This window comes from Hemicordylus capensis, chromosome 4 (assembly GCF_027244095.1).
Source record: "Hemicordylus capensis ecotype Gifberg chromosome 4, rHemCap1.1.pri, whole genome shotgun sequence".
Lineage (NCBI taxonomy): Eukaryota > Metazoa > Chordata > Lepidosauria > Squamata > Cordylidae > Hemicordylus > Hemicordylus capensis.
In genome coordinates, this window is record NC_069660.1 from 20,380,290 (window position 1) to 20,668,647 (window position 288,358).

General features: G+C 44.4%; 4 protein-coding genes across 12 annotated transcripts; 2 read left to right on the plus strand and 2 right to left on the minus strand.

Moving 5' to 3' along the window:
- Positions 1 to 14,070: 14,070 nt before the first annotated feature.
- RAB22A (RAB22A, member RAS oncogene family) lies at positions 14,071 to 73,170 on the minus strand. Of its 3 annotated transcripts, none has more exons than XM_053242607.1 (8): positions 72,623 to 73,170; positions 60,831 to 60,910; positions 54,220 to 54,301; positions 49,121 to 49,192; positions 48,576 to 48,682; positions 46,669 to 46,778; positions 44,418 to 44,459; positions 14,071 to 14,603 (listed from the first exon to the last, which is right to left on the minus strand). In XM_053242607.1, the coding sequence occupies exons 1-8, from the start codon at positions 72,656 to 72,658 to the stop codon at positions 14,584 to 14,586; spliced, it is 549 nt and encodes a 182-aa protein (XP_053098582.1). In that variant the 5' UTR covers positions 72,659 to 73,170; the 3' UTR covers positions 14,071 to 14,583. The 3 variants fall into 3 exon arrangements, with proteins under 3 accessions (XP_053098582.1, XP_053098580.1, XP_053098581.1); XM_053242605.1 differs by lacking the exon at positions 14,071 to 14,603 and adding an exon at positions 29,700 to 36,844; XM_053242606.1 differs by lacking the exon at positions 14,071 to 14,603 and having other exon boundaries at positions 29,700 to 44,459.
- On the plus strand, positions 62,271 to 137,838 carry LOC128321980 (serine/threonine-protein phosphatase 4 regulatory subunit 1-like). Of its 7 annotated transcripts, none has more exons than XM_053242598.1 (20): positions 72,988 to 73,355; positions 73,722 to 73,766; positions 87,456 to 87,588; positions 93,885 to 93,991; positions 95,960 to 96,102; positions 97,616 to 97,762; positions 104,144 to 104,251; positions 104,911 to 104,976; positions 109,718 to 109,876; positions 111,319 to 111,473; positions 113,624 to 114,084; positions 116,977 to 117,194; positions 118,704 to 118,793; positions 121,566 to 121,751; positions 123,486 to 123,647; positions 124,820 to 124,920; positions 129,472 to 129,592; positions 129,871 to 130,005; positions 132,355 to 132,496; positions 134,412 to 137,838. In XM_053242598.1, exons 1-20 carry the CDS (start codon positions 73,349 to 73,351, stop codon positions 134,564 to 134,566), a joined length of 2,841 nt encoding a protein of 946 aa, XP_053098573.1. In that variant the 5' UTR covers positions 72,988 to 73,348; the 3' UTR covers positions 134,567 to 137,838. The 7 variants fall into 7 exon arrangements, with proteins under 7 accessions (XP_053098575.1, XP_053098579.1, XP_053098573.1 ...); XM_053242599.1 differs by having other exon boundaries at positions 72,990 to 73,355; positions 113,639 to 114,084; XM_053242602.1 differs by lacking the exon at positions 72,988 to 73,355 and adding an exon at positions 73,386 to 73,528.
- A 1,405-nt stretch (positions 137,839 to 139,243) lies between these two features.
- On the plus strand, positions 139,244 to 150,126 carry ANKRD60 (ankyrin repeat domain 60). The gene is made up of 5 exons (XM_053242608.1): positions 139,244 to 139,520; positions 139,956 to 140,086; positions 145,790 to 145,879; positions 146,478 to 146,699; positions 149,637 to 150,126. The coding sequence occupies exons 1-5, from the start codon at positions 139,244 to 139,246 to the stop codon at positions 149,898 to 149,900; spliced, it is 984 nt and encodes a 327-aa protein (XP_053098583.1). The 3' UTR covers positions 149,901 to 150,126.
- A 40,138-nt stretch (positions 150,127 to 190,264) lies between these two features.
- C4H20orf85 (chromosome 4 C20orf85 homolog) lies at positions 190,265 to 207,414 on the minus strand. Its single transcript, XM_053242959.1, has 4 exons — positions 207,229 to 207,414; positions 204,384 to 204,465; positions 200,722 to 200,820; positions 190,265 to 192,084 (listed from the first exon to the last, which is right to left on the minus strand). Exons 1-4 carry the CDS (start codon positions 207,273 to 207,275, stop codon positions 191,929 to 191,931), a joined length of 384 nt encoding a protein of 127 aa, XP_053098934.1. The 5' UTR covers positions 207,276 to 207,414; the 3' UTR covers positions 190,265 to 191,928.
- Between the last annotated feature and the right edge of the window lie 80,944 nt (positions 207,415 to 288,358).

Here is a 288,358-nt window from a genome sequence, read left to right on the forward strand (position 1 = left end):
TACAGCATCCCCCCAAAATTCAGGTCCATACTTGACTGGTGCTTTTTGCTGGTTTGAAGGGGGGGAAATCTAGAAATTTTTGAGTAATTATACTACTTGAAATCCACATAATAACAGGAAAAATAACTAAGGGAAAGTTAGTTAAGAGCATAACTGAAACTGCCGCCTGAGAATTCTGAAGCCAAAATTGGGAGGGGCAAGTCCTGGCAATTTCTAGTGAGAGACTACCTGGTTCTGAACTTAGGTGCCTTCTAAGGACAGTCTGTGAGCACTCCGGCACTTGTATAGTTAAACTACCATTCCTCTCCCTCCCTTTCCTTTCATGGGCATGTTGTTTTCTCTCACCCCCACCAAAGGGCATAAACAAAGCCCCTCAGCAAAGCTTGGAATAAACTACAAGAAAGTAAGTCCATTGATCCTAGGCAAGAATGTGGGTTCTCTTTTTTAGCCTACTTTCCAGTAGGCTTATGAGGTCACCTGGCGTTCTCTGTGTGTGTGTGTGTGTGTGTGTCCGTCAGTCCCTCTGTCCCCGCCATCAACTTTGCAACGCCTGAACCAATATGAACCAAATCGGGTACTGTTTTAGGGACACCTCAATGGCATAGTTTGTGATGATGTCATCCACGCTGATCCAAGATGGTGGATGTGTACACTTTTGCGGCACAAGTGGGCTAACTTGTGAACTACCTAACCAATTTGAACCAAATTTGCTACAGCTGTAGGGACACATAGGGATGCCCAAATGGTGTGGTGTGTGATGATGTCATCCACTTCAATTCAAAATGGTGGCCATGTGAAAATCTGAGGTGCAAGCAGGCTACTTTATTTATCTATTTAACATATTTTCATACTGCCCAAAACATATGTCTCTGGGCGGTTTCCAACAAAAAAACCTGGAAAATTAAAACCTAAATTAAAACAGATAAATAACAGAGAAATTAAAACATTGGTTAAAATAAATGACAACAAAAAACTAAAACATTACAACAATTTAAAACCTTAAAACAATATTTTAAAATAATGTTAAAACTATTTAAACGGTATTTAATTAAAAGCCTGGGTGAATAAATGTGTCTCTAAAGATTTTTTAAAAGTTGTCAGAGATGGGGAGGTTCTTATTTCAGCAGGGAGCATGTTCTAAAGCCACTGGTTTATCGGTAGCCAGTGTAGCTCTTTCAGTACAGGAGTAATATGGTCTCTGCAAGATGACCCAGTGACCAACCCGGCTGCCGCATTCTGAACTAGCTGTATTTTCTGGACTACATACAAAGGCAGCCCCATATAGAGCACATTACAGTAATCCAGGTCATTTATCTCAAGAAACGGATGCCTCTGACGTATCAGCCGAAGCTGATAAAAGGCACCTCTGGACACTGCCTCAATCTAGGAGACTACGGAGAGGCTCGGATCCAGAAGTACACCCAGACTGCGCACTTGTTCCTTCTGGGGAAGTGTGACCCCATCCAGAACAGTCAGATCAAACTCATCTCCCAAGTTTCAACCCCACACAATAAGTACCTCCATCTTATCTGGCTTCAATCTCAGTTTGTTATCCCTCATCCAGCCCATCACCGCCTCCAGGCAGGCATTTAGGGAGGTTATGCCTTCTCCCGATGAGGTTGACATGGAGAAATAGATTTGGGTGTCATCAGAATACTGATAGCACCCTACACCAAATCTGATGATCTCTCCCAGTGGTTTCATGTAGATGTTAAACTGCATTGGAGACAATACGGAGCCATGAGGGGCACCATACAAAAGTTCAAATTTTGAAGAACAACAGTCTCCAAGGAACACCATCTGGAACCTGCCCGAAAGATAGGAGCGGAACCACTGCAAAGCTGTGCCCCCACTCCCAACCCCCTCAGATGCTCCAGAAGGATACTATGGTCGATAATATCGAAAGCTGCCAAGAGGCCCGAAAGTACCAGCAGAGTCACACTTCCTCTGTCAATTCCCAATTGGAGATCATCCATTAGGCCGACCAAGGCAGTCTCCACCCCATAGCCCGCCTGAAAGCCAGTTTGAAATGGTTCTAGATAATCTGTTTCCTTCAAGACAGTCTGGAGTGGGGAGGCCACCACCCTCTCAATTACCTTGCCCAGCCACGGAAGGTTGGAGACAGGCCTGTAGTTACTCAGCTCTGAGGGATCCAAGGTAGGCTTCTTCAGAAGTGGTGTAATAATTGCCTCCTTAAGACAAGGAGGCATCCTTCCCTCCCTCAGAGAAGCATTTATGATATCTACCAGGCCTCCTACAACAATCCCCCTGCCAGATAGTATAAGCCATGTCGGGCAAGGGTCAAGAGAACAGGTGGTAGACCGCACTGCTCCAAGCAGCTTATCCACGTTCTCAGGAGTCACAAACTGGAACTGATCCAACCTAACCACACAGGAGGAGTTGCTGGACACCTCCACATCAGACACTGAAATAAATATGGAGACTGAGTCTAAGTTGGCCGGAATACGAGAGATTTCCCCCACAAAGAATTCATTAAACATGTCACAGCGGGAAATTGATGGTTCCAGATTTTAATTCAAAGGAGGAGGGGCACATACTAGCCCTCTCACAACCCTGAACAACTCTGCTAGATGTGAACTTGTAGACAGAAAAAAATAGCTTCTTTGCTACACGTATCGCCTGAGCATAGATCTTCAAATGTACTCTATGTTGCAATCTGTCGGATTCGAGTCGAGACTTTCTCCATGTTATAGTTCTTCTGTATACCAAGGGGGGCCAATTTTGGAGCACGTCAGAGAGGACGCTTAGGAGCAATCATGTCTACTGCCCCAGTGAGTTTGCTGTTCCAGTTCTCCACTAGAGCATCAATAGGATCGCTGGCAGAGACAACACTAAATCCCTAATAGGCCCTTAATCCCTGCAAAGGTGGGAAGTGACCGCGAGTCCAACCTTAACCACATGGTGGTCTGTCCATGACAATGGGGGAATCTTAGGCATCCCCACCCATGGAACACCACCCTGATCAGAATGAAACACCAGATCAAGCGTGTGACCAGCAATATGCGTCGGTCCCGAGACCACTTGGGATAGGCCCATAGTTGTCATGGCCGCTATGAACTCCTGCGCTGCCCCGAACAAATTGGTCCCAAAATGAGCATTGAAGTCCCCCAGCATCACAAGCCAGGGGGACTCCAACACCAAGCCTGAGACCAAGTCCGTCAGCTCAGTTAGGGACTCTGTTGAGCAGTAGGCGATTGGTACACAAACAGAAGTCCCAATCTATCCCTGGTCCCCAAATGATCCATATTAACCAGCAGTTTGGCTCTAATGTAGAACCTCCATGTTCAAGAGCAGTCTACACCAGAATGGTGGTTTCTTGCTCCTGTGTGGGGATGATTTTTAGAATTTTATTGTGGTTCCTTCTTTGGAACTTCCTAGCATGGGGAGCTTAGTCCCAATACTATACGTTTTTACTCAGAAGCTATGTTTTGAGAAGGGACTGGGAGGAAGGGGAACAAGTTGTCCTAGTAAGAACTAATCAGCCTACTTTCCTTTCACTATCTCTAATCAGCCTACTTTCCTTTCACTATCTCTACATCTGGACTATATTAGGTGCAAATTGAGGTCCACAACTTAGATCTATTGTGCCTCAAATGTTCATGTGTCCGTCATCTTGGATTGGGGTGTATGTCATCATTACAAACTGCATCATTGAGGTATCCCTGTGTGTCAGTCACTACAGCTGTTCCAACTTTGGTTCAAATCGTTTAGACAGTCCTCAAGTTAGTGTACTTGTGCCTCAAAAGTGTATGTATCCACCATCTTAGATCGGGGTGGGTGACATAATCACAAACTACACCATTGGGGCATCCCCATGTGTCCATTCAGCTGTAGCAAATTTGGTTCAAATCGGTTAAACTGTCCACAAGTTAGTGCACTTGCACCTCAAAAGTTTATGGTTTCACCATCTTGAATCAGGGTGGATGACATCACAAACTACACCTCTGAGGTGTCCGTGTGTGTCAGTTGTCAAAACTACATAATTTAGTCAAATCAGTTAGGCAGTCCACAAGTTAGCCCACTTGTGCCTCAAACATTCATGTGTCTGCCATCTTGGATTGGGGTAGATGATATCATCACAAATTACACCACTGAGGTGTCCCTACAGCTGCAGCAAATTTGGATCAAATTGATTAAGTGGTTCACAAGCTAGTCCAGTTGCACCTCAAAAGTTTACATGTTCATCTTGAATCTGTGTGGATGACATCATCATGCCACTGAGGTGTCTCTGTGTGACACTCACTGCAAGTGTACCTGATTTGGTTCAAATGAGTTAGGCAGTCCACAAGGTGGCCCGCTTGCACCTCAGATGTTCACGTGGCCGCCATCTTGAATTGCATTGGATGACATCATCTCACACCATGCCATTAGGGCATCCCTATTTGTCCATACAGCTGTAGCTCCACAGAGCTAGGCTGTAGCCAGAGACCAGGCCCTGGAAAGGTGTGGAAACTGCTGCTGTTCAAGGCCTGCTGTGTGTCCTGAGCAAAGGAAGGAGAAAAAGAAGGAGACACAAGGGCTCATATAGGTTTCCATTCTGGAAAGGAGTTGGGGTATCAAGAATTGGGGGGGCTTTTTTGCTCTAAGGGGGTCATAAAGCAGAGTATGAGTCACTATGCATGAAGTCTCATTTCTAGAGCCATCATCATATACCAGACTGTACAAAGTCTTTACAGCTTATATGGCGTAGAAGTTAAGATGGGCACCTTAACTTGCAATTTCCATTCTTTATAGAGCGCAAGTAAAAATGTAAAGCATCTTAACTCTTATCTTAAACCGGTTTTTGATTACTGAATAAGAGTACTGAATGGCATCTGTAACATACAGTAGTCTGTATAAGAGGCTATCATACTGCAAGAAAATTTGAGGTTGATTTATTTTACTAATCAGCCATGCTATAATGTTTTAACTAAGTACAGTGGTAGGGGGAAGTATCACTATTATGAGAGAGAGAGAGAGAGAGATGCTGCTACGGTTATATTTCAGGTTCACTTCAGACAGTGCATGGATTCACAGTAACCCCAGAAATAGTCATTAGCAAAAAAATCAAATTACAGAACACAACATTACTTGTGGCACCGCTCCATATTAACTTTGCAGATCAATATGCATACAAGATCAAATTACCTGTAGCTGCAAACCACTCTGACAATCCTTTGTGCATTTACCAGAAATTAATTCATGAACAGCATGTGACACTTCTAGAAGAGATGACGGGTTTGGCACATGTGATTCTCCATTTGAAGATGATCCCCATATTTCGAGGGGCAGGTGTTCAATGTGAGGTGAAGTCGCTTATCCCTCTATATGGGGGCTTTGATAACCGGCTGATAGTACATGCTGTTCAAATTTGTGCCTTTCCTTTGAACTCTACACACTGTTCAATGCTCCCACTAAATAAGGCACAGATATAATGTGAATGGCAAAGCTATAACGTACAATAGCCTGTACAAGATAACATCACATTGCAAAAAAACCCCAAACAAACCCTTGATTAGCAACATTTTTTGTTGTTGCTGCAGATAGTGGGATGTTTGACATTGGCTTATGATGTGAAAAGTTCTTCTCATGCTTCATTCACACTCACTGAATTACTCACTGCAGAGGAGTAGAGGACAATGAAACGTTCCAGAAGGCTTGGTATTGCTTTCAGTATATCTTTCTGATGATTAGACAATAATGGAAAGGCTTCAATCACCTGTAGGAACTCATTAATCATGTTCAGCTGATGTGGGCCCAGAAGCAAAAGGGTCAGATTGTTCCCCTCAGGACACACCCATGTGCTTCTTTGCTGAAAGCTGCCACCCTTGTGCCTTTCCCTAGGAGTAATCCCCATTCAATAAAGTGGGGCTCACTTCTGAGTAAATTTTGATACAAGATCCAAGTGCAGGAGTTGCACAAAGCTGTCTTGGTGTGAGTTTTTGCTATAGGCTCTGACTTGTCCATGAGGCACCACTCAGCCAATGGCAGCACCCAAGGGAGGGCAAGGCGGGCAAGCACTCCCTTCAGACAAGAAGCTTCAGAAGGAGGACACTAACTCTGATATTAGATTTTGGAGAGGGGCTGTAGGTCAGTGGTAATAAAGTACATGTGGAAAGTTCGAGGTTCAGTCCCTGGCATCTCTAGGAAAAGGCCCTGGTCTGCAAACCAAGAGAGATGATGCTAGTCAATGCAGACTGGACCTAGATGGACCAAAGGTCTGACTCAGTATATGGCAGCATCATATGAAATGCCCTGTCTCCTTCTTGGGACCCCTGTGGTTGCTTGAAGGAAATACGCTTTTCTTATTGCTTTTCTTCTATAAAGAGCAGCTCCGCATGGGCTCGCTTACCTCTGTTGGTTGCAGAACCATCAAGCTGGGGAAGATAACTTTCAACATGAACAAAATCAATAGGGCTCAGTTCAGGGGAAATATGTTTAGGTTGGAAGTGTTAATTCAGAAATCTAGCATGAAGGATACAAATGCATCTTCTCCTGGCCCCAAAATGAACATTGATTCTCGGCTGGTGTAGGAGGTCACCCAAGCTTGGGATTACATCCCCCCCACATGCTCCAAAAGGCAGGAAGTAGTCATACTTGAAGATCCTTAACCCAGTGCATGTGGGCGGATCTCCTCAGTTCTACTTCCTGCCTTTGCTCCAGAAGGCTCGCATTACAGCTCGCAGGCTTTGGCCTAGTTAACTAGGCCTCTTCTTTTCTTCTGCTTATATTCCTATTGTTTTTGACTATTTCCAATCTATTCTTCACCTGGTATTCTACTACTATTAGTTCTCTCTAGTTACTAAAGAAAAAATAATAATAATAATTTTAAATTTAAAAAAAAAAAATCATATCTGTTCTTCTACTGTCCTTTCTGTTATTCGTTACCTCTCCTCACCTCTTGCCGACCTTTTGGCCGATGTCCGCTAAAAAGACCTTCGGACTCCTGGCTATTAGGGAGAGATCCGCCCATCAGCGCCTGTTCCCGCCAAAAACTCGGGACTACGCAAATCCTGTAAGGAAAATGGCAGATGTATCAGATGACCTTGCTGGCGCCTGTAGGCCACAGCGGTCCTCTCTGTTGCCAGATACCAGTGAGGAGACTGGGCGCAATTCATGCCACCAGCAATCCACCGAAGCAGGACGCAGGTGGCGGCACCAGAATCGGAGGCTTTCCTACAAGGAGGCCCCGTTGGTGGCCAGATACCGGTGAGGAGACTGGGCGCAATCCATGCCACCAGCAATCCACCGAAGCAGGACGAAGGTGGCGGCACCAGAATCGGAGGCTTCCTGACAAGGAGGCCCCGTTGGTGGCCAGATACCGGTGAGGAGACTGGGCGCAATTCATGCCACCAGCAATCCACCGTAGCAGGACACAAGTGGTGGCACCAGAATCGGAGGCTTCCCTACAAGGAGGCCCCGTTGGTGAGAGAGCTTTCGCCCGGCAGCGCGAGCAAGGTAAGCCTGTGATGTTTGGCCTCGCCCCCCCCCCCCAACTCCTTTCCCTAGCAGTTGGGCGTGCAGGAGGAGGACTGCCTCAGCGAGTATTGGGGCCACGCTGAAAGGAACGTCAGCAGGAGTGGCCGCCCCAGAGCCTGTCGGAATCAGACGGGGAAGACGTGCAGGATGATGAGGCAGGCGGTGCTGAGCCCGTGGATGGGGCGTCGGAGCACCCAGAAGGCCATGAACAGCTCCCCCCGGTAAGATCGGGACTTGCTCGGGGGGGAGGAGGTGAGTGCAGATGCCCCCTATGTGGCCCCTCCCTCAGGGCCTACTCCTACAGGGAATGTGGGGGTTCCCCCTGATGCTGCCACTGCAAAGGGCTGGATTCAGGAGGCCGTTCAGGTCTCACTGGCAGCGGCGCTTAAAGCGCGGAAGCCTGCAAGGCATTGCAAGGCAGGCTGTGATCCATGTGTCGCCCTCAGACTCTCAGGAGGAGATGGTGCCCGCTAAGCAGCCCAGGGTGGCTATACGCCAGGACTCTGTGCCCTTGCGTAGAGGGAGGTCTTCAGATGAGTCTGGAGAGGACTCCCCAGATCTATTGTGACCCAGGGTCAGTGGGTCAGAGACATTGCTGGGCAACCCAGACAAGGGGCCCTCCTCCTCGGAAGAGGGGGAGATGATTGAGGACTCTGCTGCAAACTTACACAGTCAGAGGCTCTCTCTTATGGTGGATTTTCAGCCACTAATTAACCAGGCTATTGCTGCGCTTGATCTGTAGCCAGTTACAGAGGAACAGATCTCTCCTGTGTCCAAGGGCTCCTTGGTGCTGCCTAAGGCTAAGGTACCGCAGATTAAATCAGTGATACCTGAGGGCTTTACTAAGACCATCAAGGAGGAATGGGCAGCTATTGCGACTCCCAAAGCGTATGTTGACATTGGCTAGCAAATTGTACAACTTTGAGGAGGAGACTCTGGACTTGCTGAAGGTGCCACTTACGGTTGCTCACTTCGGGGCCCTACTTAGTAGCACAGTGGTACCCAAGGATGGGGACTCCTCTTCTAAGGAGCCAGAAAACAGAAAAGCAGAATCTGCACTGCGCAGGGCCCACGAGGCTTGAGCAGTGGCCATCAGAGCTGACACCACTGTGTCCTTGGTGTCTAGAGCATCAGTCTTGTGGGTTGGCGAGTTACTCAATGACCCTCCCACTAATCAGTCTAAGATGTGGCATAAGCTACTTCGTCTGCAGAGGGCGGCTGCCTTTTCAGCGGATGCTACTCTGGACAGTGTTCAGTTCTCGGCACGTGCGGTCAGTGCAGGTGTCCTGGCAAGACGCAACATATGGCTAAAATTTTGGAAGTTGATAATACGTCTAGGGCTAAATTAGCTGCTGTTCCCTATGCTGGGGGGAAAGCTAATTGGGAATGAGGCCCTGAAAGAGGTCCTCATTGAAACTAAGGATAACCGCAGGGCTCTGCCATCAGCTCCTAGGAAGAAGGACAAGAGTTTTAATCATAGACCGATGCAAACCTTCAGGGCGTTTAGACCTCAGTTTGTCAGAGGGAGCCTTTTAGGCCTTTTTGATCGCAGTGGAACAGATCCAGAGGCCAAGGCAGGCAAGGGTGCACTCAGCAGAACCATCAGTCTCTCGGAAACCAGCAGCGGGGCCCCAAAGCAGCAGTTCTGACTCCCACTCAGGCAAAGTGGGGGTCTGCCATTTGGACTGTTTTGGAAAGAATCCATCGACAGGTGGGTTCTTTCCATTAGCCTACACGGGTACGAAGTGGAGCTGGCCAGCCCCCCAGGAAACAGATTCCTCCTTACCCCTAGATCTGGGAAACCGGAAAAGCACAAGGGGTTGTCCATGGCCATTCAGTATCTGGTGGCTATAGGGGCCATAGAGGAGGTCCCACCTCTTCAGAGAGGCAAGGGCATCTATTCTGTGATTTTACGGTGCCAAAAAAGGACGGATCGGCCAGGGCAGTTCTCAACCTACGCCCAGTCAACCGTTTTGTGATAAAAAGGAGGTTCAGGATGGAAACCCTTTGTACCATCTCAGAGGCATTGCAGATGGGGGACTACATGACTTCAATAGATCTCCAGGAGGCGTATTTACACATCCCCATTCATCCACGCAGTCGACATATACTCCACTTCTGCTACATGGGGAGGCATTATCAGTACAGAGCCCTTCCTTTTGGTCTCTCATCAGCCACCCAAGTTTTTATGAAGGTTCTAGTCTGCTAGTGGCCACTTTATGCACTGAGGGGGTCCACCTGTATTGTTACCTCGACAACTTGCTCAAGAAGGGGCAGTTCAGTCGGCTCTGTCCAGAACAATGTCTGTGTTACGTGCGCATGGGTTTCTGATAAATGTGGGCAAGAGTCACCTGATGCCCACACAGAGCCTTCGTCATTTGGGCATGGTAATGGACACCTCAGTAGGCAAACTGTTTCTGCCACAGGATCGGATGGAGGTCTTAACGTCACTGGCTCGTGTGATTGCTTCGAGACTGTGGGCCAGCCTTCTCAATCTAGCAAGTTTGTTGGGTCTCATGGTGGCGGCTATGGACTCGGTGCCTTGGGCGAGGTTTTCATCTACGCCAGTTACAGTGGGGTTTCCTCCTTTACCAGCACAGGATTGCCCTCAAACGTGACAAGAACATTCCTCTCTTCGCGAGTCGATTCATTGGACGGCCCGGGGAACCTAGACAAGGGCAAGCTGTTCATAGAACCCGAGAGAGTGATGGTCACGACGGACACCAGTCTATCGGGCTGGGGGGCTCACTGTTGGAACAGTTCTGCCCAGGGGCTTTGGTCGGTGGAAGAGTTGCTCCATAGCATAAACTGGCTCGAGCTGTGGGCTGTCTTTCTGGCCCTAAGAGCCTTCACGCCCTTGGTGAAGGGAAGGAATATCTTAATGTGTACAGAACAACTTAATATCCATTCTGGACCATCATGTAAACAGAATTTCCAATGTTCGGGCAGATTGGCTAAGATGGCAGGAGATCCAGCCGGCAGAATGGGGCCTGCACCCTCAAGTATTTAGGTGGCTGACAGAGCAGCTGGGATGTCCCCAGATAGACTTGTTTGCATATCCTCAGAATGCCAAGATTCAGAGGTTTTACTCACGTTGCCCGATGTTGGGGGCAGAAGAGACGGATACGCTATCGGTGCCATGGCGTCCGTGTCTGCTGAATGCATTTCCTCCAGTGCCGCTGCTCTCCCGTTGCCTCAGGAAGCTGCGGGGTTTCCGGGCATCCCTGATATTGATTGCGTCTTTTTGGCCCAGAGGGCCTTGGTTTTCTGAGATCGTCGACTTGACCGTAGGTCATCCACTCAGTTTGCCAGACCATCCAGTTCTGCTGTGTCAAGGTCCGATTTACCATCCTTGCATCTAGAAAGTGTTCAGCCAACAAGATTTACCAATCGACTTGGCGTAGTTTTCTGCGCTGGACAGCAAAGCTCTCCCTGCAGCTGGACAAGTGCAGGTCGAGGGGATTACTAGGTTTTTCTTCAGGATGGCCTTGCGCTTGGTCTGAAACCCAACATGCTTAAACACCAGGCGGCGTGCTTGATCCAGATGTTGTTTCCTCATCAGCGTTTGTTCAGGCGTGGCACCCTCTTCTACGCAAGTTCTTGAGGGGGGCAGCTTTGTTGTCTCCTCTGGTCTGCCATCGTTTTCCGTCATGGGATTTGCATATTGTGTTGTGGGGTCTGCAGTTTCCGCCATTTGAACCACTTTGATCTGTATCATTGCAGATGCTGTCCTGGAAGGTGGCCTTTTTAGTAGCTGTAACATCAGCCAGGAGGATTTCTGAATCGCAGGCTCTGTCAGTTCAGAGTAATTTGTGTAATTTCTCTAAGGACTCTGTGAGACTTATCCCGGATCCTTCGTTTATCCCTAAGGTAAAGTCTCAGTTTAATCGTGAGGCGGTCATTTAATTACCTTCTTTTTGTCCGGATGCTCGTCACCCTGCAGAGAAGGAGTGCAACCGGACGCAGGCTTTTCGTAAGTCAGATGCTCTTTTTGTGGCCTTTAAGGCTTCTAAGATGGGATGCAAGGTCTCTTCAGCCATTATTGCTCGATGGGTTCATTCATGCATTACGATGTTGTATGAAGCCCAGAAACTTTCGGTGCCTGGTCAGATTACGGCGCACTCAACTACATCGGCAGCCACTTCCACTGTGTTATCTTCACCGGTGTCCCATGAAGAGATTTGCAAGGCGGCTACTTGGTCGTTGCCTTTTACATTTTCAAGGCATTACAAGTTGGATGAACATGAAGCTGCCAGAGCAGCATTTGGTCGGAGGGTCCTGCAACAGGTCCTTCCGGGTCAGTAGCTCCAGCTTGGGTATTTTCCCTCCCGTGGTTGGTGCTGTGGTATGTCCCAAGCTTGGGTGACCTCCTACACCAGCCGAGAAAGGTACATTGGTACTCACCGTGAAGGTGTCTTCTGGCTGGTGTAGAAGAGGTCACCCAAGGCCCGCCCGGGTTGTGTTAGGCTGGAGCTGATGATCTGGTTGTAGGGGGACAGTTTTTCTGTCTTTCTCCGCATTATTGTTTGTATATTGTTGTATATTCTCTGTTGTGTTCTGTGGTTTTCATTCCGTAGCTTGAGCTGTTTTAAGCACTGAGGAGATCCGCCCACATGCACTGGGTTAAGGATCTTCAAGTATGACTACTTCCTGCCTTTTGGAGCATGTGGGGGGGATGTAATCCCAAGCTTGGGTGACCTCTTCTACACCAGCCAGAAGACACCTTCACGGTGAGTACCAATGTACCTTTCTCCTCGGCTGCTCCCCGATATTTCCCCCCCCCTCCTGGTGCTGCCATTCTACCCAGCCTTGCTGCACACCAACTGACTCAGTTTTCTGGCTCACTAGTGACATAGTCTTGCCACTGCTAGCTGCTATTGGAGTCTGTACCTGCCCCAACAGGCACAACTTCTGAGCTTCTAGGCTCCACCTCATCTCAGGGTCTGAATTTCTGAAGGGATGTTGTGCCCTGAATCAAACCTCACCTAAGGGAACCCTTCCTAGAACCTTCCTTCCCTCCTGTGTCCTTAGGTTGGTGTTCCTTGGACATCTGAGATACATTATTCTGAATTAAGATTGGAAACCTACTTCACTCTCCTATTGTACCCCAATAGGCAGGGGGCGGCGGTCCTTTTATGAGGCAAGGTGAGACAGTAGCCTCAAGAGGTGGAGCAAGATGCTCCCTCCATGTCATGTACCTCCCGCTGCCGCCTGCTTCCCAGCACCATCTGAACAGCTCTTTGGCAAAGAACACTCCAAGTCAGTCTTCTGCACGGCTTCCTCATCTTTACCCAGCATGCACACTCTTACCTCCTTCATGCCAGGCTAGGAATAAAATGGAGAAGAAAGTGGAAGAGGGAATGGAAGGGCAAGAGAGGGATGCTCTCCCTCCCTGGCATGAGGGAGATAGGAGAGTATGTGCCAGGCAAGAAGGAGAAGGCAGAGGCCTGTTCATGCCTGTCACTGAAATCCAGGTTTCCCCTGCCTATCACAACAGGCTCCCATAGTCTTCATAACTTTGTTTAAAAGTCTCACAAGAAAATATCTTCTGTTGATGCTGGCTGCCTTCGAACTAGTGAGATGTCCTTGGCTAATCGCCCTTTCTTTATGCCAGTTCTTCCGCCTGTAACCTGTTGTTGATTAGAACTAGAAAACAGTGAGGCTACATGCTAAGTTACTTATATGGGTCAGACAGAGATGTTTGGTGGTTGTTGTTTTTTTTGGTTTTTTTAAAGGAAACACTTTAGTATAAGGGGGAAACAATTCCTGGAATACTGTTTCCTAGTATATGCAATCCTTGGGTATGCCCTCTGCTTCTTCAGCTTCTACCATTATTAGCCATCCAGAAGTTCTGTTCTATGACTCTCGTTATTCTTCCTTGTTGCCCCTTATGCCTGGAACTCTTTTTAGAAGTCCCACCTTTCATTTCTTTCCCTTCTTCAATCCCACTCCAATTACTCTGGGACAGTCCGGTGACTCTGGGACAGTCACTTCTCTCTAAGCCTAACCTACTTCACAGGGTTGTTGTAAGGAACGACTTAAGCATGTAGTACACCGCTCTGGGCTCCTTGGAGGACGAGCGGGATATAAAATATAAAATATAAAATAATAATAATAATTACATTTAGCTTTGTTGCCTCGTATCTATACCCTGTTGACTTATTCTCTCCCTTTCCTCCTTCTCCTCACCACTAGCTGCCTGCCATTATACTCTTAATTGTTAGATTGTAATCTCCTTGGGGCACAGACCTGTTGTTCATTGGTTATATTCTTCTGGATGGCACTAAATAATTATCATTATAATTATTACCTTTAGCAGTAGTGGTGGTAGTAGTAGTAGTAATTATGATAGTCACCCAATTACATATTTGGTTAATAATTTTATCAAATTACTTTTAATTAGCTAATTAATCAACAATAATTTGAATAGTAAGATTAGATTGTCAGCAGATATGGGTATGTGGAAAGACTACTATTTACAGGGGTATAAGCCATTTTGATTTCTGTGACTATTTTACAAATAGAGACAATGACCACAGCCTAGGAAAATATTTCCCCCTCCTACAGAAAGAAAGAACCTAGGGCCCCTGCTTACAGTTAATAAACATTAATTTAATAAAAATTGATTTGTTATTTTATTTATTTATTTAACATATTTTTATACCACCCAAAACTTATGTCTCTGGGTGGTTTACAACAAAAAATGACAAGTTAAAACATTAGTTAAAACAAATAAATGACAACAGAGAAATTAAAACATTGGTTAAAATAAATGACAGCAAAACGTTAAAACATTATAACAATTTAAAAACTTAAAACAATATTTTAAAACAATGTTAAAACTATTAAAACAGTATTTAATTAGAAGCCTGGGTGAACAGATATGTATTTAAATTTTTTTTTTTAGTTGTCAGAGATGGGGAGGCTCTTGTTTCAGCAGAGAGGGCGGTCCAAAGCTTTGGGGCAGCAGCGGAGAAGGCCTGTCCCCGAGTAGCCACGAGATGAGCCATTGGTGACTGCAGACGGACTTCTCCTGATGATCTCAATGGGCGGCCACCATTTTGAAAGGACATGGCAGGTTGGCAGAAAATATTTCCAGGTCCTCTAGGACACTCTCCCATGTGCTGTGAATTTGGTTTGTATCAGACTATAAAAACAAGTTATTTAGAGGGGTGGACACAGACAAACACACACAGACATGCTGCCTTCTTCCCTCTGGAAACTACACTAAAAAATCTTTGTCTTTAGATGGTGCATGTATATTGGTGCAGCAGGTCCATTTCCGAAGAACCATTCCCCCCTGTGTAGATGAGAGGGGGAAATGCTTCTTCTGAGATGATGCCTGACAGCCTAACTTGCCCTTGAGTAATTCTCCTCATCTTGTCAGCCATTTTTTTTTTTTTGGCCTGATTAAGCAGGGATGCCTGTTTAGTTCATTAAATTACTAAGGTTTTATATTTGATTCATCTAGCTGATTGATTAAAAGTTGCAGGACTAATAATAATAAATAACATTACATCTATCTTAAAATTGTGCAGCTATCCAAAGTAAAATAAAATGTACACCTCTTTCAGGTAAATGGACTGGTTTACCCCATTGTGATTTGGAGCCTTAAAGTACAGTATATTAAATGTAAGAGAACATACTATTTATAATGGGACTCTATGCTCCTGTTCTATTCAGCAGAAAAACAATATATTTTCAATGGCGGCTTTATCACACCCTCTTATTGCTCAACCTGATTTTGCAGAGGAGTAGTTGCAAAACCAGATTCTTAGTATGATCTGGATTTCCTTGTTTCTGTGTGATAGGACACTGCTATTGTGCTTAATTACAGTGTCTCATCACAGATAATCCTGCTCTTTTAACCAACTCCCTGTGGCATCTATCCAAGGTTTAGATCACTATTTAATTTTCTAGATCAATGTAATATCTAAAAAGAGCTTCTGCCCATAAGTAAGTGAATGTATATTCAGTCCCATTGAACACTGTAGGACTATAGCTCATGTCACAATAATTTACCTTCCGGTTCGGACAACAACTTATAGCGGGATTGGTGATGAGTTTCACATAATTTTTCTTAGTAAAAGTTACTTTACTTGTGGCAATGGGGCTATAGTTCAGTGGTAGAACATCTGCTTTAGCACCTTTCATGGCCCGCCACCCAACCTGCCGTGGTGCCACCAGAAGCCACCCATGGGGGACAATGAGGTATTTTGAGTCCTGATTGTTCCCTATGAGAGAAACACAGCACACAGCACCCATGAACTGTCCTTCCCAACATACCACACATTTAAAAGACATTCAAAAGTAGATTGCCAAAAATGATTCACGTTGGCCCATAATCCACAGCCAGCCACTGTGCCAGCACTTCAGCAATGGCATAGGCACAATTGACTCTTTCACACACCGTTATGACTCTTTCCTTACTTGCAACAGCTGACACAGCACAGCAGCACCCTTAGCAGCCAGAATTTGAAAGCAAGCTCAACTATAGCAACATCTTCTGCCACATTTTGACTGAGGGAGTACCCCTTTGCATTGCAGAGCAGTGAGCAGCCATGGAGCCAGCCGAACGGCGGCCTGGGTCCAGCCCCGCTCGGCGGCCCCCTCCACATATGCCCATGCGCATGATATCACATGAATGGGGATGTGGCTTGGGCTTTGGAAGAGCCCAGAGTGAACTCCCCCCCCCCCCAATCTGGCCTACCGAGAGCCCAAGCAAACTCTCTGTTATTTCAGGCAGTGCCGGCTGCCCGACAGGGCATTTCCCCCTTTTTCCAGAGAGGGAGAGAAAGGGAAAAACGTCCTACCGGGCAGCCAGTGAGCTCTCAGCTCATCATTTAAGGCAGCACCACCTGCCCAATAGGATGTTTTCCCCTTTCTCTCTCTCTAGAGAGAGAGAGAAAGGGAAAAAATGTCCTACTGGGCAGCCAGTGCTGCCTGAAATAACCAATGGAGAGTTCACCCGGGCTCTCAGCAGCCCAGGTGTGGGAGGGGGGAGTTTTCTCTGGGCTCCTCTGGAGCCTGTGCCATGGGGCTTTGGCGGCCCTTTTCACTGGCGGCCCAGGTTCTTTGACCCCATTGGTACAATGGTGGCTATGCCCCTGGCAGTGAGTGAAACACAAGTTAGTCTCAAAGTCAAGACCAGACATGGTCAACAACAGCAATCACCAATAAATATTACACAGACACAGCCACTGTCCCGACTATTTCTCACCAGACCTTCTCACAAACAGACCACCAAACCACAGCTCTAGGAAGGCAGCCCGGCAGGCACCCAAGTTCTGCCTTTGTCAGTCTGAGATCCTGCAAAACCAGATATTTTAAGCAGCAAGCAATGGCACAAGATTACACTCAGTGTAATCACACAGAATCAAACCTCCTTGCCTCTCCTGATGTAAGGAGAGGCACCCAAGCACAGCAAGGAGAAGAAAATTAAAAACAAACCAACCCTAAACCTTCCTGGAGAAGAACTCCAGTGGCATATATGTGTGTGCTGATAAAAATGTACCCCTCAGATTGCCTGGGCCCTGGTTGACAGCCTGCCAGGCCGACACATATCAGAGCACCAGTCCACTTCATCATTGGCCATGGTAGGAGTGTGTGCATGTCTGTGCTATCCAGGATAAAAACTTTAAATAACAAAACATTAACAACAATGCACAAACTCAAACCTCCTGCCTGTTCCACCATGGCCTCTGATTGATGCTGGGCCCCCAGGCACCAGCCCATCATCCCTGGCCTGATGGGGGGGACAAAAGAGCAAGCAACAACAACAGTTGGGTGAGTCTAAGGGGAGAGGGGAAGGGGGTTATTTAGTGGCCTCGCTAAGTCACCCCCCAACTCTCCTGACAGCCCTAGTACCTACCTAAGTTTCCCTCCCCCAAACTAAACCCTACTTAAAATACACTTTAAACTTATGTGTGTGTGTATATATATAAAAAGCAGGGGGCTTACTTGTCTGAAGTCCTCCTTTTTCAGAGTCTTCAGCTGGAGTCTGACCAGGAGCTATAGGCAATCAGGCCAAGCAGCACACACTGGCACTCAACAGCTGGAGGTGGGTGGAGGTAGCTGAGCACCATGGGTTGAGCACTCAGCCACCCCAAACAATGAGAAAATAAGAAGCGGGGGTGGGGGGACACAACCTCACAGCACCTAGTTAAGTCACTAGTTGCTGGTACTATGTAAAATAAACAGCAGTTGTTACTGCAAAAGGAATCCAAGATTGGGAGAGACAGATAGGTGCAGGCTGCAGGCCCTGTCTCTCCAGCAGTCCACAAAAAGACCCACCTGCTGCCCTCAGATGCTCAGAGAGTCAGTTATTCAGCAGTCAGTGATTTCAGCAAAAAGAAAAAGAAATCCTCTCTGAGCAGGGCAGACAGGCAGGCAGCAATAGTAGCAGTAGTTGTAGTTTTGAGAATCCACTCCATCAGTCCAGCAATCAGCAGTCCAATCCAAGGCAGAAAAGCCAATACCAGGCTGCTTCAGGGAGTCACCTTATATACATTTTGAAACCCCCTCCTCCTGCCTCCCTCCCCGCACCAGCCAATGGGGAAACAGTTGCTCATGCCAAACATAGATTTGAATTATAAAAAGCCAACCCAGAAGCAAGGAGATCACCAGCCAATCACTATTCAGTGCCAGAAAACCAATCAGAAGCATTAGAATGGTCAAACAAAATGGCTACTTGAATCTAGGAATGTATTCAATTTGAATCAGGGTCCATTCAAGAATCATCCTTGAATCCAGTGGTGATTCGATTTGAGGTCGAATTGACCTGATTCGGATCGAATCTATTCACCGGCGAATCTCTATGCACATCCCTAATCTGCTTTGCATACAGAAGGTCTCAGGTTGGATCTCTGGCATCTCCAGGTAGGGCTGGGAAAGACTCCTGCCTGAAATCTGGGAGAGCCATTGCCATTCAGTGCAGACAATACTGAGCTAGATAGACAATACTGAGCTAGATAGATAGACTGGTTTGATATAAGGCAGCTCCCTATGTTCCTACCTTGTCCTTTCAGATAGATAGATAGGCAGGCTGGCCTTTGGAATGACAAACACACATGTGATACTTTGACCTGGCAAATAGTTATGTACAGCTTGATACAAAAATAACACCGGAAAGGTAAAACTGACAATACTGATGAAGTTCATGAAGCAATTCTTACAGAAAAGGCTATAGGGAGGCCTGCATGGTAGGTTCTAGGAATCTCTCACGGAAAATGTAGCACTGTGACTCTTAGGATTCAAAAGGGTCCTGAACAGATTGTTCCAACCATGATTGGTGAACTCCATGCACCCCTGCAGAGCATGTCACGAGAACCTAGAATTGCTGGGCAATCTCAGTTAAATTGCTGCAGTCAACCAGCATTTAACCAGGATTGCTAACCAGGACATTAACCACAGTGATTTAACTGGGATTGCCTGGAAATTCCGGTTCTCATGGCACACTCCATGGGAGCAGGCAGGGTTCACCAATCATAGTAAGCTCTTTAACCGCAATTATTTGAGTCATGAGAAGGCAGTCTTAGATGTTTAACTGACACATTCAGAAGAATGCAGAGCAAATAACAATGCAGTGAAACCATACAACAATGTTAAGGACTGTGCTAGCTCTCCCATCCCCTCTTTGGTTCAATCCCCAAAAGACAGGTGGATAGGTTGCTCTCCCCTGCTAAATCAAGAGAATCACTTTCAAAAGGAGCCTCTTTGCCCAGTTAGCACTCCCATCATCCCTAGCCATAGTGGCTGATAGGGATTGAAGTTGTAGTCCAACATCTGCAGGCAGGCCAAAGTTGTGAAGCCTTGCACTAGAGTGCAATGAAACCAGCCTTAGATAGATAACTTTATACTGCATGTGCTAAATATTAGCAAAACCTTAACATTTTTAAAACATTAACAAAAATATCTAGTAACCTCTATAAGCATTTGCCTACAGTCCTAGTGCACTGAAATGATCTGGTTGTGCATCATTTAGCAAGCTACAACCCCATCCAAGGCAGATACTGCTGGCCCAGCAAATCTCAGGGTCTGGCTATAAAGCATTATTACAAGCAAGCATTTCCCAGAGACCACCTCTATAAATAAAGTCACATGCCTTCAGGATGACAACCAAACCAAAGAGAAGCGAGTAGGAAAATCCCATTAGCAATTTAATTGAGCCATCATTTGCTGCACAAGGAGGCATCAAGCATTCTTACAGATTGTTTTTCTGTACAAGAAGCTGCACTGTTTGGTGATCTCAGTCCTTTTTCAAAGTGTGTTCTGTACACGCAAAGCAAGAAACTCCCAGTGTTGCCGAACACTAGCTTCCTGGCTTGTAGAGCTATGAGAAATCCAATTTTGCCATTGTGATTGTGGGGGCACACAATATATCCAGCATCGCAGCTGTGCAGCATTGATTACTTTCTGTGTAGGGACCCCTAAGCAAGCCCAGCTGAAATGAATGGAAGATGTTCAGCACCATTCCTTGGAAATATTGCGCTGGTATATTGCTGGCATATTGTACTGATGATCATATATACTTGATCATGGACCAAAGCTTTTTATTTTATTTTTTTTATTTATTGTTAAATTTATACCCCGCCTTTCATTAAGAAAATCCCAAGGCAGCTTATACTCCCTGGGTCTTAAAAGTAATAACTTCAGGGTCCTCAATGGGTATTTAGTCCGTATTCTCACAACCAGGATATCTCTCAATATATCTACGCCACAGATCTACACTGGTTTAATAGTCATTCCCTCTCCCCAAGGAACCTGGCTATGGAACTCTTAATGGAATTCTCAGCTTTCTCACTGAACTATAATTCCCATGATACCTTGCAGGAAGGCAGCACAGTTAAGCCAGGAGCTCTAATATGCAGGTCTTCAGATGTTGGTCTACAACTCCCACCATACTTCTTGGGCATTGTGGCTGGGGGTGATAAAAGCTGTAGTCCAAAAACATCTGAGGACCCAGGCTGGAGAACCCCGAGTTAAGCAGATGTAAAACTGGTATCAGTTTGTACTGCAGATATGCCCCATGGAAGAAGGTACAAGTCTTTAACACATAATGTATATACTCAGACCACTTCCATTGGTCACTCCGGTCTTTTCACTTTGCAACCCTCACCTGTACAAAAGGAGTTGCAGATCTGCATTTAGCAGCTTTCAGCCACAGTCCAGAAGAGTCGCCGTGTTAGCCTGTGGCAGCAAGAAGACAGTCGCTGAACACTTCTATGAGAAGACACATCCTTATCATTGCTTGGAGTCGCCACCACCACCAACCTGAATATAACACTTGATTTTAGCAGGAAGCAGCCCTGCCTCGAAAATGGTTGTGGCACTACCATATCCACTCTCCTGGAAAAAAGGTGGCCAGCTAATGCCTTGAGGTCACTTGTATCAATATTCCTATCCATACTGTATCACTCTGCCGCTAATCCTTATCAGTGGTTGCTTGCGATAGCAAAGCTGGCAAACTCTTTGACCTTTGAATGCAGGACTGGATAATAAATCACTGTCTGCTGTGGAGGTTTATATACTTCTGTGTCTCTGTTGCAGCCTAGAGATGGTGTCTAAATCAATGTGAAATGTTCTGTATGGGGAGTGACAATCACTAAATGTCCTTGCCTCTTGTCAACTGCCAGTTAGTTGTAGCTGTTCTCCAGGGAAACAATCCTTTCTTAGGTGCAGAGAAGGGAATATCCTGTGTTATGGGGGATTTACCTGATATAGGCCATGATACAAAGCAACACCTTTATTTACGCTAAGCAAAATCAAGTGCATTGGAAACACTTGTTCTACACAGCTAACTGGGAACAAAACTTGCACGTCCACATGTAGCATTGTGCATGTTCTCTCTCTCTCTTGCTTGCTTGTGGCTGTTTGGGTTACAGCCAAAAGCTTTAATCATGTTATGAGCTGAGCTGAAGGAGAGGAGTTGTGGAGATTCCTCTGCGACTTCAAATACCTTTCAGTGCTATGCTGAACACTTGGAGATGCGGGGGTGGGGGGCATAGTTCAGTTCTGCTTTGCATGCAGAGAGGAGAGCTGGTCATGTGGTAACAAGTATGACTTATCCCCTTAGCTAAGCAGGATCCACCCTGGTTGCATATGAATGGGAGACTAGAAGTGTGAGCACTGTAAGATATTCCCCTCAGGGGATGGAGCCGCTCTGGGAATAGCAGAAGGTTTCAAGTTCCTTCCCTGGCTTCTCCAAGATAGGGCTGAGAGAGATTGCTGCCTGCAACCTTGGAGAAGCTGCTGCCAGTCTGTGAAGACAATACTGAGCTAGATGGACCAATGGTCTGACTCAGTATATGGCAGTTTCCTATGTTCCTAAGGTCCCAGGTTCAATCCCTGGCAGCATCTCCAGGTAGAGCTGGGGAAGATTTCTGCCTGAAACCTTGGAGCTACTGCAGTTAAGTGCAGACCAGCGATCACCACTATTTTTCAAGTGGGGGCCACTTTGGCAAACAGTCTTCAGTGTGAGAGCCATTTGCGACTGTGCTCCAGAGCACTGTGCAGTACTCCAGACCGTACTGCACTTTTCTCAGTGCTGGGAGGGCCCTTTAAGAGCATCAGAGCTCAGCCCTCTCTTAAGAGCTCTGTGGGGGAAGTGCTGGGAAGGGCTACACTTCCCAGCACTCTGTGCATGCCTTCCAAGAAGGTGCAGGGGCTCAAGAGGGCTCCACCACTGGCCAGCAAAATGCAGCACTGCACGGTGGGAATGCTCACCTCCGCATGCTGCCAGGGGACTGTGCTGAGCATTCAACTTTGGTCAAAGCTTCACACAAGCCCAACAAACAATTAGTCAGGGGGCCACCCTTAGGATTGATGGGGGCTGCTTCTGACTCCTGGGCCTTACAGTGAAGAACACTGGTGTAGCCCAGGGGTTCCCAACCTGCAATACTCCAGATGTTGAGAATGATTTCCACCACCCCCAGCTACAACTTATTGTGGCTGGGGAAGATGGGAGTTGTGGTTCAGCAGCATCTGGAAGACCACAATTTGGGAACCCCTGGCATCATAGACAATACTGAGCTCGCTAGACCAATGGTTTGACGCAACGTAAGGCAGCTTCCTATATATTCCTTAAGGTTGATAGTGCTTCATTTGTAAGAGAGTGTTAATGCACTTCTGAAAATAATAATTTCCCAAGGAAGACCTAATCCCTGGCGAGCAGGGAACACACGACATGATCACTGAATGTAGTGTGTGCACCGCAGGTATCTCTAGATTTCATGTGAACAGTTCCTATACAGCTATACCCTAGTGAGGGGAGAAGTGCGGTGTGGTGCATGCTGGCTCACATGAACCCAAGAACAGTCCTGCTGGATCAGGCCCAAGGCCCATCTAGTCCAGCATCCTGTTTCGCACAGTGGCCCATCAGATGCCACTGGAAGCCTACAGCAGGAGTTGAGGGCATGCCCTCTCTCCTGCTGTTACTCCCCTGCAACTGGTACACAGAGTCATCCTGCCTTTGAGGCTGGAGGTGGCCCACAGCCCTCTGACTAGTAGCCATTGATAGACCTCTCCTCCATGAAGTTATCCAAACCCTTCTTAAAGCCATCCAGGGTGTTGGCTGTCACCACATCTTGTTGGAAATTCTCTGTGGTGAGAGAATCCCTTTCTCATTATAGCAGAGTGCACAGAGGCACAACACAGTGGAATTTATTTAAGCATGCGTGTATGCTGAGAGTAAAGTAACTTGGAGCCAATTCATAGTTTCAAATCAATATATAAGGCATTTATTAAGGAACTCCATTCTAGATAGGAAAGTGAGGAGTTAGGATCTCTAATCTATCTATCTAGCTGGATGCAGATGGATTCTGCATCTTCTCTGCACACATGGTACAGGGAGAGAGGCTTGCCATGTTGCAAGGTAGAAGGGCAGGAAGAGAAGAGAGAGGGGGGAGGAAGTTAATCCCTGAGATTAACTATCTACATATCCAAAGGGATAGTGTCAGAGCAGTGGAGAAGGGGTGACCAATGTCTTGACCCTCTAGCCCTCTGACTTACTAGTCTGTCCTCCACTGTCTGAGACAAGAGACAGTGCAAAGTCCTTTAACTTCCAACACATCTTGTATCAGAAAATTCCACAAGTGGATTATGCATTGTGTGAAAAAGTACTTCCGTTTGTTGGTCCTAAATTTCGTGGCAATCAATTTCATGGGATGACCCCTGGTTCTAGTGCTATGTGAGAGGGAGAAAAATTTCTCTCTATCCACTTTCTCCGCACCATGCATGATTTTATAGACCTCTATCATGTCTCCCCGCAGTCGTCTTTTTTCTAAACTAAAATGTGATACAATATATCTATTTATATGTTATATTATTACATATATTATATTTAATATATTTAATAATATTAACTATAAATATACATTTACATGTAAATACATGTATTTAATAATACATAATAATATATGTAATATATTAAATATATTACATTTACAGATATATCTATCTACATGTGATCCAATATATCTCTTTTGCATTTCCTGCTGGCTCAAACTGGAGATCTTACTTATCTGCTAGAGGTCCCTAACCCTGGGTCCCCAAATATTGTTGGACTACAACTCCCAGAGGTCACTGTGGCTGGGGATGATGGGCAGTGTAGCCCAAAACCATCTGGGGACCCAAGTTTGGGAACTGCCCCATGGCAGCATTCTATACAACACAGTGCTTGTCAGTGTCCACTGGGGATTGGGGCCCAGCTGCTGATTCAACAGGGCTAGAGGCAAGCGACATGGTCCAGGGCAATCAAAACAATAAGGAAAACTGCACAGCGTAGAATAATTGTTAAGCTGTTTTATAATATTTTAGAGCGAGAACTTTCATGGGCAACAGCCCACTTCACTAGATGCAAACAGTAACTAACTGCTTGATGCTCACTAAAAAGGTCAGTTAAAAGTGTTCTAAAGTTTGTTTGTTTGTTTGTTTGTTTGTTTATTACATTTGTACACCACTTCAAACTTTTGTCTCTGGGTGGTTAACAAAAGTTCCCCAAGATGCAGCAATAAAATAGATGAAGTGGAATTTTTATAATGTGAAATACAACTGCAATTCCTTTTAAGTCCTCGGCTTGACTGTCCATTTTTAAAATGAACTCCTGCTTAATTATTTCCCATTCCATGTGTCCACCCCGATTGATCTTTTTAAGCACAGTTACTCTCAGGTCTGTTATGCTGTGTTCCTATAGGATAAAATGGTCACTGAGCAGTTCAGGTTCAGTAAACAGCAACAAGGAGGGTGAAACATAGGTAATGCAGTCCAAAAAAAGATAGACAAATGGTCAAGTTCCAAAAACAGCCATTGATGTTGAGAAGGGCTAGAAGGGGAAAAAGCAGTGAAGACCATATACAATGGCCAGACAATTGTACAACTTTGTGCAATTTTTGCAGTTGTACAACAGCGGTCTTGTGCCACTATGCAAATTTTACATTCCACTGGGTACATAACATTGTGTTGTATGTCAGTAAGAGAAAAGTGGGGCCCCCTCAAATGAGCATTCAGCTCCCAGGGCTATCCCAGTCTTAAGAAGGCCCTGGACAAGGTCGATGATACAACCAAAGCATTTCATTCCACTAGATAAAGCTTTGAGGATCAGCTCAAGGTGGAATTAACAGTTAGGGATGTGCACAGAATCAGCGGTTTGGCCAGTTTGAAGGGCGGGGGCATACCTTTAAGGGTGGGGGAGAGTGCTCTCTCCTCCCACCGCATTTCCCCCGCTGGCGCTGCACGTTAAAAGGGTCCGGCAGGGTGGCAGCATACCTCCCTGCTGCCCCATTGCCTTGGACGGGAAGGGACACTTCTGGTCCGATGAGGCGACAGGGCGGTACACTACCGCCCTGCCGGACCCTTTTAACATGCAGCACTGGTGTCGGGGGTGAGGACGAGCACTCTCCCCCGCCCTTAAAGTTATCCCCACTGCCTTCGAACTACTGGTCATTTGAATCTGTTCGGAGGCATGTAAAAGGGCCACTGAACAGGTTCGTGCATATCCCTATTAACAGTTCTTTAGAAACAGGAAAAAGAAGAAAATGGGTCAAGTGGGACCACAGGCACCTTTACTCAAAGTTAAGTCCCACAAAACTTAGCAGAACTTACTCTATAGTAAGAGATGTTAGAATTGTATGCCAAAGCCTTTGTAGTCTCCTTACCATCTAGGAACCTTATAATAGAAAGAAGTCAAAATTACTGGCGATGGGCTTTCTGAAATGCCATGGGTGATTACATTTTCCTTAAAAGGTGCCTTCTTACAATGTGGAACTGAATGTGCAATTGGGCTGTTCACTATATCCCACTTTAATGAAATTGCTTGCTGCTCTGTATGGTGCCATGGGCAGTGTAAAGGCACCCTGAAGGAAATGGAATAGGTCACAGGCCTTAAAGAGCAAGTCAAATCACAGCAGGAACCCAGCATCCCAGAATGTTTGGCTGTAAAGGGCACTTTTGCTGGCATCAGCCATCAAGCATATTCCACTGACTGACACTCTGTGCCAATCACAGACATCTTCATACAAGTTCAGCCAACTGACTGACAGAGCCAAGCCTTTCATATCTGTAAGCAAAAATAATCACAACAAAACTGTGCAGAAATAAGATTCAGGTGATGTTTTAAAATCCCATCCTTGCTTAGAGGGTACAAGATCCTTAGGATGGAAAGTTACTTTTGCAAAAGTTTGTAGAGCTCTATTATCTTCAGTACATAAGAATGACAGCAGCATAGCCAAAGTTTGGGGTGGGGGTGGGAGAAGAGATTCAGCTTTGTTTTGCTCCAGAATCAAATATGTACTAAACATTCAAAAGAGCTTAATAAGCAGAAGGCCAAGATACTAAACAGTTCGGCAGTTTTTGCCAGAAGAAATTTAACTGTGTTTTTCCAACTCCTATGTGACAGATTTTGAAGATTAATTATCAAAACTACCACTAGAAAGTCATCTGTTACAGAAAATTACTACTTTTTAAAATTTTGCTATACATGAGTAATTTTGTTAGTTTCATGGTCCACGCTATCCTACAGGGCAGGTAACAAAAGGGCTTAAAATCCATATTCATATTGACTAACATTCAATCGAATCAAATTTAATTCAATTTAAAATCTCCACCATTAGTTGTAATCACCAAAAGCGAGTCCAAACAGGTAGGTCTTGAAGCACTTTCAAATGATGCTGAAGCTTAGATTTTCACATGTGTCCAGAGAGAATTAAAATCTTTGCTTGTCAGGAATAGTATTTTCAAATCAGTTGGGCTTTATTTTAGAGCATGATTTCTCAAATGCAGCCACCAAGGCACTGAGGTAAAAATAAAGAGAGATGTAAAGAGATCACAAAGAAGCTGGAAGTATCGAGTTGTGATAGAGCACAGTTGCAGTAGGAGAACTGTTTCGTGGTTAGGCTCACATTGCTCCAAGAGCCCAGGGCAGGGGCTATGGTCACTTCCTATTTGCAGAATACCAAAACTCTGTCTATACAAAGTTCATCAGGAAAACCATTGATCACAAGGGGACAGACACACACTTGGAGTCACCTTGCATGTGCTGTGTTTCCGCCAGCAGCCATAGGGAAAGACTGTATACCCCATGGCCATTACAGTATTCCAGTAGCATGCAAATACATTTATTGGCTGCACAACTGGTATACAGACTATGCAACTACCATTATGACCATCCCACAGATCGGGAGGATACAGTCATCCCTTGCCAATTGTGAGGGTTCTGTTCTGGCAAAACCTTGCCGTTGGCAAATTCACAATTGGAGAGTAATTGAAATCAATGGGGAATGGGGTTAGTGGAACTGTGGCCATTAAAAGGGGAAAAAAATCAAAGAAATATTTGCCAGAAATCATCCGGAATCCCTTAAAATCACCATGAATAAATAATAAATAAATAAAAATGAACAAGCAAGAGGAGTGAGCAAATTTAATCTCTGGAAAATTTTGAACCCACCAAAATTGCTCAAAGGCACTTTAAACCATGAGGAGTTGGCAGGGTAAGCTAAAGGAATGAGCAGATTGAACCTCTGAACTCCTCAGAGTTGCAGACCCTCCCACTCCATCACTAAAAAATCTCACCAAACCACAGATACTAGGGTTGCGGTTGGAAAGACCTATTTTCAAAAAGGGACCCAAGGGCGATCTGGGAAATTACAAGCCGGTTAGCTTAAAGTCCATTCCAGGTAAATTGAGGGAAAACATCCTCAAGGATGGAACTGTAAAGCACATAGAACAACAGGCCCTGCTGGGAGAGAACCAGCATGGCTTCTGCAAAGGCAAAAATTGCCTCACAAACCTTTTGGAGTTCTTTGAGAGTGTCAACAAGTGTGTGGATCAAGGTGATTCAGTTGACATAGTATACCTGGACTTCCAAAAAGCTTTTGACAAAGTTCCTCATCAAAGACTCCTGAGAAAACCTAGCAGTCATGGGATAAGGGGGAAAGTACATGTGTGGATTGCTAACTGGTTGAAGGGACAGGAAACAGAGGGTAGGGATAAATGGAGAGTTTTCACAATGGAGGGAAGTAAGAAGCGGGGTCCCCCAGGGATCTGTACTGGGACCAGTGCTTTTTAATTTATTCATAAATGATCTAGAAGTAGGGGTAAGCAATGAAGTAGCCAAATTTGCAGATGACACCAAACTCTTTCAGGTAGTGAAATCCAAAACGGATTGCGAGGAGCTCCAAAAGGATCTCTCCAAACTGGGTGAGTGGGCAACAAAAGTGCAAATGCGGTTCAGTGTTGGCAAGTGTAAAGTGATGCACATTGGGACCAAAAAAACCCAACTTCAATATACGTTGATGGGAACTGAGTTGTAGGTGACTGACCAGGAGTGCAATCTTGGGGTCGTAATGGACAGATTGCTAAAAGTGTCAACTAAATATGCAACAGCTGTGAAAAAGGCCAATTCCATGCTTGGGATCATCAGGAAGGGGATAGAAATTTTAACTGCTATTATAATCCCCCTATACAAAACAATGGTGCGGCCACACCTGGAGTATTACATACAATTCTAGCGGCATCTGGTGGGCCACTTTGTGAAACAATGTTGGAATGGTGGGCCTTGGGCCTGATCCAGCAGGGCTGTTCTTGTGTTAAGGACCAGTCACCATTTCCCAGTCACAGATATGCAAAACCATGATTTTGATCGATATCATTATCGCTGATTTATATCATCATAGCAATAATGATATAGATCAGCAATCCCAAACTGGTGTTCTGGGGACATCAGTCAGTGTGTTATGGTGATTTGCTCAGAATCAGCTCCAAAAGTGGGGCGTTTGAGCTCTACAGTTTTGGAGCCGATTTGCCCCATAATGCACAGTGAAGGACACATCCCTCCTGGTGCTTAAGGGAGCAAGCCAGCTTCAGAAGTGGGCTCGAACTCCCTGATTTTGGAGCAGACTCAAAAGAAATAAAAGTCATGCTTCAGCTTTGCTGCAGCAGCCAAAAAAGCCTGTGTTGTGGTAGTGTGCTCTAACTAATCTCATTTGTGTGTGCCTTGGGATTAAAACATTTGGGAAACACTGATATAGAAAGGGATCCAACCAATTTAGACTTCGCTCACTAGCCAGCCAATATTTGTGGTTGCCACCAATCCTCTCTCCCCACAGTTTCTTTTCTGAATCTGATGGAAGATTCAGAAACACATAGACAAAGGGCTTAGGAGAGAAGCAGTTCTTCTGTCATTTGCACTGAGAGATGGTGATGGTAAGAAACAGTGCGAGCCCTTTCCTACTGCTCAGAAAGGATGCTTGCTGTTTCCTACCTTCTCAAAAATGGCAGTGGAAATGAGACCCATCGTGAGATCCATGTGGTGCTGTGTGTCCTGCTTGCCAGAGGGCTGGGGAGCTGGTAAGTGAAACTGTAAATGCCCAGATATAGATATTTGTTTTTCAGCATGAAGTGTCTGACAGTTACCTCACAGTATAGGTTTGCATGGAGCACGACCCTGTAAACAGGGCAACATATAGCATGATTGTTGGTCAAGACTGAACACAAGAGTATGTCCAATTAGATTGTTGGTGTGAATTCTGGAAACAGTGTATTTGTGGAGGATGTTAATCAAAGGTAGAAAACAGAAGAGAGCCATTTTAAAGTATCAAATGCAATGTTATCCCCTGTAGCTTTTCAATTTGCATATAAGATATGCAAAATGTAATCTAATCACAGTGTGAAAATGGAAACTATTTTCAAATTCTTAAAGAACTACAGAAACACTGAAGTCAAAGCAGCATGTTACAAAGAGCATTTTTATTAAATCATTTACACCTTTATTTTGCACAATACATCCAGCTTGTGAGTTAGCATAATTTTATGCTTAAGAGTACATTTGTTTAAGCTGAAACATGGCTGTATAACATGTTAAATCAATGATTCTTTAACAAAAGAGGATAAACTAGGGGGGAAAAACAAGAATGACAAAGACCCCTACAAATGACATAAGATTAAGAGTTTAGATTCTCCCCCCAACCTGAAAGGGGGTGGGGTGGGGACAGCCTTTACAAACCAAATACTATTCACAACATCTTAGGACCAGCCCAAGAACATGAAGAAAAAAAGTCAGACTTTCATACACTTGGTAATTCATGGTTAATGTTTTACTGTTTCTAAATCAGGCTACATTTCATGCAAAAACATGATGGGCACAATCCATTGCAATGCTACATGTGCAAGCCTCACTGAAATGAAGCTGAGATTCAGTTTCCAATATTCACTATGCAGAGGTCTATTAATATTAATGTGCAGGGCCCAACTGTGCAGGTTTACTTCAAGATTTATGACCTCTTAACTTTGCATTTTCATCATAAGCTTCTACTAACTTCAGTGAAGCTTGTGAGACAATCTCAATGGATCACAACCCTTCCATAGCTCAGGAGTGCTAGAAAATGTTTGAGTGCTAGGAGACAGAGCAATTTTGGATGTGTTTAGCAAGAATCTGCTGAGTTCCTGCACCAGCTGAAACCAGAGGCAAACGTAACATTGGAATCTGAGTGAACTTTACAAGTAATCCATCTCAAACCCATGCTGCAAGACTGAACCTGAAGCACCCCTGACCCATTCAATGTATTGAGGAAGATCTCAAAAAGCAAGCAACTCCTCAGCTTTCCTCTGCACTCAATTCCAGGGCTGCCCGGATCTTTTAGTTCAGGTGGAACAAATAACAGGAAAAAGAGATTGTGACCTAAGGGTCATAGCTATGGCACAGAGACAAGCTTGTGCTCCTGCCTGCTTCTCCCACACTGAGCTACTGTCTGCTCCTCAGCTCAGCAAACCCGAGGCAACGCATGAAGAACTATAGATTTAATGCAGAACATCTTAGAACGGCACAGTCTCATACTCTGGACTTCCTGGAGAGATCCATATAAAAGTTTAATAACTAAGTGTCTTCTGTCCTATCATCCATGGGTAGGATGAACAATTGTTCTGCTTCCCTCTGATGTATTTGGAGATCTGAGAGTTGCCAACATGCTCCCCCACATCCCATCTTTTTTTCTTGAAGTAAACCTATCCAGTTCTTTCCTGTGTTTTAGATATTGGCTCCCTTCCAAATACCTTTCCAACTTATCAACCTACTGCTCGACCTGCGATACGCAGAACTGATCCAGGTAAGATCAGATCCAAGGCCAAAGAGATTGGAGCAGTCACTTCCCAAGTCTTTGGACCACTTGTTAATGCAACTTAGTATTGCTCATGTGTTACAGCATCACACTGATATTGACTACAAGCCCGAAGTCCTTCTTTGAAGCACTGCTATCTGCTTACAGTATGTGACCCACCCATGGGTTTTCTAGGAATCTAGCCGTGTGGAATTTTGTTTTTATATTATCTGCCCAAGTTTCTAGCTTGGAGATCATTATAAAGTTTCGGCTTATCCTCTGTAATTTCTGCATTCCCTCCCGTTTTTGTGAAATTGCTAATTTGTTGAATGAATTTTCTGCGCCTCCATTCAGGTTACGAATGAAGGTTTTAACAGCCCGGGATGCCTTAGAACAAGGGTGGGCAGACAAGGTTTCTGAGAGTGATTTTTTGTTTGCCAGATCCTTGGGAGCTACCACCATGAAACAGAGCTTGGGGAGGTGGGGCCAGTTGCAAAATGGCAGATTATACACAAATTTACATCAAAACCCCTGAACTCCAGGACAAATTTTGCTGCAGGACAGGAGATTAGGAGAAGCTGCATTATGGCGGAAGAAGAGAGAAACATGCAAGGGAGAGCAAAAGCAACACTGATCACTCAAAGAGAGATTAAAAATGGTATGGCCATGCCCTCATTTACCCAGTCAATTGGATTTATAGCATTGGCTGCAAGGGATGTGAAAGAAGCAAGCCCAAATGTGTGGAGAGTGACTTCAGATAAATCAGGAACTACTGGTAGCACTGGGCTCATCAAATGCCCATCCTTGCTTCTGAGTGCTCCCAAATACCTTTTTACCCCAGCACTGATTCATTACTATGTCCTCCCAACTAGATTCCAATCCAGTTTACAAGGCACCACTTATATGCGTATCAAAACTGCAATAAGCTTCTTAGTCATAAGCACACATACTTTTTAGAAAGACAACCCACTGTGCAATTTCTACAGTGTGATGTGAGCAGAACCTATGAAGCTGCCTTATACAGAGTTAAGGCTACTGGTCCATCTAGTTCAGACCTACCTACACTGAATGGCAGGCATTCTCCAGAACGTCAGATGGGGTCTTTCCCAGCCCTACCTGGAGATGCCAGGAACTGAGCCTGGGACCTTTTGCACCCAATGCATGTTTTCTACCCCTGTGCTATAGCAACTCTCCAAAAGAGACAACATTTCAGATTTGGGAAGGGAAGCTCATTCTTCAATTCAAGATTAAATTGCAAAAACCAGTGGGCTTTAAGAGCATATATTCTGGTCTTTTATGTCTCACAACTATAGCAGCATTCAGATCACAAGTCACAGTGCCATCCCAATTGCAGGCAAAGGGATTTGTGCTTTTGGCATACCTACCTAGAACACAGATCCACCAAATTGTTTATAACAGTATCCTGACAGACAATCTGGTCTGAAATATCTGGTCTGAAATGCAGTAAGCAAATGCTTCCTGACAAAACTGATAGTGAATGGACATTTCCAGTTTTAATGCTCCAGCGCTTGCAGGCTGGGATCTGGAAACTGGAGTGCACTGAATTCAGCTTTGTAAATTTCTACTCAGAATAAATGCAGTGTAGAAAAGCAAAGTTTCGAGCTTAAATTCTGATAAGCTGAAGCTACCACCACCATCATATTTACAAACACATTTCTGCCAGATCAAATGCTTCTAGAGAAGAGAAAGCCTTCCATTAATTAGTTTAGATGCAGGGTCAAATTTCAAAAGCTGTGCCCAGACAATAGCTTCCCACACTGATGACTGTACAATCGAGTGCTAAAATGGAACGAAAAGAAGCACTATCAGAAAAGTGATACACACAGGTGTTCTCTGTCCAGTCCCTCATTTGTACAATGCTACTCACTATCCCCTGAATTGCCATTTTGACTAGTGATTCAGCATGCCTGGCATTTGTGGACCCTTCAGTTTGAAAGCACCTTTGGTAGCTTTCTGATAGCTGCTGTCCTGGGAGAGAGGAAGAATATATTATTTACCTCTTCACTTCTTTCCCCTACTAGAGAGGTTCCCAATTGTTGCTGGATTACAATTCCCATCACTCCCAGCCACAATGGCCTTTGTACATTGTGGCTGGGGATAATGAGAGCTGTGGCCCAAGAACACCTGGGGACCCAAATCTGGGAACTCCTGTCTTACTAGGAAAGAAAATACATCTGAATTCATATATCCCATAGCATTTTAAAGTGTTCAGCTTGCTGCAGGTAGCTTTCAAGAGTGGGAAGCAGAGGCCAACTTCCCGATACAGATCTTCCCATGAGAAAAATGGTGTTAAATGTAGGAAGTGTCTTAGGGCCAGGAAAAAACTGCCGCCTGGGATAGCCACTGCTAATAGGAGCAGGCAGCAATGGGATGCATTGACTAGCATAGTAATATTCACTATTTTTCAAGTGGGGGCTACTTTGGTGCGCATGTGTGCACTCCCCCCTCAATGTGCAAGTCATTTGCTAACCACTGCACTTTTCTTAGTGCTGAGAGAGCCCTTTAAAAGAGATGGAACCCTCTTAAGAGCTCTATGGAGAAAGCACTGGGAAGGACTACACTTCTCATGCACCATTCAGAGATGGTGCATGGATGCAAAAGGGCTCTGTTTCCCTTTAGGAAGCCCCCAAGCACTGGGCACAGCACAGCACTGCAGAGCGAGAATGATTGCCTCTGCATGTCATCAGGCAGACTGTGCAGTGCATTCAGCTTTGGCTGAAAGTTCACACAGGCCAAACGAACAATTTCGTCAGGGAGTCACACTTAGGGTTGATGGGGGCTGCCACTGGCCCCCAGGACTTACAATGAAGAACACTGGACTAGCAGCTTGATGCAGCATTACAGCGGCATGCCAATGCCTTTATACACAAGGTGAGGTGCTAAAAACAGACTGTTTTTCCATGGAAGTGTAACTGAGCTTCCCCATTTTCTTGCACTCATAACATTCACAGTGTTTTGCCCATAACAAATATGGTGCTTGAATGGCTTAGCAGACTACAACTGATGATGTAGGTTTACTGGGTAGACTGTGTGTGCTTACTTCTGTCTGCCATAGCACATTTCTGCCTGACAATACTAGATGCTACCATTAGTCACACACAAGAAGAGATGATGTAAACCTCTGCTAACTGGGCAAAGAGGCACCTTTTTAACATGACAATTCTCTTTATTTAGCAGGGGGGAGCAACTGGCCCTACTGACCCCCAGCACAGTACCCCTCCAGTGACTGTTGCTGGTGTCGATCTTATGCTTATTTTAAGATTGTGAGCCTTTTGGGAACAGGGAGCCATCTTATTTATTTATTATTTCTCTATGTAAACCGCTTTAGACACTTTTGTTAAATAGTGGCATATAAATATTTGTTGTTGTTGTTGTAATATCCAAAGCAGCTATTCAAACATAGGAGAAGAAAAGCATCTGGTTTGTACAGATGCAACGAACTACAGACAACTCCTAAAGCCTATCATATGATTCTACAAGTTGGTAAGAGTACATATATCCACCCCTTATGGATTGGTGCCACATAGGAAAACAACCTTTTTAATGCTGCTGTGTCTCCCTCCAAGACTCCCACCTTTAGAGCTGACTAGGCTCATGTGCCCATCTTCAGCTCTGTCACAGAGTACCAAAAACCCTTTGACCATGAACCGATTTTTGGCCCCAACGTGATCTAATAAAAATTTAACAGCCAGCACACACAGTTCAGCTATAACACAATTGTCATGAATATAATTTTAAAAACACAAGGAAAATCTAATGATTAAACCTCAGTTTAAAAAAAATCATGAAAAAATGGGAATTCATTCTCACTCCATATAAACACTACATACTTTGAACCATGTCCTCTGTTCTTTTCTAACTTGCACTTCATCTACACACTCTTAAAATTAGAAAAGAGGAATGAAGGATGCTTTACAAAGTGTGTACTTTTTATTTATACCCCTCTCTATCCCATAAACTTGATGAGATGGAAGTGAATGTCACGCCATTAAATCTGAATTTCTATTCTTGTAAAAGTATGAGTTGCCTTAAATATCTTTTAAAGCCAGAGGGTTGTAGATTATTAAATCATAACATGCATGCATATAAAGCCCCACTGTAAGATTGTTGTGTCTGGCAATCTTTGTGTGTGGTTTTTATACATGGAGAAGTCTTGCTGTGTAGGAATTCTGTAACCTGAGGAATTGACCTTAAACCCATTTTGCTTTCCTCCTCTCCCCACCTATATTTCAACATGTGACTGTGTTTTGGCGAAGTAGAAAACGTGCAGCTAGGAATGAGATGTGATCATCAATAAAGTTAGGTTTTATTTAAAAACAAAACCGAACCTCTAAAATGTTGAGCTATTAAGTAGCTTGGTTCTGGACACATGGTTCCCACAGCATGAAAAATTGTAGTTATATATGGATCTAGGAAGACACAGCATGAGAAAATCCTACTGGTGACTTCAGATGCAGAGAAATCGATTGTAGATATTTATTTAGCGCTTGCCCATGCAAATCCCAAACAAGAAAATAAACCTGATCAATTTTTGCAGGCTTCCAGGAACAAGAAGAGGAGAGACTGGAAAATATACAAGAACATCTACTTGAGGAAAATGCCATTTGCGTTGTTTAAACTGACTGCACAGAAGCTGGCTATTTGTAGTGATATTTCCTAATTTTGTTGAGCCCTGCTTAGTGCTATTTATAAAGTAAAGCTGCAGACAAGGAGTGGCAGGTTATGCAGTTCACATGGCAGCACGCCTGCTGTAAATCAGCAATTCCCCCAAGATCATCTAGAGGAAGATCTGCTGATCTAAGTTGCTAAAAATAAGACCTCTCTTCTCAATAAGCACTACGCAGAAGCGACACCATCCAAAAACATCCACTGACAATGCCAGTTTTCTCTGTTGCAGTCAATATGACACGCTTCTTTCCAGCTGTGGCAGGGGCACGCCTTGTCCTGCCTCTAAAAAGCCCAGAGACTAGCTCCCTGCAAGAGCTCTACTGCCCAGCTTACCACTGCACATCCCTTGCAGCAAGTAGCCCTGTCCATCCCACTGGTAGTGTAAAGCAGGGATTCTCAACGTTGGGTCCCCAGCTGTTATTGGACTTCAACTCCTATAATCTCCAGGCAAAGGCCACTGGGGCTGGGGATTATGGGAGTTGAAGTCCAACAACATCTGGGGGCCCAACGTTGAGAATCTCTGGCTTAAGGCACACAAGATGGATTCAACATGCTGCTGCTTATTTCCTTAAAGCAGGTCAAGGGCTGGAAGAAGCTCCGAGGAAGAAGGAGGTGCCAGACGGGAAGGGTGGGATCATTTCTATCCAAGTTAGCTACTGTTTGTCTCTAGAAAGGGCTGGAAAGCACCCTGCTGCTTCTGAAGCCTGAGAAAACAGCTGTCTAAACCAATCTCCCCAAGAATCTCCCAGCCATTGTCTTCACACACCTGGAGGCCAGTGAGGGATGAAAATAAGGAGCCCCTCCCCTTTGGGGGTGGGGTCAATCTGATTTATTCTCAGTAAAGTGACCACTGATTTTAAAGGGGGCTGGACAGGGATTAGTGGAGTGGTCCCAGGGAGGGTTCTGCTAGTTGACCTACAAGCAACAGGCACACCTACCCCGACCATGCAGGCACACTCACATGGTTACCAGCAATACACTAAAACATCCCCCAAAACAATAATCAAAAACCTTGCGATGGCAGCTTTTAAATCATGTGGAACATTCACCTTGTAATTTGTCTTCTGCCAGGAAACAAACAGCTTCAGCATCTAAAGATGACAAACAAAGCCCTGATGGGAATTGGCGGGCAAATGAGAACATTTAGTCTCTCTACCAGTTTAAAGGGATTAAACTTCTGCTACCATGAAAGTGTCATTTCAGCATATCTCTCTCTCCTCTCTCTCAAAACTGCATTATCTCAAACACTGATAGGACAATGAGGGTGCAGGAAGAGAGGTGACTGTCAGGCTTAGTTCAAGTCTATTATTTTATACTTCTCCTACACTCTCTGTGGCAGGAGTGGGCCGACTTCAGGCTTCTGGAAGCTACTTTTTCTTTTGGTCAGAGCACTGGCAGCTACCAATACGAAGCAAGCAGCTTGGGAAGGCAAAACCAGTCCTAAATGGCAGTGTGGGGAGGCAAAGCCAGTCAACAAATGGTGTCTAGTACAAAAATTTACATGGACAGAATAAGCAATTTTAACCCTGAATTCTAGGAGAATGTTGTTGCAGGAAAGGAGGGGAGCAAGAGAGGATGATATGTGAGAAAAGAAACTGGAAAAAAAGCTTAAAATGGTGCAGTATGTCCCCACTCAGCTAGCAAATTAGATGTATAGTATTGGCTAGAATGGAAGAGAGCAGCTCAAATGTCCAAAGAGCTATTTCAGACAAACCCATGAGCTCTCAAGCTATCTAATGCCCACCTCTACTTTATAGTACAGTGGTTTACTATATGTTCAGGCCTGGTACTGTGTTAAGTTTGCATTTATGGATTCAAAAAAATAAGTTGTTCTACAGGAGAACTGGAGCCCACCTATGTCTTGGAAATTTTTTTTGAAGAATCTCAAGTTAGTGGCAGAGCAAATATAGAAAAATTGAAGGATCTTCTGGGCTAGGAAAGATTTCTATCAGAGACTTTGCTGTGCCACTGAATCAGAGCAGAAAGCAACGGGCTAAATACTTACTGGTCTGATTGTACAAGGCAGCTTTTTACACATTTTGAATGGAAAACAGAAAATGGTATCAGCAATTGCACATAGTGCTTTGACACAGATAGTTTGTAAGAAGATGATTTTTTAATAGGACCAATATGATAGTTTATTTTAAAAAATAAAGTTCCTAGATGTTGCCTGGCTCTTCTGGAAAGATTGAAAATTAGATCAGCCTAACAGAGAACTACAAAAACAAAGCATCTACCTGGGTGCACTTCACATTTGTGGGCCTCAGATTTAAATCTCAGCAGCTTGAGACAGAGGAATCCAGCAACAACTCAAATTAAGACATTTGGAAGAATAGAAGAATGACACACACTTATGATGCTCCAAATGGAGTGGTTTCTGAGCAGCAGAACTGAATATGCACCTGCAACCTTCAGGCTACAGAATGGTGATCACTACTAATCCAAATAGGCTAAAAAGATCAGAACAGGCAATGTAGCAATTGCAGAGCCTAATCATTAATCATACACAACCCCAGTACTAAGAAATACTTTATTTGAAATACTTCCTTGTCAAAATGAATCAAATTTAAAATTTTAAAGATGGACAAAGTAGAAAAACTAGAGCCCTCTGTTAAAGCCTTCAGGCTTCACATAACCAGAGTTTTCAAAATGGCCAACAAAAGCAATAATTCCCTTTGGCAGCTTCCTGGATATAACCATACATAGAAGTCCAAAGGTCTAGATACTTGTTACTACTGTGGTCAGATTAAGGCTAGGTGGAATCCATGGAACAAGCATAAGTAAGGCTCATGGTACAGTGCTGACACTCCAGTCATTAGGACTGTTATACAGCCTGCTTCTTGAGCAGAACTTGTCATAGGAGAGGTGATTTACATAATTGTCTTTGCAGAAACCTGGAAACTGGGAGTAGCTTTACTTCTTATTGAGCAGCTGGGGATAATTTTGCCTGAATGTTTTGCCTTTATCGCTATAATTAAGGCTAGACACCTCTCTCATACACACACACACAAGCTTGGACAGACCCAGGCCCAAAAGGCTCTGAGTGTTTCCGAAGTGAACATCAACCATACAAGGAAAAGCAATCATTCACTTCATTCCAAATAGCCATCTTCAGTTTGCAGTACAGGTTATACAGCTGTATAATGTGTGGTTTCATGTTGATTATGTGACCTTGTTCCTAATCTCCCACATCTAATTTGCATTTTATTTTCCCCTTTGGCTGTTGTGCTGGGGTAACTGGGCTGCCCTATGAAACAGGTGAGATAAGAAAGAATGTTGCCTTGCAAGATGCTCTTGCAAGACTTGTGCCATTGCACAACACTATAATATGCAATGAACAAGAGGCCACAAACCACTCAAGGAGGGCCACCAAGACAAAGGGACTCTGCTCACCAACAACACAGCCATATTGGCACAGATACAGAATGAATATTTTTGTTGGAGCTTATTTTTTTTTAACTGCTTATTGAAGTGGCATAATTTGAACCATCTTCAATCTGAGACAGTTTTAACCACCACTAAGAAGCCACAAAGGTCCCCAGATGTTTACTATAGAGATGCTGAAGCTCAAGTGTCTATTAATTCACATTAACTCAAGATAAGCACCCAGCAATGGTGCACTGCAGACAAGCTCTTGGTCCAGAAATCTGCTAGGATGCAAGATTAAACAATCTTAATGCAAATATTTGATTAACACAAGTCTAACGAACTCTAAGGCAAGTTAACACACTGGCAATGTACCCGCTAGCTTGGATAGGGAGAGAGGCCTTTGAATTTCTGCCAAAAGCAACAGCTTGTGGGCTGAAGTGTTACGCTGCATAAACATGTGGTAACAGAAGACAAGGATAAAATAACAGCTTTGAGAGATGCTACTGGATGTATGTAAAGATTCTTTTAGAAGAGAAGGTGAAACAAAAAAACTCCCTAATTATACATAATTGAAAGAAGGGAACTAATTGGTATCACAGAGATAGCAGTGAACTGTGAAAGCCACACTTCAGAATGGTGGTCTGATGCTGCCACTGCAGGGAAATCAAGGAAGCTGTTATAAATATTCCCCAGAGGGAATTCACATTGGTTGACTTTTCTTTTTTCAATGATCTCAGATATTCTGGAATTTTGCTCTAAGCAGTTAAGCACAAATGGGATATTTAATTTTTTTTTGGTAAATGTTGTCCAATAGATGAGTAGAAGACAGGCCATATGAGCACAACATTAAGCAAAGCAGGAGTTGGCAACCTTGACTCTCCAGCTGTTGTTGAATTACCAGCCACAATTTTATGATGGTTGGGAACGATAGGAGATTTAGTTCAACAACAGCCAACACTGCCTACCCTAAGATCAAGCTTTAATAGTTACCAGTTTGAATAGGCATATGTCCTTTACAATTGCCCTCTCTGAACTAAGAAAGGCACTTGACACCAAGAGGGGAGCAAGCTCCTAGATGGGCCAAGCTGCTGTGTCATGCACATCTGAGCTGGTACAAAGCTACCTAGGAAAAGGAAAAGCACCCATCCTGGACTCCTTGCACACACGAAATGGCCAGAGTTCCAAGTAAAGCAAGCCAGGGGTCAGACAAAATATTCCCTGAATTTGAACAGCTCCACCCTGCAATGCAATCAAGACAAGCATCCTAATTAGATTCAGTACAACAGAACAAAAGGACTCAGGGGTCCATCTGAATAACAAAGGTCTCATTCACACATCTCCTATAGATCCTGTGTTGGAACATTCCCTTTAGTATTTCTAAGCTTCCCCACCTTTGGGACTTTGCAGAGGGAGAAGCCCTATACAAAGCCTTTGCACTCAAACATCAGTGCTGAAGTTGCATTGTGGGAGACTGGTGGCACAAGCTGCCTTCTACTGCCCAGAAGCCTGACCAGCTGAGCATCCCTTCTAGCTGAATTACTGGACTGTGGAGTCCGGACACCTCTGGGCCAAGCTCACTATCCTTGCGTGTTCCCTGTGTGGGCCTGCCGTGGGGAGACCTGAACAAGACAGCTTGGACTTTCTTGGAACTAGCATCCTTGAGTCACTCTCTGAGTGGGCTTGCTATGGGTTAACCCTTGTACCTGACTGCCCAAGGGTCCCCTGGAATCTAGAGCAGAATCCTTGTATCCAAGATCAGAACCACAGAGGCTGGACCATTCCTTTTTGTCAGCTAGCCATGGGCCTGACTGCTTTGGAAAGCTGTGGGCAAACGGAGCAGCCCAGCCTTTAGAACATGGTGCCAAACCAACATTCGCTTTGCCTGACACTTTGGCAGAACCTCTACAGCTGGGACCCTTGCATTTCCTCCAAAGAGATTCATCCCTTTTGGCATTTGCACACAAAACAGCACATTAAGGAGAGGTATTAAACCTACGCTTTATTCCCTCTCTTTCCCACCTTAACTCCTTCTTTTGTCCACAATCCAATGCCTGCAACAGACAGGCTATTAGAGCCTTCATTCCCACTCTCCCCTTCCTCATTTCTGCCCTCCCACCCCCCCGGGAGTTGTCTACACTCCCTGCACAACCGAGATTGCACCAAGGCTACCAGATACCACATTTTATATTGTGCTTCTGCATTTTACAAGATAAACTCCTTTGTTTTCAAAAGCCTTGCCTCCAAGTCCATTTGCTCCTTTGGGGTACCCTAATATTGTCTTGCCTCTCTTTAGACCAGAGATGTCAAATGGCAACCCTACAACTGCTGTTCACCTACAAAATGTTTTAATTGTTTATTTTATGCAGTTTTACAATTTCTGTTTTAATTGTTAATAGATTTTAATGGTGTTTTTAATGTGAACCGCCCTGAGCCTTTTGGAAGGGCGGTATAAAATTTTTAACAACAACTCTCATCTCTGGCTACCGTGACTGGGGATGATGAAACAACAGCTGGAGGACTGCAGTTTGGACACCCCGGTCTTCTCGATTGTGGTCAACGTATTATTCATATTTGCAAGTTTAGTTCTGGGTAAATTCTCTCAGTCCAAAAGCACAGATGTACAAGTGCATGATGTACATCGGTGTTAGCAAGCATGGAAACACTACAACAAGGCACTGATGCTCTGACTCTGTAGCTATACATTTTTCCTCATGTAGGTATAGAAGCATTCTTCAAGTCAACCGCAGTTTCATTACAGACAATTGTTATTAAAGCATTAGACATACTGGCTGAGATCCACAGGTACTTGCAAGGGCCTCCATGCATGCATCAGGGATTCTCACTCTTCCCTCCCCAACAGCAGCTCCTCTCTGAAGGAGTCTAAAGTGTTAGGGTGCATCATGCATGTGTTACTCAGTGCATGATGCTGCTATCGAGGGAACAATGAAGCCAAATGTAGCTGCTTGAAATGGGGCCATATGGTTAGGACAACTTACAACAGTGGTGACAAAAAAATACCTATATGCTCCATTAAATCCTTACACAATAGATTGCATACAATGTTGAATTATCAGATAGTGACTTTTCCAGAGCATGGGATAATCCAGGCTACTGGGCCAAAAAGACATCCTTACCTTGCAATGGTAACGTAGCACCCAGGCTGGAATAGTACACTGGCTTTGCTGTGTCCAATCCCAAATGCTTGTTTGACAGCACAGTGGCTCTTTGGACTGGGTTATACTGTATGCTCAGCTGGTTCTTACAACCATAACTCAGAGCAGACTGATGCTACAAACTAAACAAGGTATGGAATGTGCTGCACATGTTCAGAGTTTTACATCTGTGTTCATAGTTCAGTCAAAGTGAATGCCATGCTCAAAGATCAGCTGTGCCACAGAAATGTATACGGGGAGGACAGTATATGGGGGACATTGTTACGCCATTACATGAACAAATGAGTATCTGTTAGGATGGTGTACAAAGTTGTTTACACACTGCAAGATAACTTTAGAACGATGAACTCTTTAGAGGAGTTTCAATCATGCTTTTCTTTTTAAAAAAATTGCTCTTTAAGTTAAAGCCTATTTCTTCTAATCAGAATAATTTTGATCACGCCCATTAACTCTAGCTGTTCGGTTTTGTTAAGGATTGCTCTGAATAATGTAATCCAGTATTCTGAAGCGCAAGCTGTTTCATTTCCTACATATGCTTTGAAATTTCCTTCTCAGCTGAAAACACTTAAGATGGTAAAATGCCAAAATAACAGTCTGAAAGAAAGCCACCACAGGCATGTCTCTGTGAACGTGAAATATCAAGGCCTTAAGGCTTATTTTACACATTGTGAGTTTATTAAGTATTTATACTCTTAAGGGGGAAATATATATACACATTCACTCACACACTTTAGCACTGGCAGGCTGCAACAAAAATAAATAATGAAAAATAGAATAACAGGGCAAGGTAAATTTATAGTTTAATAAAATAAAAAATACAAAGCTAAAAGCTAATCTGCTTAACACACATGACTTGTTTTTAAAAGTTACAGTTGAGGACAGACCCAAGAGCAAGGAGGCAACGATCAACGTTACCCCATGCAACTTGGCTTTGGTTCCCTGTTTTATGTTTTTATCATGCAGAGGTGATTTATACTGTAAGCAAGCCTCAGACTACACTAGCAGCAACCTCTACCGGACAGAGAGGGGAGTGTCTTCCAGCACCATATAAGAGGAAGCCAGCTGACGCAAGTCCTCATGCTCATAGGCTGGGGTCCACAGCAATGTAGATCTTAGACTTCCCTCCATCTCTTGCCCATGGAGAAATTGAAGAACACAGAGATCATCATCTATGGCACTTACATAATTTATAATACTTTAGGTATTGGTCTCATAAATAAAAGAATATAAAAATTGCGCATGCTAAGCAATGTCCCCCATCTAACTTGTGTGTTTTAAAACTGACAGCAACTGATGCCTGCCAGTCACGATCAAGTTTGTTTTTGCCAATTTCACTTAAGATTTACATTGTTATCTTAACGAGAAGCCTATAAAAAGTATGTCAATTTACCTCTAAAATAATTAACCATAAAGGATTGTTTAAATCTCCCACCGCCCTGTTTTTTTTGTAAGACAGCTTGTTTGTATTTTGACAGTATCAAAAGTAAATAAAAGTGCAATTAAGATTGAGGAGTGCATGGGTTGATTTGGTCATTTTAAACAGCTTCAGTCATTATTTCTGTAGCCATCTGCTTCTCAGCTGGTTTTACACTTTGGAGATGAAAACGGTAAGGCCTATAGCAATGACAACGTGGTGTGCAGAACTGCATTAAAATCAGAGCTATAATTTCTATCCAGAAGGCTTGCCCATTCCCATCAAAATCCACAAAAGTGCTAGTTTTCCCTTTCCCCCCTTTACAAAACCATGGCAGATTTTTGTTTACAAAAAACTATGAAATATCAGCCTTACAATCTGAATGTTGGAGTTTCTTTCTCACAAGGCCAAAGCAGAAACTGAAGATGGATTCCCTTTGAGTACAAGATATGGTTCATACGTTGTGTGCAACGAAAGAATCCGATGGTATGATGACAACAGCCTCCTCAACATGTATAAGTATGCCAGAGCTGGCCGTTTTCGGAGTGTATGAACGCCAGGCAGCTAGGAATCCAATACCAATAAGACATACCCAAAATAAACCGTAACTTCCAAGGCCAAACACTTTATAAAAGCTACTCTGATATATCAGTCAACAACAGCTGCGTTTTGTCACTGAAGGCTGTCTTCTAAGTTTGAAGCCCTTACCACTAGATGGAGGGTTGTCATCTGTTGATGGAATTCTACGACCTACAGGAAAAAAACAGTATCAGCTATAAATGTTATTAAAACAAACCTTCCATATTTCCTACTGTTCAGTCTTACAAGCAAGCACAGCTCATCACCCTTTCAAGAACTCTATGACAGGAGTATCTATTCCTGGAAAGAAACTAGTAGCTTAATACTTTCAATTATAATGCTCAAAAATTACTGTCAAAGCCATTTACAGGCAGTTCCAAAATTAATTTCTTAAGAATTAAAAAGATAGTTTATTTAAACAAATATACCCCCCCTTTCAACTCAAAATGGGTCCACAAAGTTTATTTAACAAGCTCACTCTGGTCATTTACCTAGGCTCTCTCAACCTCTAGGTTAGACTACAGGAAGGAGTTGGAAATGGGCCTGCCTCTTGGTCAGAAACTGGAGGCAGTACAAAGTTTCACAATGGGATCTCTCAACAGTGCTTCACAGGGTCCATTTCTAAACACAATTGAAAGTGCTGGTGCTTACCTTTAAAACCCAACATGGCTTAGGACTTGGGTACCTGAAAGAATGCCTTCTTCCAGATCAACCTGTCCATTCACTGTGTTCATAATCAGAGGCTCTTGCCTACTCAGTCATCCGATGTGAGGCGGGTGGCTCCAAGTGAAAGGGCCTCCGTCTCCCCTACAGGACTCACCTGCTAAAGTCTTTTTGGTGCCAGGGACCTTTTTATTTTCCCAGACCAGAGCATTTCAATATTCGCTGATTTAATCACATTTTAAAATGTGATTTATTTTAAATAAAGCTGTTTTGAATTTGTATGCTGAATATTTAGGTTTATATTGCATCTTGGTTTGTGTTGTAAATGAACCTATTGTTATGGCATAAGGGGGAGGATGAACAAAGGACTGGTGAAGCAGTCAGTGTGGGTTAAAGCGGAGCGGCTCAGATTGAAGCACTTCATTATTTATTCATTCATACATTCAATTTTTATACCGCCCTTCCAAAATGGCACAGGGCAGTTTACAATTAAATCAAAATCATTAAAATCAATTAAAAACTAAAACAAAAATTATAAAACAGTATAAAACAACAATTAAAACAAAAAACAGTAATTAAACAATCACAACAATTAAAAAACCCTGAAAAACAGGTTACAACATTAAAACCAATTACAACTACTTAAAAACCCTGGAAGGCCAGGCCAAACAGATAGGTTTTGAGGGCTCTCCTGAAGGCCAGCAAAGAATTCAAATTGTGAATTTCTGCCAGGAGTGCATTCCACAGCCCAGGAGCAGCTACAGAGAAGGCTCGCCTCTGAGTTGCCACCAGATGAACCGGTGGTAGCTGGAGACGGACCTCCTCAGATGACCTTAATGTGCAGTGGGGATCATGCAGAAGAAGGCGGTGCTCTCTAAGATATCTCGGGCCTAAGCCATTCACAGGGCTTTAAAGGTAATGACCAGCACCTTGTATTTTGCCCGAAAACATATTGGCAGCCAGTGTAACTGTTTCAAAACAGGCATAATATAAAGCAGACATAATAAAGTCCAAACTTCTATCAAATCTTGGGGTGATCCAAAGACTGAGGTGACTTCTGAATTGAATCAGCTCTGATTTCTGAGCCAAGTAAATTTCACCAGTGAACAGTTGCACAGCAACTTTAAGTTGTTTGAATTGCACCTCATAAGCTGCACAATCAATTTATGTTTACTGACTGTACCATTTTGCTTGAACACACAGACACAGGATTTCACTGTGGTTTGGTTTACAGATATATCTTCAAGAACTGCCAAAGCTTAGTGTGCTTAATTTTATAAATTATGAATGGTACTAAAAGCAGAAACAATTCTCATATATTCATCCCTGGAACCCAGGATTATCCAATGAGTTGACAGACAGTATATTCAGGGCAGTCAAAAAGATGAACTTTGCACAATATACAAACCTGTATAATTCATTTCCACAAGATGTAGTGATAAACAACTCAGATGTTTTTAAAAAAATGTGTGGGTAAGTTAATGGAAGACAGGTCTATCACAGGATGTTAAGCCATGATTGCTAAATGGAACCACAACAATGTATTCTCCATTGACTACAGTTTGGAAATCTCTTGATCTAAGCTGTTGTGTATCTTGCAGAATTGAGATTAAGATATACACGGCACTAATCTGTAAACATGATGTTCATGTTATGAATTGCCCAGAAAGAATATAAAAGAGATAAGAGAAAACCCCACACATTTACTGATACTTACTAATTTCTATAAAGAGTTCATTTATGTTTATTGCATTTTTTGCACTGGTCTCTACAAATATTGCATGTATGGAATCTGCATAGTCTTTAGCGTCTTTTTCCATGACTTCTCTAGGGAGAAGGAAAGAGAGAATGATATTATGAACAAAGCACAATGATGTTTCCCTGTTTTAGATGAGAAGAAGTGGACATGATTCAATGTAGATTTAAAAGCTGTTTCAGCAACTAATCCAAGCCCAGCACATGCCACTGTAGCTATGAAATATATGCACGTAACACCAAGGAGTTGCTTACAAGGCCTATTTTGAATGGCAATAGTAATGGCATTGTAGTCCTTTGCACTTTGCATTCATTTATTATTTATATCTTTATAACACCTTTCGTCCGAAGACCCCAGGGTGTTTAGCAACAAGATAAAAACAGCAAGAAAGCTTCAATAAAAACTGCTAAAGTAAAACAAAAACACTGCCACGTTAAGAGAGCCAGGGGCTACTCATTGACCAAAAGCCTGATTAATAGGGGAGGTCTTCCAATTCCTAAGAAAAGCTAGAAGGGGGGAGCCATGTGTATCTCGACTGTTAGCGGGTTCCACAGTCTGGGGGCAACCACTGAGAAGTCCCCATCCTGCATGCTTGACAAACAAGCCTCAGTAGGTGCCAGTATGCCGAGCAGAGCCCTCCCAGACGATCTAGTCAGGAAGTGATCAATAACCACTTGCAAAGTGCCGGTAGTTCACAGAAAACAGGTGGAGCCAAGCGGCAAAGGGAGATTCAGTCATCCCAACGTAACAATTTGTAACATTTGTATAGCGCTTTCAAGTGTTAGAAGCACTTTGCACATAATCTGGCTGCAATCCCTACAACAGCCCTGCAAGACAAGTATCCTTATCTTCATATTGGGCAATGGGCGCACGCGATGCTGAGTGCGATGACTATGTAATGATGCCACATAGCATGTTTATGGTGAAGGTGATATTTGAACTAGGGACTTCCCGATTCATAGCTGTCTCTTAACCACTACACAATCCATTCCCAATAGTTCTTTTACTATTTCTTATGACCACCAAATATGCTAGCAAATCCCAACATCCTTTCCAACATTTGGGAGATACAGTTTTGTATGTATGGTATAACTTCAGAAGGGATAGTGACCAATGGCGCATTAGGTTCTGTGCACTTTCCCTGACTTGTGCTAAAGTAATATGAGCCCCCACTGCCTGTCAAATCTCATTGTTGGTTTCATACTGCAGGTCTTATCCCATGCCAGTCAGCACTTCTAGATTATTGTCTGGCTACTTTAATAAAATATTGCAGATAATAGTGATTGTTTTCTTAGTTCTAGGAAAAGTACTTATTAGTTCTTCAAATCCAGTCAAGGGGTGATAAGTTTACTGCATTACGGTATGCACGGGGCTAAGTATCTTATCCAAAAGAGTTTAACCAATTAGAATGGAAATGGTTCAGGTTAACTGCACACAGGAGAGAAGTTTGGGAGTATCCCTTCTCTTCCTAGCCTCTAAACCGTTTTTATGATGATCAAAGAAAGGGGATCTTCTAAAATTGGTTCTAAGGGAGATGACTTATTCATCAATGTTCTGCCAGCCAACAACAGGTGCTTGGGAAAAGGGCCATTGGTTTTTCCACCCCAAGTATAGCCCATACAGCATTCTCCTGAAGTCTTTCAGCCTCTTAGCCAGAGTAACAAGAATACGGCTCCTGTTGGGAGCCAGCCTCCTTTCCTTCTGGGCCTTAAAAATCATAGGAATACACCTGGTGACACAGGCTACAATTTACAATATCCAAATCTCTCCAGATCTTTCTGGAAACTTCAAAATACAAGGAGTGATTATACTAGAGGCTTGTTACCCAAAATTATATCTTCAGCTGGATAAGATGCAGCTTCATTTACCTTACGTCATTAAGATCACACTTATTTCCAGCAATAGCTACAACAATATTGGGAGGACCATGCTGTCGAAGTTCCTTCACCCAGTTCTTTAATGTTGAAAATGTTTCCTGCAATAGAGAAGGATAAAAACATAGAAAGCTGCCTTATACTGAATCAGACTATTGGTCCTTATAGCTCAATATTGTCTACACAGACTGGCAATGGCTTCTCCAGGGCTGCAGGCAGGAGTCTCTCTCAGCCCTATCTTGGTGATGCCAGGGAAGGAACTTAGAACCTTCTGCATGCACGCATGCAGATGCTCTTCCCAGAGCAGCCCCATCCCCTGAGGAGAATATCTTATAATGCTTACAAATTCAAATGCAAATTCAGGGCACACCCTGTTTAGCAAAGGGGACAGTTCATGCTTGAGACCACAAGACCAGCTTTCCTCCCCGATTAGTATCACACACACAAGTGTGATACTAATTGACAGAATTTGTACTGATGACAGAATTAGTATCACACACAAGTGCATTAATAGAGTATGACAAAATTATCTTTCTTACCTCTTTTGTAATGTCATAAACTATAATGGCTGCTGCAGACCCTCGGTAGTACATTGGTGCTAGAGCACGGAACTGTAAAAAGAAAAGCCATATATAAATGACAGATGACCGGGGTGGGGTGGGGGATGTAGACTGAAATAAGGGGCATGGGTGCCTTATGATATAAGCGTATAATTAATCTATGATATTAATATGAGTGCATAATTCATCACTACGGGATGTGGTGATTGCCACTAGTTTGGATGGCTTTAAAAGGGGCTTAACCAAATTCATCAATGGCATGTTTATCAATGGCTACTAGTCTGGTGGCTATAGGACACCTCTAGCCTCAGAGGCAAGATGCCTCTAAATACCAGTTGCAGGGGAGCAACAGCAAGAGAGAGGGTATGCCCTCACCTCTTGCTGTGGGCTTCTCATGGCATCTGGTAGGCCATTGTGTGAAACAGAATGCTGGACTAGATAGGCCTTGGGCCTGATCCAGCAGAGCTGTCTTATGTTCTTACTAATATTAGTGGTACCCATATTATACATGTGACAGTTCAATAAGCGATCACATACAAAGGAAGGCACACAAAGTCTGAGAGGAGCAGATCCTTGCCTTGAGTGCCATATTCAGTCTGACCCAATATACAATGCATGTATACAACAAACATTAGGAGAGTACACAAACAATGTGTGTACACATGCAAGAACAATGAACACCACCATTTCTTTGAAGGCTAAAATGGAAGATGCTGAAAGGCATCATCTCATACAGCGTGGGAGGAGGCAATGGTAAACCCCTCCTGTATTCTACCAAAGAAAACCACAGGGCTCTGTGGGCACCAGGAGTCGAAATAGACTTGACAGAAGCACACAAGGGGAAAAAAAGCACCACACCAACTCATAGGAAGGAAGGAAACAGGAATGGTGAAGTAGCCATTTATTAATGAGTAGATCTGAATGCATTTTGAGTAGAACTCTTCTTCAGGGCAAGTGGCTTACAAAGCAGAATATACAACTTCTAAGCAGCTTAGAAGTCGAGGATTCTACTTGGTAAATTACTTCCTCTGATCTACTCTTTAATAAACTGCTAGGCACCGCTACAGTTTCCTTCCTTCCCAAACTTTCCAGGTCACATGATTATTCTTCAAGATCTCTCTGGTTATTTTGAGTATAAGGAGGAACAAGTACTTTTATATTGCAAAAAGGCAGTTCTCCAATGAAGTACAGTAGTCACAAGGAAACTGGTGTCTTTACTAGAATTGTGTGAACAGCTGCTTTTCCCCTGCATAAATCTTTCTCCACTATTTACACAGTTGTGTGTGCACTAAAGTTCTCTTTTCTACATGTTCAAAGCAGAGTTCAAAGACCATTTCAACACTTTAAAGAATATTTTTTTGCAACATGGGCTTTTGTAGGCATGAGAATTCTTTATTGAACACATGAAGAATAGTCTATGCTTCCTTGCTTATGAAGCTCATGTCATAATTGTCTATGCTGCTGGGCTGGTAAATATTTGTAATTTGAGAACTAGGCAAACTACAGAGCACATTTAGTTAGGGAACATAAAGAGGAGTACAAGATAACCTCACTAAGGCTCAATAACTGTTCCTAGCCAGACACAGGATGCACTTTTGTACCCAAGTCTAAGTCTCAATGCCTATGTTGACTTGTTCATCTCTGGCCCCTGAGTAAGACATCCATATCTAATTTAATGACTACTTATTGCAGCATGCACTTTCATAAGCCATTCATTCCAAGGGTAAGAAGTTGAATACTACATGTGGTAAAAATTCATTCTCCCTTCCCAAAACAAGTCCTCCCACAACAGATACCCTACTCCTAACAAAACACACCTAGAAAATAATTGTCTGATAACACACACAGAGCAATGAGAATGAAGGAAAATTGCCTATCACTTTAAGTGGAACGTGGAAATAATTAATACGCATTTCCTTTTGTGGTCTGATAAATTTAAACCAAGCAATCACTAGAACGGGTTATTTAAAATCGATGCTGCACTGACAGGAAGAGGAAAAAATGTTCATAGCTACATGCATGCTTCAAATCTACTGCAAGTCTGATGACTAACAACAAACAGCTGATTGATATATTGGCTGCTTAGAAGAGCAAGTGGGGCATAGTTTGCTAATTCACCAGTTCGAGTTGTGCAATAGATGAAAAACAATACAAGTCAACAAAAGCTTCAGCCAATTTTCAAGAGCAACCCATCTAAATCTCACTTCAGCGCTGCTGAATTCTAGAGAGAGAGACCGGTTTGAAAAGTTAGCAGCTTGCAATGCCTGAGCACTTCTAAAGTTATCTAAACTATCATTTAAATAACATAAGAACAGCCTGCTGGATCAGGCCCAAGAGCTATCTAGTCCAGCATCCTGTTTCCAACAGTGGCCCACCAGATGCCTCTGAGAAGCTCACAGGCAAGAGGTGAGGGCATGCCCTCTCTCCAACTATTGCTCCCCTGCAACTGGTATTTAGAGGCATCTTGCCTCTGAGGCTAGAGGTGGCCTATATTACTACTACTACTACTACTACTACTACTACATTTATATCCCACTCTTCCTCCAGGGAGCCCAGAGCGGTGTACTACATACTTAAGCTGCTCCTCACAACAACCCTGTGAAGTAGATTAGACTGAGAGAGAAGTGACTGGCCCAGACTCACCCAGCAAGTATCATGGCTGAATGGGGATTTGAACTCGGGTCTCCCCGGTCCTAGTCCGGCACTCTAACCACTACAGCACGCTGGCTAGTAGTCCTCAGACTAGTAGCCATTGATAGACCTGACCTCTGTGAATTTGTCTAAGCCCCTTTTAAAGCCATTCAAGCTAGTGGCCCTCACCACATCCTGTGGCAGAGAATTCCATAAATTAATTATGTGTTGTGTGAAGAAGTACTTCATTTTGTCTGTCCTAAGTTTCCTGGCCTTCAGTTTCATGGGATGACCCCTGGTTCTAGTATTATGAGTGAGCGATAAAGTACTCTGTCCATTCTCTCTACTCCATGCATAATTTTATACACCTCAATCATGTCTCCCCCTAGTCGCCTTTTACCCAAACTAAGAAGCCCCAGCTCATCTTGATTGCCCTCTTCTGCATCTTATCCAATTCTACCATGTCCTCCTTAAGATACGGTGACCACAACTGTAAACAAGTCTGGCTGCACCATAGTGTGGCACCATAGTGGCTGCACCATATAAGGGCATTATAATATTTTCATTTTCCTTTCCTTTCCTAATGATCCTTAGCATGGGATCCCTAGCATTTAAATGTCATACACTGACCAAAATGTTCAAGGTAACAGAACATAAGAAATGAGGAGGAAGCTCCAATGTACTGAACACAGTGTGCTTATTTTCCAAGTTAGGAGGGTAAGGTTATAGATTGGTTGGCTGCTAGAGAAGACACAACCCAAAGCAGAAATTTAGAAAGGCAAGGAAAGGTGGATAGAACACCACAAACAAGAGTTTAAACCAGCTGGGTTTAAAGATGGAGCCTGTTCCAATATGGGCTTTAGATCAACCAAGAACTGGAGAAACCATGTGAGCAACTGTGAGGGAAATGTGGCCAGGGCTTTTATCTCCAGTTAGTGATGCAGGGAGAGGCAGTGGGCCCTCCACTCCCATTCACCATGTTGCCTTCCTCTCTCTGATACCACGTGCAACTCCAAGGCCACATGCTTTATAGCAGGGCTGCACAACTTCAGCTCTCCAGCTATTGTGGGCCTGCAATTCCCATCATACATGACTATTGGCCACTGCAGTTAGGGATGATAGGAGTTGTAGTCCAACAGCTGGAAGGCCAGAGTTGTGCACCCTTGCTTTATAGCACCCCCTCCCTGTGCTTGTTGTATAGAAAATAACCACAGTGCTGAGTAAGAGGGCTGACAAAGTATCATGTTATTTTATTGCAAAAGTTGAAAAGTTCTACTTCAGGAGTAAAAATAGAAAATTGGATCCTGTTTTTCCCCTCCCCAAAGTACAGCACAATGTGAAATAACCAGTTATCAGCCACTCATCAATGAAGGTAGACTTTTTAAAGAAGTGCAGCTCAGACTTCCAAGTATTGTTGCACTAAGTTTTGACTGTTCACAAGGAACCTTTTGAGAGAGAGAGAGCGCGTGCGCGAGAGCGCTTTACCAATGATTTTAGGAACTGTTTCACAAATGACACTATTCGAGATGTAGAATATCCAAGCCTCTGTTTTATAGACAAATACATATGTGACGAAACACAAATCTCCATCTTAGTTCAAGAATGGCTTACACTTCCATTCCACCCTGAGTGCTCTGAAGGGGGAACATTCCTCCCTTTTGTTACTGATGCAGCTTTTGTTGTGCAGCTGCAGCCGTACAGTGCCTGTAAATCCCAAGACAGACAGTTCTAGGATTCCTGAAGCTGTGTGTGAGCCTGGGCTTTAGATCAGTGTTCAACTGGTGGCAGACTACCTCAAAGGAGTGATGTGCTCCTAAACTGGGACCAAAGCAATCTCTACTGAGAGTAGATCCCTAGAAGAGCACAGAGTAATGCCAGGTCCATCACAACATGCTACATCACTTCAAGCAATCTCACCATCAAAATTCAGCAGAGCAAACATATGTTCATGGTTGATCTGAAAGATCAGAGCTGCAGCTTACAAAGTTAGGCCACTCCAGCACAGGATACAATCATATCCTTGTCATCAGTACATTCTATTCACCCGCAGCACAGTACTTCCAGTGACTGTTGCTGGTGTCTACCTTGTGTTTCTTTTTAGATTGTGAGCCCTTTGGGGACAGGGAGCCATCTTATTTATTTATTATTTCTCTGTGTAAACCACCCTCAGCCATTTTTGGAAGGGTGGTATCAAAATTGAATTATTATTATTATTATTATTAAGTATACATTAAAGGGAAGTAGATGGCTATTGCTTTAAAAATGTATACAATACTAGGTACATCTAATTATCTTCAGAATTATCACTTCAGTTTTCTGATCTTGTCAACAGGCAGTACTGTAGTCTACTGTATAAATTGAATATTCCAAGCTGGGAACATTCTAGTGACCTACCAAGGTCTGTTTAAACCTCTTTACAAATAAAAGTTAACAGCTCATCTACTTACCCGTTCTTGTCCTGCTGTGTCCCATATTAGGAATTTATGCAACTCATTCTGATATTGCACTGTCTTGGTCATAAAAGATGCTCTGAAAATGTTAAATATAAGAATGCATCAGAACACACTACATAATAAAAAATAGAACTTCCTCCATCCATATATTAAGATCAGATTAATTCCCATATACGGATCTTAAACAAAATCTACACACACACTGGACGCAAATCTATTGATGACACTTTAAACATGGAAGGAAGCTTTGTATATTTCACTTTGTGTTCTAGAAGGAAGAGCACGCAGAGTTTACAAAGGCAGATAAATGCTTTCTGCAATTACAATCCAGTTACACTATAGAACGGTTAGTACAAGAACATAAACTAGATTTCTCTTTTGGATCTCTGATGCCAAAGAAACCAGTTTGGCTTCTACAATAGTAGGCCCTAGATTGCAGAAGCAAAGCACACAGTTGCATGTTTACATTCCAACCACATTGTGGGATTGGATGGAGGCGGCTATAAAATAACTTCTATGTTTTCCCTCACTAGTAGGGAGATTAAGCATTTTTTCCATGCAAGAAGTTGTAGGTCTCAATTACATAAAGATAATTGTGAGACCAATACAACAAAAATGGTGACAGATGCATTTTATATATCATTAATCAGAACAACATGGGCTTGTTCTATGGAGTGTAAAATGGAAGCCAAGGAAACTGCTTTGTACCTAGACCGGCCCTTGGTCCTATTAGCTCCAGTATAATACATACGCACATTGCCAGCAGTTCTCCATGGTTTCAGAAAGAGGTCTTTCCCAGCTCTACCTAGAGGTGTCAGAGGGACTGAACCTGGGACCTTCTACATGCAAAGCATATGCTCTTCCACTGAGGGACAGCCATCCCAGAAGAGTCTGACACACACAGGGCACCTGCATAGCTAAATGTGAGCACTCTTTCTGGAAGAGTCAAGAACAACTGCAAGCTCAAAGCTATATAAATCACCGCATGTTCTTAGAGCGGTAACCTTTTCTGCACTGCACAATCATCTATATTGGACTAAAACTAAACAAGTTATTTGTGAAATGACATGTACTCTGAAGTGAAAATGGTTTCAGGCTTCTGAAGTTGGACCATGGACAAGGTACGCTGTCTTGAATTCTGCTCTCCAGAGAAACACTACTTAGGATTCTTTACTATTCTGAAGGCACAAAGAATTTCTAGAGCAATCACATACAGCAGTAAAATGCTATATAACACATAATTGGAAGTCTCCTCATCAACCTTCCAAGGGGTAGTGGAAATGTGGGAAATTATGACCATGTACAAATTTAGACACACACCACAAATACAAATAAATATATTCCTTTTGATTATGGTTTAATGCAATAGCTTTTGTTTAAGCTAGAGCTTTCTTTTGCTGTAATTTAGAATGAGCAGAGTTTAAATTCCCTTTCTCTCCCCCTCACTGCTTTCCTGTTGTTTATAGTTTTGAGTCTTCTTGTATTTTCAATGCACAAACTTTATGCTGATGATGTCTATAACAGACAATGATACTCCTAAATGACTGCAACATTTATTGTTGCCAGCCAGTGGATAGTTTTGAAGTTGGGATCCAACTCCCTGTAGGGACCATGGAATTGTTGGATGGCCTCAGTTTCCCAACTACAGACAGAAATACTCATAGGATATTGCAAGAAAGAATAAGCCAGTAACATCTAAAAAAAAGCATTAACTGTCACACTATGTATGACAAAGTTATATAAAATAATCTTTTAAATATAAAATGCTTAGAAGACAACATCAAAATGGTTTGAGAAGGGTTCCTAATCTTCCCTGAACTACCAAAGCCAATTCAAGATCAGTTCATACCTTCTGGTGGTGCTGCCAAATTTCCTCCATGTGATCTCTTTGGGCTTACATATGCCCAGAGTCATGTGAGGGAAGTATTGCAACCATTTAATGGGGGGAAAGGGGGCTGTAGATCAGTGGAAGAATACATGCTTTGCAGGCGGAATGTTCTGGAATCTCAAAGTAGGCCTGGAAAATATTCTCGTCTGAAACGCCGGCAAGCAGTCAAGAGTGGGCAATCCTGGGCTAAATGAATCAATACTCTGACTGATAAGGCAGCTGCATATAATAGTTTTTATTTATTTAGAACATTTCTATACCACCCCATACAAAGATGTCCCTGGGTGGTTCACAATCTAAAAGTAAGTTGCCTTATACAATCATAAACAAGTGCACATCTAAACATGTGACCACAATGATGCCTGCGAGGGCTATAGCACTTTTGAGAGCTGTTGCAGTCCTAGGTATTGCTGCTGTCTCTTGTATCTATATACAAGTTTACTTTGGGTTCACATAGTGCTTCCTCCACAAGAAACATGGACAAGCCCAAGGACAGGTACATGCAAACTTGATATCATAGCAGGAGGAAATATGGCAGCACCACATAAATGGGCTTTGGGATTTAGCTGGTCTGTTTTAATAATTCCTATTATATGACAAGCAAAAAAAGGTTACCGTGACATTTAATAAGAACTATTTCCTGACTGCAAGGAGAGATGACAAACTTCAGTAGACTTGAACATAACCCATTATATACACTATATATAAACTGGCAAGGAAGAGAAGCATGCCAAAAGGAAATTTGTCACTGTGCTGGCACATTCTTATTTTGCATCAATATCACTCAACCAGAAGAAGATCCTCAATACGTTGCCAATGAAGCAGAGTTAAATATTTTAACCACTACTAGAAAACCCCATTATATACTACATAAAACTAAAAGAAAGCTGCTGCTTGACAAATACATAGGATTGAAATGTGGGCTATAAAGTGTTTCTAGTGATTATTTTAGTTCAGATCTAAAATGCAGACAGCTATTTCATATGGCAGAACAAGTAAAATCACAGATGAACATATATGACTTTTACTTTGCATAAAACATTTAGTTTTTCAAACAACTTTTCAAGGTGTTCTCAAATTACGTTTTAATAAACGAAAATCCAGGCTCCTTCAGGATTTTTCCTTTTATTATTTGATACACTATTGGATTTGCATAGATAACAATTTTGTTTGCTCTTGAACCTTGCATCTTAAGATCAGGACTCAACTTGTGTGCCATCTGAACTGAGAAAAAATATTTATACATTTCCTGCTTCCACCCTGACTGGTTTTCCATGTGAACCGAGAGCAGCTCCAAGTCCTCTGCCTCCTTGGAGGAAACCGACCATGGCTAGGTGAATTACAACTGCAGAAGGGCAATTCTGCTCTCCCCAGAGTGCAGAGGGTCAAGCAATGCGAGGAGAAAAAGGACAGCCTTCACCAGGGGAAAAGGGCACTCACTTGCCCATTATCAGGGCCAGATATGGACACAGCAGAAGCCCCTTTTCAAACAACTGTGGAATTCTGATACGAATCTGTTCTCTTCAAGAGCCTTTCCTAGGATACTTCAAGTTCAGTGGGTAAAAGCAATAAGCAACCAATGCTTGCTTATTTCAAAAACTATCTTCCATTTGTTCTCTTTCCCCCTTGAACTTTGGTAGTGAATGTCTTTTCTTAAGCCCTGTCACTGCGTAAGCCTTTGCACTGTTTGAACCTCTGAATAGCATTTCACCAAATTGTTAAAACTAGGCAAGACCTGAGAATATAAAGATGGTCACTCTGGGTCAGAGCAATGATCCACATACATCTGCAGCAATCCAACAGCCAACAATACATTTCGAAGGAAATTAATAAGATTCATCACTTCCATGGTTTATTTTATTTATTCATTCATTCAATATCTATACCGCCCTTCCAAAAATGGCTCAAGGTGGTTTACATGGAGAAAGAACAATTAAATAAGATGGATCCCTGTCCCCAAAGGGCTCACTATCTAAAAAGAAACATAAGATAGACACCAGCAACAGTCACTGGAGAGATGTTGTGCTGGGGGTGGAGAGGGCCAGTTACTTTCCCCTGCTAAATAAAGAGAATCACTACGTTAAAGGTGCCTCTTTGCCAAGTTAGGAGGGGCTAACTGTTCCATCATCTTGACATGCAGAGGTAATTGTGTACAGTGGGGATTACATTTATGGCTATACCAATGGCTACTAGATACTGATAAATTTAGCCTCTATAAATATAAATGTGAAGTTGTGCTGTTGAGTTGGTGTCGACTCCTGATGACCACAGAGCCATGTGGTTTTCTTTGGTAGAATACAGGCAGGGTTTACCATTGCCATCTCCCGCGCAGTATGAGATGATGCCTTTCAGCATCTTCCTAGATCGCTGCTGCTAGATATAGGTGTTTCCCTATATTTCCATGCTGGATTTGAACCAGCAACCTCTTGCTCCCTAGGAAAGTTACTTTCCCACTGCGCCATTAGGTGGTTTCTATAAATATTCCTAATCCCTTTCAAGAATAATGCTAGTAGACATCACAACATCCAGCTGCAATTCTATACTTCAGTACATGTTGCATTGTGGAAGCCATACTGGTTTCTGTTTGGCTTTCATCTTCTGCCTGTCAGTATATTTCTTCCACTAAGTAAACAAGATTTTAAGCCTTTTGTACAGCATTTAGACCTTTTGTACAGCATTTGTATAGCATTAAACTTCAAAGTTAGTTGCAATTATAACACTGTCCATTACAGAAAAAAAATCTGATATAACATTTTGTGCTTCTTGATATTTTTTTTTTTAGAGATTCATAATCACCTGTGCATGGAAATGATGTGGAATTTGTTAACGATGTTTCCATAAATATGACCACCAACAGGCAGGAACTTAGGATCCTGCTCATGCATTAGTAAGTTAAGTTCATCAGTTGATTAATGTTTGTTTGTATATGTGAGAGTAGAGTTATTCATGTACCTGGCAATGTATACACATCTCTTTTGAAAAATGCCATACAGTTGTCTCACTCCAACCGCAGGTTTCCCAATCACAGATTTGAGTATCCGTAACTAGGTATGTGCATGGAACCAGGCGGGGGTGTTTTGATGGTGGGGGTTGCACTTTAAGGGTGGGGAAGGGTGCACTTATTCCTTCCTCCACTTCTTCTCCGCCGGCGCTCGATATTTGCAAAGTCCTACAGGGCAGCAGCGTACCTCCCTGCCACCTCATCCACTCCCTGGCGAGAAGTGGCTGGAAGTAGTTGGCATGCGTGTACACACCGGGTGCTTACGCATGCTGTGCTCACGCAAACCGGGCGGGCTTGAGTGCGGCATGTGTGCCAGCTACTTCTGGCCACGGAGCGGACGGGGCGGCAGGGAGGTACGCTGCCGCCCTGTAGGACTTTGCAAATACCGAGCAGTGGTGGGGGGAAAGCAGAGGGAGGGGCAAGTACACCCTTCACTGCCCTTGAAGTGTGACACCCCCCCCCACCTTTGAATGTCGAACCTCTGTGTTCAAACTTGTTCGGAGGCCTGTAAAAGGGCAGGTTCCAAACAAGTTTGTGCACATCCCTTTCAGCAACTGGGAAACTGTCACCAGTCCTGCCAACCGTGACCTGAGTATCTGCAGTTTGGCAATTTAAAAAAAAAATTGGGGGGGTCATTGGGTGATTCTGTTTTTCACCTTCCCCCCCCAACCCCTTTGCGACCGCAATTCCTCTAACCCCATTTCCAATGCTTTCCTATCTACTGTCTACCATGAATTCACCAACCGTGAGGTTTTCCAGGAAAAGAACCCTTGTGGTTGGCAAGGGATGACTGTATTGTAGTAGCAGACTAAACACCAAGGGGACTGTGGGGATGTTACACTGACAGCTGACTCTGCAGAGGGAGGGCACAGGAGAGCTTCTCTCTGACTTCCCTGAGGTCTCCCTCTGCCAGTCCTGGCTGTTCAGGGAATGATGCAGGGAAGTGGGGCTGCACGGGACTTGGCAAGAAGCTCTGTTCTTGCCAGGTCCCCTGAAGCCCCACCTCCACTGATCTGAACTTCTTCTCATTGAGTCCCTCCTTCCCTACCCTTCAGTTCCAATGTCTGGCTGACCAGATTAGGCAGCTGAGACATGCTGGAGGCAGCATAGCAAGGAGCCAGTAAGTGGCAGCCGACAGTAGCAAGACCAGGACCCTTCCTCCTCCTCCCGCATCAAGAGTAGCAGCTGCCTCCATGACTGACCCTTCGCCTTGTGTATGCAGGCCTCAAAAGGGGGTGTGCATCAAGTTCCCATTCAACAGCAGAAAAAAAGACTTGGTACATCACTTCCAAAAGGTTGCCAACCCGTTTTAAACGGTAACTTCAACTCTGGATTATCCACGAACTCTGGTGAATGTTAACCATAGGGCTCAGCTTAGTGCTGGCATTCCTTAACTGCAGGTTAAGATCAGGTGGGATTTATTCCAGAGAGGGCAAAATGGAATGAGTGCTCCTAAGGACAGCTCCCAATCTTTTAAGCTGTGGCTGAGAGAAGACCTATGTTACATCTGCAACAGCCCTAGGAGTTCTTCACTTCAAATTCTCAACTACTTATCAGGCAATATTATTTCTCAGGTAATCAGGTAATATGTAGTTTATATGGATTTTAGCTTCTACACCCAAGTTATATTTCTATACAATACATTTTCTACACATACAGTCATCAGATATTAAATATTTTATTTTTCTAGACTGATAGCGTTTTTTAGTTTCTCACCCAATTGTTGGATTGATGTTGGGATCAAAGCTGTCTTCTACAAAGCGCCATACAATACTTGATTTGCCTACACCAGTGTCCTGGGGGGAAAAACACACACACACACCACCAATTATGAGATCATTTAGGCACTGATAATAGTCAAAGGATAGCATCCACAATCTCCCTTCTGCAATAACAAGGAGTCCTGGCTCCATAAAAAGGGAAAATGTGGATGTCATCTAAAAGCATTTTTAGGGAGACAACTACAATAAAGTCCTAAATCCTGATAAAAATTAGCTTTTTCTTAGCTAAGAAGCAGGCAGAATATCAGTATCAAACAAAACTTGTTATAATTTATGAATGTATAGGAAGATGTATAAGCCAATCCCATGTTGTAAGGTAGCATTGTCCAAAACTATTTGCCTCTCTTGAGCTTTGGTGTATTAGACTAGTAGTGTAAAACATTTGTTTCCATGTTATCAAAGGACTGTACTATGCCTGAAAGTTACTTAACCCCACATCTACTTGTAAAGTGAACCGAAAATATCCATATTAATGTACCAAACACAAAAGAGTGGACAAGATGCCTGCCCAATGAAGTGTGTCACTTGGTAAAATCATTTCGGTAACTTAGGCAATTGAGCCAAGCCACACATTAAAAGGTGAGGCAACCGCATCCCCAACTACCTCCATAACACAGAAATAAATCAACACAATGCAGTCAATAGAAAAGAAAAGGACTTTTAAACCCAGCCCAAATATTCAGTTACAAGCCGAGGGAGCTTTTCAACAAGTTAGATCCCAATTTAATCTCCAGCTGTGATCTTGGCCCAGGAATCAGCAAATAGCAATCTTTAGGCCAAATCTAGCCACCTGAAAGGAGCTGCCTGGCCCACTAGTTGCCAACCTACATATAAAAAGTAGGGTGGAGACTTGGCCCAGCACTCACACACAAACCTTTCATAAGTGGTCAACTGATAAAAACAAATTGTTGACAAGGGCTCCAAAATAGGGATAGTCAGTATACACTGAGAGACTACTCTTGTCAGTAGAGTGGTGAAGGGTGGGCATATAAATGTTCATTTTGCTGCACAATTGGAGCTCCTCACAGCCACAAGTAGTTTGGCTCCATCATAAAGTTGGTGTCATCTAGCAGAAGGGGTTTCACAATTATGGAGCACACATATTTGGATATTACTCGGACATGACATACACAATCCAAAAGAGAAATAAAATTCAAGTGTATTTTTACTACTACTACTACTACTACTACTACTACTACCACCTATATCTATAATTAGTACCCATGGCTAATCCTTTGTGTGGCAGCTCTTGCAAGAATTCGTGAGCAGAAGCACTGTGGTGATTGGGCAGTGGAGATTCCATATGCAGATGGGGGTGGGGGAGCCTGTGAGAGCAGAAGCATCATGGTGATAATGAATGAATGAAAGGATAGTGGGCAGGGGTTTTTGAAGAGAGGGGTCATGAGGGAGGAAAGAGCCCCTTCAGGAGAAGGTGGGTGCTGTTGTGTGGATTAGAAACAAGATCTGTTAACTAAGGAAGGGAGAGAGGAAGAAAGAAAAAAGAAAAGAGGGAAAGAAAGACAGGGGAAGAGTGAGGGGAAGAGAGAAAGAAGGAAGGGCAAGGGACAGGCCCGAGCCTGTCAGCAGCCTGAGGGGAACGAGTGGCCGTGGTGGCAGCAGTAGCAAGGAAGGGCCCAGTCAATCATTGCTGCTGTTTGGGGTTACCGAAGCCATTGGCGGAGGGAGGCAGTCAGGCAAGGGATGGGCCTGGGTGTGTCCGTGGCCTGAGGGGAACGAGCAGCCATGGCGGTGGCAGCAGCGAGGGAGGGCCTGGTAAACTGCTGCTGCTCCTTTGGGGAGGAGCACGAGCGGGGCTCGGGTGAGGATGTCTCTGGGAATGGGGGCTGAAGCTTGGCCAATAGGTGCCACAATGCTGTAGCCGCGATCAAGAGGGGTGAGGGGGATGGAGGAGGAGCAGCAGGAGTGCGGCTCAGGTGAGGGTGGAGAGATCTTTTGAGGTGAGGGGGGCTGTGGCAGGGGGTGAGGGGAGAAATCAAGTACTAGTGTGCAGATGCTCTGTGTGGGTTAAGCTAGTTTATATTTATCATATTGCTATATTGCCTGATATATAAATCTCTAGGCAGTGATATACCGCTTTTTTAAAAAAGTTCCCAAAGAAGTTTACATAGAGGAATTTTTAAAAATAAATAAAATAAAATAAATCCCTGTCCCCAAAGGGCTCACAATCTAAAAATAACACCAGCAACAGCCACTGGAAGGATGCTGTGCTGGGATTGGATAGGGTCAGTTGCTCGCCCCCACTCAAAGAGAATCATCACTTTTTAAAAGGTGTCTCTTTGCTCAGTTAGCACTAGGTAAAGTCTGTTCTGTTCATGCCTTAAATGGTACCTGAAATCCTTGCCATGGTGTTAGCTATTTTGTCTGTAGTCTGCTGTTTTTATCTCTTGATTTTAAACTATTTTAAAAAAGTATAATGTTAGGAGCACTCCCTATTGCCATGTTGTACTCATTTGCTACATCTTCCTCCTTTACTCAAAGAAGGAATTTCTTCAAAATATTCCCAATCAGGCATTCTCTTATCTGTAGCCATGCTAGGTTTTGGGGTTGTTTTTCTTTACAGGTACTGGTTGTAATTGACACTTGAGAATGCTGCTTCTGTTTTAGTCTGCCCTTTTCCTTTGTCATATAATTGCCCTGCTGCCCTAAAATACACAAAAGAACTTCTGAGTGAATCAATGTTCATCACAAGATGGAAAGTGGATCTTCATGTTCTTTCATTAATAGGTTAAAAAATAATCATAATAGTACTGACTCAGAGCCAGTTGTAGAGATTGAGTAGTTACGGTACTAGACATTAAATAGGAGTAAAAAGTCACCAGAATGGATCAATGAGATCAATGGGTGTCACCTGTGCTGATCTGCTGTGCCTACCAGGTTTCCAATATCAAGCCAAGATATAAGTACTTGGACTATTATACTGGCTCATGAAGGGTAATCAAGTTTTTTTTACAGTTCTCTTTACAAGGGAAAGCAGTATTTCATAAGTTTGTGAAGTTCATAAGAAGGTCATCAGTTCAGGTTTAAGAGATGTTTGCATTGCCCGGATTTCATTTTAATTAAACACACACACAAACAAATCTTTAAAAACAAGTATTTTTTGTTAATTATTTTTATGCACCCTGCTTAACTATGTCACTTAAGGCACATTCATTGTCCAACGGGTAACATGTATTTCCCCTTCCCACCTGTCATCAGTTTAAAGATTTACAAAATAACTTTGAAAAGTCTTCTATTAACAAGTTCCTTGTAATATGTTTAGGCGTATCAGAGAATTTAAGAAGCACTGTGTTTAGGCAAGTAAAATGGAGGCAAGAGGAGAGTTTATTGTATCCTGTAAATGAATTAGCAAGGTTAAAAGAAAAGTGAATTGCAGAGGGGTATTTGTAGTAGTCTGTTAAAGGTAAAGTGTGCCATCGAGTCGATTTCTACTCCTGCAGCCAACTGAGCCCTGTGGTTTTCTTTGGTAGAATACAGGAGGGTTTTACCATTGACTCCTCCTGCGCAGTATGAGATGATGCCTTTCAGCATCTTCCTAGATTGCTGCTGCCCGATATAGGTGTTTCCCACCAGTGGGGATTTGAACTGGCAATCTTCTGCTTGTTAGTCAAGCATTTCCCTGCTGTACCACTTAAGGTGGCTATTAAAATATACAAAACACGGTTTTGTGACATCTCCAAGATTCTTTGAAGCATACATTGTGATGGACTAGAGCCCATTTCATCAGATGCATCTAGGCTTAGGCCAAAAAGAATATTGAAGATGCCACAAGATGAAAAAGATGGCTGAAGACCAGAAGAGAGTTATAATTATTAGGAGTGAAATTTTTGAAATAGCTGCAGAATGAAAGAACCATATTGTTCTTAGAACAGTCCAGGAAACCCATACACAATATTTTATAACTTAATTTTGGGGTTTCAGTGGGGCTAGAAATCTTTGGCCTTAAACTTCTTGGATTATTCCTTGTATGTTCCAAATCTACAGGCTGGATTTGGTCCCCAAAGCAGTTTTATCTGCCCCACAGTGTTCCCTGTAACAAAGATTCCCAGATGTTTTTGACTACAACTCCCATTATCCATAGCTGCAATGGCCTTTGGCTGGGGCTTATGGGAGATGTAGTCAACAATGGAAGGAAGGAAGAAGTGGGGTCCCCCAGGGATCAGTATTGGGACCAGTGCTCTTTAACCTGTTCATAAATGATCTAGAAGTTGGGGTAAGCCGCGAAGCAGCCACATTTGCAGGTGACACTAAATTATTTAGAGTAGTAAAATCCACAACAGATTGTGAGGAGCTGCAAAAACATCTCTCCAAATTAGGGAGTAGGTAACAAAATGGCAAATGCGGTTCAATGTAAGCAAGTGTAGAGTGATGCATTTTGGGGCCAAAAACCTCAACTTCACATATACGCTGATGGGATCTGAGCTGTTGGTGACTGACCAGGAGAGAGATCTTGGTGTTGTGGTGGACAGCTCATTGAAAGTGTTGACTCAGTTCGTGGCAGCTGTGAAAAAGGCTAATTCCATGCTAGGAATCATTAGGAAGGGGACAGAATATAAAAATGCTAATATTATAATGTCCTTATACACATCTATGGTGCAGCCACATCTAGAGTACTGCATACAGGTTTGGTCACTGATCTTTATTTAGGGAAGGAAGCCCTTTGGGTCACTGTATGTTAAGAAGGATATTGTAGAACTGGAAAAGGTGCAGAAGAGGGCAACCAAGCTGATCAGGGGCCTGGAGTACCTTCCTTATGAGGCTAGGCTACAGCATCTAGGGTTCTTTACCTTGGAAAATAGGCGATTAAGGGGAGACATGATCAAGGTGTATAAAATTATGCATGGAGTGGAGAGAGTGGACAGGGAGAAAATTTTCTCCCTCTCTCACAACACTAGAACCAGGGGTCACCCATTGAAACTGAAGTTTGGGAAATTTAGGACCGACAAGCGGAAGTACTTGTTCACACAGTGTAAAATTAAATTATGGAATTCTTTGCCATGGGATGTGGTAATGGCCACCAGCTTGGATGGCTTTAAAAGAGGCTTAGACAAATTCATGGAGGACAGGTCTATCAATGGCTACTAGTCTGGTGGCTGTTGGCCACCTCCAGCCTTAGAGGCACAATGCCCCTCAATACCAGTTGTAGGGGAGCAACAGCAGGAGAGAGGGCATGCATATACCTCTTGCCTGTGGGCTCCCCAGAGGCATCTGGTGGGCCACTGTGTGAAACAGGATGCTGAACTAGATGGGCTTCAAGCCTGAGCCAGCAGGACTGTTCTTAAGTAAGGCCTGGTTGTCAGAATGAAGCAACATTAAATCACTAGGTTGTATCCTAACAATGTATTCTGCAAACAGAAGCAGTTCCATTTCTGCAAGAGAGGAAGAATTTTCACCAGCCTTTCCTTCCCTTTGCAGCCCTCCATGCTGCATGTCACTCTGCTAAGGAGGCTCCCAAGAGCCCAGGGAGCTGAGGGAAGTAGGAGGTAGACTGAGATCTTTCTCCTTGTGCAAATGGAATTTGCAGAACATAGCATACAACTGAAAGCTATAGTAACCAAACATATATATCTTAATTTGTAGACTGCCCCAAAATTCTGTCTCTGGGCAGTTTACAACATAAAACAAATTAAGACAAAAATAAAAATCTTAAAACAATTTAAAACCACAATCAAGTTGGGTGAAGAAATGCATCTTTAAGGATGTTTTAAAAGTTGTCAGAGATGGAGAGGCTCTTATTTTAGCAGGGAGTGAATTCCAGAGTCTCGGGGCAGCAACAGAGAAGGCCCATCCCTGTGTAGCCACCAGATGAGCTGCTGACAACTGCAGACAAACCTCTCCAGATTATCTCAATGGGCGGTGGGGCTCATGGCCAAGACAATATTCTCTTAAATAACCAGGGCCTAAGCCGATTAGGGCTTCATAGGTTAGAACCAGCACCTTGTATTTTGCCCAGAAACTTATTGGCAGCTAGTTTAGCTCTTTTGGTTTAGGAGTAATATGGTCTCTCTGAGATGAACCAGAGACCAATCTGGCTGCCAAGTTGTATACCAATTGCAGTTTCTGGATGACATAAGGCAGCCCCACATAGAGCGCATTGCAGTAGTCCAGCCTGGAGGTTACCAGCATATGTACCACTGTTCTGAGGTCATTCATCTCAAGAAGTGGACATAGATGGCATATCATCCAAAGCTGACAGAAAGCACCTCTGGCCACCACCTCAACCTGGGACACCAGGGAGAAGTTTGGATCCAGAAGCACTCCCAGACTGTGTACCTGTTCCTTCTGGGGAAGTATGACTAGGGGTGTGCACGGATCGGTTCGGAGGCCATTCTACTGGCCTCCGAACCGGTCTGGAGAAGGGGTGGTTTTGGTTCAGGAGGGTTAGGGTGGGGGGTTCCATTAAGGGCGGGGGGGGCTTTACTTACCCCTCCCGCCCTTTCCCGCGTTGGCGCCGTAAATATTGTAAGAAATCCGGGCGGCAGGATCCCTCGCCGCCCGCTTCTATTACCGATTATGGCTCTGCTCCTCTGAATTTTAAACATCGGGGGGCGGCAGGGTGCTTCCCTGCCGCCCCCTCGAAGCCCCCTGCTGCCGCTGAAGCCCCTTTAAATCTCGCCCGGACCGGAGATTCCGGCGGAGAAACGGCGCTCGGGCGGGCGGCAATGAGACGTCCGTCCGCCTGCCCGCTCCCTGCCTTGCCGAGTGCAAAGTGCAGGGAGCCTTCTGCGCACGCGCGAAGAAGGCTTCCTAGTTCCTTCTTCGCGCGTGCGCAGAAGGCTCCCTGCACTTTGCACTCGGCAAGGCAGGGAGCGGGAGGGCGGATGGACGTCTCACTGCCGCCCGAGCGCCGTTTCTCCGTCGGAATCTCCGGTCCGGGCGAGGGAAGCACCCTGCCGCCCCCCGATGTTTAAAATTCAGAGGAGCAGAGCCATAATCGGTAATAGAAGCGGGCGGCGAGGGATCCTGCCGCCCGGATTTCTTACAATATTTACGGCGCCAACGCGGGAAAGGGCGGGAGGGGTAAGTAAAGCCCCCCCGCCCTTAATGGAACCCCCCACCCCAGCACCGAACCGCAGCTCCGCGGTCTGGTGCACATGACTAAGTATGACCCCATCCAGAATCAGCAAATCAAAACTGTCTCCTGAGTTCTGACCGTTTGTTATCTCTCATCCAGCCCATCACTGCCTCCAGGCAGGCATTTAGGGAAGTTATGCCTTTACCTGATGATGTTGACATGGAGAAACTGATTTGGGTGTCATCAGCATACTGATAACACCCGGCACTAAATCTCCTGATGATCTCTCCTAGCGGTTTCATGTAGAAGTTTAAAAAGCACTGGAGACAGAATGGAGCACTGAGGGGTGCCATATAAAACTTTCCATTTGGAGATAGCAACTGTCTCCAAGGGACACCATCTGGAATCTGCCTGAGAGATATGAGAGGCACTGCACTTCAAAGCAGTGTCTCCCACCCCCAACCCTCCAGGCACTCTAGAAGGATACTATGGTCAATAGTATTGAAAGCTGCCAACAGATTCAAAAGGACCAATGGATTCACACTCCCTCTGTCAGTTCCTGATTGGAGATCATCCATCAGGTCGACCAAGGCAGTCTCCAACCCTGCCTGAAAGCCAGTTTGAAATGGGTCTAGTTCATTTTCCTCCAAGACTGTCTGAAGCTGAAAGGCCACCACCCTCTCAGTGACCTTGCCCAGCAATGGAAGGTTCGAGACTGACTAGACTTCAGAAGAGGTCTGATAATCACCTCCTTAAGACCCGAGGGCATCCTGCTCTCCCTCAGAGAAGCATTTATAATATCTACTAGGCTTTCTACAACAATCCCCTGCTAGACAGTGCAAACCATGTCAGACATGGGTCAAGAGAACAGGTGGTAAGCCACACCGTTCCAAGCAGCTTGACCACATCACCAAGAGTCACAAACTGAAACTGATCCAGCCTAAGCACATAAGAGGAGTTGCTGGACACCTCCACATTAGACTCTGCAATAATTTTGGGGTCTGAGTCTAATTTGGCCTGAATGCGAGAGATTTTATCCACAAAAAACTCATTAAAAGTGTCACAGTGGGTAACTGATAGATCTAAATTCTGATTCAAGGGAGGAGGGGCATGTACTAGCCCTCTCACAACCCTGAACAACTCCACTGGATGAGAGCTTGCAGATGCAATATGGGCAGAAAAGAATTGCTTCTCTGCCACATGTATTGCCTAAGCATAGATTGCCTAAGCATACAGTACATTCTTAAAATGTGCTCTATATAATAATCTGTCGAATTGAAGTTGAGTCTTTCTCCACCTGCACTCCAGTCGTCTATCTTGCCGCTTCAGCTCCCATAGTTTTTCCATATACCACAGAGCAAGTTTTGAAGAGGGTCAGAGAGGATGCTTAAGAGGAATCATATCTGCCATCTTGGTCAGTTTGCTGTTCTAATTCTCTACCAGGGCATCAACAGGATCACCGGCAGAGCCAACACTAAATCCTTCCAAGGCTTCTTGGAATTTTATTGGATCTAATAACCTTCTAGGGCAGACCATTCTAATAGGTCCCTCACCCTCTCTTGATTGAGAGTCCAACTTTAACCAGACGATGATCCTTCCATGACAATGGGGAAATCACCAGGAGTCCCCACCCACCGAACACCATCCTGATCAGGTGAAAGACCAGAGCAAGCATGTGACCAGCAACCTGCATCGGTCCTGATACCACTTGTTATAGGCCCATAGTTGCCATGGCTGCTATGTACTCCTGAGTTGTCCTAGACAAATTGGTCCCAAAGTGAACACTGAAGTCCCCAGTCTTCCACCTGGGAGACTCCAATGCCAAGCCCGAGACCAAGTCCATCAGCTCAGTTAGGGACTCCGTTGGGCAGAAGTCCCAGGCTATCCCTGGTCCCCAAACTTAAGTACACACATTCAATATGGTCAGACACTTTGACAGGGATCCTGGTAAGGAAGGTGTTATTCTTGTAGACTACAGCTAGTATGCCTCCCTGCACACGTCCCCTTACCTGCTCCTCAACAGAGTACCCTGAAGGGAGAAGCTAGGACCAGAGTAGGCCACGGGCCTCTCCCAGCCAAGTCTCAGTGATACATACTAGGTTGGCCCCTTCATCCATAACCAGATCATAGATTATTTGATTTATTCTGGACTGACCTAGCATTACAGAGGAGCAAGGTGAGGCTCAGTGGGTAGTTGGCATTGCTCCCCGAGGTCAAAGAGCTTGCATGACAGCTGGAAGGAGAAACAGCTATTAAATTTCTGATTTCCCTTCCCCTGTAATGGCCTGCCGACTTGCCAACTTTACTACTTCTATTGCCCACCACCACTGGAATAGCCGCTGTATAATATGCCCTTTTATTTAGGAAATATATAAAAAAAAATGAATTTTAAAATTTAAATCAGCTGCTATATTTGGTCATTTAAATTTAATTTTTAAAAAATTCAATCAGCATTATTTGTAAGTGGGAAAGTACCATTCCCTTATATGTTAAGTGACAACTTCTCTTTCTATGATATTATCTGGTAGATTCTACGAATACAACCAATACTTATACACTGCTTTTCAACAAAAGTCCCCAAAGCCATTTACATAGATATAAATGCATAAATATATAAATAAAATGGCTCCCTGTCCCTGAAGGACTCACAATCTAAAAAAGAAACATAAGAAACAGCCACGGGATGGATACTGTACTAGGGATAGATAAAGCCCATAAAGGTAAAGTGTGCCATCAAGCTGATTTTGACTCCTGGCACCCACAGAGCCCTGTAGTTTTCTTTGGTAGAACACAACAGGAATTTACCATTGCCTGCTCCTGCGCAGTATGAGATGATGCCTTTCAGCATCTTCTTATATCACTGCTGCCCGATATAGGTGTTTCCCATAGTCTGGGAAACATACCAGTGGGGATTCCAACTGGCAACCTTCTGCTTGTTAGTCAAGCATTTCCCCGCTGCGCCACTAGGTGGCTAGATAAGGCCCATATCTACTGTCTATTTTGTACCTTATTTTAACTCCAACGCCCACTTCACACCATGAGATAGTGGCAGAGTAAGGATGTTATCCTAGGAACAGTCACTTCTGAGTCACTGGGACTTACTTATAAATAAATATGCCCCATATTGGGTTGTCAATGTAAAGTCAAGTGATAATTGCCCTGTCCAAAAACTTGTAATGCTTGATTTTTCTGTTCAGAACGGTGGTACTTCATTTTTCTATTTAAGATTGTATAACACACTGACTAGACGTGGATGATCTTGGGTCTCTTAGCATTCCCCTTTATTAAAATGCCATTTTTAAGTAAGGCAGTGATGCCTCTGTAATGCATATGACAGTGGTGACATCTGCAAACTGCTGCAATTTAGCAAGCAGTTTGCCAGCAACTCTGTAGGGACCAATGTTATAGATGTGGATAGTAAACAACTTAGACTGGAAATTAAAAGGTGTCAAACTAGTTAGTCCAACAAATTTCTTACTCATTCAGCCCCACCCTATTTAATGAAAGGCCATACATGCTTCCTGTAATATACCTGGAACAACTATAAAAATATTAAGCTGTTGTCAACAGAGTAGATGTGAGAGCCCAAAATGACTTAATACAATTCTGGATTAATACATAAGTAAAGGCAAAACCTTCAGCTAGCCAAAAAGTCATGTTTTAAAGCATCACAGCTGATCCATCTCCGATACAACAGATCCAATATTCATTATATATGGGTTTATTGAAACCAGCAGCATTCCTTTGGACTAGATGAAGTGGTTTGAGTCAGCTGCATTTCATGAAACCCAACCAACATTGAACCTTTTTTACCAGTTTAGAAATGGGCCCAAGTTTTAGGCAGTTGTATATGAGTTTTGTTCACAAAGTGTTAGGGGAGAACAATCTGGGTAAACAGACTAACGTCTCCCAAACTGAATACCTGAGTGGATTTCATTCTTCTTTATACTGAAAGCACAGTGATTTAAGCAGTACCCTCTTTCACCCTTAAAGTGAAGGCCTTTCTTGAACAAAGTCTTCCCAATATCAATCATTACGTTATGTTGTGTCTGGATACTTATAGACTACTTCCAAAACTTGCACCACTGAAAGTTTTCGAAGTCCAGTTTTAAAAAGGAAAGAAAACCCCGATTATTCAGTTCTTAACCCATAGATGTTAGAGATCCTACAATGACTGAAGTGATCATTTGCAGCACTAAATATTTCTTCATTACGAAAACACAGGCGCGCACACAATGCGTTTGCCCGTCTCATGCGCACTTACCTGGAAGGAAGCAGGACTTCTAAATAAGCATGCACAGGTTTGGGTTGCAAGCGGCGATACCAGAACACACCCTCCTCTACATAGCCACCGCAGAAGCCAGACCCCAACTAATACTAGGAATATTACCTAAACCTACACCTGGACTGTGTTCTGCAAGGAAATGGAGAGCTCCGACATGATATCCCGCGGGAGAGAGCGAAGTTCCTACATCAAGACACACAGGAGAACTAGGAAGAAGTATGCGGGCATCCCCCTCCTCCTGTAAGGAGGCCTATTAGTAATAGTCCTAACAGCCTGTAAGAAGACTATTTAAAACACGTCTGAAAACCTTCCTGGAAGAAGGCAAAAGCCACCCTGCCTTCTCTCTCCCAGAACCATGTGCCTGCGCGAAAACTTTCCGACCCCACCTCCCTCGCCCCTCATTACTTACCCCGAGCAGGCAAACTTTGAGCTCCCTCAGAGCCATGGTAAGAGAAGAGGAGGCCGAGAGAACGAGGAGCGGCTGCGTTTACGAACCACGGGCACCGTCCAGGCACAACATGGCCCCTCCCTGGAAAAAGGCACACATCGAAGGGCCGCCTCCGCCCGCCCACCCTCAAAGCGGAGTCTTCCAGAGGTACGCGAAGCGGGGAAGCCCAACGCCGCGGTCCGCCTCGCTCCTCTTCTCCCACGCCCTCTCTTCTCCCTCCGCTGCTTGCCTCCCGCCTCCTCCGGTTCCTAGTTACAGGTAAGCCCTCCTCTTCTTCCTCCTCAGACTCCACAAACCGGGCGCCATCTTGGGCGGCCCATGGACGTCGGTCACCTGACTGGGCCTCTCCGCCCCCTTCAGTGACACGGCAGGAGAGAGGCAGGGAAGGAGGAGGCGGGGCCTCTTGGTGTGCTTTCCTGTCAGTAATACCCCAATAGTAATAGTGGTGCCTTCTGGAAAAAAAATGAGCGAGAGATGTGTGCGCGCGAGCAAAGGCTTGGGCAATAAGGGGGAGCTGTTGCTCGAGGTGATGATGTACCCCTGAGGGAGGCGGCGGCGGCGGCCCTCTGCCTGCGCTGGGGTGTGTGGCTCGGCGGAGGATCAGGCAGCTCCGGCGGCTCCTCCTCTGCACGCCCAGATCTCCTCCTCTCCTCCTCCTCCTTCCTGCCCACCAATGTCCCTTTCAAAATGGCTGGTAAGTGGTTTTCGCTTCTCCTGCTTCTTGGTGCGGAGGAGTCGGGGTGCCTGTGTCCGTCTTGGTCTCCGCGAGCTTTAAATCGTGTGGTCTGCGCTTGGTCTAAGAGGGTGCTTCACGGTGGCGTCAGGCTTTGCGAACTGGTTCTCCGTTTCTTCTTGTGGCTGTGGCGTGTATGTGTGTGTGTATATATGTATATTTAAAATATATGTCGCTGTCTCCTCACACACACAAAAAAAAAAGGGGGAAAAAAGAGAGAGAGCCTTGTGGAAAGAAAAGAAAAAACAACAACCAACCAACCCCCTGTGTCTTTCTCTTTCTCTCTTTCTCTCTCTTTCTCTCTCTCTCTTCTGTTTTTGTTTGTAGGGATCCCTTTGTATTTTGTGGATTTGCAGGATGACTTAGATGATTGTGAGTAACTGTTTTCATTTTTTTTTAAAAAAAGAATACGTATAGCAAAGAAATCGATGGTCGCCTCTCTCTATCAAAGCTCTTTTATCTCCCTCTTTAACAAAATAATAATCAAAAGGCTGTTTTTGTGTTCACGTCCCTCCCCGCTACTTCCCCAGCATGTGAGCGGAGGGAAGAGGATTGTAGAAGATGATGGTTTCTGTTCCCACCCCCCTTGAAGGAAGCTTGCTATATTTAGGGGGGAATTTGCATTTTAAAATTGGGGACTTGGAACTGGACTGTTCCCTTGCTGTGCCCTGAACACCTCTGATCCACTTCTTGGAAGTAAACACGGTTATGTTAATGATATTTATTTCCAGTGTGTAGACAATGTAATCGTTCTGATGGATTAGATGATCAGGGCTTCTTTCCATGTATTTTGTTTGATTTGATCACTGAATGCAGGTGCAGACTATTGTTTTAATGTTAAGGATGTTCCTGTCACCCACCCCGTGAAATATTCTGAAATCCCTGTAAAATCTTGTCAGTTGACTAGTGGGAGAGGAGATGGATTTTAGAAAATTATTATTTTGGCTATATATGTTTCAATGAAACAAATATTTCAGAAAATCTTTAGGTTTTAAATCTATGTAGAAGATCCTCTAGTTACATACTTGATGTGTATTATGGAGGATGGAGATAAGGATTTCCTGGTCAGCCCAGCAGTAAATGAGAAAAGGTACAAGTTCGTTCAGGACATTGTCAAGTTATTGTTATGACATATAAGAGACCACAATACTGTGAAAACATATACATGCACACACAAACACACATACAGTTCTGTTAGCTTTATAAACGCAAATATTTCTGCAGCAGTAACTATATTAAAAGCAAGAATGTAGCAGCAACCATCATTTGAAGGAATTGTCCTTTAATGAAACAAAGTGCTATGCTAGGTTTATAAATTTTGCTGTAGAACCTTTTCATTGGCTTTGTTTTTATGTATTGTATTTGGGCAGTGTAAAGCCTTGATTTTTTCAAGAAGACTTGTTCACTTGTCTTTATATTTGAGGGTACATTTGCAGATGGTTGTGGCTTTGTAGTGTTGCATCTGTCAAATAGTTCACTTTGTTTCTGTATGCATACAAATCTCCTTCTGAAATGACTTGTCCTTTATATTGCTGTGTGTTTTCATAAACATCAACAGTGAATGTTGGAAAGCTTTTCCAACTTCCTGACATAACTAGTAGGCCACTATGAGAGATGACCCACACTGGCTGCTGGTTACGGAATCCTGGCGGGGGTGACAAATTGAGATCAGTTAATATGTGTTTAGTGTATTCACTGATAATCTGAAAGCTGTAAAAGATTAGGAGAATTTCTAGCACTAAATAAAATGGCTAGAACTTTGCTGGGGGTGTGTCCTTAGTACTGTTTCTTACATGACGGCTCCATGTGACAGCTTTAAAGTTGACAGCTGGTCACCACATGGATTGCCCTCATCATATGAACAGTCTTTCCATCAGTTGCTACCAAAGATGTGCAGCACTAGTGTGGAACTTTTTCACTTAATGAGGGCAAGTTGTGTAGGGAGCAGCACTCTAACATTACCAGGGATATGTGGCTTCAGATTTCAGTTTAGTAATGGACTTGAGTGCATGGCTTGTGCTATTCACAATCTCTACCCCAAGCTACTTCATGAGATGTGAGGATAAAATTTTGAAACTCCATGTGCCCTATTTCAGTTGATCCCCTGAGGTCCTTCGAAAAAGGAAAGAATACACATGCACTAAATAAATCAGTAAAACACACATATGATAAATTCCATGTTTCAAAGGCTGTGGTTTCCACTTGAAGATGAACTTCCAAGCATCTGTCCTTGGTATGTAATCAAGTTTTGCTGGAGTGGCTGTGCCCTTTAAATTCACGAGTATGTCCTTTTTAAAAATGCTTGCCACACATTATGATGTGTTCAAAAGACAGAATTTCTGCTGTGTGCAGAAAACAGCAAAGCTCTCTGAATCATTGAATAAGAAGAAGGGGGAATGCACAACTCCATAGCTTGCAGAGTGTTGCTTTTCTGGGGAACCATGGTTTCTCATTATGTCTGAACCGAGCCATGTTCCCCATTTTATTTTTTAATGAGCTTGCCCTCCTGTCCGAGCTTGCCAGCTCTTTTTCATTTGAAAGGAGAACTTGATTGTGAAATAACTTCTTTATTCTTCTTGTTTCCATCTACATTGACATATTTGCAGCACATGAACTGCCAACTCTAGCTGCCTTAGCAGGAGTATTGTGGCTTGCAAAAGTAAAAATAGTAGAAATCCTGGCTTCCACTTGTTTCAGTTAACACTTACATCCCCCAGTTATGGTCAAAAACTTGTCTGTAATGTGCTACAGTTTTCAAAACCAAAGCACTAAAAAGAATTCCACAGAACTGTTTACCAGTGACTTTTGTGGCTTGTTTTTCAGTTGTCACATAGTTCAGTAACTTTATTGATCATCACCAAGACAGCCACAGGACATACATGGTTGCAATTGTGCCACTCTGCAGATTCCTTACAAGTAATTCTTTCCGTTGATTTATAAGAGAAAGGGAAGGGTCTGTAAGTATGGAAATTAATGGCTGAGGCGGTCATATGTGCTCCTACAGGGGACCACAAAGTTTGGGCTGGGAATATTCTCCCTTCTCATTGATTTCTGTGATTCTAGGCCCTTCCCCCTTGCTTTGTAGAAGTAAATGGAGTGGATACCTTTCCTTCCACTTGAATGGAGAAAGGGGAAACTAGTAGTCAGGAAAACTACTGATAGGATTGGGATGGTCCTGCACCCTGGGAAAGACAGGATAAAAATAGTTCCCCTGTTTCTTTCTCATTCTTGTAGTTCCTGTGTTGCTCCTCCTGCCTGTGCCTCCATGCCTTTGTAATTGTATCAAAAGTTGCTTGTGGGAACACTTGAGAAAACATGAGCTGGGTACTGATCTTGCAGTAAATTTGATGTTTTGTGCAGAGTTGGGGCCTTAGACACAAGTAAACATGTAGGTAGGCAATTATTTTGGGGAAATTGCATTGCATTTAATAACATTATATATATATATATATATATATATATATATATATATATATATACACACACACACACACACACACACACACACACACACACACACACGTAAAGGATTTAGGGGACATTGTGGGCCAGGCCTTGACAAATTTTCTTTGGATTTAGAAGCCAACCCCAAAATTAGGAGCCAGGCAATGGAAACTTGACAGAATTATTGGACTTAGTGATGTACATTGTGGAGGGTGAGGGTGAATGGGTTTATCTTCATCCCCTTTAGAAGTAACATATTTGGAACAGAAATAGGGGTGCCTGGGACAAATAAATATTTTCTTAAATTACTCTGCCTCTAAGTATCTAGATGCCATGGTTAAAGTTCTAGGTGCAATGTCTCCCTAGCATCTAGGATTTGTCAGGCCCTGTGGCAGAACAGTGACACTGAAGAAGGAATAAAGAGTTGATGTGTAAGGAGAACAACTGACAGCTCTTACAGAGCTTCAGGGCTGTGTGCTAGGTTAAACACGTTATTGGCACTTAACACATTTAACATTTCTTTATAGAGCACAGCTCTGGGGGGCTATTATCCAGATCAGGACTGCAGCATGGGAGAAGGGGTGTATTTATCACAATTCTGATCTGGATCATCTTACCACCAATAGCTGCTATTTGCCCTAGGAAGGAAGCTCCCATTGGTGCTGATGGCTTCCTTCCTTAGGCAAATAGCAGCTGTGAGGAAGTCTGAGCAGGATTGGGGTTTTGAGGCAAAGGGTTAAAGCCCTCCTTTCATGGTCTCAACTGGCTGCTTTTTATTAAAGAAAAGTTAACCAGGCCAGGGACAATGACACATTTAATGTAAAGTGTCACTTGGTCCTCAAGCAGCATTGAAAATAATTTGAAGGTGTGTCAACTGCTGCTTATACAGTAAGTATCAACAGCATCATTTCGTAAGATATAAGAAATAATATTACTCAGTAGTGGAGAGACCCCATTTGGAGTGTTTTGTGTCCAGTTTTGACCATCAGGAATTGCTGATACAAAGTATCGACTTTGTATATAAATATACAAATAAAGTATTTATATATCGATCCTCCATTTTGGAGGGGCGGTATATAAATCAAATAAATAAATAAATAAGGGAAGAGCTGTGAAGACAAAGAATAGGGAAGTCAAATCCTAACTGAAACAGTAAACACTGGGCATATTAAAACGAGAAAAGAATGCATAGATGGGCCTTTTAAAATATTGGAAAGAAATGGAGGACAATTGTTTACCCACTGTCCTCTACTAAGGACAGGATGAGAAGTAATGCATTTAAATACAGGAAAATAACCTTAAGCAAGCTATATACACTCCACTTATAAATTTTCTGTGCCACAGTATCCCAAGCTCTACATAAAAAAGCAAAATTCTTCAGTCTGTATAAATTATGCAAGTTGAACAAACATACTTAATTTCTCATGAATTGCCTCATTCTTTATTTTACTCATTTACATAATATATTTTGTTAGTAATGGGAAGATAGCCACCTAATGGCGCAGTGGGGAAATGACTTGACTACCAAGCCAGAGGTTGCCGGTTTGAATCCCCGCTGGTATGTTTCCCAGACTATGAGAAACACCTATATCGGGCAGTAGCGATATAGGAAGATGCTGAAAGGCATCATCTCTTACTGCGCGGGAGATGGCAATGGTAAACCCCTCCAGTGTTCTACCAAAGACGACCACAGTGCTCTGTGGTCGCCAGGAGTCAACACTGACTCGACGGCACACTTTACTTAATGGAAACATACAAGGAGTAGGGTACTATGCAGGGTGCTAAAACCCTGTGTCTGACAGGATTGCTGAATAAGATTTCACCAGGCATTGCCCAAGTACTTTTTGGCATATCTTTTCAATGGTAAGGGCTAGAAGCTGTGTTGTTAAAAAGCAGAAGACAAATAGTATGCCCTGCACTGCATTGTTTGCTGCGCACACACAGCTCAGGATGTAAAACATTGGTTTATCATTAGAATAAGCTGGCTGGGGAGGTTATAGAATCTTTTGTGGTAGTAATAACTTTACAGTGGTAGTAATAACTTTACAGTGCACATTTTTTATTATGCAAAATGCTCTTCTATCTTCATTTAGTTTTTCTTCTGAACACCACTGTGAGGCAAGTCTCTTTTTACAGAAGATCTCTGAGGCTGAGATCAGTGTCTTGCTCAAATCCAATATGGATTTCATATTGGCTAGATAGCTGGGAATGCTTTAGGACAGGGTGGTACAACTTAGGCCCTCCAGCATTTTTATGGACTCTGACTCCCATGATTCCCAGCTACAATAGCCAATAGGGAGGGATAATGGGAGTTGTAGTTCAGCATCTGCAGTAAGGCCAAAGTTGTGCAGCCCTGCTTTAGGACATGGATGGTTTTTGTACTAGATGTGGCACCTGCAGCAGTTTTATCTGGCCCCTGGAGGCTCTATCAATTTTTAATCAAGATGTGGTGAAAGGTTTTGCCAACAGATTCATATGTAAGGGAAAGAAAAAGGTGTTCTCATCTAGTATGAAATAGTGAGGTCCATATTTAACATCTTTTTGGATTTTGTATGTAATATACTGGCTGTGTCTGAACAGAAGTGTTCATAGCTATACATCCACAATTTTATGTACAGAGCCTGATTTGCCATTAGGAATATATAATTTGGAGGGTGGTAAAATCTAGTTTTGTTACACAAACACTAGATGCAGTGTGGCCTCCAAGAATGCCGTGGTTGGATATCCCTCCTTTAGGATGCAGGGGTTTGGATTAAATGACTCAAAATGGGTACCTTCAAATTTCATGACTATGTCACAGTGTAGCACAACACAATCAAATGTATATAGCTCCAACAATTCCTAAATACTCACAAGCTTGTTTTATTCAGCATAAGGTCCAATTCACATGATTTGCTTCTTGTTTATTTTTACAATAAATAAAATAAGAAATACAATAAGAGGGAAATAGTTCAGAAGAATAATTTAGTTGGGAATCTGAGTTACCATACCTTTTCTTTATTGCATGGCTTTCTGGTCTAGATGACTCATTTACTTCTAATTATATTAAAATAAATTTGTTCTCTGATAGGTTTCAAATGCCTCAAAAAAGATTTCTATTAGGCCTTCAATTTCGAGGGAGGACTGAGTTGCTGCTATCATGTCTTATTCTAGGGATGTGCATGAACCAAGGTCCGAACTATTTTGGCACGGGTGTGTGTGTGTGGACGGGGATGGTGAGCGGGATCCTTAAAAAGCCGCCCCGTACAGCTTCCTGCTGTTATGGCACTCATTGCAAGAACCTGAGCATGGCACCAGCATGCACATGACGTCCATGCCCGTGTGGATACCATGTGCGTGCTGGTGCTGCGCTTGGGTTCTTGGGATGAGTGCCGCAACAGCAAGAAGCTGCATGGGGTGGCAGAGAATCAGCAAGGACCTGCTCTCCTCCTTTTTAAAGATCTCACTCGCTGCCAACCCCCCTGCGGCACCGAACCTATGTACAAACCTTGGCTAGTGCACATCCCTGTTTCATTCCAGAGGTGCCTGCTTAGCAGTCATATTTCTAAACATTCAAAGCAGAATGGTAAATAATATTGACCATAGTACTATCAACCCTAGTATCCTTCTGGAGTGTCTGAGGGGGTTGGGGTTGGGAGGCACTGCTTTGTAGTGGTTCCGCTCTTACCGTTCTGGCAGATTCCAGATGGTGTCCCTTGGAGACTGTTGTTCTTGCAAATCTGAACTTTCCTATGGTGTCCCTCAGGGCTCCGTATTGTTTCCGATGTTTCTACATGAAACCGCTGGGAGAGATCATCAGGAGATTTGGTGCAGGGTGTTATCAGTATGCTGATGACCCCAAATCTTTTTCTCCATGTCGTCATCATCAGGAGAAGTCATAACCTCCCTAAATGCCTGCCTGGAGGCAGTGATGGGCTGGATGAGAGGTAACTAGCTGAGGCTGAACCCAGATAAGACAGAGGTACTTAAAGTGTGGGGTTGGAACTCGGGAGATGATTTTGATCTGTCAGTTCTTGATGGGGTCACACTTCCCCAGAAGGAACAGGTACGCAGTCTGAAGGTGCTTCTGGACACAAACCTCTTCTTGGTGTCCCAGGTTGAGGCAATAGCCAGTGGTGCCTTTTATCATTTTCAGCTGATACGCCAGCTGCATCCATTTCTTGAGATAAACGACCTCAGAACACTAGTACATTTGCTGGAGATCTCCAGACTTGATTACTGCAATGCGCTTTATGTGGGGCTGCCTTTGTATGTAGTCTGGAAACTGCAGTTTATTTATTTTATTTTTTATTGTTAAATTTATATACTGCCTTTCATTAAAAACAATCCCAAGACGGTTTACAAAAGTTAAAAAACATACAATAAAAATAACAGTTAAAAGTATTAAGCTAAATATATGAAACAAATCTGATTTAAAATATATAAAATGCAAAGATAAAAACTATACATGGGTAAAACACACAGAAGCAGCAATAGAAACAATCATGTAAAGGCCTGGATAAAAAGCCAAGATTTAACAAGCTTTCTAAAAACTGTGATGGAGTACAAGGAGCGAATGACCACTGGGAGAGCATTCCAAAATCTGGGGGAAGTAACAGAGAAGGCCCTGACCCGTATGCACGACAACCGAGCCTCCCTCATGGTCAGCACCTGGAGCAGAGCCCCCTTAGATGATCTCATCAAGCTGGCAGCAACCTTTTGGAGCAGGTGGTCTCAGGTATCCTGGGCCCAAACCGTTAAGGGCTTTCAAGGTCAAAACCAGCACCTTGAATTGGACCCAGAAACACACTGGTAACCAGTGCAGCTTTTTCAAAATAGGTGTGATATGATCACACGGGGCAGCTTCAGATAGAACCCCAGCTGCCACATTTTGCACTAGCTGCCGTTTCCACATATTCTTCAAGGGCAGCCCCACATAGAGCGCCTTACAGCAATCCAGCCGCGATGTGACTAAGTCATGGGTAACTGTGGCCAGATCTGCCTTAATGAGAAAGGGACGCAGCTGGCGTACTATCCGAAGCCGTGCAAAGGCACCCTGGGCCACCGCCTCCCCCTGAGCTTCCAAAAGCAAAGCCGGGTCCAGTAATAACCCCAAGCTGTATACTTGCTTCTTCAGTTGGTTCAGAATGCAGCAGCCAGGTTGGTTTCTGGGTCATCTCGGAGAGAACATATCACTCCTATCTTGACTGTGGAATGCGCTCCCTGCTGAGATACGATCCTCCCCATTTTTAGAAAGCATTTGAAAATCCACCTCTTCACCCAAGCTTTTTCTGTTCTTTAAATTTTAAGGTTTTAATTCATGGTTGATTTTTGAATTGTTGAGTTGTTTTAGGTTTTTGTATGTATTTTAACTTGTTTTATACTATTGTTAACCGCCCAGAGATGAAAGTTTGGGGCGGTGTACAAATGTGATAAATAAATAAATAAATAAATCTTAAAAGATTGACACTGGTTGCCGATAAGTTTCCGGGCAAAATACAGGGTGCTAGTTATAACCTGTAAAGCCCTAAACAGCTTGGGCCCTGGATATTTTAAGAGAACGCCTTCTTCGGCATGTACCACACAGCCCATTGAGATCATCTGGAGAGGTTCGTTTGCGGTTGTCGCCAACTCATCTGGAGGCTACTTGGGAACGGGCCTTCTCCGTTGCTGCCCCTGGACTTTGGAATGTGCTCCCTGTTGAAATAAGAGCCTCCCCATCTCTTACAACTTTTAAAAGAGCAGTCAAGACACATTTGTTCACCCAGGCTTTTATTTAGATACTGTTTTAATTGTGTTTTAAATAGTTTTAAGATTTTACATTTTAATTATTGTGATGTTTTAATCTTTTTATCGGTTTTTAGTATTTTGTTGTAAACCGCCCAGATATTTGCATTTTGGGTGGTATAAATGTTTTAAATAAATAAATAAAATAGATTGCATTAATTCATTTCAGAATAAGGGCAAAAAGGTCACATAAATGACTGCACTAAGATTAGAATTTGCTAAAAGTGTATATTACTGTGTTTCTTGTAAGTGTTAGACTACTGACAGATGGCCATCCAGTCTCTGTTTGAAAACCTTTGGTGTAGGAGGGCCCACCACTGCATGAGGCAGACTGTTCCTCTGTCTAACAGCTTTTATAGTTGGGAAGTGCTTCCTCATGTCTGTCCTCAATCTGCTTCCTTGTAATTTCAACCCATTGGTTCTATTTTTGCCCATAGAAGCAACTGATAACAAGTCTGCTCCTTCTGCGCGTCACCCCCTTGGAGATTTGAAGATGTTCCGTCTTCTCTTCTCCAGGCTAAACATACCCAGCTTGTTTAACCGTTCCTTGTAGTCCTGGGTTTCTGGACCCCTCACTACCTTTGTTCATCTTAATGCTTGGGTTTGATATGTGCATTGAGAAACATACTTCCTGCCTCCTTTGAGTATTCTTTTAAAAAATGTATTCCTAGTCACCATTTCAGTGCTTGTAGTGGCAACAATAACTTAATTTACTTTCTCAGTGCTGCTTATTGCCTAAACAAAGCAACACTGCCCTATAACAGGACTTAATTTGTGCTGAGGTTCACTAGTTCCCACCAATATTGTTGTTGTTGTTGTTGTTGTTGTTGTTGTTATTATTATTATTATTAAGAGCTTTAACCTCTTATTTGTTTACATCAGTAGCAATAATAAAATATTTCCTCTTCGGTCCCCTCTCTTGTTTGTTCTTGGGCCCATGTTCGGTGCTATCCTTCTGTTCTCACATTGTTAAGAAGCAAGTAGTGCAGCCTTGCAAATAATAATTCAGGGGTATAGTTGTGCCCTTACTTTCACTCACCTGAGCTCCTTTGTAACCTACCCCTGAGCTTTCAGTTTCCTTTTGAGGTCACTTTCTCCTTCGGAAGAAAGCCTAAGTCAAAGGGGTGATAATATAGGCAACAGTTGTAGAGCTGGGGAAGCATAAGCACCATGCAGTGCTGAGGGGCCTGCCCTGAAGGTTTCTCCTTGAGGGTGGGCTGACTGACCCCTAGTCTGGGTGGCGTCTGTCTCTGCAAGCAGAGAAAGACATACTACATAGGCAGCAGCACATTATTCACTTCTCTCTTTCCATTTTTGAATACTGTCTCCCTGCCGGCTGTGAAAGGAAATGCTTAGACAACTGGCACATGGCAGTGCTGTATTCCAACAGTGTTTTGTAGTGGCTGCATCTGCCTTCCTTCGTTCTCAGCCTAATTACATGGAGGCAATTTTGAAATGCTTCATGTAGGGAGGAATTTGTCCGGGTGGGGAATTCTGCAAGGCCTGCGTATCAGGGTGTGCTCACTTGTGTCTGGTGATTTTTTATTTTTATTTTTCTGCTTTCCCTTTGCTGCTCTTTAAGGAGAAATAACATCTAAGGTGGCTCTCTGTCAGCAATTTTATCAACCAATACATTGCATGGGTTCTTAGCTGTTGCATTCTCTTCGTTTGTCCTGAAACATTTTGACAAATCCCCTACCTTTGCTCCACAACTTCACCACTAACCAGCCTTTCAATTTCAAGGCTGCTGCCAGTAGAATGACTCATGATCTTGTCATTTCTTTTCTTGTGCTGGCCATATCCGATTGCACTTCTGCGGTTCTGTTGGCTTCCTTCACATTCAGCATGTTTCTGGCTTTTGGATGGCTTCATCATCTGACCCATCTACCCTTTTGGCTCTTAATTAAGACAAGAAGCAGGGTTTATAAAATTGGTTGCCAGCTTCTTAACTTAGCTCCAAGACATTAATTGTGTTGCCAGTTTAGCTGTTAAATTTGACATAGGTATGTAACATATTTTTGTCTGAGACTGTGTGCCTTTTACTAATCTGAGAAAGTTTTAAAGCAGTGTTCAGTTCTAGTACTTTGTGACCATTCTCTCTATTGGCTGACCTATTACATCTTTTCATACCTGCAACCCTTCCATTGGATCTGAGCAACTCTTCTCTTTCTGCCAGGAGAAAAAGCACAAGCATGCACAGATGCAGCAAGTGCAGCACCATACTTTGTCTCTTTGGGAAAACACAGCACTGTGGCCACTGCTTCTACACTTGGAACTTGTTTTCACTTATTGGGGTGACCAGACAAGTTTCTTATCACAAAGTTGGAGTATTGCATAGTTATTGAAGTATACCATTTTAGTTTTGTCTTTGGCAGTGCTGCATGGTCCCGTCCCCCCGCCGCCCCTTCACAGTAGTAGTAGTAGTAGTAGTAGTAGTAGTAGTAGTAGTAGTAGTTGTTGTTGTTTTAGTAGCATCAGAAACCCATTCTTCCCCTTCCCTCTCCTCTATGTTGCAGCTGATTGTTTCTCATAGATGAAATCAGAACAACAAAGTCATTTGCCAGCACACCTTGTAAAGGTTTATCATTCAAACTAATCTCTATAGGAGCTCAGTTAGTTATTTATTAATGCAATTAAAAAATTGAGACTATCAAACAAAACTTGATCTCTTATTATGTTTTAAAATATTACGTGCTGAAACTTTCATTTTGCTTATGATCACAGGTAGTACAAATATTTTAAATATAAGGTCTATTTCATCAGGCATTGTGAATTTGCTTGGGAAAGGAGCTTCTCAGATGGGAAGCTTTGAAGCCATGGGGAAGTGTTTTTTGGGGGGGAATGATATACAATACTTATTTAAATATACAATATATATTTAATATATACAATCATTTAAACATTTCACTATTTTAAAGACACAAGATGGTGTTTGTAGAGCTTAGCATGCTAGATTTTTCTTTTTTAAAGGAGATACTAAGGCATATGTAGTGTTAGAGATCAGCCTGCAAGCTACAGTAAGGCTGCACAACTTGGGCCCTCCAGCCGGTGTTGTGCAGTTTACAGAGTATTCATGTCAATCTTTTTGGCTTGCCAAAATGTTTTTTTCTTCTGATCTACATAATTCAGATAGGGCAACTATTTTTCTAAGAAATAATTTTTGTATGACTTGTGTAACAGTGATTTAATTTGTATGTAGTACACCGCTCTGGGCTCCTTGGAGGAAAAGTGGGATATAAATGTAATAATAATAATAATAATAATTGTTTACTTTGCTCAGCTGGTATTTCCATAAGGTCAACTCGATTTCTGAGGACATTTGTAAGTAGTTCTGATGAAATAGCAAAGAGGATAGGAGTGGGGGGACATGCCTGACTTTTCTCTCTCTATAGCAAAATCTGAGCAGTGACCGTTCATCTTTGTGTATATCACTGGGTTAGCATACTTTAATCACCTGCAGGAACCTCTCTCCAAATTGCATCTTTTCAAGTAGTTTCAGTAGAAGGCTTACCTTAAGGTTGTCAAAAGCCTTCTCTGCATCAAGAGAGACTTCTGCCAGTGGTCTCTTTTGCTTGTCACAGTTATTTATCAAGTTCCATGCAGTATGTTCTCTAATTTTTTTTCATCTGTGTTCGGAATGAGTTTTGTTCTGGGCGGCACTATCAAGGCAGTGCAGAGTGGAGCCTTCCTGATTCAACCCGAGTGGGATCTAAAATGAACTCAGGTGGACATCTAAAATGTGTGAGTGTGTGTACGCCTTAGATGGAACACTGGTTGCATATCCTGCGAATATTGTTGACTGTCTGTGTGGGATAATCCTGTTTGGTTTTTATGGACATAATGTTCAATGAAGATGTTTAGTCTGGATGTTGCTCAGAAACAGTCTACAGATTGGGTTGTTTGTTCATCAGAAGCCTTGGTGATACTAAAGCACAACATTAAAGAGGCCTTGCTTCAGATGTTTTGCATCTGTCCTCCCACCATCTTTGAAAATGCATGTTTAGGGTGAATCTGGGGTTCTAGTCTGACCATTTCAGACTAGTCACTTCTAGTTGCTGACCATGTGATGGTGTGGGCTGCTCTGTGCATACTAAGCTCTGTGTCAGAGCAGCTGGGACCTATTCCCATTAGCTTAGTATGTACAGAGCAGCTCACGCTGTCACTGGTAGCACCAGTGGACTGGTGAGTCACTTGGAAGCAACAAGTGTAGACCCCTCTTGGATCTACGGCTCGCTGAATGTCAGCCAGTGTCCTTAATGTGTACATCTGATATTTTGGATGTATCACGTTATAGTGTGGTGTGCTGCATAAGCACCATTTACACAGCTTTCTTTCCATACATACTGAGGATATTGGCTGTCAGAGTTGCCAGCAGTCTACTCAAAATTTTGTCATTTTTACCAAAGTATTACTACATTCCTTTCTGCTTTACATGTACCCAAATATGGTAAACTAGGCTAGTAAGATAGATAGATATATGTCGAACCTGATTTACAGAGATGGTTGCAGAATCATCTGTGCTAAATATTATAAAGAAGTCAGACCCTCACTTCAGAAATTGTTTAAAAATGGTAAATTATAGGCGTAGTTATAGCCTCCTTGATTTGCAAGTACATTTCAATCTTGCAAGCCCTCCTTATGCACTAATAAGAGTTAGTAATGTGAATTCTCTTACAGCTTCATCACAATCTTATTAGTTAAGGCTTTAAAAAATCCCAAAGCCTGTGAAAGTTGCCAACCTTCTTTTGTATGTAGATTAGTTTTTAAAAGCTCAGTCTCTCCCAGTTGGGCATATTTGGTACTGTTTTTCCTTCCTTTCCTTGCTGATGTACTACTTTTCTTCCCTTCAAGTTGGATTTGAAGACTATGGACCAGATTGTGATAGCATGAGGATAACTGCGTTTTTGGACATTCCTGGGCAGGATAACTTGGCTCCACTTGCACGTCTGGAAAAATATGCTTTTAGTGATAATATATTTAACAGGTAACAATGCAAATAATTATGCCAGTGTTATGTTGTGTTAATTTCTCTCTCCTTTATTTTCATAGATGTTCTACATAGGTAACTTTTTTGTTAAAGATTTCAAACATATAATTGTATACTATTAGTATTTTCTAATGAAACAATAACATTTAGTATTTTTCCACAGTGTAGGAGGTTATCCATGATGATGGGCTGTGGACCCAACATGTTCCATAGACAGGACTAGATCCAAATTCAAACGAGGCTTGCTTTCTGACTTGGTAGTCCTCAAGGTAGACTCTACCTTCTTGCCCAAGATCAATTTGACCTTGCACTATTTGCAAGATATAGAGCCTTTTCTCACGACTGGAGAAATGGATCAGACAGGGCGACAGGAGGAAGCCTCGAAATGCTTACCTCCCCCCCAGACAATGTACTTCTTGTTGCTGGGTGGCCGGATCAGCTGCCCAGAGAATTGCCGGCTTCTGCCAGTAGCTCCGAGGGTTGGGGTGTCAGGATGCCCCCCCATAAACCCCATTATGCACTGTGTGAGTGCACAGTGCATTATGGGGATCCCCCCCGAAGCTGGCTGGGGCTGGCAGATGATCGATAGAACGGGGATAGGCGAGTACTCATTCTCCTAACCCCATTTAAGAGGGTGGCTCCGGAGATGGGTTTGCCCTCCAAGGCACCACTGGGATCGGGCATGATCCCGGTGGTACACACGTGCAGGCAAAACCAGGCTGGGCTTCCTTAGCTCAGTTTTGCCTGCACATGTGAATAGCTTCAGTCAGTGTCTTACCCTCCTTTTGTCCTTCTCCTGTTCACTCTGAGGAGCGGACCTGGCATTCCTTGGATGTCCATAGGGCTCTCCACACCTACATTAATCGGACCAAGGATCTTTGATGGTCTGATCCATTCTTGGTTTCCTTTCACCCTGTGGTCGCACTGTTCTTGAACAAGTCCTTTAATTTCATCCGCTCCCGCCCTCTTGGTCATTGCTTAGGCACATCCCATCATAATGGATGACCTGCGGAAAAAGAAACATTGGTCTTTTTTTTTTACAGTGTATGGAGATCATTCAACCCACCCACTGATGTTTTTTCCTCCATTTATTACATCGGGTTCACACATTTTGGGTGGTGGCGACTCCTAGGGTCCTCAGATTGTTAGGCTATTGCTTTTTCTCCCTGTTCCTATCTCCTTACCTGCACTCCTCTATGCACCAGTCTCAGAACTGGGATTTTGATGCCGCCTGTGCACTGGAAGCAAGCCTCATTTGAATTTGTATCTGTTTCTGTCTATGGAGCATGTTGGATCCACAACCCATCATAATGGATGATCTCCATAAACTGCAAAAAGAACCTTTCACAGTAAGAACAATGTTCCTTTCTGTTGTACAGTATAGGCTAGATTCCCCATGTGATTAGAAGGAGGTTGAAAACTCGTGTCACCTACTGCCATTATTAGGCTTTTTCTTTCTCTTGTTCATTTCCCCCTTTGTTTCTTATCTCGCTGCCTCTCTTGCCTTCACTTCTTTGTATGAGCAAGTTGACACTTTCTATGGCAAAGATAGTCAATTTCTGCAGTGTGATAAGAAGTGAAGTTGGGAGTGGACTTGATTGAGAGTTATTATATGGCCTTTTGCCTGTGGAAGGGATCCAGGGAAACTATCCAGGCTGCCCCGTTGAGGCTGTTCTTATCTATCTATCTATCTATCTATCTATCTATCTATCTATCTATTTAGGAGACGATTGTTGTTAGGAGATGATTTCGATATGCGGGTTCTGGATGGGGTCACGCTCCCCCAGAAGGAACAGGTATGCAGTCTGGGGGTGCTTCTGGATCCGAACATCTCCCTGGTGTCCCAGGTTGAGGCATTGGCCAGAGGTGCTTTTTATCGGCTTTGTCTGATATGCCCGCTGCGTCCATTTCTTAAGATCAACAACCTCAAAACAGCAGTACATATGCTGGTAACCTATAGGCTGTATTACTGCAGTGCGCTCTATATGGGGCTGCCTTTGTACATACCGTGTTTCCCCGAAAGTAAGACCTACCCCGAAAGTAAGACCTAGCAGTAATTTCTGATGTGCCGCTAATATAAGCCCTCCCCCGAAAATAAGACCTACCCGAAAATAAGACCTAGGCGGGAGGCGGGGGTTCGCGGCCGTGCGCTGGCTGCAGGGATCAAGAACGGCAGGAGACGGGGTTGAAACTTGGGGCACTACCTCGGAGTAAGTTGTTCTGTGCTTGCCTGCCATGGCGGGGGAGGTGTGTGCAAAATAAGACCTACCCGAAAATAAGCCCTAGTGCATTTTTTGGGCCTAAAATTAATATAAGACACTGTCTTATTTTCGGGGAAACACGGTATTCCAGAAACTGCAATTGGTCCAGAATGCAGCAGCCAGGTTGGTCTCTGGGTCATCTAGGAAAGACCATATTACTTCTGTGTTGAAAGAACAACACTGGCTGCCAATTCGTTTCCAAGCAAAATACAAGGTGCTGGCCATTACCTATAAAGCTCTAAACAGCTTAGTCCCTGGGTATTTAAGAGAACGTCTTCTTTGCCATGAGCCCCACCGCCTGTTAAGATCATCTGGAGAGGTTCGTCTGCAGTTGCCGCCAACTTTTCTGGCGGCTATTTGGAAATGGGCCTTCTCTGTTGCTGCCCCTGGACTTTGGAATGCGTTCCCTGCTGAAATAAGAGCCTCCATCTCTGGCAACTTTTTAAAAAGCACTGAAAATACATTTATTCACCCAGGTTTTTAATTAGATCTATGTTTTTAAATTTTAATGTTGGTTTTAAATGATTTTAATGTTTAAATGATTTTAATTGTTTAATTGATTTAGTTTTGATTTTAATTGTTTTGTTTTTATTTTGTTGTAAAATAAATATATTAAAGCAGTACATATGTCAAGCATAGTAAATGTAGTGATGGAGTAAAATGGAGCAGACCCAGTGCATCATGCAGCTGAGAACTGCATAACTGGCAGGCCTGGAAGAAACTGAGCCTTTCTCTCGGCGTGTGTCAGCTCCAGCTCCCAGGGCTTTCAGATATATCCTTTATCTGCTGCTGCAATGCAAGCAGGGGTTAGATCTGCAAGGTATCCCTAGTGAAAACATCATACGTCTAAAAGTTAGTGCATTTCTGGTTGTGCTCCAGAAGAACTAGTGATGGTCTATTACGCAGATGTGCAGAGGAATAGTGCAGATACTAGCTCAGTTTGGGTGATCCTCCAAACTGTGGTTTAGAGGATAGGATCGGGAACATGTTATGGCCCCAAGTGCTCCTTTCCTCCCTCTTGTTTGTTTGATTCCTTCCTCCAATTCCATGTTTCTCTTTTAATGAAAGCCATTTAAAATGGCAGCTTTTGCAAATATTGTGCCTAGCGCTAACCTCCTAAATATGAATTGAAAGCATGATCTGTACAGTACAAATAATGATGTAGAAGTTAGTGCTGCCGCTAACTATAGCTTGTTTGTATAGCTACCCAGGTTTTCCTCTTACCTTGCTTCTATACAACTGAAAATTGGGAGCACACACAGCTCCCAAACCAGGGTAGAACACAGTTTTTGGTTGTGTGAATGACCTCATTCTCTCTCTCTCTCTCTCTCTCTCTCTCTCTCTCTCTCTCTCTCTCAGGGCGTACAGGGCACATCTTGCAAGAGTTCTGATGAGAGAGAGAGGAGGAGGAGGGCTGAGAGGTGGATGGCGGGGCAGCTGCCGTGGAGGAGGGCAGCGGAGAAGGGAACAGAGATTTTGAGCAGTGGCACTGCAGAGGCAGCCTAGGTTGGCTCCAACTGCCAGCCTCCATTGCCTTGCTGAGTCTCCTCACGAGGAGGACAGCTGAGCCAGGGCTAGAGAGCACACCGAGGCCTTTCCGTGCAGGCCAGACGGGAAACCCCAGCTTGGCTGCCGTCCTTGCGTGGAGACTCATTGGGGTGATGGAGGCCTGTGGTTGGGAAAGAGAGAGAGGGAAATTGCTGTGGGTGGAGAGTCTCCCAGCTCACAAGCAAACCATCCACCCATGGAAACCAGCAGAGGTGGGCTGGGGGCAGGGCCTGGAGGTGTGGGTGATTGAGAGTGAGCAAGGCAATGAGTGAAGGGCAAGGGGATTAGAGATGTGCACAGAACTGGTGGGGGGTAGATCGAAGGTGCGGGAGATAGCATTTAAGGGCGGGGGAGGGTGCTCTTATCCCTCCTGCCGCATTTCTCCTGCCGGCGCGGCACTTTAAAAGGGTCCGGCGGGGTGGCAGCGTACCTCCCTGCCGTCCTGTTGCCTCATCGGACCGGAAGTGACTGGAAGTACCTGACACGTGCGTGCATGTTGGGCACGTGCCCTATGTGTGCGCAAGTGAGCATAACATGAGTGATGCGCACACGTGTTAGGTCCTTTCAGTCCGGCGAGGCAACAGGGCAGCAGGGAGGTATGCTGCCACCCCGCCGGACCCTTTCAAAGTGCAGCATCAGCGGGGGACTTGTGGCAGGAGGGGTAAAAGCACCCTCCCTCACCTTTGAACCGGCCAAACCACTGGTCGTTCAAACCTGTTCGGAGGCCCATAAAAGGGTCTCCGAACAGGTTCATCCCTAAAGGGGGTGGCTGAGAGTGAGAGGAGAGCCTTGGAGCTGGAGAAGGGAGAGGCGGTGGCAGGAGGGAGTGCCTCCTTTGCTTATGAGGAAGGGAGAAAAGGGTTAGGGGGGTTAGTACTTTGGCGGGGTGGAGGGAGTAGGATTGGGGGTCCATGTGGAGGGGTAGATGAGGTGACCTGAGGTGGGTTATGGGGTCTCCCCCATAAGCAAAAGGCACCGCCCTCGCCTCTCCCTTCTCCAGCTGCAAGGCCAAGTTGCAGCTCCCTCCGTCCTGCAGGCAAGCAAGCTGCAGCCACAGCCAGCCCCGCTTTGGGTAGGTAAAGGGCTGGGGCCCCTCAGGGCAGCAGGAGGCAGCAGCTGGGAGGGAGCCAGCCAGCCAGGCAAGCTCTAGTGGGGTGGCACAGAAAGAAACAAGGCAGGGGAAGAGAGATTGAATGGGGAGTTTGGAGACTAGCGCACAGATGCTCTATGTGGGTTAAGCTAGTTCTGACTAAATTACTCAATAGAAGTTCCACTGAAATTAATAGGAGAAGTCATAACTAACTTGTCCTATTAATTTCAATGGAGCTTCAGTTGAGTTATTAGGTAGGACATCGGCTGCTGACCTTTAGAGAGATGATTCCACACAACCCCGTATATCTCATATGTCCTAAGGCATAGGTGTATGCATAACTGTAGATTTTTGCTTGGAACACAGACATATATCTTTATATCTTTCAGCAGTGTGTTCTCTAATTCTTTTCATCTGTGTGCAGAATGAGTTTTGTTCTGGACAGTATTAAGGCAGTGTGTGTGCACATGCATTCAGAAAGGGGCCTCCCTGATTAAACCTGAGCGGGATCTAAAATCTGAGTGGACATTAAATAATGTGTGAGCACACATCTTAGAGGGAGCACTGCCTTCCAGAACAGTGAAAACTACAGTGTGTATTTGTTACTTGATGAGGTTATATCTTGCCAATATATAATATTCCAATATGGTTTACAGTATCCAGTCATAAAATAAAAATGTAGTTGATATTATAAATTCAAAACAAAAATAATAAACAGTCCAGCAAAATAATAATAGCATGGAAACCCTGGAAGCAGCAGATAAAATGATAGTGAAATGCCCTAACCCTACAGTTTGTGTAAGAGAGCCTCTGTTACCTGAAACCCACTGTTACACTGCAGTTCCTACAAGGTATTCTGTGCTCAGTTACAGTCTCGTTTAATTAAACTTCTTGTTCTTCAGCTACCTTGGATTGCTCTGTTTCATCTTGCTTACAAGATCTGTGTTACATATACTTTTCTTAAAAAAAAAAAAAAAACACTTTAAAAAGTATACTGTATTGAGCTTAGTTAGTTATGAGACTGAGTTACAAATTAGAACTTCCCCAGCTTCAATGTCTTCTCTTGTAGACATCAAGACTAAATTACTCATGAGTAATCCAGCTGAAACAAATGGGACAAGTTAGTCATGACTAACTTGCCCATTAATTTTAGTAGGGCTACTCATGAGTAATATAGTCTGCTTGTTGGCTCTGTCATGAACTCACTGGATGGCCTTAGCCAAGCCATCCTCTCAGCCTTAGCCCCCCTATCTGTAATATGGAGATAACATTTACATGGCTCACTCTGTTGTCATAAGGATTACAACAAGGTTATTCATCTGAAGTGCTTTGAACATTTGAAAGCACAATATTAATTATGGTGATGATTATTAAATGGCTTGTTGCCTTGACAGGCAAATAATTGCCAGAGGTCTACTTGATGTCTTTCGAGATTTCAGTCATAATGAAGAAGATTACTTGACAGTAATGGCGATAGTGGTCCGGCTCTCTGAAGATACAGGTGAGAGTTGTAATTTTTATATCCTCTTTGTTGTGTAGTAATACTTTGCTTTCCTGCACATTAGTACAAGAAGCAATATGTATGATCTCATGAAGGACTTTCTGGGATACTGGGGATGATAACATGATACCATTAAGTAATGTTACTTTTCCTCATAAAATAAGGAAGAGTTCTGTGAAGATTGCAATATACAATTCCACTGTAAAGTAGCTCTAGAGTCCTGGGAACATAGGAAGCTGCCATATACCGAGTCAGACCATTGGTCCATCTGAGCTACACAGACTGGCATTGTCTACACAGACTGGCAGTGGCTTCTCCAAGGTTGTAGGCAGGAGTCTCTCTCAGGCCTATCTTGGAGATGCCATGGAGGGAATTTGGGACCTAGATGCTCTTCCTAGAGCGGCTCCATCCCCTGAGGGGAATATTATTTTGGAGGCCATTATAAAGGCCTCTGAAACGTTTCGGCTCTGGGGGCTGTTTCAGTGCTTTGGCGCCGGCGGGGGTAGTTCTTTAAGGGCGGGGGAGGGTGCACTCACCCTTCCCGCCACATTTCCCCTGCTGGTGCTCCATTATTTTTAAGCCCCTCGGGGCGGCAGCGTTCCTCCTGGCCTCCCTGTTTCTCCCATTGGCCGGAAGTGGCTGGAAGTAGCAAGCGCGTGTGCACGGCGGACGGGTGTGCACGCACGCAATAGGCACACACGTGCTTGCCACTTCCGGCCGATGGGGGAAACGGGGCGGCAGGGAGAAATGCCACCCCGAGGGGCTTAAAAATAACGGGGTGCTGGCAAGGGAAATTTGGCGGGAGAGGTGAGTGCACCTCCCCCGCCCTTAACGAACTACCCCTGCTGGTGCCGAATAACATTCGGGCACATCCCTAGGGAATATCTTACAGGGCTCACACATCAAGTCTCCCATTCATATGCAACCAGGGCAGACCCTGCTTAGCTAAGGGGACAAGTCAGATATGCACTGTTAGTAATAGATTTCTTAAAGCATCTGATAGGATGGATTCCTAGATATTTTATTTGTGAAACTTCTTCCCTTTTCTACCTGGATGGTCAGAACTCACCATCTTGCCCTACTCTGCCCAGCCAGCTAGTATTGGTTTGGGTACCCTGTTGTTTGACTCTCTGTTATATCTGCCTATCCATAGTTGTATATTTTCAGCTTTATTTCTAATGCAGAAGGAAAACTTGCCTGCTGTTGTTTCCTCCAGCTTATCTTTCAATGGCACTGCTATACTTTTTTATTTGAATCTTTTCAGTCATCAGTTAATATGATATTGCTACTGAAACTTTTATTGCATCCACTTGGCCTTTGAGAATACCTCCTACCTATGATTGGCACAATATGGACTAGCTGCTACTGTGTCATAAAAACCCAAGTTTATCAATCTTCCTCCGACTTATCCTCCCCCCTTGAATTTATATGCATGCTTGCGCACACCATGAGCTTTCTTTGTTCTGTTTAGGAGTAGTTGCTTGACTCCTGCAGTAATGACCAAAGGAACATAAGATCTTAGTGCAATCAATTTTGTGAAAAATCTGGTAGTATTGAACATCTAGGGACAGATTTTCCCTGATTTTTTGTATTGGAGTATGTGCATATACTTGCTGTTGATGCATGTATGAACTGAGTAACTGCATGCATAACCAGTAGGAGCACATAAACAATTTAGGAGCACATGCTCATTTGATTATCTGAATATGCAGGCAGACAGAACAATATAATTTAGACGCATGCAGAATAGACTTGCAACCTTCTTCCTGTACCTATTTGTCCTGTGTGAAAATCATCTTTGTGTATGAGTAGCCTTGGGATACTTCTAAATGCTGTCATTCTACATGATTTTGAAAATAGTTGTTTCTTTTACAGTTTTTCACACTAAGATTTACTTTATTTATTTAATGCTTGTGGGTTCTGCCTTTAAACTGTCTATAACTGTTGTCTCATTCTTTAAATCCTTAGAGCCTACTGTACGGACAGAACTAATGGAACAGTTACCACCCATTGCCATTTTTCTACAGGGGAGCCGACCAAACTTTCCCACAGCCTTTTCTGAATATCTTATGCCCATTGTGGTGAGATACCTTACAGATCCAAATAACCAGGTAGAGATTTCTGGATGTAATTTCTAGTTCAGCCGAATGTTGAACTAGCCAATTTAGTACAAACTAGATATTCACTGCAACTCCATGCATATTTACTCAGAAATAAGGCCAACTGTGTTTAATGGGGCGTACTCCCTCGTAAGATCTACATAATCTCATGGGCTGGACAGAACTATATTTATTTATTTTATCTATCATATTTGTATACCACCCCAAATGTACATATTGATAATGTTTCCAGTGGTTAGCCAGCTCTTTCTGTGTTTCCATTTCCCCCCTCTAGAATATGCTTGCTGCTGGGAACAGTATCTCTGCTTCAGGTGCTGCTGAAGCTGTCACTGACTCCGGGGGATGGGAGGTGGAGGTGTGTGTGTGTTAGAGGTGTGCACGGAACTGGGAAGCCCAGTTCGGTTCGAGTAGAACTGGAGTCCAATCTAACCGGACCTGATTTAGTCCCATGCATGTTGAGCCAGGCCCCAGTTTGGCTTGTGGCCAAACTGGTTCGGGCTCGGCTTAAGAGGGTGGCATTCTAAATGTAACTTAGGGCCAGGTCTGGGGTGTGTGGTCATGGGGTTGCTGAAGGTTTCCCCTGTCCCCCGGCCTTCTTTGGGCCAGTTCAGCCCGATTATGGGCCTTTTCAGCCCGTTGCCTGTTCACAGTGGCCATTTTGAAGGCCGCCATGCATGCGCACTGGCCATGTGCATGCCCAGGTTTACATTTAGAACCCCCAAGCCAGCCCAGGGGGTGGGGCTCAAAGTTGAGCCAAACCAAAATGGGCCCTATTTGGCTCCAGGGCGAGCCACTGGACAGATCTGATTCGATGGCGAACTGGCTCGACCTTGAGCCAATTCACACATTGTGTGTGTGTGTGGGTTTTTTTTAGTACACATGAGGCATTTCACAGCAGTTGGTCTTTTTCTGTCTAAAGGAGTGCCATATGTGAAACCTTGCAGTTTTGCTCACAAAAATATTAATTGGCCTCTGTGTGTGTGTGTGTGTGTGTGTGTGTGTGTGTGTACACATGTGTGCAGATAACTTAGTTTATCTGTGTGAAAATAATTCGCCTGTAAAGAGTAAACCCTCCCAAATTACAGAATTCCTTTGATTATTTGAAAGTGACTCGATCACTATAGGTGATTGGGCATGTACCTATATACTTTAAGCTGCCTCCACCATTGAAATACGTGAGGACATTCTTGCATATATAAATGCATCAGAATGCAAAGTTTGGATTGGAACATTGGGTGTTCTCTAGTTTAACATAGGTACTAGAGTGATTTCATTATGAGATGGGTAAAGTAATTTCCTATGACTAGTCAAGTTCAATTTTCACAGTGCCTCTAGAATTCATGCTTTGTGTGTTAAGATTATAGAATCTTAAATGAATGCAATTTCTATTATTTGCAATTCAATGGAAGAACATTAATTTTTATATGTTTTTATTGTTGCCATTTCTACGGTGTTTATGCAGTGTGGAAAAGTATTGGTGATTTTTATTTGTGTACATTGATAGGTTAGAAAAGCAAGCCAGGAATCACTGCTGATATTATTGGAACAAGGTCTTATTGCTCAAAATGATATTGAAGATAAAGTATGCCCAATCCTTTTGGATCTCTCTGCTCCAGATAGTGATGATGAATACAAAATGGAAGCTGTAAATGTAAGTAACTATCGTCCACTGTTTTTTTTAGATTGAGTATAGAAAGCTAAGGTATTCACTTAGCATCTTAACATTTTGGAAAATTTAATTACTGAAAACTTAGCTGCACCTTTTTGTTACTGGCTACTTGTTCAACAGCTCATTGAAGATTATTAAGATCATCTGGGGAGGTCCAGTTACACCTACCACCGACTCATTTGGTGATTACTTGGGACCGGGCCTTCTTTGTGGCTGCCCCAGGGCTGTTGAATGCACTTGGTGATAAAATCAAAGTTTATCTATCTTTGGTTGTTTTGAAAAAGACCCTTAAGACACACCTGTTTTCTCAGGCTTTAAATTAATTTTAACTGGTTTTATATCATCATTGTTTTAATCATTTTATCCTGTTTTTATATTTGTTGTATTTTAATTTATGTACACTGCCTAAGGATGCACATATCAGGTGGGATTGATGGATAGATAAATAGATGTGGATAGCACAGCCCATGCAAGGGAAAGAGTGCTGCTGGTATAAGAACTTCAGTGTTGCATTGTACTTTCTAAGAACGAGGGACGTTTTCTCAAGCTTTCTGTTTAGTACTCATTTCAATGTAGACATATGAGAAGTTCCTGTGTAGCTGTACCTTGGGGAATTAAAGTTACTGAATGAAGGACCTGTAGCTGTATTGCTGCCCCTCCTACCCACTCACCTATCTCCAGGCTAATCTTTAAACTATTAAAACATTATTGGGAAATCCCTACCTGCATGCATTTTACAGTGGATGGTCTTTTCTGTCCAATCTGCAGAGCTGTCACCTTGATGCTCTTCATGCTTGTACTAAACACTCTTTAGTAATATACAGTGACCTGCTTAAGGCTATTCTGGATACCCTTGCTGCAGTATATATTTTGTAATTTGTTCTGAAAACCCTTATTATTCCTGCTTTGGGTTCTTGTGTTCTTCTGTGCTCTTTTTATTTTGGTTGGCTCCTAAAGTTTTGGGGTTGGCTCCTAGATCCAAAGAACATTTGTCAAGCCCTGTACTAAAATCATCCACTAGTAGAATGGACCTGTCAGTCTCCCTTCTTGACTGGAAACTCAGCAGTCGTTTCTTTGTGTCGTGTTAACTTCCTCAGATGCTGTTTGTCCCCTGCCATGCCCCTTATAGAGTGCCTATGCCTTACAAATATATCCTGATCTGCCATTGCGAATTGCTGCTCTGGAATATGCTGCCCTTGAGTCTAGTTACTAGTTTAAAACCAAACTGTACAAATCCCATTTTCTTGCCTTTATTTAGAAAGTAGAAATCCTGGAATGGCATTGACATAGGAACATAGGAAACTTCCATATACTGAGTCAGACCATTGGTCTATCTAGCTCAGTATTGTCTTCACAGACTGGCAGTGGCTTCTCCAAGGTTGCAGGCAGGAATCTCTCTCAGCCCTATCTTGGAGAAGCCAGGGAGGGAACTTGAAATCTTCTGCTCTTCCCAGAGCAGCTTCATCCCCTGAGGGGAATATCTTGCAGTGCTCACACATCAAGTCTCCCATTCATATGCAACCAGGGCAGACCCTGCTTAGCTATGGGGACAAGTCATGCTTGCTACCACAAGACCAGCTCTCCTGTGACCAAACACAGCTGTTCTGAAAGCTAATGGAAATGTGTTGCCAAATTATAAAGCCCCAGTAACCCCTAAAATTAGACCATAATGGACATCAGCAACCACAGAATAGACTGCTTCTTCACAAAATACTCACAAATCTGCCTGGAGTCTAGTTCTTCGGTTGTTATTGGACTGCAGATATTTAACATGAGCTATATATATGTCAAGTTCTCTTCCCCTGGCTCTAAAGAAGTTCCATATAATATAGGTAACCCTTTTAAACTCACTTTGTTATATATCAGCATTGTTATATTTCAGCTCAGTTAAGTGCACAGTGGGGCTAGTAATATAACTGTTCAGGGGAAAGGTCAAAATATAGAGAGAATTTTTATTGACCAGCTGCTAAAAGAATTAAACTGAAGAAAGAAAATAAAATGTAGCTCTGATTTTATTTCAGTAGGCTATAAGCTTCAACATTAAAATATCTGGCAACTTTTCTTAATGGCAGTATCCTAAAGCTATGTGTCTTCCCCCACAGTGATGGCTAGAAAACTACCAAAAAAAGCCTTTATTGCTTCTTGTTAACTTCTTATGGTGAAGTATAAATTATGAAATTGTTTAATTCCCAACTGTCTTGAGTTGGGCAGTTCATCTACAGAACTCAGTTGTGCCCACTCAAAATGTGAAGGTGTATAATTCCATTTCATCATGGGTGTCTGACACTTCACCCATTAAATGACTTTACCAGCTAGAGTACAATTTCTTGTTTGGGAGTTGCTTAGGCTAACTTCCAAAGTAACATCTGAATGCCAGATGTCTCTTTCTGGGACTGACAATTCCATTAAAAATGAAATTGTTCAATGTCCTCCAAACTCACACTTGGCATTGTGTTGCAAAGTTGTGAGCTGTTTGAGGAATAAAATGGTGTTTTTAATAGCTAATGCCCTCTTTATATCTTCTTTACAAATATTGAATCTTTAAAGAAGAAAAGCAATTTTGGAGGCTTTACTCTTAAAGTATTTGAGTGGGCTTTTGTGGTACTGGCAACTTAATAATTTTATGAGACTCTTGAAATATTTGGTTGTGTTCTTCCTGAGTTATCTGATGGAAGAGTTATAAAAATATATTTTTAGGAAACTTACTAATCTTTATGGCAAAAACTCTCATTCTACTTCATATGAAAATGTTAACATCACAGAAATCCTTACATGCTCATCTTTGAGAGATAGGGAGGTCCTGGGAATAGATGTGGGATCTAAATGTTTAGGCCTAGTAATCTATTTTAATTAATTAATTAATTAATTAATTAATGAGTGGCTCCCAAAGAAGCTTGCAGTTAAAATCCCCCCAGAAGTACAAATTAATTAGGGAAATGTTGATGTGTGCAGCATTTTCTTCTCTCACCTGTCAGTTGAGGATGCAGTCTAGGTTTCAGGCTTTTCCATTCAGAGGCAGGGGGCAGAAGGAACTACAGCTGAACCTAGGGGCTGGCTGATAGTCAAGATGTCAGTCCACAGAAAAAGACCTTTCATTCATCAGTTGGTTGCAAAGCATTATGACAGTTCATTCAATTTATGTAGGTTCTAGTGTGAGACTGCATTACCATGTTCAGATAATCAACAGATGGCAGCATTTGGTCATCCCAACAAACAATGGTTCTTGTGATAAGAACATGCCAGCGTGAGTCTCTGGCTTGTGTGCTGCCCCCTTCCCTGCTTCCACCTTTTGGATATGAGGAAGAAAAGTTAAAGCTTCTGGTTACAGATTCAAACAAATTGCATTTTCCCATTGGGGGCTATGCTTTTTAACAAAGTGGAGTTACAAATCTGGATCAAGTTCTACTTGATATTCTGGTTTGTGAATTGGTTTAAACAAATCTTGGTTCCTGTATTCTGACATATAACAGGAAATTGCTGTTTCTTCAAACAGCAAGAAGAAGTCTAAAGGAGGGGGGAAGGGAAGATGGGAGCATGCAAGCCCAAGAATTGTGCTGGTGCATCACAAGAAACTATGGATCATGATCTGTTGCATTCCTAATAGTGGATTCTGCTCCTGCCCAGGACCATTTGGGCAGAATTCATTAGCTCCTCATGGTGCCTAGCACCGCCGCCCCCCCCACAGTGCAGTTCCGTTATTTTTGGCAGTTAGGTGTTTCTCCCCTCAGTTCCTTTCTGGCTGCTTTTGCACTGGCAACATGGCTCCTTGGCAGGGGCGTAGCTAGGGGAGAGGGGGCCCGTGTTCATCCCTCTCTCAGGCGGCCCCCCAGAGTGAGGGAGACAATGAAGAAAATAGGGAGGGATGGAACTGGAGGGCCCTCAGGAGCTGGGGGCCCGTGTTCTTTGAACCTTTTCATTCAATTATAGCTATGCCCCTGCTCCTTGGAATCGAACATTATCTAGAGAAAGAGAACAATATATTTAGTGAAATTTACCCCCTTGACTATGGTTATGCTTGACTATGATTTATCTACACCAGGCCTGCTCAACTTAGGCCTCTCAGCTGCTTTTGGACTACAACTCCCATAATCCCCAGCCACAATGGCCAATAGCCAGGGATTATGGGAGTTGTAGGCCAACATTTGCAGGATGGCCAAAGTTGAGCAGCCCTGATCTACATGAATTGAACTAAAGACGACAGATTGGACGAGAAAAATGGCTTTGACCTGCACTGCTGACACTCCTTTTGACTAACGGATAAGTTAAAAAGAAAGAGAGAAGAAAACTTCTTTCTAAAAGTGCCAACACTGCAAGGGGCAACTCCCTTCAGCAGATGATCATGATTTGTGCTTGCTGTGTTTGGGCGAAGGCCACAATACCTCTGCTTGTAAAATCTGTTTAACCTTTTCACCTCAAACAAGAAAGAACTGTGGACTCCGTTTGAAGGCTGCAATATATGAGGATGTCATGAGACTGGGTACTCCAATGTCACGATCTCCAGTGGAAATGCCCGTGCTGTTGACCTTGAGAACGGTGTTGACATCAGTGTGGAGGACTGCATTAAATGGTCAATCTAAATCCTCAACACTAGGAGCATCGACACCAGTGTTGGATGCACAATTCAAACACCCTAAGCCCCTGTCTGAGGGTGCGCATCACAGGAAGCACAAATTGAAGCACAAGGAACATGATGTCGAAGGTGAACCTCCTCCTAAGAAAGCACCCTTTTATCTGTCATGGATGATTATGAACTGGATACCTCAACAGTGAGTTCAGCGTCATTGGAGCACCCTGTTGAGCCACCAGTGAAAATTGTATCGGGGACAAATATATCACCGAATGAGGAGATGCAGTCTTACTACCATCAGATTACAGAGATGGCAAAGGCTGTAGGTTTGGAGCTCAAGAAACAAACTCAGGATCTAGATGACCCAGTATACAACCACGACCCAGTATACAATTTCTTAAATTCCACATCTACGATTCAACCAGTGTTCCTGCCCAGTCATATCTAAAGCTGTGACATCGGCATGGGTTGATATACTGACTCAGTATATGGCAGCTTCCTATGTTCCTAATCTCTCCAGTGGTGGACTAAGGCAGACAACATGCCAACAGGGATGGAATTTCAAATGCCCCAACCAACGCAATGGGTCACAACAGATGCCTCACAACAACTGCTCTCTGAAGTGGTGGGGAGCATACTGTGGGGAGCTTCAAGCACAGGGACTATGGACGCCACAGCAGTGACTGCTGTATATAAATTTCCTGGAACTATTCAGTGCCTTGCTGTCGTTTCAACGAACTCTAAGGGGACAAGTTGTCCAGCTACAACTGGACAACACCATGGTTGTAGCATATCTGAACCGTCAGGAAGGGACAGTGTCCTGATCTCTATGCCAATTAAACCAGCAGATCTGGAATTGGAGTGTTTCACAGAACAAGTCATTGGTGGCAATCCACGTAAGAGGTGTGGAAAACACACTGGTAGACCACCTGAGCAGTTCACAATCACAACAGCTCAGTGAGTGGGCAAACTTAATGCACTTTGCATTGATGAGCGATATACCCTGTATAAAAATCCACCCAGATAAAGAGGTTCTCTGATTAGATCCTGAATTGCACGCAAAGATAGTGACAGACTTCCATATCAACAGCAATATAGTACTACCTACCCTTTTCAGAAATCCACATACACCTCTGGAGAAATCACTACATTCTCTGGACATTCGAAGGGCACTGCTGTATTACCTGCAACACACACGGCCCTACAGAGAAACAAAGCACCTGTTCGTGGCCTACATAGGCAAAAGTAAAGGCTTACAAATCTTGAGGCAAAGCTTATCTCACTGAATCGTGGAACTGATATACCTCCCACACAACTACTGTTAATGAAACTTCCATATAGTAATTTAGTCTGATTTTATTTTTAATAAACTCCTCTTTGATTTAATTAAAACCTCTCTCTCAAGCTGATTTTCTTGAGTTCATACACTTGCACAAATTAAGGCTGATCGGAACTGTCTCCACTTTTGAGCTAAATTCCTGACATTCACCTGAACTAGTGGGTGCAGGCCAATCACCCTCAAGGCAGTTTCATTAACAGTAGTTGTGTGTGAGGTATATCAAAAGCCATTGTTCCTCAGGTACCAACTCATCAGGATTCTCCTCAGCTCCTCCCCACTGGTGGGTCATCCCCCAGGAACTGTCCACTCCAAGCTTCCCTCTTGCATATTTGAAATAACTTGTTTTTGAGCCATAAGACGTTAATCTAAACCATTTGACACTGCTTTCTACAGAACTGCTGAGACTAAGGGGAAAGAGTTTTAAATGGAAGTAAAGAAATACCGTTTCCTTTATTAGATAATATGCAAAATGGCTTCCATGGTGAACAGATCAACTGTTGAACGCTTGCTTCTTCCCCGATTCTGTGAGCTTTGTGGTGATGGGAAACTCTTTCAAGTCCGGAAGGTTAGTGTTTGCTGCTTTAATGTATTTGCATTGAAGCATGCTTGTTAAAATGTTGGGATTAAATTTCTTAACTTTTCTAAGTTCTGTTAAAAGCAATTTCTTGTATATAGGGCTGAAAACAAGCATGTCTTGTCTTACATCTTGAGTTGATGCTTTGTGTTCATAAGGTGGTTGTCCTGGGGTGTAAGTGACAAGTGGCATCAGCTTAAGTCAAATATAGCCTGTGGTTTAGCGAAGCACTTGGACACATACTTAAATGTTTATCATGTACTTGAGTGTTTTGCTGAATAACGGCCATAGTGCTGATGATCCTACCTGTATTCCCTTTCAGTATCCTATTCTGCTTATGACACATACTTCATGAGATGTGTTGAGCAGAGGTTAATATGCACTGAAATATTCTGGTGGGAGATCCTGTAGATTCTGTACAGCTCTTTATAAAGATTGCTGGTAGAAAGTATATGTTCTGGTTGTGTCCATTGTCATATATGACAGAACTTTGTGTTCTGTCATATACAAATGCAAAATAAAGACCTTTTTAAGAGCTGTGATAAATCAATACAATGTGTATCAAAGTCTGGCAGGGTAGAGAACTGGAATTGATGTATACAGACAGATATCTTGATGTGTTCTTGTGTGTGCTTTGTGTTTTGCTTCAGGTTTGTGCAGCAAACTTTGGTGATATTTGCAATGCTGTTGGGCAAGACGCCACAGAAAAGAATTTGGTATGTTAAAAGTTTAGGACTTCCATAACAGAAATCGGAAATTAAACTTTCCCCACATCAAACTAGAAAAAAAGAGTAAACTAAAGTAAACATTTCTCTGTGAAAGCAAAGTGGTCCCTTCCGCTCAAATGAATGGGGAAGCCTTTGGGTTAGGGAAATCTGTGTATGCACTGGAGCCCCCTGTCCTGCAAAGGATTGCCAGATCAGGGCATGTTGTCCCAGAACACATGTTTATTAGCACATCACTCTTCCATCGGAATTGGCTTGTGCCAGTATTGAAGAAATTGCTAAGAAGCATTGCTGATTTCTTCCACTACCTTTTATTAATAGAATCCACTGTTACTAAAAGATATCACTATTTTAAATCTTCTTTCTGGAGCTTCAGCATTATTAGCACAGAATTAAAACTCCCTTGGTTGGCAAAGAGAGAATTAAAGTTAGGTACTTCAGTTATTCAAAGAAACTATAAGGCAGTATTTTCTTAGTGTGTGTTTCATAGAAAAGTAGAAGGTGAGGGGAGAGGGAAGCACAAATATACATAATTCAGCAACTTTTAAAAACATAATTCAAGACTTGCTCTTTTTTGCCATGCTTTCAAGTAAAGATTCATTTATTTTCTATTTCTATTTTACTTTATTTATATATCACCCATACTAAAGCGGCTCAGGCGGTTTACACTGAAATAAAAAATACATAACAATTAAAATGAAAAACTATTTAAAAGCAGATTAAAATTAGAACTAAAACTGAATGTCATTAAAAGCCAGGCTAAAAAGATGGGTCTTTAAGGCTCTCCTGAAGGCCTCCATGGAAGATAATCCTCTCATATCCATGGGGAACACATTCCACAACCTAGGGTCAACAACAGAGAAGGACCTATCCCAGGTCACCACCAGATGAACCAGTGGCATCTGACAACAGACCCCTCCTGATGATCTCAATTAGTGGTGGGATCTTGTAGAGAATGCCGTTCTCTCAGGTGATCTGGATCTAAGCCATTCAGGACTTTAAAGATAATAGCACTTTGTACTTTGCCTGGAAACATATTGGCAGCCAGTGCAACTAAGAATAGGCATAATGTGGTCTCTCTGGGATACCCCAGAGACCAACCTGGCCCTGCATTTTGAACTAACTGAAGTTTCTGAACGACTTACAAAGATATGTAGAGTGCTGCATACATAGAGTGCATTGCAGTAGTCCAACCTGGAGGTTACCAGCTGGTGTACTATTGTTTTCAGGTCATTTACTTCAGGAAACAGGTGGAGTTTTCAAATCAGTTGTGCTGGTAAAAAGTGCTCCTGGCCACAGACTCAACCTGAGGCACCAGGGTGAGACCCCGGGTCCAAGAGCACTCCCAAGCTACGGACCTGTTCTTTCTGGGGAAGTATAACCTTGTCCAGAACAGGAAGCCCTAGCCCGTCTTTCAGATTTCAACCCCCAATGATGAGCACCTCCATCTTGCTTGGATTCAGCTTTAGTTTATTATCCTTCATCCAGTCCATTACTGCCTGTAGGCAAGCATTTAAGGGGCTAATGCCAATTCCTGATATTGATGACAAGGAGACATAGATTTGGGTGTCATCAGTATATTGATAACATCCAGCACCAAATTCCCTGACAACCTCACCCAGTGGTTTCATGTAGATGTTAAAAAGCATTGGTGACAAAATGGAGCCCTGAAGAACTTTATATTGTAGCTGTTCTGAAGAGCAACTGTCACGAAGTGACACCATCTACCCAAGACATAGGAGTGGAACCACTGTAAAACAATGCTTCCTACCCCCCAATTCCTCAGGCAATCTAGAAGGATACCATAGTCAATGGTATCAAAAGCTGCTGAGAGATCCAAAAGAACCAGCACAATCACACTCCCTTTGTCAGTTCCATGGTGAAGGTCATCTACTAAGCCAACCAGGGCCGTCTCAATGCCATAGTGCTCCGTAAAGCCTGTTTGAAATGGATCTAGATAATCAGTTTCCTCCAAGATTGCTTGTTGCTGGTCAGCCACCACCCTCAATCATCTTACCCAATCATGGGACATTGGAGACTGGCCTATAATTATTCATTAGCAGGAGATCCCAAGTGGGCTTCTTAAGAAGGGGTCTAACCACTGTCTTCTTCAAACATGACAGCCTCCTGCCCTCCCTCAGTGAGGTATTAATAATATCTACTAGGCCAGCTCCAACAACCTCCTTGCAAGATGAAATCAGCCATGTTGGGCAAGGAATCAAAGGACAGGTGGTAGGCTGTACCGCTCCAAGCAGCTTTTCCACATCCTCAGGAGTCACAGACTGAAACTGATCCAACTTACTCTCTCAAGAGGGATTGCTGGATACCCCCTAACTGGCCCTGCAGAAATACTGGAGTCCAGATCAGCCCAAATGCAAGAGATTTTATCTGCTGAAATAGCTGGTAAAATAACTACATCCATATGTGCAACTCTTTAGTATTTGCAGCAGAGGCAGGACTACATTTTTGACCCAGAAAGGAATTGGATCACCATGCAAGCAACTTCCTGCTGCTTCACTCTGTCCTTTGCATAACCCGGGACTTCGGCGATTCTCAGTGGGATAAACTTGTGTCATTCCCTCTCCTTGACAGTGCCTGAGTGAAGAAGACACCTTGCATGCAATCTTTGGCAAGGAGAGTATGGCAAAAATTGATTTAAACCAAATCTCTAAGGATAGGGGAGAGAATTCAACAGTAATCTTTTGATGAAGTATGTCACATGCAGTATGTCACATGAAGTATGAAGTATGTCACATGAAGTATGTCACATGAAGTATGTCACCTTCTTTGGAATGGTCTCTGACAAGCCTGGAAAGGATTCTTAGAATAACTCCTTCATATACCCCATAGCCTGCATAGGTTGTTTCCTGTGAATACAATACATCGGGCTGTCAATCAATATTTCAGTCTTTGACCAGCATAAGATACAACATAAAAAGAGTGGCGTTAAAAACAGTCTATGCCTGAGGAAAGCAGTAACTATAAACGTTCAAACTAAGAAATATAGAAATTTATATGATTAATTAAAATGTGATAAAATTAAATCATAAAGGCTAAGATGTTTATGAGCATGAGACTAAAATCTATGAGAAGCTGTAAAAAGATTAGAATTAAAATTTGATTAAAATATGATAAAATGAAAACTGCATAACTGGGTAGGAGAGGTGGCAGTGCAGGTATGAACTATGTTGGGCCTAATTAGAGTTCACTGGCGGTCAGATCCTGGTGGGTTTTGCACGCTGCTGTGCAAAACTTTTTTGTAATGAGTTGTAGTCGGAGAGTAATAGGGAGCTTCAGAACTGGCCTGTGCGGCCTGGCAGCTTTGTAGGTAGTGGGAGAAGGAAGGTATTGCAGATGTCTCTATAAAATAGGCAGTGTAAGAGGACACGCTCGGTGGTTTCAATTTGCCCAGCATTGCGGGGGCACATATATTCCGGGTAAGTGAGCTTCTTGTAACTTCCATCTAGCACAGCTGAAGGGAGGGCACTGCAGTGAGCCAGGGTGAAGGCTCTTCTGTGGTTAAGGGCCTTTAGCTCTGTTAGATATATAGCAGGTGCCACTATATACCTTAGGTTTTCAGAGATAGGGAGGTTAGGCACCCTACCTAGGTTGGCTTGACGCTCTGTATCCATTATGCACTGTTTAGGAGGTTTCTTGGCCTGCTCATAACCCAGGGAAAGTAGTTGGGGGCAGGGCCCGAGTGAGGTTAGCTTTGCCAGCAGGGTCTGGTTCCAGGTGGTATCCATCCTCCATCGTTAAGGGGGCTAGGCCCATTGGGAAGGATAGCCAGAAATTGAGTATGAACAGTCATATTCTGGCCTTCGCTTTCACCAGTAGTAAACTAGCATTGGAGACACAGCAGGATACCTGAAATACCTGCTCTTAGGAATTTAGACTGGATGAGCTCCAGAGGGGCGATGTTGGAGAAGGGGCCTAGCTGGGCTCCATAGAGAAGTTGAGCCAGCGACATAGCTTCAAATAATTTGAGGGCTGCAGGTATGTAATGGCCTCCTTTTCTTCCACTATGTACAGGACAAATGTGAGGTAGCTGAATACGACATAAATGGTATTTTAAAAGAAATTCATGCATTCATAGGAGCACTATAATAAAATTGTTTTGCTTCCATACTAGTGGTTTTGTGTCTTTCTCTCTGTTCTCCCAGAAATTTATTTAACTACAATTTCAGAACTTCACGCAAGTGTCAGCTTTCTTCCTCAAGCTTAAACTGCTGTGTATTTTGAGCTTTAGCTAGCTCTGGTGGTGGCTGCTATTGATAACTTCATTTTGCAAGAGTAATCTTTCAACGTTGGCATTCCTGCCTTAAGCTCTGCTGAAAGGACATGAATATTTTTAAAGATATCTGACCCTGCTGTCATCTTCTCATCATAGATTGAAATAAATCAGATTGACAGACAACTTAGTTTTCTACTGTGACATGAGTATTTACTTAGAAGTGCAAAGTATGTGTAGTATCTGTAGCTAAATATCACTGAGATAAACATGCATGTTTTAATTTCTCTGCTCACTTGCTTTCATCTGCTGTTCTTTGCTACAAACTGCTAGCCAAATGGCGTCTTTAAAAAGTAGTGCTTAATCCAATCTTCACATAATTATTTGTAAGTAAATCTCTTCCAAATAAATGTGTTGAGGGCTGCAGTGCAGATCAGTAAAAAGTCTATTTTAGAATGGTTTGATCTGCTAGTGTGATAAGGTTTCATTTTAATTTGGCAGATTCCAAAGTTTTTTGAGCTCTGCTCTGATAGCGTTTGGGGTATGCGGAAAGCTTGTGCAGAATGCTTTATGGCTGTCTCCTACACCATTTCACCTGAAGTTCGGAGGAGCAAGTTGTCTCCCCTTTTTATCAGTCTCATCAGTGACCCCTGCAGATGGGTAAGTAGAGAGTGGATTAATAGAGAGTGGATTAATTCAATTAATTAATTGAAATTACTGTTGAATCTTGAAAGTACTCCTTTGAGAGAGGGGAAACATACTGAAAGGACTCTGACCAGTTCATATTGTGACTCTGAAATGATAAGATTGTTTATGTGAGGTTCTGTTACCTCTGGCTAATTGTTCAGTGGTTTTAATTATCAAAACTTTTTGCCAGCTGATGCATGGTTGAAACTTTTGAACAATAATTTTGAAACAATAGTTGTGATCAGCTATCTGTTAGGCCTTGGCCAAACTCCAAGATAAGCCATAACTGAGAGTTGCCTACCGGATCAAGCACAGGGGCATTAAGGGGTCTAGTGGCAGATCACATGGTTTCCAAAAGAGTAACTGTAGGTGTATAGAATTGAAACAACATATATTTACATTATCATGATGTTGAGATGTATTGTAAATCTGGCTGTTTAATGTTTTTGCTCCAAATGCTGTTGGTCCAGATCTGTGAAATAATTAAAACTTTACTCATTCAGGTAATAAAACTGTAAATGGTTCTTTAGCTTTTTATAATTTTCAATTTTAATTTGAACCTAATAATGATTGTGGTTTTTTAATCTGACAACTTTGTTGTTGTTGTTTTGTTTTGTTTAATTTAGTTAATTTTATTACTTTTATTGTATCTTGTGTCTGTCTTATTGTTGTGAGCCGCCTTGAGCAGAAGTGCACTGGAGAGGCAGGGTATAAATATTTTAAATAAATAAATATAAATAATAATATGGAATTCCTTCTGATGCCTTTGCAGAAATAATTCCAATACCTTGCTCTAATATTAGGATTATTCCGATTTGAGAACAGCTCAACTGGATCAGGCCCAAGGTGCATGTAGTCCAGCAACCTGCTTCACACAGTGGTCCACCAGATGCCTTTGGGAAGCCCACAGGCAAGAGCTGAGGGCATGCCCTCTCTCTTACTGCTACTCCCCTGCAACTGGTATTTAGAGGCATCTTGCCTCTGAGGCTGGAGGTGGCCTATAGCCCTCAGACTAGTAGCCATTGATAGATCTGTCCTCCATGAATTTATCTAAACCCCTCTTAAAGCTATCCAGGCTGTTGGCTGCCACATCTTGTGGCAGAGAATTCCAGAGGTTGATGATACATTATGTGAAAAAGTACTTCCTTTTGTTGGTCCTAAATTTCTTTGCAATCAGTTTCATGGGATGACCCCTGGTTCTAGTGTTATGCAAGAGGGAGAGAATATTCTCTCTCTCAGCTTTCTCCACACCATACATTTCCTGATCTGTGAGAAACAAAATGTATTAAATGCTGCTATTCAGAGTTGGTTTTCTTACTTCTGGGGCATTAGCATAGTAAAGTTATCTATGGCTTGTGAATTGCTAAGGCAGAGAAGGATAGTTAACGACCCATCATATCTTTCCAATATTCTAGGTTCGTCAAGCTGCTTTCCAGTCCCTTGGGCCATTTATTTCTACTTTTGCAAACCCTTCTAGCGCTGGTCTCTACATTCGGGAGGATGGGACTCTCAGTATTCGTCCTTCCAGCCCATGTCTAATGGGCAACAATGCACACAACAGGCTTTCCAGGTACAGTGAGTTGAACTTAAAGATAAGTGGATAGCCTGAACCTCAGAGTCTCTCTGGTCTGACAAAGTGGGCAAAATGGCTTTCCTCCACAAATCTTTCAGTTCAAGGATTTTGCCCTTGCTGACTGTAGTTAAATACACTTGCGTCTTCAAATGCTTATAATGAAGTAAAACAGGATATCCACCTGCTATTTAGATAGCTATGTAGCATACGCAACCTATGTATCATAATCTTAATAGTTCTTCTAAGCAAGACTAATGGAGCCTACTTTTCACATCTTTTAACATGGTGACATTTGCTTTTGGCCCCCTCCCATATGTTCTCAATTTTATTTTTATCAGCACATGGATGATAAAGGGGTGTTGTCCATATTTTGTTTGGCCACGATCTTGTAGCATGGTGGATCAGCAAAAAGAATACTCCCATCAGGGTTCCTCCCATATGCTGTGAATTTGATTTGTATTGGACTGGAAATGCAAATGTTATTAGAGGGAACGTGCAGACGCACCCAAAGACATGGTGATTTCATAAGCCTTCCCTAAAATATATAGGGCTTTATTATGACTGGCAAGGTAGCTAGTAGTTTCAGAAGTCACATTTGCATATCACAAGAAGAGTTCAGCTCAGCTATCTTGTGCTGAATAGGGATGTGCCTGAATAATTTCAGCGCTTCCTTGGAGAGGCGCCAAAACAATTCGGGCTCCTGCAGTCGAAATGTTTTGGCACGGAGAGAGGGGTATCTCCAGTGAGCTACTGCCCATTGTGGTGCTGTTGTACTTAAAACTTAACTTAAAAGCAGCGTAGCGTTGGCACACAAATGGCATTGAAACAGGCACTGATGCCATTTGCGTTGTCAGCAACACCATGCTGACTGAGGCTATTTGCATGCCAATGCCATTTGAGGGCTGTTGGGAGCAGCATCCCATTGGCGCGGTGCAACATAGGACAGCAGCTCATCTGCTTCATTTCAGTTAAATTTTAAGCACAATGGCACCACGATGGGGTGGCAGCGGCTCACCAGAGGAGCAGGTAGGACCTGCCTGACTCCTTTTTAAAGGTACCGCTCCCCGCCCCCTGGGATGTGCACAAAGCATTTCATGCACATCTCTATTGCTGAAGCACAAGGCCGATATCAAGATTTATTTTATTTTATTTATTTAACATATTTAACGATGGAGTTGTAGTATTGGGAGAGGTCAGCTTTGTAAGGGAGCGTGATCCAAATTACAGCTGTTAGGTACAGAGCCAGTGCAGCAATTGTTGTATCTGACTTCTGGTGCTCTTTTTAAAATTATCCTGCTGTTTATGTTCAGTATAAGTCGGGGAAATCAGCTGAACCAGAAACATTAGCTGTTAGTTTTTCCCCTTATATATCTATCCAACCCTTCCTTGAAGGAGCTCAAGATGGCAGTATCAAGAGATAGTGGCTGATCCAGACCCACCCAGTAAGTTTCAAGGCTGAGTAAGGATTTGAACCTGGGTGTCTTTGCTCATAACCCAATACTCTAACTACTGTATTATCCTGGTGAAACTCTGTTTCACTCATGCCTTACCCTCCTGGAGTGTATTCATACCTGGGTTAAAAAAACCAGCCTGGATCCCCTTCCTGTCTGGTAAATGTGTTGGATGGGTACTGAAATGGTCCCTAGCAGACATAGTTTCATGCAAAGACAGAATAATTTAGGGGGACCTGGTGAGAATCAGGGCAATTTGTGACAGTAGAGAAACTGCAAAAGAATAGGTTCAAGTCAGGGGGACTATTCCCTATTATTTGGCCATCACAATTGTTCCCAAAGCAAGACTGAGTGCAGGACTTGGGCTTGTGTTGTCCCTTCCCCACAAACCTAAACACAGGGTAGTGGTTACAACTGAACCAGGAGATCCCACTTTTACTTTGAAGGCAAGGCCTCCTCCATCTTGTAAGTTGGAATCAAGGCCTCTTCCTGATTTCATGCCTGCTAAAATCCTGAGAGCCAAATACTGAGTGCATGGCTAGGGACACCTATTCTGAAACTAGCTTTGGCTGACTTTACAATGCAAGATTGATTCTGATAGAAAAGTGGCAACTACTGCAATTGAAAACTTACTTGAGATACTATGTTTAACTGAAAACAGTTGTAGAATGGTTCGCTTTCAATTTTGGTTAACAGTGCTTCTCTTATCAGTTCAGAGGATCCCGTGGAAAATAAATCTGAATCTTTGGCCGAGGAGCTTTCTGCTAGCTGCCTGCCTTGTTCTGAGAATTTTCATTCAGACGCACAAGAAAGTTCATCCGTGCATGTTAGTTCTGGAGTAGATCAGACTAGATTGACTCAGAGTGACAATATTGGTCCTTGTGTGACATACAATATTAAAGAATGTCAAGTCAACAATTGCCAGGGAATTAACTCAAGAATCCATGCTGCAGAAGATGTGTTTAATACTTTCTTATACTGGCGACGTCCTCTTCCTGACATAAGCCAAGATTTGGAGCTGCTTCAGTACAAAACAGAGATGCATGAAGAGAACTGTTCGGTGTCAGAGGCTCTTTGTAATAACTGTGTTGCAAGCAGTGAAATTAAAAAAGTCCTGCAGAGTTTGCAGGAACACATGGATGATCCAGATGTTCAAGGTAAGATCCTGCTCTTGGGTTGCAATGCCTGTTCAAATGATTCTGCCCTTGGCACTGTGTTCCACAGGAATGCTTTGTGATAATGAACCTTTCTGACTTAAGGCTGCATGTAATTTCCTTTGGCAATAAAAGTTTTATGCTGCTCTGTAGTTAACAAACAGAAAAGTGGTTATAAAAGCTCTTTGCTGTTCTAAAAAGCATCTTGCTACTTGAACTGTCATGAGATGGGGAAACCATGACACCACTTGGGCAGCTAGAGTAGAATGTTGATTCTACTTTCAGCTGCCTTAGTTCTTCTCCGTGGTCTCTGTTCTTCACACACGGGCTTCTGTGAGTGCACTGGAGCCAGTCCTCTGAACCAGGGATCCTCAGCGTTGAGTCCCCAGATGTTATTGGACCAACTCCCATAATCCCCAGCCCCAGTGGCCTTTGTTTGGGGATTTTGGGAGTTGAAATCCAATAACATCTGGGGACCCAATGTTGAAAATTCCTGCTCTGAACTTTCCAAGGTCTTCTCTCTGAAGCTTTTTGGTGGTAGCTCCTCCCCTTTCCAGCCTCTCTCCCATTTCCCTCTCAGTTCTTCATTGTCCACCGAAGAGCAAACCACTCTTGTAGGAGCCTTCCTTCTTCATGCTTTTTCTTTTGCAAGTCTATGTGCAAGTGAATTGTACTCCAGGAAGAAAGGAGTCTGATGACTGACATGCTTTTTGAGCACTGGCCTCAACGTTTTCCATGTCACCTCTAGGCTGGGCCAGTACAATGCCTTCAGTCATGGGGTTGGATGAGTTAACTCCAGATAAAAGCAGGATGTTAGAAGTAAATCTCACTCCCTAGTAATTGTGCTTCAGCAAGTGTCCCTTACTAGATTACCAAGTTGGAGCCAAAATAATGTTGGTAAGAGGTAAGAGTAGTAGGGGACCATAATGGGAAATGATAAAGGAACTGGAAGAAACACAGGAGATGATGAGGATATGGGGGAGCAAAAAATGTGAATGGAAAATTAGAAGCAGAACAGAAGTTTTATTTATGCTACAAAATCCACATTTGCTTTCCTCTGCATCTGTGGATTTTTGATTTCTGCATTGTTTCTTGAATAATGTTTGACAGATCTTAATCATTTTATTGTAAAAAGCACATTACTTACACAACCCATCAAGGTATTGCCAGTGCTTTTGTATTATTATTAAATGTGCCGGTACTCATACTTCAGTGCCATGTGGGTGTTTTTGGAGCCAGGCCACTGCCCTGTGCATTGCATGCACGTGGGTGTGACCAAGCCCCCCAAACACCAGGCGCTCATAAACCCACTCCCTGCCTGGGATCACAGTGGCGGGCCGGGCTTTGTCTTCACTCCCTGCAGGGAAAGACGGCAAAGCCTTCCCCACTGCTGCAGTCTCAGGTGGTACAAGGTGACGGTAGGTGCCGGTCTCCAAGTGAATGTAATAGTAGGAGTTGTTTTAAAAGTTGTACCTCTGCACCTTTATTGCAAGACCCAGGAGCTAGTGCAGGCTCCCACTGAACGTGTACAGCTCCCTGACTTAACTGTTTATTAGGTCTGAATGAAGTTTCAGCTGAAGCCGAATACTCCCCTGGCACCGAGCAGAGGCAACTGTTCCTGCTGCACAGCGCTTGTTTTGCTCAGTCAGAGAACATCTTCACTATTTTTCAAGTGGGGGCCACTTTGGCAAAAAATCTTCAGTCGGAAAGGTATTTCCCACCATGCTGACCTCTGCACAATGTTGTGCTTTTAACAGCACCAAGGGAGCCCCTCAAGTCCCACTGCCATCTTGGAACGCATGTAAGGAGCATTGGAAAATGTTGTTTTAAAAAACACACAAGGAGATTAAATATTTCTTTATGGCCATTTGAACTGAAATGCATGAGAGTTTTAAGAACTTGAAGAGCCTTGCTGGATGGTACAATCTCTAATCCCACAGCAGATACCTCAGGGAAGCCCCTAAGCAGGGCATGAAGACCAGAGAGCTCACTCTGTTGTTTTGCCCCCAGAAATTGTTATTCAGTGCTATACGATCTCTGAACCTGGAGGTTCCCTATAGCCATTATGGCTAATCCCCGTTGATAGTCCTCTTCTCCCTTTAAAAAAATTTAACCTCCCTTTTTAAAGCTATTTAATGGCAGTGAAATAATATGTGAACTAGCTGATCTGGCACAGAACATTTGCGCCCCTAGTTCTACCTGTCTCTCCTCCCCACCACCCTCACCTTCAGCTTCAGTCCATTCTCCCCCTCCCAGTCCACTTTTCCTCCCTGGCTGCCACTGGCCACCGCCATTTTCTCCCCCGTCTCCATCGCTATCCAGGCAGCTGCTTGCGAACGCTCGCGAGAGTTGCCATGCCTGGGATTAGTGACGGGCACACCTTGGAGAAAAATATATAAAGATGCTAAAGAGAGTACCATTTTCATCATGAACCTGCTGCCTATTGAGACAATCAGGAGAGGCCTGGTTGCAATTGCCACCAGCCAACACATTTGGAGGTGACTTGGAATCAGATCTTTTCTGTAGCCACCTGGGGACTTTGGAACATTCTTCCTCTCAGGATAAGAACTTCCCTACGTCTGGCTGCATTCAAGAAAATTCTTAAGACACACCTGTTTGTTCAGACTTTCAGTTAAATTTTAAATTAAATAGTTGTAATATTGTTGGTTGTGTTTAAGTTTTTTTAAAATTTAATTAAAGAGATTTAAGAGATATACCTAGATTTATATATCAGGTAGCATATAAGTTTGAAAAATAAATAATGAAGCTTTTGTAGGGCGTAATAGATTGCACTGGGCATTTTTCATGACTTTGACTCCTTTTAAATGTCTTTTGAAATGGGTTTTTAGGAGGTACATGAAGACAAATTTAATGGGAATTCTTCCATCTAATCAGCTCAGGTTCAAGTACTCTCAGCAGCACTCCGAGCTGCTCATCTTGATTCTGTCAGTGACTATGAGATCAAGCAAAATGAAGAAATTAATGGTAACCACCAGGAAGATGCGTCCAGTTTAGACCCTGATCCCAGCACAATGCATGAGAGCACCTCGTCTTCATTGCCAAGTCAGTGTGAGGAGATAAACCCATCCAGTCTGACTATAATAAAAAATATGGTAAGTACCCACACTCAAGCCACCTAATGGCGCATCAGGGAATTAACTTGCTTAGGGAGCAAGGGGTTCCTTGTTCCTTGTGCCGACAGCACAACTTTAGTTTACCCACACTCACCCATTGTGGTAGAAAAATATGTTTTCTCAAGGCAGCCTGACACCAGCCTCTGCTTGTCAATCACTTTGTGGTACTGCAGGGGTTGGTTGGTTGGTTGGTTGGTTTAGACTTTTAACCTGCCACCCTAAAAATGTAGGGCAATGAGCCCATTTAACTAAAGCTAAATGTAACTAACAGGTTTTACTAATTTATATCTCTATATCTAAATACAATCCAGTGCTGGCTTAACCCCAGCCTCTGAAAGCCATTCAGATTTTGAAGTCTTGTAGTGCTTCCAATAGATGTTTGGACTGGCAAATCCCCAGGACAAAGAAGTTTGAGAACTACAAATCGGCCACTGAGAATGGCACCTTCATTAGGGTGTAGGAAAAATCTAAAAGTTGTATCATGGTGGTGGATGGTGTAGTAGAATAAATGAAGCTTGGAATTTTCTGCTGCATGTTCCAAAGCAAATAAAGCATACATTGGCAAATTGGTTTTCCCAGAGCAAATATTAACTACTTTGTCAATGTTTTGTTAAACTGGAATACAGAATCATCTAAAAGTAGTCAGAACTATTGTGATTAAAACTGAATTAATAAGTAATGCATCTGTTTATACACCACATTTTGAGTGAAAATAATGTTTTGGGGTTTTTTTTAATCAAAGCATGCAATAAAAAATGAGAGAATTTACAGTTTGAGTAAGGAGGTGGAATTGCTTCAATAGTGTCAACTGAAGGTTCAGATAAAACGTTTTTAGCCAAATTCCCTACAAGTTATTTTATTTATTTATTTTTACATTTATATCCCGCTCTTCCTCCAAGGAGCCCAGAGCGGTGTACTACAGGCATACTTGAGTTTCTCCTCACAACAAACCTGTGAAGTTGGTTAGGCTGAGAGAGAAGTGACTGGCCCAGAGTCACCCAGCTAGTATCGTGGCTGAATGGGGATTTGAACTCAGTTCTCCCTGGTCCTAGTCCAGCACTCTAACCACTACACCACGCTGGCTTAAATGTTAAAGATTAAATGTTTAACAAGGGTAATAGGAAAACATTCAGTTATGATTTCATCAAATCTTAGATATGCTTTAAATATATATATTGTGGTTAAACTCCCATAAATGAATTAATTTTTCAGATATGGATGCAGTGACACACACACACACACACACACACACACACACACACACACACACACCGGTTACTATATGCTTAATATTACACCTCCTTTAGCACAGTAACTTGAATTCAGTTCTCAAAGGGATGTCCGTTACTTGTGATGTATTCCAGTTCAATGGATTATTCCAGATATCAAAAAAACAGAGGGAAACATCCAGTCATGACTATTAATGTTAATTGGACTTAAATTTGGCAACATCTAGATCTTGCTCCCTTCAAAAATATGTTTTTACAGGACACAGAAGAGCAACACAATGGGGCCAACAAAACTTCAGAGACAGAAGAGAATGATCTACACCTTGAAGAAGATAAATCAAAATTACAGGTTGTTTCAAATGTTGCTTAATATGATTATAGTATGGGTTGCCTTACATAACTGAACTGAAGAACTTTATATATACATACACACACACACACACACATATACATATAGGCTAAGGACATACGTGGCAAGCCCTGCCCACACAGTGATTTTCCAGTTGGAGGTAACAGAGCAGAAGTACAGTGCTGATTGGACAGTGGGGATTTTATATACAGATAGGGAGGAGGAACCTGTGATGGTTAAGGTCAGTTGGAATGCAACTGTTAATGGCTGGAAAATGTTCTTGATTGTAGAGGAGAGAAAAAAATAGATAGTGGGCAGGGATCTGTGAAGAGAGGGAGGAAAGAGTCCCTGTAGGAGAAGGAGGTTGCCACTGTGAGAATTAGATGAGGAAACAAGATGAACAAGATCTGTTAACTGAGGAAGGGAGAGAGAGAGAGAGAGAGAGAAAGGAGGGAAGGAAGGAAGGGCAAGGGACGGACCGGGCCTGTCAGCGGCCTGAGGGGAACGAGCTGCTATGGCGACAGTGAGGAAGGGCCTGGTCAATTGCTGTTGTTGCTGCTGCTCCTGAAGGGAGGAACAGGAGTGGGGCTCTGTTGAGGGTGGGGAAGTCTCTGGGCTTAGGGGGCTCCAGCTTGGCCAGTTTGGCGTCAGCAGCGCCACAGCCGCGACCAAGAGGAGTGAGGGGAATTGATCAATGGGATGGAGGAATGACCAAGAGGGGTGAGGAGGATGGAAGCAACAGGAAGGAGGAAGAGGAGGATCAGGTGAGGATGGCGAGATCTCTGAGGTGAGGGAGCTGTGGCAGGGGGTGAGGGGAGCAATCAAGTAATCGTGTTCCGATACTCTGCGCAGGTTAAGCTAGTTTTATTTAAACCATTATTTAAAAGTCAACCTTAGTAACTTAGTTTGGACAGAATCCAAAGCATACACTTTTCTGTTTTTTAAAAAAATATTTAAATGAACAGCCAGGTCTTCAGGAGAGCCTTAAAGACCCATCTTTTTAGCCTGGCTTTTAATAATATCCAATTTTAATGTTATCTAGTTTTAATCTAATGGTGCAGCGGGGAAATGACTTGCCTAGCGTGCAAGAAGTTGCTGGTTCAAATCCCCACTGATGTTTCCCAGAATATCTGAAACACCTATATCAGGCAGCAGCGATATAGGAAGGTGCTGAAAGGCATCATCTTGCACTGCGTGGGAGGAGGCAACGGTAAACCCCTCCTGTATTCTACCAAAGACAACCACAGGGCTCTGTGGGCGCCTGGAGTCGACAACACTGACTCAAGGACACAACTTTATTTTACTTTAGTTTTAATTGTAATTTTGATCTGCTTTTAATTAGTTTTTGATTTTAATTGTTATTTATTTTTTATTTTAGTATAAACTGCCCTGAGCCACTTTAGGAAGGGTGGTATATCAGTCAATCAAACAAAATAAAATATCATTGTAGAGGCTAAGAGCCTGATCAGATTCTATTTTCTAAACATTGTGTGAGGGTTCTCCTATTTCTGCCCCCTTTCATTGGGTACAACAGGGGCTCCCAACTTTTAACAAGTATACCCCTTCTGTCACAACCGTCAGCTCAGGCAACCCATAGAGATTCGGTGTGTGCGTGCACGTGCACATATATATACATTAAAAAACAAATTTAAATGTGCATTTGTCCCATTAATTTCAATTGAAGTACTCAGTGCTAATTTTCTGAAGCTTGTCAGTCAGACTGAGGGGAGCTTCAACCTGTAGCCAGCCAGTCAGGTACATTGGAGGAGGGCCTTCAGCCTCCTGCCTCTCCTTCAGTAGCTGACACATTGCTGAATACACATCAGTTTCAAGTCAGCAATTGTTAGATGGGGAATAAATCGTGTGCTTGCAATGTGGTGAGGCAGAAGGCTTTTGAGTGGAAGCCCTTGGAGTACCCCTAGGGGCACTGATACTCTCTTCCCAACAGGGGATAATGCCTGATCCTGCCCAATATTTATTTCATTTCATTTCTGTACCACCCCATCCAAAGGCTCTGGGCGGTGCACAACAGGCCAAATGATGTGTTTATTATCAGAGACCTCTTTCAGTTTGGGGCTTTGAGACATATAGTGGGTAAAAAAGAACATGATATTTCAGAGATTCAGAATTCTAGAGTTGGAAGGTAATTTGAAGATCATCTAATCCAGCCCCCTGCTCAGAGTAGGAATCACTGTCCAGCCTCTTTTTGAAAACTTCCAGCAAAGGAGAGGCCACCAGTGCATGAGACAGTATTCCATTGTCCAATAGCTCTTACAGTTAGGAAATTTCTCCGAGTGTCTAGTTTGAGTCTGCTTCATTGTAATTTCAACCCATTGGTTCTAGTCCCCGCTCAGGAACAACAGAGATTAAGTCTTCTATCTACCTACCTACCTAACTAACTATCTACCTAACCAACTTGTATACTGTCCACTACCAAAGTCTCTGCATAGCAGAACTGATGGACTTTGGCCTGATGCATATTCTTTAACTACTGATTTTATATTTATTTATTTACTTACTTACAGATTTTTATACTGCCCAAAACTTATGTCTGGGCAGTTTACAACAAAATAAAAACAGAAGGCAAAACATTAGTTAAAACAAAAATGAAAAATGTAAAACATTACAACAATTTTTTTTTTAAAAAATGTAGTAGCTTTCTCTCCATTGTGCTCTTGCCATCTGGAATGAGAGAAAGATGTCTTTCATTGCTGATATATTCCACTTGTTAATCTATTATCAATAATTTACCTTTTTAAATTTTATTTCCAGGATATCATACCTCAGCCTTTATTGGACCAGTATTTATCGATGACAGACCCTGCTCGTGCACAGACTGTTGATACCGAAATAGCAAAGCACTGTGCATACAGTCTTCCTGGTGTGGCCTTAACACTGGGCAGGCAGAACTGGCATTGTTTGAAAGACACTTATGAGACCTTGGCATCTGATGTACAGGTAAAGTACATAGCAGACAAGGACCACTTCACATCATATATTTTATAGATGTACATATAAGATGGAAGAATAATATTTGTGAATGTGACATTTAGCGTGCGCACATCTGCACTAGTCCATTGAACAGATTCTGAAAGGGGGAAAGTCTCTCTTGGCTCCTGTTAGGCTGTTTGGGGGTAGGATTCAGAAGACTTTAATTTTTGCAATTTCTCAAAGTGATAGCTTACCCTTCTGGCCTGAATTCTGAGCATGGGTCACCTTAACAAATTCGTTTTTAATTGGTCAAAAATGAAGCAACTATCTAACTTTACTAATATTGGGGTGTGTGTGTGCGTGTGCGCGCACACCCTCTCCTCTCCCCGCTGCCCATGAGTGAACCAGGTTCAGTATTTGTGCCAAACCTAAAATTCTGGAATATGCTGAGATGGCAAAGCTTACAGCACTTATAAGAGACAAAAATTTAGAATGTTTTAAAGAAGATTGGGAACCATTTTTGCTTTCCTTAAAGAACTATTTTTCTAATATGGGCTTTCCAGTAGGGTTTGAAATATAGTAATAACAACAGGTTGGTTTGGGTAAAATCGAGTAGTAGTGTTGAGCATGTATGTTCTGAATTATTATAGCAGTGGTTTTATATGTATAGTTATCATGAACCGTGCAGATAGGTAAGCGGGAAGTCAATATTTACTTATGTGTAGAAATAAATGTAATTTGAATGTAAAGCTATTGTAAAAGCCAATACAAATTTAAAAGTATTTGTGCCAAACCTAGAACTGTTTGCCAGATGTATTTTTTTTAAAGGTCTTTCTAATATTTTATTGTATACCTAGAAAATAAATGGGATATTAGACTTCATGGATTCTATGTGGCTTAAAATGTATTTGGCACACATTGGCCCACATGATCCTAGTTGTTGTGTGATTAATCTTGCTATATGGGCTGCATCCCCTCACATCCATTTCTTTTCTTGGAGACAGTAGAACAGTTGGCATAGATATTAATCTCTCCTGGACCTCTGTGACTGCAATTTCCTCAGACTATGCCTGTGACTTAAAAAGAGCAAAAGCTAAATAGCTAGAATAGAAGATCCCAAGATTTGAACTCCTTGTCCTTCCAATTTGGTCTTGGGCAGAGGGCACTCCAGGAGAGACCTCTTCCATAGTTTCCAATGTATCTCCTAATATTTTTCCTCTGGGTCTACATACCAGGCAGAACTAAGCAAAAATCTTCAGGATGGATTCATGAAGCAGCCTTCTTGGGAGAGTCAGTGCAAGGCCCTTTGCAGGTGGAAGCCTGTGTCCTGGCTATTCCCACATTCAGGTGGAAGGCTGTGTAGAAGTTTCTATCAGAGTAGAACTGGATGCTGTGGGATAGGATTGAGGAAGTTGACTTCCCACTCTAAGAAATAAATAATGGGTTGTGTTGTGCAGTGTGCCCCCCCTTCCGCTTTTCAAGGTGAGATAAGAGGAGTCTATTCTTTCACTTGCAGATGTTTCTTCTGAAGAGCAATAGGGCTCTCCAGCTCATCATATACATTCTCCTTCTAGACCCTGCTCAGGTCAAAGAGCAAGAATGTAGTTAAGATCTGCAGGAATTGGGCAATCTAGGGGGTGGAAAAGGAAAGATGTTTTGAACTGGTGTTCTGTATTTGATAATTCTTTTAATCTTGCTACATTTGTTGAGGAGCATCTGCAATGTGCAATTTTGTTTTCCATTTGTGTTAACTACTTATAGTGGAAGGTGCGTCGGACGCTTGCTTTCTCCATTCACGAGCTGGCTGTTATTCTGGGAGATCAGCTCACGGCGGCAGACCTAGTGCCTATCTTCAATGGCTTTTTAAAGGATCTGGATGAAGTGCGCATTGGAGTCCTTAAACATCTCTATGACTTCCTTAAGGTATAAGGAACTAGGGTCTATAGAAACCTTTCCTGTTCTAGTTGCTTTCACTTAGAAGCATGGTCCTTGACTAATGAAGCATTTGGAAAGATGCAGCTTACCTATCAGCACTTTCATAAGGGGGGCATAATGTTTAAAAGCTTCATGTAGCATTTGCAGGCCAGTGCTATTATATCACTGGTGTTGGCTATGCTGGCCTATAGGCAGTGAACATATATGCGGGAGGGTTGTAGCTGTCTCCACATGTGGACCATGATACTTAAGTTGGTCCTGAACAGGGGTCGGCTACCCAAAGCAATTTTTTTTTTTGGTACCACAAGCAGAGCAGGAAAATGCCTGCCGCTCTTCCCCACTGCTTACTGCTGTGGGAGCAATTCTTCAGCAAGTGGTACCACACTGCTGGGCAAAGAGCTGCTCCAGGGGCCCAATATTCTCTCTAATTTTTTTCATCTCTGTGTTGAATGATACTGGGCAGCAGTATCAAGACAGTGTATGCACATGTGCATTCAGAGTAGGGCCTTCCTGATGCAACCTGAGTGGGATCTAAAATTAACATTAAAAATACTTGTGAGCATGCACAAGTTGCACGCCTTAGAGGAAGCAGCGGAAGGAGGGGGGAGAGAGGAGGGAGAGGGAGATCGGGTGCAAGGAGGGTGGGAGAGATTGGGCAGGGAGAGGAAACTGTGCTTCGTGTGCCACAGGAGGAAGCGACATATTGCTACCCCACTTCAAGAGCTAAGGCAGCTATTGGTCCTGTGGCATTAACACATTCCATAATAAAGTTGAAATCATGCTTGAATAATAATCACTGGCCAAGATAATAAGGGTATACTTCCTGATTAGATTGCCTTGAAGCATTTGACAACTGGAATCTTGGAGTGATAGCAAGTGGATTCTTGATTTTTGCTCTGGTCTTCAGCATGGTTCCATGCCAAGACCAGATTTTTGCTCTGGTCTTGTTGGGGGAGTAAGATAATAATGAATATGGACCATCTTGTCCCAAATTTCCTCTACTTAGGAGGACTCTCACATGTTGCTCTAACTGATGTTAAGTTCTTTTGGGGGAAAGAAATGTTAGTGTTGTAAGTATGATCTAGGATACCGAAGACTAGTCTTCAAATTCAGTTGCTAATAGAGTGTTGTGATAATTAGGCACCTCTTTTGTTTTGTAGTTGCTTCACACTGACAAAAGACGTGAGTACCTTTACCAGCTTCAAGAATTTGTGGTTACAGATAACAGCAGGAATTGGAGGTTTCGTTATGAACTTGCAGAGTAAGTAATGCTTGATCAGTTTTTGCAGACCTTATTAATAGTACCCTAAGCTATAATAACCATTGCTTGTCATCCCCAAATCTTTATCTGTAATGTAAATAAAACCACCTCCATTTATTGGTGTGAAGGCAGGCAAAATTTGGACTTGTTTATGGAACCAAATCCCTCAGTTAAGTTTAGGCAAACCCAGTGTCTGCATTATATTATGTGAGAATGAATAGAACTCTTTCATGCAGCAAATTAGACTGGTGTAATAATTCTGACATCTAGTGGGAGAACCTTGAAATTTCTGTGCAGTTTCTCTTAAGTGACCAACATGACCCAATCCACTGGAGTTTCTTTTGGTGACTGTTGTATTCTGTATAGGCTCCAAAGAATAAAGAGTCTAGCAAGACAGTTGTTAAAGAAGCTTGAGCTTCACTTTCTAAATGCTTTGATTTAGCAGAAGCTCTTATTCTTAGCTTTGCTGAATAATCTAGTATTTTAACAAGTTATTTTGGTAAGAACTATTCTGTTTACTTTCCTTTTATTATAATCAATTACCATCTTCACAAGTTAGCCCACTTCAGCCTTAAATGTGCAAGTGTCCACCATCTTGAATTGGGGTAGATGACATCATTACAAACTACGCCATTGAGGTGTCTGTACTGCTGTAGCAAATCTAGTTCAAATTGTTTGAGTGGTTCCTTAGCCCATTTGTGTCTCAAATGTCCATGCATCCGCCATCTTGAATCGGGGTGGATGACAACATCACAAACTATGCTGTTGAGCTGTCTCTTATGTGTGTCTACAACTGTACCCAATTTGGTTCATATTGGTCCAGGTATTTTTTTATTTTCAAGAATACATACATACTTATTTTTATGTATGTATATATTTAAAAATATTTCTATACCACTCAAAACTTGCATCTCTGGGTGGTTTACAATGAAAAACATTTAAAACATCAAATCAATTAACAATTAAAATTATTTAAAACATTTAAAACCCAGTATTAAAATTTCAAAACTATAAATATAATTAAAAGCCTGGGTGAATAAATGTGTCCTCTGTGCCTTTTTAAAAGTTGCCAGAGATGGAGAGGCTCTTATTTCAACAGGGAGCACATCTCAAAGTCCAGGGGCAGCAACGGGGAAGGCCTGTTCCCAAGTAGCCTCCAGATGAGTTGGCGACAACCGCAGATGAACCTCTCCATATGATCTTAACAGGTGGTGGGGCTTTCTCTTAAATACTTTCTCTTAAATACTCAGGGCCTAAGCTGTTTAGGGCTTTATAGGTAATAACCAGCACCTTGTTTTTTGCCTGGAAACCTATTGGCAGCCAGTGTAGTTCTTTCAACGCAGGAATAATATGGTCTCTCCTAGATGACCCAGAGACCAATCTGGCCGCCGTGTTCTGGACCAACTACAGTTTCCGGACTATGTACAAAGGCAGCCCCACATAGAGGGCATTGCAGTAATCCAGCCTAGAGGTTACCAGCACATGTACCACCGTTTTGAGGTTGTTCATTTCAAGAAACGGATGCAGCTGGTGTATCAGCCGAAGCTGATAAAAAGCACCTCGTGTCTGGGAGACCAGGGAGAGGCTTGGATCCAGAAGCCCTGCCAGACTGCACACCTGTTCCTTCCGGGGGAGCGTGACCCCATCCAGAACCGGCAGATCAATATAGTCTCCCGAGTTCCGACCCTGCGCAATAAGTACCTCCGCCTTATCTAGATTCAGCCTCAGTTTGTTATCCCTCATCCAGCCCATTATTGCCTCCAGGCAGGCATTTAGGGAGGTTATGCACCTTCCCGATGATGTTGACAGGGAGAAATAGATTTGGGTGTCATCAGCCTATTGATAACACCCTGCACCAAATCCCCTGATGATCTCTCCTAGTGGTTTCATGTAGATGTTAAACAACATCAGAGACAATATGAAGCCCTGAGGGACACCATAGGAATGTTCAGATTTTGAAGAACAGTCTCCAAGGGTCACCATCTGTAATCTGCCTGTGAGACAGGAGAGGAACCACCGCAAAGCAGTGTCTCCCACCCCCAGTCCCCTCAGACGTTCCAGAAGGATACTGTGGTCAATAATATTGAAAGCCGCTGAGAGATCCAAAAAGACCAACAGAGTCACACTCCCTCTGTCAGTACTCAATTGGAGATCACCCATCAGGCCGACCAAGGCAGTCACCACTCCATAGCCCCTACACTACACTTACACTTACACTTACAATGCAGTGGTCCAGGTATTGCAAAGTTGCTGCAGACACACAGTCCCTCACTCATTGCCGGGTGATCTCATAAGCTTACTTCTCTTAAGGAAAGTAGGCTAAAAACAGCACAGCATACTTTTAAGAGTTTCCTCTTGCTCCTGGGTACTCTCTCCTCTTTGGCTAAAAACATCGGTTGAGAAAATCCCATTCAAATGTTTCCTCAGCCTGTGCTCACAAGTCATGATTTCCTCACTCTCCGTCTCCTATTTACAATATAGAGATAATAGTATTGAACTAAACTGTGCAGTAGGTTGGCTGGTGAGAAACAATCCAGATTGCACGATTTGCCTAACTTGCACATTCTCGTTGGGTGGCAGAATTTGTTTTGATGATATTGATTTGAGGGCACCAGAATTGTTTAACTTTAGTTTGTTTGCTATTTGCTAAAAGAGACTTAGAATGTTTAGGGGTATATGGTATTGAACAGGTGCATAGATTTAGTGTGGTGCTGTATCCATGTGGGGAGCTAGTTGTTGGTAGTAACTAGTCAGGCAGTAAATTGAGCTGCCTGGGGGCTAGTGGGAAAAGACAAGGCAATTAGAAACAGAATATGTGTGTTCTTATGTTGTACAGAAAGATGTGTATGTGGTTTCCATAAGCTAAAGTTTACTATAAGGGAGGAGTTACAGCTTAGTTGCAGAGCACATAGCTTAATGTCTCCCAGGTTCAACCCCCAGGACCTTCTATTAAAAATATCTTTGGTAGCGTGGCTGGGAAGGACCTCTCTCTGAGACCTTGGGGACCGCTACTTATTATAGTGCACAATAGTGGGCTAGATGGACCAAGAATCTGACTATGAAGCAGCTTTGACCGAGGCCATAATTCAGTGGTAAGAGCATCTGCTTTGCTTGCAGAAGTCCCAAGGGTGAATTTTCAGTCAGGGAACTCAAATAGAAGGACTAGGAAAACTCTCTGACTGGGACCTTGGAGAACTACTATAATGGGCTAGATGGACTGTTGTATGGCTGTTTTAGACAATTGTGTGTGCTCATATATCCATGTCTACATCCCTTGGTACAATGTGTGGTGAGAAAGGGGTGATAATATCGGCTTGTCTGTGTGACCAGTCACTGCAGAGAATTGTTTTCTCCCATCTGGATGCAGCTGGTATATAGCAACAGCAATAGCACTTACATTTATATACCGCTCTATAGCCGGAGCTCTCTAAGCGGTTCACAATGATTTAGCATATTGCCCCCAACATTCTGGGTACTCATTTTACCGACCTCAGAAGGATGGAAGGCTGAGTCAACCTTGAGCCCCTGGTCAGGATCGAACTTGTAATCTTCTGATTACAGGGCGGCAGTTTTACCACTGCGCCACCAGGGGCTCATGGTATATGGTAGGATTATGATCAACTGCCATGCAGCGCTGGTCATCTGAAACTACCTATTGAGTGGTAAGATTGGAGGAGGACTGGGATCTGCATTGATTAATAAAGTACTATTCCTTACTTACTGGAAGTCCTGCTAGTCTCTCCTTAATTTTTAAACATTTTATTTTACTATCCAAGCTCTTAGTATAGTTTATATTTGCTGGGAAATCTTCTCCTTGCAATGTTTAACAGAGTTGCAAATTCAATAAAACATAGTATAGAACATTTTAATGTTTCTAAAAATGAAAGGTAATATAGCATTGAAAAAAGATCATTGCATAACTCACACTTCTGTTCATTTGCACTCACAAAAGTCCTGTTCCATTTTCTTCTGGGCAGCCCCCTCCATTCTGTCCCCATTTACCCCTATATCTCCCACTCCAAAGAAACTGCCTCTCATAATCAAGTCTTTCCCTTTCTACTGATGTCTTCCACCCATAGCAATACATTGATCTTGAATAAATTCAAATTTGATTTATTTTAAAGAAAGGTAGGATATAAATATTAAAAATAAATCAGTACATAAGATATATTTCACAAACTCAGCATGAACTAAATGAAATGTTAAAACAGGAGGCACCATAGTTAAAGGATGGACATGTGGTTTGCATGAAAAGGATTCCATGTTCAATTCATTTGCAGTTTCTTTCCCTGTGATGCTGTTAAGCTAGGTTTGTCAGTACTGAGTTACATGGACCAACAGCGCCTCATCTTTTAAAAATATACTTTGAAAGTAGGCGATACATATGTCTTCACTGCAAAACACACTTTACATTGATAAAACAAGAACAAAGGCCTTTCATTCATATTAACTTTATCTAAACATGTTGTTCACCAGACCAAAGCGAGTGTTTTTGAAAGTATAAGAAGAAAGCAATGTGGAAACTATGATATTATTTCTCTTCTCTTTTAGGCAACTAATTCTGATACTGGAACTCTACAATCCTCATGATGTGTATGACTACTTAAGGCATATTGCACTAACACTCTGTTCGGATAAAGTCTCTGAAGTCCGGTGGATCTCCTTCAAACTGGTAAGCTATTGTACTTGGCCTCTGCCTACATTTATCATGCACATTAGGTTTGCTTTTAGTAGCTTTAAGTATAGTTCAACGTATTTGAAGCAAGTTACTTAATTTTGGTTATTATTTTCCTGTTTTCTAAAGATGTATGTACTTGAGCTGCTTTTTTTCCTTCTATGTGAAAACTATGGATACTGAAGGACAAATGCATAAGATGTTAGGCCAACAATGTTACTGTTACTTGTTTCCATTAACTGTCTAATACTTTCCTCTGTCTGGTACTTCTGCAGGTTGTAGCAATATTACAGAAATTTTATGCCAACAAGGCAAGCTCTCTGGGATTAAATTTTATTAATGAGCTGATAATGAGATTCCGCCATTGTTCCAAGTGGGTTGGAAGACAAGCATTTGCTTTCATCTGCCAGGTGCGATTTCCCTTTCTCCCCTGCCCCCTCCCATTTTTTTTTTTCCTTTCTTGTGTGACTGGGATATGAATGCAATACGGAATGGTCTGAAGGCAAAGGACACAGTTCTGCTAAGCGGGATCTGTAAGCTGCCTGCAAGGGAGACGCCCTAGCAACCATATGTAAGCTTCTCTGAGCTCTTTGGAGGAGGAGCAGTATGTGACAAGAGGAGCATATATCCCTTTGAATTATTCAGAGGTTCCCAACCAGTGGTTACGGAACTACAACTCCCATCATCCCCAGCCACAACAAATTGTCACTGGGGATAATGGCAGTTGTAGTTTAGCAACATCTGGAGTACTATCAGTGGGAACCCCTGCCTTCATGTAATGAGAATAAGATAGCAATTTCCCTGCAGGATCAGACCAAAAGACCAGTATCCTACTTTGCATAACTCTCAGGGATATACTTTTGGGGAATACAGTATGCTTCAGAGGGAAAGGAAGGTCAGCAAAAACCACCCCTTGTAGTGTGTGCTACTCTAGATGTACCAGCTTAGGTTCTCTTTTACTAACTTATTAGTCAAAAACTTTATACTACTACACCTTTGGAGAATTACAGGTGGTAAATCATTTAAAATAATCGTTTGTTGTAAACCGCCCAGAGACGTAAGTTTTGGGTGGTATAAAAATATGTTAAACTAGTAATTTGAAGCCCGTTATAATAACGGGCGCTAGCCCATGTATTTTCCCCCGCGGCCACCACCGGCGACCGGCTGCCCGCCCACATTTAAGGGCCAAATCGGCCCATGCACTTACCCCCGCGGCTGCTGCCGCCGACTGACTGCCCGCCCGCCCTCCCCCCCAGCTGCCGAGACCTCTACAGCCCCGAGACCTTTGCGCCCAAAGCGCCAGTTAGGGAAGAGGCTTTAAAGAGAGAGGAGCTCTGCATGCGAGCTCCTCTCTCCGGGGCTGTAGAGGTCTCGGCAGCTGGGGGGGAGGGCGGGCGGGCAGTCGGTCGGCGGCAGCGGCCGCAGGGGTAAGAGCATGGGCTGATTTGGCCCTTAAACGTGGGGGGGGGGTTGGATGAAAATGCGGGAGGGAGGGCGGGTGGCCGGTCGCCGGCGGCGGCCGCGGGGGGAAATACACGGGCCGATTTGGCCCTTAATCTTAATCAACATGGCCGCCCGTGTCTGGGCGGCCGTATCTTTTTTTGGCCCTTAAACGTGGGGGGGGGTGGATGAAAAAGCGGGAGGGAGGGAGGGAGGGCGGCCGGTCGCCGGTGGCGGCCGCGGGGGAAAATACATGGGCCGATTTGGCTCTTAATCTTAATCAACATGGCCGCCCGTGTCTGGGCGGCCGTATCTTTTTTTGGCCCTTAAATGTGGGGTGGGGGGGTTGGATGAAAAAGCGGGAGGGAGGGCGGGTGGCCGGTCGCCGGCGGCGGCCACGGAGGAAAATACATGGGCCGATTTGGCCCTTAATCTTAATCAACATGGCCGCCCGTGTCTGGGCGGCCGTATCTTTTTGGGCCGATCTGGGCATGCGCTCCGCACATGCCCAGAATGGCCCAAAAAGACACTGGCAGCACGGCCGCACACCTAATCATTTTAATGTATAGGATAAATAACAACAACAACAGTAATTGTTCTTCTTTAAAGGTTTAGGGGCTTCACTAATTTGTTCTTTAATGTAATTGCTCTGTAAAATTTTCTGGGCAATTTCTTAGCTTGAGTTGCACCATACTTTATTCTGGAAGCCCTTTCAGTTACCGCTGTTTCTTTAAAAGACTGCTCCCAATATTGAAATAAATAAATCTTATACAAAATTTGTTAAATATTCTCCCTCATATTTTCTCTTAAACCTCTAATTATAGTATGACATTTTCTATTTCCTGAGAACTTTTTGTTAAAAAGCAGTATATAAATATTCACAGTAGTAAATATTTGTGGTGGTAGTAGGTACTCTTAAACTCTACTTCTTCAAGTTGGTCTTCAAATTGTTGCAATTTACTATTCTATTCTCAAACAATTGTACCAATCTTAAATCTATTTCTGCATTCTTTACTCTGTCTCTTATTTCTTTTAACTATTTAAGATGGTCTCTACATTTGTTTCCTTGCTGTGCCAAGATGTCTTAATATTCCCTATTTCTTCTGTTTCTTACCTCTCCAGCTTTTCACCTTTATTGCTCTTAGTTTCTTCAGGTCTTGCTCTTAGTTTCTTCTAACTCAGTCCTCCTAGGATCACATCTTGCATCTTGTTTTTTGTTTTTTAAATGGGGACATCCTGGCTCTTATTATTTCTGTTGAAAATTACACTTGGTATTCTATTTGTTAAGTGTGCTTGGATTTTCGTTTTTGTCCTTGCAGGCAGTGGTGGAAGAGGAGTGCATGCCCGTTGACCATTTTGTGGAACACCTGTTACCCAGCCTTCTAAGTCTGGCTTCTGATCCTGTGCCAAATGTACGGGTTCTGCTTGCCAAAGCTTTGAGGCAAACATTGTTGGAGAAAGGTATGTTAATTTCTTCCAGACATAAATTGCTTTCTGGTGAGAACTATAGTTCTATAATAGTGCTGTCCTGCACAAACTAGCTTTAATTCAAACAGCTTGTCTCTGTAACTCAATGCAGAACATGTAGAATATAGTTGTGTATTCCCTTTTAAATTCCTTTATAAAGCTCAGTACCTATTGTAGACATATCTAGAGTCACTGCCACCCTCCTCCTGTTAACAATTTTGCGACCAAAGTGAGACCTGTGGTTATTCCCATGTTCAGCTTTCTTGGAAGCCAAATACAAAGTAAGGGATAAGTAAGGGATCTGGTGAGCCCTGGGGGAATCAGGATAAGGGTCTGTTTAGTTCAGCAGCCTATTTCCAACATATGTTTTTGCTTTGCTTTTGCGTAAGATATGAAGGATTGACATTCTTCCATGTTGTGTTCTGTTATGGTTATATTGTATGTTTTAAAATGGCAGCCTGAGGTCAAAAAGTTAGCATAGGAAATCGGTTATCTCCTGAGATGAAAAGGTTGGCCCAGGAAAACCATTCTAGCCTGAGGTGAAAAGGATAGCCTATGAGACATAAACCAAGAATGCAAAATCTGCCCTCTGATTGGCTGCTTTAGAGGGTGTGGCTAGTTTTAGGCTTTAAAAGGCAGAGTTTGGAAAGGGGTTTGAGTTAGAGGGCGCCATAGACTGAAAGAAGAAAGGCAGACAAAGAAGTATCAAAGGTGCTGCAGGAAGAAGGCTGCTGAAGGCCTGAGTTGCTGGTGAGACCAGCTGCATTAGGGACTCAGTTTTAGACAGGATCGCTGGACACATTTATCTTACTTGGTTTTTGGTTCACCTGCTTTTTAAAAAAAAGTTGAAAAACCGTTTCTAGGAGCATAAATTGGATTGTTTTATTTTTCTAAGTAAATACATAACATTTTTTTCATATCTCTTGTTGTCTCTGAGATTTGTTCCCCACTCCATACTTACTTGCCATCCTACTGTACCTGAGGAGTTGTTGGAGGTGCTGTGGGCTGTTTGGAGGAAGCAGCATGGAAATAAAGAGTTCCAATTGGTGGCAGTGGTAAAGTCCAAAAGGTGGGAGAAGGAAGAGGTTGCTTGGCTTGCCTTCTCCCCCTTATTCACCAGGCTGGTTACTACCAGGCCGTGATACAGGGCAAGTCCTCCCCTGCTGCTGATCCCACCAGAACAAGTAGGGAGTGGGATGCTCCCTCTGGAGGTTCTATTTAGCCATCATGACTAAGAGCTTTTCTTAGGTCTGTCTTTCATAAATTTTTGTCCCCTTTTTAAAGCCATCTTAGCCGAGTCCATAACTTTAGCCGCTCTCCCTGTCATTAGCTATTTTTTTTTCTAAATTAAAAAGCCCAAAATGGTTTAGCCTTTCCTCGTAAGAAAAGTGCCCCAACTCTTCAAAAATTGTCGTTGCCTTTTTCTGCCACTCACAAGTCTTCTTCAGGTGTTCAGAAACTGGAGATGTTGCGCAGGAGGAACAGGAATGCACTGGTTAGCCATGCCAGCTGTTCTGCTCTTCTGCCACACCCTGTGCTCTTCCTGGGTTCAGTGCTGTTGTGGCAAATGTGAACCTGGGGAGAGCAGGGGCATGGCTACAGGGCATGTTGACACCAGTGGATGTGGCTAGCCAGTGTTCTCCCATTCTCCATACCTAGTTCTTGAACAATGGAAGTGGAGTAAGCACACATGCACACCCACAGAGAGTTACCTCGAATGGTGGAAAACTCAAGGAAGGCTGTGGGGTCTTACTTTATGCTGAGTATCTGGGGAAGGGGCAGTCACCAGAGTTAAACTTCCAGTTGTCACTTGAGGCTGTCTTTGTGTGCTTGCATGGGTAGTGTGGTAAGTAGATACTAAATGATATGGCTCAGACTAACACTTCCCCCCCTTATTTCCATATTCTAGCTTATTTTAGAAGCGTGGGCAACCCTCATCTTGAAGCTGTTGAAGAAACTGTTCTAGTTCTGCAGGCAGACAGGGACCAAGATGTTTCTTTTTTTGCTACCATTAAACCAAAATACAATAATATACACATTACTTCACTTGTAAAACAAAACTAACTTTGTTTGCCTTTGTGGACTACAAAACAATTACTCAGCTAACAGGTACCTGTTTCAGAAACTAACCTGGTGGAAGACCACATCAAGCAACCAATGCAACCCAAGAGAAAAGGGCTTGTTCTTAATCTTGTCACTGAAATGAGTTCACCTTTTACAAACCAACTGACAATATTGATATGGAATACTCACCAATTGCACTTTTTTTGCTTCTCCTTTCATGAACATGAGTAGTAACACTCATCTCAACGAAGTGTCCAGTATTCTGTGAATCTGCCCATGTGGAATAGCACATGTTCAAAGCTTCAGCATCATCTCAGAAAACAGGAATATGCCTTTCTAAACACACTGACTCAGATAAAAGAGAAAGCAGTGATTGCTTGACTGCCAGTTCAGAGTGGCACACAGACTTGGGCTAATGCTTGTGTTGTCAGTGAACATAAAAATGTGGCTTGTCTGTTCTGTTGTGAATTGTTGTATAGTTTTATGGCATCACACTTTATTATATTAATTCACTCAAAGCATACATACGTGCATCAGAAACTTTGCAAATGTCAGAAAACTTGAATCTATATCTGTAACAGAACAAGTCATTCTTAAATAATGCAGCACAGTTTAGTGAGGTTTTTAAAATGACAGAGGGCTTCACTTCATGAATTGTTGCATTTTGTGGGAGAGAGAGAGAGAGAGAGAGGGGCACTGTAGTGGTCACTTTCCTTCATTCCTGGTTTTTCTGCTCAGTCTCTTTCTGCTAGAGTTGTGATATATGTATTCATGTAAGCTGTTTTTCAAACAACTAACTGAAGCTATAGTACATTTGTTGGACCTACCCCATAGTAAGTGGTTTGGGGCTTGTGGTTATAAACTGTTAGCCCTTCAGTGGTGGAATGTGGTTGAGATTTGTGTTAAAGTTTTTGTGAAGCCTCTTACAGTCTGAGCTGTAGCCACTTGGGAGCCACAGAGTGAAGTTAGGGAAGTAAATTGAGATAACACATTTTACTGGTATACGGTTCAGATTCAGAGTTCTTAGAATCTGGGTCTCTGTACTTTGGGAATGAGAGTTCTTTTTCTGAAGATCAGTGGGAATACAATCGCTATAGATTGTAGTGCTCAGCTTCTTAATAGGTTATTGCCCAGGATCCAAAGGGCTACCCATAGTTTTCTGTGCACGCATGGGGGATTTCCATCCACTCCCTTCTTACTGCATCTCCCTCCCTCTGAAAAACCGCCTCTGAAGGTCAGAAGACACTAGAGAGACATTCCATTTGGTGTGAAGGGCTTCTGCCAGAAGGCAAAACCAGCAAAGCTCCCTGTCTGCATTTGGAGGCACTTTGCAATAACACCAGACTTGTGGGGATCCAGAGAGGCTTGTATATGCATGAGGACTATGGTTAAAATAACGTGATGTTGTGTTTCTCATTACCTTGGACTGGATATAAATGGGAGAAAAAGATATAACTGGGAAAAGAAAGATGGAGAAAGATCAATGTCAAGCTACTAGGATACTACATTATGTGGAAGAGTCTTGGAAAATAAGGAGACCCGCTTCACTTAGGGCTATATCACATGTCACATTCCCAGCTCAAGGATTACACCTGCAAGAGAGTCCTGTCTTCAAATAAACTGAAACCTGTGAATACACAATATATACAACTTCTCTTGGGACATTTAGAAACAGATCTCATGGAAGCAAATTATATGTATAACACAGGCGTTCATTAAGGATTGCTTAAGGGAGTGATCGATGCTGAAATTAAATGTTAACTTATGACTGGGCATATATACAATAGTTGTATAACTGGATCCTCTTCAGGTTTCCTTTCCTGGACTCTGCAGCATTTAGGTATTTAAATGCAGAAAACCTCACAAATCTCTGGCTGTTCTCTTTGAGCATAACTGGCTCTCAAATAATGAATGTCTGAAATGTGTTGTAGACAAGCAATTCTCTCATTTTAAGGCAAGTAAATATAGAGTACACGAGTAAATATTGTGCACACGAGCAGCCCAGCCTGGGTTGGGCTGCTCGTGTGTAGAGCTGGGATCGAGGCTGATCCTAGTGCTGCCTCCCCCGGAAACCTGGGTTCTAAACCCAGCCTTTAACTTGGGTTAACCGAGGTAGTATGTATACTCAGGCAGCACACAGTCCAAGCACACCCACAGTCTGGCACCAAGAGTGGCCGGCTTGAGGGGGAATCCCTCAGTGCACTGTGCTGCTAGTGCAGTGGGATTCCTAGAGGCTGGGACTAATTTTCCTGGCCTCCAGAGATCTGTGCTACTCGGAGCAGTCAGGATCATGTGTGTACATGGAAGTATACTGAAAGGGAGAGTAAAGATAATCCAGCAGGGAGGTGGTTCCCCCATGCCTGCCCTTCTCGCAACTGCCACGGTCGTGTGCATGACCTCATATTCTGTTTGGCATTTGTCTGGTATCTAAGTAGGTCACAAAAATGTTCACTTAAACATCTTTGTTCCATTAAGTGGTTGTCCTGTCTCTGGATTGTCAGGTTGGTTCCTAGTAAGGTTTTTTTCTCTGCTTGATTTTAAAAAATTGTTTAATTTTCCACAATTGCCTACCAAACTCTGGAGATAATCCTATGAGAGATTGTGCTCCAGCTCTGCAATACGGTGTCTGGCATTTGTAATCACATTATTTGCTTTGCAAGACCCTAAAATAGTTTCTAAAATCACCTAGAAATGTATCCTTGCTGTTTCTGTATAAAACGTCTAAACTCTGTGAATTCTGCAACTTGGTTCTACACTCAAATGTGTTAATGTTTGGATCAAAAATGCCTCTTCAATGCAAATGAATTTTTTATGACTGCAGTTTCTCCACAAAAATGTCAATTTTTTTTGTAGTTTTAATATCTTTTTCTAATGCTAACATTATACAAGTATTTTTTAACACCTTGAATTTTTCTAAAATTGTTCTAACCATTTTTTGTTGACCATAGCAGGTCATTCAATTTTTCAGCACTGATCTTTTTTTTTTTTTTTAGGTGTACATAGAAATGTTTGAAAAGAACTGTAAATAGTCTGCTGTTTGGACATTAAAATAACCGAGTTTTGGCTGCCATGTTGTTTAGATTTTTAGGTCCCTTTGCTAAACTAGCCTATTAAATATCATAAACTTCCATGTGTCTTTAGAAAGTTGGGATAGTTTACATGATGGTATTGTTTAGTTAGTTTCACTTGTGCATGGATAAGTTGCTGAATTTAACTATTGAAGTGACAAATCAAAATTTTCATTAAAGTTAGCACCTTTTTAATATACAAAAGTTTTGTCCATTTTTTAAAAAAATGTGATTTTTTTTAAAAAGGTGTTTAAACAATCTATAGTTGCATGCACTAGACGAGAGGCCATTTCAGGAAGTTCTGGATTCAACTAGCTCACTTTGCCCGTCCCTTCCACTTTCCCAAGACTGTGTTTTTGTGTTCGATCTGTTATTGACAATAGGTGTAAATTTCAAATCACGGCACCTGCACAACCTTCATACATTTCAGTGGGGCTTGTTTGTAGCTTCTGCATAAGCACCAAGGAAATGACTGTAAGGTGTGGAACTGCTGTTCTTGAATTGCTTCCCAATATAATTTATGCATGACTTAGATGGTAGCACCTTATAGATAACTCTCTAGGAAAAAAACACATATGCAATGGAGGCTAAAGTAGCATATTCATGTACTCCGTTTAAATTATGTAAAAATTATATTCTAAACCATCACAATGAGCTAAGATAGCCACCCCTCCCTCACAAAAGCTGCAAAGATTTCACTTGAAAAATGCTTTTGGATAAGGGATGTGAAAAATAATGCTAGTGGTGCAATACTGAAATAAATTGGGCACTTGTAATCCAAAGCACCTTCGTCATTTTGCTTAGGAAATAAACTTGCGGTTATCTGCTGTATATTGTTATCCATGACGCCTCCTGGATTCCTGCCCAAGTGGCAGTTGTATGTCTGTAAAGGTTGGTGTTTAGGGCCTAAATAGATGGAGACACTCTGGAAGTGCCACTGCTGTTGTCAGAACATAGAATCTATGTAACTTTCTATTCATATTTATCTCAATAAATCCCATGGCTGTTTTATCAAAATTCTTTGTTTACTGACTTGTACCAATAATGTAGCAAATTCTATTGAACCACTTAATAGCACGCCATAAGTATCACATTCAATGATACATAATGTTGAATGTAGCCCAGGAACAATGGATAAAGGAGGCTTTACTCTGTCTTTTATCAGTTTACCTAAGTTGAATTATGAAGAATATAGGACATTCCCTATACAGGTTCACCTGGCCACCCAGTATTGTCTGTTCCGAATGGCAACAGTTCCCCAAGGCTTTAGGCAAGAGGTCTTTTCCATCATCTGCTTCCTGATCCTTTTAACTTGAAGTGCTCTGGATTGAACCTGGGATCTTCTGCATCCGAAGCTTGTGCTCTACTGTGATACAGCCCCTTGCTTTGAGTTTGGTGGAGACCTCATTCACTTTATCCTGATGAGAGCTGCAGGGAGTTGTGTCCTCTCAGCTGACAGTTACAGAAGTGTCATCCTAGCTGCAACATGACATCACACTGGCCATTCCCTGATGATTTGTCAGCATGTATTGTTTCTGTGTCATGACATCATGGCTTAGATGTGTAGAAAATCAGGTGCGAACAACCCAGTGAATGGTATTGTTAAAGCATGCCAAGCAAGAAAAAGCAGCAGCGAGGCAGAGCTCCCCCATCCAAGGCGGAGCTGCGTTTTCATGCTGCTTCCCTCTCATATCTACGCCCAGGAGATCCTGGATTAGCCCCAAATCTCCGGCCTTTCAGTGTCAAGCTAAATGTGGTTGAGGCTAATGAGGTCCTGACCGTGCCTGACTGTTACCGTGACTTAACCATGAGGAGTCTGAAGAACCGACTGGAGCTCTTAGCTGGAATCCCTGTGAATTTCCAACGCCTCCAATACCTGGATGAAGGTGAAGTTCTTTTGTGGGTAACGCCTGCTTCCAACCTATAAACCTGTTGTGGGAAAAGGCAGGCTTGGCTAACTCTTGAGCCTGCTTTTGAAAGTGACCAGATTTCCAGTACCATGATATATGGCTTTAGTAAAAGGGTTGGTTTTCCTGGCTCTAAGTGACAGACATCTATACCTAGACGCTGTATCTCTAATGCCTTAAAAAAAAAAAGTCTTCCAAAGCTGTACTAAGAAAAATTAAATTCTGCAACCTACAAAAATCCTGTACATGTGCATAATTTTTCCAGTTCAGTACAATTTGGCAGGTCTACACACTACATTATATGAGAGTGCGCTGGTTTAATAAGTAAAAACAGTCCTTGCCATAGCCACAACCCTTGGAGCACCTTTATCTCTACATCTCTTCCAACCTTTTTGTTTTTGTTTTCTTCTGCAGTGGATCTTGATGACAATTCTACATTTAAGATGAATGATATCATTCCTGGGGGAACCATCACCATGCGGATCTGGCAAGAAGATGCTTGGGCACGTTTGGTGTCTACAGCGGCAAAAGGAAATTTCATAGGGGTTGGTTGGATGTCTTTTGTCATAATGTGGATTCCTATTGCTGAAACAGCGGTGGCTGGTATGAGATTGGTCTCGGTTGAGGAAGTTTAAACATCTCTGCCATGGCAGAAGGCCAGTGGCTGACAAACCACACAAGAATATACCAGCCTAGTAATGCTGCATATATGCAAGTTGTGCAACTGGAAGAAATTGCACAAATGATGTTTTCCAAGAGCAAGGCCATTATTTCCATTGGCAAGAGTTTGTGTAATGCCATTTGCACTACTTGTGCGCATGCAGGGTTACTGGGCTGACATATCCTTGTATGGTATGTCAACCATTTAGTTTAATTTAACCATTTAATTTGGCCCCAAGACCAGTGGCTGCCTGGATGACAGGGTATGCACTCTCCTCTGTACAAACTCTTAGCGTAGGAAGTTATCTTATACCAAGTCAGACCATTGCTCCATTTAGCTCAATATTGTACACTGAATGGCAGCAGCTTTCCAAGGTTACAGGTTGGGATGTGCAAAAAATTTCAGGCACAGATCGATCTGTGCCCGAAACGAGCAATTTCAGGTGATTCGGGTCCGAACTGAATCACCCCCGATGTCCCCCAATATTTTTCGGGGCCGAGCCGAATCACCCCATATTCGTGCCCGAAAAATTCGGGTGATTCGGGATGACGTCTCTTTGAATTTCCCGCCTTTTTGCATCCATTGATTTGAATGCAAAAAGGTCTGGTGTGACATCAGCTCGAATTTCGGGTCCCAGGGGCAAAATAGTGGGGTGGAGTGGTAGTGCCTAATGGTTGGAGTCTACCACCCATATTTCAGGGGAATTGGGCAAAGGGCTGATTTTTGGGGAATTTTTGAAGTTTTAGTGTCTTTGGGGCAGTTTTGGGGCATAGTGTGGGATCTGGGCAAAAAGAGTAGGGTGGGGTGGTAGTGCCTAATGGGTGGAGGCTACCACCCCAATTTCAGGGTGATTGGGCAGAGGGCTGATTTTGGGGGAATTGTTGAAGTTTACGCGTCTTTAAGGTTTTTCCTCATAGGGTATACATGGAGCTTTCAGCAGCCCCATAACTGCACTTGGGGGGTGCTGGGGTGGCCCAGAGCGAGTGGTAGTGTAGTGCACATAGGGTGCCAACCACCCCCATGGGTTTCTAACCCATGGGGTGCAGGGTTCTGTTGTTTCAGAGGTATTCTGAGTTTGGATTCTATGATAGCAAATTAGAGTGGCTTCATGGTGTTTCATTGAAAATCTCATTAGCTATCATAGAATCCACACTCAGAATACCTCTGAAACAACAGAACCCTGTACCCCATGGGTTAGAAACCCATGGGGGTGGTTGGCACCCTATGTGCACTACACTACCACTCGCTCTGGGCCACCCCAGCACCCCCCAAGTGCAGTTATGGGGCTGCTGAAAGCTCCATGTATACTCTATGAGGAAAAACCTTAAAGACGCATAAACTTTAACAATTCCCCAAAAATCAGCCCTCTGCCCAAATCCTTTGAAAAAATTCAGGTAGCTTCCTTGACCCTACCTGGAACTACCACCAACCCCACACTGTTCTAGGCCACCCCTTTACCCCCCGCCTGAAGCTATACATTTGCTGACATCTCAATGCTTCTCTATGGGGAAAAACCTTAAAGTCGCGTAAACTTCAACAATTCCCCCGAAATCAGCCCTCTGCCCAATCACTCTGAAATTGGGGTGGTAGCCTCCACCCATTAGGCACTACCACCCCACCCCACTCTTTTTGCCCAGATCCCACGCTATGCCCCCGATCTGCCCCAAAGACACTAAAACTTCAAAAATTCCCCAAAAATCAGCCCTTTGCCCAATTCCCCTGAAATTTGGGTGGTAGCCTCCAACCATTGGGCACTACCACCCCACCCCACTATTTTGCCCCTGGGACCAATTTTTCTTACCCAAATCAATTTGGATTCAGATTTAATCTGAATCAGAACCGAATCGGGGTGATCCGGGTAGCCCAGATTCGGGCACAGAACAGAACAGGGGTGATTTGGTTCGGGTCCCGAACCGAATCACCGAAAACCCAAATTGCACACCCCTAGTTACAGGCAAGAGTCTCTCCCCTTCCAAACTGGAGATAACATAAGAACAGCCCTGCTGGATCAGGCCCAAAGCCTATCTAGTCCAGCATCCTGTTTCACACGGTGGCCTCTGTGAAGCTTCCAGGAAAGAGAGAGGGCATGCTGTCTCTCTTGCTGTTGCTCCCCTGCAACTGGTATTTAGAGGTGTCTTGCCTCTGAGCATGGAAGTGGCCTATAGCTACCAGACTAGTAGCAATTGAGAGACCTGTCCGTGAATTTCTCTAAGCCTCTTTTAAAGGGGCTAATGGCTATCCCCACATCCCATGACAAACTGAGGGTGGTTTGGTCCACGACTGAGATGGACGAAGCCTGGTTCAGGCAAACCAGTTTGGTGGTGAAGGTGCGGCTGGGCAAGGGTAGTGAGAGAGGTAAAAAGGTCCCTACCTAGGCAGCACTGCTGCCAGTGCCACTGCTCACCCCACACTTGGCACAGCCCCAAACATGCCCAAAGCTCTGTTTAGGAAGCCACCTGTACAGTGGTAGTGCGGTTCCAGTCTCCAGGCATGTGGGAGGCTGGAAGTATGCTGCAGCCATGTGGGTAACTTCTTAAACAAAGCTTCAAGCAGGCTTGGGGCTGCACTAGGGTGAGTGGTGGCACCAGCTGCCACGCCGCTCTGTAAGGACCTCTTTCACTGTCCCTGCCCAGCTGCCCCTGAAGATTTCATGTTAAGCAGGGCTGCATACTTACTCCACTCTTATTTAATTACTACATAAATTCTATGGTGGATCAATTGAGTCTTTTAGATTTCCACCCTCCTAAATTTTCAGGGAGGCATATATCTATCTTGCTTTATGCAGGTGATGTGGTCCTCTTGTTGAGGACTCCAATTGGCCTCAGAAAAATGCTGAGTGCATTAAATCTGTACTGCAAGAAGGAGGGTTTGGAGATCAGTTTTCAGAAAACCAAAATAATGGCTTTCTCACGGAGACCTAAGATTCGCACTTGGAGGATTGAGAGACAGCTTATTGAGCAGGTATTATTCCTTAAGTACCTTGAGGTAGTTTTCCATGCTGGGGGCACTAGGAAGGCCCATGCGAACTATGAGGCCTCCAATGCTCAGAAAAGCTCACTCGCTATTTTACAGTACTTGCGATCAAAAGGTGGCTATTACTTACCAGTGGCTTTTAAACTATTTAAAGCCAAGTTGCTGTCCCAAATACTTTATGGAGCGCAGTTGGGTCCGTCCCCCCCCCCAATATAGTAACTTTGGAATGTGTGCAGTCAAAAATTTTGAGAACTGCTCTGAATACCCCAAGATCTGTTTCAAATGCTGCTACCCGTTTGGAGACTGGCTTTATTGGGGTGGAGGCCAGTGTCTGAATTACTATAATTTGTTACTGGCTTAAACTAATTTATCATCCAGTTGGCCTGGCTTAGGGATGTGCATGGAACCACGGAGGCATGGTCCGGCACTGGGGGGCATGTAGCTTTAAGGGGGGGGTAGTACTCCCCCCCCCGCCACTCTTCCCCCTCCGGCGCTGGTGTTTTTTAAAATCTTCCTGGGGCAGCAGAGTTCCTCTCTGCTGCCCCTGCCCCCGTCGTCAACCCAAGCCTTCAAAGGAGTACAGCCAGCAGTGCGCATGCACCCTGCGCGGTGCGTGCGCTTGTCTCCGCCGCTGGCGCGCGCCGCATACATCATGGCGTGCGTGCTGCATATATTACGGCGCGCGCGCCAGCAGCGGAAACAAGCACGTGCGCCGCGCAGGGTGCATGCGGCCACTGGCTGTACTCCTTTGAAGGCTTGGGTTGAAAACGACGGGGGCAGGGGCAGCAGAGAGGAACTCTGCCGCCCCAGGAAGATTTTAAAAAACACCAGCGCCGGAGGGGGAAGAGCGGTGGGTGGGGGGTAAGTACTACCCCCCCTTAAAGCTACATGCCCCCACCCTCCCGGACTGCTGGACCTCCGAACCGGTCTGGCGGTCTTTTACATTGTGCCCAGACCGAACCGTGCACACTCCTAGCCTGGCTCCCCTAATTTTACAGGATGATTTCAGCTCCAGGTGGATCCAGTCTATTGAGGCTAAAATAACTACTTTGGGCCTCTCTGTTACAATTTTGTCCAAACTGGGTTTTGATCAGGCAAGGTTGCTGGTTAAACAATGGGTTTTTTGACTTTGAATGGCAAAATGACCTCGAGAAGGTCTCCAAATTTTACATCTTGGAGGAAAGAAGATATCTAGTCTCTGCAATGAATTATTTTACTTGGTTGGAATTTCCGAGGTATAGGAAAGCTTTTACCTTGGCTCGCTGCCATTGTTTACCCTTGGCAGATCTAGAAGGGCGCAATAGAGGGGTTCCATTTGTTGATAGGGGTGTGCACGGAACTGTCTGGCCTAGTTTGGTTCGAGGCCAGATTGGCCTCGAACGGAACCGGGCCAGTTTGGTCCGGCCCCATCGAACCCCCCCCCCCAGGTCCGGTCCCGGACCGGTCCATGAATGCCCTCTGCGAAGCCACGGCCTCGCAGAGGGCATTTGCACATGTTCAGTGGCTGCTCGCTTGTACAGAGGCCCGAAAGGGCCAAAAAGGCTTTGCTTACCTGGCCGTGGCGGTGATGAGGAAGGCTGTCAGGGGGAGAGGGAACCCGCGTGGACAGCCCCCCCCCCAGCTACAGCAAGCCCCCCGAAGGGGCTACAGGTACTTGTTTTACATTTTTAATTTAAAAAAAAATAAATTCATGGATTTGCTGGACCGGACTCGGTAGTCTGGTTCCGGTCTGACAGAACCAGGGGTGGTGGTTCGGTTTGATCACGAACCCATGAACCCCCGGACCGAACCGTCGGACCGTGGACCGCCAGACCGGTTCCACACATCCCTATTTGTTGACAGACTTTGCCCTTGTCAGCTGGATCAGGTCGAAACTATTGAACATGTTTTATTATTTTGCCTGTTCTAGAAGGATATTCATGAATCTTTCATCACATCCTTGCTTTGTAAATTCCCTGGTCGACAGAAGCAATTTTATTGTTCCTTGTTGCTTTCGGACTCAGAGTTTGTAATTACATCTAATGTGGCTAAATTCTGTGCTGCTGCTATAAATGTACGTAACTGGATGGTTAAAAGGACATGTTATTGTTTTAATTTTTATTATCACTATGTTTCTGATTTTGTTAAATAAAATTTAATTAATTTTAACTTTAACCTGTTCTAATTATATGTACTCTATTTACTGTTGTATAGTTGTAACCTTTTTCTTTTGTTTTGGCTTGTGACTGTAACATTAAAGAACTGAACTGGATCCCCACCCCTTTATTTTCAGATTCCCCTTCACAAGTATTACCTGCCTGCACTGTTTTGGTCAAACAGGTCCGGCAGCACGTAATTCGGCTCAAATTCAATCTGAATTTGAACCAAACCACAATTTCTATTTTGTGCCCTTTGCATTGGGGCCCCCCACTACTTACTTCCCTCCATTGTGAAAACTGTCCATTTATTCCTATCCTCTGTTTTCCTGTCCTTCAACCAGCTACCAATCCACACATGATACTGTCTCCTTATCTCATGACTGCTAAGTTTGCTCAAGAGCCTTTGGTGGGAAACTTTGTCAAAAGTTTGTTGGAAGTCCAAGTATACAATGTCAACTAGGTCACCTTTTATCCAGATGCCATGGAATTATCCTGGGACCTTCTGCAAGAAGATGCTCTTCCATGGAACGATGACCCCATCCCCTAAGGGGAAACATCTGAAAAGTGTGTGTGTGCGCACTTGCAAAACAGCAGGTTTCTTGCTAATCTTTGGGTTTTGGCTTGGTGGGTCACATGTTGTGCAGGCTTCATACAGTGCTGGGTGGTTTGACCCAATCATCTTGCAATGCTGGGTAGTTTGACCTTCAAACAAGGTCCCCACTCACTAGGATATGCCCATTGTTCCACTATTTTGATGTCACAGAATGCTGGGCAACATTCTAAGTGCTCAAGTGAATATGTACTTGGTCTATTAATTGGTAGACCAGCTCTCCCTGGAAAAAAGTTCCATTTATAACCCATTTTTTCATTAAAACAGACCTCAAAATGGTGCCCATCTGCCCGAATCAATTTGGGTAGAATTGGGGCAATTCATTGAGGCAGCTGGCCCAGCCAGCAGCTTTTTGACCAATCAATTAGGAGGGGTCTGCAATTGAATTTATCAATTCAATCTTGAATGAAATAGTAGATAGTGATTTGTGCATACCCCTACCCTTTACTGCATTGGCAATAGCTTGGGAATGAAAACATGTAATAGGTTTCTTGTGATTCTGTTTAAATAATGAATCAATGCATGGGGTAACATTTTGCATCTTCTCTTGCCAGCTCCAAGGTTTAGGAGCCACAATGCGCTCCCCCTTTAGAACAGCACATGCAGCCCGGCTGAAGCCAGAAGCACTGAAGGACTGGTTAGCACACCGAGCCTTCGTGGCCTTATTCATCACTGCGCACAGGGGCCACTTGCCAGCTGTGGAATTTCTGCTTGAGAATGGTAGTATTCCAAGTTCAGAAGAGGCCATCGTTGTAACTGTCTACACAGAACTGTTTGTAGGTTTCCAGGAAACTGGTTCACTAATACTGACTTCTCACTAAGCCTAAAGCAGCACCTCCTACCCATAATTGTGCTACAGGTGGAAATATGGACAGTGTGCATTCCTCCCATCCACCAAATTCATTGTGAGAATGTGTTGTCTGAATCAATTGCCTTTGGTGTACATCTCTTTTAGTCTCCAGGAGAGCTGGTCTTGTGGCAGTGATCATGAATTGTCCCCTTTCCTAAGCAGGGTCTGCCTTGGTTTACACTTGGATGGATGGTTACCTGTGAGCACTGTCTGCTCTAAGATATTCCCCTTAGGGGATGAGGCCATAGCTCAGTGGGGGAACAGAAGGTCCCAGGTTCACTCCCTGGCATCTCCAGTTAGGGCTGTGACCTTGAAGAGCCGCTGCCACTCAATGGAGCTACATGGACCAATGATTTGAGTTGGTATAAGGCAGTTTTCTATGTTCCTAATCAGTGTTCCCTCTAACAGGGATTCCCAGATGTTGTTGACTACAACTCCCAGAATCCCCAAGCAAAAGCCACTGCAGCTGAGGATACTGAGAGTTGTAGTCAACAACATCTGGGAATTCCAGTTAGAGGGAACACTGTTCCTAATTACAAGCACTCTTTGAGTCACAAACACCTGACTTTAACATACCCGTGCTTACAAACAAAGCTCCATCACATGTTACATCAAGGAAGTCCCCAACTTACAGATGCCAGCCTGCACATACAAACAAGTCATCACTCTTGGGAACCATCGATGTTCTGAACTATGTGTGTTTTTGAGTTCCAAACTTTTGAAACACAACCCTTTCATGAGCTGGGGACTTCCTGGATTCTCCCTTCCAAGTTTAGGATTTTCAGTATCCAGAGTGGTGTTGGCACAATAGTGCTAGTGTGAGGCATTTTCTCTTCCTCCTCACTTCAGCCCTCTGAGCACCTGAAAAGCAATTTCTAAGGTCAATTTGAAGTGATGTGGGAGTTGGTGACAGAATCCCCAGAAACTGAGAAGCTTTGCTTGTTGAAGATGCCGCCGCCTAGGGATCCACCCCCCTCCTCCTGACCCCCATGCCTCATCCCACGCTGTTGTTGAAGGTCCAATGGAAATAGCTTTGTGAGTGCCTTCAGTGAGGAGGACTGCTACTCTGGAAAATGTGTCACTATCCCACCAGCGTAACTTAGGGATGCTATTCAATGTACATAAGAAAATCCCTGCTGGATCAGGCCCAAGGACCATCTAGTCCAGCATCCTGTTTCACAAAGTGGCCCACCAGATGCCGCTGGAAGCCTTCAGGCAGGAGTTGAGGGCATGCCTTCTCTCCTGCTGTTACGCCCCTGCAACTGGTACTCAGAGGCATCCTGCCTTTGAGGCTGGAGGTGGCCTATAGCCCTCCGACTAGTAGCCAATGATAGACCTCTCCTCCATGAAGTTATCCAGGTTGTTGGCTGTCACCACATCTCGTGGCAGAGAATTCCACAAGTTGATTATGCATTATGTGAAAAAGTACTTTCATTTGCTGGTCCTAGATTTCCTGGCAATCAATTTCATGGGATGACCCCTAGTTCTAGTGTTATGTGTGTTAGAGAAGAATTTCTCTCTATCCACTTTCTCCACACCATGCATGATTTTTAGACCTCTATCATGTGTAGGTATGTATGCATTGTAAAAGGGGTTTTAATGCCATCTTTCTTGCTTGAGGTAACTCAATTTGGCTTACAGAAATAACCATGATAAGATGTAGCATAATAGAATAAAAAGGTACATTACAAAAAGTAATTTGCGTAATGAAAACAGAAATTAACAAGCAGCATATACGAATGGTTGCCAGCCCTGAGAAAGGGCAGGATACAAATCTTAATAAATAACAATAGAATGCTGCAATGGGAGAATGAACTATGCAATTTCAGACTGAGATGGATGCTGTCATTTTTAAAAATGCTCCTTGTAAAAACAAATCCCAAGAAGAAGCAGCAGCAGCTGCAGCAGCAGCACCCAGAGTTGCATATTAGGGAGAGCAGTTCTCAACCAGCCTGCTTCCTGTTGTGCTAGATTTCAACGTGTTGGGATTTAGGGGAAGCATTTTAAAAATGTGATTTTCCCCACCTGCAGTCTAGTGGTACAGTCCATTCCAGTCAGGGTGAGCCCAAGGTGTGTTCACACTTGAGGTGAGATATAAAATGCTGCCAGTCCCCCTTACTTGCCACCATGTCTGCTCCTCCTGTGTCTTCTGCATTTAAAAAAGCAGAGTGCAATGGAACAGAAATGGAAGTAGAAGGAGGAGGAGATGAGGGCTAGGGCAGGGATTCTCAACGTTGGGTCCCCAGATGTTATTGGACTTCAACTCCCATAATCCCCAACCAAAGGCCACTGGGGCTGGGGATTATCAGAGTTAGTCCATCTGGGGACCCAACATTGAGAATCTCTGGGCTATAGTACCTCCCAGGAGACACTTTAGCCCAGGGTTTCTCAACCTTGGGCCCCCAGAAGTTGTTGGACTACAACTCCCAGAATCCCCAGACATGGCCTTTGTGGCTGGGGATTCTGGGAGTTGTAGTGCAACAACATCTGGGGCCCAAGGTTGAGAAACCCTGCTCTAGCCCATCATTCTCTCCTCCTCCTCCGCACTTCATATCTGGCTTCATCCCCTTCTTCCTTTTTAAACAGAACCCAAGAGGACGGTCAGGCACTGTGATGGTCAGCAGAAGTGGGTGGCAGATGGCAGAAATAGGCAGAGGCCATGGTTCTACCACCTCAGGACTTTACTACATAATTCTCACCTCATTCTGCTGCATGTGCAGAACAAGCTTTTGACCGATAATTAGCTGTATATGTAATTGCCACTTCTGAGAGATGGCTGTGCATGAAAGTGTGTTGTTCAATCTGACCTAGTAGATAAAACTCAGGCCTGTAAGATCCCAATTGTGCCTTCTTTTCTCTCTAGGTGCCGATGTGCAACTTAGAACACCATTGGGCAGAACAGCCCTCCATGTTGCTGCCACTTCAGGCCAACTTGACTGTATTAAATGTCTTCTTAATTATGGGGCCAGAGCCAATGATGAAGACTATGAGAGGCATAACGCCACAGTCCTTGCCCGCCTGTGGGGCCAGAAGGAAAGTGAGCGCAAAATCTTCCGGTACCAGTGGAAGATGCGACGTGCTCCTAGCAGTAGCCAGCGCCCTCCCAAGTCCAGATCTGACGGGATAGTGAAAACTTGATTCCAGGCATCAGATGTGAAGGTGCTGAGAAGGCTTGGTTTGGACATCAACGAGTGTTTCTCTCAGCAATGTGGAATCTAAATTATATGGGAGTGGGAGAAAGTCTATTTAAAAAACAAAGCACAGTCAGAAGAGTGAATTTATGGTTCACAGTCAGAACAGTGAATTTAAGTGAAATGAATTTATGGTTGCAAGTGAAGGCCAATGAGCCAGTATTATTAGCCAGTATTATTATTGCATGAGTCTTGCAATCCCTGCAAGGAGATCAGAGAGTACAAGTGCACAGGGGAGATCAGGGGTCCCTCTCCCTGCACAAAGACCTGGTCAGTAGCACTCTTAGGAAGCTTCTAGATGGCAGCTTCTTGTGTTCTCACTCAAGGCTGGCACATTTATGAGCAGTGGGGTGTTGTTGTTTTTAAGGTGCTAGCACCCTTACCTTGTTTTTGCAGCCTAGCCATGCCCCGTGTGTTGCACACACAGGGGGCATGGCCAAGCTCTGAAAGCTCCCGGTGTGGCTCTCATAAAACGACTCCCTCTGGGATTGTAGCGGTGTGGAGGGCTTTGCCTTCATTCCCTGCAAGGAACGAAGCCCTCCACTGCTACAATTCCCAGCAAGGAGTGAGTTTACGAGTGCAGCATCAGGTGGGAAGGAGCCAGGAGCAAAATGGTGGCTTGGGGGTGGAGCCCCACGCAATCAGTGTACTCTGATCTGGAACATCCAATATGAATCACAGCAAACAGATCCAGCAACCATAAACACAACAACACGCCTGAGAAATGACGTATAATATGAAAAACAGATCCATGGATAATATAAAAATAGTAATAATGAATAACCGTATATAAGAATATAGATCAAGGTGGAAGATAATGTCTAATTTAGTAAAATGCTATATGAAAAATTCATAATATTATGTATGTCATTATAACACACTCCATTGTAACATACCTGGTGAATAACTGTTTTGAGAAACTTCACCAAGGGTCTAAGTATAGATCCCAAACTGTTTCTTGTTTGCTGGATCTGTTTGCTGTGATTCATAGTGGGGGTGGAGCCAATTGCATCCCAGGAGTCATACACTGGGCCAACTGTTTTTGCAAGTACAAATCTACATCTGAGTGAGATCAGGGATTCTAACATGAAATCCTAAGACTAGTCACCAAAACTGCAGAAATAACTGGTCTAAGGCAACCAATTAATACTCATATTTTGTGGGCAGAGAATACTGAGGCTGAGAATTAAGCAATCAGCACAAGGCCAGTCTTGTCTGTAATTTCTTAAACTTAATTAAAAATAATGGGGGGGGGGAGAATGAATAACCCTTGCAGGGGCATGGGATGCCTTTAAAAATGTGTGTTGATCGACATCTAAATTCTTTTATCTGGGCTTATAAGAAACCAAGAGTTGTTCAAGATTATGCAAGATGTTAGGGAATGGGGAGGACTGACCGTTCCCAACCTGAAATTATACTATCATGCCAGTTTCCTGACATGGATCTTGGACTGGATTACAGTACCATATGGTTTGTTCATGGACATGGAGGGATCAGATCTATCAGAAGGGTTACATAAATTTTTATGGATAAATACAATAAGGAATATTCCAGAGATAAAATCCCATTCAATTAGAAACAATTTGATGTATGTTTGGGATAAATACAAGAAAAGGATCAGCCCAGATATATTGCCTCTGGCATCTATTTTGAATATATACCTATACCTATACCTAGTATACCTATTATATATTTCCATGAAGAAGAAAATTCCAATAAGTATGGTCCTGGGAGAGAGAAAGCATATAGCTTGCAAAACTTAACCATTGGGAATCTAAAACCTAAATCACTTCAAGCTCTTATGCAAGAATGGTCTGAGGAACTCCCCTGGTTCCAATATTTACAAACTAGCTCAATCATGCAGATAGAGATACAAAAACAATGTAGGAAGCTTAGAGAATTAACAGAATCTGAGGTATTAATAACTAAAAGTGTTGACCACTTACTGGGGCGAATATACAAGTTGTTGTTGAAATACGATACGGAAACAGAACAGGTTAAAGACTGTATGATAAAATGGATGTGAAACCTGAATAAAACAATTGATATGCAAAACTGGGAATACCAGTGGAAAGTGAATATTAAATTCACTGCAAATAGTCTTTTAAGAGAACACTGGTATAAGATGTATTTCCGTTGGTATATTACTCCTATAACTATCAGTAGGATGGACAGCAGTTATCCAGGGAACTGTTGAAAATGTAAGCAGCATCCAGGGACATTTTATCAGATATGGTGGAACTGCGCTAAAGTACAACAATTTGGGGGGGGGAAATCCATCTTAAGATGCAGCAAATTCTAAGTATAAATTTCCCCTATTCACCTGAACTCTTTTTGTTAAACATGATTAAGACCAGTATACCTATTAAATATATGGAGCTATCATTATACATGATTACCGCTGCCAGGATTCTCTATGCTGCTAACTGGCGATTACAGGAAATTCCGACTTTGGATGATTGGCTATTAAAACTATGAGAATACACTTCAATGGCCAAGATGACAGCTTATTTGTGGAATAACTAAGAAGAATCATTTATATTAGCTTGAGAACCTTTCATAAACTTTAACTTAGCACAAGGTTTGCATCCACACCCAAGGTTTGGCTTTTCTTATTAATGAGGGTCGGCACACTCATTATCTATATTGGTTTGTAATTTTTGTTACAGGACAGGGGATGAAAGAAGGTTGGAATGGGAATTTTGGATTGTTATTTGTATTTGTATTAAGTCATATACAATCATTGTATTGGGAAGCTCAAGAGACAACTATGTAATCATGTTGTTCTTCTTCTCTTTATGTTAAATAAATAAATACATACATACATACATAAACAAACTGAATTTTAAAAATGTGTGTTGATCATGGGCTTTGCTCATACGTTCATACCATAGAGGTGATTCTATGGTAATGTCCTCTGGTCTATGAGATCTTGCCATTTTAGGAAGCCAGCAAGCAGTGCATATTCCCAGCATTATCTGGGAAGTAATTCCTCTTCTAGACAAGAAGGAAGGGCCTGGAATCAGTTCACTAGGTTGTGTGTCAGCCCTGCAAGCAATGTGGGGCTTGATAATGGTTTCAGGTATGGGGGACTGGGATGGACAAATCATTGGCTTGGCCGTCATTTCACACATTACTTGGCAGCCAATACCAATGGTATACTTGCCAGGAAGCTCAAAATGCAGCCAATCATGGTGCTCTGAAGAGCATCCCTACATAAGATTCATGTTTGTTTTATTCATACATTATTTGTTCAGATGCACACTTAAAAATTTATAACAGATGTTACAAATCAAGTCAGTCAAGTTTAACTGAATAACATCATTGTTTTTACAGATAACGCAGAGTTGCAAAGAAAATTCTCAGATAGTAGGTTTTTGCATTAGGAAATCCATGGCTCAAAAACCCCATTGAATTTCTAAATGCATAGTGAGGAAATCAAACTTGATACATTCATGTGGGGATTAGAACTAATATTTTTGCATTCAGAGCACATTTTTCGTGTGGGGTTAAATCTCAGCATTAGGATTTGGCCCCACACTTGCTACATTCATCTTTAAAAGGGTTAAAGACATCCTATCATGCCTTGAGCCATGAAGTGTGTTCGATATGTTAAATTGTACAAGTGAAGTCATATTCTGAGGGGAAGACAATGGATTTCATCTTCCACACAGTTTGGCTGTATAAATCCCAGGGATTTGGTGAAATTTAACCAGCTTAGGTGTGTGCAGGATTGCAGCCCATGAGCAGCATTCTGAGGTGCTCTTTCTGACAAAGAGCAGACGTAATGCTAAATTGTAATTGTCTGCTAGATATCCCAATATTAAATACACTTTGGGAGGTAAATTTCCCCAAAACAATTCAAGTGTATATTTTCAGGGAAAATTCTCACTTTGGAGGGCAGAAAATTGCAACTCAAAATGCCATGCATTCTATTTATTTCATGTATAGCCCACCTTACCCCCATGGAACTCAAGGTGGTCTCCCTAGGGTTCTGAGATGGTTCCCCATTCGGGGCCTGACAAGTTGGCAACATTGTTCACTCTGGTTATTGTGGCCTCAACTGACCATTGCTCGCTCAGTCAGAAGGCTTCGAAACCTCCTCTGTTTAAATTATTCCAACATTATTGAGAAGTCTCCAGTTTCTTTTTGTGTGTCTGTCATTGCTGAACAACTAGTAAGTCATTCTTAGAGACCCAGTAGAGGGCACTCAAGGATCAGACATCAGACACTCAATTGCAGGGAGCTGGCTGGGCGTTTTGGATACTTTTGGAGAAGCATCCCAAAGAGCAAGCTAGGAAACTGCAGACAGGATGTTCCCACACAGCCAGCCAAATGTACAGTTGCTGGCTTCTAGGACAGGTTTGTCATGCCCTAAAGGGGAAACTTCTGGAGGGACGTTGCTCAGCTTGTACTGATGGGCAGCCTGCACAAATTTGGACATGATGATCCTTTCTTTCCACACACCAGAAAACCCAGGTGCATCTTTTTTTAATGTAAACCTCTTTTAAGGCTCTAAAATGTTGTGGTCTAACTGGTAGTTCCCTTCAGTGATGTGTTCCTGACAGATGCTGGAGCTGTTATGGAAAGATCTGCTGTACTTGTGCTCTCAAGAGAGAGAGAGAGACAAGAGGCATTTCTGGATGCTGCTCCTCCTTCTGTACGTTGTCTGGACTGTTGTTCAGTCTGTACTGCAGGGTGACCTAGAAGCGGGTGGGAAATTTGGGGATCCTTCCAGACACTGCATGTCTGACTATCTCTAAGCAGACACATTTATCTGTTTCACTGGGAAATGATAAACTAGGCTGCAGTGAGTCAAAATATGATGTTGTCCATCCAAAGGATACAATGTTTTCTGTAACTAAAGGTGCAGTAGTATCTATATACCACTGTCAATGTACTACAGAGGGACATAAGCCAAGGGCCCCATGCAGGCGTAATGCCAAACCATGGTTATGTGCATGAGCAGCTGAGTTGAGCTGAGCCTTGGGACTGACTGCTCCCTTTCTCTCTTCTTTTTGACCCTTAAAGGGAGGAAAGCATTCACTTTCACTCAAGAATAAACCATGTTCCCCACTATGGCTGAACTGAGGGAATGGTGGTGTATTCTAACTACATTAGTTCACAAACTTGAATCTGGATCAAACCAGAGTGTAAGATGCTGGTTTGTGAAATAACCACAGTTAGCATAAACCACAGTTTCACTGAGTTCAGCTGTAATGAGAAACTATGTGGTTTGTTCCAAACTGAAAATGGACGCTTTCAGTCCCTTTTTCTTGTGTGAAGGAGGAGGAGAAGACAGGTACACTCTCTTTCGCTCGTGCATGCATTGCTAAATCATGATTTATCATTATGTCTGCATGCAGCAAAAAGATTGTAAGCCTTGAGATGCTTACAATCTCAAATTCAACATAGGGGCAACTACAAAGTAAAGGGAAGGGAGAGGCAAAGGAGGTTTAAACAAGATGTAGAATTTTATTAGTATAGTTTCTGGTTGGTACTATTTGTCCTCGAATGCTTTCAGGATGTCCTGCTTTCTCAGAAAAAAAGACCACTCTGCTTCAGTCATGCATTAATTCCACCATATGATATTGGTCTGGTTAGAGTTAAATGCAAAACAATACCATACTCACACTGGCACTGCTACTCCCATTGAAAATGATGGGAGTAGCAGCAGCATAAGTACAACCATATTTGAAAAAGGCCTGGCTCAACCCAACCCCCAGCCCTCAGTCCCACCCTCAAAGGCCCAGCCCCAAAGGCTGGCCCCCTTTGGCGGCTGGCTTTGGCGGCTGCCTACAGGCGGCCTGATGGCTACGCCTTTGGTGAGCCTTCCTGCATTTAAGATGCTTTTAAAAGATGCATATGTTATGCATCTTTCAAGGGAGAGAGACTATGTGTGTCTGGTGTGTTTTTGGATTCCAGTGTGTATTGACTGAATTCACAATGGATAACAAACAGGATAGATAAATCAGTTGTGAGTTAATGCGGGTGCAGGGTTGATGAGTTGGACGGGAGAGCATTTAAATTCATCACAATGACCTTGAGTGAGATGTAATTTCTAAAGTGACTTAAATGTGCTGAGGTTACAAAACAGAAGTGTGAGCATGGAATCTGAGCAGGGCTACTGAACAGAGCAAACATACTGAAAATGATTTGGCTATACTGATTAGGGCTAGATAAGTGGCTTAAGCTGCTGGTAGCAGAGAAGAAGGATGAGGTAATGCGGTTAGAGACCAAAAGTAATACAAGACTATAGTCTGAGAGAGAATGCGGCATATAGATCAAACCACACCAGTAGAAATAACTAACTGTACAAAACTAACTACATGACACCCTGTAGTCAAGCTGTATTCTCAACACCATCATGCTGCACAGCTCCATTGGATTGTTTTGTGACTGCAAGTGAGGCATCATGTTCCTCCATGTAAAAACTTCTTGCATGAAGAAAGCTTGCATATTGGGGAGAAACTTACATGCTAGGTTTCTAGGTAGTGAGAGTATTTTATATGGAGGAATGTCTTGGGTATTTAGATATTGAGGCTATTTAGGATATTTAGATGCCATGACGTGTCTATACCTACAAAGATTAGAATTGTTCAGACCATGGTTTTTCCCGTGACACTCTATGGATATTATTATTATTATTAATGTACACTGTCAGACAGGTGTTATTGACTGGTTTGTTTTATTCAGACATCGAGTCCTTCCCAAGGACCTGGGATGGCTGGATTTTATTGTCAATGTTGTTGCTGTTATGATAGATATTGTCGCAGAATATAGGCTGTTCCCAGTAAAGTTGCTTTTTGTAATTGGCTGATGGTGATTTCTGTGGCCCCTATGGTGTTGAGTTACTCTTCAAGGTCTTTTGGGACTGCACCTAGGACGCCAATAACCACTGGGATTATTTTGGTCTTCTTCTGCCACAGCCTTTCAGTTTCAATTTGCAGATCTTTGTATTTTGTGATTTTTTTCTATTTCTTTTTCTTCTATCCCCCAGTATTGCTATGTCGACTATTTTAACTTGTTTTTCTTTCTTCTCGACTACAGTTATATCTGTTGTATTGTGTGGCAGATGTTTGTCTGTTTGTAGTCGGAAGTCCCATAATATTTTTGCACCTTCATTTTCTACAACTTTTTCAATTTTATGGTCCCATCAATCTTTGGCTACAGGTAGCTTGTATTTTTTTGCAGATGTTCCAGTGTATCATCCCTGCAACCTTGTCATGCCTTTGTTTGTAGTCAGTCTGTGCGATCTTTTTACAACAGGTGATTAGGTGATCCACTGTTTCATCTGCTTCTTTACAAAGGCAGCACTTGCTGGTTGTTGTGGATTTTTCGACTTTGGATGTTATTGCATTTGTTCTTAGTGCCTGTTCTTGTGCAGCCAGTATTAAACCCTCTGTTTCTCTCTTCAAGTTGCCATTCTTAAGCCATTGCCAGGTCTTGGTGATGTCTGATTTCCACTTATATTGTGCAAATATTGGCCATGCAGTGGTTTATTTTTCCATTTTTCTGCTCGGTTCTAGACTTGTTCTTTCTTGTAGGCCTGCTTTGTTTCATTGGTGTTGAATAGTTTCTCGTTCTTGACCATTTGAAGTGCATCTTCTTCACTGTCCTTTATATATTCTTCAAGGCCTCTTTTCTCCTCCTCTACTGTTTGATGGACTTGCAGCATTCTCTTCCACCTGAGCTACGAGGGAAGTATAACCTATCTACATCACTGCGGGGGTGCAGAGCATGATTGATGGTCATGATTTTCCTGGTCTTACGATCTAGTGTCTCTAGCTCTGCCTGGGTCCAGTCTATTATTCCTGCAGTGTATCTGATAATAGGTATAGCCCAGGTGTTTATGGCATGTATGGTGTTCCCACCATTGAGTTTGGACTTGAGGATTTTTCTAACTCTCCTGATGTATTCACTTCCAATTTTTCTTTTAACTTCAGTGTGTGCAATGTTATCAGCCTGGAGTATGCCCAAGTATTTGTAACGTTCTTTCTCTTCCAGGTTCTTGATGTTACTTCCAATGGGCAGTTCTATTCCTTCTGTTTTTCTTATTTTTCCTCTGTTCATTATTAATGCAGCACACTTGTCTAATCCAAACTCCATTGCTATATCGCTACTGAATATACGGACAGTGTTCAGTGGTGATTCGATTTCTGACTGGGACTTTCCATACAACTTCAGATCGTCCATGTACAGCAGATGGTTATTTTACTTGATGTTTTAGATGTTTGGTATCTGAGGCCTGATTTGTTTAGTATTTGTTGAAAGTGGAGTCATGGCGATTACAAACACGGAGGGGATAGTGAGTCCCCTTGGAAAATGCCTCTTCTAATGCTAACCTGTCCAAGTGCCTCGCCATTGATTGTTAACTGTGTACTCCACATGCTCATTGCTTTTTTAAAATAAATATCTGAATGTTTTTGCTGACACCAGTTGTTTCTAAACATTTTAGTATCCATGTGTGAGGCAATGAATCGAAGGCTTTCTTGTAGTTAATCCGTGCAACACTTAGATTGGTTTTTCTTCTCTTGCAATTTTCTAAAATCATTTTGTCAATCAGCAGCTGGTCTTTTGTGCCTCTGGTGTTCAGGCAATTTCCTTTCTGTTCAACTGGAAGCTGTTTGTTAGTTAATAAGTGTTGCATCACTTCATCTGCTATTATTCCAGTTAATAATTTGAACATGGTTGGCAGGCAGGTTATCAGTCTATAATTATTGGTCTATAATATAAGGTTATCGGTCTATAATAGGTTATCAGTCTATAATATAAGGTTATCGGTCTATAATATAAGGCAGGTTATCGGTCTATAATTGGTCATTGAGGATGATGATGATGATGATGATATTATTATTATTATTATTATTAATAATGATAATGATAATAATTCAATTTCTATACTGCCCTTCCAAAAACGGCTCAGGGCAGTTTACACAGAGAAATAACAAACAAATAAGATGGAACCCTGTCCCCAAAGTCTAAAAAGAAACATAAGATAGACACCAGCAACAGTCACCGGAGGTACTGTGCTGGAGGTAGATAGGGCCAGTTACTCTCCTCCTGCTAAATAAAGAGAATCACCATGTTAAAAGGTGCCTCTTTGAAGAAGCAAGATAGAAAAAGCACTGATCCTTTTGAACTTTGGTGCTGAAGAAGACTTTTGAGGATACCATGGACAGCCAGGAAAACAAACAAATCGATCATAGAACAGATCAGTCCAGAATTTTCACTCAAGGCAGCACAAATGACCAGGCTCAAACTATCGTACTTCAGACACATTATGCAAAAACCCAGCTCTGTCCCTTGTGAAGTCCATAATGCTGGGAAAAGTTGGAGGAAAGAGAAGAAGAGGACGACCAGCAGCAAGGTGGATGGACTCGATTACAACAGCAATGAATGCACCACTGAGAGACCTTAAAGGCCAAGTTGAAGACAGATCATCCTGGAGAGAATCTATCTATGTGGTCGCTATTAGTCGACACCAACTTGACGGCACTTAATCCAATCAATCAAGTCTTGGCACTGTAGTATCAGTATCAGTACATCTGTGGAGTCAGCTTCTTCCAAAGGTAATGAGGTGATCATATTTCTTAGGCTAACATACAGACATACCTGCCAACAGGTCACAGTTGTGGGTTTTTCGGCAGGAGGAGGATGAGCTCTGCTTCCCCCCCCGCCCAGTATTCACTCTTTAAAGGATATGGATACAGCCTCCAGATCAAATGCATCCACCCCATTATACTTCAGGTAAGAAATCTGCTTTGTTTTTCTTTTCAGACACATCCTATGCTCATCTGCTCCAACATGCATTATTTACTTTATGTTAAGGGGATTTTGGCACTGTGTGTTACACTTTACAAATTGCACCAAAAGAGTTGTGGAGATGGTGTGTGGACATTCTGTGGACGTTCCACTAAATTATGTATTGGGGTGTGCACAAATAGATTTTTGTGATTCAATTCAAGCTTGAATCTGCTGCCCTTGAATCTGGGTTGATTCAATTTGGATTTGATTTGATTCAAATTTGAATTGATTCAGCCAAATTTCTAGGGCTAGGTGCACTAAATTGTGTTGGGTGGCAGGGCCCCATGGATGCCAACTACCACCCAACTCCTAAAGGAATCAGGCAAAGGTGTGAATTTAAAGGAATTTTTATGTTTTGTGGGTTCTCGGTTGTAAAATGACTTGTTCATAGCGAATCCCTATGAAGAAGTCATTTCACAACCAAGAATCCACACATACAAATTCATAAAAATTCACCCTTGGCAATGATGGCAGAAGCTTGGAGAGGACAAAATGGAGATCGCTGGGGACAAAATGGAGGCTTGAATTGAGGGTGATTCGATTTGTCCTTGAATCAGGTAAGCAATCTCAAGAGTGTTTCAATGCAACATTCTACTGATGAAAATGGGGACATTCCTGGGAATGTGGAGGGAGCGTGGTCAAGTGGAGGCATGATGTACAACCTGTAGGAGGTGGCCAAGCATCCTGTAGGTATAACTGCAAGCATGCCACAAATGGAAAGCAAGCAATGAATGGAGCACCTTCCTTATGAGGTAAGGTTACAGCATCTTGGGCTTTTTAGTTTAGAAAACATGGTAAGGGGCAACATGCTAGAACTAAGGGGCGACATGCTAGAACTTTACAAAATTATGCATGGTGTGAAGAGAGTGGACAGAGAGAATTTTCTCTCTCTCTCTCATAACACTAGAACCAGGGGTCATTCCATGAAACTGACAGCCATGAAATTTAGGACCAACAAAAGGATGTATTTTTCCACACAGCACATAATTAACCTATGGAATTCTCTGCCAAGGGGTGTGGTGATGGCCACTAGCTTGGATGGCTTTAAAAGGTGCTTAGACAAATGTATGGAGGTCAGGTCTTTCAATGGCTACTAGTCTTGATGGCAAGAGGCTATCTCCAGGCTCAGAGACGGGATGCCCCTGAATAGCAGTTGCAGGGGAATCACAGCAGGAGAGAGCACATGCCTTCATTTCTTGCCTGTGGGCTTCCCAGAGGCATCTGGTGGGCCACTGTGTGAAACAGGATACTGGTCTAAATAGGCCTTGGTTCTCATCCAGCAAGACTGTTTTTAAGCAGAGGACATAATTCCAGATTACTAAAAGCAGATGTGCCAAGGCCATACCCTCCAACATTTTGCAGACGCGAATAGGGATACACTTGTAAAAACTAATTATCATACCAAAGACTCATGCTCAATCTCTCACCCACTTAAGACTGAATTCCATCTGCTATATGCAGTGCACTGTATAATGCCTTAGTTTGTGTATCCATTTACATACTGTTCCATAGATCCAGGATGTCCTCAACTGGGGGACTATGCAGACCGGGGATGATATGGAGGAGAGACACTATGGTCCAGACTTTGGGCGATTCTGCATGACTGTGACTCCCTACACCAGGATAACCAGGGAAACCTAAACCAGCACCTCCACCACAACCCATGGACACAGTCCTTCCTTTATCCTCTGACTTGGAGGAATCTCCTGAGGACTTGGCAGCCCCAACAGAGGGCCCCTAGTGCCACTGGAGCCTGCACTTAGAAAATCAGACAAGGCCCCTTTAAACAACAGAACCTTCCCTAGGGAAAGGGAGGGGCTGATTCACTTTGCCTGAGCAGCTGTTGCAAAAACTGGCAGTCTGCCCAGTTGCTGGAGCAACATCTCTCTCACATTTCCAGAGCCAACTCTTCTGAATTTGTGCTTGGACCTAGCCAAGGTCCTGACTCCTTTCCCTTCGGGTCTGCCTGAGATCCATGTCCTTCCGGTTTCCCTGGTTTGGCAGAGACCCTGATTTGGCCTACAAAAGACAAATGTGGGTGTACTAGAGACATCCACTCTCCCACCCACCCATTGGAGATTTAATTTCTGGAGAGGGAGCTAAATCCTGAACAATGACCACTCTAGCACCTCACATGAAAAACAAGACAAAAGCAGACAAGGCAGCCACAAGAGCAAAAGTAGGGTGAGATTCCGGATTTACACTAGGGGATTTCCAGAAAATAGGACTTGTCCCTGGCTCCTTCCAAGCAGTGTTCCCTGCAACATCTGAGATTTCCAGATGTTGTTGACTACAGCTCCCAGAATCCCAAGCTGCAATAGCCCTTGGCCGAGGATTCTGGGAATTGTAGTCAGCAACATCTGGGAATCTCTGTTAGAGGGAACCATGCTTGCGAGCACAAGATGAGAAGGAACCATTGAAGAACCCTCATAATTCTGAACAGACACAGCCTGTTTGCTTGGGAAGAGAGCAATGTGTGTCCTGGCTTTTGAAGTTGTCTGGACCAGACTTTATTGTGTCTCGCCTATCAATCTCAAGTCCAGTGGTCATGATAATTACATTGTCAGAGTACTCAGAATTCCCACTCCAATCATGGATCCTCCATGGGAGACAATCCTGGCTTGTTGGAATTAACATACCCTTAGTTCTGTTGTCATCTCTGTTGTCACACACTTAAGCAAGTACCCTCTAGTAATTTTATTCCTTATTCACATGCACACTTAATGTCCTTAGTCATTAAGCTGAAAAATGTTAACCTTGTCATAGTTAGTGACTAGAAGCAGAAAAGTCCATTTAATTCCCAGGGGAATGAATTCTAATTTTCTGCCTGTCAGACGCTGACATTTTACATATTTTCCTCTATCTCTCCCTCCCCCCATCCTCCACTTTGCTTAGTGCTAAATTTAAATATTTGTCATAAGGAAGGACCTTTTTGTCTGCTCCAGAAACCCCAAAGGTTTGGCACAGAGCCAGCGGGAAATCTTCTTGACCAATAACTGCTGTTGGAACAGATTTTCATTTGCTGAAGAGCAAAGAGAGAGGTGAGAATGCAAAGCTGCAGACAGTAGGTCACGGCAAAGGACGCATTAGTGTTTCATGTCAGAATAGATTTGGCCCCCTCCATGCCTGATCCCTCCACCTTTTAAAAAGAGAGGAAAAGTGACGGATTGGGAAGTTAAAAAAGAAAGAAAAGAAAGTCAACCACAGAAACAAATTATGTTAATCAAAGAGACTGGCATCTAACATTTGTCATTAGGCTGTCGCACTTCCTATATGACTTGGCTTTGAAAAAAATGAATCAGCTGAAACAGAAACATGTCTGCAGAGATCTGTAGATATCACAAGTTCAGTTGGCAGGGTGGATGAGGATGACCTGCAACTTGACAAGTACAGATGGCATTAACAGGAAAGGGCAAGACGTTTCTTCCAAAGTTCTGTTATGTTATCTGCTTAGAACCAATTTGGTGCTAAATCTAAAAGCTGTTTCAACCCATGGTGGGGCAACACTAGAGGAATGATTTTGTTAAATTTGCTTATAAAATGCATCCCTCTGCCTTGTCGACCATGGAATGGAAGAAGACACCTAGGAACAGCAGCATTTTTATTTTATGCCCCGGCTAGGAAGCTGCTTGCTAGAGTCTAATAATGCTGAGAATGAAGTGGAAGACCAGGTATCTGTGTGGATGTTGGGCCAATTTTGGAAGAGTATTTTGGATCTCAGGACGGATGGATCCATACTTGAGTCACTAACTTAAATATGGATTCATCCATGCTAAAGTCACTAACAATGGCTAGAGCTTCATTCATATTTTGCAAGCTTACCACTGGCCACTGGCCACTATATCTCAGTAGGAATCTAAGGGATCTTTCATTGTTGGCTGTCAACATGAGGGTGCAGGGCTGTCTTTTCCATGAGGCAAAGCGTGGCAGTCACCTCAGGTGGTGGTTTATTAAGGCTGATTGCCACCTGCCACTCCTCTTCCTCCTCCTGCACTTGGTGGGTTTGAAAGGGAGGAAGAATATAGTGGAAGAAGAAATGGAGAGAAGAGAGTAGTGGGGAGATGCTCTAGTCCACCACTCTCCTCTCCTCCACTTCCTCTTTTGCTCTGTACCTGTGGTCTTTTTCAAACTGAGGATCCAAGTGAATGTAGGACCTGCCAAGCCCCTTACTGGTTCGTCAGATCACTTGGTTCAGCTGCTCTACTGAACAGCAGTACCCTTTCTGACCATCATCTTGGTGCTGCTGCACTGCAGCAAGGATATAGCCAATAACACCCTCTGCCTTAGAACGATCCCAGTGGCACAGGGAGTAAGGCTCCTGGACTTGGCAGCACAGAAGGTTGCATGCCAGTTTGATGAGCTTGAGAGTCTCTCCTGGTTGAGCAGATGACCAACCTAGGGAAGGTAATATGGCACATGGTCTGAAAATTTGATGATCAGCAATTTTATCAGATGATCACCTCTGATTTACTTGGATGTGCCTTCACTACCTCTCCACACTGTTACTCCATTGTTCTGGAAGAACAGAGTTGTGACTAACCCTTTAAAACTTCGCAGGTCTGTTTTGCTAGGTGTGGTTACAAATCACCAATGGTAAGTCACCCCTTTATGCTGAAGAATTTCTTGCCCCTACCCCTAAAACCACCCTGGTTTCACTCCTCCCCCCACCCAAGTCCCTCCTGCACTCCAGATTTAGGTTGAGAATTTTCAAATCTGGATGTTTGGCTCAGTACTCTGACTCTGATCCAGCTGGGCTCTTCTTATGTTCTTAAAGCTTCCGTTTACTACTAAAGCTTCACCAGACTTTGCACATTTTCAAGGTGGTTTTGCTGCTGTCCAAAACCCTCCCAGTGGTTGCCCCCAATGATGAATTGTGTACACAGTAACAAATCCTTTGCTTCCACAGAGAGATCCGAGATATGTAGAATGGATGAGACCCTGATGGAAGACTTCTCTGGTAATGCAGTAACTGGCAGTGTCCAAAAAAATCTAAAGGTTTTTTTTTGTTGTTAAACAAAAAATGAGTTGGCATTTCTGTCCGCTCCCCGCCCCCCACCCCAATCCAAATCCAGCACAAATTAGCTAGGAATTATGCTCAGAGATGGTACAAAGAAGAGATTTTCCTCCTTAAGTTAAATTGCATTGACCCCCATGGGGATGGAACTAATCTTGGCTAATCTACTTCCCTGCTGTAGTTTCTCTTCTGTTAATTCAAGATGCCTCCACAAAAAACGTCTCTTTCCCCTGTTGCTACAATAAAGTTGACATTCTGGTTTAAGTTGCTGTGCTGGCTTCCAGTTCCTTCTGTATCAGTTTTATGCTCCTTAATTTCTTTTGCTTCTGAGATTCTGCTACTCTAACCCTGATTGTTATCTCCCCTTATCCCCCCATTCTCACTCTTTCTGCTACAAGTTTAAATTGTGTTTTAAATTTCTTGCTCTTCATTTTTTTTTTAAATTAATGTTTTACTTTTTAATCTTGTAAACCACGCAGAGATGTAAGTTTTGGGTGGTATAAAAATATGTTAAATAAATAAATAAATAAAAATACAAAAGCTCATCTGCCACCAACAAATTTTTTCGCTTCCTATTCTCTCCCCCGCCCCGCCCCCTCTCCCTCCTATCTCCAGGCCAGGACCAATCTCCACTCCAACACCGAACATAATATGCATCATGCTAATAGGCTTGAAAGAAGTTGATCCTCCATCTTTCAAGGCATAATCCATACTTCTGCAGCATCCAAGCTTGACTACTGTAATGTGCTGTATGTGGGACTGCTCTTCAAGTTGACTCTCAACAACTCCACCTTCTGCAGGCAGCAACCATATATCTTCTGATGGGAACGAACAGACATACGCATATAAAGTCTGCCTTGCATCAGCTGTACTACTTGTTTCTGGGCCCAATTCAAGATACTGGTCTTCATAATCAAGCCCTACACAAATCAAGCTCTGTATTACCTAAAGAACTGGCTTCCCCTGTATCGGCCCAGTTACCAACTGCAGACAAGTCAGTAGGCCTGACTTACTATTCCATCACTGCATCAGTGTAAAATGGTGGTAGCAGAGGTGTTGTAGCTGTCACCATCAGGCTCTGGGATGCCCTGCCTGCTAGTGTCATAAGACACCTGTAGCCGCCTGTGTTCAAGGTGGGGATTTCTGAGGGGACCCCTGCTGCAAAGCCCCCTGCCCCCTGCTCCCCACAATTCTGAGGGTCAGTCCTTGCTACCTGTCGCCACTGCTCTTCCTCCTGCTGCCACCACCAATTCCCAGCTAGCTCGCATGGCAGTCAGCAGGTGAATGGGCTCTTTCTCACTTGTATGGGAAAGAGCCCACCCCTCTGCTCAGGACTGTGTGAGCTGGCTGGGAAACGGTGGCAGGAGGAGGAAGAGGAGGAGTGGCAAGTGGCAAGGCAGAAGGTGGTGTCAAGGGGGGTTAGCTCCTCCCCCCCCGGCAATGGTGTGGAGCGGTGGGGTCAGAGGGCTCTGCAGTGGGTTTGAGTGGCGGTGGTGAGACGGTCACAGGTGAGGGGCCTCGGCAGTATGTGTTCTTTGAACAGGTCTGCCCACAGTTATGCCCCTGCTGCCTGCAGAGGCAGAAGAAGTCTTGAGGCAAAAGAAGGCTGAAACTTTTTTTAAAAAATCATTTGGCATTTAATTCATTTATTGTTCTGCTCACTCCATTTTGTTGTTCACTTTATTTTAAACCATGTTTTGTTTTTGGTATTGCTGGTTTTACTTTTTGTGTTTGTTGCTTGCTTTGAACCCTTGGGAAAAGAAGCTTATACATATCATCAAAAGTAAAGTACTTTTGGGTACGGGATGCTGGGGACATATAAGGGATGGCCATCATCTCCGTGTCGTGCCTGTGAGCTTCCCAGAGGCTGGCCACTGTTGGAGGTAGAATACCAGATTAGGTGGGCTTTTGAGCCCTGTTAACACTATATGCTCAATACCTGTACAATCAAATCCTATTCAGACATTAGGTTGTATGAATGACTGTACCTGCATTCGTGGAACGATACAAGCTCCCTTAAATTCAGAATACAGATAGGAAGTGTACTGCTGTAACTGTATTCAACACAACATGTCAGTAACTGTATATGTGTACAGATCTGGACTGAACCTGTGTACATTGTAGAGTTGTACAAGTGTTGAATATAATGTCTGAATAGAGTTTCTGTGTAAGTGCACACAGGTACAGAACTATATACTTTCACATGTTACATTGGATTCAGGTACAGCAGTACATTTCCTATCTGTATCCTGCATTGAAGGGGGCCTGTATCGAGGTTTACTTTTAAAATGTATGCAGATGCAGTCATTCACATTAAAACATGCACATGTGTACAGACATCTGAATACAGGTACAACATACTGCAAGCCCTCTTCAGATCTTATAAAATGAAGGCTATACTCAAGTACAGCCTGTGAAAAAGAGGCAGAAATTTTGCCTGCCAATCACTCTCCCTGCCAGGCGGGCACTTCACACGTACAGTCCTCGTCTGAAGCAGTGAAGGCAGTAAGTGTGTTGGAGGGTGATTCCATGAGTGGGAGACTCCTGTGCCCAAGACTCATGCTCATGGAATCTCCTTCCAACATGCTTTCAGTCTTAACCGCTTCAGATGAAGGTGGTAAATGTAAGGCACCCACCTGGTAGGGGAGAGTGATTGACAGCCAGGCGGATTTCTGCCTCTTTTTCGGTGGCTGTACTCAAGTATAACCTCACTTTGAAAACTGAAGGAGTCTAGAGATTATGTTATATGAGTGTACAGATGTCTGCATACTTGTGCATGTTTTTATGTGAATGAGAGCACCTGTGCTTATTTTTTAAATGATCCTGGATATAGGCCCCTCAAATGCATCATATAGATAGGAAGTGTACTTCTGTATCTGGAGGTGGTAAGGGGCTGTATGCAGGATAACAAACTGAAGTTTTATCCAAATAAGATGGAGGTACTGACTGTTAGAGATTGGGACCTGAGAGATGCGTTAGATCTGCCTGTTCTGGATGGGATTACACTCCCCTGAAAGATCAGATACATAGCTTGGGAGTGCTCCTGGATCCCAAACTCTCAATGGTTTCTTAGGTTGAGGCTGCGACCAGGAGCACTTTTTATCAGCTTCAGCTTATACATCAGCTATGCCCACTTCTGGAGGTAAATGACCTTAAAATAGTGGTACATATGCTGGTAACCTCCAGGCTTGACTACTGCAATGCGCTCTATGTGGGGCTGCCTTTGTACGTAGTCCAGAAACTACAACTGGTACAGAATGTGGCAGTCAGAATGGTCTCTGGGACAACCCGAAGGGACCATATAACACCAATTCTGAAAGAACTGCACTGGCTGCTGCTATGTTTCCAAGCAAAATACAAAGTGCTGCATCTTGGGTCCAGGGTACTTAAGAGAGTGCCTTCTTTGTCATGAACCCAACCGCCTATTAAGATCATCTGGGCAGGTCTAGTTACAGTTGCCATTGGCTCGTTTGGTGGCGATTCAGGACCAGGCCTTCTCTGTGGCTGCCCTGGGGCTCTGGAATATGCTCCTTGTCAAAATAAGAGCATCTCCATCTCTGATTGCTTTTAGAAAGACCCTCAAGATACACCTGTTTTCTCAGGCTTTTAACTGAAATTAATTTAAAACTGTTTAATTGTTTGTATCTTATGAAATTGTTTGTTGTTATTCTTTGAAATTGTTTTAATTGTTTTTACTCTGTTTTAGATTTGTTTTAAAATTGTGTACACCGGCTAGAGATACACATATCAGGCGGTATAGTAATATGATAAACAAACAAGCAAACTGTACCTGTGTTTTTCTGTGCCTCTGTATGCCATACACTTATTGTACGAGTGTTGACTATAACATGTGAATAGGACTATAATATCTGAATAGGGCTCTGGTTTCATCTAGCATGACAATTCTTTTCTCCTTTCTTAGATTATAAGGTTGGGTGTTCTAAGTCAGTTTTTCATCATCATCAGTAAACAATGAAAAATACTTGCTAGGCAAAAGCTGAATCTGGCCTAGTCTCTTTTAGTGTGCATGCTGAGAAGTGTTCCATTTATCTTCAAGCAGGAACTCAGTTTTACTGTGCAATCTATGCCTTGTTCATTTGAACAAGGCATATCCACCTATCTCTACACACACATACACATACACACACACACACACACACATGAACTCATTTCAACAATTAAAATACAGAGGGTTTGGTGGTTTTTTGTTTTGTTTTTTTTAATTTTGCAACTAGCAGCTTCAAATTTGGCACAGAACATTTAGCATGATGGGCAGTTTGGAGTGAACCAGAGGACAACTGATCAGAGAGCTGTGTTTGAATCATGGACTGTCTAGAAGTCCTCAGACAATGCATTTCCTCCACCTCAGTTTCCAGCTGTCAGCTGGAATAAAAGTTCTGTTAATATTGTGAGTTTGGGGTAGTTAGTGGGCTGGAAATTCATGTGCCTCACTGGCTAGGCCAAGAGGATATTTTGCTAATGACTCTGATTGTTCTGAATGGGTGACGCCATGATAGATAAGACAAAAAGCACGTAGCAGCCAACTCAAAGGAAGGGCTGAAGATGAGCTCACTTCCTCACTCCCCCCTTTCCTGAAAGATATCTGTGTGTGAGGCCCATGTACAAAGAACAGGCAAGTTGCCAGTGGCAGACTGAAGGGTTTTAGAGAGAGCCTGGAATGGGGCAACTGGGGCAGCGGGCTGTAGGGTTTCCAAAGGTGCAATAACAGACCAATTAGGAAGACTGGGATCTGCCTCTTGCTCATCCATTCCATGCCGCTTGGATCAGCTGCAGTGGAGGGAACATGAGTAATTTCAAGTTGGATCGACCCCAGCTGGCAGTGAAATCAGACTGCTTAGCAGAAGATCTTTGCCCACATACTTGAATGCCTTTAAATTTTTTTACATTTGGGGAAGAGAGTTTGTCTTGTGATAGTGAGCATGGGTTGTCCCTTTTGCTAAGCAGGGTCTGCCCTGGTTTGCATTTGGATTTGACTACATGTGAGTGCTAATGGCTGTAAGGTAGTCCCCTTAAGGGATGGGGCCATAGCTCAGTGAAAGAGTGTAAGGGTTCCAGGTTCAATTCCTGGCAGCTCCAGATAGGGCTGGGAAAGACTCCTGCCTGACACCTTGGAGAGCCACTGCCAGTTAGTGTAGACCAGGGTTGCTCAGCTCCGGCCCTCCTACAGATGTTGGCCTAAATTCCCATAATCCCTGACTATTGGCCACTGTGGTTGGGGATTATGGGAGCTGTAGTTCAAAAACATCCATAAGGCCAAAGTTGAGCAACCTTGGCGGTTCCACATTTGGATGTACCGCAGGTTGCATCCAACCTCGGGTTGCAGTGACAAAATGCACTACAACCTGAGGGTTCAGATTGGAGTTCCAAATTTGAAACCTCGGGTTCATTACCATGCCAAACTCCAATTGCTCACATTCGCACGCAATGCTTGCTGAACCGCTGGCCCCTTCAACTGCAGTTCCACATTACATGCAGCTTCCTCTGTTCCTAGGATGCAGGGCTTGGCCTTTCTGATGTAGCCTTTTGCAGATCTGTAAGAATGACCTGCCAACTCCAGCTTTATTTGATGATCAACTTGTTTATTTCTGTAAAACCAAATATTACAATGACACGATCAGTCTGAAATGACTCTCTTTCCAAAGGAAACCAGAATTCAATGGCCTTTGGCCATTGTGACTAGGGAGGATGGGAATTGTAGTCCAACAACTTCTGGGGACCCAAGGTTGGGAACCCCTGAGTAAAGTCATGGAAGGTGCAACAATATCTCAGGTTGCACCAAAGCCTCTTGGGATAAAGAAACGATGGCCATTCTCCCTTCGAAAACATAAAACCCAGCTGTTATTTGGATCAGTTTCTAGCATGGCAGAGCTGCCACCGGGGAGTCAGTATGTGGGATAGCCACCAAGGCCTCAGCATCCTAGGAAGGCTTACTGCTGTCCTGTGACTTGGCTGCCACTTTCTCTCTCTGGGTGCATCATGATAGGGTTTCCAGGGTTTCCAAAGAAGGCACCCTCTCCTTCTTAGTGGCTCCTTCTCCCCCTTTCTCATCCAAACATATGCATGTTTGGATGAGCTGCTTGCTGGCACCTATAGCTCGCCTGCCGAGTGGCTGGTGTGCTTAGTGGGGGGTGCCCATGGGAGGGCAATTTGCCCAGGGTCCCCCCAAACCTGGAACGGGCTCTGCTAACCAGGTCTTGGGAGAGCCCAGAATGGGGGTGAGCTTGAAAGTCTCACTGATAATCGCAAGTATGCTCTTGTGGACTCCACAGTCACAGGATTTTAAGTGGGTTTGAAAGGTTTTTCCTTCTGCCAATCCTTTTCCTGAAGGAGGCCTACATTTAGAACAATGGGCCTAACTGTGCCTTGGCACAACAAGAGAATAATAGCTGCTTAATGTTTCCAGGCAGAAACATTTCACTTCATTGCCTTGATATTTATTTATTTATCTCTCTCCGAGCCAGCTTTTAAGGCTGGGAATGCGTCGGCGGTGTCTGACTTGTGCCAGCGAGCGAGGGAAGGAGGTTCGGCTGGCACAGTCGAGTTCATTGCGCTCCCCAGTGAGGAGCTGAAAGCATTAACCGTCTCTCACTTTGGCGAGGGGAGGAGGGGTGTTTGCAGACACAGAGAAGCAGAAGGCATTGTCAGGTTTAGGTCAGACTGAGGCGTGAGGCTGCCCAGCCATTCTCAGCAGGGTAGAGGAGCTGGTTGTCAGACAGCAGCCTGAAGGAACTGCAGTTGCAGCAGAAGGGAGAGGAGGGAATGGAAGGGGAGCTTAGGAAGAAGGGACAATGGAGGTGGGGAAGGGAGGCTGGAAAAATGGCACTCCTGGGCAATGACCTTTCAGGGAAAGCAGATTAGGATTTATTTATTTTTGCCTGTTTATCTTCCGGACTCGTACCAAAGAGACTGGACTGATGATGAAATTGCCATAAGAACACAAGAGCCCTGTTGGATTGGACTCAGGGATGATTCCAAGGGGGTACTTTCTGCAAAATAATTCCTGCTCACCCATCCACCGGACTGGAACTTTATAGCAAAGAGTCAGACAATATAGTCATAGATTATTATGATCTAATCAATCAATGAATCTGATGCATTCCAATAAATCAATTATATTAAAAGGTCTCCATTGTTTAACAAAGCTTCATTCACTGACTCCTCTGCCCCAGAACAAGCATCATAAGCCAGTGAAGCCAGATAGGTAGGAGGCTCCTCCAGCCTTCCAGGAGCCCAACTAACCCCATAGTTTCCTTCCCGGCCAGGAACTGGGCTGGGTGAGAGCTTGCTGTTTGTAGGGGAGGTGCAGGGTAACCTCCCCTGCAGATTTCAGCTGGCCTGGTACTACTGACCCCTCTTCCCACTCCAGTCTTGCCTGCCACATGGTCTTGGGCAGACTAAAAGCTGTAGCTCAGTCCAAAGAGGCAGTAAGGGTATTCACACATGGAGCTTAACCCAGGCTAGAGCAGCCCAGCCCAGCCTAGGTTCGGCTGCATGTGTGAAGCACCAGGATTAAGCCCGATCCACGAGCTGCCCCCACGGCATACCCAAGTTTTTAACCTGGCATGAGAACATAAGAACATAAGAATAGCCCTGCTGGATCAGGCCCAAGGCCCATCTAGTCCAGTATCCTGTTTCACACAGTGGCCCAACAGATGCCACTGGAAGCCACAGGCAGGAGTTGAGGGCATGCCCTCTCTCCTGCTGTTATTCCCCTCCAACTGGTACTCAGAGGCATCCTGCCTTTGAGGCTGGACTTTGTGATCTTTTAGTTTGCTCTGATACAGGTCTTTTACTACTTTTGGATTGTTTTTCCTAATTGACTAACATGGCTGGTTGCATATTTAGTCTTGCAAGACCCATTTAACATCAACTCAAAACTCAAAACTCAACACAAAGATCTATTTCTAAAATCTGTGCTTTGGTCTTAGCTGGCAGTAAAGGTCCTGGGTGTTCTGAAGGCCAAGCAGCACCTGATGTTAATTATGTCGTGTGTGTTTTAAATTTGGATCAGTGCATGAAGACATTAGGAGTACAAAACAAGCACCAAATATCAACGGAATTAAATATTGACTGAAGAATTCCCGAGGTGCTTTCCTGCATCCTGCCTATCCCCACTCCTCTATCACTCTTGCTAAAGACTACACCTTCCCCAAGCAAAACAACTCAAGCCCTTCAGGGTCCAACGAGATGTCCCTTTAAGCACATGGTACAATGCTCCCCATTTCTCTGAGTGCTGAAAACGGATGCCCAGAAAACTGGTATTCGAGCCTACTGTTAGGATTTAAGACTGACAGCTCAGAAGGCCTCTGCAGGGTGGTGGGGAGAGAGGGTAATGCCAGTTTACTTGAGTTAACTAGCAGGGTGGCTCACACATACACAGCCTGCTGAAAGGAGAGCAAAACCAATGGCCCAAACTGCTAGAAGCCCATCTCTGCCATCTATACACCTCTCATTTGTAGCAGGGTGGGGGGGATGATCCAGAGAGCTTGGTATGACTTTATCTTTTCACTCGTAAGAACAGCCCTGCTGGATCAGGCCCAAGGCCCATCTAGTCCAGCATCCTGTTTCGCACAGTGGCCCACCAGATGCCACTGGAAGCCACAGGCAGGAGTTGAGGGCATGCCCTCTCTCCTGCTGTTACTCCCCCGCAACTGGTACTCAGAGGCATTCTGCCTTTGAGGCTGGAGGTGGCCTATAGCCCTCCAACTAGTGGACGTTGATAGACCTGTCCTCCATGAAGTTATCCAAGCCCCTCTTAAAGCCATCCAGGTTGTTGGCTGTCACATCTTGTGGCAGAGAATTCCACAAGTGGATTATGTGTTGTGTGAAAAAGTACTTCAGTTTGCTGGTCCTAAATTCCTGGCAATCAATTTCATGGTATGACTCCTGGTTCTAGTGTTATGGGAGAGGGAGAAGAATTTCTCTCTATCCAATTTCTCCACACAATGCATGATTTTATAGACCTCTATCATGTCTCCCCGCAGTCATCTTTTATCTAAACTAAACAGCCCCAGGTGTTGTAGCCTTGCCTCATAAGAAAGGTGCTCTAGGCCCCTGATCAACTTGGCTGCCCTCTTCTGCACCTTTTCCAGTTCTACAGTGTCCTGTTTTAGATGTGGTGACCAGAATTATACGCAGTACTCCGGGTGTGGCTGCATCATAGTTTTGTAGAAAGGCATTAAAATATTTTATTTTCAATCCCCTTCCTAATGATCCCTAGCATGGAATTGGCCTTTTTCACAGCTGCCGCACACATCCTAGTCGACACATCCTAGTAGAAAGTAGTAGAAACATCCTAGTAGTAGTAGTAGAAACATCCTAGTTGACACTTTCAATGAGCTGTCCACCACGACCCCAAGATCCCTCTCCTGGTCAGTCACCCACAGCTCAGATCCCATCAATGTATTCTTGAAGTTGGTGTTTTTTGTCCCAATGTGCAAGACTTTATACTTGCCAACATTGAACTGCATTTGCCATTTTGTCACCCATTCCCCCTGTTTGGAGATCGCCCCTGGATCCCTTTTTGAAAATCGGTGTTACATTGGCTGCTTTCCAATCCTCCTATACAGAGCCTGATTGCAGGGATAAGTTATATATTTTAGCAAGGAGGTCGACAATTTCACATTTGAGTTCTTTGAGGACTCTTGGGGGCTATTCTTATGATCACAAAAATTGGGCTAGGAAAATCCTAGCCCGATTTTTGTGATCGTAAGAACCACCAAGCTCGCAGCCGAGCCCGGTGGTTCTGGAGTGGCTAACCCGCTCCTGTAGCCCGCCCCTTAGCCCGGGTTTGTGGAGCGAGCGCTCCGCAAACCCGGGCTATCCGTGAGTAGCCGCGGTGCGGCTCCATGCCGCGGCTACTTGTGAGTAGACCCTCCGCCGGGAGGCTTAAAAGCAGCCTACCGGCTTGGGGGTCTCCCCAATATGCCCTGCGCACTTGCATACTGGGGCATACTGGGGCTTCCGGGGGCTGCACAGCCCCTGAGCTCCCCAGCCCCTGCTGGCTCCGTATCGGGGCCGGCCATCGTGTGGGCGGCCGATCCAGCCGCCCAGGGCTCCCTGCCCGCTCGTGAGTGGGGAGAGCAGGCTTAGCCCGCTCTTCCCGCTCAACACCCTAAACCAGGTCTCACTGATCATGAGACCCGGTCCTTGGATGGATGCCATCTGGCCCTGGCGATTTGCTAGTTTTCAGTTTTTCCAGGCAGTTTAGAACATCATCTCTGGTCACTTCTATCTGACTCATTTCTTTAGCCTCCATCCTCAAAAAGCCTGTTTCAGGAACAGGTATATGCTCAGTATCCTCTGCCATGAAGGCAGATGCAAAGAACTTATTTAGCTTCTCTGTAACCTCCATATCCTCCTTAATAACCCCTTTCACTCCCTCATTATCCAATGGTCCAACCACCTCCCTGGCAGGTTTCCTGCTTCTGATGTATTTAAAGAAGTTTTTGTTATTCCCCTCGATGCAAACTCTCTTTTCGCCTCCCTTATTGTCACCTTGCATTTTTTTTGCCAGAGTTTGTGTTCTTTTCTGTTCTCCTCATTTGGGCAGGCCTTCCAATTTCGGAAGGGAGTCTTCTTCCCTTTTATGGCTTCCTTGACATTACCTGTTAGCCATGCTGGCATTCTCCTGGATTTAGTGGTACATTTCCTCCTTTTGGGTATACAATCTAACTGGGCTTCTAGGATTGTGGTTTTGAGTAAACTCCATGCATTCTGGAGTGAAGTGACTCTCCTGATTTTTCCTTTCAGCTTGCTTTTCACCATACTTCTCATTTTGGAGAAGTTTCCTCTTCTGAAATTCAAAGTGTCTGCGTTAGACTTCCTTGGTGATTCTCTCCCCACACGTATGCTGAATTTGATTGCACTATGGTCACTGTTCCCTAAAGGGTAGTTGAAACTGACATCATGCACCAAGTCCTGCACCAGGTCCATGCACTCCTCTGCATCATTGCAAATAGCAGTGGCTGACATCCAAAACAGCAGTCCGGGGAACTTCCCACCTAGAGAGGCTTTAGCTCTAAACTCAGTTTTCTTAAGCAGCAGTTTGAGTGGATGGAGGGCATCGGGGGAGCTATTTTCATTTCTCTCCTCTGCCTGTAAGATATAAGATAAGATATTTAGGGGATGAAGCAACTCTGGGAAGTGTATCTGTATGCTTGCATGCAGAAGGTTCCAAGTTCCCTTCCTGGCATCTCCAAGATAGGGCTGAGAGGGACTTCTGCTGCAACCTGCAAAGCAGAGCCAGTGTGGTGTAGTGGTTAGAGTGCTGGACTAGGACCGGGGAGACCCGAGTTCAAATCCCCATTCAGCCATAAAAAACTAGCTGGGTGACTCTGGGCCAGTCACTTCTCTCTCAGCCTAACCTACTTCACAGGGTTGTTGTGAGGAGAAACTCAAGTATGTAGTACTCTGGGCTCCTTAGAGGAAGAGCAGTATATAAATGTAAAAATAAAAATAAAAATAAAACCTTGGAGAAATCATGGCTAGTCTCTGTAGAAAAGACTGAGCTAGATGGACCTATAGTCTGACTCAGTATAAGGCAGCTTCCTATGTGCCTGTGTCCCTCTGCCTCCTTAAGTGCTCTTTGCTTTCCAGAAATATGCCCCTAAATGCTTCATGATGCTAAGAGACATATTTTTGGAAGGCAACGAGCACTTACAGAGTCAGGGGAGAGCAGTGAAAATTGGCATATTTCTAGAAGGCTGTCAGATGTACGTATCTGTTACTGGCTGACTTCAAGAGCAGCTATCTGGAGGCTGCACAAGCAGTCCAGAGGATATGCATGAAACCTGTGTGCACCTAGCCTTCCCAGGCCTGCATTGAAGGGTGGGCTCTCTGCCATGCAAAATTCTAGATCCACCACCAGGTGAGATGGACCACTGGGCCATTTAGCCCTGTGCTGTCTGCTCTGCCTGGCCGCTGTTCTCCAAGGCCTGGGCTAGGGAACTCTTTCCCAGACTGAGATCTTTTAACTAGAGATGCTAGGAGTGAGCCTGGGACATTCTGAATGCAAAGGATGTGGTCTCTGAGCCCTGCTCCTCTTTTATTAGCAAACTCTGATAGCTCCGGCTAGCAAGTGGAGCTGTATTTCCATGCATAGACAAACCTTCCGCATTCAGTTGGATTCCTCAGATAACCTGACCAGGGGGAAATTCCTTCCTGTACCACATTTGTCAACCAGTTACACCTCAATCATGCCGGTGAAAAGCTTTATAATCTATTCTGTCCGCTACAGACAAAATCTCTAGTCCTGTGTGACCAGCCTGAAGCCTGGATGTCAAAGCTAGCTCTGCTTCGTATGACCCAAATAATTTTTTTCCCTTTCACAGGGTTTTATTTTACAGTTGTAAGCAGAACTGCAGTTTCTTTTGTTGTCGCAGAAAGCTTTCTAGTCTTATTTATAATATAGTCCCCCTACTGCGATTCTCCCCCCACCACTTATAGAGCAGTTCCTTGGTGAAATGAACTAAAGAAAGAGTCTGAAGCAGATATTTTTGTGCACCTATAGAGTTGTTTCCAAGCACAATGGAGTGTCAAATCTACAGTGCAGCAGAATTTAATAAAGTAAGGCACTGAGAAAGACTAAAAGCAGTGACTGTCAGGCATTTAAACAAAAAGCGAAAAGTAATGTAGGGTGAAGACAGACATAACTTTTCAAGAGTGGGAGAGGTGGTTGGATGGGGTTGTTGTTGCTCTTTAAACAGGTATATATTTTTCTGCTGTAGAGAGAGTTCTAAACACTTGTTCTGCAGGTTTCTGACACAGGTGAGTTGACTTGTAGAAGAGCAGGCTTTGGTTGGCACCTATTGGCTAGTGCACGTAGAGCGGCTGCACAACCCTCAGGGGCATATTTTCAGGACTCATGGCTTCAGAGGGAGCAGGCTGTGGTGCACACCTGTTTGCTAGTGCATGTAGAGGGGATACACAGCCCTCAGAGACATATTTTCATGAGTCACAATTGGCTTCAGAGGGAATGGAAGATTGATGAAAATCTCCTTTCCCCTGAAGCACATGTGCACAGTCCCTGCACCAGAGACTGGGGGTCAACCTCTGTGTTATTCACTTCAATGTACACCTATCTGTGTTAAATTTGTGATTTGCCAAATGCTCTGTTTTGATCAGTTCATCTATATTGTCATGTTTCTAGTCCACTCCATGACTAGCGTTTGGATTTCTAGTCTGCTCCAACATTTATGGTCCAATCCAGTAATGTCTTGAGGATGCACAAGTTCCCTTGTGTGTGCAAATCTCTCTTCTGCAACATTTCTCTCTGGCATGCACTGGAGGAGTCCCTCCTGTACATGGTATCAGATTATTTCAGGGGAGAGGAGAAAGATCGGAATCTTTGCAATAGATCAGACCTTCCCCCACAGCCAGATTGATGGGCTATACTGTCTGATTGAGGGTGAGATGAAATTGAAGAGGTTGAAGAGACAAGATGGTCAGTCCAGCAGGTGATCCTGATGGATGCAGAGAGAGAAGCAGGGACTGAGGCTGTTGAAGCCCATGAAAGACTTTCAGGTGGAACATAGGAACATAAGAAACTGCCATATACTGAGTCAGACCATTGGTCTATCTAGCTCAGTATTGTCTTCACAGACTAGCAGCGGCTTCTCCAAGGTTGCAGGCAGGAATCTCTCTCAGCCCTGTCTTGGAGAAGCCAGGGAGGGAACTTGAAACCTTCTGCTCTTCCCAGAGCAGCTTCATCCCCTTAGGGAAATATCTTACAGTGCTCACACTTCTAGTCTCCCATTGAAATGTAACCCAGGACAGACCCTGCTTACCTAAGGGGACAAGTCACGCTTACTACCACAAGACCAGCTCTCCTCTCCCGGTAGAGTGCTGGAAGGGGCAGCATTTCACAACATTCAGTTGCAGATGACATGAAGCTAGGGGTGACAGCTAGCACCGTAGAACACAGAATCCAGGTTCAAACTTAGATTCATCCCGAATCTAGACAGGCTCAAACAGTGGGTGAAAACCAACAAGATGACGTTCTACAGAGAAATTCATTTCTCTATCTCTATCTCTGTCTCTGTCTCTTTATAAAAATATTTCTATACCACCTGATATAGACATCTCTAAGCAGTAGACAAGTGTGTGGTGCATTATGGGATTTCCCCTCTCCTCCACGAATCTGTCAGCCGCAGCTGCAAGCAGCCGTGGCTGACACACGATCAGATTATTATTGTTATTATTGACTCTCCTAACCCCATTTAGAAGGGTGGCTCCACAAGCAGGTTTGCCACCATGGTGCCGCCGAAATTGGGCGCGATCCCAGCGGTTTATACACATGTGGAAAAACCAGGCTGGGCTTTCTCATTATCTCAATCTATGGCTCCCTTTTACCGCTTACATATCTGGTAGGGATTAAATAACTGGAACACTACTGTTGTGTCTGTGTTTTTTCATTTAATGTGGATTTAGTACTATACTGATTATATTTGATGAACATCAGGAGTAAAACCTTTCAGTGAATATACAAAGCTGCCTTATCCTGGGTCAGACCCTTGGTCTATCTAGTTCAGTACTGTCTGGTAGTAGCACTGTCTAAAGTAGGCTTTAGACAGGAGTCTTTCTTAGCCTTAACTGCAGATGCCAAGGACAGAACCTGGGACATTCTGTAGACAAGCAATATGTTCTGCCGCTGAGCTATGGTTCCTCCCATCCTGGGAAACATAATTTTATGAACTCACAATAAGTTGGCTTTATTTATTTATTTTCTTTGTTGGCTTGTAATAGGTTGTATTAAAACCTATTTGTTTGGCCTGGCCTTCCAGGGTTTTTAATTTGTTGCAAATTGTTTGTAACTGCGGTAAGTGTTCAGCCTGGTTCTCCAGGGTTTTTAACTGTTTAAATGTTTTAACTGTAAATTAGTTTTATGCTGTTTTTTTATAGTTTTGATTTTAACTGTTAATTGATTTTAATTGTTTTTATTTTGATGTGAACCACCCTGAACCTTTTTTGGAAGGGAGGTACAGTGGTCCCTCGACTTACGAACTTAATCCGTTCCGAATGCATACTCGTAGGTCGAAAAGTTCGTAAGTCGAAAAGCGGTTTCCCATAGGAATGCATTGGAAACGGATTAATTCGTTCCGGAGCGAAAATGGGGGGGCTTTACTCACACCTTCCATGAAAGTAAGGCATTGTACTGTACTGTATTCCTTGTAGTAATCGGGCGGCAGGGTGCCGCCTGCTTCAGTCTCCCTCGGCGCGGGCTCCCGCTTCTCATAGCCATAATCGGGGCGGCAGGATCGCTCCCAGTCTCTGCCGCCCCCTTCAAGCTCAGTCCCCCTCGGCTGGCGGCCGCCCCCTGAAGCTCCCCAGAGGTCCCCTGCCGCCCCCTTGTTTCCAAATCTAGCCCCATTTAAGAGGACGGCAGGAGAACTCCCTGCCGTCCCCTTCCCCCTTGCTGGCTGGGCTGCAATTGGCTTCTAGGAAGCCTTTCGCGCGCCTGCGCAAAAGGCTTCCTAGAAGCCAGTTGCAGCCCAGCCGGCAAGGTAAGCGGACGGCAGGGAGTTCTCCCGCCTCCCGCTCGCTAAATTTCCCTAAAAGTTAAGGAACTTTAGCGAGCGGGCGGCGGGAGAACTCCCTGCCGTCCGCTTGCCTTGCCGGCTGGGCTGCAACTGGCTTCTAGGAAGCCTCCTCTGTTCACTCACTTTTAATGGGAAACGAGTTGTTGACATTCCCAACCTCCTGCATTCTAGTGTTTTCTCCGTTCTGTCTTTTCCCACATATGATTGGTGGTGACTTCTTTCTCGTAATGCAAAGCAGCATAAAAACAAAGGCAAAAATCTGAAGAGGAAGAAAGACAAGGGACCTGGGATAGGCAGAGTGCTTACTAAGAAAACAAAGAAAATATAGTTTCTGGCATTATTCAGTAAAGCTGTTCCAGGTGACGTCCTCACGAGTTGCTCCAGTTGGAGAGCTGAAGAGGTCTAGGAAGTTACATCAAGCCCTGACAGGTTTTTGCTTCTAGGCTTGTGTTCAATGTGTGTTTCCCCTTATTTTCAGAGTTTTGCGTGTTTACCTCAGCAAATACCTATCAAACATGGAGGCTATTCCCACGATCATTGGGAAGCCGGTTAAGCTTCCTTAGCCAGTGGGGGTGATTGTGGGAATAGCCTCCATGGTGTGCTTGCGTGCTGCTTTTCAGTGAAGGCTGCTTTTCAGGCCTTTTTCAGGCCAAACATCCTGCCCCAGTTATGAACTGGATAACTATGGCCTGATGAAACTGAAGTAATGACAGTTGGCAGGTCCGATGAGCATAGCTGAAGTGAATCCTGTCATTCATGGGTTTCAGCCTCTGAGGTTGGCAGCCTAGGAATGCTGCTGGATCTTTGGCTGTACCTGGCTGTCCACAATCACCAGGAGTACATTTCACCAATTACATCTAAGAAGGAGCCCTTGACAATTTCTATCTGAAATTGGAACTAGCAGATGTCATGTCATCATTCATGCCTTCGTAATCTTGACGATAGACTCTTGGAATGTGCCTCGTGTACGACGGGCAGTGTTTGGAAGCGTCACCTTTATGTAAGACTATAGCAGCTTGCTCTCAACACAAGGTTGAGGCTGTTGTGACCACATATCGCACCACCAATCTGAATTCTGCTTTGGCTGTTGGTGACTCTAGGCCCAACTCAGTCTCGGCACTAGTTGTTGCATATGAAACTGTGATATTCTTGTAGTAATAACTTCCAAGATTCCAGTTGTATTACACAAACAGCAACACTGTATTAACTATTTACATAATTAGATATTTCGTTAGAGGACACCTAATAGGACTGATCTGTTTGCCAGCACAACACCCACTGGGAGGTTGCTGAGCCAATATACTGTATGGGTACGAATATGATGAATATCTATATACCTCTTTTCAACAAAAGTTTCCAAAGCGGCTTACATTAATGCAATGCAATGCAATGCAATACAATACAATACAATACAATACAATGGCTCCCTGTCCCCAAAGGGCTCACAATCTAAAAAAAAGAAAAAGAAACACAAGATAGACACCAGCAACAGTCACTGGAAGGAAGCCGTGCTGGGGATGGATATGGCCAGTTGCTCTCCCCCTGCTCAATAAAGAGAATCACCACATTAAAACAGTGCCTCTTTATTCTGTTAGGGAACAATATATTCAGGTCCAACCTTCTTAAAGTGATAATGTCCTCACAGACACTCATATGTCCCACCATAGCCCTTTCTCCTGATTCCCCCCTGTATATGCCCCCACCCCTGCACTAGTGTTACTTAGCAAACACAGGATTGTCACAGAAACCCCATATGACTTTTAGAATAGTTTCCCAGGAACTGGGATAATAGGGACAAATGGAAAGGTGAAAGTTAAAAGAGGAGTAGTGGATAGCTCGGCCCATTGATGAAACCATAGATACATATACAATAACATGAAATTCCAGATGTACAACAATCCTTATTGTTATACAAAGTATATATTTTGCCAGAACTGTAAGTTCAGTTATAGAGTCAAGATTGGACTCTGTCCATGCATATCTAGGAAAATACAAATACGAATATGAACACAATGAATATTTATATAGTGCTTTTCAACAAAAGCTCCCAAAGCAGTTTACATTGACATAAATAATTAAATTAAATTAATGGTCCCCTGTCCCCAAAGGGCCCACAATCTAAAAAAGAAACATAAGGCAGACACCACCAAGCACAGACACTGGAGGGATGCTGTGCTTGGGATGGATAGGGCCAGTTGCTCGCCCCCTGGTCAATAAAGAGAATCACCACTTTTAAACTGTGCCTCTTTGTTCAGTTAGCAGGGGACTAACATGTATTTCCCTCTCTGTCAATACATTTTTCTTATATATTTACTGCACCAAGAACCTGCCAACATTCTTGCTGCAGTATATATGTAAAGTATGACTGATGTCACTTTTAGGCAGGCGCGTAGCAATGATAGGGCAAGGGGAGACAGTTGTCTGGGGGCCCCACTGCCTGGAGGGGCACCCCAGAGGCACCTCATGTGACTCCCCATTGCCCCCTGCCCAGCCCCATAGCCTCTCAGCCACTTGCCCTCTTCGCCGTCTCTCCTGCTTGTTCTGCTGGCCCGCAATCGAAGCAGCAGGCAAGCTGCAAAGAGCTCCTTTTCTCCCGCCTCTCAGCTGATCGGTGGGTGGGCGGGGCTTCCACGGAGGCCTCCGTGTAGGCCGCAGTGAAGCCTAAACTCGAGTAGGGCCCAAGCAAGCCAGGAAGGAGGAGGCAGCCAGAGTGTTCTCTGCAGCAGAAGACCCCTTGCTGCCCTGCTTAACCCAGACCAGCATTTGCCAGGTAGAGTGTGAACTCCTTTTTGTGGTTACCTTTCCCACCCCCCCCCCCAATATAGGGATCTGCTTGCCATAGGGCTTGGATATGGGGGGGGAGGGACCGAGAAGTCTCTGAATATTTATTTTGAAACAGCTTGGAAAATTTGCTGACTTAAAAAAAACTATCTAAAAAGTCCTATAAGTGGCTTGTTTCATGGCAGAAAATTGCAAAAACTTCTGGAACAGTATTTTATTAATTTTATTTATTCATTCATTCATTTATAAATGCACTTATGTTCAAGTTGTTTTGCAACCCAGAAGGTCTGAGTGAGAACTGTGAAGCATGTGTGGTGCTTTTATTTTATTTTTCTTGTGTGTGAACTGCTCCCCAATAACTTGCAGGGACTTCAGGGTCAATCTGGCCAACATGTGAATGCAGCACCTCCATTCCAGAGGAAATGTGTCTTAAAGGGCTTTAAAAGCCTCCTGTGAAAAACCTCCTGCAATCAAACTTGACTGAATTTGTTCAGAATTCTGAGAAAACAAACATAGGTTCACCCTGCATGGTTGAAAGTCTCCTTTGCTAATCTGCAGCGAGGGGCCCATTTTAATCATTCATCTTTCTAGTGTGTTCTAGGCATTAAAAGTAATACAAGTGTATAGTACTCAATGTATATCACTATATATTGTGACGTGTGTGTGTGTGTATTCAGTGAAATTTATTTGCAGGCAGCATACTTATTTTGGAATATCAGACTTAAATCCTTGGGGGCCTGGGGTGTGCGGAGGCCCTGGACTTTGGGGGGGGGGCCATTTTAAAATCTTGTCTCTGGGCCCATTCCAACCTTGCTACGCCCCTGCTTTTAGGTCTGGTTCACATGGGAAACACCCATACTGGGCAGCAGTGATATAGGAAGATGCTGAAAAGCATCATCTCATACTTCGTGGGAGGAGGCAATGGTAAACCCCTTCCATATTCTACCATAGGGTTCTGTGGTCACCAGAAGTCAACACCGCCTCGATGGCACACTTTACCTTTTCACATGACCAAAGCAATCTCTGTTAAAAGTTAAATCCTAGATTTGCACAGCAGGCCTGCCCCCACTCTCCAGTTCTGTGTGAACTCGGAAGTTTTTGATGATGTAAGGTTAGCACTGTGCAAACTGACATCTAACCGAGATTGACAACCATTGTTCAAATCCTATATTAATGATCCCGGCTAAATGCTGGGTTGGCACAGTACCAACCCAACATGGCCAAAAATATCTAGGTTCTCACAACCAGAAATTGGAAATGTGTGCACCGTGTGAATCTAGGACTTAACATTCACAGAGATTGCTCTGATCATGTGAACCAGCCCATAATGTGATAGTCTTTCAGTCCATGACTAGTGTCTGGTCAGGTCCAGTCCAAAGTTGTGGTTTTGACCTCTAAACAGCCTAGATACTGCCTACATTAAGACATGCCCCTTCTCTTATATTCCCTCTCATGTTTTGACAGTGGGGCACCTGTACAATGTTTTGTACAATGGGGCACCTTTCTCTGCCATCTGAAATATGATGGGTGGTCAAAAGATCTCCACTGTGTGGCACTCCAGGTAGGGAATTTCTTGACCAGTGTGGCTCATTTGGCATCTACCCTACTAACATTCAAACAGCAGATGAAAACCTTTTGGTTTCAAGTATATAAATTTATCTACGTATGTGATATATGATATATCAAATATCTGACCCTGGGGAGGCAGGAGAACTGATGTCTGGGGGTATCTTTTGGAATCGATAATGGAGAACAAACTGAAGCTTAATCCAGCAAGACAGAAGTAGTACACTAATATAATAAAACACAATAAAAGAATAAAAGCAATAATTAGTCAAAAAACAAAACATAAAAACAAGAACAGCAGATAATCTGTAAACAGCCTAGAGATTTCTATATTAGGCGGTAGAGAAATTCAATAAATAAATAAATAAATAAATAAATAAATAGCAGACAGAACCAATAGAATGGTCTACTCACTGCCAGGATGGACAACTCTTAACATGCATTCTATGGGGCTGCCCTTGAAGACAGTCCAGAAACTGTGCTGCCAGGATTTTTTCTAGGGCCAGCAGATTGAATCACATTACACCAATCCTTGAGTAGTGCCATTGCCTGCCAATTTGCTTCTAGGTTCAATTCAAGCTGTGGGTTTTAATATCTGAAGCCCTAAGCAGCCTAGAACCAGGGTATCTTGAGAACTGCTTCCTTCCATACAAACCAGCCTACCTGTAATGTTCACCCTCTGGGGAGGGCCAACTTGTGTGCCCTGGCTCTCTGAGATGCAGTGGGTGGGTCCACAAGGGACAGGGGTCTTCTTGTCTGGCTTTAGCCCTCAAACTAGGGTTGTGGAGAGCCAGCGTGGTGTAGTGGTTAGAGTGCTGGACTAGGACTGGAGTTCAAATCCCCATTCAGCCATAATACTAGCTGGGTGACTCTGGGCCAGTCACTTCTCTCTCAGCCTAGCCTGCTTCACAGAGTTGTTGTGAAAGAGAAACTTAAGTATGTAGTACACCGCTCTGGGCTCCTTGGAGGAAGGGTGGGATATAAATGTAACAACAACAACAACAACTAGGGAGCAGTCTCCCTCAAGAGGTATGCCTGGCCCCTTCACTATGCATCTTCAGAAGACCAGTGAAGGTGATATTGTAGATACACACTTTTTAGACTTTCATAGTGGTCTTCTTAGAATTCCTTTCATTATACTATATGTCTCTGTATTTACTGAAATGCCAGTTTCTATTAATATATGTGTGTATCTTGAATGTAAGCTGCCTTGAGTGTACTTTGGTGTAGAAAGGTCAGGTATAAATTAAACAAAACTAAACGTTTATTTCTTGGTCAGGGTCCAAAGAACTATGTAGTTAGTTTCCACATGCCCAAAGGGAATTGGGGATTGTGTTCCTTAAATAGCAGCCCCCACACCCGTTGCATTAGCAAATCACTGGGAACTAAGGGGACTCTCTAAAGCTGTTTCTAATATGACACCAGAGTCTGCAGTTCAAAGGAAACAAGTCAAAAATTCAACTAGGCATGCACATATCTAAAAGGCTCTTTGGAGCTTGACCCGTGTTAATTATTTGTATTCCTCACATGGTGATTTCATTATTCCTTTTTTTCTATTGCAATATTATATTATATTTATATTATATTTATATTATATTATATTATATTATATTATATTATATTATATTATATTATATTATAAACTAGGCCAAAAACCTTGCTAAGGAGTGGCATAAGAAACTGACTACATAAATGAAATAAATACATAGACACATGCCTCCAAAATTAAACAGTGGTCTTTTGCATTAAGTTCTGAATATGATACTTTTAAAAAATCATATGAGAACTTGTCTTGATGCTTGTCCCTAAGGTATACATCCGATTTACTTACACTCTTGTGACCTTGGCAACCGCGTGGCATTTTAAAGCACTGGTGACATTTATGTACCCAGTTGGATTCCAATAAGGAGGTTAATTTCTATAGATTAAATGCCAGGTTTCATACAGTGTGGAATGATTTAATACTCTGATGTTGCCTGTTTGAAGTACAGTGGCTCGTCCTTTTAATGACTAATATGTAATTGCATCTGAAGGTGGGTTTTTGTTTTGTTTTTTAAAAAACAACAACAAGAAGGTCATGCTAGAAGCTCTGGCTAGAGATGAAGTATAGTTGAAAAAAAGATCAATTGCCAAAAGGAACAGAGAAATAAACACTCAAAAGAGAATAACAAAATACAGGAAATCCTCACATATTAATTTCTGATACAGAAAATCTTATCATAGGTAGATTTGTAGCACAATCTTAAACATATCTACTCAGCAGTAAGCCCAACTGAGTTCCTAGGGACTTACTCCATAGTAACTGTGTTAGGGCTGTGGCCCAAGACAATTAAAATCCTATGTGGTTACTGATTCACTAAGCAAGTAAACTTTACCAGAATATAATGCTACTAAATAATCAGTTGAAGTAAAAGCTAGATACTGAACCTAAATTGGAAACAGAAATCTGCTGCTAGTCATGGTAAATATTTACCCAAAGCTAGAACATTATGTCCAGGGTGTACTAATACATATATAAACTTACAGAGGTTCCTCCATTGTTTCAGTGGCGGGAGCAGCAATGCATGCACGCAGGACTGGGTCCATATATCTGAGTAATTGCCAGCCCTGGTCTTATCCTAATTGCTGGCCTTACACATATCCAGCAAAGTGGAAGTGAACACAGCAAAATATCATAGGGCTTAGGCTGGTTTTTCAAAATCCATTGTATAGACAACTATTTCCTAGGACAGGAGAGCCATTGAACAGAAATCATCCTGAGTTACAGATGGGGGCTGACATACTGAACAGCCTCCCGTGTGTGTTTAGTGCACTTCAGAGGCTGCTGCATCTTCCTAACAGCAGTTGTGAAAGCACACACTTGGCCATGTGGTCACGCAACTCCCTCCTGCAATTTTGGAATTTGCACAAGTGTGAGATTTCACAACTGCTGTTAGGAAGGCGCTGCAGCACCCACAATGTGCTAAATGCACGTGGGAGACTGCATGGTAAGTCAGTCAGCAGCTGAAATCTTGATCATCCACGCTTCAAGCAGTTACAGAGGTGCAGGGAGAGGCTGAGCCCACACATGGCTTTGTTGTGTTCTGAATTATGAGTGCAGTTGTGCAAGAACAGTAGAGCACTAATATTTCAGGCTGCTCTCCCATGCTCTGGAAACACTCTGTGGAAACAGAAAAAACATCCTTGCTTTAAGGGACATGTTTCCGCTTCTACAGCGCACTTCTAGAGCATAGGAAAGCTTCCCAAAACATTGGTGCTATAGCACTCCTGAGCAATTGTGCTCATAATTCAGAATGCAACAGAGTGGTGTATGGGCTCTCTCTGCATCCTTGCAGCTGCTTGAAGTGTAGATGCTTCAGTGGGCAGGTTGTAAATCAATATTAAGCCAAATATCAGAATTTGTGAATCACTCACTTTAGAACCACAAGCCACTTTCATTGCCCTCTTAGTCTATTCCATCACGTATGTCCATGTTGGCCCCATCAACATGAAGTGCAGGTCCCTGACTAACTGTTTATTGGGCTTGTGAGAAGCTTCAGCCAAGGGGGAATATTCTGCACAGTTCCCATTACACCATGTGGTGACAACTGTTCCCAGTGCTGGTGGGGCTCCTTTAAGGGAAATGGAACCCTCTTGAACCCCTGCACCATCTTGAATGGTATACATGGCATGCTGGGAGTATCAACTTTTATTACTTTCAGAGACCAGCATAAAATATCATATACATATTAGTACTAAAGGGAATGATAGTAAATACAGGTTGCAAATCATAAAAGGTCTAAAGTTAAGAATGATTGTGTTTAAAAAAGACAAATTATAATGGATAAAATGATTACATATATACACATTAATACTAAAAGAAGGAAAAAGAGCTAAAAATACTATTTCTATTATAATTCTTTTTTAAAAATAGAAGAGATAAACAAAAGGGGGCATAAAATATTAATAAAACGGAACATACCAGATTAAAAATTACAAGAAGCAATAAAAGAAATAAAGTAATAAAGCAATAAAGCAAAAATTATAAAAAGCATTAAGAACAATAAAAACCAAAGGAAAGGGAGATGTGGGCAAATGTGAAGTCTGTTCAGAGTCACTGGGATCTGATTACAGCTAAAAGGGCTCACAGCCCGTCAACCTCCGACGGATGCCAATCACAGCTGCACAGAACCTGGCAACACTATATGTAATGGCAGGCTTAGAGTCACAGAGCAGCAGGAAGTTATAGAATTGGCTTGGACGACCCAGATACTTGTTCAACAATGGGAGGTTGAATGAGGCACGGATGAGTTTATAGAATGAGCAGTATAGCAGAACATGCTCAGTAGTTTCGATCTGTCCTGAGCCACAGGGGCATAGTTGCTCTGCAAAAGGAATCCTTCTATAAGGGCCTTCTAGCACTGTTGAGGGGAGGCCATGGTGGCGAGCCAAAGTGAATGCCCTTCTATGGTTTGGGGCCTCCAGTTGATTGAGATATGCTGCAGGAGAAGCAGAATATCTGAGTCTGTCACTGATATAAAATTTTGGAGCACTGCTGAGATCAGTTTGACACTCAATGTCTGTAATGCGCTGCTTGGTGGTGCTTTTGCCTGATCATAACCCTTGTTGAGCAAGGACTGGGGGGAGAGGGCCAGGGTAGCCATTTTGGCCTCAATTGTCTGAATCCAACTAGATTGATAATCGTCGTAGGGGGGCAAGACCAGTTGGGCGAGAGGATAATCTGAGCCAGTAACAGAGAGTGGTCGCCCACACCCTAGTCTCAATCTTGATCAGGCCTGTCTCCAGGCGCAGTGTGGCATTAGAGACACATCGCGGCACACGGAGCGCTGCCCTTGGGAATTTAGATTGTACACGTTCCAAAGTCTCAATGTTGGGAACATGCTGGGAGTATAGCCCTTCCCAGCACTTTCCCCTTAGATTTCTTAAGAGAGGGCTCCATCTTTCTTAAAAGGGCCCTCCCTGAACTTCAATGCAGTACTGTGTGTGTGAAGGTCAGCATGGTGGGAAATGGCTGTCACGTTGAAGGTTTTTTGTCAAATTGGTGCTGCTTGAAAAATAGTGAAGATCACTGACACATATGATCAAAACCAGAGCCCTGAATATAGCTCATTAATGTCTAATGTAGAGCTAAGCCTTTCAGACATGAAAACATTTTAAATTATTTATTTATTTATTTATTTATTATTAAAACTTTTATACCGCCCTTCCAAAAGGCTCAGGGCGGTTTACATTAAAACATTACATTTCTCAAAGTTCTGTGCACATAGTAGTGCCGTGTTGGCATGAGTGCAAATCCCTGGTTCATTTTATATTGGATGGATGCTGCTAAGTCACTGACCGGCAAGGTCTGTTTTCTCTGGCTTGGTTGTACAAATGCCTGTTGATGTATAATGAATCCATGGAGTCTTACCACAGAAGTCATGCTGATAGCTACTCAGGAGTGGTGTTATCCAAAGGCCAAGAGTCATTAACAAAGAATTAAATTTAGAGTTGTAGCTCTTATTATGCACTATCATTTGGTAATGTGTGTTGCCTAGCAGCAAGCTTGACTGGAATAATGCCCAAAGTTGACTTCTTTAAAAACAAAAAGTTTATCAATTTTACATAAAATAATGAGACTCAAAGATCACAATATTAACATAATTATTCATTCCAACATGCAATTTTGATCAAAGCAATGCCTCTATCCATTTCCAGATAAGAAAAGCAATAATTACAGATATAAGTACTCAAAAAAGTTATGAAGAATCTCCATTTATTTCTAAGTGTGTCAAATCTTGTGCTCACTTATCACAGCTTAATAATCAAATAGGTGCCCTCCTCATTACTGCTAACTCCCAAATCTTTTTCAAGCAAGATTTAGTCTCATGGACTTTAGCATCTTTCCAAAGTTTCCCCATACAAGTCCTTTTTGCAATCAATAAATATTGGATAATGTCTGATTTTTTGTGTGGCTGGAGGAAGGATGTCTTCTGGAAGCATTCTTATTCTTTGAGAGATCTTTCCAAAATCTCTGATTCACTTCTCAGTTATTTGGAGTGAATGCAGAGAGGTCAGTTGTTGTTTTGCGGGATGTGGAGCAGGAGGATGGTCAAATAAAATGTTTGCATGGGGAGAAACAGGGAAATACTTCATTATGAGTCACTTCTTTAGAAGTTAGTAGGGGAAAAGCCACAAGCAGCTGAATCTGTCGCCATCATGCTGGAGATTTGCTGCTAATTCAGATAGAGTAATAACAGCCACAAAGTGCCCTGGAATTTTTGGAAGTTGCTGTAGAACCATTTCATAATGTAAACCACCCTGAGTCACTCTAGGATGGGAGATATATAAACTGAATGAATGAATGAACAAATGAATGCATGAAATACTTGGAGTCTCAGGGCAAATGTTTCAACCATCTCATTGAAGCTAAGCAGGTCTAATGGCTGGTCATTGACCTGAATGGATGCAGAGGCATTCTTATGTGAGGAGATGTGATGTGAGAGATCTGTGATAGGACTCCCTGAAGTCTTTTTCTTTTTTCTTTTGTTAAATGGTTGCAAGCTGTTTAACCCAGCTGTGATAGTCCAGACCATGGGTTCTCAACGTTGGGTCTTCAGATGTTATTGGACTTCAACTCCCATAATCCCCAACCAAAGGCTACTGGGGCTGAGGATTATGGGAGTTGAAGTCAAATAACATCTGGGAACCCAACGTTGAGAATCCCTGGTCCAGACGATTGCTGGCCGAGGATGAGGTTAAGTGAACCACAAGTTCACTTAACCTCAGGTAAATGCCGGGTTCAGAAGTGGGGTTTGGCGTGGGGGTAGGGCCAGGAGTGACTTCACACATGCAGGGCCTGGTGCTCCACACATGCAGTCTAACCCAGGCTGGGCTGCCCTAGCCTGGGTTAGTCTGCATGTGTGAATACCCTTCTAAAGTGGAATTACTGCTTGTTCTGGGAAGAGGACTAGGGAATCTATTAAAAAAATTTTTGGCTTCCAAAACTTCACAAAGCAAGAACACAACTGGAGTTACAAAAGAGCAAAAGGGCACCTGGATATTGTATGCTGGAGATTTTAATAAAAGAGCATGGTAAATGTCATAATTAACCTTCACTTTTAAGGCACTGCTGAAATTTGGACAACAAATTCTTATCAACCTTGCTCCTATTTATCAGGAGTAGTGGAAATGGACTTAAGTTAATGGGGTGGGGGTGGGGAAGAGACCAGTCAGCCTAGTAATTCTTTCTGAAGATCAGTCAGTAGGTTCGTTGGGCCACTTCAAGTCCTTGTGAAAGGCACCTTTGCAGCTTCTAATCTGATAATAACGTTCAAGTTCCAGCCCTGGTACTGATGATCTCCAGCCGATGAAGCCTTGGGTTGTTTGAGGGACTGGAGGAGATGGATGGATCTGAAATTGAGGAGTACATGAGAAATTTATGTAATTTTGTTTTGTTTTTTACATTTCTTGGTCCTTTTCTTTCCCTAATGAAGCCTTGTAACATAGGCTGAAAAAGTGCACAATGCAAAGTGCGCATTGCAGTGTAACTTTTGTGTAGTTGCACAAGTGAGTCTTGTGTAAGCATAAAAACTGTGCAAATGGAGTTGTGTGACAGCATTGTAAATAATGGCCATACTGTTGTGTGTTTGTGCAAAAGTGCACTTGCACAACTGCACTAACGGTACTTTGCAACGCACATGTAAAATTGCGCAGTATGCCAGTCACTGTTTTTTATAGTTTGTGTGAGGAGGCTCTCACAAAAAAGCCTCCTCACCGCCACTTGTGAAAATGCTAGTATGCCAGTCACTGTTTTTTATATTTTATGGCAGAGCTGGGCAGATTTCAATCTTGTGGGATCTGTTTCATTTTTAATAGAACCTCAAAACACACCAACTGGAGCAAAGTGGATAATAGTAGCTGGGGTAGGTGGGTGCAGCAGATATAAAATGGTGCTATGGGGTGGAACAAATTACATTTTGCATCCAATGAACTGTATACTGAGGTCACCTTGATGTACAGGTACAACATAATCTACATACGAGTAACTATAGATCAGATATGCTAACACTGTGAGGTTATTCTCACAATGGGGGAAAACTGGGCTAAGGGAGTGCAGCCTGGTTTTCCCCATCGTGAGAACCACCGGGCTCATGGGCAAGCCTGGTGGTTCCCCGGTGGCTAGCCCACCTACCAACCCCTCCCCTTAAATGAGGTTAGTGGAGTGAGCACTCCGTTAACCTTGTTTTGTTGACTGTGTGCTACCACGGTGCGCCTCTGTGCCACGGTTACATATGAGTAGATCCTGGGGCAGTTCTCACGATCAGCAAAAATCGGGCTAGCAGAGGCGAGCCCAATTTTTGGTGACCGTAAGAACCACCGGGCTCGCAGCCAAGCCCAGTGGTTCTTGAGCGGGTAACCCGCTTGAGAACCCCTGGTAAAAAGCAGATTTGCGGAGCGAGCGCTCCAGCAAACCTGCTTTTTACGATCGTGAGTAGCTGCGGCGCGCCTTCGCGGTGCACCTACTCACGAGTAGATCCCTGGCCGGGAGGCTTAAAAGCAGCCTCCCGGCTTGGGGGTCTCCCCAGTATGCCCTGTGCACTCGCGCAAGGCATACTGGGGCTTCCAGGGGCCGTGCGGCCCCCGAGCTCCCCAGCCCCCACCGGCTCTGTCTCGGAGCCGACCATCGTGTGGGCAGCCAATCCGGCCACCCAGGGCTCCCTGCCCACTCATGAGCGGGGAGAGTGGGCTTAGTCCGCTCTTTCCACTCACCAGGAGAAACGGGGCCTCACTGATCGTGAGAACTGATCCCCTGACTGGGAGACTACAACCAGCCTCCTGGCCTCAGGGGTCTTCCCAGAATGCCCTGTATACTTGTGAGGGGGCATCCTGGGTTTTCCAGGGGCCGAGTGGCCCCTGATCTGCACTGCCCATACCGGCTCTGTGATGGAGCCGGTAGTTGTGTGGGTGGCTCCATCACAGAGAGGAAGCAGTGAACTTCTGTGGGGAGGTAAGCACTTTTGGGCTTCCTTCCCACAAAAGGAGGTAGTCTCCTGCAGCGATCGTGAGGATCGCTTCCAAATCTTCTAAAAGTCGGTTCAGATGACTGCCTGAGAGTAAGTCGGAGGAAACCAAATGTTCCCAGGGAGCACATGTTTCCAGTGCAAGCTGGTACTTCTGGCTACTTCCATGAATTCTGAACCCACCAACCTTGGCTTGCCATTATCAAGTTCCCTCCACCACCTGACACTTTCCATCCAACTTCAACTCTTGGTTATAAATGTGGGGCAAATGTTGGGAGGTGGAGGGAACCCAACACAGGGAACCCAAAATTGGCAAGTTCAGACAACCTGAAAATGGCTGGAAGTACTGGCATGTGCTGTGAGAGGACATGCTCCCTGGGAAACTGGTTTCCTCTGATTTGCTTTCAGGTGGTTGTCTGAACCTGCCCTAAAACCGGTCAGTACAGCTGCACAACAACCAGGCAAGAGGCAACTAATTAATAAGCATATTTGGTAGAGTGCAAAACACTGAGGCTGAGAGATCAGTGACTAGCACAAGACCAGCCATAGCACAGAATGTATTTTATTTGCAGTTGTACATTTTTATTTTATTCTATTTCATTTCATTTTATTTTAGCAACTTGCAATTGCTGATCTACTCCAAATCACGCAGAGTTCCGCCAGCATATTTTGATCTGACTTTTACCTGCTGCCATTCTAGATGCATTTGCTTCATTGACAAATTATATTCAAAATAGATTGTTTCAGAAATACCGAACATATTTGACAATGGTAGGATTTAATTCTAAAAAGTGCTGAATTAATTGGAGGAGGATTTAATTGAAGAATACTTTCACAGAGACTCTTAAATCAATATTTTAATTTCCCATGTCTGCATTATGCACACGTTAGATGCTCAAATGCTTTTGTGTTCTTTGGAATACCATATTACCACTGCAAGAGGCAAGCCTAATACAGGGACAGGAAAACATGCAACCCCCAGAAGACTAAAACTTAACAGCTAACATTTCTAGGGATTATCATTAGAATTAAAAATGGCTGTTTCATGTGTTATCTGCTGCATTAGGCATAATCGCAAGTTCAAACAAACCCCGGGTGAGAAACAAAAGAGCCTCCTCACCGCCACTTGTGAAAATGCTACACTTGGAATGTTGGCTGCAATCCACACACTTGCTTTGGAGCAAATCCCATTGAGGATGGCAGCTGCTTTAAGAGCATTAAAAGTAGCTGATAAAATATAGTTTGTAAGAGCATTAAGCACAGCAGTGCCCTCCGATTTAGAAATTTGCAAGCACATATCTGCATCAGAGGAAGAGGTGAGACAGGAAGGTCTCCTCCATTGCTTGACTGGGGCCAGCTGCCATTTGGCACCTCCCCTCCCAGAATTGTCTTAATTCTGTAACAATTCCATACACACATACCCACTCTCTGTTTGGCCCTGTGGACAGGGCACCATCTTATTAACTTACTGCTTTTAAAGACCAGATGGTATTCTGAATGAAGACACACCAGTGCTTCTCATCAACTGCATAGTAACACAGCTCTGCTGTTCGTGCATGTGTGGGGTGATTTTTGCTTACCTTCCTTGCCCTGGAAATGGTCCCTGAAACCAAAATTAGGTCCCTGAGGGCTGGGTGATTCTCAGGGACGTACTTTAAGATCACAGGGATTACTTCCAGGGCAAGGGAGATCAGTGAAAATGCTTTGCGCGGGCACACATACCGTGTTAATCATTAATCCAAAACATGCCAGTAGCACCGTGCAGCACCAGAGCTTTATTGGAATTGCTGGTGCTTCCTTAGTCAGGATGTCAGCCATTGAGGTGATTCTCATGATGTACGAGAGAGGATGGGAAGGGAGGAGGGGGTGGGGAAGGCTCCAAGGAACGTACCTTCCCCGCAGACAATCCAATGCTTGGTGGTGGGAGTGCACTGTGTGCTTCCACATGAGCAGTCCTGCTCTGTGAAGCATGGAGTCATGTTGAGGGTGTGCTTAAGGTTAAGTGCTACCCTTAAACTCGGCTAACAGCTGTGTTGTTTAAGAGGGTTAGGTGGGCGGGAAGCATCGGGATCTGCGGGGATCCCACCGCTTCTCAAGACTAGCCTAACCCACGATGGGATGCCCCAGGCTGGGTTAGGCTGGTTGTGGGAACAGCCTCAATGAGTAAACTGCCCAGAGACTTGCATTTTGGGTGGTATACAAATGTGTTAAATAAAATAATGAATAAATAACCTTCTAGCTCAGTTTAAGCTAACCGCCCAAAGACGCATTTTGGGTGGTATAAAAATATGTTAAATGAATGAATGAATGAATGAATAATCAATCCTGTAATGTGACAGGAACCTGTAATCCTGATTCAATCCTGTGTTACTTGTGATTCAAACCAGACGTTGACATGAAATAAGGATGATCTTCACTATTTTTCAAGTGGGAGCCACTTTGGCAAAACAACAACAACAAAACAAAACAACCCTTCAATGTGAGAGCCATTTCCCAGTGTGTTGATCTCTGCAAGTGCTGTGCTTTCCTCAGTGCTGGGAGCCCTCTCTTAAGAGCTCTAGAAAGAAAGCACAGGGAAGGGCTACACTTCCCAGACCTCCATGCATGCCTTACAAGATGGTGTGGAGGCTCAAGAGGGTTCTGTTTCCCTTGGATTCCCTTGTCTCATGCTGGGCAAAGTGCAGCACTGCACAGTGAGAATGGTTGCTTCCGCATGGTGCCAGGGGGACTGTGCAGATTATTCAGTTTTGTCTGAAGCTTCACAAAGGAACAATAGACAATTAATTAAGGAACCACACTTAGGGTTGATGGGGGCCACCACGAGCCCCTGGACCTTACAATGAAGAACTCTGTCATATACTGATAGGTAAACACTGAAGCTAGAACTGTTCTATTAAATCAAAGTTTTTTTATATTGGGAGGGAGAAGAGTTCAAAGGAAAAACACAAGAAAAACTAGTGCCTCCCAAGATGACCTTTGCATAAAGAACCATTGATCCTTTTCAATCTTTAGTTACTATAAATAAAACTAGTTAATGAGTAACTAATCAAGCTGGTGGTGGGGGATGTCTGGAGTGCCTTCTTTGCCTTGTCTGCTCTGCTTCTTTTGGTTAAGCTGTCTACACAAGGCGTGCTGAAAGTGCTCGCTACATATCACTTTAACATCTGGGGACTTATTCACTGGAGAAATACACAGTGAGAAAGAAATATTTCTAGATTGTTCTGCTGCCAGAGCCCTTTTGCTTTATTCCTCAGCCAAGAATGGAACATGTCTGTGATATCTAGTCGGAGTATTTCCTTTGAAAAGTTTGCCTCTTTCCCCCCTTTTTCTTCATGGCTGAATGTGCCACCAAAAGAGTTGGAGACAACTATGATCCTCTGCTTCCATGTTTCATGACACAGAGGTAGGGATGTGTACAAACCGAGGTCTGTGCACTGGTTCAGTGCCGAACCAGTTTGGAGCCACAGGGAGGGGGAAGGAGAGCAGGATCTTTAAGAAAAAGGAGAAAATTTTAAACTGCTCTCTGCCATTGCATACGGCTTCCTGCTGTGGCGGTGCTGGTCCCAACACCATGCTGACCATGCAAATGGCACTCATGCATGGGTGAATGCCATGTGCATGCTGGTGCTATGAGGGGGTACTTGGGACAAGCACCACTGCAGCAGGAAGCTGCATGTGGCAGCAGGGAGCAGGTAAGGACCTGCTGTTCTTTTTCTTAAATATCCCGCTCACCTTCCTCCTCCCTGTAGCGCCAAACCAGTGCACGGACCTCAGTTCATGCAAATCCCTACACAGAGGGAGTGCTAAGAGGGTTGGTCTATCTATCTATCTATCTATCTATCTATCTATCTATCTATCTATCTATCTATCTAATTTGTAGACTGCCTCAAACCTCCACCTCTGGGCAGTTTACAACAGGCTTCCCCAACTGAGCGTCCCTCCAGATGTTGCTGAACTACAACTCCCAGCATCCCTATCCACGATTTATTGTGGCTGGGTATGCTGGGAGTTGTAGTTCAGCAACATCTGGAGGGACGCAGGTTGGGGAAGCCTGGTTTACAACAACACAAAACAGATTAAAAATGAAAACCTTAAAACAATTAAAAACTACTGTCAAATTAAAAAGCTTGGGTGAAAAAACAGGTCTCTAGAGACTTTAAAAAAGTTGTCAGAGTAGAGATGGCTCTTATTTCAGCAGGGAGTGCATTCTAGAGTTTCGGGGCAGCAACAGAGAAGGCCCAGACGAGCTGGTGGCAACTGCAGAAGAACTCATGGCGAAGAAGATGTTAAGGATTCCTTGCCTAACCCATCCACAGGAATGGATGCATGCTCATTCATTCCTATGGGTGTGAATAAACTCTATAATTTTGAACCACAGGTGTTAATTTTTTAAATAAATATGACCCCCATATACTATTACTACTACTTATAGTTCTGATAACCAGCGAGACCCAAGTTCAAATCCCCATTCAGCCATGAAACTAGCTGGGTGACTCTGGGCCAGTCACTTCTGTCTCAGCCTAACCTACTTCACAGGGTTGTTGTCAGGAGAAACCTAAGTATGTAGTATACCACTCTGGGCTCCTTGGAGGAAGAGCGGGATATAAAATGTAAATAAATAAGTAAATAAATAAATAAATAAATAAATAAATACATAATATTTATATTATATGTATATTTGAAATATTTTTAGATTTCAACAGAAATTCTCAAAGCAGCTCAGATGGAAAAATAGTAAACAAATAAGATGGTTCCCTGACCCCAAGGGGCTCACAGTCTAAGAAGAAAAATAAGGTAGACACCAGCAGCCACCACTGGAGGGATGCTGTGCTGGGGATGGAGAGGGCCAGTTGCTCTCCCCCTACTAAATTAAGAGAATCACCACTTGAAAAGGCAACTCTTTGCTCAGTTAGCAACCCACCACATCAACTTTTTCTCTTGATGGGCAATCCATTTCTTATAGGAAGAGTCAGGCCAGCCTTAGATCAGACATCCATGTTTTATAGACTACCAATCTAGATGTGATGCAAAGGATGATGCTTGTGTGCAGAGTCTGGGGGAGTCCAGACGGCAACTTCCTGCAGCACTGGTTAAATTAGGGGTTCTCAAACTTGGGATGTTGTTGGACAACTTTCCATCATCCCCAACCACAATTGTGGAGTTGTCATCTAACAATAACTGGGGACCAAAGTTTGAGAACTCTTGGGTTATGTGATTTAGTCAGTCACACATATTTTTCTTGTCCTCTGAACAATGTGATAGGAACATAGGGACATAGGAAACTGCCATATACTGAGTCAGACCATAGGTCCATCCAGCTCAGTATTGTCTACTCAGACTGGCAGCGGCTTCTCCAAGGCTGCAGGCAGGAATCTCTCTCAGCCCTATCTTGGAGATGCCAGAGAGGGAACTCGGAACCTTCTACTCTTCCCTGAGTGGTTCCATCCCCTAAAGGGAATATCTTACAGTGCTCACACATCAAGTCTCCCATTTAAATGAAAACCAGGGCAGACCCTGCTTAGCTAAGGGCACATGTCATGCTTGCTACCACAAGACCAGCTCTCCTTGAATATATGCACTATCAACTACTAACTGACACTTTTGCCTTAGAAAAGGGATGGCCAGCCTCTGTATATTCAGGGGCCATTCTGTTTCCCTAGCTCTAGAAGTGTATTTTGTTACATAGAAACCCCTTCACTGGTGGGCAGCATCTATGATTAGATCTGTAAATGTTTTAAAAAGTTTTAATTGTTTTAATTTTTATGTTATATTTTTATTGTGCGAACTGCCCAGATACATGAGTTTGGGGCAGTATATAAATGTGCAAAATAGAGAGATTAGATAGAATAAAGAGGCTGTGGTGCAATACAGTAGTGGGGTCTTCTCATTACGTATTAGCATATTTGGTTGGGCACGGCCAGGCACAAGCCCCATATCACATTAAAATGTAGCATATCCATTCACAATGCTTGAACAATTTCTTTTCTGTAAATGTGAAACTTTGCAAGACTTTTTTTCACTCCTTGATTAAAGTTTGATCAAGGGTCTAGCCAAGATTGCCCCATGGGTCAAATTGGGCCTTGGGCATCCAGCTGATCATTCCATCCTGCCTTATAAAACCACAGCGTCCAGACCTCTCCTCCATGAGAAAGTGGTAAGCGCAGCCCTATTAAGAACACAAGTCCTAATGCTGGTCGGTGTGACATGACATCTTGTGCAGAAGTAGGACATTCAAGACTTAAAGGCCCTCTTATGCGAGCAGCCTGTGTGAGCTTCTGAAATGTATGATAATTCTGAATTCTGATCTGTGCTTCCTTTTCACAACTGCAGAGATTAAGATAACCAACTTGATGATATATAACCCTTATGTCCTAAGAACATGAGAACCTAAGAACAGCCCTGCTGGATCAGGCCCAAGGCCCATCTAATCCAGCATCCTGTTTTGCACAGTGGCCCACCAGATGCCGCTGGAAGCCACAGGCAGGAGTTGAGGGCATGCCCTCTCTCCTGCTGTTACTCCCCTGCAACTGGTATTCAGAGGCATCCTGCCTGTGAGGCTGGAGGTGGCCTATAGCCCTCAAACTAGTAGCCACTGATAGACCTCTCCTCCATGAAGTTATCCAAACCCCTCTGAAAGCCATCCAAGTTGTTGGCTGTCACCACAGCTTGTGGCAGAGAATTCCACAAGTGGATTATGCATTGTGTGAAAAAGTACTTCCATTTGTTGGTCACAGATTTCCTGGCAATCCTACAGAAGGGACTTCCTACTTTCTACTGAAGTCCTACAGAAGGGCTACTTTATCGCAAGACCTAAAGTTGCTCAATGAAACTTGAACATCGAAAGAATACTTCCTGTCTTGGGTGAACCTTTTAAAGTAGCACTCAAGATTCCAAGACCATTTACTATAACCTTTGTTGAAAGACCTACCACGGCAAAGCAACTGAATAGGGAACTTCATGTGGCCTGCTAAGCTATGTTTTTTTTTAAATTCTACTGCCATTTAAAACTACTCTGCTGTTGCCTAACCTTAATATATGTTTCCACCGGTGTCACAGGTCGGATTTGTAAGTGTTCTGGAAGCGGGATCTTAGGCTTAGCAGGTTGTTTCTCTTCATCTTTTATCAACTAAAAATGGAAGAACAATGTAATAAAATAAATAGGCACTTCAGGCTGAGCTGTGCATTGTGATAACATTGTAATAGCTCATATCTATCTAGATATTTATACTGTTCCCATCATAGGCAGTACTTGACGTACTCGGCATCTGATACAAGGCTCTTTATTATACAGCTTTGGATGCTTCTGAATTCACCTTTCGTAGGCAGAATTAATTCTCATTCTAAGAAGTGAATCTGGAGTACAGATAAGTACTTTCAATTTATGGTAGTTTAACTAAAGGTCTGATTTGCTTAGCAACAAACAAACATTTTAGTATCTGCTAAATAGATTTATAACCAAGGACTGTTTAAATAGGAACTGTAAATGCAAGGTTTTCATGATGAAATCAGTGTTCCAATTCTAATGATGCATAAGCATGCACTTGATTTGGGGGACAGGATATGTCTGTCCAGTCTTGGCAAGCTAGGCAAACTAGAATCTTCTGCCCATGTGGATTTCCCTACCAGTTCTGGATGGGCATGACAGATGTACCTGTGAGGGCTGTTCTGTCTGCACAGTTGACACCCTACTGTTGGCATTCCTGGGGGAATAGGTACTCCCCTCTTCCATATTCTCTAAAGTGAGGCACCTTTGTTATTTTTTATTTTTGTTTAAAGTGGCACAGTGCAGAAACTTTGCAAGTGCCAATATACTGCCTTTTAAAATTTAAACTTCTATTATATTTCTCCAGTTCACACATTTAAGATTAAAATGTCCTCCCCACCACCACCCAAAACAAATAATAACTGATTGTCCCAACTATCACAAACTTCAAACTATGCTGAGTTAAACAAGCCAACTGTAAGAAAAAAGAGAGAAAAAAGAAAAGATTGCTGTCTGGAGGGAAGGGAACAGAGGGGAGGTAACTGACAGAAGAACACTATAACTCCAGCACCTGGGGCCATTCCGTGAGAACCAAATGGTAAGATATTCAGGACTGACAAAAGGAAGCACTTTTTCACATGGAGTCTAAGAAATTGATGGAAATTTCAGCCATAAGAGGTGATGATGGCCACTAGCCTAGATGGTTTTAAATGGAGGTTCAGAGCCTGGGGGAAGTGAAGGAAGAAACACTGCTGGGTGGGGCCCTGGATGCTTGCCTCTGCTCCCCTCCCCTGCAGGTGACTACTTCAAAAGAGCTGGGGTGGGGCCAAAGGAGGCCCGGTGCCCAGTTGGGATGTGCACTAACCTATTCGGAAGCCCTTTTATGGGCCTCCGAATAGGTTTGAACACTGGCCGGTTCGAACGTTTGGTGGGGGCGAGGACTTTAAGGGTGGGGGAGGGTGCACTTACCCCTCCCCCCACTTTCTCCCCACCGGTGCTAGAGTTTCATAAAATCCCTTGGGGCCACAGTGTACCTCCCTGCCACCCCTTCTTCTTCTTTGGCTAGAAGTACTGGGTGCACATGTGCACACCAGGCATGTGTGCACGTTGCGATTGCGCGTGAGCCTGTCTTGACGTGCGCACATGCACCTGATACTTCCAGCCAAAGAAGAAGAAGGGGCGGCGGCGGCGGCAGGGAGGTATGCTGCCGCCCCGAGGGATTTTACCAAACTCCAGCACCAGTGGGGGGAAAGCAGTAAGCGCAGCCTCTCCCGCCCTTAAAGTCCTAACCCCTACCCCTTAGAGCCACCCCTGCCTGGTTCTGTGCACATCCCTAGTGCCCAGAACTGAGCTGGCGCCAGTAGTCAGAGCTGGGCCAGGAGTGTGACCAGCTGGAGCAGGACCAGCAACAGTGGCTGGAGAGGAGCCATTACTCACTCTGGTTCTGGCTGTTGAGCAGCTGAAGTACAGGCAGAATATCAAAAGGTGCTGCTTGCACACTCCTATGCTGGTCAAATTTGTACCTGTTAAGTTTCTGCCTTTCATGCAACTGTTAAATGTCCTGGCTCCTCTGTCCCTTACAAGGAACTCAGCAGCCCTTCTCCCTTATGAGGAACAAGGTTGGAAGGTGGTAAAAGCAGTACAGGAGCACTGAGGCCTACCAGTTCCAAGGCAAAATTAACAAAACAGAAGCAGCCAGAGGTAAGAAGTGAGGCCTATTGTTCTCCTATTTATTATTATTATTATTATTACATTTATATCCCACTCCTCCTCCAAGGAGCCCAGAGCGGTGCACTACATGCTTGAGTTTCTCTTTCACAACAACCCTGTGAAGTAGGTTAGGCGCTGAGAGAAGTGACTGGCCCAGAGTCACCCAGCTAGTTTCATGGCTGAATGGGGATTTGAACTCGGGTCTCCCCGGTCCTAGTCCAGCACTCTAACCACTACACCACACTGGCTCTCTCAGAGACACGAGTTAAACCATCCGACTGTAATGGTTACCCTTTTTAGATGTTTCTCCTTCTTTGGGAGTGCAGAAATACTTGCCCAGCAAGCTGTGGCAGAGGCCCCTTTCACAACTGTTTCCAGGGCAACAAGGGCAGAAGCTGTTTACTTCCCTCTCCCTTCCCTTCCCACTCCCCATTTCCCATGAACATTCCGACTGATCTGAGCATGTCCAAACTTGATGTTATGGGGCCCTCTTTGTCCTTAATTTATAAATATTCAAAACACATTTATTTCAACTAACCCATGAAAGCATGTTATGTATATGGAAGACAGACCATCTAAAGAGACCTTTCCCAAAGCAAACAAATCAATCTGTGCTTCCCTATTTGGATCCAAAAACCCTATTATAAAAATAGGAGGAAAAAAGATCCAACTGTGGTCTTGAGGTTTCATGTCTGCTTTTCAACTTTTACTCCTCGTAACTTAGCTATTTCCCCACAGATTTGATAAAAAGACTGGCACAGTTGTTGAGCAGGCGCTTCTGAGTGTAACAATGCCTCTTCTAGCATGCATAGTGCAAACAGAATGCTTTGAGAAGCCATAAGAAGGTTGGGTGGGGATGGATCAGGTGAAATAAACTGACTACCCATAATACGAGTAATGGATAATTAAAGTGTGTAAATAAAACCGTGGGTGACATTCCAACTAAGGCAGCATTGACATGCCAAGAAGGCATGTCTGTGCTGCACAGAGCTTCCCCAGTTGCACAGTTATCTGCTCTGCCTCTGGAAGTGTCCTCTACCCCCCCAAATACCACTGAGAGTTGTGCATTCCCCAAGGACATATTTCCAGGTGACACAGGGCACTTCTGAATGCAGAGCAGGTTGATCAAGTTCATTCCCCTCTGCTATGTGTGCTGGTGCAGCAGTTGTGGGGAAGCTGTCTGCAGCACAGATGCATCTTTCTGGCATGCCCTCAATCAGGATGTCAGCCACTGGAATATAGAAAGCATCTCCTTCTCCATTTTATGTATGTATTCAGAGAAGTCCTGGGAATATGTTAAATAACTCTTCAAAACCACTTTATTTTTATTTTTTTGAAAGAAGAATAGCACTATTTCCTCCCCATTTCTGTTACCACACTTCTCCTAGAATACTTATGACCCATGGGGGTTGATTTTCAAGAAAGGCCATGCAGCAAGATTAAGAACTGTAACAAGATGGTTTTTCCATGTATTGTTATCCAGAAGTCATTTTTACCTCTTCAAGTGGAGTGGTTAGAAATCCCCATCGTTTGGGCCATCTCCTCCTAGCTTCTTGTTCTGTTTCAAGGTGATCCTTCCTGACACAAACAGAACAATATAAAGTGTGTTTTAGAAGGAATCTCTTTAAAATGTGCCATATAGGAACAAAACAAAAGAAAAGCTTGACCATAGAACTTATTCCCTACAAAGGTGAATGACCTGACTATAAAGGACTGACTTGCACCATGCAAATCTGCCCAAGCCCTACAGTATAAATTGTAGGGCCTTCTCTGAGTTCCACCACTATCTTAGGTAAGGTAGATGGTAACTGAAGAGATGGCTTTTTCAGTTGTGGTGCTACGTATTTGGAGTGCCCTCTGGGTGCCTTCCAGACTAGCTGCTCAAGAGCAGCAAAATGCCTCCGTTCAGGCAAGTCACATTGAAAACGTAAACAGCAGGGGGAGCAGTCTCGCAGCAACTAACAACCTGAAGAAACAGCAACTTCCTTACGCTGGATATACGACATCCTAGCTCTATATCGCAGCGATTAAATTTGAGACAAGGCATTGGCAATGTGAACAGCACCCTGGTGTCTGCATAGGGACTGTGGTGTCACAACGCAGGAAGTGTGAAAGCACACTTCTGTGATCCAACTTGACCCCGTTGCAGGGTCTAATCTGGAAAGCGCCCTGCAGACCAGCTTGTCTGGCATCAACTTTGATGTCTTTTCAGCACCAGGCAAAGATATTTATTTGCTCAGAGATTGCAGCATGTCATACAGCGGTTTCAGTTTTTATGGTTCAGTTGGTTGTTTTTTTAATCCACTGATGCTGTTAGCCCTCTCGAGACATGGAGAGAGAGAGAGAGGGAGAGAGAGAGATGCTATATCTGTCTACAGCATCCATTCCAACAGCCATACCAGCAGGCCCTGTGCTGGAGCTCAAATGCTGAGAAGACTCATGTCACTGAGTTCTCCACACTTATGGCATTAGTCTGAAAAGTTAAACACCAGAAGTGTGATGGCAGGTATTTCCATGATCAGAAGGCTGGGATACCCTAGCACCCTAATTATGGTGCCTAGTCATACTTATGGTGTTTGCCTCTTTAGACAAATGCCATAAGTGTGGAGAGCATGCTTCTCAGTGCATTAGCACAAGGATAGGATTTCTGGGTACACTCTCAGGATGCTGTACATGAGTTCAGTGCTCCGCCCCCCTTGCATTTTGGGCACAGCGTCACACTGGGGCAAAGGGTTAAGCTCATTGGCCCCACAGCTACTTTTTGAAAAAGTAAACGTTGCTGGGAGTTCTGTGAGAACTCACACATTGTGTATACTATAGATCTATCTGTTAATGGGCTGAGCTTTATAGGCTGGCTCTGCTACTTTTATTTTGTGGTTTTAATATTAGAATCCACCTTGAAGCTGCTTGTGGTGAAAACCTCTCTATATATCTATGTATATAAAAAACCAGTTCCCATCATACCTGAGTATGATCAAAAGATATAACCCAAGGTGGGACCATGCAGATGAAGAGGCAAGGCTATGCAGATAGAAGACTCTTGACTCCTTGGTGGCTATGGCCACCAGGGGCAGGGAGCAGGTTTTAGTAGTCACATCCATTATATCCCTGAGTGCACCCCTTTACTTTTCTCCATAACTATCTCCTATATGCTTGCTATTCATTCCCACAGGGGAAAGTCAGTCACTGCTTTTGGGAACCCTGTGGCAATGAAAGCAACACATGCCCTGCACTCCTGAAACTGGGTGGCCTCTCATCCAACAGAGCAGTATGATACTTTTTATGGGCAGTGTGCACGGAGATACAAATCTATTTCACCAATACATATTTCACCTGTCACAATTATGCATTTTGCTAGTGAAAAGAACAATGCATGTTGGCTTATTTCACTAAATAAGTCCTTCTTAAGGTGAAGGGACCCTCCCAGTTACGTGTGAATGCGACCATTATGTTAAGCTTTTAAGGCTGTTCACATGACCTGTGAACTGGGTGGGGAGGAGGCAGGATTGCACCTATCTTCCCCCCAGATTATCTTCTTCCTTTCTCTGGCTGCTCAGGGAAATTAGCATCAGGGCTTTCAGTCTTCCTTAAAATGTTGGATTAGAAATACTTAGGGTTTTGTGGGAAGGGCTTGTGCATATGGCGGTTATCACAGGACAAGCACTTAAGGATTAGCAGTAACTGTTGGCTAGTTTTGAGAAATCCTGGCATATTGCTGTTTGCAAACCTCACTAAAACTTCTGGAACTTCTGGATGGACACAAGAACAGAAAGACATGAGGGTGGGAAAAACCAAGTTTGAGGCGGGCAAGGTTGGGCAAATGGCCCCTCAGACAAGTAGTTGGCCTCCCACACATGTCCCCCACTTCTGTTTCAGAAATATAACATGTGGGACACAGCTCACCTACCCATGAATCCACACTGCCCCTTCTGTGCCCTGCCAGTGGGGTGGGTGGTGGGGAGGGAATACCAGCTTGAGGCTGCTATCCTGAAAATTCTGTTAAGTTATGTTAAGCTCAGTGGGGCTTCCCTCTGGGTAAACATGTTTAGGATTGCATTACAGGGATTGTTGCTGTGAACTGGGAAGTCAGGAGGGGTGAGAGAAGGGGCACACAAGACAAAGAGGTGGGGATATTTTTGGAGATAGCCCTGTGTGCTGAGAGTCCCTTTATTTGGGTATAGGTCAGGAAGGATTCGGGAACTGGGATTTAGGCGGTAACTAGAGGTAGACTGCTTGGGGCAGTGTACTAAAGCAACCTTAGCATGATACATTTGATAGGGAAATGGAGAGAAACAGAGGAGAGACTGCGGGGCAGGGCTCATGAAGGAGGGAGGACTTTACCAGATCTTATCCTCAGCTACGAAGTTCAGTCTGGTTTTCTGCGTCATCCCAGCCCCTTCCCTGGGTTAGCGTCCCCTGGCAGCCAGGCAGAAGATGGGCACTGCTTGCAGCTGGGCTCCAGCCAGTGGCCAGGCAGGCAAGAGCCAGCTCTGAGCGAGTGAGCTGCTGCTGCTGCTGCTGCTCCTCCTCCTCTGTTGCTAAGAGACGGCTAAAGAATGCAGCAGGAGGGAGGGAGAGGGCTAGGCCTGCCAGTGCATGGATGGATGGGTTTCGTGCTTGGACTCTGTCCAGCTCTCTTCTCCCACTGCTGAGGTCACTAGAACCTTTATAAATGCTTTGTGGAACAACACCTAGCCACACGTGGGAGCCAGTATAGATTAGTGTTGTTGTTGTTATTACTTCGATTTCTATATCGCCCTTCCAAAAATGGCTCAAGGCGGTTTACACAGAGAAATAACAAACAAATAAGATGGAACCCTGTCCCCAAAGGGCTCACATTCTAAAAAAAACACAAGATAGACACCAGCCACAGTCACTGGATGTACTGTGTTGGGGGTGGACTGGACCAGTTACTCTCCCCCTGCTAAATAAAGAGAATCGCCACGGTAGAAGGTGCCTCTTTGCCCAGTTAGCAGGGGATAGAGTGTCAGAGTGCAACAGAGAGACTCTGGGTCAAATCTTTGGCCATGAAGCCCACTGGCTTCACTTTGGCCATCAAGGGTGACTTTGTGCTAATCACTTATCTCTCAGCCTAACCTACCTCACAAGGTTGTTGGGATAAAGATAACCATGTACAGCACTCTGAGCTCCTTGGAGTAGTAGTAGTAGTAGTAGTAGTAGTAGTAGTAGTAGTAGTAGTAGTAGAACACAATGACCACATTTGCACATAACGTGAAACTGGAGGTAAACAGGGCAGAGGTTGGAACTCTGTTATGTCCAAATGTGTGCAACCGCTGTTTTGTGGCAAAAGTGACCTGTGGTTTGCCTTTCCCAACTGCAATTTGAACCTTTGGTTTGTAGTGAGTTTTGCCTCTGTAACCTGTGGTTTTTCAGTGGCAGTGTCACATCCGAATGCAGACAATGACATAACTATGGTTTCATTCAGTTTCTGGAGCTGTAATAATAGAGACAACAGTGCAGACTAGGGATGTGCACGGAACCGTGGCGCAGGCGTGTCGGAGGGACTTCTGGCCATATCCAGCCAACGGGGGCAACTTTCAGCTTTCTTAACAAAGGACGCTGGTGGGGGGAAAGCAGCAGGAGGGGTAAGTGCACCCTCCCCCACTCTTAAGGTGGCACCCCCGCCACCTCTGAACTGGTGGAACCACTGGCTCCATGCTCATCCCTAGTGCAGACCCGCCCGGGATTGCACCCACTCCATGCCTGCAGTGCTTCTTTCTGCCTCACTCTCTGAGCTCTTGGCTCACCTCCTGTCTCTGATCTAACTAAGTAGTTGCCAGGCAACATGGATGCTGCAATGTCCCATACCAAGCTTGGAAGCCTGTCAAATGTCACACAGCGACATGCTCTCTTCCCACCCTGGCCCTTACTCCCTGCTCCTGGCAATCAGGAGAGAAAGGGGGCGGGATGGTGAGATGGGCACTAAGTGCTTTGCTCTTTGAAAATGAAGTGACTAAGATGTATGTTCACAAACACATGCAGTCCAGGTGGCAACATAAGCAGGACACCCTATTAGAGCACTGGGATGGCAAAATATGGCAGGGTGGCAATACCAGTAGTTGGGTTTAAAATACAGCCCCAACAAGGAATTATTGAATGGCTAAGGTCTATTTTTTGTACAGTTATGTTGGGGAAGGGGGCCCCAGCCCCTTCCCCTTGAGGGAACATATGCAGTCCCTCGGCTTATTCATGAAAAGGGCCAGGCATATATATGTGTATGGAGAGATCTTCATAGGGATTCATTGAGAGAACTCATACAGCCACCAAGAATCCAAGCCCGCTCTCCTCGCAAACCCCCTTCTGTCAAGTCTCACTGGTTGTGAGACTCGCCTCATAGATTTGTTAAAAGGATAGTAACTGAAAAAATTCCTGGGGAGAAAACCATGAATCCCACCGGCTTGGGGCTGCCTTGGGGGAGTTGTGGTACAACCCGCTGTGCACCCAGACCCACTTGGGGGGGGATGGGGCTGCCTCAGATCCCCATTATTCTCTATGGGAGAAATGCAAAAATTGGAAAAATCTTCAAAAATTCATTTAAAATCGTAGGAGTGTCCAATTGCTTTGGGGTCTGGTGAGTGGTTGTCACCCCTGGGTGCCTAACACCCACCCCAGTTTTGTGCCCCTAGGTGCTCTACATAGGGAATAATGGTCCAGTTCGTGTCCTCATTATACCCTATGCAGAACCTTTTAGAACCGGTTCAAACTGGGTTTGAATTCAAACCGAACCAGGGGGGTTCGAGCAAAATCAAAACTGAACCTACCCACCCTGGTTTGAAGCTGGTTCAAATTTGAACCAAAGAGGCCAAGCCGGTTTTGTGCACATTCCTACCAGGCAGCAAGATCAACATTGCCCCAGTGAAAGGAGTAATTTGAAATATGTGATGATGACTGATGCTGTTCCTGAGCAGAGCACTCACTAATGAGAGTATAAAGCCATGGGGATACTCCTTCACAACTCATAAGAAGAACCGTCTGTAGGGACAGGGGCATCAGGTAGAATCACTAATATTAAGTGACAATGATCCCTTCTCCCACGCTGTCAGACAATGGGGGCCAGACAACAGATGCCGCCCAGCCAGGTTGCTCTGTACAAGCAAACTGTGGGAACGGGTACACTGGCAACAGATCTAAGAACCCCTGCTAACTTGGCAAAGAGGCACCTTTTAATGTGGTGATTCTCTTTATTTAGTATGGGGAGAGTAACTGGCTCTATCCACCCACAGCACAGTATCTCCAGTGACTGTTGTTGGTGTCTATCTTATGTTTCTTTTGAGATTGTGAGCCCTTTGGGGACAGGGATCCATTTTATTTGTTTGTTTGTTTGTTTGTTTGTTTGTTTATTTATCCTCTGTGTAAACTGCCCTGAGCCATTTTTGAAAGGGCAGTATAGAAATCAATCAATCAATCAATCAATCAATCAATCAATCAATCAATCAGTCAATCAATCAACAGCTCTCCCTGTCTTGGCATTGCTGCTAAGAATCTTTCAAAGGGTGCCCTCTGCCAGCCTGTCTGCCCATTTGAACATGTCCATCTTTGTTTTTGCCTGGAATTGAGACCCCACTCTCCTGGGGTTGCTGGAAATTGGGGTTCTCCTCTCCTGTGATTCCCCATGGCAGCAGATCTTCATATGGTACAATGCCAGTCCAGAACCGGGAATTTTGAATGAGATCAAAGATCTATCCCCAGTCCCATTGTTTCCCCAGTCTTCCTGGACACATTGGGCATCAAAATCTCCTTTGGGTGTGTGAAATGCTTCCCTGGAGAGGAGGGGGTCACTGTGCAAAAGTTCTATCATTAACCAGAGGGTGGGCACACAAGTGGGCCCCCCTTTGTTGGGTTAGCTGAACTCATGAGCACACAGTCCAATAGAAGACCGAAGGTTTTAGTGAGCCTAACATCCTCCCCAGTACACTGGCACTCTCATGAGAGTGCTAGTCCCTTGGCAGCAAGCCACCACAGGGGCAGGAGTGTGGTTTGGTCTTCATGGACTGCTATGCTGGGGTGAGACTTTGCAAGAGCATCCTTGGTCACAGCTGGCAAGTCCCCAAGATCCTTTGGAACATAGGAACATAGGAAGCTGACATATACTGAGTCAGACCATTGGTCGATCTAGTTCAGTATTGTCTTCACAGACTGGTAGCAGCTTCTCCAAGGTTGCAGGCAGGAATCTCTCTCAGCCCTATCTGTAGATGCCAGGGAGGGAACTTGAAACCTTCTGTTCTTCCCAGAGCGGCTCTATCCCCTGAGGGGAATATCTTACAGTGCTCACACATGTAGTCTCCCATTCATTTGCAACCAGGGTGGACCCTGCTTAGCTAAGGGGACAAGTCAGGCTTGCTACTACAAGATCTCATATTCATAAGAACATAAGAACAGTCCTGTTGGATATGGCCCAAGGCCCATCTAGTCAGCATCCTGTTTAGCACAGTGGCCCACCAGATGCCCCTGGGAGCCTACAGGCAGGAGTTGAGGGCATGCCCTCCCTCCTGCTGTCACTTCCCTGCAACTGGTCCTCAGAGGCATCCTGCCTTTGAGGCTGGAGGTGGCCCACAGCCCTCCGACTAGTAGCCATTCATAGACCTCTCCTCCATGAAGTTATCCATAAGAACATAAGAACAGCCCTGCTGTTCATATCTCCTTCTAGGAAGTCATCATTTTTCCTTCACTTTAACGGTAAAGGGAATATGTAAAGGAAATAACAGTAAAGAGAATAACAGGAAAATGGGTCCCACCAAGATACTCCCCCACAAAAAAATTGTGCTTGTGCAAGACAGTTTTGTTTCGGGGCTCTTATAAGGGTGATGGTGCAATTGCTGTCAGAAGAAGGGTTTGCATATCATGGCATTTAAAGCGATTTAAATGTTCTTTCCCTGCAGAGGGTGGGCGGACCATTAAAAAATGATCGCGCTTGGCACACCCCCTTCAAGATCATGGCCAATGACTGCTGCTCTTCTAACGTGCTGATGCCTTGCCCACAGTCTGGCAACGTGAGTGCTATGGAGCTTGCTGGGCTGCAGGCTTGGCAGACCAGGAAAAGGGAGGGACTCCCCGCCTTCAAAATGGAGGTTGCCTGACTGTGGTTGGACAAATGTCTGTGATGCCATCCACGGTTAGAAAAATTAACCACTGGTCCGGCAACCTTCGATTTCATGTTACATGCAAATGCAGCCAACATAAGAACCCAAATATGCAAAGCCTTCTGCTAACATCTCACAGGTGGAGACAGGGACACTGTTTTCTACTTCTTACACCACAGGCCACTAGGTGACACTGCTGAAGTCTCTTTCCCACATGCTGCACATAATATATTTATTGACTCAGTAATGAGGGTTGCCAACTCTGCCTGAAGCTCTTCCTTAAGATTCCCGCCCTCAGTAAACACCTGGAGCTTGATGCCAATTCCTGGATACTCCAGGCCAATCTTGGAGCTCTGGCAACCCTGATGACAACAGAGTTTGTCCTTTCTCTCTCCCCCTATACTTTTTATTTTTATTGGCAGAAATGTACAAAAGAAATCAAATGTTACTTGCAGGAACAAACAGCAGCAACAACAGAAGTCAGCTCAGAAACAAAAAATTATAATGCTTATTTCTGGCGGGTTATTACTTTACTTAATGCCACAGCAGCTTCCACAGATCAGAACCACAGTAGAGTTCAAAATGCCATACCCCTTCCATGCCATGGTCCTGGTCTGGATTGAGGCCCTTCTGCTCTTAAATAAAGAAAAATTAAGCATATTGGTGTGACCCTCAGAAACTTAATTTCTCAAAATCCAGGGAAAGGGGACAAGAACCAGAAGAAATACATTTACTCTGGCTCTATGGTATATGAAAGCAAAGGATTTAGTCTCAATGGACAAACTGACTGAACAAATACATGCTGACAAACACAGCTGGACTCATTGATTGATTGATGGTCTATGTTGATTTCTTATATCACTAATGAAAACCAGTGTGGTATAATGGTTAGAGTGTTGTACAAGCTGCATCTGCTCAAATTCATATCGAATCTCAGAATGTTGGAGTTGGAAGGAACCTTGAAGGTCCTCTGGTCCAACCTTCTGCTCAGGTCAGGAAACTGCTACAGCATCATGACAGAGGGATGTCATATCTCCATACAGCTAGTAAAGGTACTGAACTGCACATCTAATGCATTTGTGCTGTCTGTGGATGATGTTAATACTAGATGAAAAATGGAAGAGAGCGGTTTTCAAATGGATTGTTTGTTTCTTGAAGCCAATTCACAATTGCGTTACGGAATGCAGAAAAGCAAAAAAGTGCTTTAGTGTTTTGTGGAAATGCCATTATCCTTTGAGGTTTTAGCCTTCTTTGAATTTCAAAATCCTTCTGTTATTTATTTCACAGTTGAAACCGCTGTTTATCCTTCCCTTCCCTTTGTTTGTCTCACCCGTGCTGGGTTGTAGTTTATAAGCACTAAGTTTTGAACTCTGTAAAGCACCATGCCCATTGGCATTACATCATCATCATCATCATCTATTCATGCATTCATTCTGGGCAGGACAAGTGTAGGCATGCGTTGCAATGGCTGTGGGACCTCACCATACAAAAACCCAGGTTCAAATTTCTGCTCACTTATGAAATTCAATGGACACTCTTCTTCGTACAGATGACTTTTGTACTGCTATACTCCTCAAGGAATGGCAGCATTCAGATGTAATAGATAACAATAGCTTACAAAACAGGTTGGAGAGATGAGTTGTGCTATTCACTTATTCTAGATTGTTTAGGAAAGAAAGAGCTAAACACACTTCCTGCCCATATTTGAGAATCTGAGAAAATATTTACAGCTTGCAAAAAGTTCACTGTGTTCTAGTATATTAATATTTTTGGCCTCCTGTCAGTTTTCCAGTACATTTTTTTTCTCTTGCAGTGGCTTCATAAAACATTTCAACAACAAATGAAGCCAACTTTCTCTTTCACTTAAATCCCCCCTCAACTGTTTTGTGCTATGAACTGTTAAAAGCTGACTTGGGTGTTTACATGCTCCCCATTGGGGCAACTTTTATGCATTAGATAACAAGTTGTTCTGGTAAGGACTAATCTGCCTATTTTCCTTTCACTATCATTACAACTGGACTAAATTTGGTCCAAATTGGTTAGGCAGTTCACAAGTTAGCACACTTATGCCTCAAATGTTCGTGCATCCGCCATCTTGAATTGGGTGGATGACACCATCACAAGCTACACTGTTGAGGTGTCCCTATGTGCCCCCACAGCTGTAGCAAATTTGGTTCAAACTGGTTAGGCAGTTCACCAGTTAGATTTCTTGTGCCTCAAATGTTCACATGTCTGCCATCTTGACATCATCGCGAACTATGCCGTTGAGGTGTCCCTTTGTGTCGCTCACTATAACTGCACCAGATTTGCTCCAAATCAGTTAGACCGTACACTAGTTAGCCTACTTATGCCTCAAACATTCATGTGTCTACCAACTTGAACTGGCGTGAATGACATTATTACAAACGATGCCCCTGAGATGTCCCTATGAGTCCCTACAGCTGTAGCAAATTTGGTTCAATTGGTTAGGCACTAACCGATTTGAGCCAAGTTTGGCACAGTTGTAGTGAGTAGGGACACCTCAACAGGGACACCTCAATGGTGTAGTTTGTGGTGATGTCATCTACCCCAGTTCAAGATGGTGGGAACATTTATGTTTGAGGCGCAAGTGGGCTAATGTGTGAGGATGGTAATTATCAATTAAGTTTATAGTGAAAGGAAAATAGGCAGATTAGTTCTTACCAGAACAGCTTGCATTCTGTGTCTTTAAAATGTGGAATTATTTGATCTATGTCATTTCATGTATTGTCTAGATTATGTGTCTACATTGATAATATCTGATCTATGTCATTCCGTTTATTTCAAGATTATATGTCTACATCGATTCATAGACTAACTCAGTACATCAAAACTAAACTGCCAAAGCATTGTGTCTGATGACAGGTTCAGTCGAGATATTATTTGCAATGAGAGTCAATCAGAGAGAAGTTTAAACACCTCCACCTAACAATAGTCCACAAGCCCATTCTCACGATTGAGTGAGAGGACTACTGGCGGGCAACGGGAGAAGGCTGCTTAAACTTACCTTTCCCGCAGACGGCCAAGTGAGTGATTGGCCGGGCTGAGCAGTGGGGGAAGGGCAGCCTATCCTGGGCTCTTCTGCCAAGGAGGGTGCTGCTGCATGGGGGGAGGGCACATCTGAGTGCCCGCAGTGATGGCAGAGGAGAAGGGGTGTAATGTGGCAGCCCCACTGCAGCTGCGCACAGGTTCTTGGGACCTGTGTATACAATTACAGCTCTGCCCCTGGCAACAGCTGTCTACCTTCTTCAGTGCTGGGCACCATTTTAATTTCCCAGATGCCCCAGCCCCGACACAACATCAGGGGCCGGGGGCATCTAAAAATGGCCCCATATGCTGAAGGAGATGCTTATTGCTGCTGCTGCCGCCATCTACTGGAACCTGATAAGCTCACCAGTAGGCAGAGAACAATGGGGGGGCTTCCTGGGCAGCAGCAGTGGACATCCCCCTCATTCAACTCCACCACTTTGGCAGTGGCATTGAAGGAAGGGGATGCATGTCCATTGCCCAGTTTGCTTTCCCAGTGCTGGGCACCATGAGGAGATGGATGGAGTGGGGACCAGTGTGCATACCTGCCCCCCCCCTCACTTGCCCATATGGTGTCAGGTGCTAGGAAAGCTTACCAGGGCATTTTTCACCCAGGGCTTTTAACTCACATCTCTTCTGGAATGGAGGGTGTGCGTCCACATATCGGCCAGATTTACCTTATAGTGGGGAGCACTTCACACTCGATTCGGGTTTTTCATTGCGTGTTAACGTGTAGCCCAATTTATATTCGGGGTTAAAAAAATCCCCTTCCTGCATCATTTTTTGGGGTGCAACTTTGAACTTGCAGTAGGGCCTCACAGAAAACCTGTGGTAAAGCCTGCTGTGTAAAAAAAAAAAAGCCCAGACAGTGGATATCCATTTCTTTCCTTCAGTAACACTGCCAGATACTGAATAGTGATACTAGTAGCTCTGAAGGAGAAGCATGTCTGGCAACCACTTGGCTTCCCAATACCAGGCATCATGGAGGGAAGAATGCAATGAGGGGCAGGACCCCAGAGGGTTTTGCCTGAGCCTCCCACTACCTCACAACCTGGTGCCAACCCTGCACCAAACAGAAAAGCAACCCCTTCCCCCACCGCCAAGCATCTCACCTAATTTACTGTGTGGGGGCAGAAATAAATAAAATTTACATTACAAATGAACACAAGTTGAGAAAGAACAAATGATGCAAGACCAGCGATTTGTAAGTAATATAGAAACCAAAACTGTATAACAGATAAGAAGATTCTTGGAAGTGCTTGTATGGTTTAAGGTTAAATGCTCTAATATACCTTCAACTATTACTTTAGATGTACGGCATAACCTATTTATAGCAGAAAGCATGGCCAATTTGCACAGCTTCATTAGCAATAAGGTGGTTATTCTGCCACTGCAAAATAATTCAAACCACAAATGCAAGATAATATTCTAAGCAGGTTGATTGGGAACAGGGTCTGGCCATTAAATTCAGCTGAGCTTCCAATCATATTTATAAAGGCCAGTCATTACCCTGTTCAGTCAGTTCCTGCTGCTCACGCACTCTTTTTGTCTTGTGGTCCTGAAGCAGCCTTAATATACCCTGCAACATAGTATAGTATGGGAGAAAAATGATCTTTTAATGAAGAAAATGGAAATATTTTAGCACATAGGAAGCGAGATCTTTTAATGTCTCTGATATGAAATAACACTTTATATTGAGTTGGGAAGGAAGGCATTTTAAAAACATGTTGTGAAACCATTCTTGTCATTTCTATACCACACTCGATACAGAGGGTGTCAAATATATATGGGTTGGAGGGCCAAATTCCTTGTCTGAGGGACCCACCTACAATCTTTTCACCAAATATTGTCAATTCCCCGGGAATTTGAAACCAAAATATGAGTTCCACCTGCCTGCTCCAATCCTGGGGATTTACTAGGCAAAAAGTCAAGCCTCAAAAATTGAAAGTGTGCATGCACAGAAACCCCTGCATCTATGCGCCTGATATTCAGATGGCATAATGGTCTCACAAGGGTGTACCATGCATACTATTTTAATTGCACTTTGACAAGAAGCGTTTGACTTATAAGCTGTGTTACCTGTAATTTTCTTCAGCTGTTTCTGGAATGGGTTTTGTTCTGGGTGGCAGTATCAGGCAGTGTGAGCACACATGCATTCAGAGTGGGGTCTTCCTCATTCAACCTGAGTGGGATCTAAAATTAACTGAGCTGACATTAAAAAAAACTTGTGTGCATGCACACACCTTAGTGGAAACACTGATTATAAGCATCTTAGCGATTTTCCAGTATAGTTTATCGCTGAAGCATTGGGGAAAGAGGTGAGGACAGCTAAGCATAGCCTTGCCTTCCTCTTACATAGGAAACATAGGAAACTGCCATATACTGAGTCAGACCATTGGTCTATCTAGCTCAGTATTGTCTTCACAGACTGGCAGCGACTTCTCCAAGGTTGCAGGCAGGAATCTCTCTCAGCCCTATCTTGGAGAAGCCAGGGAGGGAACTTGAAACCTTCTGCTCTTCCCAGAGTGGTTCTGTCCCCTAAAGGGAACATCTTACAGTGCTCACACATCAAGTCTCCCATTCAGATGTAACCAGGGCAGACCCTGCTTAGCTATGGGGACAAGTCATGCTTGCTACCACAAGACCAGCTCTCCTCTCCAGGCTACAACACTTGTTTCACCCCTCCCTCCTCCTCTGCTCCACTATTGTGCCCCTCCACAAGCATTTTTTTAAAATAAGCAGAATAAGCACAGCATCACTTATTCTTCCCCCATTAAAGAGTGCAAGAACAGCATTAAAATTGATCACTGGTTTAAAAAAACAACAACGAGAAAAATTTAGTCTGAACAGTCCTCTATATGCATTTTTTAAAATTCAGAAGTAAGTTCTTTTAAGTCCAATGGGACTTCTTCCCAGGAAAGTGGGCCTAGGATTACAGTCAAGAGCCAGTGGTTAGAGTGCTGGACTAGGACCGGGGAGACCCGAGTTCAAATCCCCATTCAGCCATGATACTTGCTGGGTGACTCTGGGTCAGTCACTTCTCTCTCAGCCTAACTTACTTCACAGGGTTGTTGTGAGGAGGAACCTAAGTATGTAGTACACTGCTCTGGGCTCCTTGGAGGAAGAGTGGGATATAAATGTGATAATAATAATAATAATTAAAAAGGGATGATTGAGCTGGAGGAAGGAATTACAATTCAGTGGTCGTCATCCTGATAAAGTGCTGGTGTAGCAGTTGCATTCAAGACTAAGCTGTGACAGCGCATGCCTGGGGCAGGTATTGCAATCTCCCCTTCCTTCTGCAGCCTCCTTTTGTGGTGGCACAGGCAGATTGAAAAGGGAGGGGCATTGTTCCCCCAAGAGCAAAGACAAAAACAGCTGCATGAAAAGGTGAAAATGCAACAGGGCTGCTCTGGCACTTTGTTAGTCAGGATGTTGGCCCGTGGAGTTTCAGGAAGTGATTTATTAAGTGATCACAATGTTGTCCAGAAAACACTGGAGATACTTAAAGCCACATCAGAATGCTTTCTTCCATTCCAAATTCCACAAGAGTTTCAGTAGAAGGGAGGGTGGAAATTTGGTAAACCAGAGGTGTGCAAGAGCACATTAAATTTAAATTTAAATCCTTTCTGCACATGCATACATTAAGCATTCAGGGGTGCTGACAGTGGGAGGGACATGATGGGAGGGATTCCAAATCACATTGTTCTCCAGTAGGGTGAGCTAGCATAGCTGGGTGGTGGCTCTACATGCCGTTCATTGCACCAAACCACAAAAGGCAGCACAAAAAGCCCTCCATCTTTAAAGACCCATAAATGGCTTGATCAGGCTTCTAGCCTTTATGTTTGCACCCTTGCTAGATTCCACACCCAAGTCTGTACAGCTTTCTGGAAACAACTGTAATTGTACATAGCTGCCTCTTGAAAACCTTCATACCACAAGACATATTGACTGCTGTGCTTACCTCTGTGTTCCCCGACACTTATAGCCTACATCAAAGCTCTGTGATACAGGAAGGCTATTCTCACGAGCAGCCTAACCCAGCGCAGCCCGGGCTAGGGCTAGGCTGCTTGTGTGGAGTGCCAGGATTGCTCCTGATCCCGGTGTTCCTGCCCCACCTAACCCAACTCCCAACCCCGGCATTAGGGTTGTGTGTATGCACGCAGCTGGAGCATACACAGAGTTGGGTGCCTAGAGCTCCTGACTCCCAGGCAGGGGCGCTCCTTGATAATTTTGGTGTCCAGACTTGAAGGGCTTCGGAGCCCCGCCCCCATGATTAAATTTAAAAGGTTTTTTTAAAAAAGTTATACCTGCTGCAAACTGCTGTCAAAGGTCCTTGGGGGCCTCCTGCCTGCTGCTGCCCCACCCCGCCGCTGCCCCTTCAAAAATTCAAGCAACACTGTATGCGCGGCAGGGGTTTAGGGGGTGTGGGGGTGAGCCAAGCATGGGGGAGGGGGGCTCTGGGTAGTGCTGGTGGTGGCAGCCATTTGAACTTGGAAGTTCAGGCATGCTGTTACTCGTGAGAAATATGAGGAAGCTCCTTGCAGTTACATAAGAACATAAGAACAGCCTTGCTGGATCAGGCCTGAGGCCCATCTAGTCCAGCATCCTGTTTCACACAGTGGCCCACCAGATGCCTCTGGGGAGCCCACAGGCAAGAGGTGTGTGCATGCCCCTCTCTCCTGCTGTTGCTCCCCTCCAACTGGTAGTGAGAGGCATCATGCCTCTGAAGCTGGAGATGGCCCACAGCCATCAGTTCTCAAGGGCTGCTGGGCCAAGAAGTTGAGCCCAGTGGCTGCTCCCAAGTCCCGCTCCGGGCAGAGTGGAGCATACAGCACGGTCACAGCAGGGTGGCCCCATCATCCCCACTTGTGCCTGGCCCCCTGTCCACTACTACTGTGGCAGCAGTGGCCTGCCACCGGCACTACTCGGAGGCCTCCCCTGCTGCCAGCACTACTCAGAGCCCCCCCCCCCGCAGGCAGCAGAGGACGGAGTCAGATCCCCGTGGCCTGGTCTGAAGAGTGCCTCTGCTCCCAGGGGAATCCCCCAATGTACCACGCTCATTGTGCGGTGCATTGTGGGATTTCTGATGTCCGAGACAACAAGTCGTGGCCTCCAGAGATCTGTGCTTCATGGAGCAGTGTGGATCATGTGGGCATGTGCCGGTGTGCCAAAGAGGAGCTCGTCAATTGACTGTGTGTGTGTGGGTGGGAAAGAGAGGTCCACCTCTGCTCATGTCCTCCCTCCCTGTTTTGGACACGTGCATGACCTCAATCTCTGCTTCAATCTCTAGCTCATGATATATATTTGGGTCTTGGGAGAACTGAGATAAGCATTTGTAAACCTCCAAAGCTAATATGGTGAACCAATGTAAAGGTGAGCAGGGCACTGGTACCTTCAGTAGTAATTTAGAAGAAGGCATTTTGGATATGGAGATCACTTGGGTCAAGGGCCCCAAGGGCTAGAACCAGGAAGCCTGGGCTCTGTGAAGGGCTGCCCAGTGTAGAGAGCTGTGTCGTGAGCCACTGTGTAGTGAGCAGTTAGAATCATCTTTGGGGATATAGAAGGGTTCTCAGTTTCTGGGCTGGCTCTGTGTATCCCTGGTGGCGCAGTGGTAAAACTGCGGCCCTGTAACCAGAAGGTTACAAGTTCGATCCTGACCAAGGGGCTCAAGGTTGACTCAGCCTTCCATCCTTCCGAGGTCGGTAAAATGAGTACCCAGAATGTTGGGGGGCAATATGCTAAATCATTGTAAACCGCTTAGAGAGCTTCCAGCTATAGAGCGGTATATAAATGTAAGTGCTATTGCTATTGCTATTGCTATTGCTATCCAGGCTGACCACTGGGCTTTCCTATATACAGTAGGAAGGACTTTCAAGGCATCCTGCCTGATCTTGCAAAACTAAAGAGATAAACTAATGAATGTTGACAGTTATGACAACCAACAACATACATTAGTGAATGCTGATACTAGCACAATTTATCTAGGATTGTCAGTGGGCTTGCTTGGATGATATTCTGACAGGCCCATTCAACGTCTATGAGAGGCGTGTAAATGGCTGGTGGGGAGATGGGCACCGACACTCTTTCCCCATGAAGTTTTTCACACCTGGCTTTTAGCTTGCATCTCCTCCGGAATGGAGGGGTATGTTTATTTCAGCCAAATTTACCCCAAAGTACCTGCGAGCTATCGGAGAGTACTTTACACAAAATGTGGGTTTTTCATTTTCATCATTTCCCGTCGGTTAGAGTGTAGGCCGATTTATATCTGGAGTAAAAACTCCACTTTTTGTGTTGGCTTTTTGGGGCAACTTCGAACTCACAATAAAGTCTCTCAGTAAACCCGGCCTGCTGTCTGGGAAAGCTCCATGTGCTAGTTTGGAGTATCATATGTAAAGGCCCAAATTCACATAACTATCTATCTATCGATCTACGTATCATATTTCTGTACCACCTGATACGTACATCTCTAGGCGGTATATAAAATTTAAAATATTTAAAAGTCAGATTAAAATACATGACAATAGAAACAATAGAATAAAAGAGTTATTAAAATGAGTTTCTAAAATTATTTAAAAAATTAATTCTAATTAAAAACCTGCAAAAACAGGAGAGTTTTAAGGTTCTTCCTGAAAACAAACAAAGAAGGAGATGCTCTTATTTCAGTAGGCGCATATTCCAAAGCCCTGGGGCAGCCACAGAGAAAGCTTGGTCCTGGGTTGCCACCAAACAAGCCGTAACTGGACCTCTCCAGAAGATCATAACAGGTGGCAGGGTTTATGACAAAGGAGGTGCTCTCTTAAATAGCCTGGACCTAAACCATTAAGGGCTTTATAGGTAAGAACCAACACTTTGTATTTCACCCGGAAACATATTGGCAGTCAGTGCAGTTCTTTCAGAATCAGTGTTATGTGGTCCCTTCGTATTGTCACAGAGACCAATTTGGCTGCTGCATTCTGTACCAATGGTAGTTTCTGGACTACATACAAAGGCAACCCCACATAGAGCACATTACAGTACTCAAGCCTGGAGGTTACCAGCATATGTACCACTGTTTTAAGGTCATTCACTTCTAGAACTGGATGTAGCTGACATATCAGCCGAAGCTGATAAAAAGCGCTCCTGGCCACCAGCTCAACCTGAGAAACCAGGTAGAGCTGGTCCAGGAGCACTCCCAAGCTATGCACCTGCTCTTTCAGGGGGAGTGTAACCCCATCCAGAACAGGCAGCTATAAACCATCTCTGAGGTCCCTCCCCCCTTATTTGGATTCAACTTCAGTTTGTTATCCTTCATCCAGCCCGTTCCTACCTTCAGGATTAGGGAAGATATGCCATTTCCTGATGAGGTCGGCATGGAGAAGTAGATCTGGGTGTCATCAGCTTATTGATAACACCCTGCACCAAACCTCTTGATGATCTCTCTCAGCAGTTTCATGTAGATGTTAAAAAGCATTGGAGACAGTATGCAGCCTTGTGGAACTCCACACTTCAGCTCTTATTTAGCAGAACAACAGTCTCCAAGTGACACCATCTGGAATCTGCCAGAGAGGTAGGAGTGGAGCCACTGTAAAACAGTGCCACCCAATCCCACCTCCCTCAGGTGGTCCAGAAGGATACCATGGTCGATGGTATTGAAAGTCGCAGAGAGATCCAAAAGGATCAGCAGAGTCACTCTCCCTCTTCTGATAGACAGTTGGAGATCATCCATCAGGCCGACCAAGGCAGTCTCAACCCCGTAGCCCACACGAAAGCCAGTTTGAAATGGGTCTAAATAATTTGCATCATCCAAAACTGCCTGGAGCTGAGAGGCCACCACCCGCTCAACCATCTTGCCCAACCATGGAAGATTAGAAACAGCTCCCTTTTGATCCCTTCTCTCTCTCTCTCTCTCTCTCTCTCTCTCTCTCTCTCTCTCTCTCTCCTACAAATTAAGTCAAATTATTATTTTCCCCAAGACAAGATTATTATCTAGGTATTAGCTGACTGACAGGTCCAGTGGGAGTTGTTCAATTATTGTTTTCTCTTTTTCTTATAATTTTCTTCTTCATATCAACTAGGTGTGTTAGAAAGTTATTGATGGGCAAGATTTAGTTTATTTTTGCATTTGTTCTGTATGTAAACAATTAACTATGATAAGTATGAAAGTACGTAGCACATACATGGGTATGAACATGTGTTATATCATATTATGTGTCATTGGACAAGTTGGTGGCTCAGAGGTATAACCTTTTTCTTACCTTTCTATATAATAAGAGAGCCAGCATGGTGTAGTGGTTAGAGTGCTGCACTAGGACCGGGGAGACACGAGTTCAAATCCCCATTCAGCCATGAAACTAGCTGGGTGACTCTGGGCCAGTCACTTCTCTCTCAGCCTAACCTACTTCACAGGGTTGTTGTGAGAAGAAACTCAAGTATGTAGTACACCGCTCTGGGCTCCTTGGAGGAAGAGCGGGATATAAATGAAATAAATAAATAAATAAATAAATAAATAAATAAATAAATGCATTAAAAAAAGAAGAAGAAACAGCTCTGTAATTAGCTAACTCTGAGGGATCCAGTTTAGCTTTCTTCAAAAGTGGTCTATTTATAGCCTCCTTAAGACAAGGAGGCATCCTGCCCTCCCTCAGTGAAGCCTTAATAATATTTAACAGACAATATGATTATCAGATGTGATAAGCCAAGTTGGGCAAAGGTCAAGAGAACAGGTTGTGGCATGCACTGTCTGAAGCAGTTTGTCCACTTCCTCAGGAGTCACAAACTGAAAATGATCCAATCTAATCCCATAAGAGGAGTTGCGGGACACCTCCCCAGTAGACTCTGCAGTAACTGTGGAATCCAGCTTGGCCTGAATCTGAAAGATTTTATCCACAAAAAAGTCATTTAAAATGTCACAGGGAGTGACTGATGGTTCCAAGTTTAAATTCAAGGGGGAGAGGGTATATACTAGCCACATCACAACCCTAGACAACCTAGGTGGATGTGAATTTGCAGAAGCAATGTCGGCAGAAAAGAGCTGTTTCTTTGCTGCCCGCACTGCCAGAGCATAGGTATTCAAATGTGCTCTGTGTTGTGCCTGATCAGACCTGCACTGAGTCTTCCTCCACTTGCGCTCTAATCATCTACCTCGCCACTTCAGCGCTCGTAACTCATCCGAATACCATGGGGCTATCTTTAAGGCAAGTCGGAGAGGACGCTTAGGAGCTATTGTGTCTACTGCTCTAGTGAGTTCATTATTCCATCTTTGTACCAGAGCATTGACAGAATCATTAGCAGAGCCAACCCTAAATCCTTCCAAGGCTTCTTGGAATCCTACTGGATCCAATAACCTACTTGGGTGGACCAATCAACTAGGTCCTTCACCCCTGCAGAGGTGGGACATGGCTGTAAGTTCTACCTTAACCAGATGGTGATCTGTCCATGAAAATGGGGAAATAACAGGAGTCTGCACCCACGGAACACCACCCTGATCAGAGCAAAAGACTAACTCGAGTGTGTGACCAGCATCAAGTGTCAGACCAGAGACCAATTGGGATAGGCCCACAGTTTTCATGGTCACTATGAACTCTTGAGCCGCCCCCAACGACCTGGTTCCCAAATGAACATTAAAGTCCCCCACCAACTACAACCTGGGCGACTCCACTGCCAACTCAGCAACCAGGTCCATTAGCTCAGTTAGGGACTCCACTGGGCAACGGGGTGATCAGTGTACCAGCAGAAGTCCCAGTCTATCCCTGGTCCCTAGTCTTAGGTACACACATTAAGTATAGGCCAAATCCCTGACAGGGATCCTGGTAAGGGAGATTGTATTCTTACAGACCATGGCCACCCCACCTCCCCGACCACATCCTCTCACCCGTTCTACCACAGAGTAACCCTTTGGGAGAAGCTGGGACCAAACTGCACCACTAGCCTCTCCCGACCAGGTCTCCGTAATACATACCCGGTCAGCTCCTTCATCCATAATCAAGTCATGGACTATGTCAGATTTATTTTGAACCGACCTGGCATTACAGAGTAATAAGGGCAGGTTCTGTGGGTAGGTGGAATTGCTCTCCAAAATCAAAGAGGAGGTAGGCTTGCTGGAAGGGGAAACAGCAATTAAATTTCTAAATTCCCTTCCCCTATAACAGACCCGCTGGCCTACCAATGCCATATCTTCATCGATTCCCTGCCAACACTGGTATAGCTACCCCAGGGTCATCTCCTACCTCCCCATCTCTGTACAGCCCAAAACATATACCTGTACCAGGCCCAACTAAGTACTAGGCAACAATGAAGTCAGCAGGAGTCTTCCAGCATTCCAAGACAATAAGCTGGCCCCGGCCTTCAGTCCCACCCCTGAAAGCCGCCATCAAAGGCTGCCACCAAAGGTTGGCCCCCTTTGGTGGCCGACTTCAGTAGCCACCTGCAGGTGGCCTGCACCTCTGGCTGCTGCCCATCCTAATAAAGGCCAAGAGAACAGAAGCCCAGTGGGTACGGCTCTCACTCTCACCAATCAAGCAGTTTGGCCAGGTGCGGGATATCAAAAACACAATCAGAGTAGGTTAACAAACGGGCTGCATATGAATGTTAGGATTAAGTTAGTGCTGGTTTGCTGACAGTGTTATGATCTTGATCTGCCTTTCTGTTACAGTGACCAACGTACCATGTAAATAGGCCACTGATGCAAAGGGGCTGAAGAAAAGATTCTCTCACCAGGTTTTGAAAGAAAGATATACAATCCCACCAACTTCTGGTTAGGTGCTTTTAGTTAGCGCTTGGGAAAGCTCCCACTTGCTGCCATATGCTTCAACACCTCAGCAAAACAGCATGAATTAAAGATGATTTCAGAAAACTTAACTTCAGTTTTCTTGGCTTCGACGGGTTGGAGTCAAACTCTTAATGCTATTCTAAAGTAGTTTTTCGTGTCTTATACAGCACGCATTTCAAATCAGGAGAGAGCTGCTTTCCCCCCTTCCTTTTGATGAAAAGCAGGAGGTCTAAGACATTTTAATGGCTTTCATGCTTTACTTTCCAAATATATTATTGCAGCACAATAGTTTCTTTGCATGAGAATTGCTTAAATGATTCAAAATGGATTGAAAAAATATATTTCTAGTTTTAATTTTATGCGAGGAACATTAATGAGCAGTGCCCCTTAGAGGCTTGCTGTCAGTTTAACATATTCACAATAATCTCAACACAGATGTTATTCCATCTAAATCCTTTTAGAGAGAAGGGAATGGTAATTTTTTGTCTTGGAAAATGTCAGAAAATATATTATTGTTGAAATTTCAGTTTGACTTAAGAATACTATCTAAATATTTCTTGCAAGAATGAAGTAACCTGTTTTTGTACTAATCTGGCCCTTTAAATTTAACAATAGTCTAGATTTTTTGAGTGCTGTGTTAGGTTACTTAGCACATGTATAACTGCAGGCAGCAATGGACAACAATGGAGTTGAAATGGACCCTCCCCATCTTTAAGCCTTAAACACTGAATTGTTATTTTAGAGAGCAATAGCATGAGTAAGTTGTCATTACCCATATATAGATACTCGTATTTAGGTAATGAATATTTGACAGCAAAGAAGAGATGTCACAAATGTGGACTGCAATTTCTAGTTGATGGTGGGGAAGTTTTTGATTTTGTTTCTTTTACTCAAGTGGAAGTGAAGCACTGGGCCTCTTAAGGCTACAGGCAGTACCTGTGCTCTGTTGCAATATGGAAGCATGCATATATATAGTGATTTGGTCATCTTTCTCCCCCACTTCTTTGCCTCTTTTTTGGTGTGTGAGTATGTGTGTAAGACATGGGGATTGAAATACTTAGCATGTCAGCTCTTGATGCTGAGCTGCCAATACAGAGATGTGTATTGCTTCCATCTATCCTGGGCAAACTTTTATCATTGGATTGGCTCACTTGCTAATTGTGTAATCCTTTCATAAGTATCAGGAACAGTGGGAGGAGGGAAGTATGTTACCTTGTTTGGTAAACAACCCCAGCTATCTTGGCAAAGAGGCACCTTTTAACGTGGTGATTCTCTTTATTTAGCAGGGGGAGAGTAACTGGCCCTATTCACCCCCAGCACAATACCTTCAGTGACTGTTGCTGGTGTCTTTCTTGTGTTCCTTTTTAGATTGTGAGCCCTTTGGGGACAGGGTTCCATCTTATTTATTTATTATTTCTCTGTGTAAACTGCCCTGAGCCATTTTTGGAAGGGCGGTATAGAAATCAAATAAAATCGATAGATAGATAGATAGATAGATAGATAGATAGATAGATAGATGAAAAAACCTCTATTCACCTGTTTTCAGTGCTCATACAAATGAGTGGACTGTGTACACAGGTACATATATATTCACATGCTATGTTAAACACAGATACAACTATACACTGCCTATCTGTATCCTGCATTCCAGGAGACCCTATAGCCAAATTTACTTTTAAAATAAATGTGGGTACAGTAATTTACATTTACACAAAAACATCTATCCATGTACAGACATTTGAACACTGGTACAACACAATAAGGCTATGTACACAAACCCAGCCCAGCCTGGGTTTGGCTGCCTGTGTGCATTGCCGGGAATGGGCCCAATCCCAGCGCTGCCCTTGCAGGTAGCCCGACTTTTAACCCTGACGTTGGGGTCGTGTGTATGCTCGGGCTGCACGCATCTGCCTTTTCCCCAGGAAGCCCTCTGTGCCACCTGAAATATGTCCCTGAGGGTTGCACAGCTCTCAGGACCATATCTGCAGGTGGTACAGGGGAGTTCTTGGGAAAGGGGAGGGCATTAACAATTGCCGCTTCTCTGCTGCATGGGTGCACTTAGTTTGGAAGTTTGGTTAGGATGCTTTCTCACTGCACCAGTCCATCCTTGCTCTCATGTTATTTGCTGCTAGAGTGCTTGTTTACTGCTTATATTTTAAAAACTGGCACTACTAAATATACAAATGTGGCTCAGTTGAAGATGTATCCCGATGTACGTATGCTGTAGCTCTGAACAGAATATATTTCCTTTAATATGGAGGTGTTTCTGAGTTCTATTCAAATTTGTATAATCTGCCCACTAAATTTTTCAAATCTCTGATAAATCTTTTAGTATTTGAACTTGTAAATGTAATATTTTGACATGTAGTTAAATATTTAAAGAAATTTGTTCTAGATCCTCAAATATAAAATATTCCTTTCCATTTTAAAAGGGAGGAAGTGAATAATAATTTGCAAATGTCATCTGAGGTTGTTTTAAGAATGTACTGTTGACCCTCAGGATATATAGTCACCTCAGAAGTTTAAAGCACTCAGATTCATACTGGAGCTTGTGAGATGTTATCATTGATGTTCTCCAATCTTGTTGTTCCTATGAATTTTTAAGCATGCCATTAGAAAGATCTGTAGGAAGTCAGGAATGAATTATGAACTTTTGACTCTAGCAGACGTAGCAAATATGCCTAAATGCTGCTAATGCAGGGCTGGCACATTGCAATGGCAAAGGCAATGTGCCAACAGGCCATCCTCATTGAAACCCCCCCCCCGTGCCCAGGACTAGCACTGACCACCTGCCCCACCTTTCAGTGAGGCCAGATGTGATGCTGTTCCCACCCGCAGGCACTTCACTTTCAGTGCATTCTTCCTTTGTCTGTTTGTAGTGGGTGATAGCCTTTCATTTCAGTACCTTTGGAATGACCAGCAGCAACTGGCCCATTCACACGTTATGTTCATAAGAACAGTTATGATGGGCCTGATCCTTGCTGGATCAGGCCCAAGGTCCATCTAGTCCAGCATCCTGTTTTGCACAATGGCCCACCAGATGCCGCTGGGAGCCTACAGGCAAGAGTTGAGGGCATGCCCTTCCTCCTGCTGTTACTCCCCTGCAACTGGTACTCAGAGGCATCCCGCCATTGAGGCTGGAGGTAGCCTATAGCCCTCCAATTAGTAGCCGTTGATGGACCTCTCCTCCATGAAGTTATCCAAACCCCTCTTAAAGCCATCCAGGTTGATGGCTGTCACCACATCTTGTGGCAGAGAATTCCACAAGTGGATTATGTGTTGTGTGAAAAAGTATTTCAGTTTGTTGGTCCTAAATTTCCTGGCAATCTATTTCGTGGGATGACTCCTGTTTCTAGTGTTATGTGAGAGGGAGAAGAATTTCTCTCTATCCACTTTCTCCACTCCATGCATGATTTTATAGACCTCTATCATGTCTCCCTGCAGTTGTCTTTTTTAGCCTACTTTCCAGTAGGCTTATGAGATCACCCAGCTTTGTGCGTGTGTGTCCATGTGTCCCCCCCCCCGCAACATCGCAATGCCTGGACCAATATAAACCAAATCGGGTAGAGCTGTAGGAACACATAGGGACACCCCAACGGCGTAGTTTGTGATGATATCAGTCACCCTGATCCAAGATGGAGGACGTGTAAACTTGTGAGGCACAAGTGGGCTAACATGTGAACCGCCTAACTGATTTGAACCAAATTTGCTGCAACAGTAGGGACACATGGGGCACCTCAAAGGTGAAGATTGTGACAATGTCATCCACCTCAATTCAAGATGGTGGACACACAAACTATGGAGGCGCAAGTGCACTAACTTGTGGACAGTCTAACTGATTTGAACCATATTTGCTACAGCTGAATGGACACACAGGAATGCCCCAATTGGGGGGGGGCATTATTTTGGTCCCAAACAGGGCAGCACGGCCCCGTTTGAAACCAACATCGTCAGATGCACGGGATGGGGCCAGGGGGGCATGGCAGCAGGTGCACACGGGCTGCAGCCAGCCTCCCTATGCTTCTGAGTACTCTAAGTGAGGCTGCACCAAGGTTTTGTATAAGGGCATTATAATATTAGCAGTTTTATTATCAATCCCATTCCTAATAATCCCTAACATGGAATTGGCCTTTTTCACAGCTGCCACACATTGAGTTGACACTTTCAATGACCTGTCCACCACGACCCCAAGATCCCTCTCCTGGTCAGTCATCAACAGCTCAGATCCCATCAGCATATACTTGAAGTTGGGGTTTTTTGTCCCAATTTGCATAACTTTATACTTGCCAACACTGAAACGCATTTGCCATTTTGTCGCCCACTCCCCCAGTTTGGAGAGATATTTCTGGAGCTCCTCACAATCTATTTCGGATTTCACTACCCTAAATAATTTGGTATGATCTGCAAATTTGGCCACCTCGCTGTTAACCCCAGCTTCTAGATCATTTATGAATACATTAAAAAGCACCGGTCCCAGTACAGATCCCTGGGGGACCCCACTTCTTACTTCCCTCCATTGTGAAAACTCTCCATTTATACCTACCCTTTGTTTCCTGTCCTCCAACCAGTTAGCAATCTACACATGTACTTGGCCCTTTATCCCATGATTGCTAGGTTTTCTCTGGAGTCTTTGATGAGGAACTTCATCAAAAGCATTTTTGGAAGTCCATGTCAACTGGATCAACTTTATCCACACACTTGTTGAAACTCCAAAAGCTTTGTGAGGCAAGATTTACCTTTGCAGAAGCCATGCTGGTCCTCCTCTGGCAGGGCCTGTTGTTTTATCTGCTTTACAATTTTATCCTTGAGAATGCTTTCCATCAATTTGTCTGGAATGGATGTTAAGCTAACCGGCCTGTAATTTTCCGGATCACCCCTGGATCCCTTTTTGAAAATCAGTGTTACATTTGCTACTTTCCAGTCCTCTGGTACAGAGTCTGATTGGAGGGATATATTTTTCCAAGGAGGTCAGCAATATCACATTTGAGTTCTTTAAGGACTCTTGGATCGATGCTGTCTGGCTCTGGCAATTTGCTAGTTTTCCATTTTTCCAGACAGTTTAGAACATCAATCTTGTCACTTCTATCTGATTCAGTTCTTTAGCTCCCAAGCCCGAAAAGCCTGTTTCAGGAACAGTATATGCTCAGTATCCTCTGCCATGAAGATGGATGCAAAGAACTCATTTAGCTTATCTGCAAACTCCATATCCTCCTTAATATTCCCTTTCATGCCCACATTGTCTAAGGGTCCAACCGCCTTCCTGGCAGGTTTCCTGCTTCTGATATATTTAAAGAAGTTTTTGTTATTCCCCTTGATGCTTTTAGCTAAATGTTCCTCAAGCTCTCTTTTCGCCTCCCTTATTGTCACCTTGCATTTCTTTTGCCAGGGTTTGTGTTCCTTTCTGTTATCTTCATTTGGACAGTCCTTCCAATTTCAGAAGGAAGTCTTCTTTGCTTTATGGCTTCCTGTTAGCCATGCTGGCATCCTCCTGGACTTAGTGATACCTTTCCTCCTTTTTGGTATACATTATAACTGGGCTTCTAATATTGTGGTTTTGAGTATGCATTCTTCACTCAATGCATTCTGGAGTGAAGTGATTCTCCTGATTTTCCCTTTCAGCTTTCTTTTCACCATACTCCTCATTTTGGAGAAATTTCCTCTTCTGAAATTCAAGGTGTCTGTGTTAGACTTCCTTGGCGATTCTCTCTCTGCATGTTTGCTGAATTTGATCAAACTATGGCACTGTTCCCTAAGGGGTCCATGACACTGACATCACACACCAGGTCCTGGGTGCCACTCAGGATTAAGTCCAAGGTCGCTTTCTCTCTGGTTGGTTCCAAGACCAACTGTTCTAGAGCACAGTCATTCAGCATATCTAGAAATTTGACTTCTTTGTCATTACCTGATTGTGAATTTGCCCAGTCTATGTGTGGGTAATGGAAGTCAGCTATTACTACTGCCCTTCCTCTCCTTGATGCCTCCCTGATTTCCTTATGCAACTTCCAGTCACTGTCAGCGTTTTGATCCAGAGGGTGATAGCACATCCCCAGTAGCACATTTCCTTTCACGCCTTGTATTGTCACCCATAGGGTTTCTGTGGAGGACTCCGGTTTTCCTGTGTTTTCTAGCTTGTTAGTTTCTATCCCTTCCTTAACATACAGTGCTACTCCACCTCCAAGGAGCCCCTTTCTATCCTTTCTATAGAATTTATATCCAGGGATAATAGTGTCCCACTTGTTCTCACTGTTCCACCATGTTTCTGTTATGCTCACTATACCTATTTCTGTGTTAGCAACCAAGCACTCCAGCTCACCCATCTTGGCGTGGAGGCTTCTGGCAATAGCATATAAGTACCTATACGCTGAATCTCTCACCTGGTGTCTGCTATCTTTCTTTGGACTCTTTGAGCAGCTGGCACAGCCTTCTGTCTGCTCTTTATGTGGTACTGCTCTGTCCCCTTCTGTTTTATCTGAATCCTTTGTACCCTCATACTTTAAAAGATGGCTTTTGCCGAACCGGATACTGTCCAGCTCCTGTTGGCTATTCCCCAGGCATCAATTCAAAGTTGCTCTGTGACCTTTTTTATTTTAATCGCCAGCAGTCTGGTTCCATCTTTGTTCAAGTGCAGCCCATTCCTTTTGTACAGACTTTGCTTGCCCCAGAATGTATCCCAGTGCCGAACAAATCTAAACAATTCCTCCCAGCACCATTGTCTAATTCACTTATTGAGACCCCTCCGTTCTGCCTGTCTCGCTGAACCTGCATGTAGAACCGCTAGCATTTCTGAGAATGGATTTCATGGATTTCAGTATGCTACCTATCAGCCTAGGTTTCCCGACTCCATTTCCCCACATAGTTGGTGCTGACGTGCACCATGACAGCTGTCTCCTCCCCAGAGCTGCCTAACAACCTATCTAGATGCTGCGTGGTGTCCGCAACCTTCACACCATGCAAACAAGTCAGTGTGCGGTCAACACACGGGTTACAAACCCATCTCTCTATAGCTTTAATGATTGAATTGCCCACTACAAGGAGGCCCACCCCCGCTGGAGGAGTATCACCTGTGTGAGAGGATATGGGCTCATCATCCACGGAAGGGGTCCATTCTAAGGGAGCATTTCCATCCTTCTCAGACTGATGTTCAACACTCACACAACGAGCGTACAGTGTACACAGGTATAGGTCTATACACAGGTGCAGTCATTCACATGTATGTATGTATGTATGTATGTATTATATTTGTACACTGCCCCAAATTTGCAGAGGTTCACAGCAACATAAAACAAATTGAAACAAAAATTAAAACAATTTAAAACCACAATTCTATTTATTTATTGTTAAATGTATTGTTAACTTTTTATACCACCTTTCATTAAAACAATCTCAAGGCAGTTTACAAAACATTTAAAACAATATAAGACTATAAAATAGTTATACAATTAAAATATTTAATTGTAAAATAGAAATCTAATTAGAAGGTGTTTTTTTTAAAAACCCATACGTAATAGGACCATAAAATACAGAGCAGCAGCAACAAAAACACCACACATATAAAAGTCTAGGTAAAAAGCCAAGATTTCACTTACATTCTAAAAATTGTCATGGAGACTGAGGAGCAGATGCTCACTCAGAGAGCATTCCAAAGTCTGGGGACAATGACTGAGAAGACCCTGTCCCACGTGCATAAAAGTTGAGCTTCCCGCATTGACGGCACACAGGGCAGAGCCACCAGAGCAGAGACCTCAGCAAGCCGGCAGAAACCCTTGAAATGGGGTTCCAGTGCATTGACTTTTTGCACCAACGATCCTGATGACCACTAGAGGCATTGGGAGTAGAGATGGTAGCAAGCATGACTTGTCCCCTTAGCTAAGCAGGGTCTGCCCTGGTTGCATATGAATGGGAGACTAGGTATGTGAGCACTGTAAGATATTTCCCTCAGGGGATGGAGCTGCTCTGGGAAGAGCAGAAGGTTCCAAGTTCCTTCTCTGGCAGCATCTCCAAGATAGGGTTGAGAGAGATTCCTGCCTGCGACCTTGGAGAAGCTGCTGCCAGTCTGTGAAGACAATACTGAGCTAGATAGACTAATGGTCTGACTCAGTATATGACAGCTTCCTATGTTCCTAGCGGTTCCTATCTGTCTCTACTCTATGACCCCTGATATAGGAACATAGGAACATAGGAAGCTGCTATATACTGAGTCAGACCATTGGCCCATCTAGCTCAGTATTGTCTTCACAGACTGGCAGAGGCTTCTCCAAAGTTGCAGGCAGGAATCTCTCTCAGCCCTATCTTGGAGAAGCTAGGGAGGGAACTTAAAACCTTCTGCTCTTCCCAGAGCAGCTCCATCCCCTAATGGGAATATCTTACAGTGCTCACATGTGGTCTCCCATTCAAATGCAACCAGGGAGAACCCTGCTTAGCTAAGGGGACAAGTCATGCTTGCTACCACAAGACCAGCTCTCCTCTCCTCTCCTCAGGATATGACTCCTCAGGCATTTCCTGTGATGAGTCAGAACCCCTTCCTTCCCTCTTATAGAGCAGATGGAAACATCTCTCTCTCTCCCTACCTATTCATTATGTAGCCTATAGATAGGATCAGGTCTTTCCTATCCAAAGTATATTTCACCAATAAATCTACTTAGCATTTAGATTCTACAAACCTCTACAAACCTCAATGAGACTTCGATAAATAGTTGCAACAACTAAACTCTGCATTCTGCTCTGTAACTGGAGTGGCTAGCTTCCTTAGTGCTCTGCTAATTAATCACAAAACCCATCATGGGTAAATTACACCCTCCAACAGGAAGCAGGCAGCCCCTCAGATACCCAGGGCCCAAACTTTGAAGGGTTTAAAGGTGAAACACAGCACCTTGAATTGGACCCAGAAACAAAATGGCAGCCAATGTAGCTTTTTCAAAATGAGGACCGGGTCTCACGATCAGTGAGGCTTGGTTTCTACAGGTGAGCGGGAAGAGCGGGCTAAGCCCGCTCTCCCCACTCATAAGCGGGCAGGGAGCCATGGGTAGCCGGATCGGCTACCCACATGATGGCTGGCTCTGTGACGGAGCAGGCGGGGGGTAGGGGGAGCGGGGGCCACGCAGCCCCCGCAAGCCCCAGTATGCCCTGTGCGAGTCCGCAGGGCATACTGGGGAGACCCCCGGAGCTGGGAGGCGGCTTTTCGCCTCCTGGCCAGGGGTCTACTCATGAGTAGGCGCGCCATGAAGGCGCACCGCGGCTACTCACGATCATAAAAAGCAGGTTTGCTGGAGCGCTCGCTCCGCAAACCTGCTTTTTACCAGGGGTTCTCGAGCGGGTTACCCTCTCGAGAACCACTGGGCTCGGCTGTGACCCCAGTGGTTCTCACGGTCAACAAAAATCGGGCTCGCCTCTGCTAGCCCGATTTTTGTTGATCGTGAGAAGCGCCCCTGAGTGTAATATGATCCCAGCAGGCAGTTCCAGAGAATTAAAAAGCTTGGGTGAATAAATGCATCTTTAAATACTTTCTAAAATCTGTCTGAGATGGGGAGGCTCTTATTTCCGCAGGGAGCACATTCGAAAGTCTCGAGGCGGTAACTATCCCTGAGTAGCCTGTCCCTGAGTAGCCACCAGATGAGCTGGTGGCAACTACAGATGGTCCTCTCCAGATGATGTTATGCTGAACGCAGGTACAGAAGTACACCTCCTATCTGTAACCATGCATTTGAAGGGCCTGTATCCAGGCTCACGTTTAAAATGAACATAGGTACAGTCATTCACTCAAACATGCGTATGAATGTACAGACATCTGTACACTCATGGAGCATAATGTCTGAATTGAGCTAATGAAACAAAGCTAGCCAGAAGGAAGATCTGGAACTATAAATGGACAAGGGTAGAACATGCTGAAACAGAAGCCAGCACAGGGGGGAAAGGAGTGATGTCTGAACTCATTGAGCACAAGGTGGAACTAGCGAGGATGGTGAGGTGACAGTCCTGGATCTGGACATGGGGGGGAAGCACTGAGGGTGGTTAGGGGGAAGCACTGAGGGTGGTTCAGGGGAAACCCCACTGAGGCTGGGGTAGTGGTAGTGGCCAGCAGGTGGGCGACACTCATGAGGGGGAGTGGTGTACACAATCACTACCCCTTGGTGCACTCACCACCTGAGGCTTTCCTACCCAAGCAGATGTGTTGTTTGGAAGACCAGGAGCTTCCAGCAGCAATCTAGCAGCTGCAGCTCTGGGTAGCCCAGATCCTCTACCCAGGCAAAAAGTGGGGAAGGACAGAAAAGGAACCCATCCTATCCCGTATTTTGATCATGTGCTGCATTGGGGCTCTGAAAACTGCCTCCTGTAGCAGCGGCCATAAAGCCCCATCTGCAGCGCAGCCAGGGAGAGGAACCTTGCTGTGCTGTGGCAGGATGCCTCTCTACTGCCCACGCAGGGCATTGTGGGATGTGGGCAGACTTCCTCCTCCTGATTCCACATCAGGCAACTGCCATAGTACAGCTCATTTGGGTGTGTTACGGGGAAGGAACAACACTTGTGTAGGGGAAAGTAGGTAGGATCCTGCCTTCCCCCTCAACCCTCCGCAGCCCAAGCCCCATGGGTCATGTGAATGACCTTATTCAGTAGGCAGTGCTTATCCAGACATGCTTTATGTGGCTGCAATGTTATAAAGAAACAAAAACAAGCAAATGATACCAGCGGTTGACATGATGAGGAAAATTACCTTCAAGTAATCCCACTGAAATTAAAAGTACAACTGGGGCATTGCCTAGCTTGTCTCTCTAATTTCATCAGGTCTACTTTGAGTAATTTCCCTCATCATGTCAGCCTGCAGGAATAATTTTAAGAAGGAACAAAATCACAAGTGCAAAAACTGCAAATCAATTAGAAGGATGTTCTCATTTTCTGAAATGATGCTTCCCTTTTGAGAAACCCAGTTGAAAAAAAAATCATTAACAGAAATGATTATACAACATCTAATAGGAATACAGATTAGGAGGAAGAAACTGCATGGGAGGAAAGTGAACCGACAAACAACTAGCCATATATTTCAATGCAAAACCCAGTGGAAAAGACTGGAAACAATATCTTGATACTTAAAATTTTTCCTGGAGTCGATGACAAGAGCTTTATTATCCCTTCAGACACACACTCAAAGGATGCTGGTAAAACAGATACATTGCAAGATAGTGCAGTTGTTTATAAAAGTAGCACACATGGTACTTTCCCTGTTATTTGCCTACAAGGTCATAGTCAGTAATTGACAAGTCAGCTGAATCAACAGGTTGCCAAGCAACCAGATGGCCTGGACTTCAGTATAACCATCTGATATCTGCTGGGACCCAGCAACATTGACTTTAGAGGAGGGATTTAAAGTACCACCTCAAGACTGAAGCTTTATGCCTAAAAAGCAAACAGCAGATGTATTAGGCCAGGGATTTCCAACCTTGGGTCCTCAGATGTTGTTGGACTACAACTCCCACAGGCATTGTGGCTAGGGAAGATGGGAGCTGTAGTCCAACTACCCCTAGGTACCCAAGGTTGGGAATTGAGTGTTAGGCAAAGCAGGTGGCCAGGAAGGATGACAAGGTAGAAGCAGGAAAAGAAGATGGGCGGGCTTAAGGAAGTAGGAGGCAGAACTACTAGGAAAAGGCAAGAGGGAGGCAAGAGGATTAAGTGTGAGAGAAAGCACAGAAGCCCTTTCTGAGGGAGCAATGGGGGTAACTACCACAGGCCTCACAGATGGAGGGGTGAACATCGACATTAAGAGACAGCTTGGCTGAGAGCATAGCAGGAAGGTGGGACTAGAGCAGGGGTTCTCAACCTTGGGTCCCCAGATCTTGATGGACTTCAGCTCCCATAATCCCCAACTATAATGGCCTTTGGCCATTATGGCTGGGGATTATGGGAGTTGAAGTCCACCAACATCTGGGGACCCAAGGTTGAGAACCCCTGGACTAGAGAACCAACACCCCAGCCCATAGCAGGAAGATTATACAAATATCTAGACCAGTGGTTCCCAACGTGTGTTCCGCAGACCACTGGTGGTCCGCAAAGGTACTGCAGGTAATCCATGATGCTTGTGTTTAGCCTGCCACCTCCTGCCTCCTCCTCCTCACCATCCCCAATGCAGCCATGATGCTGCCTGTTGTTGTTGGGAGGAGCAGAAGAATGTGACATGTCCTCTCTTGCTGGTGCACGGAGGACATATAAGAACAGTCCTGCTGGATCAGGCCCAAGGCCCATCTAGTCCAGCATCCTGTTTCACACAGTGGCCCACCAGATGCCGCTGGAAGCCACAGGCAGGAGTTGAGGGCATGCCCTCCCTCCTGCTGTTAATCCTCAGCAACTGGTATTGTGTTGTGTGAAAAAATACCTCCGTTTGCTGGTCCTAAATTCCCTGGCAATCAATTTCATGGGATGATCCTGGTTCTAGTGTTACGTGAGAGGGAGAAGAATTTCTCTCTGTCCACTTTCTCCACACCATGCATGATTTTATAGACCTCTATCATGTCTCACCGCAGTTGTCTTTTTTCTAAACTAAAAAGCCCCAGGTGTTGTAGCCTTGCCTCATAAGAAAGGTGCTCTATGCCTCTGACCATCTTGGTTGCCCTCTTCTGCATCTTTTCCAGTTCTACGATGTCCTTTTTTAGATGTCGTGACCAGAATTGTACGCAGTACTCCAGGTGTGGCCGCACCGCATCTCATCACTTCACTCACTTCCATTAAGAGCCTGCCTTCCATCAAATAAATTCAGCTGCCAGGCCTCTCAGAGTCTTAAATAGTTCTTGGAAGCAGGTGTTTAACAGAGGAGGGGTGTAGAAGTAAGGGCCAAGAGAACGAAATGCAGGGCGGAGTGATCTGGAAACAGGGAAGTGAATTTGCAACTCATATTTACATCCATGTTGCCAGACACATTTTTACCATCAGGGCTGCCTTTCAATTTGCTAAGCAGCCTTGTTAGGTCCCTAATATCAACTCAGGGCTGACAGTCATGTTGGCCGCCATATATAGGTAAAGGTTACACAACAGTACAACACAAAGACAGAAAGGAAGAGTTTATTATTTCCCCTCCCCTCCTTCCTCTTATCTTTCTTTCACTTACATAAAGTGTGGGGGCAGGGTGTGGGTGGTATGCTCATGGCTGCTTGTGCAGTAGGAGAAAAAAGTTTAGAATAAACCCTGACTTTTACCAGTGTATAACATGATCCCATACAACACAAGAATAACAGAATACAATTGCTCTTGAACCAGTTTAATGTTATCAGTGGAGCCAATTAGATTTAAGCTGGTTTAAGATGTAAATACATTGTGTTAAGTCATGTATGAGCACACCTCAGCCATGATTTGTGTGCGCAGTTCTGCCCAGAACTTCTGATGAAGGCTCTGTAGGATGTACAATGGAAAACTAAAATACCATACATCATATAAAAGTACATTGCATTGCCTATTTGCTCACCATCAGCGATAAAGCATCAAGACATTACTTTCACTTTGCCAGATCTATGTTCCAGCAACTGAATATATTCTACACTGCTCATAGCATAAGTATTATTAATGGCATTATATTGTTGTTGAGAATGGGGAGCCCAACCACCTAGGAATGACAATCTTATTTTATAATCCTCTTTCCTCAGGGATTTTTTTTTTAAAAAAAACAAAAAACTCGACTTTCTACAATTTAACAATTTTGGAAAGTTAAGGGAAAGAGAACCAATATTGAATTTGGCATTTATAATAAGTTGACCGAAGTCTTAAAACATCCACTCTGCTACATTTTAAATAATGTGTTCTGGAAGACTGGTAGTTAATGCATACTTAATGCATTTACTTAGAGGTAAGTCTCTTTGATTTCAGTGGGACTTATTTCCAAGTGCATTTGTTTAAGGCTCAATTTCCTGCTAATATTTGATGCAAACAAGTTAGTAATCATAATAATCATTTATATAACACTTCTGAGTATTCAAAGTGCATTACTTGTACTGTCTTTTTGTAATCCTTGCAAGAACCCTGGGAGGTAAGTAAATATTGGCCAACATGTTCTGCAGTGAAACACGGGGGGTTCTGAACCACCCATACAGTTGAGAGAGCCTAGCCCTCACAAATAATGCTCTTGTACAATCTTAATTTAAGTTTAATGCTTTAACTTGCACAATTGCATTTCAGTGACAATACTGCATTTCCAGTGTAAGTAGTACTGAAGAAGTGCAATTGCACAAGTTTAAGTATTTGTGTAAGAGCAGTCTTGTGCAAGAGCACCAGCAGATTTTTTAAGCACTCGCAGTGGCGTGGGTGGTTCAGAAGAACTGCCCATGTTTCACTGCACAACGTATTAGCTGCTATTACTCCCATACAGCGGATGGGGAGGAGTGGCTTGTTTAAGGCCACTTAGTGAGTTCATGGAATTGGAAGAAACCTTGGAGGTCTTCTGGTCCAACCCTCTACTCAGTACAGGAATCTCTAATGGCCAAGATGAGATTTGAACCAGGAACTTCCAGATTCATAGTCCAGGCCCTTAGCCACTACACTATATTGGCTCTCAACAGGGTTACAGATTCCCCCTAAACATTTGAGTCCCCCCTCATTTTACTAACCCCACCACCAAATCTAATAACCTATATCTGCAATCCCAAAACATATTTTTCTCCCACTGCCCCAAAGTGTCTTTCCTCTCCTTCAAAAGAATTTAAGTGAGGAGTTGCCCCATAAGCTTTCCCTGTGTCTGTACCCCTGGCTGTTAAGATGTTATGAGTTTACTGTGCCCGATTCTTTTGATCAAGCAACCTGACTTTTGACTATGTTCTCCATTGGGGTTGTTTCAGACATTGTGTTGCACCAAACCTGGATTTCAATGTACAATTGATAGGAAGCTGACGTTTATCAAGGGCGGCTCACAAAATGTTCTGACAGACCAAAGATTATCTGTAGGAACAACCAGAATGTTAAAGATATCGTGCCATTAAGCAGTCAAAAGAGAGTGATTAATCTTCATTGTCTTACAGAAATATCTTTGCAAGTAAACAAATATAGAATTTTTTTTTAGCAACCCATTTATAATCCTCAATGTGTTGTGTGTGGCCCCATTGTTTCTTTCATTTCCTCTTACTTGTGTACAAGCTGAAGCATTATATATATAATTTAGGAGAATATATGGACTTGTGATTAATGCGCCATGAAAATAAGTGGGCATCCTGTCATTAGCATCAATTACAGCCAGATCAGAGTTTTAATGATTTCAGGATAATGTGAAACTATTTGGGGCACACGAGCCAAAACTACTTTTCATTCACAGGATGGATCCTGACTGAATTCTGCCCCAAACGATTGTGTGTGTTTTGGTTGGGCACAGTTCAGTATAGTAGGCCTGAGAAACTCAACCAAGGCCTGAGTCACATTCATCTTCTCCTCCAAAATTCAAAAGAAGAAACACACAAGAACAGAAACAATTCAGGAAGTCCTGAATTCTAGACCTAAAATCACAGGCGATTGGCCAGTGAGTGAGCAAGCAAACAGATCTGTCTGTTCTGAATGCCAAGTTGTTCAAATGGAGGTGGTGAGCCACAGTCAGCAGCTTTATAGGAGCATGTGAAACTATACTGGCTGACCTCTTGTATCACCCAAGCCCTGATAGAATGGTAGCGCCAATACCATCTTCTGTGGTGCTGAAGCATAACCGGGAGCAGACTGGTAGCTTCATCTTCTGGCAAATTACATTGTGGCTGCAGGAGGTAAAGCAAGCTCCTGAGCTCCACTGCTAGAGTCTTTCTGTGCTTCAGTAGAGCGGAGGAATACACAGCCTGAATAAGAACCAAGCAGATTAGGCCAGTGGTATTTGAAGGACATAAGACAACTCCACGTGTCAGTAAGTAAATTAACTAGATCTAGCAGGGCCATGCAAACATGCAAAAGGTTAGGAGAAAGACAGCACAAATGAAACCGGAAAAAATAAGGTGAACCTCCCAAGCAGAAGAGAATTGTATTTTTAATTTTAAAAGCAGCCAAAGTTTCTCCTAATACATTTCAAATAACAGTTCTTTAGAGGTAGCTATAAGATAAATTCATGCAATATAAAATTAGCCAATGTAGCTTGAATTCAAAACATTTCATACTATTTAACATTCTATACAAATTTTAGATTGTGAACACTATTGGACAGGGAACCACCTTCTATATTTATTATTTTTCTATGTAAACCGCTTTGAGAACTTTTGTTGAAGAGCAGTATATTTATCATTATTATTATTATTATTTTACACAGTCAGACAGGTGTTATTGACTGGTTTGTTTTATCCAGACATCGAGTCCTTCCCAAGGACCTGGGATGCCAGAATTTTATTGTCAATGTTGTTGCTGTTGTTATAGATATCGTCGCAGAATATAGGCTGTTCCCAGTAAAGCTGCTTTTTGTAACTGGCTGATGGTGATTTCTGTGGCCCCTATGGTGTTGAGGTGCTCTTCAAGGTCTTTTGGAACTGCACCCAGGGCGCCAATTACCACTGGGATTATTTTGGTCTTTTTCTGCCACAGCCTTTCAATTTCAATTTGTAGATCTTTGTATTTGGCTATTTTTTCTATTTCTTTTTCTTCTATTCTGCTATCCCCTGGTATTGCTATGTCGATTATTTTGACTTGTTTTTCTTTCTTCTCGGCTACAGTTATATCTGTTGTATTGTGTGGCAGATGTTTGTCTGTTTGTAGTCGGAAGTCCCATAATATTTTTACATCTTCATTTTCTTCAACTCTTTCAATTTTATGGTCCCACCAATGTTTGGCTACAAGTAGCTTGTATTTTTTGCAGATGTTCCAGTGTATCATCCCTGCTACTTTGTCATGCCTTTGTTTGTAGTCAGTCTGTGCGATCTTTTTACAACAGCTGATTAGGTGGTCCATGGTTTCATCTGTTTCTTTACAAAGGCGGCACTTGCTGTTTGTAGTTGATTTTTCGACTTTTGCTCTTATTGCATTTGTTCTTAGTGCCTGTTCTTGTGCAGCCAATATTAAACCCTCTGTTTATTTCTTCAAGTTGCTATTCTTAAGCCATTGCCAGGTCTTGGTGATGTCTGATTTTCCACTTATATTGTGCAAATATTGACCATGCAGTGGCTTATTTTTCCATTTTTCTGCTCGATTCTTGACTTGTTCTTTCTTGTAGGCCTGCTTTGCTTCATTGGTGTTGAATAGTTTTGCATTATTGACCATTTGAAGTGCATCTTCTTCACTGTCCTTGATATATTCTTCAAGGCCTCTTTTCTCCTCCTCTACTGCAGCATTCCTCTTCCACCTGAGCTGCGAGGGAGGTATAGCCTATCGACATCACTGTGGGGGTGCAGAGCATGATTGATGGTCATGATTTTCCTGGTCTTATGATCTAGCGTCTCTAGCTCTGCCTGGGTCCAGTCTATTATTCCTACAGTGTACCTGATAACAGGTATAGCCCAGGTGTTTATGGCTTGTATGGTGTTCCCGCCATTGAGTTTGGACTTGAGGATTTTTCTAACTCTCCTGATGTATTCACTTCCAATTTTTCTTTTAACTTCAGTGTGTGCAATGTTATCAGCCTGGAGAATGCCCAGGTATTTGTAAGGTTCTTTCTCTTCCAGGTTCTTGATCTTGCTTCCATTGGGCAGTTCTATTCCTTCTGTTTTTGTTATTTTCCCTCTGTTCATTATTAATGCAGCACACTTGTCTAGTCCAAACTCCATTGCTATATCGCTACTGAATATACAGACAGTGTTTAGCAGTGATTCAATTTCTGACTGGGACTTTCCATACAACTTCAGATCGTCCATGTGCAGCAGATGGTTGATTTTACTTGATTTTACTTGAAGGCGGAACTTGCTGTTTGTTGTTGACTTTTCTACTTTTGATCTTATTGCATTTGTTCTTAGTGCCTGTTCTTGTGCAGCCATTATTATTATTATTATTATTATTATTATTATTATTATTATTATTATTATTTCTTGTTTACACAGTCAGACAGGTGTTATTGACTGGTTATTATTATAATATTATTATTATTAGTAGTAGTAGCATATACACAATTCAAACCATAAGAACATAAGGACATCAGAACAGCCCTGCTGGATCCGGCCCATGGCCCATCTAGTCCAGCATCCTGTTTCACACAGTGGCCTACCAGATGTAGTTGGAAGCCCACAGGCAGGAGCTGAGGGCATGCCCTCTCTCCTGCTGTTACTCCCTTGCAAATGGTATTCAGAGGCATCCTGCCTCTGAGGCTTGAGGTGGCCTATAGCCCTCTGACTAGTAGCCCTTGATAGACCTCTCCTCCATGGAGATATCCAAACCTCTCTTAAAGCCATCCAAACTAGAAGGCAACACCACATCTTGTGGCAGAGAATTCCACAAGCTGAAAGTACTTTCATTGGACCTAAATTTCTTGGCAAACAATTTCATGGGATGACCCCTGGTTTTAGTGTTATGTATGTGAGAGAGAAATTTCTCTCTATCTACTTTCTCTACATGACCACACATGATTTTATATACCTCTGTTATGTCTCCCCGCAGTCATCTTTTTTTCTAAACTAAATAGCCCCAGATGTTGTAGCCTTGCCTCATAAGGAAGGTGCTCTGGACCCCTGATCGTTTTGGTTGCCCTCTTCTGCACCTTCTCCAGTTCTACGATGTCCTTCTTTAGATGTGGTGACCAGAATTGTACGCAGTACTCCAAGTGTGGCTCCACCATAGATTTGTATAAGGGCATTATAGTAGTAGCCATTTTATTTTCAACCCCCTTCCTAATGATTCCTAGCATGGAATTGGCCTTTTTCACAGCTGCCGCACACTGAGTCGACACTTTCAATGAGCTGTCCAGCACGACCCCAAGATCCCTCTCTTGGTCAGTTACTGACAGCTCAGATCCCACCAGCGTATACTTGAAGTTGGGGTTTTTTTGGTCCCAATGTGCATCACTTTACACTTGCCACCACTGAACCGCATTTGCCATCTTGTCGCCCACTCACCCAGCTTGTACTTGCAGAAAAAGCAGAATATACTTTCAAAAATAAATATTTTAGATAGCCATGTTAATGTTATTGTAGTAAAAGCAATAAGAAAAACTGGTAACACTCTGTAGACCAGGACTTCCCAACCTGGGGTCCCCTGATCTTGTTGGACTACAACTTCCATCATCCCCAGACATAAATTGTAGTGCCACAACATCTGGGGACCTAAGGTTGGGAACCATTGATGTAGATATGACAATATGACAAATATTTATATACCGCTTTTCAACAAAAGTTCCCAAAGCAGTTCACATAGATATAAATTTTAAAAATTGGCTCTCTGTTCCCAAAGGGCTCACAATCTAAAAAAGAAACCTAAGATAGACACCAGCAACAGCTGTGCTGGGGATGGATAGGGCCAGTTGCTTTCCCCCGCTAAATAAAGAGAATAACCACTTTTGAAAGATGCTTCTTTGCTCAGTTAGCAGGGGATAGATTAGCTGTTAAGATGCTTGGATATATCATTAAAACACTAGCTGACCTGGCGCAGTGCATCTGTGCCCCTGGTTCTCCCTGTCTCCCCCCACTTCAGCTCCATTTCATTCTCCCCCCAGCCCCAGTTCATTCTGTGCCCCTGGTTCTCCCTGTCTCCCCCCACTTCAGCTCCATTTCATTCTCCCCCCCGCCTCAGTTCGTCCCCCCCAGCTCGTTCTACTTCCGTGGCTGCCACTTCCCCTCCTATTCCCCCCGCCGGGTGCTGCCTTTTGGTTGGCAGGCGGGCTGGGGAGGGAGGCTGTACCGCCCTCTCCGCCGCCCTCCTGCTGCCAATGTCTCTTCCCCGCGGTGTTCCTATCTTTTGGCTGGCAGGTGGGCCAGAGAGGGAGGCTGTGCTGCCCTCTCCGCCACCAACCCGCTGCCATCCTCTCCCCACCCACCGGGTGCTCCTGCCTTTTGGCCCACCCACTGTCATCCCCCCCCCCACCGTTGCCACCTTCTTCTGCCCGCCCATCACCCTTTCATCCCAACCCACCATGTTCTTTCCTCCCACCAGTACCCGTGGCTGTCCGGCAGCTCTCCATCTCTCGTGAGAGCTGCCACGCATGGGATTAGCCACAGGTACATCTTAGAGAATTAAATATATAGATTATGTATACAGTCTATATATTGCTATTAGTTTCCCTTATTGTTAATAAATAAACAAACTCAGGTTTTAAAGATTTTTTGTTTTGTTTACAAAACACGTTTCATGGCAACTGTGAGAATCACTTCCTTAGTTTTTCCATACCCAAATTCCCTGTGGTTACCAGCAATCAGATGGAGGGCAAAAGTCTTGATCTATCCTGTTCCTTCTAGGTTAGTCAGTCATATCGAAAATATTTGTACTGAAAATAAAAATTCTAATATCATAATGCCCTTATGCAAATCAATGATTCAGCCACATTTGGAGTACTGGTGCAGTTCTGGTCACCATATCTTAAGAAGGACACTGTAGAACAGTTAAAGGTGCAGAAGAGGGCAACCAAGATGACCAGGGGCCCGGAGCACCTTCTTTATAAGGCAAGGCTACAGCATCTGGGGCTTTTTAGTTCGGAAAACAGGCGACTCCAGGGAGACATGACAGAGGTGTATAAAATTATGGAGTGGACAGAGAGAAATTTTTCTCCCTCTCTTACAATACTAGAACCAGGGGTCATCCCATGAAACTGAAGACTGGGAAATTTAGGACCAACAGAAGGAAGCACTTTTTCACACAGTGCGTAATTAATCTATGGAATTCTCTGCCATGGGATGTGGTGAAGGCCACTAACCTGGATTGCTTTAAAAGGGGCTTAAAGAAATTAACTCTCACAAGAGCTGCCATGTATGGGATTAGCCACGGGTATGCCTTAGTGATTTATATATAAAGATGGCTATCTGGTATGTGATTTTGAATCAATATGTGAAATTTTTTGCCCCCCAGCCCCCATCTGCCTGGAATTTCATCTATACAATCCTCAGAATTTCTGGCCTGCACTGCCCTTCTGTCCTCAGGTCTTTTTCAGCCTGCTGTCTATTCTTCTGCATTTTGTCGTCTTGCCTTTCTGCTGATCTGTTACCACTCCTTCCTGCTTTCAGTACACAGTTCTTCCTGTTCCAAGGAACGACATACTTTCCTTTTTAGAACATACTTTCTAAAAAGGGAGGCACAGGGTTCAAGCCTACCTTCATATTTCTCCCACTGAGCCAAAATAATTCCAAACCCGAAAGAGCATGGTTTAGTTTTGTGTACTCAGTGGTAATGGAAAATGGTATAGTTCCCACTTAGGCACCTTATTTTTTGAGTCCTGGTTTAAATTAAGCCATATCCTAGTGTGATATTTTCCTGCCAGCCAAAGTTCACTTCCATATGAACAGTTCAATTAATTGTTAGCATTCTGTAGAAGAGTCCTTCTACCTCAGCCGTTGAACTATTTGTTAACATTCTGTGATTCCACAGATGTTCTGGCCATGGGTACGTTTTGAACAGCTCAGACAAATGACACAATTTTTTTTAATAAGCGAACATGCATGAAAAAGGTAGAAAACATGCAGCATTTCAAACCATAACAACTGAAAACACAAATACTGGGTCTTCTTGGCCATCTTATATATAAATCACATTTATTTATATATAAGCAAGTAATTAGCAGAATGAGAGATCAGAACAGAGAAGCTTCACTAGTAAGGCTCTTGGATGTACATGAGCACAGGCACTAAGAAGTCATCCAAGTGAGAGCCTATTGCAGTGAAGACAGAAATTACTAAAGTTTTCAAAGCCTCATTTCTTTGGCCTTCTCTTCACCCCAGTCTCCTCTCACTCCCTCCCTCCCTTAAAAGACATTATGTGTTAGGAGAGCAAAGCAGCCTGGGGAGGTGATATTTTACCATCGTCTGTGCTATTAATGCAGCTAAAAAATCCTCAGACTGGAAAAAATCAGACAGATGCATCTTCCAGGTTCACATGTGCCAACTCCATCTGTTAAATCATTAAAACACAGGCTTGGCAGATTCGGGAGAAAAACACATTTGTTTTCACTCTGAAGAGGAAGAGTAAACTTTTCCTCCCATGCTTATAAGCCTCCCCCCCCCCGCACACTCTAAACAATTTCAAAGTGAAAACCTGCCAGTTTGAGGGCAATGTTGAAGGCACCATTGAGAAGAAGTGAAAACTGTTATTAAACCAGATCAAATTTAAGTTCAAGTGCACATGATAGAAGTCAAGTGAGCTAAAAACTACTTAACAGTAATGAGAAGCAGAACAAGGCGATTTTTCGAGACCATACGTTGGTCATAACAAAGTAATCATATCAACATAATATAAAACGGTGAAAATGTTCAGTGATCATAAAAACAACCAACCTTGTGCATAGTTATACATTTTCAATGCAAACTTATCACAGCAAAGGCATAAGACACAGAGGCTGTTCTCACGCGTAGCCTAACCCAGGCTAGCGAAGCCCAGACTGGGTTAGGCTGTATGCCAGAACCACTAGGATGGGGCACAATCCTGCCGGAGCAACACCATCTAGCCCGGCTTTTTAGCCTGACTGATAGATGAGGTTAAGGGAGGAAGTGGTCCCTTAAACCAGGCTCCCTGCTTGTGTGCAAGCTTGGGCTGCTTCCAGCCTAGCCACACAGACAGAGATGGATGCCTAGAGTGCCCGTCTTCTGGGGGAATTCTCCAATGCACCGTGCTCGGTGCATGGTGCATTGTGGGATACTTGGAGGCTGGGGCATGTCCCATCTTTCCCACAGAGGTTTTTGTGGGAGTACATACAGCGCTCCCATCAACATTTTGCCAGTTGTTGGTGGGGAGGAAGGTGAGTGAAGCCAAACCTTCTCCCTGCTCGCTTGCGCAGTCATGTGAACGACCTCACAATGTTTTCCATCTCTGTTGCAAAAATGAACCAGTACTGGACTATAATGAAATACTGGTGCTCTGATCTTTGGGGCCAGATGAGGCCATGGTTCACTGGCAGAGCTTAGATTTCGCATGCAGAAGCTACCAAGTTCCATCCTTGGCACCTCCAGAGAGGGTTAGGAAAGATCCCTCTTTGAAGCCTTGGGGAGCATACTGAGCTAGGCAAAACTGAGCTAGATGGACCAGGCAACTGTAGGCAGTTTGATATGTACGTAAGAACATAAGTAAAAGGCCTGCTGGACCAGCTCAAGAGAGACTTGGGGCAGCAAACAATATGGTGGGTTCCTATACAATTCCGTAAAGCAAATGAAAGAGCAGGATACTCTTACAACTAAAGGTGCTGTTCTACATCAGGACTAGGCAATCGGCAGAGACAGAGAGCTGATTTCAGAATTCTTTGCTAAAATCAAAACGGCTCCTTTTTGAATGAGAATTGTTAGAATTGCAATTGCTCAAACACATAGGAACATAGGAAGCTGCCATATACTGAGTCAGACCATTGGTCTATCTAGCTTAGTATTGTCTTCACGGACGGGCAGTGGCTTCTCCAAGGTTGCAGGCAGGAATCTCTTTCAGCCCTGTCTTGGAGATGCTGCCAGGGAGGGAACTTGGAACCTTCTGCTCTTCCCAGAGCAGCTCCATCCTCTGAGGGGAATATCTTGCAGTGCTCACACTTCTAGTCTCCCATTCATATGCAGCCAGGGTGGACCTTGCTTAGCTAAGGGGACAAGTCATGCTTGCTACCACAAGACCAGCTCTCCTCCTATAGAGGTGGCAAAGGGGATGCAGAAAACACAAAACCCCTACTCAGACATTAGAGCTGCTAGGGATACCTACCTACTAATACATGAGGAGGGCAAATGGGAGCACCCCCGCTCCATTCTTCATCCATTTGCTTCACCCAGGTGCTAGCTCTTCACCCATGCCCCACTCCACTCAGACATCCTCTTGGGGGGGGGGGTGTCTCCACATTCAATGCTTGTTTGCCAAGGCAAGCACTAAATATGGGGAGGGTTTCTCCCCACATTCTTGAACCCTGGTCAGCCAAGGTTCCATAACATGGGGAAAAACTCTTCCTGCATTCAGCGCCTGCCTAGCAGAGAAGTGCGCTAAATACAATGCATCGGTGTGGGAGGTGTGGCTAGCCAGTAAGATCCTGTTCACCCATTCACATGTTGGTTCTCCACTGGGCCATAATGTATGAAGAAGGCTAAAGTGATAGGCCTAAAAAATAGGCCTATAAATTTACAAGATATTGGACACAATCCATTGAGTACACCCACTTCACAAAATTAGGAATATCATGAAATAATAGAATGAAGTAATATTAGGGGCTCCCAAAAGAAGCAAAGTGCATTTTGGAGGGATGGGGGGAGTCCTATATGTTAAGATTTCTGCAAGAAAAATAAAGGTATATATCATGCTAATGCTTCCATCCTGAGCATATTTTCTCTGACATAAGTCCTATTGACTTTTGATTGAATTAAAAAGATCTTTCCCACCTCATTTTGCGCCAGCTGATGGAGGTGAGCCCATGGGGAACTGCTATATATTGATTGATTATTGTAAAGAAGCCCTTTGAGTATATGGGGAATACCTTTCCTTCAAGTAACTACAGGGGTCCAATAATAGGGGGCAGGTGGGGGCAAGCTATTTGTCCTGTTCCCTTCTCAGGGACAGCTGGAGAGAGATTTTAACCTTAATGCTTTACAATTTATTTTGGTTTCTTCTGACAAAATGTCTGTGATCTGAGTCACTGTGATGCCCATTTTACAAATAGGAAACCAAGTGTCTAAAGGTGGTTCTGCCCCATCACTTGGAGAGTGACATTTTCAAACTTACAACATGGGCCAGATTCCTCTTAGACAAAACAGAGGTCATTCACACAGTTAAAAAAAACCTGTATTCTAACAGGGATTGGGAGCTGTGTGTGTTGTGTGGAAGCAAGGTAGGCAGAAAACCTGGGTAGAAGTGATTGTGTGGAAGCAAGGTAGGAGGAAAAGCTACCCAGGTGTTCCTCCTACCTTGCTTCCACACAATCACTTCTACCCAGGCTTTCCTCTAAACTTGCTTCCACACAACCGAAAATTGGGAGCACACACTGCTCCCAAACTCAGGTAGAACACAGTGGGGCGATTCTCACACAATTGCCCTGGGCAGGCGGGGAGGGCGTGGGGGGGAAGGCTGCTTTCACTTTACTTCCCCCCCCCCCAGATGACCAAGCAGGTCCTCTTTGGTGTGCCTCCCACACGCCCACACTAGCAGCCCTGCTCTGTGCAGCTCAGTGAAGCACGGAGCAGGGCAGAGGGATCCAGGGCTGGAAGTGGTTGTTCCGGCCTTCGGGCATTCCTCATTGCAACACACAGCACGTGCACTGCAATGGGAATTCCACCCTAACATGGGCACTCTATCCGCCCGTCTCTGTGACTTGGACTGCATGGAGCCTGAGGAGTCACATGATACCCAGTAGCCAAGAAAGCACCCTTAACCTCAGCTAAAAGCCGGGTTCATTAAGGGGGTTAGGCGGGTGGGGAGCAGAGGGATCCACAAGGATCCTGCCACTTCTCATGACCAGCCTAAACCTGCCTGGGGCAGCCCAGGCAGGGTTAGGCTGGTCATGAGAACAGCCTCAGTTTTTGATTGTGTGAATGCAGGGGCGTAGCAGGGTTGGAGTGGGCCCAGAGACAAGATTTTAAAATGGGCCCCCCCTCACTGAAGCTCAGCTCATGAAGTAAAGAAATCTTAAATGAGGCTGAATAGTGGTAACAAAAAGCATAGTAATATATCTATATCTATATCTAAATGTAATAATAATAATAATAATAATAATAATAATAATAAATCTATATCTCCTGCGTGCCACAATAGAACATCATCCTAAATTATTTTTAAAAAGGTTTTGTAAATTGTGGACGATGCAAGTCATTTAATGGTAGAAAGACATGCTGTTCTGGTAGCTCCAGGTCTTAACACTCACATCAATTTTGGAGGATGAATACAACTGAAGGAAGCCCGGGCGGGTGCGTGGCTGAGGGAGTCAGTCATGTGACTTGCCTCTGGGCCCCCCACAAGGCAGTGGGCCCCCAGACAACTGTCTCCCCTTGCCCTATTATAGTTACACCCCTGTGTGAATGACCTCAAAGGTAGGATGCCTCTGAATACCAGTTGCAGGAGATTAACAGCCGGAGAGAGGGCATGCCCTCAGCTCCTGCCTGTAGGCTTCCAGCAGCATCTGGTGGGCCACTGTGCGAAACAGGATGCTGGACTAGATGGGCCTTGGGCCTGATCCAGCAGGGCTGGTCTTGAGTTCTGATGACCTCATAGTCTCCCATTCAAATGCAAACCAGGGTAGACCCTGCTTAACAAAAGGGACAATTCCTGCTTGCTACCACAAGAGCAGTTCTCCTCCCATATCATACATCTTGCTGGTAAGGTCAAGAACAGGCTGCAAAATTTCACAGAAAGAATTAAACCCAAAAGGCAGGAGATGAAACTGCTAGTTTTCCTGGTAGTAGACTTTTTAATACCTACCTCCAGGAGTCAGGCACACATGGTTATTTTATAACTGCAGTTTCCAATCTGGAGGTTTGCCAGGATGCAGGAACCTTCGCTTTTGTTCTCACATGGCATTGGGGCTACACAGATGCCAATTGTTTTCTTTCAGGAAAATCTGTGTGTGTCTGCCCATATAATCGAGGCAAAATCAGTCCTTAACTTGTGCCTTTTTCACGGTGCAAGGCAGAGGTGGAAATTACTCTCCCTCCTCGCCTTAACATTTGGAGTTGGCAACATACCTTTGTTATTATGATTCCACATTAAAAACCCATCAGCTGGTGCTGACATTTTAATTTGCAGTCTCCTTCTAGAATAATGAACAGTTCCCCCAACTGGCTACCTTTATTTTTCTCCCATTGTCTGCAGTTTGGTCTTTTAAATAGTTTGGAATCCCATAGTAAGGTGATCATTATGATAAGGTTCCTTTGCAAGTTTCACGGAAACACAAGTCCAGCTAAAGCATGAATACTTAGCAGTAGCACATATATTACACTTTAGAGTTCTCAAAGCACCTCACTCATATTCCCATAGAAATCTTTGCAAAAACCTGTAAAATGGATTAGTATTATTATCCCTCTACAGCCAATGAAGGACTGAGGTAATGGTTTACCTAAAATATTACCTAAGTTTACCTAGGCAGGTCCAGGGAGAGGTGGTATTTGACCTGAGGATTCTCTGGTTCACAGCTCAGTATCCTAAGGTCAAAATAGATGTGAGGGGCCCTTTGTGCAGTTGCTATTGTACTGTTTTTAAAAAAGAGGAAGACAAAAGGAATAACGGCATTCCTAACATCATTTGTTTTGACCCGTAATCTGTGCCCTACTGTACGCTGTATGTAACCACTATTTTTATTGTGGGAGTAGCAGAAGTAATCTGACACCCTAGTGCTTATTTAAGAACTACTTATTTGTTGCAAACTGTCTGGAAAATCCAGGGCCCAAACTTAAAGCGATACATAACAAACACTTGCAATTTCTCAGCCTGTGTTTTGGACTTTTGAGTCCTTGAGATAACAATGCAGCAACCAACTACCACCTGAAAGTAGTGAATATTACTGAGTCCAAGGGCTGCAGTAAACTGCAGTAAAATTGGTTGAATTCAGTAGTGTTGGCACAAAGCATTCTGCCATAAAAGACTCATGCTGCTGAAAAATGCAGTAACACATATTGCATACTGCTGCAAAATGTTCTCAGGTAATGCAAAGGATTTTTGCAAGAAGAGTAACCACGTGATGAGGAATTAGCAGGGCAGCCTTGCACATGCATCACTCTCACTGGGTGCATTATCCCCCCCGCATCATGAATACTTTTTAAATCCACTAAGGGGGTCCGGTAGGGTTGCCATATTCTGGCTATCCAAATCTGGGTGCCTATTTTGCATATTATGTAAATTGGCTCAAAAATTATTTTGCATATGCAAATTAGCAGCTGCACTTTCCAGCTGATTTGTATTTGCTCTGGATATCTACGAACAATAGTTGGGGAAGATATCTTTGCTAGTTGGGGAAGATATCTTTGCTAGCGATGTGCAAACTGGCTCAACAGCGAACAGGTTTGACGCTGAGCCGGTTCAGTTTGACGGTCTGGGGTCGAACCGAACCATTCCCTGTTAGGTCCGATCCCGGACCAACCCCCCTCCCCCGACTGTTTAGGGGGTTCGCAATTTATTTTAAAAAATTTAAAAAACATTTTTTACCATATCCCCTTCGGGGGAGTTCCTTGGGGTGGCAGGGGGGTCCGTGGAGGTCTCCCCCCTGGACTTTGTTATCACTGCCATCAGCCTGTTCAGCCGTTTTTTCAGCAGGTTTTTCAGCCCATTCAGACCTTAGAACTTCAGCACGGCGGCCATTTTGGACACCAGTGCGCCTGTGCAATTGGCCTCTAAGAGGCCTGGCATGACCCACGCCTCTCAGAGGCCAATTCTGCAGGTGCGGCGGCATCCAAAATGGCCACCGCGCCGAAGTTCAAAGGCCCAAATGGGCCAAAAAACTGGCTGAATGGGCCGCTGGCAGTGATAATGGAGGCCGGCAGGGGGAGAGGGGAACCTCCGCAGGCCCCCCCGCCGCCCCAAGGAACTCCCCTAAAGGGGATACGGTAAAAAAATAAGTAAAAAATAATAATTCGTGAACCCCACCGGACCAAATCGGGGGGGGGGGGGCAGGTTCGAGGGGATGCCGGACTGAACTGGCCTGGTCAGGTTCAAGTCTGATCCAGACTCGAACCGAACCAGGCCAGCCAGTACTGTGCACATCCCTAATCTTTGCCAGACCATTTTCCTTGACACATTAACAGCAGCAATAGAACAACAACAACAAAAGCACAGCTTTTTAATTAAGGCTGCAATTCTGTAAACACTTATTTGAGAGAAGATCTGACTGAAACCAATGGTGTTTACTTCTAATAGGCATGCATTGAATGTAAAGCCAAGTCCTTAAACATTACAATGCACAGCCTGGTAGGCTGGTAGTGATTCACATCAAAAGCAAGCTATCCGCTCAACTGCCCGGAAAGAGATCCCCTGCTGATAACAAACAAGGCAACATTCCTCAGGGGATTACTGTACTTAAAAGTGAAACTCTTCCAGCTAGCAACCTGTGCTCTTCCTCTCTTAATCCAAGTCCAGAGGCTGAGCAGAACAGTGACTGCACATTTTGCTCTATAACTCTGCTTCTACAAGGGCTAGAGTTTTGCTTAAAAAAAACCCCAAAATGAAATGAAAGCTGAATTCCAGGCAAATCCATGTGGGCTAAGCAATCCGGGTGAGATGCTTGAAATCTGAGTGAAAGCTGGAATTCCAGGGGGCATGGCAACTCTACAGTAAAGGAAGTATAGATGCAATATCAGTAAGGGTCTTTGTCTTAATAGGGGTTTTTAGTACACATAAAGGGGAGATTTGGATTAACATCCCTCACACATGATTAAAGTATGTGCTGAGACTGGATCAGCATGTCCTTTAGTGATAATGGGGTGGGTACATTCTTACTGTGGCCCCATCTTCCTCATGTGTAGAGGAGAAGGTTCATCAGAACCAGCCCAGAAATGACATGATATTTGGAATTCAGAGCTTGCTAATGAACTTGAGTATTCCAGTTCTCTCAGACGTGCTTTAGCTAACATAGGAAGAAATCCATCCTTTGCTGTTAAAAGGGGGGGAAAGCACCCTCCTTCAATGAACAGGCAAAGCTATTTAGTTAGGAGTGAAACAATTATTCATTCTTTTGGGTGTTGCCTGGAGCAATATTAATTATGCTGACATATCCAGGAAGCCGTTTGAGAATGTGAGATGTTAATTCAAGCTCTCCCTTCCACCTTCAGAAATTCTAAACATACATCCAGGGAATTCTACTCATTCTAAGCTGGATAGGATCTCATATATTTAAATTCTAAAATGGAAAAGGGGGGAAATATTCAAGATTCTGCTTTATTTATTAGATATGTTCTGCACTGGGTTAAAGGATTGGATAATCCTTTCTGAAGCTAGGCGGTCAGAGAGAGTATCCACGGTTGGTCAGCCATTTTAGATATAGTCAATCCACAGAGCGGGGAGCGAGATCATGGAGTGCCCCTATTCCCAAATTTATAATTATTTTATGGCAATCCCTCTTATGGGATGTGGTCACAGCCACTAGTTTAGCTAGCTTTAAAAGATGATTAGACAAATTCCTAGAGGATAGAGCATGTTGTTGTTGACCACACAAATGGGCCTACACATGCGTGGATGCCATGTTTGTGCTGGCGCCATGTGGGGGTTCTTGGGCCAAACGCCGCTGCAGCAGGAAGCTGCATGATGCAGCGGAGAGCATGTAGCTGCTCTCTGTTTTAAAAATGATCCCACTCCCCACTCCCCACCCCACAGTGCTAAACCTGTGCATGCTGGACCTGTGCACCATCTTGGTCCGTGTACATCCCTATTTGCCTGCCTTTGGCAGGGCAGAGACATTTCCTCACACTGGTCACACCACTGTCTTCCACAGTTGTGGCCCACCTCTTCTCTCCCGCAGGAAGAAGGGAGCAACCCTCTCCTCCCACTTGTACTGGTTAAAGTTTTACCACCCAACCTTTTTGACGGTTCCTCCAAAGTGTTGGGGAGGGTCCCTCGGCAACGTCCCTCCCGGTCCCAGCAATAGCCAGGAACTAAGAATATAAGTGCCCCTTAAAAGACTCTGGTCTCCCACAACACATTTCCATGCTCAGTTTAGCTTGTCATGGTCAACTGGCTAGCCAGGGTCTGTTCTATTCCAAGGGTGACCCATCCCAGAGTGACCTGCTGGTACTGATTAGGGATGTGCACGAACCAGTCCAGAGGCCATTGTAGAGACCTCCGAATCAGTTTGAATGTTCCACAGTTTGGTGGTTTGTGCCGGGGGGGTGGTTCTTTAAGGGCTCCCGCTGCTTCCCCCCTACTGGCACTCCTTTTAAAAAGCAGTTTGGGGGGCGGCAGCTTACCTCCCTGCTGCCCCGCCCCCATTTCTAGCTGGAATTGGCCGGAAGTACCTTGTGCACATGCATACGTTGGCTGGGCAGGTGCACATCGCATGCGGGTGGGTGCACATCGGGTGGGCATGCATGATGTGCACACGCATGCATGGTACTTCCAGCCACTTCTGGCTGAAAATGGGGGCAGGGGCAGCAGGGAGGTATGCTGCAGTCCCCAAAACTGCTTTAAAAAGGAGTGTCGGCGGGGGGAAGCGGTGGGAGGGGTAAGCCCACCCCCGCCCGTAAAGAACCACCCCCCTGCGCTGAACCACGGAGGTGCGGATCCGTGCATACCACGAGTACTGATTAGCCTGGGATGTAGAATTAATCCCCTGTCTCTTCTTGTCTGCCTACCCAGCCTGAAACCACTCCAACACCCGAAGCAGCCCAGACTATTTTGAAGTCTGGAAGGATTGGGTGCAAGGGGGGAAGGTGTGGAGTATGAGTTCTGTTGTTAACCAGTGCTGCTGGAAGCCCCACAACAAGGGGACGCCCTATAGTTGGAAGGTTTACCCCATGAAAGGGCAGTCAAACAGAGAGCTGAAACACATTGGTGGTTCTGTTTTCTCCGGTGGATTGTTCCTCTTGTGAGAAGGCTAAGCCCCAGCCAGCAGGCCAGCACAAGGACGAGAGTGTGTTGGATCTTTATCACTGCTTTGCCTGCCTTAATATACATATCTTTTCCTAGGAAGTCAGTAAGGTCTGTTCCTGGAGTACCAAATGAGTAGTTTTGGCCCTTCCATGGTCCAGCAACCAATGTCTTCTCCTGGGATTCTCAGGCACATTCCTTGGTCTGTAGCCAGCGTGGTGTAGTGGTTAGAGTGCTGGACTAGGACCGGGGAGACCCGAGTTCAAATCCCCATTCAGCCATGAAACTAGCTGGGTGACTCTGGGCCAGTCACTTCTCTCTCAGCCTAACCTACTGCACAGGGTTGTTGTGAGGAGAAACTTAAGTATGTAGTACACCGCTCTGGGCTCCTTGGAGGAAGAGCGCAATAGAAATGTTAAAAAATAAATAATTAAAAAATTGGTCTGGTTCCCTACCCCCCATCTCTTTGTGTACATTAAGACCAAAGAAACTACATTCCATTGATAAGATCTGAGAGCCCAAGGAATGGGGCTAGATTGAATGTTAGGTCAATGAAAGGGCTCTTTGCACATGTGTCTATTCTCCTTCTTTTATTTAAAGTGTCATTTCCCCAATGCTGTTCCATCCCTTTAGATGCAGGAACTGCAGGGACGCAGCATGTTGCCAAGCAGCAGCAGAAGGAGAAAGGAGACAGCAGAGGGCAGGGCATAAGCTCTAAGAGGCAGCCAGTGACTGCCCTAGAACTGACACATTTATGGACTACTCTGAGCCAGCCTCTCTATAGTGGTGGGAGGAGCTTGCACATGAAACCCAGGTTATAGTGGTGGCAGAATCATGGCGATTCAATGCTGCCTTCTAACCTCAGGTTTCAGCAGCGAAACTCATTACAAATCAAGGGTTTAAATTCAGGATTGGGAGTGAAAACGGAGCTGCGGTTGGGTGATGTGGCTTCATGCTTCCGGGCGATCACAAACTGAATCCTCTGGCATGTTTACATCTGGTTTGGCATTATGTCCGAATGCGGTGTGTGAGACCACTATACTGTAACATTCTTAGGATATCAGTTTATCCATACTAACTAATTTACTTGCACCAACAGTAACCTTCTCAAGCAGAGCTGTGTTAGCAACATTTTTGCTGGTCACTGAATGCTCATTAGGGTTTTTTTTTTGTGGGTTTTTCTGGTCTCCTCTATCATCAACTCTGGGCTATTAAAAAGGATAATGAGTATGTAAGTCTATGTGAGTGTCTTGTTAAGGACCTTTATTGCTATCTGGGCTTTGCATCTGGAGGAGCAGGTACACTTGGAAATGGCAGAAAGCTCTTAATAGTTGTCATATTAAAATTCTATACAGTAACTCATCCCAGCTGTAAACTACAAGGGCTTTTCTGTATTAAATTATTAAATACCAATTTTTTTTTGTATTTTACACCTTAGTTCTGAAGTCTTATAATTCTAGTTTAGTATAATCATGCCATTGATGGAGATTTAGATGCTCCAAAAAGCATCTGTCATCCGTCCCCATTGCAGGGAAATGGTATGCACGTATGCAACTGAGGTTCACAGTGTCTTTTCATTTTTGCTGAGAGATCTCTTGGGGCTGTTCTACATCTGCACCCATCAACTGTGCCTGAGCTATCCCATCACACGCTTTCCTTATAAACAGGACACCATTCCCAGGCATGGCTCCTCTCTTTAAAGACATCTCTGATGCAGCACTTCAACTTTATTTTATTTAATTATTTAAAAATGTATGACCTGTGTGATCTTCTGCAGCTCCAGTCCTCATCTTGGTGTTTTGAACAGATTTCACTGCCTTGACATCAGAGACATGAATACAGAGGAAGCTTTCTGGCTATCGTTACTGAGTGGCTGAGCAGATCCAAATGCCTTGTTTTCCTTATACGTCTATATCATTTAAAAAATTGAACAACTCGAAGTTTGTCAGGATCTCCCAGACGTTGCACTGAGAACTGGAAAGAAATGAGGCATCCTGCTGTTTTCAGAGTCACTCCAAGGCTCAGGGTAAAGGGACGAGCCCTCGCTCTGGCTACAGAGCTCTGAGCTGGGGAGGAGAAAAGGAGCTCCTTCCCACAGTGGAACCTGAAGCACCTCCAAAGTGCAGCCTGGCATCACAATCAAGATACAGCCCCTTCCTGTGGGGCTGGTGGGGAGCACAAATTTTGGTGGGCTACCAAGGACATCCGTAGTCTGTGGGCTCCCGCCTTTGAAGAAGAAATGACATCACAGTCCTTTGAGGGGAAACTGTCTTCAGAAACTAGGTCATTTACATAAGCTTAATACACTTAGGGTGTCCCAGGCAGAGGAAATTACATGCTAGAATCTTGTTAACTGAATCAAACAGTTTATCATGATTACTATCCCAGATGTGTCTGGCAAGACAGCTCAGCCTTTCAAAGACAAAGGAAAGGAAAGGAAAGGTGGAAATTATTCAATATATGTTCAGGAACAAATTATAGCATAGTCTGGAAGGCACAGCCTTTGCTTGTGTGTAGGTTTTACAGTGGAAATGATTACAAAGTTAACACTTTCAGTGGGCAAACTTTTAAAGCAACCAGTGCAGATAATTGGATTTGGGAAAACACATTTTCTAAAACAGGTATGGCTAAATTTTGCATTCACGGAGCCTCTTTATTCTCCAGACAGTTGTTTAGGGTCTAGAAGCATATAATGAGGTGCTTCTCACAAGCAGTGGGAAGTGCCGAGAGGAGGTTTGCTGGGAGAGGAGGTTTGCTGGGAGGTTTGCTGGCTTAGCCCGCAGATGATCAAGAGGCAGCCCTGGGCGGCCGAATCGGCTGCCCACAAGACTGCCGGCTCTGCCATGGAGCCGGCGGGGGCTGCGGGGATTGAGGGCTGCGTGCCCCCAGAAGTTCCAGGATGCCCCATGCAAGCGCGCAGGGCATCCGGGAGAGACCCCTGAGCCTGGAAGGGTCTCTCCAGGTGGGAGTCTCCTTGTGTGTCGCCGTGGCACGGAGCTGCACCATGGCAGCACACGATCAGGAAAGCCAGGTTAGCAGAGCGCTCGCTCTGCTAACCTGGACTAAGGGGAGGGCTGTTTGGTGGGCTAGCCACCGGAGAACCACCGGGCGAGCCTGCGGGCCTGCTGGTCCTCACGATGGGGGAAAACCAGGCTGGGCTTCTTTAGCCCAGTTTCCCCCCATTGTGAGAATAGCCTCAATGCCGTTCAAACTGATACCTACCAAAGGATGGGGAAGGACTGTAGCTCAGTGAAAGAGCATCTGCTTTATGTGCAGGAGGCCCAGCTTTAATCCTAACATCTCCTGGTAGGGCTGGGAAAGACTCCTGCCTGAAACCTCGGAGAGCTGCTGCCAGTCAGTGTAGACAATACGGAGCTAGATGGACCAAGGGGCTGGCTCGATATAAGGTAGCAGTAGCAGCCGGTGCGGGCAGCGTGGAGGGTTGTGGTGCTCTGCCTGGCATCCGGCGTGGCCCTGGTTTCTGCACATGCGTGCTGCCCTGCTGGATGCTGGCCAGAGTGCTGCTGCCAGGCCTGTAGCCAGCCTAGAAAAATTGTTGGGGGTGGGATTGCAGAAGTCAGGGGAGGCAGGGTATAAAAGGTTCAGTGAAAACAGTCAGTGAGGCTGGGGAGGAAAGAGAATTATTTTGTGTGGCACTTAAACACCATGCCACTAGCTGGCTACGGGCCTGGCCGCTGTCCTGTTCGAGATTGTGGGCGGAGCACGGCAGCCTAAATGTTGGTAAACACTATGGATGTGCACGGATCCGCGGAGCTGCTGTCTGGCACTGGGGTGGGAGTTCCTTTAAAGGCGGGGGGAGGGTGTGCTTACCCCTCCCGCCGCTTTCCCCCTGCCGGCACGTGTCTTTTAGGAAGAATTTGGGGTGGCAGGATACATCACGTCTCCGCGACGTGCAAGCGAGCAAAAGGCTTTCTGAAGCCTTTTGCAGCCGAGAGGGGGAAGGGGTGGCAGGGAGGTATCCTGCTGCCCCAAATACTTCCTAAAAAACGTGCGCCGGTGGGGGGGAAGCGGCAGGAGGGGTAAGTACACCCTCCCCCCGCCCTTAAAGGAACCCCCACCCCGGCGTGTGAACCTTGAACCGCCCCAAGAACGGACCGGTCCGGAGGCACCCTTGAGAGCCATTCCCATTCTGTGGCGGCAATAATGAACTAGATGGCGCAAATGTAGCTTGCTGTGTAATGAAGCACATGTACTGGGGCACAGCATTGTGTGCAAAGATGTATATTTGCATAGTATATACCAAATTAATTTTTTAAAAATAATATCTTGTAATATTTCTATAAATGTAATTTTTGACAGTATTTCTATTTCTTCAGGTAAAGAAAGGTAAGGGACATCTTTGTTTCTTACTAGTTTAAAACCTTCCTCCTGACTCCTTTCACGTATGGGTGAATTTTTCCAGACCTTTGTTAAAATGAAACAGATTTCCAGGAAATTTAGAACTGATAAAAGGAAGTACTTTTTCATACAGTGCATTCTCTGCCATGGGATGTGGTGATGGCTTGGATGGCTTTAAAGGCAAATTTATGGAGGACGGGTCTATCAAGATCTGCTAGTCGATGGCTATAGACTACCTCCAGGCTCAGAGGCAGGATGCCTCTGAATACCAGTTTTGCAGGGGAACAAAGGAACATAGGAAGCTGCCATATATTGAATCAGACCATAGGTCCATCTCACTCAGTATTGTCTACACAGACTGGCAGTGGCTTCTCCAAGGTTGCAGGTAGGAATCTGTCTCATCCCTATCTTGGAAATGCCCAGGAGGGAACTTGGAACCTTCTACTCTTCCCAGAGCAGCTCCATCCCCTGAGGGGAAAATCTTACAGTGCTCACACATGTAGTCTCCCATTCATATGCAACCAGGGCAGACCCTGCTTAGCTAAGGGGACAAGTCATGCTTGCTACCACAAGACCAGCTCTCCTCTCTACATCAGCAGGAGCAGCAGCAGGAGAAGGGGCACACCTACATCTCCTGTTTGTGGGCTACCCAGAGATACCTGGTGGGCCACAGAGGGGAACAGAATGCTGAACTAGATGGACCTTGGGCCTGATCCAGTCTGTTCTTAAAATCTGATGGGGTGCTAGGGATCACAAAAAACTGGACAAGGGCTGCTGGTTGGTCATCTTGGTTCGATAGATTTATCTTGATGAGGAATATATGAGATAGATAAGGTAGGCAGAGGGGTGCAAAATGTACTTTGTTAACTAGGATAAATGGCTGAAAGTTGTTGTCCAACAAACGGGAGGTCTGGCAGTCCTGAATTTTGAAGGGCACCCTCAACCATAGCTTCCGTTGGGTAACTTTGGGCACATCATTCTGTTTCTCAGCCTCGGTTCCTCTTCATCAAGGCAACATAAAAAGAGTTAAAAACTTTGCAGATTTCAAGTCCATAAATCCACAAATCATGGATTGCTTATATTGCAACAGCTTTATCCAACCACAAGTCTTTGTGGCAACCAGTGACCTCCTCCAGAATGAGAATGAATATTCTATAGTTTGCCTTGAACACCTTCGCCTCTTGCTCTTTAATGAGAAACCCAAGAGCATCTGAAAAGCTTACACCTCTTGGAGGTAAAAGCCACATGTGTGTATCTTAGTTTTGTTTCCACAATCCAAGTGAAGTCACTCTCCTTTCCTTTCATCCCTTAGAGAGTTCATACCACTCTCATTTTAAAGAAGAACATCTTATATTAAGTGCGTGGGGAGGAAAAGCTAATTGAAGTCAACTTTTGCTATGACTGTCCCAAAATTCATTGTGCTGATGTGCATATCACAAATGATGCAAAACAACAGGTGTCAAATATAAATTTAAAAGCGTTAAAAGTAAACGAGTAGTATTTGAATAATGAAGATGTCCTTGAAAGTTTTGAGTATCTATTCATTTGACTATAGGACATCTGGTGAATATGGTAAGAGCCAGCCTGTTTTGAACAGCACCTGTGATGAGGTGGTGGCTCAAGGCCTCTGTGCATCTGAGGCAGGGTGCCCAAATGCGGTCTCCTTGTGTGCACCTTCCTCCCTTTCTCCAGCCCCCTGTTTTAAAAAAGCAGAGGGCAGAAGGGCTTCTTGCCAACTCGCCAGTGCCTCAATAATCTGCTGCCTGAAGCAAACGCCGAACCTCGCCTCATGGAAGGGCTGCCCCTGGCTCAGTGAGTCCAGCTAGCAGAATTCAGATTTTGGCTGGCAACCACAATTGTCCCCAAAGTAATATTTGATTTGGCCTGCTAAAGATGAATCCTGCATGTGTTGAGGGAAGCACTCAATTACCTTCCCAATGGTTGGAAACCACAGGCATAATTTCTCCCCATCACCTCCCGTGTGTGCCCAGATGGTGGTGCAAAGAGGAGCTGAGAGACTGTTTGACCTAGCTTATGGGGTTCTTGTTTTTAAATAGTCTGTTAAAATTCCCCCTATGAATAGAACAATTTGTACAGTTGGTGAAAAAGTAGGGAAAGAAAAAGAAAAGGTTATTCAATTAACAATGTGCACAAACAGATCGTGAGCCAATGGGAAGCTGAATATCCAGCTTCTGTTATTTTGCAAACCTCTTGCATGTAGTTATTTTTCCAACTAAATTAAGCTTCTGTCTGTGCCGAACTTGACAAAATCTAGCTAATAAATGGAGAGAAAGAATGCCTGCATATGGCCCTACATTTCTTCATGTTTTTTACTCAAACATTTTTTTCCTTCCTCTTTACGAAGTTTTAAAATGTCAGGTAATTTTAAGGGGAAATGAGGAATTACATAAAAATAATTGAAAATGATAAATTGTTTTGGAACCTTTACAGGGGAAAGTATTACTTCTATTTCCTACCCTCTAACACAGAGGCGTACTTATCCACGGACCTTGGGGACAAGGTCCGTGGTGTCCTGCCTCCTGGGGGGCCTCCAAATGATCTGAGGGGGCCTTGCCAGAGCCCCGCCACTGTGCTGCTGCTGTGCTGTGCCAGTGCTGCCCCACGCCAGTCGCTGCCCCATTGCGCCAATATTTCCCATCTTCGACACTGAAAGGTGGGGGGGGTGAACCGTGGAGCAGGCCACCCCCTGTGGTGGTGGCATGTAGGCTTGTGCTCGGGCTTCTCCCTACTCCCTGGCCAACACATGGGCTTCTCTCCAGCCAACACACCCTCACAGTTTGAGAATGGAGAGTGCTTGAGAATGGAGAGTGCCGCTTGCCGTAACGTCATGGCATGCGGTGCGCTCCATACTCAAACTGCAAGCCCGTGTGCCAGCTGGGGACTGGCGAGAAGTCCGCGCGCTGGCCAGGGAGAAGCCCAGCCACCCCTGCTACCACGGGGGTTGACTTGCTCTGCTCAGCTCACCTCCCACCCCCAGCGGTGAAGATGGAAAATATTGGCATGGCGGGGCAGTGGTGGCACAGCGGTGGGGCTCTGGCGAGGTCTGCAGTTCATTTGGAAGCCCCCCAGGAGGCAGGAGCAGCGGTGGGGTGAGGTATTTTTTATTTGAAAAAAAATTAAGGGGGGCCTCATGGTGGGGGGTGGGCTAATTTTGGACTTAGGTGCGCCACTGTTCTGCTTCATCTACTAAAGAATGAACATTCAGTTTTTGTATGAAGTTTCTAACTTCCCCAGCAAGTTCCACATTTTCTTGTTGGTTGTAGTTGTTCAATAGAAAAACATGAATCAAAGGACAAGAATTATTCATCCTATAGTTGACCAAATCATTAAGCAAGGGGAGGCTTCAATCAAACTAGTCTCTGCATTTGAGGACCCAGCATGATAAGATTTCTGAGGAGGAGAACGAGCAAGATGCCATTGTGGTCTCTGCTAACAGGGACCCTGTGGGGACAACAGGTCCTAAGGGACAGCCAGAATTCACCCCTGTTGAGGACATCCCTCCCATCTAAGGACACTAAGAAATTGATCCATGCCCCTCCATCACCGTTGGGACTAAGGATGTGCATAAAACCAGTTTTGTGGGTTCGGCTTGAATCTGAACTGGATTCAAGCCAACCCAGCCCCATGCGGTTTTGTGCCTGGTTGAACTGGACCTGGTTTGAGTTCAAACTGAGCTGGTTTGAACTGGCTCGGAGCTCTACTGGTAAAGGGAAATCTGGTGATGATTCCCCTTTCTCAGTAAGGGGGCAAGGGGCTTGCTTAAGGGTAGAGTAGGTGGGAGAGGAGTAACTACTTACTAGTGTCAACAATGGCTGCAGTGGTGGCAATGGCCACGGAGGGCAGAAGTGGTGGAGGCAGCTCCCACACCCCTACTGGTCATCCCCAGAGTAGGCAGGGTCAGCGGTGGCTCAGTTAAGGCCTTCTTCGGCCCAGTTTGGGCCTATGCACACATGTTAAGGCCATTTTAGTGACCTCTGCACGTGTGGCAGAGGCTATTTGCATAACCACACAAATGATCACACAAATGGCCTCTGTATGTGTACAGAGGCTGGAACCGGGCTGAAGAAGACCTGAACTAGGCCGCTGCCAGCCCTGTCTACTCTGGGGGAGGCCAGTGGGGGTGGGGTGGGGAGCTGCCCCACTGCTTCCCCCCGCGGCAGCAGCTGCCACTGTAGCCATTGGCAGGAGCACTTGTAAGTAGTTACTTACTCCCCTCCCTCCTGCTCTATCCTCCCACTTACCCTCCCACCCACTCGTCCTCTGCCCGCTCTAAAGGGGATTCCCCTTTACCTTGATCTCACTGGATTCCCCTTTGCCATTGGAGCTCCGAGCTGGTACGAACTGGGCCTGGTTCGGTTCAAACTCAGAGGCCAGTTTGGTTTGACCCCAAACCTGACAAGCTGAGCTGGCTCAACAAACTGAGCTGGCTCGCACAGTTAATAACCCAATAATGGGTTAGATCTGAAGCCCAGAGCTTGTGATGAAGCATTTGTTTAGGTACTTGAAGGCTCTATTCTAATCTCCTTAAACTACTTAGGAGGTGGAGGCAAATATGGAGGCATACCCTGGACTGAGACTTAATTAAATTCCAGGAAGGCACCATCCAGCTCCTATAACAACCCTTTAATATCTACCTGCCAGTCACTGGTGCAACAGATCCATATGGCCAGCTCCTCACAAGCTGCCCCATCTCCCTCTCCCAGGTTTCTACTGCAGCTTCAGGCTGTAGCTTAAGCTTTTGCTCTGACCCGAAGTTCTGGAACAAGATGGCAAAATGATGAAACTCTGTGTCATCAGCCTTGGGTAGGAGGTGCTGAGCACTGCTGACCGTGGCTGACCATCCTGTGCTTGCAGAATGACATCCTGCAAGACTGGAACCTGTGTTCCAGACTAGTGTTGTGCTATTGCAAGCGTGCTTGCACTTGTGCAACAATTGTGCAACCCTCAGCATGCCTCATCTGTTTTAAAGGGAACATTTGTGCAAGAGCCTTATAGTGCGAGAGCATAATTCTGCAAATTCTCATTTCTTAGCACAACATTGCAGTCATTTCTTGCAAAAATGCAACTTTGTTATGCAAGTGCTTCATTAGACAGAATAGCCGCCACTGACCTTTCATAGCTTTCTGCAGAGAACCCTAGGAATGGTAGTTTTAGTGGTATGGAGAGCCCTGGGGATTCATGGGAAAGAGGCCCATGGAGAGCTATTAGCCACACTTCCACGTTCAGAAGCAACAGACATCTGAATACCAGATGCTGAAAACAACACAGATATCCCATCATGCCCTGCTTTTCAGCTTCCCAGAAGCATTTGGGTGTCTGCTATTGAAAACAGAATGTTGGACTAGATTTGGTCTGATGTAGCCAATAATTTTTGTTTTTAAGGAATATTATGGCTCCCCACAATTTCCAACATTGGGACACCTGTTGAGGCATTACTGTTCCAACAGAAAGGTTGTTATTTGTGCCTATTATGTAGTAAAATGAAACAGCAGTGTAACAGGATTTGTAGATAGTTGCCATCCTCTCATATTGATTGTCTAAAGAAGAGAGAGAAAAAGATGTTTAGGTGGAGACTGGGATGAGTGGGATACCATCTTGTGCATCTCAAATGTGTTGTGAGCCATCCAGAGAACAATTTGTTGTTGTTGCTGTTGCTGTTGTTAATCATTAATTAATTAATTAAAAGGTGGGGAGCGTGGAGAAGGAAAGCTCTCAGGCCAGTCACATATCTCTCAGCCTAACCTACCTCACAGGGTCAGGGGTGCACCTAGGTAATTTTGGCACCCGGACCAGCCTTTCCATGACCCCCCCCGGCACACCCCAACCACTAGGCCCCTGAAACCTATTTTGGGGGGCCCTCTGCTGCGGTGAACCTATGTGGGGTTTTTTAAATCAAAGCCACCATGCGGCCAAGGGGTAGCTGCAGGGTGTGTTTAGCCGAGCAGACACCCCTCCCCCGGTGGCAGGGGGAGGAGCCACTGGAGGAACCGCTGAAACGTCCTTGCAGTCCAGCGGCTGTTGTGAACTGAGAGACGTGCCTGCACAGTTCAGAGAGACATCATCACAAGCTTGTGATGTCACAGGCTTGCAATGATCTCTCTCTGAACTGCGCAGGTGCACCTCGCAGGTCATAACGGCCGCTAGGCCGAAAGGACATGCCCGGTGGTTTCTCCTGCTGCTACGGGGTGGGTCGGGGGCGCGGGGAGGATGACTGCTTGACTCACCCTCCCGGCAGCTAACCCTCAGCCGCACAGCGGCTTTGATGTTAAAAAATACCACATAGGTTAGCTGCAGCAGGCAGTGGCAGGCAGTGGCCGGTGGGTGCAGGGTGGCTGTAGGAGCCCCCCATGCCATTTGGAGCCCCCTGGGCCTTGGAGGCCATGGACCAGGTGCCCAAGGTCTGGGGGTTAGAGCGCCTCTGCACAGAGTTGTTGCGGGCATAAACATAAACATGTATGCCACTCTAGGCTCCATGGAGGAAGAGCAGGTTAGAAATGTTAAACAAGAAACAAAAACAGTTGGAAATAAAAGCATGTCCCACTATTCATAACACTTCAGTATTGATTGTCTGACACCTGTGTTTCTTTTGTAGGATAGTTTTTCTCTCTTGATTACATCCCACCCCTCTTTTCAGCCTGAAATTGGCTCCTGGAGTGGTCTACAGCAATTAAAAATCATCAGTGACAGAGCTGATTAAGTCATGGTAAAATAATAACCAAACAGAAATATAACAACTAACCCAGAAGTGATTGAAGCTTCAGATGAAAGCAAAGAACCTGGACCAGCGAAATATGCATTGGGTGACATGTTGGAATCTGGACAAAATTCTGGGCAGTAGAACTACTCTTTTGTTTTATCCACCATTTCACCAATAAGGCAAAGCAACCTTGTTCTTTTATAAACAGAGGATAATTGGGGAAAGATAAATTAATAGCCCTTTCAACACAACAATGTTGGCTGCTTCCTCTACAGAGGAGGTCCCAGGGAAGACAAATGTTCTTTGCCATGCAATGTGTGACTGAATGCCTTTAAGGGCTTGTGCGTGCTAAATGACCTTTGATCATTTGAAACACTTAGGGAGAAACTTAACAAAGGTCATAAGAGTAGAAAAATATCACTGGCATCAGTACAGGCAGGCAGCACACCCTCAGTTGTAATACACATGTCCAGTTAGGAGAGTTCCTAAAATGTTCTTTATGGCTGGTGGCTTCTTTCCTTCTTTTTATAGGACAGGTTTACCTTTACGGTACAAAAGTAGTCTGGTTTGACTGAGCCTATAGATGTTAAATAATCAAGCATGGAATTTTCTTTTAATGTGTGCTGCAAGGAAAGGACATAATTTTTGAGCCTGTGTTATATAGCCCCACAGAATCATGACCTTAAGCCACACTTAGTACATTAAAAAGAAGCTACTGACAGATTTACTAGTGTGTTTAAAGGTTGCTTGTGTCCTTTAGAGAAAATGCAATGGAAAGGCAATGAATACTGTAATGTTATGAAACAAGAGGGTGTGACTTTTTTCCGGAGATGAAAAGGTCAACAGCTGAAATCAACAAAGTATTATTATACATAGGAACTCTATTGTACCTGTATTTACCCAAATCGAAGACTACTCTGAATTTAAGATGACCCCCTTAAAAGGGGGGGGTGGTTATAAGGGTTATACCTGCATTTACTTGAAAGGAAAAGGACTCTGAATTTAAGATGACCTCCTGAATTCTAATATCAAAAAAATTGGGAAAAACCTAATCATGGACTCGGGCAAATACAGTATATTATGGGAATTATACTGAGTCAGACCACTGGTCCAACTAGCTCAGTATTGTCTGCACTGACTGGCAGCAACTCTCCATTGTTTCAGGCAAGAGTCTTTCCCATTGGAGATACCAGGGATTGAACCTGCAACCTTCTGCATACAAAGCAGCTGCTCTGCCACTGTGCTACAGTGCCATTTGCAATGCATGTGGTCATCTTGTTCCAATGCTTGCGTTTCCACAAGGGGGTTCTTGCACAACAGCACACACGTTTCTTAAAATACACACTGACAGCGGCGGCTGGTGTGGGTGCCGTCAGGGGGTGGCACAAAGCACCTTTATTTATTTATTTTACATATTTTTATACCACCCAAAACTTAGGTCTCTGGGTGGTTTACAACAAGATAAAAACAACATTAAAACATTAGTCAAAAACAAAAACAAGAAATTTAAAACATAACAATTTAAATTTTTTAAAACAATATTCTAGAACAACATTAAAAACAATCAAACAGTATCAGTTAAAAGCCTGGGTGAAAAGATGTGTCTTTAAAGACTTTTAAAAAATTGTCAGAGATGGGGAGGCTCTTATTTCACTAGGGAGCGCATTCCAAAGCCTCGGGGCAGCAACAGAGAAGGCCCGTCCCTGAGTAGCCACTAGACTAGCCGGTGGCAAATGCAGACGGACCTCTCCTGATGATCTCAATGGGCGGTGGGGTTCATAACGAAGAAGACATTCTCTTAAATACCCAGGGCCCAAGCTGTTTAGGGCTTTATAGGTTATAACTAACACCTTTTATTTTGCCCGTAAACATATTGGCAGCCAGTGTAACTCCTTCAATACAGGAGTAATATGGTCTCTCCTAGATGACCCAGAGACCAGCTTGGCTGCCGCAATCTGAACCAACTGTAGTTTCCGGACTATGTACAAGGGCAGCCCCACATAGAGCGCATTATAGTAATCCAGTCTGGAGACTACCAGCAGATGTACCGCTGTTTTGAGGTCATCTATCTCAAGAAACGGATGCAGTTGGTGTATCAGCCGAAGCTGATAGAAGGCACCTCTGGCCACCGCCTCAACCTGGGAGACCAGGGAGGGACTTGGATCTAGAAGCACCCCCAGACTGCGTACCTGTTCCTTCTGGGGAAGTGTGACCCCATCCAGAACAGGCAAATCAAAATAGTCTCCCGAGTTCCGACCCCGCACAATGAGTACCTCCATCTTATCTGGATTCAGTCTCAGTTTGTTAACTGTAACTTTAACTGTGAATTAGTAGATGCTTACCTCTCCTCCTGTTGCACCTGAAAGCTGTTCAGAGCAGTGGCACGCCACCCAGCACCTGCTATGGTGGAGGATCGGCTCCACCACTCAGCTGGCCTCCGCACAGGGGCATAGCCACCATTGTGTGAACAGGTTCAAAGAACCCGGGCCACCAATGGTAGGGGCTGCTGATCCCCCCAGGGGGGCATTGTTCAGGCTCTGAAAGAGCCCCAAGCAAACTTCCCCCTACATGCTTGGGCTACTAAGAGGGAGGGAGATGCTTTCAGGCAGCAAATGCTGTCTGAAGGACAGAAAAGTGCCCACTTGTGGGTGGGGAGGGGATTTTGGGGCTCAACCACGCCCCATGCGCATGGGACATTGACATCATGGTTAATGAAAAACCATGACATCAGGCGCATGGGACATTGTTAGGGGGTGCTGGGTGGTGGCCAGACCCAAACCACCACTCAGCTGGCTCTGTGGCTGCCTCTGCATTTGCATGGAGGCCAGGCCATGGACACAAATGGCCTCCGCCAGCTGAGTGGCGAAGCTACCATGTGTGCTTGGCAGTGCACCCCTGCTCTGAACAACTTTCCGGTGTGGCAGGAGGAGAGGTAAGCACCTACTGATTAACAGTTGAAGGTGCTTCCCGCCGCCCCCCTGGTGGTGCCTGCCCTGGCCGCTGCTGCACACTGAATGTTGCACACAGTGATGAACTTCTTTGGAACCTTGTTTGAACAGAAAGACACATCAAATATTAGGCTTGTGCATTTCGATTCGGGTACAAAATGTTTTGTGCTTGAAAATGGCAATTTCAGAAGTTTTGTAACCAAAACAAAATCAAGAATTAAAAAAACAGAGATTTTTGTTTCCAAATAGAAATGACAGTGTTTCAGACAGAATGCTTTGTTCTTCAGAAAAGCATTGCAATTCAAAGTGATTTCTCTGACTCTCTCCAATCCAGCTGAGGCACTGAGTGATTAGCAGAAGATAAGATATGCAAAAAGCTGTTGAGCATGAATGGTTTAGTTAAGTATGTGTTGTATTCAGTGTGATTGAAATGCAAACTGACCTTGCAAAGGGATTTGGAAGACAGCATTCTGAGACAGAAATACCCAAATATCTTTGGGAGCTCAATGCAATTCCAAAGCTCTTGCTAAAAGCCTTGGTATAAATTGTGTGGCTTTTTGAGCTTTTTGAGAAGCTGGTTAGGAAAGTTCTGAAATTACACAGGTTTTTCTTTCCAAAGGTTTAGAAAGAATCTCTTGACTTGTTCAGGGGTCTTTTGAAGAGCTATTTTGTTTTTCTTCTGATTTTTATGAGTTATAGTGGTGTTTAAGTTTTGTTGCCCAAGTTGAGCAGTCTAATGTAATTTAGGCCACAATGTAATTTGGTGGGACATGATGTCTAAGCTAGTGGTTCACAACTTTTGCCATTGCAGGGACAGGTCATCCACATAGGACTACAGGAGACAAAAGGAGAGGGGTGGGGAATACCCCTGTCAATCTATTGACATCCCCAGGAATTTTAGTTGCTTCTCTCTTTCTTGTAACCATGATCCATGGTTTTGCACTTTCTTAAATGCAGTGGTGAACAGTGATGAATTCTGACAGCAGGCTGATTTGTTTGGGCTACGGCTCACTCCAGTTCAGTTAAATGAACATTTGAAGCTGTTCCATAGTACCAAGGCAGTTCATTGGTCTATCTTGCTATCTCAAATGACCTGTGGTCACTGTTCCATGGGGAGGGAGCATTTTTATTGAAAGATTGCTTGAATCCACAAATGGGTTGTGCTGCTGTGCTAGTGTCACAGGGACAGGCTCCCAGCTGCTGCAAAATTCTCAAATAACTGTGCCAAAAATTTAAGTGTCATTGTTGTTCATAATTCTCTTCACTCTTTCAACTTGTTTATGTGGGGCTTCAGGGGCAAAACAGTGGGTTGGGTGGCAGTGCCCCAAGGGTGGTGCACCCAGATTCCAAATAGGGCAAAGGGCTGATTTCTTAGGAATTTTTGAGGTTTATGCATCTTTAAGATTTCCCTCCATAGGGAATAATGGAGGTTTCAGCAGCCTCATAACTCCACCTGGGGGGCACTGGGATGGCCTGAAGCAAGTGGTGGTGTAGTGCACAGAGGGTGCCAATTACCCCGCTGGATTGCTAACCCATTGGGGTACTGGGCTTTGTTGTTTCTGAGGTGTTGAGTTTAGATTCTCTGGTAGCAAATGAGATTTTTAATGAAAAACCATGAATCCACTCTCATATGCTACTAGAGAATCTACTCTCAGAACACCTCTAGAACAACAAAACCCTGTGCATCATGGGTTGGCAACCCATGTGGGTGGTTGGCACCCTATGTGCACTACACCGCCACTTGCTCTGGGCCACCCCGATGCCCCTCAAGTGGAATTATGGGACTGCAGAACCCTCTATTATACCCTACAAGGAAAATCTGAAAGACGTGTAACTTCATTAATTCTTTAAAAATCAGCCCTTTGTCAAATTCCTCTGAAAAAATTGTGATAGCTTCCTTGTACCAACTGGGCACTACCACCAACCACACTCCTCTCTGGCCCACCCCTCCCCCCGCCGCGTGAAGCTATACTTTTCCTGAAACCTCCATCATACCCTATGGGGAAAATCTGAAAGATGTGCAAACTTCAAAAATTCACGAAAAATTAGCGGTTTGCCCAATTCCTTTGAAATTTTTGTAGTAGCTTCCACTCAATGGGCACTATAACCCCCACCCACTCTTTTGACCACATGACCCATTTTTAAATCTGAATTAATTCAGATTCAGATTTGGATTAATTTGGATACAAAACAAAACTGGGGTAATTCGGAAGGCTTAATTTCAGACAAAATACAAAATGGGGTTGATTCGGATTTGGTACAAATCAAAACAGAAAAAATACAAAACGCGCAACCGTATCAAATATTGATGCCTGTGGTCATGTGAACCTGGCAAACTGGTCTTGTTTCATTTGCCAGTTTTCCAGCGTGGAGGCATTGTAGTTTCTTTTCCATTTGTTTTGGGTGAGGTTCAAAAGCATTTCTTACCCAACAGAAAAAGAAGAGAAAGGAAGAGAAAACTGCCTCAATTTATTATTTCTTTACAGATTCGGTGGGGAGCCTGCGGTTTGTTATTCAGATGTGCAGCATTGTTATGCTCTATGATGCAATGAAATGAAGTGATGGGTCTTGAAAGATGAAAATGTGCCTCCATGGGACCATCACTCTCCACAGTGTTCATCTATCAGTTTGCACATAGTGGCTTTCCGAGCCAAATCGGAGTGGCAGAAGAACTCAACATCTGTGTCGCCTGATCTTACTTTTTACAAATCAAATATAAACATAAACAGTGGGAGGCTGGTTCCTAGGATGAAATATATAAAAGTCTTGTGATGATGCCATTAATATTCTGTGTTTCTCAGCACATTTCTGACTAGGATTGTCTGGCACTTGGCGATCCTGCTTCCTAGGGGGCTCTTGCAAACACTGCCTTTTGCTTTCTCACTTGTGTTTCTCTTACTCCCTTGACCCATTCCTCAGTTGACAAAGGAATGTGAGTCCATAGTTAAAGGGAAGCTCTCTTTATGCTTTAAAGGTCTCTTTATGCTTTAGGTCCAAGCTTTATGCAGCTGGCATATTCTGTAGCTTTTAAGTACCTGAGTTATGTCTCAGCACCATAGAATCAAAGAGCTGGATGGGATCTTGGAGGTCTTCTAGCCCAATCTTCAGCTCTGTGCAAGAATCTGCTACAGCATCCCGGACAGAGGCCATCCAGCCCCTGTTTGGAAATCTCTGGCATTGGAGAGGCCACCACTGAATGAAGCAGACTGTTCCACAGCTTTAATAGTTAGGGAATTCTCCCTCAATTCTTCCTCAGTCTTCTTCAATTCTTCTTCAATTTCCCTCAGTTCTTCCTCAAACTTCCTCAATTCTTCCTCAGTCTTCCTCAGTCCTCAATCTGCTTCTTTGTAATTTCAACTCATTGAAATTTTTTCTATTTTTGCCCTGAGAACAAATCCCGTCCTCCACCTGTACAGGATCCAGATATTTGAAGATGCCAGTTTATCTCCCCTTCTCTTCTCCAGGCTAAAAATACCTGGCTCGGCTCCTTCAACGGTTCTTCATAGGACTTGGTTTCCAGACCCCTCACCATCTTTGTTACCCTCCTCTGAAGCTCTCCTCTGAAGCTAGTTTATCAATGTCTTGCTTAAAATGTGGGTCCCAGAATTGGACTCATTGTTCTAAGTGAATGGGATTAGATTGTAGACACTGCAGTAGAAACATCTTACCTCAAAGCCATCCAACAGATTAAGTAAGCTGCAAGATTCCACTGCCTTGAGAGCCCTGTTCATGCATTATGTCCAACATTTGTACAAACTGTGCACAGTTTCACACAGGTACATATCTGTTCACAGGCAACGTCATTTATTATGTTGAATGCAGGTACAGCAGTGCACTTCCTAGCTGCATGCTGCATTGCAGGGGGTCTGTTGTCGGGTTGACTTTTATAATGAATGCAGGTACAGCCATTCACACAAAAACTTGTGTGTTTGTGTACAGAAAACTGAATAAAGGTACAGTATAAGGAATACCTTATGCTGGTGAAGGTGTGGTGATGGTTGATAGCTTTGATGCCTTGGAAAAGGGGTTAGGGAAATTCATGGAGAATAGCTTCATTGATAGGTATCTGCATTGGAACTCAATGGAAATTCCAGGTTCAGAGGTAACCGGCCTCTACCAGTTGCTGTGAGAAGCAGCAGGAAGAGCTATTGCATTCATGTCCTTCTTGAAGGCTTCCCAGTGGCATCTGGCTGGCCACTGTGGGAAGCAGGATGGTGGGCTAGATAGTCCTATGGTCTGATGCAGCAGGACTCTTCTTCTATTCTTATGAGCATTAAGGCAACACAGTGGGGCTATTCTCATGATCTGCAAAAATAGGGCTAGGAGAGTCTAGCCCAATTTTTGCAGATGATGAGAACCACTGGGCTCGGCTGCAAGCCCGGTGGTTCTCGAGTGGGTAACCTGCTCCTGTAGCCCTCCCCATAGCCTGGGTTTGTGGAGCGAGCACTCCACAAACCCGGGCTATCTGATAGTGAGTAGCCACAGTGCAGCTCACCATGGCTACTCACGAGTAGACCCCCAGAGGGGAGGCGAAAGGCCGCCTCCCGGCTCCAGGAGTCTCCCCAGTATGCCCTGTGCACTCACACAGGGCATACTGGGACTTCCAGAGCCTGCGCGGCCCCCGAGCTCCTCAGCCCCTGCCAGCTCCGTCATGGAGCCGGCAATCGTATGGGTGGCCGATCCGGCCACCCAGGGCTCCCTCCCCGCTCACCGCCCCAAACCGGATCTCACTGATCGTGAGAGGGAGATTGAGGCAAGGGCCACTTTTGGATCTGAGGTTTTTGTGGTGAAACTCAATGATAATCAAAGCTTCAAATTCAGTTTTGGGGTCAAAAACGAACCCACAGTTTGGTGATGAAACCATGGGTTCACACATTCGGATGACCACAATCTTGAACCTCTGGTATGGTTGCCTCCAGTTTGCCATTATGTCTGAAGGCGGCCAGTCATTCACACGTAACATGTACATGCATACAAATACCTGTATGCATGTCCATTATAATAGGCTATTTGGAAACACCATACCAGCCCACACAATTAGGAAGGAGAATCACCAAGAGTGAACCCATCATAATGTCCTCTGCAGATGACCCTACCCCATCCCACCCGGCGTGTTCCTTTATTGCACAGTGTTGCAGTGCCCTACTCACAGCACAATTTGCACTGAGCCTTTCCCGCCATTGCTAATAGTGCCAATCAGTGCTCTCTCTATTTCCCCCCCATCTGTGTGTTGAATGAGTTTTGTTCTGGGCGGCAGCATAAAGGCAATGTGCACACACACACATTCAGAGTGGGACTTTCCTGACTTAGCCTGAGTGGGATCTAAAATTGACTGAGTGGACATCAAAAAACAAGTGAGCGCACACCTTAGAGGGAATTCTGGTACCAATGGACTGCTGAGTGCTATGGAAGCAGCCAGCTCACATCCCTCTTAGATGCATAATTTGCTGCACAGTATGTAAGACAGTGTCCATCACTGCATCATGTACTTACTTTTACTGATAAACAACATTCACAGATACCTTTTTCTGCAGCTGTCTTTTGCACGTCGTATAGCTGCAAAAGCCCTGATTCAACTCATTGGGGCTATCTTAAGTAGATCATGAGGCTATTCACACGATGATAGAAAATCGGGCTAGTCTCCGCCAGCCCAATTTTCTACCATCGTGAGAACCACCGGGCTCGGCTGCGAGCCCGGTGGTTCTTAAGCAGGTCACTGCTCCGCAAACCTTGTTTTTGCAATTGTGAGTTGCCACGGCAAGGCTCCGCACCAAGGCAACTCATGAGTAGACCCCCGACCGGGAGGCCCAAAAGCAGCCTCCCTGCTTGGGGATCTCTCCAGCATGCCCTGCGTGCTTGCGCAGGGCATGCTGGAGCTTCCAGGGACTGTGCGGCCCCTGAGCTCCCCAGCTCCCGCCAGCTCCGTGACGGAGCCGGCAGTCTTGTGGATGGCCGCTAAGCCCGCTCTCCCCGCAAACCCTCCCCAGGCGGCTCCCACTGATCATGGGAACCACCTCATTGTCAACTATAAAAGCACTAAACCAAGAAAATGGGGATGCTGATTGCAATACCTTTTCCATTGCACATTTCACCATACATTCAGCACCTGGGAGATGGCAAAATCTTCCTTGCCACTTGGTAGGAGAATACAACTTTCCAATCAACCCTAGGGGAGCTCATCCTGTGGTTGTTTTGGCATTTGTATGGTCTCTCCATGACCACAGTGTTGGATATATGTTCTACCTTACCATCCATCATAACCTTGCTTCATGTTTTGCTGACCTTATGTTGGATGATCAAGCTTTCACTAAGAGGTTTGGTACTGGAATTTTGGGTGAATTGAAACTGGTTTTGCAATGTGTAACTCTGCCCCCTCACCCCAGAATATCACATAAAGATCCCTGTGCAAGTTCGGTTTTCTGACTTTAGGAGTTTCCTTGATAGTTCTCTTGCTGATGGCAGCAGGGCTACTGTTGTTTTAAGGGCTGTGTTCAGCTCTAGGCCCTACACTTGATATTGACAAGCCGGAAAGAATTCAGTATTGCTCAGTGTGAGAAGAACTCTACAGTGGAGCTCTTAAACAATTGCAAGTGATTTGCACGTGGAAAATAGCTTTCTGGCAGAGAAAGATGGATTAGCCTGTGGGGAAGGCTGCTCTCTGTAATGTAATGATCTTGGCTGCTAATATTACCACTCATGCCATTGTTTTGGTGATGCTCCAAAAGCTAAGGGCATGAATCTCTGCAACATCAGTTAAAAAGTTGAATGTAACAGACTTGCCTAATAACTAAAATACGGCCTGTATAAATTGGCATGATCCAGGCATACAGACCTGAGTTCTGTAGTGATACAGAGGGAAGAGAGGAGATCATAACAATTTGCTATAGTGTCTATCTGAGGCAGGGCACCAATGCTAACCACCCCCCCTGCTGCATGCGCCCTCCTACCCTCTTTCCCTTTTGTTAAAGTAGGATGAAGGAGTGCCCCAATAATCTGCTGCCTGAGGCGACTGCCTCCCCTTGCCTCATGGAAGGGCCGCCCCGGTATACTTGCATACAGAAAGTCCCAGTTTTAGTCCTCAGAACCTTATAGGGATGTGCGGTTCGGTTCGGATCCGAACCGGTTTGTTCCGAACCGGTTCGGATTCAGCGGTTCGATCCCGGACCGAATCGGGCCCTTTTGGGACCGATCCGGACCGAATCCAAGCCGGTTCAGATCCGAACCGGTTCGGATTTTCCGAACCGGTTCGGGAGTGCCAGAGGCTTCAATCGAGTGTCTTGAGTGTCTCTGTGAAGTTAGAAGTGTGTCCTCCATTTTGTGTCTCATTCCTGAAGCTTTTGCTTCTGACATCCATTTTGTGATGGTATTTTCAGGCATTGTATTGGCTGCGCTATTGATCCTTTGATTGGCCAGAATGAGTCCTTTGGTCTGGTAGGCTGCTTGGCTGTTGCACTGTTGAGAGCTGGCACCCTGTTGGCCGTGGGGGGAGTGCAAAGGTGGGGGCTTCCAAAGGAGGGAATTTCAAACCTATATAAACCCAAGCCTCTTGCCTAGAAACTTCTCTTGGCTGCAGTTGTGGGATCATCTCTGAGACCTTGCTCTTTTGCTGCTGGTGTCTGCTGTGAGTCCCTGACTGTGTGTCATATTAGTGTGTGTCTGTCTCTCTGCTCTCTCTGTGTGTTGTTGTGTGCCACCTTTTGTCCATCTGCCCTCTGTGTCTGTCTCATCTGTCCAAAGTTACCTCTTTACTTTTCCCTCAACTTTCCCCAACTTTTTCTGTTGTGTTTTCTTCTGTTCTCTTCTCCCTTTACCCTTTCTTTCTCTCCCTCACTCATTCCTCCCAAAGTTTTGGCTTGCCCTCCCCCCACCCCCACCCATCTTCTGCATTGCTTTGCTGTTTTTGTGCCTTCTTGCCTGACTTTTGTTCCACTGACTTTCATTCAATTTGATTGTTTATTGCTTCTGTGTAAATTTATATATTTGCTGCTTTTGGTTTTTAATTAATAACTTGTGCCATTGTTATTGCTGGCTGCTTGAGTTCTGTTTCTGAGGATTTAGTTTATATTATTGCTGCAATTGATTCCTTGGGTTCTGATTTTGATTGTTAATTTGTTCCCCTCTGGCCCTGCTCCTAGCTTCCCCCCTCCCTCCCTCCCTCCCACCCAGATAAGATTGTTTCCCTCCTCCTCGCTGGTGCTGCTGCCTGTTGAGTCTTGCATTCCTTTGGATTTTGTTGTGGAATTAGGTTCTTCTGGTTTTGGTTTTGCTCGCTGTGTGTGTCCCACCCACTCCCCAGTCCCTCCCTGGTAGTTGTCCCCCCCCCCCGAGACTTTCTGGCTGCCTTTTGTCCAAGGTTTCCTTTTTTTTACTTTGCATATAGATTGTTTTGATTCAAATTTGATTGTTCCCCTCTGTGTGGTCCTGCTCCTAGCTTTCCTCCTCCCTCCCCTCCAGAAACCCACTCCCCCCACCGCCACCTCCTCCACTCCTGCCCTGCCCCCTCCCACCCAGATTGAGTGTTCCCCATCCTCCCTGGTGCTGCTGCCTGTTGAGTCCTGTCTTCCTTTGGATTTTGTTGTGAGATTAGCTTCTTTTGGTTCTGGTTTTGCTGTGTGTGTCCCACTCCCTTCCTCCCTGCTGGTTGTTGTTGGTTCCTCCCCCCCCCCAGACTTTCTGCCCAGTTGGGTCCCAGGTTTTCTTTTTTGGACTTTTTTTCATATTGATTAGTTTGTTTTGATTCAAATTTGATTGTTCCCCTCTGTGTGGTCCTGCTCCTAGTTTCCCTCCTCCCTCCCCTCCAGAAACCCACTCCCCCCTCCGCCACCTCCTCCACTCCTGCCCTGCCCCCTCCCACCCAGATTCTGCCCCCTTGATGCACACTAATCCGCCCAAAACACACCCTGCCCTCTGGTCTCTCCCCCTCTTGCCCCCCTGACTCCCTGCTACATACCCCAGACCCCCTGAAACACACCCCACCCCCCCAAACACCCTCTGGTCTCTCCTCTTGGGACCGCTGCTGCTGCTGTCCTCCCACACCCGAATCCCCCCTCCCTGCTGCTACATTACAGCTCCCCGGTTCACTTCTTCTTCCTCCCACAGCTGCAGCTACACAGTAGCCTACCTCCGACCTCACCTGGAGGTCCCCGCCATCGGGTTTTTTTCTTTTGAAAGTTGTTCATTTCATTTGTCTCTGCTTGGGGGTGAGTTGAGCGACACAAATAGTGTTGTCTGTCTCCTCACTTCTGCCCCTCCATCGTTGACCTACCCCGGCTGCCTGTGCCTCGTGCGGCCGCCCTGTTGTGTCCCAGCCCAGGGGTGGGTGGCTGGCTGGCGGTGGCGCATCCGTGACCAGCAGTGAGCGGCAGGAGAAGGACCGGAAGAAGAGGGGTTAGTGCGTGTGCAATTGTGCACCTTTTGTTGCCCCCTTTCCCTCCCTAGTTGGTGGTTTTAAATAGGGACACCCCTATTTTGAAATGCATTTGGGTGTGGGGAGGAGGGAGGGACCCTTGGAGAGGAGATGTACTGTTGTAACTTGTGTCTTCTTGCTCAATGAAGAAATTGCTGCTGTGTGCTGCATTGCATTGCATGCGTCTTGCAGTTGGTCTTTGAACAGGTGCCTTCCAGAGTGTTTCATGGCCTCTGGGGCAGAGTGGGGTCATGGGTTCCGATGCTGCCACTACATGCTGGGCCAATGCCATGCCAGAGTGTTTCCTTGCCTCTGGGGCAGTCTGAGTGGGGTCATGGGATCTGATGCTGCCACTACATGCTGGGCCAATGCCATGCCAGAGTGTTTCCTTGCCTCTGGGGCAGTCTGAGTGGGGTCATGGGATCTGATGCTGCCACTACATGCTGGGCCAATACACACATATGATGATGATGTTCAATCCAAGATGCTGCCACACACTGTGTTTCAGTTCACTAAATAAGGGTTTCCTCCTTTGATCTGCAGGTTCCCAAGCTTTGACTGCGTCCCTCCCCCCCCCGGTAGGTGCTGTGCCCTCCCCCCATCCATTCTCCCCATCCCCAAAAATAATAGAAATACCTGCCACCCACACCACAACCACTCCACCCAACTGCCCGTGCCACCCACACCAGGGGTCCACCCTTTAATCCCCATTAAAAAAAACCAAAAAAACAAAAACCCAGCCCCATCTCCCCAATTGGCTTGACACCCAAATTTTAAAAGGTCACCCCCCACTTCAATTGGCTTCCCCCCCATATCAAAAAGTCTTCCTTTCCCCCCAATTGGCTTACTTTTTCAAAAACAAACTCCCCCCCCCGCCAGATCCAAATCAATTGGCCTTTTTTTGCCCCTCACAACCCCCTCCAAATTATTCTTTTGACCCTTTCTGGCCTTCCTCTTAAAGTCTCCCTCCTTGTAACCTAGGCATGTCTGAGCGCCGTGTGGCGGGCAGGGCTCGCTCAAGGTTGACAGGCAGAGGTGGGAGAGGCCAGGTGCGGGGTGTGCCTGTGGCACGGAGAGGGAGAGGACGCAGGGAGCCCGAGGACACCCTGCTCCTCCCCATTCGGCCAATCTTCGCCCCGGCTCCATCTTTGGTCCGCAGGATTTCCCCCCCGCCTGCTGCCGGCAATCGCGGCAGAGGCAGAGGCATCGTTAGGGCTGTGGCGGGTCCCTCCTCGGTGGCACCAGGTGCTGCTGAGGTACCACCAGTTGTTGTGGTGGAGGAGACTGTGGAGGTGAAAGAGCAGGTAGAAGGCGGAGAGGATGTAGCCAGGTTCTCCCTCCCTCTGGGGCCCCTTCCCCCTATCCTTTCGCCGCTCAGTGGGGCCCCCCCTCGTGAAGCCCGACACTCTGGTGGGGAGCGGTCTGGCGAGGTGGTGGAGGAGAGGCCTGCCTCTCCAATGCCAGTGGAGCCGGGCCCTTCCTCTGGTGTGGAGGGCGGAAGGGGTGGGTTGGGTGGCAGCAGTGGGCAGGCAGCGGCGGCCCCCCCCCCCGAACTGCAGCCACCCAGAGAAAAATGGCCTAGGACAGCGCCCAGGGAGCAGGAGGCCAAGGGCAGTGGTACATGGGTGCATTTTGAGGTCCCTCAAGATGCCACATTCCACGCCCGCTGTGTCCACTGCAGGATACTTGTCAGCCGTGGAAGGGACCCTGCGCACCTGGGTACTACGCCTATGTGGAGACACATAGAGCGTCACCACCCAGGTTTCAGGGGACAGGCTGGCAGCGCTAGTGCGCCTTGTGCATCTGCCACTAGGGTGGGCAGCGGCAGTGTGCCAGCCAGCAGGCAGGCTACACTGCCCGTCCAGCGGTGGACGCAGTTGTCGGGCAGCCAGCGTATTGTTCGTGTGGACCATCATCACCTCACCCGCCTCATAGGGGAGATGATTTCCACCAATGACCAGCCGTTTCAGGTGGTCGAGAACAACGGCTTCCGCCGGATTCTCCAATACTTGGTGCCCGAATACGTCATCCCCTCAAGGACCACGTTCAGCCGGAACGTGGTCCCCTCCCTGTACCGCCAGTGCAGGGAGCTCGTGTCGGCCGAGCTGCGTGCAGCTCCGGCCGGGACAAGCGTGCATTTCATGACTGACCTCTGGACCAGTGTCAGTGGGATGCACGCTGCTTTCCTGGCCCTCACTGCCCACTGGTGGGGACCGGAGAGTGAGGTGACCTCCTCGGGCGATGCTTCCGGGTCTGGCGCAGCTCCCGCTGCACTACGGCACAGGTGGGCCATCCTGCACGTGGAGACGATGGACACGAGGCACACCGGGGAGGAGGTGGTGGCTGTACTCGACCGCCAGATAGAGGAGTGGATTGGCGGGTGTCCACACCTCTCCCACAGCCTCATTGTCACTGACAATGGAGCCAACGTTACCGCCGCTGTCGAGACGTTCATGGACTGTGTGAACATATGGTGTATGGCACACACGCTCCATCCGACCGTCAGGGACGCCCTTGGCCTTAAGGAGCTGAAGGCGTCCCAGGAGAGGGGGGGCTGCCCCGTCCCAGTTGCTGTTGCTGCCACGGCCATGCTTGTGGATAAGTCCCGCAAGCTGGCCGCCCACTTCCACCGCAGCGAGAAGTCCAGGAGACTGCTTCGCCACTAGCAGGATGACCTTGGGCTTCCTCGCCATCTCATCCCTTCGGATGTTGAGACGCGGTGGAACTCCACCTTCCTCCTGTTCCAGCGCCTGTTGGAGCAGGAGAGAGCCCTTGTCGCCCTGGCGAGGGACAAGTCCTTGGATGTCTGCGACCTCTCGAACGCAGAGTGGAAGCAGATGTCCGAGGCGGTGTCGGCACTCCAGCCCTTCCAGCTTGCCACGAAGGGCTTGTGTGCCGACACCACTCCCTTGAGCCAGGTGCTGCCCACAGCTATGGGTCTGGAGAAGCTGATGGGTGAACTCCAGATTTCTCTGACCACGCCAGAGGGTCGTGCTCTGGCTGGGAGGCTGAAGTCTGGGGTTGACAGGCGGCTCATTGGGGTGCTGGGAGAGAGGGAGGAGTATGTCCTCGCTTGTCTCTGTCACCCAGCCCTCAAGGGCAATGCCGTGAGTGCTGACGAATTGCCCAGGTGGAGGGGCATCCTGGTAGAGAAGGTTAGGGAGGAGGAGGCCGCTAGGGCCCGCAGAGACCAAGATGTTGGTAGTGGTGCAGGGGCAGCCACCCAACCCGCACCCAGCAGCAGCATGGGCGGCCAGCCGGCGTCAGCTTCCCCTTCCCCTCCCTCTTCCCAGTCCAGCAGCGCGGCATCCCAGGCGGCGCCATCGCAGCAGCCACTTGCTACCAACTCAAGATCCGCCCAGTGGTTTCAGCGGTTCTGCTATGGCGCCATGCCTGGTATGCGGGAGGCTCGACCTGCCAGGCCCCCCTCCAGTGCTGAGCAATGCATTGCGCAGTACTTGGAGGAGCCTGTGGAGGAAGACGGCATGGACTGCGCACAGTTCTGGGTGAGCCGCCGCCAAGTTTGGCCAGACCTGGTGGTGGTGGCTGTGCGCCTCCTCTCCTGCCCCCCAACCAGTGTCCAGAGCGAGCGGGTGTTTTCACGTGCCGGGGACGTGGTGACACCCTCTCGCTCCCGCTTGGACCCTGGTCTGGTGGAGCAGCTGGTCTTCCTTAAGGTGAACCTCCCCCTGTTGGGCGACCCCAAGCTGGAGTTTGAGCCGGGCGAGTGATTACCGTGGGTTGCCCCATGGTTGGTCACCTGCCTGGCTCGACCTCTGTGCTTATCCCTCCCCTCCCCACATCCACCTCTAGCTGAGCTGACGTGCCAGATGCTGAGCCGTGCCAGCCAGTTGCAGCGTGTAGTGTGCCACACAGAGATGCATTGGTAGTAGTAGTTGTAGTGCTGCGACCGGCCAGACGTTTACAATGCCCACGCCCACCTAAAAAGAAACCCAATGCTGACCAGCACAGGCCCTTATCTCTCCACCTGTCAGCATTTGGTGACCTGGCGTGGGCACGGCACACACCCCAAAAGTAGCACAGCCCAAATAGTACTAGACTCAGCGGCAGCGGCGGGTATACGTTCTAATGCAGTGTAAATATTGTAAATACTTGTATGTAAATAAACATGTAAATAATTTTTTTCTGTAAAACTCCATGTTAAAACCAACCCTCAAAATTATGCAAAAGGAAAAAAAGAAGAAAATGATTGATGAATGCTAAATGAATTGATTTTATTGAAAATGTTGCCAGAAATCATGTGTGTGGGGGGCTTGGTTTACATGGAGAAAATAATTGGATGATTTTTTATAATGAAACGAATGAATTATTATCTTATGTTCATCTTGATTGTGGTCACTGTTGATGTTGGCTGATGGCAAAAAAACCCCCCCAAAACATCAGAATAGCAATGAACTGGCTGCCAATACAACATATTGATTGATAACTATGCAGGGGGGGAATTGGGTCTGTGTGTGTGTGTGTGTGTGTGTGTGTGTGTGTGTGTGTGGTGCAGGCTCAGTCTGTCTCTTCCTGTTGTGTGTCTCAGTGTGTGTCTGTGTGAATGGATGCCTAGCACTGTTTCTGTGTGTGGATGCTTTCTGTGTAGTGTGCTGTCTTCTGTGTCTGTGCTGTGTGTCTGTCTACCTTTTTTCCCCTCCCCCCCATGCCTCCCTCCATCCCTCCCCTCATCCTCCCCCCTTCCTCTTCAACACCCTCCATCCTCCCTTCCAGCCCACCACCACCTCACCTGCCCCCAAACCCCGGCCTGGCAGATGATGAGAATCTGGTCTCCCACCGAAGCACATACGTGATCACATGTGTGCATAATACTGTATGTGGCTGACCCAACTCTGAGCCGGACCCTCCTCCCCCTTCAATCCCCTCTGCCACATCCCTCTCCCCCTCCCCTTCCCTCCCCCGTTCCCTCCCTCCCCCCCCTAGCTAGCAGCGCACACATACACACACAAAACACCTGTGGTGGCAAACACCACCAGCACACATGCACTCACACTGGTGCCACCACCTGCCTTGGGCCTCTCTGTGTCCTTGAGCAAATATGTGGTGGTGGACCAGAGAAGCATTTCTTTCAAGTAAGGCAAAAGGCATGCACTCACTGCGCACACACGCACACACACACACACACGAAGAAGAGGTGAAAAGACGAGAAGAGGCAACTTCTAGAACCAGCAGCAGCAGGTAAGTGTTTAATTGTGTTGCTTCCCAATGCCACTGCCAATGCTCAATGCTCAGTCTGCTGAAACTAAACTAGTAGCTACTATCATCCTCACACGCAGCTCAGCTGAGCTGCTGCACAGCACTCACTAACTAGACACTACAGCTGGTGGTGGTAGAAAAGAAGAAGAGATGTCCTGTCCTGGTGGATTTTAAACTTTCAAATCTGTCAGTTGCGTCGTGATGGGTTGGTGTGCGTGCGCCGTCTACTTAGGTCTCCTCCTCATGTTGGCTTGGCTTGCTAGGCACTGGCTGGCAGCAGCTGTTGGCTGTGTGTGCTAGGCTCAGGCTGTGGCGCGCGTGACTGGAATGGGAATGTTAGTGTAGCAGCAACACTGAATGTGGTGGTAGCAGTAGTTGTTGCTGGGCTGGTGGCTGCTGGCCTGTGCTGACTCTGCACACTTGGTCTGGTTTGGATGCAGATGTAGGGTGTGTGTGTGCATCATCCACGGGGAGCAGCAGAGCAGAGCAGAGCAGAGCAGGTTGGCTGGCTTCTGCCTGTCGGGCCTAGTCAGTGGCAGGCACTGAGTGAGGCGGTGGTTTCTTTGGGCATCACATCACCCATCATGCAGAGCAGCAGGTCTGCTGCTCTGCCTCCTGCTTCTTCTCTGTGTGTGTGTGCTGTTGTGCTTAGTGTGCTGCTCCACTGCTGCTGCTGTGCTGGCAGGCAGCAACAGCAGTGGCCTTTTTGTTAGATCAGAGAGTGGGTGTTGTCTCTCTGAGTGTCCTCTTAGTTGCTTGGATAGGTGTGGTGGTCATAGGTAGGCATTAAGGTGGACTGACTGGGTGTTACATGTTAGGGCGCCCAGAGAGAGGGGCAAAAAAGCTGGGGTGGCAATTGTTGGGTTGCCCCTAGCATTGTTGGTGGATTTCTTGAAAAGAAGAGAAAAAATCCCATTGGCTAGCTAGATTGGGGTTTGGGGGGGGGCAGCCCTGGACTCGCCTCTGTGGGGTGGCAGCACCCCCAAAGTAGGTCTGGGGCCATGGCAAAAATGGCCTCAGTCCCTCCCAGCAATCCCCGGAGAGATAGGAGTGATGGTTTTTTTTATTAGGATTTCCTAAGGCATTAAATGAATAACTGTCTCTCTATGAGGCTTTTTATCACCTTTCACCCAGTGACACACATTCTATTCTTTCCAATTAGATATTATTTAATGCCTTAGAAAATCTTAATAAAAAAAACCATCACTCCTATCTCTCCGGGGATTGCTGGGAAGGACTGAGGCCATTTTTGCCATGGCCCCGGGCCCACTTTGGGGGTGCTGCCGCCCCACAGAGTCGGGTCTGGGGCAGCCCCAAACCCCCATTCTAGCCAATGGGAAATTTTTTATTTTCAAAAATTCACCAATAATACTAGGAGCAACCAATTGCCTTGGGATTTTTGGGGTGGAGGACACCCATGGGTGGCTACCACCCACCCCAGCTTTTTGCCCCTAAGTGCTCCACATTGGGAGTTATGGGCAAAAATTGAATTTTTTTTAAAAAAATTGTAAAAAATCAGAGGAAGGTCCAATCGACTTGAAATTTGGGTGGCAAGTAGAACACAAGGTCCCCTTCAAAACCAGCTACTTTTTGAGATTCGAACAGGACCGGGGGGTGGGTGATCCGGCAAAACCAAAACCGAACCACCCCGGTCCGGTTCGGACCCGGTTCAGACCCGAACCGAACCGGGAGAACCGGTTTTATGCACATCCCTAGAACCTTATGTGAAAGGAACCTAGGCAGCAGGCTTCGGAATGACTTCTGATTGAGTTTTTGAAGGGCTCCTAACAGTTAGGTAATTAGGTCTCTAACCTTCCATGGTTGGGCATGGTGACTGAGAGGGTGGTGGCCTCCCAGCCCCAGGCAATCTTGGAGGAAGCAGATTATCTGGACCCCTTTCAAACTGGTTTTTGGGTGCCCTATGTTGTTGATATTGCCTTGGTCAACCTGATGGATGATCTTCAATTGGGAATCCACAGAGGAAATGTGATTCTTGGTCCTTCTGGATATCTCAGTGGCTTTTAGTAACATCAACCATAGTATCCTTCTGTATACTATGTGGGGCTGGGAGTGGGAAGCACTATTTTGCAGTGGTTCCACTCTCGCCTCTTGGGGAGATTCCAGGTGGTGTCGCCTGGAGACGACTCCTCCTCTAAATGGGAGCTTTTGAATGGTGTCCCACAAGGCGTCATATGGTCTCCTATGCTTTTCAATATCTGCATGAAACCTCTGGGGGAGATTTGGTGCAAGGTGCTACCAGTACGCAGTCATCTTCATCGAGCATTCATTCATTCATTCATTCATTCATTCATTCATTCATTCATTCATTCAATTTCTATACCACTCTTCCAAAAATGGCTCAGGGTGGTTTACACAGAGAAATAATAAATAAATAAGATGGATCCCTGTCCCCAAAGGGCT

What these genes read in the sequence shown, in the direction of transcription:
- LOC128321980 (XM_053242598.1), top strand. An exon ending in TGACTATAATAAAAAATATG is followed by an intron (nt 117,195 to 118,703) that starts GTAAGTACCCAC and finishes ATGTTTTTACAG; the next exon opens with GACACAGAAGAGCAACACAA. An exon ending in GCAAACATTGTTGGAGAAAG is followed by an intron (nt 132,497 to 134,411) that starts GTATGTTAATTT and finishes TCCATATTCTAG; the next exon opens with CTTATTTTAGAAGCGTGGGC.
- ANKRD60 (XM_053242608.1), top strand. Translation starts at nt 139,244, where the DNA reads ATGCCAAGCAAGAAAAAGCAGCAGCGAGGCAGAGCTCCCCCATCCAAG. An exon ending in CAAAAGGAAATTTCATAGGG is followed by an intron (nt 140,087 to 145,789) that starts GTTGGTTGGATG and finishes CCTTTTATCCAG; the next exon opens with ATGCCATGGAATTATCCTGG. An exon ending in CTGTCTACACAGAACTGTTT is followed by an intron (nt 146,700 to 149,636) that starts GTAGGTTTCCAG and finishes TTTTCTCTCTAG; the next exon opens with GTGCCGATGTGCAACTTAGA.
- C4H20orf85 (XM_053242959.1), bottom strand. Translation starts at nt 207,275, where the DNA reads ATGACGCAGAAAACCAGACTGAACTTCGTAGCTGAGGATAAGATCTG. An exon ending in GTAGCTGAGGATAAGATCTG is followed by an intron (nt 204,466 to 207,228) that starts GTAAAGTCCTCC and finishes TGTTTGTGTCAG; the next exon opens with GAAGGATCACCTTGAAACAG. An exon ending in TAACCACTCCACTTGAAGAG is followed by an intron (nt 200,821 to 204,383) that starts GTAAAAATGACT and finishes TTCCATTTTTAG; the next exon opens with TTGATAAAAGATGAAGAGAA.
- RAB22A (XM_053242605.1), bottom strand. Translation starts at nt 72,658, where the DNA reads ATGGCTCTGAGGGAGCTCAAAGTTTGCCTGCTCGGG. An exon ending in AACATCAATCCAACAATTGG is followed by an intron (nt 54,302 to 60,830) that starts GTGAGAAACTAA and finishes TAACATTTTCAG; the next exon opens with AGCATCTTTTATGACCAAGA. An exon ending in ACACAGCAGGACAAGAACGG is followed by an intron (nt 49,193 to 54,219) that starts GTAAGTAGATGA and finishes TTCTTTTTACAG; the next exon opens with TTCCGTGCTCTAGCACCAAT.